At 36.4% G+C, this 261,783-nt stretch overlaps 2 protein-coding genes, 1 non-coding gene and 2 pseudogenes across 4 annotated transcripts in view; 2 read left to right on the top strand and 3 right to left on the bottom strand.

Moving 5' to 3' along the window:
• Nucleotides 1-12,944, top strand: part of DENND1B (DENN domain containing 1B) — a 273,717-nt gene extending 260,773 nt beyond the window's left edge. The window contains exons 21-23 of the mRNA XM_025365141.1: nucleotides 9,653-9,735; nucleotides 10,651-10,867; nucleotides 11,616-12,944. Coding sequence (XP_025220926.1) covers nucleotides 9,653-9,735; nucleotides 10,651-10,867; nucleotides 11,616-12,128 — 813 coding nt within the window. The 3' untranslated portion in view covers nucleotides 12,129-12,944. The remainder of the gene's footprint in view (nucleotides 1-9,652; nucleotides 9,736-10,650; nucleotides 10,868-11,615) is intronic.
• A 30,469-nt stretch (nucleotides 12,945-43,413) lies between these two features.
• On the bottom strand, nucleotides 43,414-194,201 carry CRB1 (crumbs 1, cell polarity complex component). The gene is made up of 13 exons (XM_025397744.1): nucleotides 193,923-194,201; nucleotides 150,829-151,410; nucleotides 134,793-134,988; nucleotides 131,752-131,891; nucleotides 125,289-125,471; nucleotides 93,674-94,221; nucleotides 92,253-92,387; nucleotides 91,747-91,912; nucleotides 85,768-86,674; nucleotides 82,676-82,804; nucleotides 79,058-79,184; nucleotides 43,640-44,244; nucleotides 43,414-43,608 (listed from the first exon to the last, which is right to left on the bottom strand). The coding sequence occupies exons 1-12, from the start codon at nucleotides 193,990-193,992 to the stop codon at nucleotides 44,029-44,031; spliced, it is 3,399 nt and encodes a 1,132-aa protein (XP_025253529.1). The 5' UTR covers nucleotides 193,993-194,201; the 3' UTR covers nucleotides 43,414-43,608; nucleotides 43,640-44,028.
• Nucleotides 118,172-118,435, bottom strand: LOC112627453 (annotated as a pseudogene).
• A 29,321-nt stretch (nucleotides 194,202-223,522) lies between the features above and the next one.
• LOC112615159 lies at nucleotides 223,523-223,629 on the top strand. The gene has a single exon (XR_003117293.1). It is a non-coding gene; the product is annotated as a U6 spliceosomal RNA (small nuclear RNA).
• Nucleotides 223,630-242,429: 18,800 nt separating this feature from the next.
• On the bottom strand, nucleotides 242,430-243,463 carry LOC112627445 (annotated as a pseudogene). Its single transcript, XR_003120179.1, has one exon. The product of XR_003120179.1 is annotated as a renin receptor pseudogene (transcript).
• Between the last annotated feature and the right edge of the window lie 18,320 nt (nucleotides 243,464-261,783).

A 261,783-nucleotide genomic window follows, 5' to 3' on the forward strand; every position in this document is an offset into this window, starting at 1 on the left:
GTGACATTCTCTTTCAGGTTTTGCATTCTAAGTGGAAGTGGAAGTGATATTAGAAGCAAAACAAATGAAAAGATATGATTCTTAGTCTCAAGGATTTGGTAAGAGAGGAATGTACTTAAAATTAAACACTGCCTTTATAATGGAGAATATATCAGGTGACAGTTGAGTGGTAGAGAAATACATGAATAAAACTGACAAAGAATCTGAAATCACTATGGACTGGGGGAATTGGTAAAGGGTCCTTGGATGTGTTAGGGCCACATCAGAATCTTTGCTAGTGACTTAGTCTCACATAGCAGTCACCTGCTCAAGGAATGTAATTCTGATGCTTGTATAAAATTTTGTGTCCTTAGCCTAATAATAATAGCCCTTAATCATCAGGTATCTTGTTAATCTTCCAGTTTACGTTTTTGCCCCGACAGGTATGTTTTCAGCATCTTTGGCAAGGAATGTTCAACTCTTGTCTCTTCATCCTGACATTTCACCTACCTGGAACATTAGCACTCTTATTCTGTAACTACCACCTGCCTTAAAAAATGACGTTTAAAGCTTGCCATTTTTAGAGCTAGCCTTTCTCAGGCTAGTTCTTGGACATTTATTTCTTCCGGGTCTCTCTGGACTTATTTATCTAGGATAGTTATGATGAAAACAGTTCTGTTCATGAGTGAGAACACTTGGGTTGGAGTCACACTCTTATGATTTACCTCGTCTTGCCCAAGTCACTTTGCTTTGTGAATCTTTTGGTTTCCTAATATGTACAGTAGAGAAAATGTTCACCAAATTTGTTGTATAGTAGATATTTAAATGAAATAAAATACAGCACATAAAGCAGCTAACACACTGAAGCAAATCAATCATGGGTAAGTCTTTTAACTCTGTACTTTAGTTATTTCCTATACAAATTAAAACAACTTTTTAAAGCTCATTTCGAATTATAAACTGCCATGCATTTTAAGATGTAACCATTATAATTCTATGTTATTCTTTAATTTATTCACATATTATTTCATGCAGGTATTTTTTTCTTAGGCTGCAAAATACATAAGCTTGGGGATTTGTTGTAGGCTTTAGATAAGCAAGGTAACACTTCTGGATCTCAGTTGCCTCAACTCTAAAATGGAGGTAGTAGTACAGATTGTACCTACTTTCAAAAAATTTATATGTTACAAGCATCTTAATTTTTTTATGTCTAAAAATTTATATTTTCTCATTCATCTGCCTATATCCCTTATTCCTCCCCCTACCAACCCCCAGGAATTTAAATTTACCCTGCATTTTGCCTTATTAATATTTGTCTGCCACCTGGTGATCAAAATGGTAACTGCAAGGTTGACAGTCTCCTTGGTGCACTCCTTGGAGTGATTTTCATCATACTACTTTCTGATGCACTTTTTGGAAACCATTGCAGTGAAAAGAAAGATTTATTTTGCTTACTGTAACTAAACTAATTTCATGAGGTCTCCTCAGACATTAAGTTCTATGGTTTTGTGTCTTGGTCCTTCTACCTCTGTCACTTTCTATGTACATTTTCTTATATTTTTTTCTTTCATATAAAATACTTTTCCTTCTTGTCTTTACCAGTATGTTTTTTTCACTCAATATCTACCTGTAGGGTCAGTGTCTCTAGTAGAATATCTCCTCTAATAAGTTGTATTCCATGCTGATAGCCTTTCTTTTTCATTAATTTAGTACCTTTTCACGTTCTTAGCAAGCATCCCTTGTTATACGAATGTTCACTTCATGAATTTTTACATATATTAGATGTGTACTTGACATTTTACATGTTCAGGGGAGCAAAACTTTTACAATTATGTGTGTTTAGGCCCTAGGAGCAGTCTAATTGAGGTTGTGTGACATCCAGTTCCCCATTTTATTCTTAATTCTTTGTATCAGAATGATGTAAAACTTCACTTATTTTGTTTTCTGATGATGTATTTTACATCCAAACAAAAATGTGCCCTTGTTTTGTGTAGTACTACCTTTCAAGGAGAGTTACTAATTTGCACAGCCTCAACATGACTAGTGAAATAACCAGTGTTAATGTGATAGCTGCAGCAGGTCTGTACAGTTCAGAAACTTCTATACCTTCTTATTAGATCCCAGAATTTACCAGGGTTTACAATATGTAGTTACAGTTATGTTGTTAGCTGACTGAACCTATTTTTTCATTATTTAGGAACATCAACAATTTGACACTATCAGTATTAACGGTAATTTATGTAAGATTTCCATCTATGATCAAAAAGTTTATCAATTATGTTCATACAATGAGGAATAAAGTTTTTATTTATAACTGCTCTATTATATGTAGTATTTTGACATTTCACCCTATATTTTTTCTTGAGTAAAGGAAACATCTTTTTCATTTCTTTTGTTATGCTTCACAGCATGGAAGGCAGTAGTATGCAGGTAATAAGTGCTTAATGGATGTTGAAGTGAAAATATACTAAGAACCGAAAGAAAAATGAGGTACAGCTACTAACTTTCAGGGAATACATAGTAGCAGCTTTCAGTAGGTTCTCAATAAATATTTGTTGGTTAAATGGCTTTCTATTGCTCTTCATTGTCAGGACCTGTAAGTCCAGAGGCTATCCCATGGCTACCCGCCCCTACTAAATTCTCATCTCCCATACTTCCCTGCTGAATCTTTGATTTCCCCCACCTTACTATTATAATCCCCCTTGAATTTAAATTTCCAGCTTTTGCCTTCTTAATGTGTGTCTGCCATCTAGTGATTAAGAGGATAATTGCAAGTCTTAATGGGCCCCTTAAAAAATCTCATGTACCAACATAAGCCCCAATCCACAATGCACACCAATAGTTATCTTTCATTCCTTAATATTTGTCCTGATTGTCCCACCACTGGACATTTGCACATATTGCTACATCTTCCATCATCTAACTAACACCTACTAACTTTTCAGAGCTCAACTCAAATATCTTTCAGGAAAAGACTTCCCTTGACCTCCCACACTAGATCAACTTCCTGAAAGGCTTTCATAGCAATCATAGTTTAGTACAAATTAACTGAAGTCATAATTTTTATGCTCATTTGTATGACTGTTCAATTTAATTCATGTCTCATTTACTAGAATATAATATCCATGAGGACAAGGAGCCTCTTCTTAGCCATATTGTACCCTAGCATGTAGCCCAATGCCTGGCATAAAGCAGGCATTTCTTTAATCTTTGTTGAATGAATGAATATAATACCCTTCTGTGCCTCATGGACACTAAAAATGTTTATGTCAATCAACTAGTATAGTACTTTATTCTTTATATTTTTCTTATCAGTTCATTAATAGATTCTCAGCAAAAACTACCTACTATGTATAAGGATATTCATTTATTCAGAAAACATTTCTGCCTGCCCTAAAGAATAATTTTACAATAAAAATAAATTTATGACTCATATTTTAATTAGCTCATTAATTAATATGGAAACCCTAATAAAGTGGTATAAAGGACAATCTAAAAAACAGAAACAGTCTAGAGTACTGAAATGTACATGCGGACAGATACAAAACCATAATGTCCACAGTGTAATAATTACATCTTCACTGGACAAAATTTGCTTGCATCTCTGTGGACAAGAAACATTTGCGTTACCATCACCCTTTCACAAGTTAATTTCTATCTTTACAGAGCTATAAAATAGAACCCATGAATGGTACAGACCTGTATAGTATCAGAAAATCCTGGAAAAGAATGCTAGACAGCACTCAGCATTCCACTGGGAGGATGGCAATATTTTTTTTTCCCCATTTCAAAGTCTTTCACAATTTTTCCAACAGCCTCCCCGCTTGTGTTCATAATAATCTCTAAAATTATTCTTAGTCACAAAAAGAAGGCTGTTCTTACTAGATTTGGCATGACTATTTATATTGGGGCAACTAGAAAGTTAATTAACATTTAAGCCTCCTTGAGTTTGCTTTGTAAATCTATAGCCATGCAGTATTGACTAGCTAGGGCTTCAGAATTTGCTTATTTATGTAAATTTTCATAAGAAACCTCAGATTGAGCTTATGTACTCTCTGCTATTTGCTATCTTGAAGCTAAGCAACTAAGCCCAAGAAACCTTGCCACCATATGGTTTACCTGAAACATCTGTAAATTAGGGTGAGATCCTCTTGAGAGTCTCCAAATTTGCTAAGGTTCCTGGTTTTCTAGAAAAGGGTCTTTCTTACCGCAGTAAGGTTGGACTCTCTCAGGCAGGCAGCATGTGAGTTTTCCTGGGAGGGCTTTGTGGGCATTGACTCCATAAATACAACAACCTCTTTGTTCCATTATAATGGATTGTCATTACTGCCACTTCAGGTAAGGCCTTGGTTGTACAATTTGTCTAATTATATCCTGGCAAGACAGTTAAAAGACAGTTAGAAGTCTTTTAACTGTTAAAAGACAGTTAGAAGACAGGACCTTCTAGACAGCATTCATCATTCCACTGATCAGACACCTCATGATCATTTTGCTCCTTTCAGAGTCTTTTGCAGTTTTTCTGGAACTAGTATGTACCACACAATGTGCTAGATTCTGAGGGCACGAGAGATAAATTAGCAAGGCAAGGGGTCTGCCCTCAAAAGCCTACTGTACAGTGGGAGAGAGAACTTTATGGTGTATAAATTAATTGGTGAGCAAAGGAGTGTTTCCTGAATGATAAACTGTTGAGCCAGGGTTTGAAGGATAACTTAAAAAAATGGGGAGGCTGGGGGGAAAAGCCAGGAAGAAAGAAGTTTTGGTAGCATATCAGCCCACGTGTAGGACAGGCAGAAGACATTGAGAAGTATACAAGAAAAGGAGACGGTTTGGTAGTGTGGAGCAAACATCTCTATGGCAGGTGAAGCCTCCAGAGATTCTGCCATAGGCAGATCCCTCTGTGCAAGGCAAAGAGTATGAGCTTTATCTTGAAAACTGTAAGGGGCCATTGAAGGATATCGTTAAATAGGGGTATAGCATGATTAGATTTGCCTTTTAAAAAGATCACTCTGTCAGCAATTTACAGACTGTAGGGTTCTACAAGACAGAATAAGAGAAACTCAATATGGGGTAGGCAGTTACTACATATGTTTCAATGAGAATAGATGTGTATAGACAAAGACTGCAAAGAAGATAAAGGTAAGAGAAGAGCTTTTCTTGTAGAGGAATCATCATATGCAAAGTCCTGTGCTAGGACAAATCAGGACAAATATAAGGGATTGAAGAAGGCCATGGTGATGCCCTTGGGTTAGAACAAAGGGAACCCTAGGGTGCAGACCTTGAACTTGCAGGACCTAATGAACGAAAGGCAAGCGAATGTCATTTATTCTTTTTTTTTTTTTTTTTTCATCAGCAAATAGTTATTGAGAACCTACTGTAAGCTGCTATTCTGTACTTCCTCAAAGTAAGGCAGCAGCCACATTATTCTTGGAATTTCTAGCATCTCTTTAATCCACAAACACCCAGTAAGCACATACTGCATTCATGCTACTGTCTTCCATGCTAGGAAGGCATACAATAGGGTGCAAAGAGCACAAAGAAGTAAGAAATTTGAATCCCACTTATAGAGAGCTCTGAGTGTAGTGGTGCAGGTAGACACATGAGCAGATAACACACTGATATTAATAGTCCATTTGCCAAATGTTTACCAAATATGTGGCCATACAGAGGAATACTTACCAGATAAAGCTTTCCAGAGGCTACACTTGAGCTGGATTTTGAAGGATAAGTCACTATACCCAATTGTGTTAAAAGAATGTATATATTTTTTATTTTTATTGTGTGAGTTGAGATTATTTTTCTCTCTCATAGTCATTTACATTTCAAGTCCTGTGCAGTTCATATGCATGTTTTTAATAATGATGTGTCTGTGATTTGTTAACCTGGATGAAGATGTGCTGTTACTGGCTAGGTATTGGCATCCTTAGGAATACACAGTATGTTTTCTGCTGTCTAAGCTTACTTACTACCATTTCCCCACAAAAGACTTTTGTTTTTAAGATTGTGACCAGGCCTTTTTGCCCTGTGTTGTATGTTCTGAACATGGGGAAAACTGTCCTTTATTTCCCCTGAAAGCACTGTGCTTCAGAGTTGCAACCCACCAGAACACTATCAACTGCTGAGCTTGTATGGTCCCAGATTATCTTACTGCTGTTCTTCTCTATCTTAAATGCTGATTACATTATGATTATTTTTCTCCTTAATTTTTTTCTTTTTTTGTGACCTTAACAAAATGATGTAGAAGTCATCAAGCAATTGACATATTCTATCACCTGTTTAGACGTTGTTATTTCTCATATATAAATTGCAGTTCCTGATACAGGTTGATATATATTCAATGACTATTAATTGGAAGAAGCTTATTTCATATATGTAAATAATTTTAAGTACATGTATAGTAAGTATGAATAACACAAAGGTTAACAGCCAAGGAAAGGAAAACAACATATTAATCAGTTTTACTTCTGTTTCTAATTTTACTTCTAGTGTTAAAACTCATCATAAGATACACTTTAACATCCCTATACAGAAATGGATAGAATGCTTATCTAGCTAGGAAATATGAAACTAAAATTTAAATGTATCTGTGAAGCTTATATGATGTAGATGTTTGATTGTGGAAAAAGCAGTAGCTTCACAAAAAAAATGTTGGACTTAAAAAATAGAGAGAAGCTATGGTACATGCAGACAGCTACAGAATATAAAGGTAACTTTTGTGGAAGAAAATGAACAATGGACTTGCAACACAATAGAGAAAGACACAAGTTCTGTTTTCTGGTTTCTAGTTTTGATAAAATGTGTATCCTTGGGCAAATTATATACTTCTCTGGGAATACCTCCAGATTTATTGTAGAGTCCATTAGACTTAGAGCTGTTTAGTGTCAAAGACTTGACTTAATTTATCTTTGTATTCCCTGTGTGTATGTGAGAATGTTTTGCAAAGTACTCTACAAATATAAACACTGTTAAGTATGTATTGTCTAATCTTCCTGTATTAGTTCTTAAGGAGTAGTGATTTTAATTGATAGCAATATAAAGTTTCAGTTTCTTCATAGACATTGTTTGTTTCAGTTTGTTTCTTTTGTAAACAAAAACTTAAATGTAGGACATGCTAGCTGGTATAAAGCCAAGCATATACAGAGCTCAGTGTAATAATAATGGCTTGTCTTCAGAAACAAAGGATTGTATTACATTTTGTGAGTATTGGAGAGAGTAGGTAAAATATGTTTTTCCCACAGAAATATTGCTGTGAGTGGTGGCTTTGTTCTTAGGCTACTCTGCGGATTTCTGTTTAACTCATGTGCCTTAAACTTATAGTGGTAAAGTGATAGGCCCCAATTTTAGACAGTTATAGGCCCCAGATAACATTTCTAATCACTGAACTTGTGGGAACCTCACTACACTTTCCAAGTAGGGGTTATAAGAACATATTTTGCTACTCATTCCTTCCTTTCTGCCACTCACAAGCAGTGGCATAGAGGGAGTGGAGTAGGGATCAGTCCTATAGGTTCCATAAATTTGCTTACTCTTTGTGACTACAATAAAAGAAGATAATTATCTAGACTGGGAACTCAAAATCAGAAGGCAGAAAGTTATTCCTCTCTGGTGTCATGGTTGAAGTCTCCAAATTCAAGTTTACTGTTGTTCATTCAAAAGGATGGTTTGCAGCCATGAGCACCCATAGCACCCAGACTGGAACCTTTAAATGCCATTTCCCATCTAAAGAAATCAGGTTTTTTTAGAAGAAATGGCTGATTCCAGGTTTGATGCAGAAAAATTCTAAGTTGAAGTGAGACATCTTATTGTGCCCAAACCAGGAAGCTTACTAACCACTTCTGAGTTTATGTCAAAGGACACAGGAATCAACTTGAAAGGGCTACCACTGGTAACAGATGGGGTCATTAAAAAACAACAAAAAAAAAACCTTTATTTTGAAAATTTCAAACCTATGCAGAAGGAAGGAGAAGCTTATAAAAATCCCCAGGAACCTTTCATGTAGCTTTCACCAATTACCAACTCATGGCCAATCTTATTTCAGTCACAGCCTCACCTATGCTCTTTCTCCACCATTAAATTATTTTGAAATGAATACCCCAAAGCGTATCATTTAATCTGAGACTATTTCAAGATATAGCTCTAAAAGATAAGGACTATTTTAAAAACAATCATGTAATATTTCAAAGATGGAACAATTTGAACATCAAGAAGAAGAATTGTGGTGGGTTGAACAACATTAAGTATCTATTAATAATGGAAATTTTAAAAAAAACGCTCATGACTTGCCTTTGGACATTGTTAGGACACTAGCTAGGTCATCACTCTGAAAATTGTTAAAAGGAAAGAAATCAAGGATTTGTCCTGCCTTTCCTGTACATTGTATTTTGGAATAGTCAAACAGTTGATAAGGTAAAGCTCTTCTTTATAGAATGCCAGCAAATAAATATAGAAGGAATGCTCTAGAAAAGCATAATTCTTTAGCCCCTAATGAAATAGTGGATTTAGCCAGTGGTTATCATGGAATGCTAAAAACCTTCAAGTCAAAAGTTGATAATGAGATGTATAATGGATGGCTCAACGAATCACACCTGAAGTCATTAATGAAAATTAGCACCACCAAAAATGAGATATTTAAACATTATGTACCTACACATATAATAAAGTAAAAATGCACATATCAATACCCATGTAATATTCTTGCCAAAAACAAAGGAAGATGAAAAAGAAACTGAGGCTAAGTTTCCAGATATAGCTACCAATTTATAGGAAATGAGGACAGGATAACATGTTAAAGGGTATGAATGGCTTATAGGAGAGGGAAGGTTGAACTGAGTCCCTTGAAAGAGACCTGAGAAAAATATCTACCAAATACAATATTAACTGTGGTCGAAAGAAGCATACTAAAAAATCTGGGGAGAAATAGAGGAATATGAATATGGCCTGAGTAATATAAGATATTAAAGAACAATTATTAACTGCTAGGTATGATAATGACGTCTTGGTTATGTTTTTTAAAAAGTTGTTAAAAATACATAGTGAAGTACTTCAGGTGAATCAATAGGTTGCCTGGGCTTTGCTTCAAAAACTTAATGATTCAAAGTGTGACCCCCCAAGATTCAGCAGTACTGACTTTACCTAAGAGCTTGTTAGAAATGCAGAAATTCAGACTCAGAAACACTATAGAACCAGAATCTACACTTTTACATTTTTATAAGTCCCTAAGTGATTTATATGCACATTAAGATTGGAGCACAGCTTTAAAATGCTTGGGGTAGAGGAGAGTGTGGGCCGGGGATAAAAGAAACAAAATTGGCAAATACTGTAATTGTTGAAACTGGGTGATGGGTGCATGGGGGTATGATTGAGTATAAGTCAAGTATTCCTAAATCAGGGCCTGAAAGTCTGTGTGACTGTGCATATGTATTCAATCCAGTGATTTGTGGGTTTTTTTGTATTTTTTTTTATTGGTTTGAGAAGTTAGTAAGTGTTGAGATAAATATACCTTATTGCTTCCCTTTCTTCCTGTCCCAGTTTGTCAGGTTATTGGGTAATATTCAAAAACCCTGAATGCATATTTCTTGCAAAAGTGTTTCTTATCAAATCACATTGTTTCTTTAAAATTTGCTAAAGAGCCTTATTTTAAACTGCCAATGCCAATTTATTGTCAATCTCTCTCCAGGCACGCTTAAAAAGGCCTCTTAAGAGCCTTGACAGTGCTCTCTATGATGATGATGATGATGATGATATTGAAAGAGCAAGCAAGTAAGTAATGGATTTTGGTGTCCTATTAAGTGGTATGGCTTAACAGCAGAAGTTTTTGGTAATAAAGGGTATTTTCAAGAGTATGCGCTCCTAGAGCTCAAATGTTGCCCTTTTACAGTGTTCTTCAGCAAAAGGACCTTGCAGTGCTCTGCAATGTTGTGGGGGATATCTTGGGACAGGAAACTAAGATGGACCTTAAATATCTTGTTCTTGGAAAGCAATAATGTCTACAGAGATACCTGGGATAGTGTTAAAGGGGCAATAGAAGCCCATCTAAATTAGGCTCTTACTCATTCTGAAGAAAGGAAGGTTAAATATCGGGAATGGTGATAATAGTCAATAGAAAGAAATGGAATTGAGGGTACAGGAGACAAGTTTATGGTGATATCAGAAGATGAAAATTTAATAAAAAGTGTTAAAAATTAATTTTAATATAAGGGAAATATATGTTTAGCTTTTTGCAATTGATATATGACAATGACAAAATGAACATTCTTTTTCTTCATTAAATATATCTCTGTCTACATAAAGGAATGTGCATTCTCCTCTAAAATAAGTGAATAAATAAAGGAAAACCGTATTAAATATGGAAAGTGAATTTAGGCTATAGCAAACTTTCCAAGTAGTTCAATCTAATATTCCTGAAGTTAGGGTCCCAAATTCCACAGAATTAAACTGTGAAAAGCCCTACTTCTACTTTCAGTTTCCTAAGGTACTGTAAACTTTTTACTTGTTCTTAATGCATGTATAAAATATTTCCATATTTGAATTGGTATGCATATCACTATAAAGAATTTGGTCATGAACCAATTATTGATTTTGTTAACTCATTAATGTAATGTAATTGGTGAGAGATTACTTACATGCAGTAAATGTGGTTATTTATCTACTACTGTGTGTTTTATTTTTCTTCAGGTTATCTTCTGAAGATGGTGAAGAAGCTTCTGCTTATCTTTATGAGAGTGATGACTCTGTTGAAACAAGAGTGAAGACTCCTTACTCAGGTGAAATGGACTTACTAGGAGAGATTCTTGATACATTGAGCACACACAGCTCAGATCAGGGGAAGCTGGCAGCTGCAAAGAGCTTGGATTTCTTTAGATCAATGGATGACATTGATTATAAACCTACGGTTAGTAGATTTTTTTAACTTGTAAAATTAGAAGAAAATATTCTTGCCTTTGCTGTCATTCTGGATCTTATAATCTTTGTTGGTAGAAGCATTTAGCCTCTAAATAGGTAAGGGTCAAAACTTCAAAAATTTGATAAAATTTAATCACTAGAAATTATTTCTATTAATAAAATTCTAGTATTTTCCCTTTCATTTATCTAGTTCTGGTGGTTATTGTCATAATTATTTTGTCAAGCAATAATGTTTTCTTGCTGTCTAATTTTATACTTGTCTGTGGGGAATTTTTTAAATGTGAAATGTTTTCCCTTTTTCCCTATATTTCCTGAGTTTTCAAAAAAATTCACTAAATGTATTCATTCAAATCATTTTTTCTTACCCAAAAATGAACATGATTTTATTTTTTAACATTGTTTTATGCAAATTCAACTGAATGCTATAAAAACAGCAGAGATAGAAGTATGAGTAATGACAATCCTGTTCTTACTGTAAGTGACTTCAGAACTTGGCATTAATTATATAATCTAGTTTGAATTTGATAGGTGACAGCTGCAAGGCAATGGAAACCAAAGTCCATTCCATTTCATCCCTGTTAATAGAGCCATTTGGAAGTGTGTAAAATTAACTCTCAATGCTGTATTTTCTCTGAGAGGAACTTAACGCTATTAACATTTATTTCAAAATGAGAAAAAAAGTACTAAATTAATGCTTATTAAAAGTTTTCTGAATTTGTTGTTTCTTCTTTTTTCAGAATAAATCTAATGCTCCTAGTGAGAATAACCTGGCTTTCCTCTGCAGTGGTTCTGGTGACCAAGCAGAGTGGAATCTTGGACAAGATGATAGTGCCCTCCATGGCAAACACCTCCCTCCATCTCCCAGGAAGCGGGTTTCCTCTAGTGGTTTGACAGATTCTCTGTTTATCCTGAAAGAAGAAAACAGTGACAAGCACCTCAGTGCTGACAATGTGAGTGACCCTGCTTCAGGATTGGATTTCCAACTCACTTCCCCTGAAGTTTCCCAGACTGATAAAGGAAAAACAGAAAACAGGGAAACACTAACCCAGATTTCAGATGATCTGCTTATACCTGGTCTTGGGCGGCATTCATCGACTTTTGTTCCTTGGGAGAAAGAAGGGAAAGAAGCCAAAGAGACTTCAGAAGATATTGGACTGCTCCATGAAGTAGTATCATTATGTCATATGACATCTGACTTCCAACAAAGCTTGAACATTTCAGACAAAAACACAAATGGAAACCAAGCTTAAATCTTGCATCCAAGCTTCTATGGAGACATTTTGAGATTCAATGCAATCTGCATCATAAACAGAATTATTTGTAGGAATGGCAACCTTACTATTTAATTTTTTTTTTTTTTTGCATTTGGAACACTTTCCTCACTTGTTCATTTTGAGGATATATGAAATGCATTGATTTTTAAATATAAAGCGAATTCTACTGTGCTTTTAAATCAGGTACTAGTGTGTATGTATGTTAAAAGTATGTATTGAACGTAAGATTTCCCAGTGTTTGGTGCTTAATGCCGTTCATTTTATTTAAACTAAGTATGCTTATATAACCCATGCATATAACCAGTAGCTACTATACTAATCTGGTTGAGCATGAAGTGATCAAGATATCAAAACTTATCAAAACTAGCCTGAAACTGATGAAACTGTTAACCCACTAATTGCCTTAATCTTAAAGCTGTATTAAGCATACTTAAATAATGTATGAAAGTATGTGTAAAGTTTGAAAGATAAGTTATTAGTGTTCTGCAGAGCAATAATGCCTTTTTCTGTTCATCAAATCAAGGTCAAAATTCATCTTTTCAAGATTAAAGAGCTCTTATGGAAATAATTAATTTGCTTATAAAAGCACTGTAGCTGTGTTTTCCAATAAGTATAAAAGTATACATTTACCTTTCATTCAGTGAAATATAGGAAGTACTGAATTTCAATGTGAAGTTAATGACTTCTGTTTACAAATGAGACACTCTAACAAGTTCTCACAGTCTCTCTGTATGCCTTTGCTATTTAGGGGCCCACCCCAAGAAAGCCAAATACAATATAAACTGTCCTGACCAAAAAAAAAAAAAAAAAAAAAAATCTTTTTTAACTAATAATTCTCTATCAAAATGCTTCATATCATCATCTCAAATTTAGTTTTTAAAATAATTGACTTGGTATTTTAGAAGTTTTAGATTTACAGAAAAATTGCAAAGAGTACAGAGAGTTCCCATCTACCCCTGTTACTAACATCTTACGTTACTATGGTACATTTGCCCCAATTAATGAACCAATATTGATAGTCCATACTTTATTCAAATTTTCTTAGTTTTCTCCTGATATCTATTTTCCACATCAAGGTCCTGTTCAGAATTCCACATTATATTGAGTTGGAATGTCTCCTTAGGCTCCTCTTGCCTGTGACAGTTTCTTAGACTTTGCTTATTTTTGATAACATTGACAGCTTTGAAGAATACTGTCAGATAAATTGTAGCTTGCTCCTCTCTTGGAGTTTATTGGATATTTTTTTCATGATTAGACTGGGATTATGGGTTTTGAGGAGATGATCACAGAAGTAAAGTGCCATTTTCATCAGGTCATATCAAGGGTATGTACTGTCAACATGATGTGTGAATGCTGACTCGGAGCTTGATAACCTGGCTGAGGTGGTAGCGTTTGTCACTCTAAAGTTCTTCCTGCCCTTTCCATGCTGTCGTTTTTGAAGGAAGTCATACATGCAGGAGTGAGGAGTCATAATTCCCCTTCTTTAGGGTAGAGAAGTATCTACATAAATTATTGGGAATTCTGTATAGAAAATTTGTTTCTTCTTTCTCAGATTCACTGTTGAGCTTTGGAATTCGTCTGAGAAGGAATCATGTACTGATGACTTCATGATAGACTGGATTAACAGGTAGAATCAGGGAAAAAAGCAGTGACAGTATGGTTAAATTGTTATTAGCATTTTTAGTATATCCACTGTATACCTGATTTTTTTTACATTTCTTTTTAGAAAATATGTTCAAGAAATCATTACATTACAAAAACAAAATACTTTCAAGAAACCATTAAAGAACCCCAATAAGACTATATTCTAAATATTTATTGAAAGAATATAATTTCAGTTAAAATCCAAGAAGAGGGTTTGAAATAATTTAAAGAAAATGACCAAGTTTCTTTAAAACCTATGTTTCAAAATCTAAATGGATATGTGTTATTTGGGACACTTATTCATTATGAATAAGAAGACAAGTCTTGTTTCCCTTATAAATATGGACTGTATACATTAAGGAAAACAATGTTTAATCCTTACTTTTTAATACAGAAGGCTCAAGGTTCTTGTCAAATGTTGCCTTTATAAGCTTATTACAAAATTATAACTTACTTTACTGAGGTTTATAATGGAAGAAGTCCATACAGCAAAAGAGCTGTTTTAAATCAAGGAAAGAAGGTTACTCTGGTTGTTAATCTGCTTGGCAAATATTCCTTCATAATTTGTGAAAAGAATGCAAATCAGCCTTTTAATATGGATTTTGAAATGAGGTACAGTTTCTTGTTTTGTTTTTTCAGAACTCAGTCTGAAGAATAAGTGTAGCATAGGTCAAACTTGGTTTTTAGTCCATTTGCTTAATCGACATCATGGCTTCAGAAATCCAAATTTTGTGCTACTTTTCAGCCACCTTTCAAGGTGTTTGGTTATAATACTGTGTTGTTTTGAGGATATTTAGCCACTCATAAATAATTGTCTCAAGGTATTTAAAAGTGATTCGTGCCTTATTTTGATGCAAAATTAGTGGTTTTATTCTGTTTTAAAAGCAAAAGCAGAAAAAAAAATTCTGCATGTTATTCTTAAAATTATCCAGAATAATACTACCAAATATTTGTATTTCAAACCAGTTCAAAGTCTGCTCTTAAACTTAGACTTCCTAGTATTATGGTGGATATAGTGAGAATGAAGTTAAATTGGGGTGAGTTCCAAAATAAAGGAAAGTGTTATCTTATATTCTACAGTGCCCATATTTTCTATAGTAACTAAACCAAATATTTGTAAGCTCCTCTGCTTTTTGAAATTATTTTTCAAAGAAGCAACACCTGTTATATAACAGAATTGTATAAACTAAAAAGACTTCTGGCGTTAGTACATAGTCTTTATCTGGCCTGTAATAGAGTCATGGTTCTTTCTGAATCCCACTCTCACTTTTTCTTTTTACCCTTACATATTGCATCCGTGATATTTCAGGGGTATAGAGAAATAGTATTGGAATTTAGGAGCTGTTTTTTTAAGTGAAAATATTACTAAGTGGTATATTTTGATGATTATCTACTTTAGCATGTCTTAGAAAAGCAGCAAAATATAGCATGATTGTTTTTTCAGTTAATTAAAATTCATTAATAACATGTTCATTTAAAAACTATTCATTGCTTTTTGTACCAGTGATATGCAGGGTACAGTAACTGAGGATGTGGGGAATAAAATAACTGACATAGCCCCTGCTCTGAAGGAATAAATTAAAAGGAAAAGGAATTGCAAATTTGTATTAAAATAATGATAATAATGTGCTTTGCCTGGAAGTTATTAGCTGAGATTCTAACATACACATACAAAGTATTTAAAAAACAAAAACAAAAACAAAAAAAAACCTAGCTGCTTAATTTAAAGCATGCTCTAAGTATGAAACATAGTATCATTTCTAATTTCATTAACTTTCTCAATTATTATGCTAAGTATATTATGCTGCTAAGATACCCACATTTAAAGGGCAGATTCAGAGACTCCTTTAGAAACTGAATGTCTTTGTTTATCTTATTATCAGATAACCAGGCAGCACAGGGCTCTCTATAGTGGAATGATGCTCCTTTTCAATACTTAGAGCCACTGTACTCAGTTTAGGAGTAACTGAAGGTGTGGATGCATGTTAATGGGAATCCAATTTTTACTATTTTTATATTAATAACAGCATTCTGTAGAAAAAGTCCCTCCCTTCTAAATAAAAACTGTGTGTGACTGCTGTTACTAGTGCTGTTCTATGCGAATATCCTAATAATAGGATTCAGGAATTCTAATGAATTGTTTCTTAATTAAGGTGAAGAAGTAGACTCCTGATCAAGAGGAGAACACTGTGAAATGTCTCATAATCAATAGACCTTCATTCTCTGGTAGAAAATGTGGATTTTCAGGAAAAGATTGATTATTTTCATGAATAAATTTTCTTATACGAATTCCATTTTGTTTGGCATAAAAGACCCTGAATCTTAAGATATTTGTAAATCAGAATATTTAAGAATGTGAAATGAATCCTCAAAGCTAGTTTCCTCCAAAGCACTTCTTAATGTAGGAAATAGTTTTTGCAAACCCTATGTCAGTACTAATGTCTTTCCTGAGTCAAGCCCAGTAATATTGTCAGTGAATGTTTCTTAAACCTTATTTAAGAAGAGGCAGAGTGGTTTTGAGCAAGCCAGTTAACATGATTTGATGAAGAAATAAGGAATTATGTACATTTAGACAGAATATTTTATTTTGAAAATAATAGGATTTTGTGCAATAATTTTTCTTGCATAATTTAGTTCATATAAATATGTACATCTGTTTTTCTGGCAGATGCCTTAAGGTCATGTTTTTTGGTATTTGAGTAAATCTGTATGTAGCGATGTTCTCATTGATTTTAGAAAAAATATATTCTTTATATTGTTGCCAGGAGAAATGTTTTTATTTAAAATTATTATGGATATTATGTTATTGTATCATAACTAACTGCCTCAGCAACAATAAATATGCAATAAGAAAATCCTGTACCTTAGATTAGATTGACAATACTGTTACTTTAAAAGAAATATATACGGTACAAATTGCTGATTCTACGTGTGTACATTTAACAGATACTCAGTTCTGTACCACCTAAATCAAAATGGCATTTGTATGCTGATGACCACATATGTGGATTGTAGTATCCTTTGTGATGCATCTTTGATAAGATTTATAAAGGGCATTGCCAATACTTTTTGACTGTGTAAATTAAGTTAATTTTTTGTATGATGTACAGTTTGTTTAACCTTAGAGCTTCTATAGATTTCTACTTTTATTATACTTGAATGAGGCAGAAAAGCACTGTGGAAAATCTGTAGCTCTGGATGCAACATGCAAACATACCAAAAAATAATAATAATAAAGCAAGGTACTGAAGAGCAATGTTAACAGAATGCTTTATATCCAGAATGCTATGTTTTTTTCAAGCCACATTTTAGTTGAATGGAGTAAAGTTATACAATCTTTTATTTTAAAATGTTGGAAAGTCACAAATGATTACCTCTTTGATATGATGAACCTATAAATCTATTCATCTTTGTTATTTCATTTCTCAAATGTGAGCCTTGTTGAGGTCCATTATCAAATCTAGGCTTTGGTTGATTATATGATGTTTAGGACAAGGCAGAATTTAAAAACTGTGCATGTTTAGTGCATCACATGTCAAGTCACCATCCTTCCGACAGTGTAACTTCCATAAGGTTATTTTGAGAACTATTTAATAATTATATTGAAAAACTGGATTTCTTGAGTCTGTTATAGTTTGGTACTTATAGCAGTGCCTAAAACAGCAACAAATATGAACTGCATGAGTCCTACAACTTAAAAAGTCAGAGGAGGGGTTGAAAATGGAACTTTTTCAAAGTTTATTTCTCTTGCATTAGATGAAGAACTATTTAAAGGGACTGAAAACCCTGAGCTTTTTCCTTGTCTTGGTAGCAGATATCTGTAAAAACCTACCCAGAATTGTGATTTACTTCATTGTTCTTGTATCCTTGAGGCTACAGTACAAATCATCTCCAGACTTGACTACTATTGGGAAGATGTGTATAAAAGCACCACTTTGGGAATTTTTAAAAAATATGCAAAAATAAATATTGAATAAAATCTCCATTACCATAAAGCACCCAACAATGCAGTTCTAAAATAAAATTGGTCACAATTAAACTTAGCATGGTGATGACTCTTCTTTTATAATTGCCCAGTTATCCCCCAATAGTGTTCTAGCTAGATTGCTGTGAGAACCCTAATACCTGTCTCTCCAAGCTTTGCAACTGCTGCAGTGTAAATTTAAGCCTACATCTTTCTGACAGGCCTACCTGAGAGGTATAGTTTGTTTATTCTTATGTTTTGTCAATGGATTTTATTAGGTTCTAAAGTCATAGGAGAATTGTTAAGTAGTTATAATGTCACTAGGAATATAAGAGTTGTACTCTCCAAGTCAAACAACTGTGTTTATTGACCCCCACTTAAGGTTTAAGGACAGATGAAATGTAGTCATGTATAAATGAACAATGCTTCAGGGGCCAGAAAGATGAGCTGCTCATCCAAGAGCTCTGATGGTTTCACCTAAAGCAAAGGTCAAATTCCTATTGAAATAAGCACAACGTTTCCCTTTGGGTGCAGAACATCTGGGAATAACGTGCTAAACCTTTCTTATTTATATAGCAGAAGCAAAAGCCTGACAATAAGAAAAGAAATATTATCCCTGCAAGCCAAGGGTTCGGCTATTTTTTGTTGATTTTGATTATGAAAACTTTGCCTGCTACCATCACAGGGGTTATTAGTATCATTACCTTCAGTGTCTCTGTATGAGAGGCCTGGTCACATCTTCATTTTATAGATGCAGAAAAAAAATCTCAGCTTGTGTTTACATATAAATAAAATACCCTACTTAGAGTATTATTATAGTAGTGGGTCTGGGAATTTCCTAGAAGTAAAAATGAGTTATTACATATGCATACAATTTTGTACATATATGGAAAATAGTGCATCAATAACACAAAAATAAGATTCTGTTGTGGAAGGTTCCAGATGAATAAGAATTATTTCTCTAAAATAAGTGTCTTCTTTGAATTATTCAATATTTATTGAAAAACTTCTATGTATGTAGCAGCTGCAATATAGTTTGAAGGACAGAAAATATTTCCAAGTATCTAATTTACTTTGAATTCATGGTGGTTTGCTGTGTACAACTGCTTTAGTTTGGATTTGTGTCCCTGCCCAAGTCTCATGTCTAATTGTAATCCTAAGTGTTGGAGGAGAGGCCTGGTGGGAAGTGATTGGATCATGGGGTCGGATTTCCCCCTTGCTGTTCTTGTGATGTTGAGAGAGTTCTCATGAGATTTGGTTGTTTAAAAGTGTATAGCACCTCCCACTTCTCTCTTTCTCCTTCTGGTCATGTAAGACGTGCCTACTTCCCCTTGCCATCTGTCATTATTGTAGGTTTCCTGAGGCCTCCCCCAGCCATGCTTCCTGTACAGCCTGTAGAACTGTGACTCAGTTAACCTCTTTTCTTTATAAATCACCCAGTCTCAGGTAGTTCTTCAAAGCAATGCAAGAACAGTCTAATACAACAACCACGAAATATAACTATAGAATCTTAGACTTTTATCTCATCCACAGGCTCCCAAACCTAGTCTTTCATTAGGTTCACCTGGAGAGGTTTTTTTTTTTTTTTAAAAAAAAAAAAAAAAAAAAAAAGGCCGGGCGCGGTGGCTCAAGCCTGTAATCCCAGCACTTTGGGAGGCCGAGACGGGCGGATCACGAGGTCAGGAGATGGAGACCATCCTGGCTAACACGGTGAAACCCCGTCTCTACTAAAAAATACAAAAAGCTAGCCGGGCGAGGTGGCGGGTGCCTGTAGTCCCAGCTACTCGGGAGGCTGAGGCAGGAGAATGGCGTAAACCCGGGAGGCGGAGCTTGCAGTGAGCTGAGATCCGGCCACTGCACTCCAGCCTGGGCGACAGAGCAAGACTCCGTCTCAAAAAAAAAAAAAAAAAAAAAAAAAAAAAAAAAAAAAAAACGAGATAGAAAAAGGATAAATTATATCCTTAATGTCCCATAGCAGCAAAAGGCCAAGCTAGGATTTGAACCCCACAGCTGGGCTTCAGCCCCCTTGCTATTAGACAGAAGTACAGGGCCGAAATCAAATGGCGTGACTATCATGAATTCCCTACACAACTTTCTTTTCTATTTCAACTTTCTCCTACAAGTATTGGGCAATCCTTTTTTGACAAAATATTCTATGCAAGTTTCTTATTTGTTTGTTTTTTCTTTATCTTGAGTACAGAATTCCCTAAATCTTTTTGGGAGATTGCATTAATGTTTAGTCCCTCCCTCCCTCCATCCCTCCCTCCTTCTTTCTTTTCTTCCTTCCTTCCTTCCTTTTCTTACTTCTTTCTTCCTTCCTTCCTCTTTCTCTCTTTCCTTCTCTACACTTTCCAGCATAGTCTATAATCTCATCTCAAATAATCTGTCTTATATATACCTGTTCTCTGTAGCATCTATCTCCTCTTTCTTTCTCTTTCTGTTAATTGTATTTGTGCTTATTAGTTGGTGAAGTGGGGAGTTCTACTTGGATTATTGTATAACTATATTGATAACTATAGGAGCATGCTTGAGGACATACAAAGGCATAAGTTGTGAATTTTTTCATATGGAGCCATTATTGACTTTTAAAGCTGCTGAGAACATCTAAAGATCTCTTGCAGAATATCCACAGATGTCATCTACAAAGTTGTTTTTCTCATGTTCAAGAACAGCACTTAAGACAAACTACTTATTCTTCAGTTTTGTTATTTTATAATCAACCTACTTTAAATATGGAGTGTATTTCAGATTTATGATGTTTTTTAGTAACACTATTTAAACATTAATTTAAAATAATGTATTTAAAATATACAAATTACTTTTGGTAACTCCAGTTCTAATTTAGGGACTGATTTTAAGATATCTATCTATCTATTTATCTATCTATCAACTACTTCAAGATATATATCCATTAGATATCTATCTTATGAATATGTACATATATATCATGAATATATATCTAGATGTATAATATAGATATAAATTAGATATAAATAGCACACATATAAATATATATAATATATATAATATTCATTTAATATTTCATTCTGTTTTCTCCAAAATCTAATACTTAAAATATATTTTTGAAAAAGAGCTAAGTTTTCTTAGATCTGATAAATGTCCAAATTGTATACAACCCATTAGGCAAAAATCCCAACTTGTGAAACACATGTTAGGGAGAAATGCTGTGCTTTACCTTATACCTGTATACATATATATACACCTATATATGTATACACCTATATACATATATACACCTATATATGTATACACCTATATACACCTTGTTGACAAACTGTTAGAAAATCATTTGAATTTCTAAGAAAATTAGAATTGATAAGGCTTGAAACTGGTATATTTTAAAAACTTTCTACTAGAAAAATGTAACCAATATTTCTTATCAAATAATTATAGATAAGACATGGGTGCTCATACACATATTTTGGGCAAAGGATAATTTTGTATAAAAATAAGGGAATACCTTTCTTAGGGATTGTTGTGGGGTCTCAAAATTAATTCTTAACATGAAATTATAAGGTGAACTAAAAGTCCTTGGGTATTTTGATTTCAAGATTTTTACAGGATTATGAAGTTGCTTTCCTGACACCTACAACTATTGTTTTATGTGAAGATTATTTTCCTTTCAAGGTGCATCTTTCATATGTTTTCAAATTAGCTTTATTAAAATGTAATTTACATCCATCACAATTCACCCATTTCAAAACTATAATTCAGTGAATTTTGACAATTACATAGTCAAGCAACCACCACCACACCAAGACTGAGAACAGTTCCTCACCCTAAAAAGTTGTTTTGTGCTCTTTCGCACCTTCCCCTCCTCTCAGTCCTAATCCCTGGCCATCACTGATATGCTTTTACTATAGTTTTGCCTTTTCAAGAATTTTACATCGATGAATTTTTTCACTTCGCATAGTGGTATTGTCAATCCTTTTAATTTCAGCCATTCTGGTTTGTGTGTAATGGTATCTCATTTTGGTTTTAATTTTTATTTGTCTTATGACTGAAGATCATGAGAGTCTTTTCATGTGCTTATTGGCAATTCATAGATCTTCTTTGGAGAATACTATATTCAGTTATTTTGTGCATTTTGTATTGAGTTGTTTCTCTTATTACTGACTTGTAAAAATTTGGCTTTAAAAAAGTATATCATGGATAAAAGTCCCTGATACATGTTTTACAAACCTTTTCTCCAGTTCGTGGCTTGCCTTTTCATTTTCCTGATAGTGTCTTTACAAAAAAGTCTTTAATTTGAGAATGTCTATCAGTTTTATTTTTCATCATTTATGCTTTTTGTTTTCTAAACAATTGTTACCTAACCAGAATGTCACTTGGCTTTTGAATGTTAATGTAACCTTGTACTCCTAGGATCAATTCAACTTAATCATAGTGTATTATTTTTAAAAATCTATTGCTGGATTCAATTTTCTGATACCTTGCTAAGAATTTTGGTGTCTACATTTATGAGAAATATTGCTGTGTAGTTTTCTTTAGTGCCTTTACAATTTTAGTATCGGAGCTAACCTAGATCTCATAGAATGATTTGGGAAATTTTTCTCCTCTTTTAGTTTCTGAACTATTTTGTGTAGAATTAGTATTATTTTCTCATTAAGTGTTTGGTTTAGCTCAACAGTGAGGCCATCTGGGCATGGAGTTTTCTTTAAGGGAAAGTTTTAAGCTATGAATTCAATTACTTAGCAGATATAGGACTCTTCCGCCCATCTCTTCATTTTCAGGTGAGCTTTGATAATTTATATCTATCAAGAAATTTGTTTAAGTTTTAAAATTTACTTGCATTAAGTTGTTCAAAATATGATTTTACTATTCTTTTAATATCTATTGGGTCTGCAACTATATTCCATCTTTTATTTCTGATATTAATAATTTGTGTCTAGCTTTGGGTTTCATTGGTTTTCTCAATTTTAAATCAGTTTCTATATCACTTCTTTATATTCTTATCATTTTGTTTTATTGAGGAAAAATTTGCTTAGCATATAAACCTAACCATGTTAGAGTATGCAATTGAGTAGTATTTAGTACATTGGTGTTGTGTAAGCATCACCTTTATTTAGTTTCGAAATATTTTCATCACCCCAAAAGGAAACTATTCATTAAGTTGTCACTTTCACTCCCTCTCCTAGGGCCTTATCATTTTTATTTCCTTGCTTCTGCTTATTTTAGGTTTAATCTTTTCTTTTTCTTTTGTCTTAAGGAGATACTGATATTTAATCTTTCTTCTTCTGCCAGATCAAAATACATATGTTCTTTTAAAATTTCTCCTTTGACTTATGGGTTATTTGGAAGTGTGTTGTTTACTTTCCTATCATTTGGAGATTTTTTCAAATGCCTTTCTGTTATTGATTTCTAATTTAATTAGATTAACATAATATGTTAATTAGAGAACATATTATGCATGATTTAAATCATTTTAAATGTATTAAGGCTTGTTTTATGATGCATATTTTGTGTGCATTTGAAAAAAGTGTATATATTCTTTTGTGTTCTATAAATAATGACATCCATTTGACTGATAATGTTGTTAGTCATTTATATCATTTTTAATTTTTTTTGCTACATGTTCTATCAGTTGAGAGCAGTATTGAAATTTCTAACTAGAATTGTAAAATTTTCTTTTCTCCTTTGAGCTGTATCAGTTTTTGCTTTATAAAGCTTGAAGTTCTTTTATTAAGCCTGTTCAAACTTTTGATTTTACCCTTATTGATAAACTGCCTTGTTTATCACTATGAAATTTTCCTCTTGATCAAAGGTAATATTCCTTGTTTTAAAAATATTTCTTTCCAATGTAATTATAGCCAATACCGCTCTTACTTTGTTTGTGTTTGCATGGCATACAATTGCCCTTTTACATTCAAGCAATCTGTGTCATTATATTTAAAGAAGGTTTTTTGTATACAGAATTTCACTGAGTTTTCCATTTTTGTCCAACCTGATGATCTCTGCCTTTCAATTGCATTGTTTAGGTCTTTCACATTTTATATAGTCATTAATATGCATTGGAATAAATTCACCATACTTCTGTTTGCTTTGTATTTGTCCCATTTATTATTTATTTATTTTTTCCTATTTTCTTCCTCTTTTTGATTAATTGAATGATTCTCATGATTACACTTTGTCATCACTATGGCTTACATTATATCGCTCTTTAAAATTTTATTTCGTGTTTGCTCTTAGTTTTAAAATACATACCATAAACTTATCATGAATTACCTTTAAAAATATAGCACTTCATATATGGTGTAAAAACCTGATAGTTCTCCGCTATGTCCTTGGTATTTCTGTCGTATATATATCTAAATATCTTGTAAATTGTATAATACATTATTATTTTTTGAAAATTGTTTGAAACTGTTACCTTTAAAGATATCAATAAGTGAAAAGAGTGTCTTTCATATTTACCCACACAATTACCATTTGTGGCACTCTGCACTCCTTTCTGTAGATGTGTATTTGCATATGCATCGTTTCTCTTTATACCTGAAGAACATCCTTTACTGTCTCTTGTAGTGCAAATTTGCTGGCAATAAATTCTCTCCATTTCTGTTATTTTGAAAAATTATTTTTTGCATGTTTTTACAGGTTAATGGTTTTTTTCTTTCAGTGCTTTAATATGGTCATTCTACAGTCTTCTGGCCTGCATAGACTGACAAGAAATCTGCTGTAATTCATACCTTTGTTCCTTAAAGTGTCTTTTTTTTTTTTTTTTTTTTTTGAGTCGGAGTCTCGCTCTGTCGCCCAGGCTGGAGTGCAGTGGAGCGATCTCGACTCACTGCAAGCTCCGCCTCCCAGGTTCACGCCATTCTCCTGCCTCAGCCTCCAGTGTAGCTGGGACTGCAGGCGCCCGCCACCGCGCCCGGCTAAATTTTTCTATTTTTAGTAGAGACGGGGTTTCACCGTGTTAGCCAGGATGGTCTCGATCTCGTGACCTCGTGATCTGCCCGTCTCGGCCTCCCAAAGTGCTGGGATTACAGGCGTGAGCCACCGCGCCCGGCCTAAATAGTGTCTTTTATCTTTGGCTGCTTTTCAGTTTCTCATGACCATTGATTTACCATATCCAGTATATTTTTAAATTTCAGATGTTATACTTTTCCTCCTGAAATTCGATCTGTGTGTGTGTGTGTGTGTGTGTGTGTGTGTTCAATGTATTTTCTCATTATATCATCTTCAAAGATTTGTAATAGCTGTTTTATGGTCCTTGTCTGTAAACTGTATCATCTCTGTTATTTCTGGGCCTGTTTCTATTGATTTTTAAAATTTGGCTATGGGGTGTATTATCCTGCTTTTTTGAACGTCTAGTTAGTTTTGATGGGATGCCAAATATTCTTGGATGCCAGATTTCATTGTATTGCTTTAAATAGTCTTGACATTTTGTTCTGGGATGCAGTTAAATTCCTTACAAATGAGATTTACCTTTTAAAAGCTTGCTTTAAACTTTATTACTGTGGGTCCAGAATGGCCTTTATTGTGAAGCTAGTTTAGGCCTTTGACTGAGTCAGTATCTATTGGAAAACTCTTCTCTGTACACCCATGTTAGGAGGTCTTTCCCCTCAGATGAAAAACTAAACTATTCCCAACTATCTGACATCTGGGAATTGTTTTGTTTATGCTTTTCACATAAGTCGTTATGACCTGGAGTAGTTTCTTCACACATATTTGTGGATCTAAGGCAAAGACACAATGGGACGTCTCTGTAGATATCTGTAACGATCCTCTACTTCTCTGCTACACACATTCTAGCTGCCATGGCCTCTTCAAATATAATCTCTGTCTCTTCAGCTCAGTGAGAACACCAGGCTTTGAAAGGGTCCCCCTCACACTGTTGCAGCCCGATAACTGCTGCCTCTAGGCAGTAAGTCCATGCACTTGTAGAGCTTACTTTACTCATTTCTCTTTTCTCATGGATCAAAGTCCTTGCTTTCTGTTGTCTTACATCTGAAACCAATGTTTCATATATTCTCTCTGAATTTCTTGTTGTTTATAGTGGTAGGGCAATCAGCATGGCAATTAGTCTTTCTTTCTTTTTTTTTTTTTTTTTTTTTTTTTTTGAGATGGAGTCACGCTCTTGTCACCCAGGCTGGAGTGCAATGGCATGATCTCAGCTCACTGCAACCTCCGCCTCCCAGGTTCAAGCAATTCTCCTGCCTCAGCCTCCAGAGTAGCTGGGATTACAGGCGCCTACCACCATGTCAGGCTAATTTTTGCCTTTTTAGTAGAGACAGGGTCTCACCATATAGGCCAAGGTGGTCTCGAACTCCTGATTGCAGGTGATCCACCTGCCTCAGCCCCCCAAAGTTCTAGGATTACAGGCGTGAGCCACCACACCCAGCCTGCAATTAGTCTTTTGTGAGTGGGATCTGACATAGTTTGGATGTTTGTCCCCTCAAAATCTTATGTTGAAATGTGACTCCAGTGTTGGAGGTGGGGCCTGGTGGGAGGTGATCAGGTCATGAGGGCACGTCCCTTATGAGCAGCTTGGTGCCCTCTCCATGGTAATGAGTGAGTTATCTTCTGTGAGTTCATGTAAGATGTAGTTGTTTAAAAGATCCTGGGACTTCCTCCCCTCTTCCTCTCTTGCTCCTTCTTTGCTTTCCATTATGACTGAAAACTTCGTGAGGCCCTCCCCAGAAGCAGATGCTGGTGTCATGCTTCCTGTACAGCTTGCAGAGCCATGAACCAAATAAATCCCTTTTCTTTATAAATTACTCAGCCTCAGGTATTTCTTTATAGTAGTGCCAAATGAACTAATGCAGTATCAGAAATCTCTCTCATTTTAAAAAGAAGGGTTAATTCTTCAATTTTCTGGCAAAAATGTATTCCTTAAGTTCATCATTGACATACAGTATAGTTATAAACATTCCATTTCCATGTAACTTTAGGAAGGCTAATGCACATGTCAACATTTTTGCTTACTGACCTTCTTTTATCTCACTCCATACAGATTCCATACAAAGTATAGTCTTAAAAGTCACCAAGAAATCATGCCTTTTTTTTTTTTTTTTTTTTTTTTTTTTTTTTGTAGCATGGAAGAATCTAATGACTTTCAACATCAGGGAAAGAGTGTTAGATAAAACATACCAAAAATATTTAAAGTATTTGCTATGTCTCCAAAAACGAATAATTGAGGCTTCAAAACTAACAAAACAAAGCCAAATTGGTGAGTCAGTGAGGTGGCAGGTGGTAAGTATGGGTATAGTTCCTGTGAGTTAATATCAAATTAATATCCTCAGGGATTCGGCAGATACAGCATTTGGTCCTCAAGAGGTATGAAGGAGAAATTAAGACCTCTGTGTCAAGACCCTTGTTGGAACGCCTAGTCTATTAAGGTGGGACTAGAAGTATTCCAATCTCTGACCCAGAAAACTAACAAAGGAAATTTTTGTCTGCCTAGGGATCTGGATGGAAAAATAAACCTAGAAACAAACCAACAAACAAAATTTCTGTATACAAAAATCAAACTTCAGTATTTGCTTCATGTGAGTTTGTAGTAGATTATAGAGTACATAAATTCTGTTTATTATGCACACATCATAGTACTCCCAAACTAATAAATTACAATAAAACGTAGTCCACAACAAGTGGCAACTCTGAAACCCCCTATAGAAGTAAAGAAAAGTCACTCTGTAGGTGTGCTTTAAAATTCAGAGCACATTGGACCACCATAGGAAACAGCTCCCACGAAAGATGATTTTTATAAATAAATCAAGTGATAAAATGTTGTTCCTTGAAAACTAGAAAAATAAAGCAACTTGGATTGACTATACAATAAACCAAAAATTGAAGAAAAATATTGTCATTATTTAGACAAGATGGAATTCAAAAAGGCAGTGTAGATAAGCAAGCAGTTTTCTTAATATGCCAAGTTGAATGAAGCTACAACTCCAGATAATTATAACTTCACTTTTTCCCTGTAGTCTTAGTACAGATTCCATACCCTCTTGGTATAGTTTCTATTGTGACAGTTACTCTAAGGTTTTGTGACTGTTTACCTATTTGCCCTTTCCCTAAACCCTGCTTCACAGGTGCTCAAATATTTTATTTGTGTCTGTTGCTCCTAGATGCTCTGGTAGGAATCAGAGGAAAAAAATTAAGTGAATAACTGATTTTCATGTACATGAATTAATCTGATATCCACGTTGACCTTGATGGCCAGTCTCTTATGACTCTATTATGACTTATTCACTTAAAAACACAAATTTTGTTTTGTTCATCTTTGAATCTCCAGTTCTTAATATGACATCAGGTTCATAGCAGACACTCAATAGCTTGGTGTTGAAATTGCATAGAATACCACTAGTTCAAGATGGCAGAACTTTGGAAGGATCTGTTTACTCTCCATGAATATGATAAATAAATTATCCATCCTTTGTAAATGGCTTACTATACATCACATCAGAAATGCAAAACCAAAGCCAAAAGGAATACTGTTGAGTTCAATAATAGCAAAATTAAAAGTCTCAATTAAAACTAACTCTGAAGTAATGCTGAAAGTGTGAAAGAAACACAAGCAAGTAATCATGAACTTCTTTCTGAAGCTCCAAATCCTGGAGGAAGTTAATTTTCTAGTCATTTGTGCATGAATTATGGGTAAAGGTTCTCAAATTAAATTATAGGGAAGTATTATATGCACTTATAAGAGCTACCCAAATCAAAGAATCAAAATTGTCTGGCTTCTGATTTATTGGAAGAGTAATTTCAATGTGAAACTTTTTGTCCAATTAGAATCTCTTTCTTTACATAATGTTGTCAGTGAATAAAGTGCAGTGTTAACAGTAAAGATCATTATGTATTTTAAAGTTCAAAGTGAATAGTATATACAAGCAACTAACATTTAGTTTGTTCTACATATTTATTTAATTATTTTAAAAATGTTAATCTGGCAGGAAAGAATTTAGAGGTCATTTGAAACTAGATCTATTTAAATTATTTAACAGAATCCTGGCCAAATTTGACCCAGGGCATATTATAAGGCAGATCATGATATTATCTTGCTATGCTGGATACTCTGAATACCATAATGAGCAATGTTGGAATTTCAGCCTAATTAGTGGCATCTTGTTTTGTAATTTATCTTGGGTGGCCTTCCTTACAGGGTGATTTTTTTTTTTTTTAACTTTCTCATCCTGTCACATTTTAGATGTCACCAGTATTTATTTAATTATCTTCTCCTTCCCTCTCTTTTCAATCCATTATTGCCTCCCTCCACAACAGAACATGTCTTTTAGAGTTCTGCTGCTCTTTTGACCTGGACAGTAACAAAAAATATCTTTCAAGATAATCAACTTCTTTCAGAAATTTCTATGTCCTCTGTTTCGCGTAGTCTTCTCTGCCACCGCCATTTTTTTTTTCTCCCAGGTTAAGATTTTAGATGATATGTTTGATTTCAATTAATTGTATTGTTCTTGGCACCAAATGCAAGATATTTTGTGATTTTTAAAAATCATTCTAATATCTTTTAGATTGGCAAAACACATGGAAATGAGTGAACTGAATAATTCTGCTGCTTAGAAGAAACGTGAAGAAGTATTACTATATGAACTTGTTCTTTTTTTAATTTTGTTAATATTAATTTTGATAATATTTGGGGTACAGGTGGTTTTTGGTTACATGGATAAATTCTTTAGTAGTGATTTCTGAGATGTTACTTTACCTGTCATCTGAGTAGTGTACACTATACCCAATATGTGGTCTTTTATCACTCACTTTCCTCCCAAACTTCCCTCCAACCCAAGCCTCCAAAGTTCATTATATCATTCTTATGCCTTTGCATTTCTCAGAGCTTAACTCCTATTTATAAGTAAGAAGATGTGATATTTGTTTTTCCATTCTTGAGTTACTTCACTTAGAATAATGGCCTCTAGCTCTATCCAAGTTACTGAGAAAGACTATTTTATTCCTAGTTATGGCTGAGTAGTATTCTATGTATATCTACCCAATTTTCTTTATCCACTTTTTGGTTTATGGGCACTTAGGTTGGTTCCATATCTTTGCAATAAAGAATTGTGCTGCTATAAACATGCATGTCCATGTCATTTCCTATAATGACTTCTTTTCCTTTGGGTAGCTGTCCAGTAGTGGGACTGCTGGATCAAATGGTAGTCCTACTTTTAGTCCTTCTTTTAGTCCTTTAAGGAATCTGCATACTGTTTTCCACAGTGGTTGTACTAGTTTACATTCCCACCAGCATTGAAAAAGTGTTCCCTTTTCACCACATCCATGCAAACATCTGTTGTTTTTTCACTTTGTAATTATTGCCATTCTCGTAGGAGTAAGGTGGTATCTTATTGTGGTTTTAATTTGCATTTCCCTGATAATTAGTGATGTTAAGCATTTTTCCATGTTTGTTGGATGTTTGTATATCTTCGTTTGAGAATTGTCTATTCATGCCCTCTGCCCAATTTTTGATGGGATTTTTTTTTTTTTTTCTGATTGGTTTGAGTCCCTTGTAGATTCTGGATATTAGTCCTTTCTTAGATACATAGTTTGTGAATATTTTCTCCCACATTACCTGTTTACTGTGCTGATTATTTCTTTTGCTATGCAGAAGGCTTTTAGTTTAATTAGGTCCCATTTATTTATTTTTGGTTTTGTTGCATTTGCTTTTGAGGACTTAGTCATGAATTCTTTGCCTAAGCCAATGTCTAGAAGAGTTTTTCCAACGTTATCTTCTAGGATTTTTATGGTTTCAGGTTTTAGATTTAATTTTTTGATTCAACTTGAGTTGATTTTTTATAAGATGAGAGATGAGGATCCAGTTTCATTCTTGTACATATGGCTTGCCAGTTTTTCCAGCACCATTTATTGAATAGGGTGTCCTTTCCCTGATTTATGTTTTTGTATGCTTTGTTGAAGATCAGTTGGCTGTATCTGGCTTTATTTCTGGGTTTTCTGTTTTGTTCCATTGGACTACATGCCATTTTTATACCAGTACCATGCCATTTCAGTTACTACAGCTACTATAGTAGTATAATTTGAATTTGTGTAATGTGATGCCACCAGATTTGTTCTTTTTGCTTAGTATTACTTTGGTTATATGGGCTCTTTTATGGTTCCATAAGAATTTTAGGATTGTTTTTTCTAGTTCTGTGAAGAAAGATGGTGGTATTTTGATAGGAATTGTATGGAATCTGCAGATTGCTTGGGGCAGTATAGTCATTTTCACAATATTTATTCTACCCATCCATGAGCATGGATGTGTTTCCATTTGTTTGTGTCACCTATGATTTCTTTCAACAGTGTTTTGTAGTTTTCCTTGTAAAGCTCTTTCTACCCCCTTGGTAAAGTATATTCCTTTTTTTTTTTTTTTTTTCAGTTGTCATAAAAGTGACTGAGTTCTTAATTTTATTCTAGCTTGGTCATTGTTGGTGCATAGCACTGCTACTTATTTGTATACATTGATTTTGTATTCTGAGACTTTACTGAATTCATTCATCAGATCTAGAAGCTTTTTGGCTGAGCCTAGGATTTTCTAGGTGTACGATCATATCATAGGCAAGCAGTGACAGTTGGACTTCCTCTTTTCTAATTTGGATGCCCTTTATTTCTTTCTCTTGTCTGATTGCTCTGGCCAGGCCTTCCAGTACTATGTTGAATAGAAGTGGTGAGTGGGCATCCTTGTCTTATTCCACTTCTCAGGGGGAATGCTTTCAACCTTTTCCCATTCAGTATAATGTTGGCTGTGGGTTTGTCATATTTATTACTTTGAATTAAGTCCTTACTATGCCTATTTTTTTAAGGGTTTTTATCCTAAAGGCAGGCTGGATTTTTTTCAAAAGTTTTTTTTTTTTTTTTTGGCGTCCATTGGGATGATCATATGGTTTTTGTTTTAAATTCTGTTTATGTGATGTATCATGTTTATTGACTCAGGTATGTTAAACCATCCCTGCATCCCTGGTATGAAACTCACTTGATCATGGTGCATTATCTTTTTGATATGCTGTTGGATTCAGTTAGCTATTTGAGGAGTTTTTTGTTGAGTTTTACATCTTTGTTCATCAGGGAAATTTGTCTGTAGTTTTCTTTTTTTGTTATGTCCTTTCCTGGTTTTGGTATTAGGGTGATACTAGCTTCATAAAATGATTTACAGAGCATTTCCTCTTTATCTTTTGGAATAGTTTCAGTAGGATTGGTACCTATTCTTTGGATGTCTGATAGAATTCAGTTGTTAATCCATCTTGTTCCGTATGTTTTTTGTTGGCAATTTTTTTTTTGGTTACCATGTCATTCTCGCTGCTTATTATTGGTCTGTTCAGGGTTTCTATTTCTCCTTGATTTAATCTAGGAGGGTTGTATATTTTCATGAACTTATTCATCTCCTGGAATGAGTTGAATTCCAGGAGATGAATAGTAGTAGCCTTGAGTGATCTTTTGTATGTCTGTGGTATTGGTTGTAGTATCTCCCATTTCATTTCTAAATGAGATTATTTGGATCTTCTCTCTTCTTTTCTTGGTCAAGCTCACTAATGTTCTATCAATTCTGTTTATCTTTTCAAAGAACCAGCTTTTTGTTTCATTTTTCTTTCGTTTTTTTTTTTGTTGTTATTTCAATTTTATTCAGTTCTGCTCTCTTCTTTGTTATTTCTTTTCTTCTGCTGGGTTTGGGTTTGGTTTGTTTTTATTTCTCTAGTTCCTCAAGGCATGACCTTAGATTGTCTATTTATGCTCTTTCAGACTTTTTGATATAGGCATTTAATGCTATACACTTTCATCTTAGCACCACTTTTGCTGTATTCCAGAGGTTTTGATACATTGTATCACTATTATCATTCATTTCAAAGAACTTTTACATTTTCAACTTGATTTCATTGTTAACCCCTAAATCATTCAAGAGTGGATTATTTAATTTTCATGTATTTGTATAGTTTTGAGCGTTTCTTTTGGAGTTGATTTCCAGTTGTATTTCACTGTCATCTGATAAGATACTTGATATGATTTTGATTTTCTTAAATTTATTGAAACTTGTTTTTTGGCAGCCTATCATATGGTCTATCTTAGAGAATGCTCCATGTGCTTATGAGAAGAATGTATATTCTGCAGTTGTTGGGAAAAATGTTCTGTAAATATCTGTTAAGTCCATTTGTTCTAGGGTGTAGTTTAAGTCTATTGTTTCTTTGTTGACCTTCTGTCTTGATGATCTGTCTAGTGCTGTCAGTGGAGTATTGAAGTTCCTCACTAACATTGTGTTGCTGTCTATCTCATTTCTTAGGCCTAGTAGTAATTGTTTTATAAAATCTGGGAGCTCCAGTGTTAGGTGCATATAAATTTAGGATTGTAATATCTTCCTCTTGGACTAACCCTTTTATTATTATCTAATGTCCTTCTTTGTCTTCTATTACTGTTGTTGCTGTAAAGTCTGTTTTATCTGGTATAAGAATAGCTACTCCTGCCTGCTTTTGGTTTCTATTTGCATAAAATATCTTTTTCTACCCCCTTAGGTTTATGTGAGTCCTCATGTAAGTCTCTTGAAGGTAAGTCTCTTGAAGACAGCAGATATTTGGTTAGTGTTTTTTTTAAAAAAAAATTTATTCTGCTATTCTGTATCTTTTAAGTGGAGCATTTAGGCCATGTACATTTGATGCTAATATTAAGATGTGAGGTACTGTTCTATTCATCGTATTAGTTTTTAACTAGATACTTTGCTTTTCTTCATTGTGTTATTGCTTTATAGACTCTGTGAGATATCTGCTTTAGGAGGTTCTATTTTGGTGTACATTGAGGTTTTGTTTCAAGATTTAAAACTCCTTTTAGCATTTCTTGTAGTGTTGGTTTGGTAGTGGTGAATTCTGTCAGTATTTGTTTGTCTCAAAAACACTTTTTCTCTCCTTCAGTTATGAACCTTAGTTTTACAAGATTCTTAGGATACAAGATTCTGATGGTTATTTTGTTTAAGGATGCTAAAGATAGGACCCTTGTGTCTTCTGGTTTATAAGGTTTCTGTCGAGAAATAGATTTGTCTAATAGGTTTGCCTTTATAAGTTACTTGATGCTTTTGTCTCACAACTCTTAAGATTCTACTCTTTATCTTTATTTTAGATAGCCTGATGACTATGGGCCTTGGTGGTGATCTTCTGAATTTCCCAGGAGTTCTTTGAGCTTCTTGTATTCGGAAGTCTAGATCTCTAGCAAGGCCAGGATAGTTTTTCTCAATTATTCTCTCAAATAAGTTTTCCAAACTTTTAGACTTCTCTTCTCCCTCAGGAACACCAGTTATTCTTAGGTTTAGCCATTTTACATAATCCCGTATTTCTTGGAGACTTTGTTAGTTTGTTTTCTTTTTCTTTGTCTTTGTCTGATTGGGTTAATTTGAAGGCCTTGACTTCAAGTTCTGAAATTCTTTCTTCTATTTGTTCTAGTCTATTGTTGAAACTTTCCCCTGCATTTTTTTTTTCCATATGTGTGTCTTTCATTTCCAGAAGTTCCATTTTTTTTTTAAATTTATGATATCTATTTCTCTGGAAGATTTTTCTTCATATCTTAGATTGTTTTTAAAATTTCTTTAAGTTAGTTTTCACCTTTCTCTGGTACCTCCTTGAGTAGCTTAATAGTCGACCTGTTGAATTCTTTATCTGGCACTTCAGAGATTTCTTCTTGGTTTGGATCCATTTCTGGGGAGCCAGTATGATCTTTTGGGGATGTTATAGAATCCTGTTTTGTCATATTACCAGAATTACTTCTCGGGTTCTTTCTCTTTTGGGTAGACTATTTCTTCCAATTGTTCTTGAATTTATTTTTTATTTGACAGATTGTTTTTTCTTTTTAATTTCTATTTTTTCCCTCTTAAAGATCTGACTTTAGCTTGCATTTTATTTTAGCCTAATTTGATTCTTGGTGCTTTTAGGGGTGAAGACTATATATGAGTTCCTTAGTTATAGAGTCTTTGTGCACCCACTTTTCCAGATCCTGAGTGTAGTAGTTACGTACTTAGTATGTGGGCGAGTTCACTGTCTCCTTTGGGGTTGGAAATGGCAGGGATCTCTTGAAACTTATCTCATTCTCTCATAATGTACACTTTATTTATTTAATTTTTCCCTGGTATTTTATTTACTGAGTTGATAATTAAGGCTTCAAGCCAATAGGGGCAGTATCTCTGGGTAGGCACTGCTTGTAGGTAAGGTAGGTGGGTAGATGTAATACCCAATGGTGGGCAGAGGTCCCAGCCTTGATGAAGGTGGCTGGGGGAGCTCTCAATTAGATGTGCTGAGGTTTTATCAGGGTGAATGGTGGGAGCTACCTCAGCTCCCCTGCTAGGCCTGCAGGAAAGCTATCCACCTCATAGTCTCACTCCTGCCCCAGTATACTGGCTCTTCAGATCAGAAAGTCACCTCTTTTCCTCTATAGAAATGTTGATATTTCAAGTAGGGAGGGATTGTGACTCTGCCTCTTGTGCGGGCCTGAATCTGTGGAGTGCTCCTCCCGTGGAGCTGTAATGAACTTGAATTGTTCCAGGAAGGCTGTCTTTAAGTGCATCCATGCTGTGTTCCCATGTGAGAAGCCTCAGATGTGACTGTAGTGGTCTTCTGGGGGGAACAAGGACCCTTCTCCAAGACCATTCATGATCACAGAGGCTGCCTGCCTGTTGTGGTGGAGGTACGCACTTTCCCTACTGCTCCCAGTGCTGCAGTTGTGTCTCTCTTATAAGAAACTTCCAACCAGCAGAAAGATCTAGAACTCAAGCCCTACTGTTCAGATTTTTTTCTCCCACAGTACCCTTTGGAAGTATTCCCTTCATGTGGTGCTCTCTCCCTTAGCTTAGGAATGGGACTTCTTGAGAGGTAGACTACAGTGATTGTTATTGCTCTTCTGGGTCTAGCCACCCAGTGTGGCTACCAGACTCCAGACTGGTGCTGGGGAATGTCTGCAAAGGATCCAGTGATAGGACCTGTCTTCAAGTCTCCCAGCAGTGGGCAGCACCCACTCTGATGGCATCACAAGGGATTCAGACAGATTGTGAGAATCCTTGGTTGTAGACAGGCTTAGTGAGCTGGCTCTCTCAAATGCTGGTTATACTAGTAGTGAAATTGTCACATAGATGAAGGACCTCTGGTTAGTCAGGGTGTTTCAGGCAGTGGTGTTAGCTGAGATCATGCAGCCATTTTCTCCTTCCTGGGAACAGTATTATTCTGTCAAGAGGTATTGTAAATGTGAGTTTGTTGGCCTTCAGTCACGAGGTTGCACTTGCAAGACAGGACCAGCTGCATTAGTAGCAGTGGGATTTGAGCTTGCCCTAAGTTGTCCAGGGGAAGTATTCTGGTTTCTCAGGCAATGGGTGCAGCCATAAAGCTCCCAGAAGTTTATGTCCTTTGTCTTAAACTACCAGGGCAAGTGGAGAAATACTGCCAGTTGTGGGCAGGGTTAGGTGGATCTGAGCTCAGACTTCTCTTGGGCAGGGTCTGCCATGGCCACTGTGGAGATGGGGGTGGTTCTTATGCTGCTGGGGTAGTGTTCCAAAGGGGATATATGTACTTGTTTTAAAATCCGATTTGTGTGTCCCAGATATGTTTGAATGATTCAAAAACTTGTGTTTTGAACAGTCTTAGGTGGGATAAGCAAGTGCTAAAAACCTTCAAGGTCTGGGCATCTTTGAAATTGTCAGCAAAAGAAGGATTTTGCTGACACCAGTTTCAAAGAACCTAGTCAAGGTTAAAGGAGGGGACTGACTCTAAAGAGATCATCAAATTCCCATAGAATTTTTAATTTTTTTTGAGATGGAGTCTCGCTCTGTCACCCAGGCTGGAGTGCAGTGGCGCAATCTTGGCTCATTGCAACCTCTGCCTCCCAGCTTCAAGTGATTCTTCTGCCTCAGCCTCCCGAGTAGTTGGGACTACAGGTGTGTGCCACCATAACCAGCTAATTTTTGTATTTTTAGTAGAGACGGGGTTTCACCATGTTGACCAGGATGGTCTCGATCTCTTGACCTCATGATCCACCTGCCTCAGCCTCCCAAAGTACTGGGATTTTAGGCGTAAGCCACCGCGCTCGACCCCTGTAGTATTTAATTTAACCTCAGTGATATCATACATGAGAGAATGTGAGAGTTGCAGAATTTAGGAGAGATGCCCAGAGGTCACAAGTTAGCTTAGTTTGCTTCCTAGTTTTAGATGGAAAAGGTAGCAAAAAAATAATTAAGACATAAAGTTTAAACTCAAAACAGAAAAATCAATGCTGAAAAATAAATAGCACTGAGAAAGAAAAAGTTAGATCATACTTCCTCTTCACAAGTCGCAAAGGCCAATAATGCTGAAATAAGAGAAAGTGAACTGGGTCGACTGACACTGATCCAGAGAAAATAGCTGAAGCTGCCCGAGGCTGTTTACACTAAGATGGCAGGGCTTTTGTTGCTAGACAGATTTTCACTGTCCACATCCCTATGTACGCCTCTAATTAGAGTTAAGTGATGCTTACCTATCTGGTAGAATCCTGGCCTAGCCAGGTTCTTGTCTGTGTGTCCTGAGATTGGACCATCCTTAGGAACAGGTGGAGAGCTTTGCTTGAATTCTCCAAGGGAGTAGGGAATGTACTTGGAAAGGGTGGTCTGGAATGGAGGGAGGCCTCTGAGGAGATGCAAGTGTGACAGTAGCAGTGGCCTAGTCTCCCACTAAACTCAGGGTTGCAGGAGCTGTGTTATCCTACAGTTGCTCCCTGGTGATTGAGAAGGGGCAGCTCTGAGATCCAGGTTGGGTGAAGGGAGCAATGCTAAGTTGTGCAGATGTTACTGGCCTAGGAGAGTTGATACGACGCAAGAGGACATCCTCACCACCCTTGTCCAGCAGTGCCCTCTGAAAGTCAGCCTGATGAGAATAGGAGTGGCTGATGGAAACTGCTGCAGGCCACCATCACAGCCTGGATGACTTACCAGTGCTGCCATTCCTGACAAGAACAGATACTTACAGAAGTCAGCTCATCACAAGACACTAAAGAGATTTCAATATTTAAAAATTTTCACTCTTCTCCAACATAAGTTACCCTTTTGACACCTTTGAGTCTTTTATAATAATCTCATCTCTAGACTAATAACCCTTAAGGGCAGATGTTAATCTACTGAAATGCTTTCAGAAGGTCACTAGAACTCTGAAAGTTCACTGGAACTCTAGTAAATATAAACAAATTTGATTTTTTCAGTAGGGTGTGTGTTTGGCCAGTTTCTTCAAGGGAGAAGTGGAAGAATTAATTTGTATTTCATTTTAAATGATTTAAGTTACCCTCTGTCAGTTTGGATGACGACATTACATTTTACTCTCTAATTGTGAATGACATTTTCTTCATCCTTTTTTCTCCCATGGTAAGGCCTCTGATTCTATCAACATGATAAATACTAAATAAACTGGCATAATTGGAATCTCTGATTTGGGCCATTAGGTGCTTCAGATAAACAGTTTATTAAATGGATGATTTTTGCTCTTGTTCAATTTGAGACACTTAAGTCCTATTAGTGCAGATTCAATATTTGAATGAAATTGGTATTTGGCAGTGGAGGGGTGGTGAACTGAAATCCATGTTCTATTCAGATCACCAATCAAGAGGACCGTCTGGCTTCCCTTCTGTTTATTGGAGAACCAATTATCAATGCATTTAAAAAATAATAAATACTTTTAGAAAAATTTGAGCCTGGGTTCATGTCTATATTTTATATGGGATATCTATATTCTGGACCTGGAAAACCTAATGACTTTGGAAACCCAATAAAAGAAAACTTTTATTATGATTTTTAACCTTTAATTAAGGTAAAGTTCAGCTTAACTTAATTTTTCTTTATGCAAAAAATATTTTCAAATTAAACTACTCCAGGTGGTTAGTGCTAGTTATTTATATTTTACAAAAAACAAAAAAAATCCCCAAGTGATTCAAATGTAGAGCAATTTCTTTTTAAAGTGGGCATTAGAAAATGGGACTGACCTTGAAAAATAGAGTTTTTGAATGATCTGGGAAAGCTAACCTAGAAGTTGTCTTGTGGACCACCTGCCTCATATGGTAAAAGACTTTTGCAACCATACAAAGCTGGATGTTGAGCATGTAGCTGAATAAACTAATTCATGCTGAAGCCAAATCTTTGACATGAAGGATTGAGTCAAAATGGGGCCCAGGAGCTCCTATGCTGTAGGAACTTTTCATAACACCTATATTTGCTTCCATTCAGTTTCCCTTATTTCAGCCATGAATGCGCTCAATTTTGAGCCAGGAGCCTCAAGCTGCAAACCATGAGCACCTCTAAAAGATGCTCCACTTCAAACTGAAAGATTTGGATTTGGGAGCAGTTTTCAAGGGGAGATTATTGCCTCCCATCCTAGGAGACCCTGTGATTGGTGATTAAAGCAGCTGTGCTCAGGAAGGCACTGCCAAATATATTAGACAGATGCTATTCCCAGGTTTCTGGAACCATGTAAAGCAAAGCCTGGGTACCAAATCATAGGATAATCGGTTTAAAATGGGAAACATGCATTTTTGTCATCACTATGCACAGCAGTAAAAACTCCACTTTTGCTGAAAGCAGGATGAAACTTGAAAAGTCATATTCACTCCAGATATGCCCCTGCAGAGTATAAAACCAGGTTGAAAGTTGGCTAGCTAATCATTATCAGAAGGATGATTTAAATCAAGATACATGGGCCAATATTTCTTGCTGTTAATGAAAAAAGATGATGGTGATTTTCTATCAAAAGTAGTTTAAGGAGTAACCCTAAAAGGGCCAAAAAAGCCATAATAATAAAGTCATCTCTACAATGTACAACCAAAAAAAAAAAAAACAAAAAAACCTCTGAGAGACCTGAGACCTTTTGATTTATTTCTGACAATTTCATTGAGGACATACAACTGGTGTGTACCATTTATTTTATTCTTACAGATGAATTAAATTCTTTAGTTGGATGGGGCCACCATCATGCGGCAATTCAGAGTTATGGGAATGACATGAAAAAATTATCTTTCTCTGCACAAAACCTGCTTATTTTACAAACACATTATAAGACAGATGGGAAGGAGGATAGGAGGAAAGTAGTTACCTATTTGGTTTGTCTGGCAGATAAAGCAGGAGGTGGGAGTGTAGAAACCATTTAAACATGACTGCTGCTTGTCATTTGTCCTACTAACACTTCATCTCATCTGAATAGTAATCATAGATGCTATGGATGCTATGTATTGTGTGCTTACTTGCAGTTAAGCATTTTCCAATAATGTTATCATGATGTGCCAGTGCAATACAGGTGTGATTCCCAGTTTTCAGATTAAGCTCAGATCACCTGAATGGGGCATTTCAGAAATTTAAAACTATGTTTCTTTGTCTGCAAAGGCTCGTGAAATGAAGATAAAAGTTTCACCCTCAAAGGCTGTTATGAGGTCTAAATGAGACATAATGCATTTAGTGCAGCAAGCTTAAGATAGTCTTGGCCTCTAGCGAGGGCTCAGTAAAGGATCCCTCATTGTTGTTATAGTAATCATTATTATCATTGCTATGATGCCTTCTAGTTCTACCTCTATTCCCTATTACTGTTACTCTTCAATTACTGCAGATAATACTAATTGGTAATGATAATAACAATTATGGCTACACAGGGCCAGACTGTGGGACCATGCCTGTCTCAGTCTCAAATAAGAGGATCTATTAAGCGGTGGTAATTTAGGAATAAAATAGGGGAAGTCTTGACAGCTGATTTAAGTCACAGTCATTTGTTATTTCCTGCTTGTCTTTGCACTCACTGTGACTACAGAAGCCACATGAGAGTCCACTTGAAGGAGGCTTCCTGTCACTCCTTGTAAACTCACACCAGATGTGTGCCTTTTACATTGGCTACCTTGGGCCAGGGTTCACCCTAGGGCAGGAAGTAGGCCGGCTGTGTCCACTTTACACCATGCCTCAAACCCTGCAAACAGCTGCGCTAGAAGGACTATGACCCTCAGCGCCTCCTGGACCTGCGTTTGGATTAAATGACTCTTCACCCTTATTTGCCATCCTGAGAGAAATCTGACATATAGGTGTCATATTTTGTTCATAATGTACTAGTTATTGTTGCTATGCAAACAAATACTGTATAGTCCACCAGTTCCCAGAGCAGCAGTTCTAAAAGCAAAGAAATCAGAATCAAAGAAGTACCTCATATTGCCGTATTCCTTAGGTTGCCTCATTGATGTGAATAATTGTGTTTAATTTATCTATCACTATGTAACAAATCACTCTAAACCCTAATGGCTTAAAACAACGTACTGTTTCTCATGATTTTGTGGATTGAGCTGGTGGTTCCTTTGCTGTTCTCATGTGGGTCACTAAGTGATTGCAACCAGCAGGCACGGTGACTAAGGCCGGGTTCAGCAGGGACACCTGGCTTGGCTGGGACTCTCTTTTGACATGTTATTTTCATTCCAAGCTTCTTCACAGTATGGCAGTCTGAGGGTCGCCTTCCAGGAGAGCGAAAACAGAAGCTGCAAGCCTCTTATGTCTGGCAGAGCACCATTTCCATGGCATTACGTTAGCCACAGCAAATCACAAGGCCAGCCCTGATTCAAAGGGAAGGCAAACAGACTCCTCTTGATGGGAGGGGTGGCAATGTCACATTGCAAATAAGCATGAGAGGAATTGCTGTGGTGTTTTGTTGTGGTCTTTGAAACCAATCCTAACACAAATTTTGAAAATGCAGTCAATTAAAAAGCTGCACCATCATTGATTATGCAGATACTATACTTTTTCACTAAAACAAGGTCTACATTGTTAAAGATAGTTCAGTACAAATACTTCATGGGGCCAATTTGGAAGCATTCTTAACGTTAGATATTGAATATTTAGCTTTTTCAAAGATAAAGAGATCTGGCTTGCTGGGGCAGCCTGTAAATGTCCGTGTACTTGAGTGTCCACATGGAAAGAATCACTCATTTATTCATGCCTGCATGCACTCACTTATCCGTGTATTTGGACATACATTCCTATGCAAAGCTCTAAGCTAGATACTGGAATACAGCAAATACTCAAATTAAGTAAGCCAATAGAACCATTTTATATCCTGTGATCTTTTTAGTTTGTATGTGTGTGTATGTGTGTGTGTGTGTTTAACTCAGCTACTTATTTTTTCAAGCATGAGCTCTTTCTTTTCTTTTCCATATGAACTTCTATTAAGAAGTTGTATCGAATGAAATGCAAAAATAAATATAGCTCATGGTATACTTCACATGTAGACACTGGAGACATGCTTCTTCTTGAACTTACACTTAAAGCAATATTGGATATGGATAAAAAAGCCTGAGATTGAGTAATACATTAGATAGGCTACAGAGCCATGATAGTTTCATGACCAGTGCATCCAGTGACAGCCCACACAAATCTTGGGCACTTTCGGATTTCTCTGGTGGCAGGCACAAATTTGAGCACCATTCATTCATTATTTGTTAATTTATCCAGAAAATAGTTATTGTGTTTTCCCTATGGGTTAGGCCTGTTCTAGGTGAGAGATACTGGAGTAAAAAAAAAAAAAATAGTTCTTATCCTCATATAACCTAAATTCTAGATAGAGAAAATAGAGAACAACGACAACAACAAAATACGCAACCTCTCAGGGGGTGATAAACAGCATGGAAAAAAATAAAGCAGAGTTTAAGGAAATGAGGAGAAACTATCAAAAGAGATGGAGAGGGGATAGACAGTGAGGTTAAGAAGAAAATCAAGATGAAATGGTGTCCCATTGTGTGGAAAATATTTCAAGAGGAGTGACAATTCTTTCAAATGCTTCAGAGAGGTCAGGTAAGCTGAGGACTGAGGACTGGACATTGTGTTTGACCATGTGGAGATCATGGAGCGGTGATGAGAAAAGCCAAATTAGTTTAAGTTCAAGAGAGGATGAGAGAAAAGGAAAGGGAAACCGAAAATACAGAAAACTCCTTTGTAGATGTTTTGCTGAAAAGAGGGGTTGAGGAATGGGGTGGTTACTGGAGGCAGATGAGGGCCACAGGAGATAACTTTTTTGTGATAGGAAATAGGACAGCATGTTTGGTGCTGACAGGGATGCCCCAGGACAATGGGAAAACTGATGACGTAGAAGAGAAGGGAAGTTGCTGTAATGATATCCTTGAATAGTTGAGATGGATGGATTCTTCTAGACTAGACTTAAAAATTCATGTCATTAGACATGTTGAGCATATACCCAGAATATATAGGCATCTATTCTTAAATTTTATTTATATTCTACAAGAGTAGCATGTTTCATATATTTCAAAGCACATATAAAAATATAACCAGATGCTTTGTAGAAAAAAATATAAAAATAGAAGCCCCAGCATTTTCTCCAAACACCCCATAGTCTTATACACATTCTCCTTAAAGTGCACACATTTAACTTTGGAGTTCTTACCTTTAGACAATGTCACTGTTTGGCACTGGTTTACCTAAAAGCAGTTGGAAGAAAAGAACTTGATTTTTCGAACTTGAGAATATGAGTTTTCCTCCTGTTTTGATTTCTATCTAGGAAGCATTTTGACTTAACCAACCCTTTTCAAAGAGTAATAATTTTAAAATGTAACCAACTTGAGATGATTTAGTTAAAAGATCTAATTCATAAACAGGTTCTTCAAATGTTCCTAGAGGTTACTTTTGTCACACGTAATGTCACAAAAATGCAAAAAGTACTCAGAAAGGAGAACAACCAGATTTCGATTTTTATTTGTTGCCATTGGGTCACTTTTTTGAACCACAGGTCATTCCCATGGCTTTCTCTGAATCCATGAATGAAGGACAAAAGTATACAGAAGTATCCCATCGCTGGTATAAAACAATAACCTTTGACCACATGATAGGAGAAGTGAGAAATGTAGCCAATTTTTTATTGTAGTTTCTGTGTAAACATATGGCAGAAACTACAGTTTCTGTGTAAACATATGGCAGTTTACACAGAAACTACAGAAAGTACAGAAACCTAAAATGAAAACTAAAAGTTGTCCCCAGGTTGAAAAGAGGAAAGAGTTTCAGTGATAGACACTGGAGCTTTGCTCAGAAGACTTCATTCTCTGGAAGATGTTTTTGCTAATTATAAGGCTGAAATTAGTGGCACAGACTTTTTTCGCGATTGGGTGATATAACATAATAAAACAATGGTGTCGAGTGGAACCACTGTGAAAGTCTTTAAGGTGGTTAAAGGAATCATTCCTGTAGTTCCAGTGTAATCCCGGTTGCAGATTAACATCGTCAGGTATGTCAGAGACCCCTGAAGTACAGTCATCACATTCACAGTGTGTGGATCCCCATCTTGAAGGGACAGAATGCTCTTAAATCAGTCTCTCCATCGCAGGGGGCGGCATCAAGTTCCACATTTCCACTCGGGAGCCCTCCTTCTCCTGACGGCTGGGGCTGTAGGTTCCCTGAGTTGCCCTTTTGTTGGAGGTGACAACAGAAGCAACAATGGCCAGCAAGAGGATCAGTAACAAGGCGAGGGTCACTGAGCCAATAGCGGTGAAAATGTCCGAGATCAAGTCATCTGCCAACTGGAAAGATTGAAATCATTGGGATGCGCACTCTACAGCAAAGGCAAATAAATATTCAGGACAATGGAACTACCCAGGAATGAAGACCAACCAGAGCAAGCTGGTACCACTCAGTACTGTAAAAAGACCAAAGTATTAAAAGAAAGATTTTCTTATTCTCAAATCATTTGCAAGTGATCATATATCTAGCATCTAAAGTCTACAGTCAGAAAATTTGGCATGAAATATCTACTGTATTTGCTCAGTCTCTTAATCTCAGTGACTGAGATCATTCACGTAGCAAAAAAGGCAAAAGATGAGCCCACATTTATATTTGTAAAATGATTCTAGATCTATAGCCACGTATTATTCATGATCTCTTTCCTCCCTTGCCAAAAGTTCTGATTTGGGACTGAAGAAATGGTTGTTTTACAGTTTTGTTTCGTTTTGTTGTTTGGGGAAAGGAAACAAATTAAATTAGTTCGGTCTTGTGGGAAAAATTCTTGAGACAGAGGGACTGTGACACGCTGGTTTCGCCCAGAGGTTTCCACAGGAATCACTGATTCGGATTCGACACGGCAATTGAATGGTTGTAAAGGCGCATGCGCTTAACGCTGACTCCAAGCATCTAGCAACAGAAAGCGGCAGGTAGAGCCCTGTCAAAGGGAGCTGGATCCTGGGCTCTCAAAGTTGGTATTTTACACAGTGGTTTGATTAATGTTAATCCCAACGTGTTTGCAAAACACTCTTTAGCAAACCCGAACTCTATCAGTTTAACAATGGGTAACATGAAACTGGGACTGAGTTGCATAGAAATATTAAAGACAGAAAGCAATTACTGTTTGAATTTTTAAACTGATTTTTTCAAAGACGTATTTCTGTCAGAGTAAATCAGGAGAAAACTCTTTTACCTTCTCATTTAGCTTTCTCTAGGACTCATCCCCACGTTACCAAACCAATCTATTACAAATGAAATCTGTTTAACATCCTAGAGAGTTTAAGTATCTTTTCTATCCTTAGTCTCTGCTTTTTGTTCCCTGTGTCTTGGTTTAAATTATTATATAATTAATATAATATTCTAATATCTTCATATCATTGTCTGGGATCTACTCACAATAAGCCTTGCTCAAATGTGGTTCATTAGTTTGTGCATTCATTCAGCAATACTTATTGACCATTTACTGAGTATTCACTGAGCAAGGAAATGAAAATACCAAGACAAATACAAGTTTGGAATCTGGAGCTCAAATTCTGGAAATAGGAGAAGTGGGAGACACACACGCACACACACACACACACAACCATAATACATTACAGATAGGTGTTATGATGATGTGATGAATTGTCTTGGGGCGCAGGTGGAGCAAGATTGGAATGAGACATGATTGTCCTTTGAAGGATTGATGGATGCTCAAGTACTCCAAGGAGGAAATTCCACTTTAATGAGACACTCTCAGTGGCTCACACCTGTAATCCCAACACTTTGGGAAACTGAGGCGGGCAGATCACCTGAGGTCAGGAGTTCGAGACCAGCCTGGCCAACATGGTGAAACCCCATCTCTACTAAAAACACAAAAATTAGCAGGGCGTGGTGGCGGCTGCCTGTAATCCCTACTACTTGAGAGGCTGAGGCAGAAGAATCGCTTGAACCTGAGAGGCGGAGGTTGATGTAGCAGACATCATGTCACTGCACTCCACCCTGGGCGACAGAGCCAAACTCTGTCTCCAAACAAGAACAAGAACAAAAACAAAATATAAAAGGCAAGAAGATACAAAAGTCCTTAGAATTTAGGGAAATAGTAAGAAACCCAGTGTGACCGAAGACATTGACCATGAATGTGTATGTTTGAATTGGGAAAGGATGAAAAGAGTTGGGGAGAGGAAATACTGTAAAGTAGAAGGATCTTGTCAAGAAATGTGAATGTCACACTGAACTCAGACTTTTTCCTGTAGTCAGTGAGGAGCCACTGAAGATATTTAAGCAAAAGCATGACCAGATAAGATCTGGTAACAGGGTGGAGGATGGGAGATAGTGTAGGTGGGGAAGAAACTGGAGGCAGAGCAGTTAGTTTATCTTATTAGTCATGATAAGAGATTAGCTAGTTCTAAATTTAGCAAAGGAGTGAGAATTGAAGGGAAAGAATGGTTGAGAGAGATTTCTGAGGTATATTCAGCATCACTCCGTGTCAGACTGTGTGGGGTAGTGGGGAAGAGAGGAAGGATGAAGATGGCTGGTGATACCACATTAGATGAGCAGGTGGATTGGGATGTCAATCATTGTAACTGGGTTCACATGAGGAAAAATTGGGTTCACATGAGGTTTGTGTAGGAAGAATCTGAGGTCAGGTTGGGAAAAGCTGGTCTTAGGTGCCTTGGAGACATTCAAGAATATAGTACTATTAGATCATTAGGAACACATTTACGACCGCATCTCCCCTTCACAATACTGTCAAAAATTCTGGGTTATGGCAACTTTTCATCCTCCAATGACTGGAGCTTTTGAAGTAAAGCATGTAGAATTTGAGAGAGTTCAGTAGTTTTTTAGAAAAATAGTTTATGTCAACTAGAGGGCAAGCTCTCCATCCATACTGTCTGGCCATGCTTTTGTAAATAATTATATGTTTTATCAATAAAGATAACTCTGGCCTGGGAAAGAGGAACAGAACCATAGAGTTGGGCTTGAAAGGTCAAAAGGCTGGGACACAGAAGGGCAGATGAAATCTGACCAGCAAAACACCTTAGTACTATCCAGTGATCTTTAGAAAATGCACACTCTTGTTCTTAGATGTTGATTTCATCTTAATCGGTCTGGTAAATCATGTCATCTGTTGGAGGAAATGGCAGTTCTCCTGGATGAGAGAGCTGGGAGTGTCCGCACCCATGCACACAGGAGAAAAATCATTTGGTTTGTCTCCGTTTTCTAAACTTTTCCAGGCCCTTTTCTTCTCATTCAGCCTGAGATTGATTACATTGGGTCAACTGAGGCTGCCTAGATCCTCTCATCTGCTATTCTGCAACAGGAGAGGAAGAGGGACTCATGGGGGTGGGTCCTGAGTCCTTGTTAGTATCCCAATTCAGGTGGAACCAGAGGGCTGACCTGTTTCACGTATTTTGGGACTCCTGAGAAACCAAGTCCTTCATCTACATTGCTTTGCTGTCCTTAAAAATGTGATAAAAATAAAAGAGCAAATTCAAGACCTGGATCCAGCCCCACTTCTGCCAGTCCTGGCTGTGTAATGAAGTGGTTAAGAGATCAGTCTTTATAGGCAGAGACCTGGGTTTGATTCGTGGCTCTGCCAAATACTTGTGCAAACACAGCGAGTTGTTTCACCTCTGAGGAACTCATTTTCATCACCTATAAAAGGGAATATTAATATCTATTTCAAAGGATGGGACCAAATAAAACACAAAGAATGCAAAATACAAAAAGCACAGCCTATAGGAAGTTCTCAAATACATAAACATAGTAGTAGTCATTAGTATACCATTTATCATTATCCCTAATTCTACTTGCTTTTAAAAGATAAACTAGAATTCCTTCAGGACCTTGCAGTATGACCAAGGGAGCAAACCTACAAACCCAGTATTGCAATTCCCAGTCTCATATAAAGTTTTTGATGAACGAGTTCCCCTAACTGTATCAAATAGGGCATGTCATTAAGCTTTAGAGTGAACTGAATGAGTAGGGTTTTGAAATCGCCTCTTCAGGGCCCTTTGCTTTTAAATTCCCATGGTTGAAAGGCTTTTTTTTTGTTCCACTATTCTTCAACTGTGCTTAAAATATACAGCACTAGGATGGATCTTTTGATAATTGAAAGTGCTGGGACACATGAACTGACGATGGAGGCCTCCAGGTGCAGGACGAGATTTAAGGCCAGCCCTATTTGGATTGGTTGTGCTCTAACACTGTGCTTTTGAATAACCTTTTCCTGAAAAGACATACCTCAAATTAATTATAAATATCATGTAAAGTTGTTTTTTTCCCTAAAAAATGACATGCTGCTATCTGTAGTCAGTTATCATATTAACCACTTTTTAAACATGTATATTGTATATATGATTAATTTAAACTGTGATTACTTTGAACTCCATATCTGCAGAATAAAATAAATAGATGTTTCATTTGTTCTCCTCAAAGAGAATTTATTCTGAAACATTAACTGGGTTCTGGCCTATATAGGACCCAAGCAAGGTTATGCCGTGGTATTCTATGGTGAAACCGTCAAAACCTATTTTGAAACTTCCATCCTGATTATTGTATGCTGGAATGTCGTAGCACTCTACGTTAATGTGTGTTTTCCTTTTAATCCCAGAAAAGAAATTTCATACTGTTTCTTCTGAAGGGGAACTAGAAACAGCATGCACTTGCTAAGCAGACAGAAAGGGATTTGAATCCAGTTTCGCTACTTGTTTAGTATACTTAGCCGATACTTACTGTTTTCTCACTTCTCTCAGAAATGTCATAATAATGAAAGAGAAAATTCAAGGCCTGGGATGTAGCCCTACCTCTGCCACTCCTGGCTGTGTAATGAAGTGGTTAAGAGTTCCACTCGCATACCATTTTCCCACAGTATATGTAGACTAAGTATACTAAACGGGGACAATAATTCCCATGTCTTAGAATTGTTCTGAGAATTATAGCATTCAGTGGATAAAGAGCTTCTCATACGACATACACACAGTACGAGAACTTTGATCCATGTGGTTGCTCTTGTTTATTACCCCGAGTGACCTTCCCCTGATTGATTTTCTTGATCCTGTTTGGATTTCAGAACTCCTACCATCCACTCAGGGCCGAACTTGTGAACAAGGAGGTGCTTCGGGTTATCACTCTCACTGTGCTGATGTGGCGCTGGTAGAAGGATGTGCAATCTGGGCCTATCAGAATCAACTGTTACTAATTGCTTGAGAGTTAAACTAATTTGGAAAACACAAAATGAGCTGGAAATAAAAGAAATGAGACAAATTCTGTTGTCAGCATCAGGACCTATCTTTCATGATATTTAGGGCCAATGACAGCATTTGAAATAATGTGAAGACAATAAACATATCAGAAGGAGTCCTGAAAAAATATGAAGCATTGCAGGATGTTTTGGAAAATATAACCTCATACTTCCAAGTGAATGGAGGTGCAAACATGAAAGCTTTGACTTCAAGTGAGGGAATTCAAGAACTAACGGTGCCACCATCACCCCCCCTGAGGTCCTTTCTCTCATCCCTGCGTTTTATAAAACCAACAGAAGTATGTTTGTGGTTAAAAATGGAGACAATATTTGGGGTTAAAAACTGGCTCCTGGAAAACACTACAGTGCAGTGAATTACTTCAAGTCTTTCCTGGAATTCAGTTGTATGTATATCAGTTACATAGAAATATGTGGAGACAGTTTAAGATGGCAAGTTAAAATGTTTGAATGTGCCAATTGATTACAGGTTACATTCCAGCTTCAATATGTGCATTTCTGAAACTAGTTGTGTCTGTGTGTGTATTTAGTGTTACATCGAATAACCAAGTAAGACCATTATGTGCAATTAAGAGAATTAGTGATTCATGGAAAAATTACTTTAAACACATTGTGTCTTTCACATGCCAGTTAGAATATTTATCTTCCGTCTACATATATAAAGCAAAATAAAGGCATCTCTTGAATGCTCATCCTCTAAATTTTTAAAAAAAGGAATACAACTTCGAAGAGCAGTTCTTGTGAATTGCTATTCTGACAAGTAGATCGTCAATTTGGTGGATGGTAAAAACCTCCCACACAGACCTCAGTCCTTGAACTATATCTTATCAGTGAATTGTTAGAAACGGCTGTTTCCATAGTAATATTGAATATGTGCCAAAACTCTGTTTTTAAAATTAATATTGCTATAGCAGCCAATTTTCAATCATAAATACACTGTCCACTTTACAGTCATAAGGGGAAAATAAGGTATTAAAAAGCCAAAAGACAGGACTCGGGAAGTGTCCTGGGATAAGGAGGAGGCTATCCAGCCAGATGCTCCTTTCACCAAATAAAAGGCTTAGGAATGTGAAGAAAGGACGGCGATCAGAGAGCCACCAGGCACCTTTCCCTCTAAGCAGCAGACCGACAGCAGGGTACAGGGGAGGGAGGGATCTGCACTGCATGCTGAGTATCATTTTCTCCTTGGCACTGCCCCATCTCTTCATCTGGCTGCTCTGCTTCTCCCAGAAAACAGATAAGCTCCCACTGGGATTGCTGAGAACAGAACAATGGTGAGCTACGGCCCCCTCCAAGGGCTGTAAGACTGCAGTTAGCAGGGTTTGAAGTCCTTGCTGGAAAAACAAGGAATCCAATATAAAGGATTTTTCATTAATTCTCACCACGTGATTACAATTTCTTTTAACTCTGCTGATTGGGGGTCATCAAAAAGCCAGGGGAGGAATAACTGAGCTGAGATGGGACCGTCCAGGGAACCACAACCTGGAAGATGCTTCCTGGGAAGCTTCTGATATGATTTCCACACCAGAAGGAATGGTATAGCTACAATAGGAAGGAAGAGGCTAGAACAGCTACTGTGGAAATTTCTTGTGGATACATTGGAGATAAATGAGAAAAAAAAAAAAAAAAACTGATTTAACATAAGGATATATATTTGGAATTATAGTTCCAGGTTAAACAATCAACCTCTTAACATTAACTCAAGCATGACATATTTCCTCTTGTAGACCTTTAGGGAAAGCGCCCAGTGACACTGAGATTTGACATGTGCTGTGACATTGGTCATAAATAGGCAAGTTTATTCCTGCATTCAACAAATTGTGTAATCACAATGCTAGCTAGAAGTAGAGTGCTGAGCCAAACAGTCCCTGGCAGGAGCCAGTATAGGCATTGGATCCGTGAAAATAAGTATCAAGCAAAAGCCCTGATAATTCACAACCTCTCTCCTACTTAGGATACCAGATTTTAGGCAGAAGCACAGATGCAGCTAGAAGTTTGAGGACATTGCTTTCATATTTTTCTCTCCATAAGCAGGTGGTATCAGTGATAGCATTGTTTTCTTTGGAGCACATGGCCTTGTGAATAAAAATTATCGCCTTGTCTCATACAAGAACCAAATCCGAGCAGCTCAAACTGAGTTATATTTCATTATGCTTTGTAAATTTATTGTTGAAAGATAATGGCCAGCCATTTCTTCTGACCCTGTGTCAGTGGTTCGCCAGATGTTTTTAACACAGAAGATGCTTTAATTCTCCTAATAACTCAGCTAGGTAGGTGTTACTATTTGCTGTCACCTTCTTCAGGAGACCTTCACTGACCATCCTCTTTGATTGCAATCAGCTTTCATTCTCTCAAGTACGCAGTACCAGGTGAAGTCTATAGCGTTTATGTCTGTCTCCTGCTGTAATGGAAGCTCCATTCAGGTGCAGATATTTGCCTTCCTTGTTCCCAGTTGTTTCCCTGGCACCTGGAACAGCGTCTGTTCCACAAAGACATTGCAGACTGCCACTTGGCAGAAGAGAGTTAAAAGTTAGAGCTTGTCCAGCAGCATGCAATGAGCTATTGACTTTATCAACACAGAGCTTCTGCCTCTTGGGATTTTTAGCTAATAAAAACCTCAGCATGTGTCCAGCAGAGGAATGGAAGCAGCAAGGGGAGGTGCCATCTCCGAGGTGATGAGGCAGGAATTGGTGTGGCAGGTAAGGAATAATATGACCAAGGAGCCAACCAGACATGAATACAGTTGAGCATTATTCCTTTTTGTAAAATCAACAAATAATGTGTTTGTTTTTACCTTTTCCTCCCCCTCGTATCTAGAATGGAAACATTATCAAGTGACACAATCAGGAGCTGCTAGTGGGGATTAAAAACAAAAATAAAGGTAAAAAATAAGCCACAGCCAGCTATCATTTGCTACATGCGAATTAATTCTTTTTGTTTCTGTTAGGTGAACTACCGGACATTAGCTTGGCCTATTTTGGTCTCAGAAAAGCTATGTGGACATTCATGCTTCTCTCCCTTTTTTTCTTTTCTTCTCTTTATTTCATTTTAGAAAACAGTGGTTGCTAACTAAAGATTCAGAGCGTGTAACCCATTCAGTGCTATGAGCTGCAAGCACTTGTAGTTTTCAAAGCACATCCTTTTCATCTCTTCATTACTCTATTCCCAGACCCATTTGTAACCAATTCCCCTACCATTCTGTTCAAATTTCTCTCTTCTGCATTCCCACAGTCACAATCCTGGCCCAAGGCATAACTGTCTTCTCCCTAGGTAATTCATCTATCCTCTATACACTTATTTCCTCCAGAATCTACATCCTCTATCCAGCCCCACAGAGAACAATGACCGTACTTACCTGACTAGGAAGCCCTGGGAACGAACTATATCAAACCTATCCATATCAAATATAAATTGCTAATTTCAATTGTATTTCTTTGTTTGTTTGTTTATTTTGAGACAGGGTCTCACTCTGTTGCCCAGGCTGGAGTGCAGTGGCTCAATCTTGGCTCACTGCAGCCTTGACTTCCCCGGGCTCAAGCAATTCGCCCACCTTGGCTTCCCAAAGTGCTGGGATTACAGGCATGCGCCACCCCACCCAACAATTTTTAAATTGAGCCTCTTTACTAATGAGTCCCATTTCCTCATGAGGGTCACCATCAGTTGCAGCCTACTAGTGCTGGGAGTTCCAGCAGAGCAACTCTCTTTACCTGTCCCTTTTCAAACAGGAATCGCCTGCTCTTGCCAAACCACTTCTCCATCCTGAAACATGCCGTTTATTCAATCATGCCTCTCCTCTTCTTAAAAGACAGTTCAAACTTTCTCTACTTTGCAAAGCCTCTCTAGGGAAGCCCATGTGACTCCACTCACCTGTGACTCTTACACAGCAATGTCCAGGGCCAGCACATTTTTGAGAAGAGCTGTAGCTAGGCCTGCCTGGCATAGCATATGCACATGAATGTGTAGCTGTTGTTTAATGTGAGTTAAGCCAAATCCATCCCTCCCTTAAGCACTCTAAGGCATGACTATTCGTTACTCTGGAACTTTCCAATAATATAAAACGCAGTGCTTTGCGCAAATGGCTGATCAATTGTTACTGACTCACACACTTGTAATGCTGATTGCCCTGTTTAACACATTATTAAGTTCTTCTCAGTCATAAGAAGAGTTCTGTATAGCCCAGAAAGTTTGTTTGTGGTGAAATTCATTCATTCATTTATTCATGCTTTCATTTACTTACTTAACAAATTATTACCGAATGCCTTCAATGTTTCAGACAGCATATTAGATCCTGGAGATATGGAAGTAAAAGGCATAACCATTATCTTTAAAATAATTCACTATTTAGTGGTAGTGCCTGGGTGTGGGGCAGCTATATAAACAATTACAGTTCCATATGGGTGGTGTTAGTTTAGAGGTGAATATGAAGGAAAAACAAGGAGAAAGGAAGGTGCCTCATGGCATCTCTAAGTTTCTCAAAGGAAGTTGCTGGGAGAATGAGGTAAAGAAGTGTGTTTTAGGCTGAAGGAATCACCATGATCCAATTGCTTTAAGGAGAACAAAAAGCATGCCTGTGGTTCTGGGACATTTCCTGCATGCCTGCAAAACTTTACAGAAGGGTAACTCCTTATGCAGAGCCACAAATGGAGAAGAAATAGAATAGGAAGTGGCAGACAGCTCATGTGCCAGGGAAGTGTTTACCAAAACTGGGCATGTAACCCATCTAGATACCATGTCAAGAAACCTGACTTCCTCTCTCTCAGGAGGGCCAGAATGGAGGGAGCAATTTCATGTGTACTCGCTGCTGGTCCTTTCCTAGCCTGATGACTTATATCACTTTTTCTAAACATAGTAGCTTCATTATTTCAGTTCCCTTTTTATGCATCTGCTGGGTCCTCTGCTAACCTGCATTTTGTAGTGCAGAAAAAGATTGGAGTTTCTTCATATCCCATTTCTGCCATACTAAATAATTTTAGAAGACAAGGGATAAATATGCCAATTGATTTTATACAGAATTCCAGAAGCAAGAGAATATTCAGTGGCAAAAGGAATAAAAGGGCAGGGGACAGTTTGAGGTAAAAAAGGTACTAAAAAGACATGCCAGCTGATGACTAAATGCAATTGATTGTATCCTGGATTTAAAAAATCTATAAAGGACATTATTGGGACAATTAGGAAGTCTGAATATGGATAGTATATAAGATGTTAAATTTCTTGAATACGATACTAGCATTGTGGTTATAGAAGGAAATCCTCTTTCTTAAGAGACACTAAAATACTTAGTGGTAAAGTGTCATGACATCTGCAATCTACTTTCTAATCACTGAGCAAAAAAAAAAAACAAAAACAAACAAACAAAAAAAAACAAACATGTATAGGGACAGAGATAAAGCAAAAGTATCAAAATGTTAAAAAGTTGGTAATCTGGGTTAAAGATTTACATGCATTAGTTGTAACTGTATTTTCCAATTCTCTTTAGGTTTGCATTTTTTCCCAAGCAAAATGTTGGAAAAGTAATAATTTAACAAACACTTTTTATAAAGAAAATAGTTCCTCCAACCCCCATATTTGCAGATCTTGCTTCTTCCATTACCCCTTCCTTGGCTATTCCAGGCCTTGCTTATTTCTCTCTGCTCTACACTTTTATTGCACAATAAATCTTACTGTCATTGATGGTCTTATCTCCTCTACTAGACACTAAGATATGGATCACATCACATGTTAGTTTCCTCACATATTTGGCCCTGACCCTGCCTGCCTGTGCCTTGCACGGTGTTGGACACACAGTGGGTGTTCATGGACTTTCTTATGATTGACTGGTGTCACTGCTCTTAACCTATAAGCCGTACCTCGGTTCTCTTTTCATTCAGATTTCTTTCTTCTTTCCAACTTTCTTCAACTGGTTAAAAGCTACTATTAATTCATTCTCACATTAGGCAGAAAAAATAATACAGGATCCCTGACATCCCTACGGCTTATCACATATCCCTTCAGCAGAGGTAATCTAGTCTGTGTCATCATATTTATTGCCCCCAAATCAAAACCAGTTGCCAAAGTAATGAAGGTCTATTGGTTTGTATTGACTTAATCCATGTCAGAGGAGCTTTAGGAGCATATAAGGATAATTTGACCAGCAAAAGGAAAGCCATAAAAATGATCAAAAAGCCAATAGATATGCTGAGAACACCAAGCTTATTTTGCTGAGGATTTATGACCAATTTATCAGAAAATTATTTGGTCCAAGCCTACATTCGAATAAGTCTCTCAGTAATTCAGTAAAGATTCCAACCTCTGAAAAAAAATAGCCTCCTATAATGAGATACCCTAGTAACCCTAACTTGCAGCACATGTACTTTAATTTTCAACAGTTGTGAGACTGCAATAAATCCAGCTTTTGAATCACTAGTCCCATTTATGCCTCAGACCTGCATTAAATTACTAGAGCCTGAACTGCCTCAGAGCAGAGCCAATGCATCGTCCTTTCAACCTGCATAAGTGTTGATTAATCAAATAGGGTTTAAATGTCGGATATACCCCAGATGGTAGCAGTGCCAACTCCTGCTGTGTCTCAGCAGAAGTAGATGCCAAATCACCAGACTCTGCCACACATGTCAGCTTTGCCCCAGTCCCAACTTTGGAGGTTGTATTTTATTGACCAGACTCAAATTGGCTTCCCCTCGTGTAGGTGATAAAGTGTGGCGTCAAGTCACCCATGTAAAATATATTATTTTAACTTTGACAGCTTGTCATTGAAGTCCTTGTTTATATAATCTATTGTGCCATTTACTCTATTCTTATTTTAAAAAGCATAGAAATAAAAACCTTTCTTTTAGTGTTTCGCTGATGAATGTCTATACTTTGTACCTTCTCTTAAATAATCTCAAAAGTAGCCATTTCTATTGCCACTGTCAGTTTACATCAAATTATCAGACTTTCAGTTTCGAACTCTGCCTAGTGGAAGATGAAAGACACACATCATGCTTTAATGGGAAGCCTTTCACTTCACAGCCTTCTCTCTTCAAAATAGTTTGAGACTTGGTATGTCTAAACAGAGATGGATCCTGTGAAGCTGAGAGGCTGATCAGATCCCAAGTGAACATTTCTAAAACCTATGAACTCAAAGCAACTTAAAACACCAAGCAACCTGACAACCAGCAAAGATAGAAACCTTCATATTATGAGGATTTATTGAAATAGTATTTAGTTTTAGAACTAAGGTTTCTTTCAGAAGTCAGTCTTTCATAAGCCATTTGGTGAAAGTCTATAGGTTTTAAAGTTAGCAGAATTTAAAAACAAAACAAAACAAAACAAAACAAAAAAACCTTATGTATGACTTTACTAACAGTTCACCTAAATACCCCAAAGCACAACAAAAACGAAGATTAGGTTTTCATTTGTATTGAGGAATCTAAACCATTTATTCTTAGAGGGGACAAAAATAAAGTCTAACAGCATTTTCCTATTAGTTTAAAAATACTGCTGAACTAAAATTGCTCCATCTCTATGTATAAATTTAGCACAGAATTTAATAACCTACTATAAAATTAGATCATACAATAAAGCTAAAGTGAGTATTTTATGCTTTGCGATCTCTAAGTCTGTGTTATATATGGTACGTAGGGTAATTATGATATTCACAATGACCACATCTTTTTTTGAAATAATAGTTTGAGACCCTTGCCCAAGGAAAGGTGGGAAGTAGAAGTGACAAGAACTGTGTTCCTTTGCTACAAAAGGCTCAAAAGACAAATTGCATGACAAGTTCTCTTCTCCCTTAGCCACTGGTCAATTTTTGGAGACTGTTTTAATAAAATGAAGATCAGGTTATCTGTTTACTAAGCAGTTCTCACATCTATTTAAGAAAAAAATGAGATAACCTGGATAATGTGCTTGATTATATTTTATTTCTATAATTTGCTATTCATACTCTCAAAATACAGTTTTTTTTCTGAATAATTCTTGTCTCATATTTGGTTTCGTATTGACATGAATTATTTACATTATTTCTGAATTTTGAAGTAATTGCTTAGAAAAAATATTCCTCTTAGTGACTTAAATAATCTGAAACAGGGAAATTTTATTTTTTTTTAACTCCCAAGGAGACATAGAATTGAGTGTTCAAACTATAAACTAAGCCTCTTCAATTTTGTGGTGCAGCACAACTCTCTCTACTTTTTCCCATACCCCAAATAACACTCCCACTGCCCCTTTAAAAAAAAATATTTCCCTTGGGTCTATAACTTTTCTATTCAATCACCACTTAGATTGCTTGTCCTCAGGGATATGGCTGAGTTAGGAGCCTCAGGAAGAAAACCATGATTAGTCACTAGGCTTGAAAAATCCTCCCCAATCCTGTTTCCAAGGATTGATGCCAATTCTCCAAACGTGCTCAGTGCTCATGTTCTTTTCAGGGTCATTCTGCTTGTACAGCACAGATTAAACACACAGCCTTAGTATTTTCAGTGTTGTGAGGAGACGCATTTACATTCCACTGACAGTGCTGGGTGTAAAAGGAAGCCATCTGCTGTGATTTAGCAACACAAGGAGGAGCTACAACTTTGACAAGCGAGAAAGAGTTGCAGCATAGCTCAACTCAGTCCCGGTCCTCTTTGTGAGGTGGACCTGAGCAGAAATCACCTCAATATTCAAAGGCATTTTTATTAAGTCGTTCTAAGACGTTGGTCTTCTATTAAATGTTTCAATGTTCTCTTTCACTAAAATTCGTTTGCTACTATTTGTTAGGGTTCTTTTACTAGTTTCAGGAACTCAGAGTAAATATATAAATTCTACGACAAAGATGAAACCTAGGTCTTTGATTCTTTGAGCTTCCTACCCAAGTAGTTAATCTTTCCTGTATTTGGTTCATTTTCTACACTGGGATTACCTGCAAAATACATTAGAACTAAAAGGTGGAACATAGGGATATGGAAAAAGTAACTACAAGCTGAAGATTTAATATTTTCTGGCATTTTACATGCCATCTCTTAATTTTCACCACAATCTAATGATACAGAGATTATTGCATATATTTAAAAGATGATTTAAGCAATTCATCCAAAGGCACACAGTTAGTAAGCAGCTTAGAATCCAAATTATCAGGGCTTGTTTAATTACGCACAGCTGCATCCTTAGAGCACTATATAAATGTAACCCCAAATCTACCCCATAATTTCAACTGTATTACCCTTAGTTGGCATATTTGCAGACTGAAAGAAGAGTAAAAATCGTTATTTTATATTTCAGGTCTCTTACTGTGCACAGTGCTTATGTAACCAATCATGCTTCTCTGATTACTGATGTTTGTTTAGGTTTTCTTTTTTTTTTTTTTTTGGACTTTGCATGTGAGAATAACTTCAATAAAGTAGGCTGATGGGTGGAAAGGTTTTGTTTTGAGTTCTAGGAAGGTGCCTAGCACACAGTAGGTGTCGGGAGGTACACTGTTTTTACAAGCAGTGTCTGCATAGACCTAGAAAAATTCAGCAGGAGAACAAAGAAAAAACTCCTTCCATAATGCACAACTTTCAGTCCTATGCTTTTAACATCCCAGTATGTCTATCAAGAAGTAAAACAACTAAACAATGAATAAAATCTCCCGGGGTTGTGGCTCATATAAAACAGCCATGTGCTCCCCTCCAGTTTTAACACAATATCATCAGGCGATGATTAAGAAGGTAGCTGTTTCAGTGCTTCAGTGTCAGGAAACAAGGTATCAAGCCAACAACTTCCTTGTTAGGTGCAGCACTTAGATTGCAGCCATGTTTTGCTTCCAACTGTAAATATTAACCATGAAGGAAAAAAAAAAAGAGATCTGCATTGGCTATAGGCTGCCTGAGCTCAGCATATTACATGACACTCTGAGCGTTATTTGCTGAGCTGTAGATAATTGTACTTCTTGTTAACAAGTTGCCATGTATTTTCACTCCATCAGCAGGTTCTTGAATCAATGCTTAGATTAGGTTTGACTACATCAGCACAATTTGACTTTGATGAAAAGTTTGAAATTTATGTGTAATTAAAAATTACACATCAATTTCCTAATTTTCCAGAAAAGGCAGCTAATCCTTTTGGATGCTATAGCATTTATACCTTGTCCCTCAAAACACACTGGCTCCTTTGCCTATAACTCACTAAAGGAGTGTGTAATGTTTTTAGGACCAAGGGGAGTATTTCGGGACAAACTGAGGGAGTCCTTTCACATGTCACCCATTGCCAAGAGGATTTAATGTTTCCAGGAGCATAGGGGAACTTCGGAGTTGTTTTTCTACTCCTTTTGAGACACTGAGTTTCAAAACCGTTTTAAAGGAGCTTATATTTCCTTATAGATTAATGTAAAAATGGCCTGAAAATAATTTGAATCATTTATTAAAACATACACACATATTCCACTATGTATAAGGTATATCAGTATTATATATAGTGCCTGAATTCAGTAAATGCCAATTGATGAGGATGGTAATACAGTCGTCCATAAAATGCTCCTAAAGTTATTTCATTGCAATGGCACATTTCTGCCTATAAAAAGTCTAAGGCAAAAAGCTTATTCTACACTATCATGCACAAAATCAAGAGCGACAACATTACAGGTGTATAAAATGTGGAGAAGTCAAACTATTTAACTTATAAGAACATACTTTTGCATTTGTGTAGCATAAATTCTAATTGGCATGTCCTGTGCCATGAGCTCCTGCAATTCATGGCATGCAACGCTTTTGTCTTAATGTACAATTTCAAGACCCATACATTTCTATATTGAGAAAACTATTCAAACAACATGCCATCTTTTCCTCCTTTTCCTGTCAACTTCAGAGTTCATGATGTTTTGCAGGTGCTGAAATTTTTTTGAACTGAGCTGACAAATTAGATGGCATTGTAAAACAAATGCAGCACTCCTGGACATAAATGACGAGTAAGGTCTGATATATCCAGGTGCAACTTGGATTGTTTGCCAGGTAGAGGGGAAAGCTCTACAGATTCATGTGTCGAGCCCAATCAGGACCTCACTTTTAACCAAGAGAATGTAATAGGAGCTTGTGAATTGCAATGTCTGATCAATGGAATTAGTAAAACAGTAGACAAGTCTTTAAAAGAAAATTGACCAATGATGATGGTTCTTGTTATACATCTCTCTAGCTTGAAGTGCCATGAGAGCTAACACATAGGATGCAGCCTACTTTTCTGTCACAGAATATTTAATTTGAAGAGGCAGTCACTCAAATGCTTTCTCTTTATGCACATGTGCATCACCTTCACGGCTCTCATAACCCACCCCAGGCTCTTTCTGTCCCACTTTGCCTCTTTACGAAGGTGCTCGTTTTCTCCTTCAGAGTGGTCCTCTGTCCTCCCCAGCCATGGCTAGGGACAGCCATGGTCTGTCCTCCCCAGCCATGGTGGGAATCCTGTGAATACTCCTTTTCTGTTTCAAGGCAGAAGACTAATTATGCACAATTACACAGGAGGCTAATCCTCTTCAGCTCACCTCCCAAGGTGAATGTGAAGCTCAATGTCATTACTTAGGGTTCTGTAAATAAATCTTTAAGTTGAGGGGCTTATATTGGTTTCTATAATTTGAGAGCATTTATATTGGTAATTAAGTGGCAATGCAGTTATACCAGCCAAAGACACACAACCTTTAACTTCAAGGAACTGCAAATAAGAATAATTTACATATTGCCAGCTGTGATTATCTTTAGTGCTCACAGGACTTAATGGTAAAAATACATAGATTCTGGATCCCATTAGGGCTGTAGAGCACATTTTATGATTTCTTTCCCATTTACATTCCTCATTTGCCCCTAGAACTGTTCTTTAAGACATTCCAGAGTTCCCTGGACATAGTTGGTCCCATGATAAACTCGTGTTTTTGTAAACTATGTGTAATGGCATTTCTTTTAAAACACTTATTTTACAATTAAGAAATGTTAAGACTTCTAGAATTTTCTGGTAGGACGGTCTGTTTAAAAATAGTCTCCAAATGTTGCACTTTACAAACTAGGAAACAGAAACTCAAAAGTATACACTAGAGAAAAATTGAGGATTCGAGGTTAGGTGAAGTGTGTGACCCCAAGTAAGTCAATTCATTTCTTTGAGCCTTCATTTCAGCATCTGTAAAGTGGAAATAACAGTACTACTGATGGTTAGAACTAAATGAGGCATTGCATGTTGAGTGCATGTGATTATTATGGCCTAATATCAGAGAAGGCACAGCCCTTGGCCGAAAGAGGCACCATAAGAATCCTGGTCATCTGATGCAAACTTTCTTGTGCTCTAGACTGTTAACTCCCCTCACGTAGTTAAGGGTCTGCTTTTATAATCTTCTGGCTTCCTTAGCTCTGAAAACAGATTGCACCAATTACAGAAATGTTCAAACCACCCACTGCTCAGTATAAGGCACCTTTTATATTGATCTCCACAACTTAGAAATGTTCTGAAGTGAGTAAATATAGTTTCTTAATTTTATATACATTAAGATGGTGAGTAATAACATCAGTCTGTTGCCCCAGAGACTCCTTTTTAGTGGTGCTGATCCAGGGAATTTGCTCAATTTTTAGTTAAGGAAGACTTAATCTGATTATGTCTGAACCTCCCCAGACCAAAACATGTCTTTGGTCCTTTGAGAGACATAGGAGAGCATCATAGTTCTAAAAACCCTCAATTAAAATCTTCAATTAAGAACTTTAGAAAGATTCAAATGAAGTAAAAAAAAAAAAAAGGAGGGGCGCTTAAAGCAAGACTTACTATTAAAGCAAGACTTACTAACAAAACTATGCCTAGAGAAAACTTCTAATGAGCAGAAATCCAAAACTGGGCTGAAGATTTTGTGTATTTAATAAGCTAGTTTCAAAAACCAAACTCCCAAAAAAATCTGCTCAGGAAAAACTTTCTGTCAGCATAACATTATATATTTTTTAAAATTCTGGAAGAATAAACAGTTTGCATTGATTTGAGTTCCAAAATGAAAGAATATGTCTAAGAATATAATTCAGGAGTTTTGACTGATAAATCCATCATGAAGGAAAGATGCTATCATTTTAGTGTGAGATCCTGGAATGGTCTGAATGTTTATGTCCCCCGAGATTTCATTCACTGAAACCTAATCGCCAATGTCACCGTATTAGAAGATGGGGCCGATTAGGTCATGAGGGCAGAGCCTTCCTGAATGGGATTAGTGACCTTATAAAAGAGGTCCTGGAGAATTGCCTCGTTCCTTCGTCATGTGAGGACACAGAGAGAAGACATCATTTATGAACGAGGAAATGTGTGGATCCTTACTAGACACTAAGTCTGCTGGTCAGTTGATCTTGAACTTCCCAGCCTCCAGTACTAATACATTTCTGTTGTTTAAAAGCTACCCAGTCAATGGTATTTTGTTACAGCAGTCCAAACAGAGTAAGGTAGGTCCTTTCTAGTCAGAAAGTGAGTTGTGGCCATATATAATCAAAACCTGTAGGAAATAGTTGAGAAGAAAACATGGCATATACCTAAATCGCAGAATTATGGAAAGACTCTTTCTTCTCTGGCTGGATTTTTACAAAATTTTGGTCGATGGAATCCATCATCTAATCTTTCTCTTAATTTATCCACTTTTATATCCTACTATTTCCTGATATTCTTTGTCTATTAAAATCAGGCCTATCTAGTCTCTGTTCTTCATTCCATCTAAACTTTTTTTCCCACTAGCACATCTTTACTTGTGACATTTTTCTCTCTTGAATGTGCTCCCATTCTCTGTTCTATAAATAATCTTTCTCATATGTCATGACCTAGTTTAATTTCCGTATCCTCCATGAAAACGTTCCCTCTTGCAATAGCTCATAGTGGTCAGACGTCTGTGAATTTATACTGTGCTTTTACTCAGTAACATAAATTAGGGATTAATTGTTTTCAGGATGTTTTGTAGTTTCTTTTTTCTCGACAGATAGATTACAGTTTCCTTGAAAGTATTATCATAGGAATTATATATTATCTTTTACTGATTCCCTGCTTTCCATCTTCTCTCCCTGTGTACTACCCATTGCCAGACATACTGAAGAAACAAACGTGTGGATGGAATGGTTACTTTGGGAAGATGCTTGCATTCTTTCAGCTGTAGAGAGTATGTGGAAGGCACTGACTCGAGCAGCTCTCTGCATTGTCATGGGACTTATGAAAGGACAGAACATTGGATTTCCTGTCTAGAAGCCCAGAATGTCAGTTTATCCTGCGGGGAGCAGTTACTGCATATGAAGGTGGCTTGCAGGGGAGATGAATTGGCAATGAGTAGGTGGGAGTGGACAGCATAAACCCTTCAGGCTCAACTGAATTTGGAAAGAAGAGAACATTTGGAAAATTTGTTGTAAGGCTTTTCTGACAACTAGATTTGTGGAGGGTGGGGGGGGAAGATAAGCTTTAGTGTTATTAATGGCTTCTTTTGGGGCAAACACAGAAATCTTCATCCATGTCCCTAAACTCTCATGGCTGCTGTAGGGCTCTTTCTACTTGTGAACTCTTCTAGCTCTTTCCTGGATCCTCCTTTTCTTCTGGTACCACCCATTTTTCCTTGGCATATTTCTGCTCTCATTGCTTAGGGCCTCTTCAAAAGTCTGTGTTGATGTTGATTATCTTAAGTTTCCTTTCTTCTCTTATGTCTATAACCCTTGTTCGGTGATCCCTAAGGAAAGTTACGTCTTTAATGGTTGTTTTCCAGATTTTCCTTTCTCTGCTCTCACAATTCTAAACATGAAGTTACGTTAAGAAGAACTAATAATCAACAAAAGCAAGGGATAATTATAAACACAGTGTGGCACTTACACTATTAATAAAAACATGGGCATTGTGACATTCTAAGCTCTCTTTGCTGACAGGAATACCACTTATTTGTGAACTAATTTCTCCAGTGAACAACAGTTTAAATTAAATTAACACTTTGGTAGCAAACAAACAATCAGCAATACGAAAAAGCAAGTCAAGGAGAAATGTGCTTTTTGTTCTTCTGAGATAATGCCTGCTTATGCTTTAGGAGTTGGATCAAATGTCTTCTGCACGAAGCTTTTTCTGCCCTTCCCCCATTCCTGGAAATGTTCTAATTTCTTCTGTGCACACCACATACCATTCATTCATTCATTCATTCATTTCTTTGGTAAATAGTGAAGCACTACTCTGTCAGGAATGATTGCCAAGTATTGAAGTTATGAAGATAAACAAGACATTTTCTCCACCTTCCTATAGCTCACAGGCTGGAGGATAGGGCAGACAAATGAAGGCTTTTGCAGTATAGCTAATTGGTAATAGATGCAGATGCTCTGGGATCTGAAAGCGTGGCTCCAACTTCTGAATTGGAAAGCCTTGGAAAAGGTCCTTAGCCTCTCTCTGATTTTGAGTTCTCATCAATAAAATGAGGAAAACAATATTACTTAACTCTTGGGACTTTGAAAATAATAAGTAAAATAATGCTTATAATGACCTTAGCATAGTTTCTGGCTCAGAGTAAGCACATGGCAAATATTAGCCACTATTAGTATTATTATACAATGCTATGATAAAGGTGTATTTAGGATTGTATGGCAACAAGACATTCCAAATACTGATTGTGTGGGGAAGGGGAGCAAGGAAATCTTTACTGGAACATTATAAGAACAAATGTGTTTGACTAGGCAAAGGAAAATGAAATGAGGGTTTTAGGGTCAAAGAACAATGAGCAATATATTCTTTAAAATGTCTTTTCAATATTGCAGCAGTGGTCAGCTCTTACTGGTTTTAGAGCAAGTGGAAGAAAATGACATGATTTTCTACAATTCAACCATACTTGTCTTACTTTGAAGAGAAAATCCACTCCTCCTCTCAAACCACTACGATTTTTAGGCAAATTGATTATAATCTGCAGGACTGCCTTGAGAGTGTCCTCGGCTGTGTCCATGTGATTATGTTACAGGTGAGGATTATATCTTTATGGATCTTGACTGCATCTGGGATTGGTTCAGGGAAGGGTTAATTTACATCAAATTCTAATGAATAATGGGGTTTCTGTGCATTGGGTTCTTAGATGGAAATGTTTTCCTAATGGAGAGTGTGGCTCACTTGTCTCCAAGACACTATCATCAACAAAGTAGTGACTAATGATCAAGCCTTGCCTTTTTCATCCTGTAAATTTGAAAGGGAAATGGGACAATTTTCTGTACTTACGATATACTATCTTTTTCATCTTAATTTCAGTAACTATGGAGCAGAATGAATAAAAACATTCACACACACATACACGCACAAAAACAAAACTCTCAAAGCTAGAAATTGACACTTCAAAATTACCTCAAAAATACCTCATTCATTATCTCAATCACTTAGGTGATATTTGTTGAGTATATACTTACTCAGGATGACGCTGGCTATTGAAAAATTTAAGGAAATGAATTTAACTCTTGGGACTTTGGGAAGTATAATTTTTTCCTGAGTTTAGGTATCAACTAGAGTAATTTCAGCCATTTATGGGTCATTAATACATATTTTCCCACTTTAAATAACAAATATAGAAGCACTTCAGTTTTCCTTTATAACTGTGTTGTTATCAGCATAGGATTATCAAAGAAATATTAGGGGAAGTAGATAAAAGTAACATATATTTGTAGCTATTTGTGAAACTAAATTAAAATAAATTCAACTAGACAATGAAATAATCATGAATATAATTTCCAAATGATCAAATAACTTTCATTGCAAATAGCCTATTTGGTTTTGGATGTTATATTTAATATGTGGTTTCCTTTCTGTGTATAATTAGTATCCAAAAGATTTCTACAGTTTAAATGAAACAAACCTGTGTTTCAGTAACTACAGTTGTGAGAAAAATATAATAGCCATGATCTTTATAACCTTTTAGGAGGAAAAATCATTTTTAATTTAAAGAAATTTAGGAAAATTATACACGTATAATCCATGAATAAGTATTATGAGTCATGGAAGTTTTAAGTAGAAACAATATTAAAGCAATTGCCAATTTCAAGTCAATTATCTTGGTATTTAAAATTGTTCAGATAGTAAATTCCTACAGTCTTCTACATGCTATTCAATTTGTTCTCACAAAGAAAAGATTTAGCAATGAATTCAATGAGCTGCAACTGCATTTCCTAAAGGCAACGTAAGTTATTAAAGAAAAAAAAATCCACACTATATAAAAATGTATACACCCCATTCTTAAAATTAAAAATTAGAAGAAACTAAATTCATGTCATGTTAAACAAGACAACGGCATAGTATCCGGGTGCATACCAGTAGTTTTCAGTTTGGTTGACAACTCTATTTTTAATAGATGGAACTGATGCCAAAAGTTCTCCTTGAGTAAAAAATAAGGAAAATAATTCAAGAAAATTGGTAACTAACACTATGCCATCAACTTTATTGTTTGCTTTGAGTTATTTTTGTCAGTTAATTGATTTGTAACATGTAGACTTGATTTCTGAATGATCTGTGATAGATGTCAATGGCATTTTAAAGAGAATCAAGTGAAACATAATTCTGCTGGGTGGGTAATAACTAAGATATGTTCTAGTTTGCCCAGAACAGTATCAGTTTAGGCTGTTGTCCTAGAATAATTATTAATAGTGTTGCTCTATTTCACTTTGAAAATGCTCCAATTTGGACAATAAATAATCTGGCCAACCTTGTCATAACTGACATATATCATTATAGACACATTAGAAATATCTTTATGATTCACAAAATTAGAGAACTCTTATGTATGAAGCTATGTACCTGATTTTCTTACCTAAGTTCTTTGACAGCACAAACACACTTTTTTGTGTATATTTTAGTTGCTTACCATGCCTGGCTCAGAGCTTTGCCTGAAAAAGGCCCTTGATAAATGGTGGAGGAATGAATAAATGCATTATTTTAAAAACTGGTTATCATAAGTCCAGTATTGTACCAAGGCAATGATCATTTTAGGGAGATTTTAGTAGATGATGAGATTGATTTGACAGCTAACAAAAGCTGCTTGATTTGGTTAGCTAGTCAACTCAGTGGCAAACATCAACCTCGTTATTCCCCACAGTTGTCTATGGCTTAACAAACCAACCAATTTAGTTGGTTGTGCCTATAATCCAGGAGCTCCACTCTGTATGTTGCCTGTTTCCATTCTATTCAGAACACATGAAAAAATGTGTTCTGATGGGAAAAGCCTATGTTGCATGATTTCCATGAAGCCTGCAGCAATGACCTCACATTAAGAAATGAAGAGCATTAATTATACTTAGTGAAGCAGAAATCTTAATAATGTGTGCAAAGATAAAAGGAAAACAGATCAGTGAACCAAAAGACCTAATTTTGGTACTTGATAATGCATCGAAATAACATGTATAAACAATTTCTTATTTTATTTATTTATTTTTCCTCCATTTGAAATATTTTAAAGTCTCTCTTAAGTAACTTTTTAAAAAAAATTATGGTAAGATCATTTTACATGAGATCCTACTAACAAAATTTCAAGTGCACAGTATAGTATTATTAGCTGTAGGCACAAGTGTTGTACAGCCATTCTCTAAAACTTATTCATCTAGTATAATTAAAATTTTATACCTCGCTGGGCACAGTGGCTCATGCCTGCAATCCCAGCACTTTGGGAGGCCAGGGCAGGAGGATTGCTTGAGCCCAGGAGTTTGAGACCAGCCTCGGCAACATAGTGAGACCTCATCTTTATAAATAATAATAATAATAATAAGAAGAAGAAGAAGAAGAAGAAAATTAGCCAGGTGTGGTGGCACATGGCTGTAGTCCCAGCTATTCAGGAAGCTGAGGAAGGAGGATTGCCTGAACCTAGAAGTTTGAGGCTGCAGTGAGCTGTGATCACACCACTGGACTCTAGCCTGGGCAACAGAGCAAGACCTTGTCTCGCTCTCTCTCTCTCTCTCTCTCTCTCTCTCTCTATGTGTCTGTGTGCATATATTTATACACACACTTATTTAATGTATATATTTATATACTAATATGTTTATAATTAGTATACTAATATAATTAGCATACTAATATATTTATAAGTATACTAAATTAGCATATAAGTGTGCATACTTATATATATACACAGTATATAAGTGTACATACTTATATACTAATTTAATTATATATACTTATTTAATATATACATATACATATATACACACACACATATACACATACTTATTTAATGACATCTCCCCATTTCCACTTCCCCCTAGCTCCTAGTAACCATAATTCTACCCTCTGTTCCTAGGAGTTTGACTCTTCTAGATACCTCATATAAGTGAACTCATAGAATACTTGCCCTTCTATGATTGGGTAATTTCATTTAGCATAATATACTTCTGGTTCATTCCCATTGTAGCATGTGTCAGAACTTTGTTCTTTTTAAGGCTGAATAACAGTCCATTTTGTTTTCTTTATTCATTTATCCTTCACTGAACATGTAGCCTGTTTCCATCTATTGGCTATTGTGAATAACGCTGAAATGAATGTGGGAGGGCAGATATGTCTTTAAAATCCTGATTTCAATTATTTTGTATATATACTCAGAATCATGAATCACATGATAGTTAAATTATATGATAGTTCTATTTTAATTTTTGAGGAAACTTCATACAGGTTTTTATAGTGGCTGAACCATTTCTACATATGCATAACTTATTTAGGAATCAACTTACAGGGTTTGTTACTAAAGATAGTGCTGCATCCTAGGAAGACCTGTGGCTTGGAATTAAGTACTCCCGGGTTCTAAACCTGCTCTGATCCCTATTTGTTGTGTGGCCTTGGGGCAGGTAACTAGCCCTTCTAAATCTCATTTTCCCCATCTATAAGATGGGCATTATAATATTTATCTCATAAGGTTTCTGTGAATATTTATTACTAAAATTGATATGTAAGGTCCCTTCATCTCATACATCCTTTCATTTTTCCATCACGAAATCAAGCCAGACTCAGCCTTGTCTCCTACATCCTCTAAGACCTTAGGCCTATATAATGACCATTTATATTTGTCATCATGTTTATTTAAAGTACTTTTAATATCATTAGGCTAAGACTACATTTTGATGAATGCAGTGCCGATGTTGATTGGGTTTTATAAATTTGTAGCTTTAAAATAGGTCACATATGCAGGGACTCTGCAGTGGCCTAGAGCACTCTGAGACTCTCATTCACAATCTCTCTGGCAAATGGGATAGGGAGTTTCCTGCGTCGTCTTAGAAGAGCAGGAAGAATATTGAACTGTGGGTTGAGAGACCGGGATACCTGAAGAGCCTACGTAAAGCACTCTCTCTCTGAGCTTTAGATTCTTCATCTCATACATAAAGAAGTTAGATTAGATGATTCCTGAAATCCTTTTTAACTCTTTAATTCTCTCTTCTGCATTAACAACCCAAACTTTAAGAAGCATCCTGGCAAATACCAGGCATGTGGAGTCAGTTGAACCGTATTAAATTGTCATTTTTATCAGTCAAAATGTCAAATATATGCAAATTCATATGATTCAATCTGATGTTTCAGTGGCATATATTTCAGTGTAGTGGTCGAAAGAGCATTCACTTAATCTTCCTATAAGGGACGTCCTACAATTTGTAATGGAATGTTTTTCTAACGTCAGTATTTTACCATACGATTTTAAGAAGAAAAGCACAATTTAAACAAACTTTCCCAATTGCTCTCTTGCCATTGTCTGGCTATATGCCTCGGTTTTGTTGCAGATCTTGTTTGGAAATGATTAAGGATGAAGCAAAGCAGACCTTGAAGTTTGCTCAGAAAATCCTGTAACTGCATATGAAGCACATGGCAAACATGGCAAACATCCGAGGCCATCCTCACTCTGAATGGGGCAGAATCGATAGTGTTAGGTTTTCAGTTTCAGAGAAAGCAGCATAATAAATCAGTGCATTTAAAAATACCACATTCCTTGTAGTCCCAGCTACTCAGGAGGCTGAGGCAGGAGAATGGCGTGAACCCGGGAGGCGGAGGTTGCAGTGAGCCGAGATTGCGCCACTGCACTCCAGCCTGGGTGAAAGAGCGAGACTCCGTTTCAAATATATATATATATATATATGTGTATATATATATATATTTCAAAAATATATATACGTACATGCATATACATATATAAAATTCTTAGGGAAATGTCTCATTCTCAAATATTTCTTTACTATAACATGGTCCAACGTATTAATGACCTGAAAAATCTATATGAATCATTCCCAATCCTTCCTTTCTCCAAAGTGTCAGGTGATCTTGGCCAATTATTTAGCCCTCTCTACTACACTTTCCTCAACTAAAATTTGCAAATGTCATCTTTCCACCTAGCCCATAATTTTGTTATCATGAGTAATCTATGCCATAATTTTGAGAAATTTTATACATAGAAAATGCATGAGTTGTGCTAATCAGCTAATCACAGATGCTTAAGAAATGTCAGGTCCATGCTTCTCTTTCAATCAGTGCATAAATATTCTCTACATTATTTCTGAAATATGGCCGTTCAGATTCTATTGGAATGCTTCCAGGGATGGGAGTTCTGTTTGGTGCAAATCAATGCATTACATTATTGAGTACTTCTAATGTTAACTTGCTTCCTCTTATGCTGACTTGAAATCTTCTTTCAACAAATTATATCCCTTTGTCTTATTTATGCTTTCTGTATTAATATGGAACAAATCTATTTTTCCATTCTCATGATAACATTTCAAATATGTGAAGGCAGTTTCATGCCTTCCTTAAGTCTTCTCTTTCTAGACAAAATATCCCTTTATCCTTATACTGTTTACAAAAAAAAACGAACTGTTGGCTACTATGCTCACTACCTGGGTGACAGGATCATTCATATGCCAAACTTCAGCATCACACAATATACCCATGTAACAAACCTGCTAAAATAAACTAAAATGCCCTTTTCTAGGCCCTGGCATTCATCAATGTTTTCCCCAGAATGTAGTGCCCAGAAGTAAAACCTGCTCTTTTGAATTGATGCTGTCAGTGTGGAAATCAGAAGGAAAACCATGTATCTTGTTCTGGGACCAAATACTTATGCGATTACAATCTCAGATTACCTTCTTAAAATTACAGTTTCCACTTCTATGGACAAAGTAGCTTCTACTAGACTAACCCTTTGGCATATAACAGCAATAAAATCCAGATGGAATAGCAAAAACAACAATCTGAGGGCACTCAGATAATAATCAAAAGTATGCATTGACCCGTATGAGAATTTGAACTACGAAGAGCAGAGGCACTATGTGATTTTTATTTTTTTGGAGTGCAGTCTCTGCTCAACACCACGCCAGTTAACTAAAACTAGGAGAGACGTTTGTAATCTTACAGGCTTGAAGAACCAGAGAAAAGAGTTAGGGTTTACCATAGCAGCTGGAAACTGAAGGAAAAATTCTAGAAAGGAGAGAGCTACAGGGGTGGAGCCTCAATTTCTGAAAATGATTTCTGCTCAAATCTCTGCTTAACCCTTGTAATATGCCCATGTAGAGTACACTCCAAGTCACCCAGCTAAAGACAAGGTAACTGAGCAGAGATTGCAGCTGTGACACACTATGAGGGGCACTGCTACAGGGCTAGAAGTTTGATTCAGCTAAGTGACTGCCTGCCAAAATAAAATAATATTTTTTCTGAAGAACAAAAGAATTCATAGTCTCTGCACTGTATAAGCTACAATGACCAGGATGCATTCCAAAATTACTAGATACACAGAAAAATGAAACCCACATACAAGTGGAAATTTAATAAATGGAGACCAATCACAAGATGACATAGGTGTTGGAATTAACAGAAAAGGATTTTAAAGCAGCTGTCATAACTATGATGTTACAAAAAACGGAAAATAAAAATGCACACTGACATAGGTGCTATTCTTTTGACATTGTTGTAAATACCACTATGAATAAACACTTATTTGTATTCTTAAATATCCTGCATTTTCTCACTTAGCTGTAAGTATATCATGATAAATTTTATTCTAGGTATACTACACATTTATCCTCATTAAAATAAAAATATTAAAATAAGGAAGCAATATAATTTCTTCTCAAGATCCCCATGTTACTGTAAAGTGATCATTCTTTTACAGACATTTGTAGAGCTGAGTTAGATATGTTAGATGGCCTCTGGCCTTGAGCAGTTCATTATTTGATGTTGTTTTTGTGTGTACATGCATAGATGATTACCAAACAATATGCACTAAAAAAATAAGTACAAAATAACAAGAAAGTGCAGGAAAAAAATGGTAAGCTTTTCCTAGGGCAATCAGGGAAAGGATCCTAGAAGAGTCTATACAAGATCGGAGATTTCTGGAACGACAAAAGTACGTCAGGCAGAGAAGAAGGGAATGACAGGTTAGGTGGGAGGAACAGTATGAAAGGGAAGAGCTGTAGCAGCTGTGAAAAATTCAAAGGGAGGTGCAAAGTTCCATGTGGCTGGAGAGTGGAATTTGTGAAAGCACAGGTAAGAAATGAAGTTGGAGAGAGTTTGTGTCACATTGATAAAGGGCTTGAACCTAAATTGTATATGGAGACCAAATTTACACTCTCCAGATGTTGTGGGAATCCCCAAACTGAGAACACAAAAACAGGCACTAGACCAATGGAACTGCTGGCTTCCTAGCAAAAATCTAAATCTAAGACTGTAGTCAAGGGCATTTATGCAACTCAGCCACAAAGATCCCACAGGAAAAAGAAACATCCTCTTAAAGTTGTTTTTGCTCATAAAAAAAATTACAAACCACAAGAAGAAAAACTCTGTTGTGAGTAAAATTCAGCAGAAACAAAAATAGGAGGGTGAGCAATCCAAGACCTTGAAATAACACAACAGTCTGAAAGACACTATTAAATAGGTTCCTAATTATGTGAAAGTAAGATGAAGGTAGCAATTATAGAGGGGGGGAAAAAAAAAAACAAAAAAAAAAGAAAACAAAAAAACAGGACACAAACAGGAGAAAAGATTGATTTGTAACATAAAAAAATCAGATTTTTTAAAAGTAATTTAAAATTTAAAATCTATCAGTGGATTATATGTGGACTACCAGTGCTTGGAAGATAGCTATAGGGAATATATGCAGAATGCAGCACAGAGAGTAAAAAAGATACTATGAGAGAAGGTGTGGCAGACAGACTTTTTTTTCCCCCCGAGATAGGACCTTGCTCTGTTGCCCAGGCTGGAGTGCAGTGGTGCTGTCATGGCTCACGGCAGCCTCAACTTCCCAGGTTCAGGTGATCCTCCCACCTAGCCTCAGCCTCCTTAGTAGCTGGGACTACAGGCATGTGCCAAGCTTATTTTTGTATTTTTTCTTTTTCTTTTTTTTTTTTCTTTTTTTGCAGAAAGGGGATTTTACCATGTTGCCCCGTTGGCTTGGAAATCCTAGACTTAAGTGATCTTACTGCATAGGCCTCCCAAAATGTTGGGATTACAGATGAGAGCCACTGCAACCAGCTGGCAGACACCCTTTTAAGTGAACGCCCCATGGTTGGTCCCCACCTCCTGGTGTTTACACCTTGTGTGCCCCTCTCCCTTTGAGTGTAGATAGAACCTGTGACTTGCTTTTGACCTACAGACTATGATAAAGACGAGGAGAAATATGCGATTATATGTACACAATTACATAATTATGTTATATAAAATGGTAACATCCATCTTGCTGGAATCTCTCCCTCCTTTTTTGGCTTTGAGGAAGTAAGCAACCATGTTGGGGAGCCCCAAGTGGCAAGGAGCTGAGGGCTGTTTTCAGGAATTGAGGGCTACTTCTGCCATCAGCCTCAGTGAACTTGATCCCTGAGTTCACTCCAGAAGTGGATCCCCCCATGGTTCAGCTCAGATGAGACCACCTCTCTGGCTCACACCTTGAATGAATGCTGTCTTGTGAGACCCTGAGCAGAGGACCTAGTTTAGTCGTGCCTGGGCTCCTGAACACAGAAACTGCGAGATAATAAATATGTGTTGTTTTAAGTTGCCAAGTTTGAAGTAATATTATTGCAAAGCAGTAAATAAATAATACAAATGGATTACATACACAAAGAATGGAATATAAAACTCAATAGATCTATAATATATATTCCAAATATATACATTCGGATATGCCTCTTGAACTCCAGAATGGAATATGTACACTGATTAATAACTGTATTTAGATATCCAACAGATCTTAAATTCATTCATTTATTCAATCAACGAAGGTATTAAAAATATTATCCACCAAATTTAAGTTATCACCCCCTTAGACCCACAGCTTCTCCCAAACAATCATGCTTCAAACTTTTAAAATCTATCTTCTCTACAACTATATGTGGTAGTGCAAAATCTCGTTTTTTCTTTATCACTGCAGCAGCCTCCTAGCTGTTTCTTTCTGGGTCCAGTCGTGCCTTTCTTTAAAGCCATTCTCTATGTAGAAGCCCAAGTGATCTTTCTAAAGTGCAAGTACAATCATGACATTTTTCTTATTTGAAACCCTTCAAGGATTCTCCATTTCTCTTATGGAAAATACCAAGCTCTCTGCCAAAGTGTATAAGGGCTTACTCCTGCTTCCTTCTACCGCCCAATCTTTCAGCACTGCCACTCTCTGTGATACCCCCTGCCACAGTGCACAACCTCTCCAGCCCCTTCTGCCTGAAACACAAGTACTGTGCCGTTGCTTCTTCCATAGTCTAACTCCCTCAAATCTTAGCTTAGGCTTCAGGAAACTTTCCTTAACCTTCTATATCCACCTGTAAGACTAGACAACATGCCCCTCCCATATGCTCCCTTACAGCTGGCACTCAGTTATACCCTAAGACTATTTGTTTAGCCACTTTTTTTTTTTTTTTTTTTGAGACAAAGCCTCACTCTGTCGCCCAGGCTGGAGTGTAATGGTGTGATCTCGACTCACTGCAACCTGCACCTCCTGGGTTAAAGTGATTCCCCTTCCTCGGCCTCCTGAGTGGCTGGGATTACAGGTGCCCACCACCACGCCCAGCTAATTTTTGTATTTTTAGTATAGACAACGTTTCACCATGTTGGTCAGGCTGGTTTCGAACTCCTGACTTCAGGTGATCCGCCTGCCTCGGCCTCCCAAAGTGCAGGGATTACAGGCGTGAGCCACCACGCCCAGCCTAACCCACATTCTTTACCATAACTTCAGCTTATTTTGAGCAAGCATAGTGTCTAAATCATAGTTCTACTCCCAGGACCTAGTATACAGTACGGCAAATAGTAGATATACATTAAACATTTGTTGAATAAGTAAAAAAGCAGAGAAGTAAGCTAGTTTATATTAGTAGTAATATTGGCAGTTGAGAAACAGATTTCTTCACTGATTTCCTACCTAACTCACTAAACTCAAATTTTATGCAGCACCATTTGCAGAAAAGGTTTCATTTTAATATTGCAAAATTAAAGCATAACAGTTTCTATTTTAAAATCTAGAAATGGCCAAAAGATCTTTTAAGAAAATGTAGTGAAGAATTTGGAAGATAAAAGATTTTGGTTGACCTCGTATTGAAAAAAGATAATTGAAAAGATAATGTATTTAAAATGGCTTATCACAGTTCCTGGCACAGACTAAGTCCTCAATGGTGTTAATCGAACTTAATTGTCTCTCCATGCTCCTCAAACACTGATTTTTCCAAATTTGCCTATTCTCTCTACTTCCCTATTTTGCAAAAGGGAAGGTAATAAAACCCACTTGCCATGTACGCACACAAAGAAGAAGGCATGGCCAAACACAGAGACATAGCCCTGTTTAGTTTAATGTTAAATCTGAAAAATGGAACAAATGGAATTCGTTTTTATTCAAGTAAATATAGGCTATGTTTTAGAAGCTTGGTCCAGAGGAGTTAGTGTAAATTTCTGTCATTTGGGTAAAACAGCCCCTCTTAGAACCAGGTTGAACAATGGCTAGCTTTGGCAGGGACAATGTAAACCAATAATAAGAACAATTAAGGTTGTAATCAACTTTAGAAGGCCAACTAGAGGATTACTTGCCAGAGAGGAAACATACATGCGACTTTACTTGGATGCCACAGTGTTTGCACGCAGTGACACTTTCGCAGAAAGAGATCGCAGTTCAGGAAGATCAGCACTAGTACTTCTGTTGTGTGTGTGTGTGTGTGTCTGTGTGTGTGTATGCATGGCTGGTGGACATTTTATCATACAAGACATAGTCAAGGCAAACAAATACAAATACCATTAGAAGATGAGAAAGAGAAGATACAGAAACAAAGATTTTATTTTTCTGTGCAAATATGTAAAAGCCATAGTCACACACATGCACTTGAAAATACAGAAGAACAAAAAGAAAAGGGAAACATTTTTTAAAGTCAGATACCTCACGACAACAAGACATTTGGAAAACAGAAAAGCAACTGACAATTACAGCGACAGCAGAGGCCTCAGAATTGTGCAGAGAAAGAAATTGTGAGTGAATATTTCTTAACCATATTTGGTAGAGAACATATTACATTTGGAACAGCCTGTAAGTGCGTAAGTACAGATATGTCTAGAAGGGAGTAAATGTGAAAACTATACATTTGGTCTTTGACTATAATCTATTTTATGCTTATTGCAAATACTTGTGAACGCAAATATTGACGGGAAGGTTTTCCCCATGTCTTTTGTCACAAAATTTAACTTTGGAACAAATCATCTGAAGCAGCGGCATCACACATGCAGTCTTGGATGTGAAGAAAATGGATGAGTAAAAAGGAAAATCTTCACAATTAGTAGCTCCCAGTTTGAAATGATTGCCACTACTCCAAAAGATAGGAATTTGCTATATAAAAATTGTCTATTACTATCACAAGACAGAATACATTTTCTTTGCTTTTGCAGTATATTACTTCATACTATATGCTACATGTACTCTATAACAAGGATATTATTTTGTTCTTGTTTGTTTGAATGGTATATTTAAATTTACCTTGGTCATTACCACAGAAAAACAACTTTCTTAACTGGGACTAAATAGATGTCACCCAAAGGATAAATTGTCCTCACGTTTTCAAACCAGGACAGCTCCTAAAGTCATAGACATATTTACAAAATGACATTTGGCAGGCCATTGTTATTTTAGTTGCTTTCTGAATTAATTCATAGGATCAAACTATTTTTCCTTTAAATGAACACAAATAACATCTTCTTTAGAAGGGTGTATCTACACAAAGATATTTAGCATAAATGATAACATACTGGTGGAAACAATGAAAACATTAACAAAGTTTTAAAATATTATTATTTTATAATCTCTGAAATCTTTATAATAAAGAATATATTAATTTTTGCATATCTTATTAATTTACTTTATAGATCCGTCATTTCAGGTATACATTTATTTTTAAAAATCATAATGTCAAATATATTTTGGTTATGATGTATACTATGCTTTCATATTTTTTTCAGAAAGATACTTAAGAAAATAAATTTACTTGCAAATCTTAGAAAACCATGCCTCTAAGAAAATTCAAGTTTTACAATATATACTTTTAAATTTATGTATAAACTACAGTTCTTATTTTTATTAAATATTCATTGAAAAGCAACTGAAATTAGTCCATGTGATAGAAAAGTCAAGGAGCTCATAAATTTAGAAACAATTAACAAAAAAATTGTTCTATTTGTTAGGAAAAGGGAAAGTATTGCAGGAAAAGAAATAGAGAAAGGATTATTTGTAACTTTGTTAGAGGGACAGTTATGGAATCCAAAATTATACCAGTGTGGTATAATTTGAGTACTGATACTAGATAATTGTTTTTCTACAATTTTAGGGACTTGATGTAAATTCCTGAGTTCTCTCTCTATATATTTATCACATATCAGAGAACTGGTAACAATTCACTTGAATAACTTCATGTAAAAACATAGATGGATATAATCAGTAATAATCAGTAATTCTCTCTCTCTCTTTTTTTTTTTTTTTTTTTTTTCCCTAGACGGAATCTCACTCTGTCGCCCAGGCTGGAATGCAGGGGTGCAATCTTGACTCATTGCAACATCTGCCTCCCAGGTTCAAGCAATTCTCCCTCTTCACCTTCCTGAATAGCTGAGATTACAGGCACGTGCCACCACTCCCAGTTAATTTTTGTGTTTTTAGTAGAGATGGGGTTTTGCCATGTTGGCCAGGCTGGTCTCAAACTCATGGCCTCAGGTGTTCTGCCCACCTTGGCTTTCCATAGTGCTGGGATTATAGGAGTGAGCCACCGCACCTGGCCTGTAATTCTCAATTTTTGTGTCATAAATAATAGATAAGACTGAAAGAACAGAAGTGAAAATAGAATCATAGTGATTGAGGGCAACTTACAATGTGAAAATAAATGTACCCAGAAATAGAGTGGGAAGAAATTGCAGTGGTCATTCATGTATAGAAGTGTTAAGGAGATATTTCTAGTTATATTAAGAACACTTTTTTCACATTCAAAGCTAGAATAGGAAAATACTTCTTTATTATACTTTAAGTTCTAGGGTACATGTGCACAATGTGCAGGTTTCTTACATATGTATACATGTGCCATATTTGTGGGCTGCACCTATTAACTCGTCATTTACATTAGGTATATCTCCTAATGTTATCCCTTCCCCCCTCCCCCCACCCCACGACAGGCCCCGGTGTGTGATGTTCCCCACCCTGTGTCCAAGTGTTCTCATACAGACAAAGTACTTCTGATATGTTTAAAATAAGCCTTGAATTTATTTTAATTATTGAGATAGTTTTTATTTCCATTTTTTCCCCCAGAGATCTAAAACTAATCAAGGCATTTTTTGAAATTCAATGGCTTTTTTTTCAATTGGGAATGTTCAAATATATGTTAATAATCTTCCTGTTCACCCCACTCAACAACTGGCTCGTCATTCATGCGCAAAATGAGGTAAGAAAGAAGCTGAAAAAGGTTCTGCCAGAATAAGAGAGAGACATAAAAGGAGAGGTCGCTTACGTCCACCTCGCAGCGCTCGCCAGCAAAGGCAACATCACAGAGGCACTGGAATTTGTTGAGTAAGTCCTGGCACAGTCCTCCATTGACACACGGATCAGAGGCACACTCATCAATGTCCTTTTCACACCTTCAAAATAAACAGAACAACAGAAACCCAGGTCCCTGTTGAATACATTGGTTGTGAAATGGGAAGAAAAGTTTGCCTTATCTATCTGGAACAGCATAGTCTTGTCTACCCATCCACACGTACTTTATATATACTTGATAATGTCGGAGATGTTTCTTAAAATTTCTTTAACACATTTGGGGTTTAATGGAAATAATTTGTACACATATATATACATATACACATGGAATTAATTAAAATGAGAAAATAGATGCAAATATTTAGAAACCAAGAGAAAAGTGGGCCATGCATACACCAGTGTCACGCTCAAGAGCATTAGTGGGGTTGCCACCTTATATAAATGTTCACTTTATTAGGCGCACAAGGAGAGAGGCTGTATTTTGCCATCTGGAGTCTGCAGGGCAAGCTTACATTCACGCTATCAGGATCCTCAAGCATCAGAGCTCTCAGGCTAAGGGAAAAGCCCACCAAAGAGAAACAAAACAACAACAACAACAACAACAACAACAAAACAGAAGAAGAAAATGAAGGAGGAGGAAGAGGAGGAGGAGGAGGGGGAGTTTATTCTGAGAGTTTTGAATTATTTTCCATAGAAATCCTTTTTTTTCTAACAAAAGCAAAAATTGATAATTAGAAGATTGTACTTGCTGATAAATCTGTGTTCCAACAGCCAAGCATAATTTCTGAAATGTTGAGGTAGAATGACTTTCAAAAGCCAAATTTTCCAAGACAAGTGACATCAATTCTCAGGTAAATTGAAGTTTTCTTCTTCCTGGGACGTTGTCATTTTTTAACCTAATTTTCCACCAAGAATTTGTTTTTCTGTATATTCATGGATTAAGCCACCAATCATGTATTCAGTCACTCAGTGGATATTTATTTAACACATACTATGTGACAAACACTCTGCTAAGACCTTGGGATAGAACAGTAACTAAAGCGACTATTTTACTTTTGAAAATTTGTATAAAATCTTAGCTCTAAGATCCCTACAGTGCAGCTTATAATGTTGAAATTTGATGTAAACAATTTTTAATTTTCCTTTATTCTTTCCCTCACCTTCCAAAATGTAAAACTTGCACGTATGGGCCAGAGACTAATCACTAGGCTCAAAATGAAAGGGGATGAGGTAGTGGGGCAAGGCCAGCCCAAGGTATAAAGGAAAACAAAGATTTCTTCCAAGAAAAACACCTCCTTATCCCGTTGGATACCAAGCATAGCTGAGACATTTTGTTTTCCTTTTTTGGCTTATGCTTCTGGACTGGAGGGAGACTTCTCCGATTAGATCTGAGCAAAACTTGACAACTCTCAGAAGCCTGCCAAGCATTCTCGGTCTTGGGTGGGCCAGAGTGTTCACATCATCCATCATTCAAAACCTGTCAGGATGACACTAATTTGGAGGTTTAATCAAGGCAGGAGAGAAGCCAATTTATTTGAGGATAGCTTTTCAATATCCTTGGACGCAATGGAAGTCACATTTCCCTAGGCCATGGAAGATAGCCCACGATTTTCTATTTTCCTCTAACTACTCCATCACTTTCTCACCTATTTTTCTGTTGAAACAGTCAACAATAGATACACATGTATTATCAGCATCATTGTCGTTTTTATTAGAGGTTAATTAATGCATGGAAAGTAAAAATAAATCTATTAACATCCAGTCAATTAAGTAATGATGGTGAAGGACTTTGAAAGCATAGAATCTACTGAACACAGGTTCAATGTTTTAGAAATATCTAGCGTCACGTAAGTTTTTCCAGTAGAAAAGTCTCCTGGGAAAATAAGGAAAACTCTAAGCTTTCTTTTCTTTCTATGTTTCAAATATATTTGAATCTAAATGCCAAATATAAATTTTGTAAACTAATAAATATCAGAGGACACTGAAATGTTTGTTGTAAATAGAAACAATGTGTGAGTGGCAGAGAAAAATAATCCAAGGTTTTGGATGAGTTCTATGCATTGTGCCATTAGGCAGAAACTGTGATGTCCAACCAGGAAGCAACCCGCACTTGACAATAGTGGAATTACTCAGAATTAATGACAAGAAAATATTTGCAATATTTTGAAAGATACATGGAATTGGAATACAACTGAATGGTCTCAGTTAATAAGTTGCAGAACCAAAACTGGTGCAACAGAAAGCAGAATGTGACTCAGGGCTATCTCCTTCCACGCACATATAGACTTGGAATGCCTGTACCACACAGAACCAACCACAGAAGGCAGGCTGCAAATAAAAGAGAACGTTGGAAGGGTAAAATGCAGGTGCACCCTAGACTCCCCACTGTTTTGTTGTAAAGGTGGCAAAAGATCTGTATCTTTGTGTTGCAAAAGAGGCCAGCTAAAAACCAGAAAATTCAAGTTAATCCAGAGGGCACTTGCCAGAGAGCACTCACATATCCATTATTTTATTAACTATGCTTATGGGAAATATTGATTCAGTCAAAATATCTTTGTCAAATATGTCTGAGCTTAGTTTATTTGATTTTTTTAAATGTAGGAAGTTTGATCAGAGACCACTGTGTCTTACCCTGGATGATACATGAGATGGAAGAACATCTTTCTCATTAAAAAAAAAAAATGTGGTGAGCAAAGATTTATTCATACAGTTATGCTGGCACATCAAATAGAAGAGCAGAGGCTTTGAAGGCAGCTCAACCTTACTGCAGCATACATGTGGATAGGCCCTTCATACATCACTTAACTTCTCAGCCTCAGTTTACACATATGCAAAATAAAAATCATAAAACTTTCCTTACAGAGCTATAAGAATTAGAGACGGGATTTGTAAGGTGCGTGGCACAGGTTAACTATTTATTATCTGCTTATATAGTATCTGTATTTTATAGAGCCCTGGTTCATAACTGTTTTGGGGACATGCATCCCTTTGAGCAGCTGATAAAAGCTATTTAGTATGCATTCTTTCTACCCCTGAACTTACCCCTAGCCACTTAAATACATATTCTAATTTTCCTGTATTTTCAGCAGGTCACAGATTGCCTGAAGCCATTGACCAACTCCATTTTAAGAATTCCTATATGAGGTGAAGCGTTGAAGAATTTCTCTGGGAAAAGTAGAATCATATGGATAAGGTATATATACTTTTGGGTTGTAGGCAATTCTATGAGGCAATCTTTTAGTTGTAATTTATTTTACTTCTACAGCAACCGTATTTGCATCATGTATTAGAGTTAGTAACAAAAAAAGAGACATGAATTCAGAAGTACTTATAAGAAAGAAAAATAGCACATTACACATTTAAAAAAAAACCATTTTCCCTATTTGAAGTTTTGTCCAATAAAATGTTCTCTCCTTTGACCTAAACTGTAGTTTTTCTTCTTTTTTATTGTTTCACTCTGTGTGAACCTCTGTTTCAGCATAGATTTTCCTATGGGAACTGAGATAAAAAATTAGAGGAGAAAATGAACTTTGAGTAATCCCATCATTCTTTAGCCCAGAGTTCTCTTCCAGAAAGCTCTAATGTGACTCACCGTTCTCCAGTAAAACCTGGCCGGCACATACATTTTAATTCAGCCTGGAACTCCGTGCAGTTGCCTCCATTGTAGCAAGTGAGATTTGTCTCCTCATTCCCACAGACTGTTGAGGGTAATGTGCTCTGTCTAGAGAGATAAAAAGCAACAGCCACAGCTGTTCATCTTGTTCATCTCATTCAAGAAAACTTTTTTGATAAATTCATCTATGTAGTCAGTGCCAAGCTAATTAAGTACTCAGGCTGGAGGAGCTACAAATGCTTAATTGTGCTGCATTATACAAGAATCGCTTTCTCCAGTAAAAAGCTCCTGCTGGAGGGTTCTATGACAAGCATGGCTATACATCTTCCATTTCTACACAGTTTTCATTTGTGAGATAAGATCTATGCCATGGGGTGGCAATAAATTTTGGGTTGGAAAAGAACTTGCTATAACTAGATTTGCTGCTGCTTTGCTAATAAATCAATAAAGGCCATAAGAAAATTGCACCTCTACAAAGGCCAGGAAAGCAAGGACAGCACTCTAGTACCCAAGCACTCATGTGATTTCTCTATTGGCTTTCAGAGCTGAACTCCAGTTGCCCTGCCAAGACTTGCTGCTCCCTATGTAATAATTCATAGCTTCGAAGAATGCAAGCCAAATGCTGTCCAGGAGCTTTGTATATAGCACACGATGGTAACTGCATGTGAATTCAGAGTGTGACTCTCTGGTATGGCAACAAAGCTTTACATGTTAAAGAATCCTTATAAAAGGTGGAACAAGTATTAGAAGCTAAGCAGAACTTCACTGTAAGACAAAATCTAGTAGTGTGAAGGGACTGATGTTTAAAAAGAATTTAATAGTGTTGCTTAGGCCCTTTGACCCACTGTGTACGTGCATGGCATCAGATAACTAATAAATATTCAGGAAGTGTAAAATGAATTGAATTTTGCCCCTGTTGTGTGTGCTGCAGCTAATGTGGATAGACTAGCTAATATGATGCTAAGTGTGTCTCTTCCCACAAGAGCTAATCAATTCTACTTTAAAAAGAAGATATCATAAAGACTTTTCAAAAGAGTAAAAAATGTCAACCAGCTTTGAAAGAGGTCAATTAGCAATGCAAATATGAAGCTTTGTATACATCTTGGTTTTAATAAACAATTCCTGAATCTTATTAGAAGGTACTTTTGAGGGCTTTTGTCTTTCAGAACTTGACTTTGATGAATTAGGCAGAAAGGAATTCTAGAGAACTACTTACTAGGGCCTATGTGTTTATTTTACTCATCAAAATTCACAGTGAAATGTACTGAATTTGATCCTGAATTCTTCTTGGTTTTAAACAGGCAGGTTACCTGTTGGGAACACTTAGCACCTATAACGGTGCCTTGCTTTCTCAGGCTCAGAACAACAGTAACTGTTAGGGAGAGATGTACAACTTCGTATAGGCATGCCTACATGTTATGTTTGCCAGGAGATTCATGCAATTAAGGTACCACCTCTGAATTAGTGTAATGTCTACAGGCTGCCAACCCATTCCAGGTGTTCTTGCCGAAGTTCTGGAATGTATTACTTGTTAATAATAACCCTCTCACCTCCCCATAATGACTCAATTATTTAGTAAATTTAAAGCGGTGTAAGTTGTAAAAACAATAATAACTTCTTACATGGAAATACTGAAGCAATGTGACTTAGAAGAAAAATACTCTTTCTTATCTCTGTTTATATAGCCTGAAATGGAGGTGGTTACAAGAACTAAAATACTGCTTTTGTAGTTGTAGAAAAATGTGAAATACTTTGAAATGGGCAAAGAATATCACTGCGTATTCTTTCAATGCAATACTGGGTTTATATAAAGGACCATCTAGGATTATCCACTTTTGCAGTGGTCTGAGCCTTATATTTTCTTCGCTAAGCTATATTACAATTCTGTAAGTTGTAAAAAACAACATTAATATGAAAATCTTGTTTATCAAAATGCAAATTAATTTATCTGTAGTGAGCCGTATAACTGATTATCACACTATAGAAAAGATGACTTCAAATACTAGTTTTCTTGCCCTATGGGATATTAAACAGTTTTGTATTTATTAGTAAATTCATTCACTCATTTTTGTTTGTATATATACATATACATATTCTTTAGATTGCCCTTTGAATTAGTTTTTATATCTTACTAGTTTCCTCAATAATTAATGACAAAATAATGGAAACATATTTATTTTATATTTGAGAATTATAATACCACTGTTTTGAAATTACAGTTGACCCTTGAACAACACGTTTGAATGGTGTGAATTCACTTATATGTGGATTTTCTTTCACCTCTGCCACCACTGAGACAGCAAGACCAACCCCTTCTCTTCCTCTTTATCCTAATCAACATGAAGACAATGAGGATAAAGATCCTTGACCATCAATTTCCGCTAATGAATAGTAAATATGTTTTCTCTTTCCTATGATTCTCTTAATAACACTTTATTTTCTCTAGCTTGCTTTATGGTAAGAAGACAGAAGAATATGACACACAAAATATGTGTTAATTGACTATGTTATTGTTAAGGTTTCTGGTCAACCAGGCTGATAGTTACGTTTCGGGAGAGTTAAAAGTTAAATGTGGATTTTCAACTACACGTCGGCACCTCTAACCCCTGCATTGCTCAAGGGTCAGTTGTATACTTTAATGTACTCTTTTCGGGATTTTATAGTATTTACCTGCCTGAAATACCCCTGGGCATTATTTTAGCAGTAGAAGTCACGCCTTCCCTAACAATACTACATTTCAGCTTTTGCACTTATTGTAAATGTATTTGTTTCCCAAGGCCTTGAAGCTGTCAGACCCTGGGGCTACAGTTCATGAGACACATTTTCACACAGATGACTGAGAAAATATTTTGCTGAAAGTCTAACTTAAACACTACCTTTCTGACTTGTAGAATATCGTAGTGTGTGAGATCCTGTCTTAACATGAGCAAGTTGTGATGGAAGTGACCAGTGTTAGCCCTGTTCAGCACAGTATATATGTATACCTCGAGAAGACAGCATTCCAATTTGACAAGAACAGTGATGCAGAGTACAGCTTCAAAGACCAAGCTTCATATGGACTTTATGCTCACCTGCAAAATTTTCCTGTAAAATTTCCAAAACAGAGGCAAGAATAGCCATTAGTATCACTAATGCAGGTGGCTCCATTTGCACACTGGTGACTCTGGCAGTTGTCTATATCCACTTCACAGTTCCCACCAGTGTATCCAGGCTCACATGTGCAGTGGTAGGCTGCAACTCTGTCAGAGCAGTTGCCATGGATACAGGGATTTGAGAAGCATTCATCAGTGTTGAGTTCACAGTGTTTCCCTGACCATCCCAAGGGACAGGAGCAATGATAAGAGCTATAGATGTCTTCACAGTTTCCTCCATGCAAGCAGGGGTTGGAATTGCAGACACTTAATTGCAAACACCCAGTGACCACTGAATTGGTAGAGATTTTGAGAAATTGCTCTTCCTGAGGTCTATTAGTGAAACCATGAACATTTTCAAAGTAAGAGAGATAAATGCCTCCGATTTCTATTGTACTTAGACACCCTTGCAGGCCCTTTATATTGTCAATAGCTCCATCACCCACATAAATATCTGTATTATCCTTCAAAAAGTTGAGGCTTCCAGTAGCAATTGTGCTGGTCACAAACGGTGTTTGGTTGTCCACTTCCATTTGCCACCTGGAGGTCTGGGACATTGGGTCTGTCATGGAAAGAGTCACTTCATGCCACATGCCATCATTCACTGACTGCAAACTTGTCAGACTTAGCATATAAAAGCTGTTGCCACTTTGCAATTGAAAGAATAATCTGGAATCTTGAATGCTAATATTAAGAAATTCAGGCTCTTTTTCTGCATGCAATATTATTACATTTGCATCCCTTGTTCTGAAACCGAATGTGATATTGGTGAGTTCTCTGGTAATATTCCCATTGCTTCTGAATAATATTTGACTGCTTTGTCCATTAAAAACAGCATTTGCAATACCTAATGAGACAAGATGATAATAATCAGCAACTTTATTAAATCTATAGTTTGCTTCATTACCTTTATTAATAGTAATGATCATCGTGTTAATAACATTGCACATTGACTATCTGATACATGTTACATACTGTGCTAGTTGCTTTTATATTATTCCTAATATCAAACTTTTGAATACAGGTATTATTATTAACCCCATTTTATGGAAGAAGAAGTTGAGACTCACAGAATTTAAGTAATTTTGTTCATGGTGATGTAATTAATAAATAAGAAAGCCAGAATGTCAAACCTGGATGGTTTGGTAGCAAAACCAAAACTATACATTTCCAGTGAAATCCTAACACATGCCAATTTTTATTTTGCATTTGCTCCCACAAATAAAGCATTGATAATTCATTTTACACATAAATAAATTGAGCCAAAAGAAATCGCAAATCTAGCTTGGTGACACAGAAAATTAACCGTGGAGTCTGGCTTCTGATTAAGCTGAAGAGTAGGCAGTTAAAAGTCGCATTTCAAGTGACTGACTTACTTACCTGGTAAAACTCCAGTTATTTAACAAGCTGCAAATTCTGTATCTACACCCAAGTACTTTCATATACAACCATATCAATTGCTCTCCCACTATATGTGAGCACAGCACTTTGGGCAATCCTATTGCATTTCTCTATTACAAACTTTTTCCCCATACTGCAAGACGATTAGCGAGCAACTTGTTCTCTCTCTTAAAATATCGAATTCTATCTCAGCTTATGATCTCACATAATATTTTCTTGAGAAAACAGAGCTACCTCAGATATCCATCAAATCTGTAAACCCAATATTATTTGGATCCACACTGTATTCTATCCTGCTGTAATAGATGAACTGTCTGTATTCCCACCAATGTCAACTCTACCAGTTATGCCCTGGGTCCTACTGATTTTCACCTTTTAAACATATTATTTCTCTATGCAATCTTTTTCTTTCCTTCATAATAATTTCCCCTTCCATTTTGCTGTTTCCCATCGATATACAAATATGTGCAATTGCTTTAATCTTAAAAAATAAAAATACATGCAAAATAGTACCCTGACATCCCCCAATCCTGCTGCTTTTTTGTCGATTTTCTTTACCAGCAAAACTTCTAATAGTTTTATATCCCCATTGTCTCATTTTATCATTCCTCATTTTCTCTTTTATATATGCCACTCAAGCTTTTGTCCCAGTCATTTCACTAAAACCACTTTCATGGTTATAATGAATGACCTCCACGCTACTCAATGCAGTGGCCAATTATCTATTCTTATTGTGTCACACTTTTCAGTAGCAAATGACCTGAAAACACTATGATTACATTATCAGGCGCTACACCCAACCACCATCATCTTTCATTAAGACTAATTACTTCTTAGTGTCCCTGCTTCTGCTGCTCTGCAGATCAATATAACAACCACTCCTTAGTCAAACTCCATTAGTTAGCATCACATCTAAAAAGAAATCCTAAACATAACCACAAGAGTGTACATGATCTGAGTCAGTTGTGGGTGTAATCTCAGCTATCTGGGAGGCTGAGAAGGGTAGATAGCTTGAAGTCAGCAGTTTGAGACCATCCTGGACAACATAATAAGACCCTGTCTCTCTTTTAAAGAAAAAAAATTCATGACAAAATTCTGTCATGTTAAAAAAAAAGCATCTACATGATCTGACCTCTGATTAACTCTCCAATTCCAATTCCTACCACTCTCTTTCTCATTAACATGCCACAGCCACAGTTTTTCGCCATTCATTGAAGATACACCAAGCTTGTTCCCAACGCAGGCCTTCTACGCTTGCTGTTACTTATATCTGGAATACTATTTCCCCAGATCTTCTTATACTTGGCTCTTCTGAGTGTTAATATCTCCTCAAATGTCGCCTCCTCTGAGAAGCTTTCCCTGACTATCCGAGTTAAAAAAACTGCCTTCCTGCATTCACTGTCTATGCTTAATTTTCTTCATAGCTCCCATTACCACTTAAAATTATGTTTATTTGTTGACTTGTTCCTTGACTGTCTTTCTGCACTAGGACGTAAGCTTTATGAAACCAAGGATCTTCCCTGCCTAGGTTATCACTAAATCCCTATGCCTGTGCCTGTGTGTCCCTGATGTATAGTAGGTGCTCAGTAAACAGAATTAAATGAATACTCTATGAAAATAACTCCATCCTGTATCCTGAAAAGTGAGATAATGATTAGAAACCACAGCAGGAGAAAATTTCAGTGTATCATTCAAGTGTATTATTTGACTTAATTAAATAAGTCAATTACCTTGATCTTACTGTTTTTTACTCTGTGTGTGTGTGTGTGTGTGTGTGTTCAATCAGCTTTGGAGTTGGGAATTTAGGGAAAAAAAGAGCAACAAGTGTTTCATTACATGTTTTTAAGTAAATGTTAAAATGAAAAAATCTCATTAATTCTCCAACTCTGAAATGAAGACTATGGTCTATAATGCTATATAAATATATTTATTAACTCTGCTGAGCACACTGAAATCATGTCTTCTGATCTGGGTAAAAACCACGATATACATAACCACTTTTGCACTTCGCCTTTTCTTTGGGGAACTGTGCCATAATAAACACACCTGTAATTAAGGTGAGTTGTAAATGTTTAAATCTTGGTACGATACGGAGATAGAGATGATTATAGCCCTAAAGGCAAACTCAGGGTAATGTATCAGCTGTACTCTCAAGAGTATCTTGTTCCATTAGACTTAATCTTTTCAATATATTTTCCTTGGAAAGAAAATATAATAGGGTCATAAGATCACATAAAATTAAAATTATATAGAGTAGTAAAAGTGAATTCTGGGTTAATAGCTATCAATTAGAAAATTGATTTATAATTCCTATTGTACACCTCCTATTTATTTATGTTTTCTCTCTTCACTAAGTTAAGCTATACTTTAAAAATGCTACTGGGACTTTTTGGGTGTGTCTGAGCTGGACTTACTACTGTTTTGCTATCGGCAATGTTGTAGCAGTAAAGGTTCACTTCACTTCTTTCTGACACGTTTGTCCAGCTCCTAAACTGCTTGATGTGTAGATTGCAGAGCAGTGTGCATCAGGGCTATTGTTTTGGGGCTGCTACTGTTTTTAGAAATCCTATTCCTTTTTCCTGTGAAAATATTCAAAACGATTCGGACACCAGGTAGAACACAGCTGAGACTAACAACTTTAGTATTTCTATCAAAAGATCAACAGTAAAACTAATAATTAAGAAATTATTTTAGAATAATAGAAGTAGAATAATGAAAAAGTATCATTTAAAATTTTGTGCCTCATTAAAAACCAATTTACATTCTTTATGCCAAGTCATCATGTTTTCTCTACATGTGTAGTACATATTTCTTAAATATGAAACATAAAAGTACACATATTTTTCTAGAAAACTTCCCTAAGTATACATACAGTGTAATGTATTTCATACAGGTCTTTTAAATAATATGATTTTGAAGTATAGAAACATAAAAATAAATACATTTTTCTCTTTTTCTCAGTTACTTGGGGGCCCAGGCTAGATAGCATGTCATTGCTACTGACCTTAAGCCAAACTATCCTCTAGTTCCATTCCATTATATTAGTGCAGTATTTTTATTTTTTTTATTATTATTTTTTGAGACAGGGTCTTATTTTATTGCCCAGGCTGGAGTGCAGTGGTGTGATCCTGGCTTACTGCAGACTCAAATTCTTGGGCTCAAGCAATCCTCCCACTTCTGCCTCCTAAAGTGCTGGGATTATAGGCGTGCATCCAGCATCCTGCATGTATTTTTTTTTATAGTAAGCAGATAATGTACTTAATGTCCACAGTAGTTAAGTGAAAATATTAAGTAAATTTGAAGAAAATAATATCAATTTATTTAACAAATATTTACTAGCAAGAAACCACATAGAAAATTTTCTTGCCTTGTGAAGCTTATATTCTCATGATGAAAGAGATCATAGACAAATATATCAATGCACATGTAACAAAATATCAAGGAACAATAAGAGATATTAATAAAAACAAAGCCAAGTTGGAGGATGTTTGTATAGAAACCTAAATGAAGTGACAAAGGTGACCTGTGAATCTCTGGGTTAACAGAGTTCAGGAGGGAGGTGGTGGTGTGTGGGCCTGACTGTATGGTGTAAAAGAGAGAATGGAGTGATAATGTTGGAAGCATATTGCAGACAACACATTAGAGGGTTTTTCTTCTCCCTATTCTTTAAGGCAGAGAAATGGAATGGTAGCTGGTAGGAATAGGAGTGAGGGAGTGTCAAAGGAAATGTTTTGTAGTGATGGAAAAATCGATACTGGTGTGTGAGAGAAAATTTTAGGAGCACAATCTTTGAATAAGGGGAGGAAATTAGAATTCAGTGCAAACATAGAGGGTTGGCTATAGACTGGACTGTGCATTATTTGAAGTAGGTGAGAAGACAGAATATAAATAACAGTATAGTTAGTGGGTGGATGTGTCAAAATTGTGAATACTGTATAGTATTCAAATTGCTAACATTTGGAAAAGTGTGTTTTGTAATGCAGAAGATGGACAGGAAAACCTTTCACAATGAGGGAAAGTCTCATAGCAAACATTGAGTGCCTAACATGTTTATTTACACATAAGGTCACAGAATCATCACAAAGAAACTGAAAAAGTAGAAATTGTTCTCTCTGTTTCACAGGTGAGGAAGCTTTAGATGATGGAGATCACATGAATTGCCTGAGGCCTCATAGTTAATAAATGACAATGTGTAACACGCACATATTTATTCTGTGTTCCCAGTAATGAGGGAAGGAAAGTCAAATACTACCTTGCTAATTCTTCTTTAGGAAATCAGCTTTAAATGATTAAGCATCTAGGTTTAGTGTTGCTCTGACCTCCATTTCCTATCCAGACACCCACCAAAGGCAGGATGAGGCAAGAGGCCAGTCAGGTTTATTAGCCTACTCACATAGGGGAAACAACCATAGATTTTAATAAGCTGGCTTTGTCTATACTCTTTTTCTGTGTTTGCTCTTGGAACAACTCAGATGTCCCAATTTAACTGGCGAGATGATAGGTTTGAACTCTACCTACATTCAAATCCTTGAAGCACCGGCTGGCACTGGGCTTCGTGAGGACACGGGCTGAATCCACACCACTGAACCTCCTCACAGGCTTTCCCACTCGTGTGGGCAGGACAGGAACAGGAGAAGTCATCCCACAGGGAATGGCAAACACCTCCATTGCGACAGGGGTTGGACTGAGGGGAAAAGAAATCAAAGGTATAAAAAGCACTGGCAAATAAATAGAAAAATGTTGAAGGTGAGACCACATACCTGTTATTTTTAAAATGCTAATTTCCCTGCATTTCTACATTTTAAACTTTTAATATCCATTGTTAACTAAATAGAATGAAAATGACTACTGCCATTACCAACTACTTTCTAAAAGAGCAGAGTGGTGGCTGAGAGAGAAAAAAGATATAAAATTGATCTATAGCACAGGGAGGATTTTTTCAAGTATAGCAGCGTCCTCTGTAATTTACAAATTACCAGACACTTTTCACATGCACTAATTATCATTTGAGGAAGGATTCTTACTCCTGGTTTTACACTTGATAAAAAGAAGGTGTTTCCAGTTGCCCAAGATCCTATACAGAAGCAAAACAGTGAAACTTGGTACCTAGGTCCTCTGGATCCCAACTCAGTGATTGCCCTTCCCACACTGATCTGCCTCTGAATCACAGACATAGTATTATTATTTGAGTTTTCACAAGCTTGCTCACAAAAAGTATTCAAAATGAAAGTATTTAAAAAGAAATTTATTAGAGCATGGACTGTCTCTGTCCCGGGTCTACTATTAACATATGATTTAGGCTAATTATATAACCTTTCTTTTTTTTTTTTTTTTTTTTTTGAGACGGAGTCTCGCTCTGTCGCCCGGGCTGGAGTGCAGTGGCCGGATCTCAGCTCACTGCAAGCTCCGCCTCCCGGGTTCCCGCCATTCTCCTGCCTCAGCCTCCCGAGTAGCTGGGACTACAGGCGCCCGCCACCTCGCCCGGCTAATTTTTTTTTTATTTTTTAGTAGAGACGGGGTTTCACCGTGTTAGCCAGGATGGTCTCGATCTCCTGACCTCGTGATCCGCCCGTCTCGGCCTCCCAAAGTGCTGGGATTACAGGCTTGAGCCACCGCGCCCGGCCTATATAACCTTTCTAAACTTCAGTTACTTTATCTGTAAATAACATACATTGGGACAACAACAATGCCTGCTTTCCACTGTAGTCCTTCAATAGAACTAAATAGATTAAGCCATGTAAAATACTGCCTAGTTCATTGAAAACGTTCCATAACAATGTTACAATAATTCATTTGTGTATATTTAGAACCAAGCTTAGTGGAGGGCCATAGTTGGAGCTCAACAAATGTTCAACACATAGAAATGCATTTCCCTTTTTCCCTTTGAAAGGTCATGCAGAGCTGACAAGTTCTTGTATTTAAGCAGCTCTTAGAAGAGTACATAGAATATTTAAAGTAAAGCATGGGCTTTGAGAAATTATATTTCAGAGGATTTCAACTACCAGAAGGAAATTACCTCTCAGATTTCTCTTGTTGTTGCTGACTTAATAAAAGTTCAAAGCAATAGTAGCTGGGCATTTAAAATAGAGTTAACAATATCATCCAAAAAGAGTTAATTCAGTTAAACCTCTGGGGAGCCATTAGGAGTTTAGGAATTGAAATATTATTATACTTAAGTAATTTGATTTTGTGAGGGTGAGAGAAGTCTATAGCTGAAGTTATTTTGGTTAATTAAATGGATCATGATGCCAATAAGATCAAGGCCACATTTCTATGCCTCAATGTAAATTTCACAGTCTTGTTGGAAAAATATAGATGAAATATCATTCTATGGTGGTGGGTAACATCATCTTTATACAGAAAGAATGGTTTTATTAAGTTATCTTCTTAATAAAATAAAAGTTTAACATGTATTATATACCTAGTTTGTATGAGTAATCATTACCTTGCAGCTGTTGTCTCCAGGACAGCCTTGGGTTACATTGACAAGAACTGGTTTGAGAGACACATTATTTGTTGAATTTGGAAAGAATTCCAGATTTTGGTTGTTTAGTCTTACATCTTGGATACAGCCTTTGAAGAATCCACCATTAAGTTCAGTCTCCTGCTTGTCAGGTAGGCCACCAATGTAGATGACATCTCCCTTTTGGATTTTCCACGTAGAAGCAGAAATAAATCCTAGGTTTTGTGAAGATTGATACAGTTCAATTTTATTTGGCTTGATTTTCAAAGATATCAAGTGGACATTTCCATCATTAAGAACAAATTTTACTACTAATTTGGGAGAGTTTGGAGTCAGCATTGCTAGTCTGCCGTGCTCTAGCCAGACACGGATATATTGATAAGTGCTGTTTTCCAAAGCTAGAAGTAAGCCCGATGGTTGAAGTGTTCGGACAAACATGGAGAGGCTGATGGTGTCTCCATAGCTCTCATCAAGAGTAAAGACAACATATCCAGTGGAGTCATCCTGGCCAAATCTGCCTGCCACAAACTCTTCAAAATAGAGGAGGAGAAAAAAAGAAAAAGAAACATCTTAAGGCTCAAAAGACAGAAGAGATGGAAGATGAGAATTATACATTTCACAAACACACACACATGCACACACACATACACACTCATACACAACTTTTAAAGTTCAGGACAGGCTTACTTAATAGAATAATGATTTGGCCTCTTTCTGGATTTCTGAGTATACTTTATCCCTAAAATAACTATATTTGGGGTTGTAGTTTACACTTGAGGCCCACTGATCACAAAACAAACCAAAAAGATCTCTGCAGTGATAAACTAAAGAATCTTCCCTTCGCTGCCCTAAAATATGGGCCTTAGTGGTGGTATATCAGACACTACTGTACTCCAACTTGGTGGAAGAAATTTTCGGACAAGAGGAATTCATGCAACCTCTGCAAGCAGACTGTGCAGGCAGTCATAATCTTTCCTACTTAGAGGCATGCTGAAGCAAACATGTCATTAAACCTAATTATTCTTTGTAAAGAAATTTATTAGAGCCTGGACTGTATTTGTCCCAGGTCTGCTATTAACATGTGATTTAGGCTAGTTACATAACCTTTCTAAACTTCAGGTTTTTAATCTGTAAATAACATAAATTGGGACAACAGAAACCAAGAATTAGATGATTAAATCTTCTCTTGGGATGACATCTCACATAAGAGGCAGGGCAGTTGAGCAAGGAAAAAGAAGGACCCTTTCTTCTGTGGTCCTGGTTGGGAGTAGGAGAGGCACAGGAAANAAAACAAAAAAAACAAACAAAAAAAAAAAAGATTATATTTCCAGAGGCTGAGGCAGGAGAATTGCTTGAACCAGGGAGGTGGACGTGGAAGTGAGCCCAGAACACACCACTGCCCTCCAGTCTGGGCAACAGAGAGAGACTGTCTCAAAAAAAGAAAAAAGATTATATTAGGAACAAGAATGTGAACATGACAGTTCTACTGCCAAGGACCAATGGAGTGATGACGACTCTTGAGTGACAGAAAGCAAGCTACTTGTGATCTAAATTTTCTATCAGGGAAGACCGTTAACTTGGATGGAGAAAGTAAACAAATGAAGTTGTAGTAGGCAATATTCATCGCTATAGAAAAACACAGATATAACGATGGAATTGCCTTTTATGATAACTATAAAACTATTAACAAGTGACAGTTACTAGGATAATAAAGCAGGGAAAATATTCTCTCTGATTTTCTTGAGAGAGCTTAATATCATATCCCTCAAAATATTTCAAAGGCAGAATCCAATAACACTCAACATAAGAGAGACAGCTTATTTTCCCCCATATTTATTCTCCCCTTCTTACATTGTGTAAGGAATCTCCAGAGTTAAAGAGGAGCACGTGATGGCAATAGTAAGACGATATAGACTATTATTTCTTGCAGCCAGTTTTGACCATGTGATTAAATTCTGAGAAATAAAACGTGGAAAAATGAATTAATGCAACTTGCAGATCATGTTGTTTTTTAAATTAAAGTTCTATGACAGATATGAATTCAGGGAAGTGCTGTCTACTTTGCATGCAGAGATGAAGGGACTTTTAGCTCTGCTAAGGGAGACTCTGTCTTTGGTCTGCAATCTAACTTGACTGAGAGATTGGTAACTGGGTCCTCACAAGTTTGAAAAATCTCAAGAGTTTCTAAATCTTAAAGAGTATGAGAAGAGATACAAAGATGTTGATTAATAATAACAGATATTTTCAAAGCTCTTACTGTGTGCCAGGGTATTCTAGGAGCTGTACATTTACCATATCATTTGATCCCTTATTAATAGATCCATTATTAGCCAGAACAATTATGTAACCTGTTCTTGGTTACATAGCAAGAAACTGGCAAGAGCTGGTATTTGAACATTGGTGAACACAATCCAGGGGTATGCGGTTCCAGTGGTAGTGTTTTACCCCCCACTACTGGGGGAATTTGTACAGGAATAAATTCTAACATTTGCATGTCGGTTTTACCCCCTAGACATGTGAATGTTAGAATTTATTCCTGTACAAATTGCTTTAGAAGCATAAAGATCAACAACTTTGCTGGGAAATGGATAGTTCCTTTTTTGAGAATTTTCAAGGTAATTGAATTTAACTCAATTACAATTTCAAGCTCTTAGATTGTTTTTTAACCATTCCCGATTGCTGTTAACTCCTTTTTTAAAAGCTCTGAACTCTTCTCTATCATCTTTGGGTCATTAAAAATAGAATCTTAAATGTTAACTATTTCATTTCATACCTAAAGTGATTATTATGAATGCCAGCTCTAGGAGCTCTTGAGGTGTTCAGTATGCCTGCCACTGCCTCTGAGTAGTCTCCTCCAACTCTTGCTATTTTCTCTCTATTGGCCCTGCAATCCAGAATTAAAGATCACCAAAAGATTATAATAGTAATCATAATAACACTAATAATAACAAGGATATAACAGTATAACAATAATGTATATTCTAGCATGTTATTATTACTTGTATATTGTACATGTATATATTACTTGTACTATTGAACTTAGCACCCTGAAGAGTCAGGAGGAGAAGTATGAGGAGAAAGACTCTGGAGGAAGAGAAAAGCTGAAAACCTACTTCCCACTCCACAATTTAAAATCCTACATATTAGTCATATAGTCCTACATATTAGACATATAGTCCTACATATTAGACATATAGTCCTACATATTAGACATATAGTCCTACATATTAGACATATAGTTTCCTGATAGAATATCAAAGGGAATACCAAAGAGCAGCTTCAAGAAATGCTTCATTTGTCTATTTACATTGTTCTGTAAAAGATATATTGTTCTGGAAAAGCAATTCTCAACTACTTTTTAAGAAAATATAATTTGGGAATCAGTAAGGCGAATTTAACAAATGATAACGTACAGTTGTACAACTAATGCGACTAATTAACAATAGCAGGCTTGTCTCAAGGGTTGGAAGTTGTGATAGGAGCTGGGGGAGGGTGGTTTGCAATAGCAGCATTTCACAGGAAAATTCCCTTTTTTTAGAAACAAGTTACCTGAATTAATGAGCTTAGCTGACTAGCTGACTAAATCATATCCTTTCCTCCCTGGAAACTCCTCAGATAGAAAATCCTTCAAAGGTTTCTGCCTGTCCTCTGAAGTGCAGAGCAAGTCTCATTTTATTAAAAGTCTCTCCACCTTTAATGAAGGAGATTAGCTTTAGTTTTACTTTTTTCTATCCAAGAATCTTTAACAGAGAGAAAAGATAACTGACAGAGAACAGGTGGCATGCATATCTTTCTAAAGCACTGACTACAGCACACAGGGCAAATGAGCAGTACGAATATGCAAATGTGGTCATTCATGTCCTTATTACACGTAAATGCTAAACAATTAAGTGAGAAATGCTTTGGGGAATAATTTAGGTAAAACTGCTTTTATGGGCTGCGCTACAGTGAAATGTATTTCGGTTCTCATTTGGTCATTTTATTGTCAATGTTGAGGACTTCACAGGAAGCTATAGAGACCTGTGGGACTCATCAGTGTTAATTAACTTCAAGCAAAGACTAAACCTACAGGATGTTGAAAATACATTTAAGATGCAGCTCCCATCTTAGGATAATATGCTCTCAACTTAGAATTAAGGCAAGGGTCATAAACAGAAACGCTTGCAAACACCAGGTGACTGTCGAAAGAGACCCGCTGTTTTCAGTTCCAGCTATTGATGCCAGGTTGGAAAGTGGATCCATTGTTGTCAGGGGGAAATGTGGGTCCAGGCCTCTGGATCGTTCTTTCCAGGTAACAGCATGACCACCTGGGAGTGTTTGGAGCCTGGTGGTCCAAGTTTAGGTTCCAGCTTTACCATTTGCGAGCTGTGTGAGCCTGTAAAATAAGTTATTGAACTTCTCTATGCCTTTGCTTCCTCATTTGTGAGATTTGGATGATAAGAATGGTGATACTTTAGAGGATTTTTTTTTAGATGATTCAGTATTAAAACAAGGTCTGGCACAGAGAGTAGAGAAGTGAGCAATTCAGGTTTTTATTGGAAATTTTCTAACTTAAGGATTTGGGTAACTAATTTTTCTTTTAAAATTATTACATCTGCTGAATCAACCATATCCAAGGGTGAAATCTGGCCCAAGGCCCTCAGGTTGTAACTTCTGCATTAAACTTATTTGAGTCTATTAAAAAGCTCCTATAACCTTCCGCTGGTTTTAAGGCTCAGTAGCCATTGTTCATAATTATTTATTTGCTTATATATTCTCTTTATTTGCCCAAAGGACTTGTGGTAGCTTACATTAAAAGGCAGAGTTTCAATTAAACTGGTAGTCAGTAAAACAAAATAAAAATACCAGGGCAGTTTAATAGAGTTGAAGATGTATAAAGAAGAGAGAAAATATCCCAGAAAACCAAAGCTCCGGAAACACTGGAATGGAGGGGGAAAAACTGAACTCCGAGCTTCATGGTAGCCAAGACAGAAAGAGAAATATCATGAGTCTGTTTAGGTCACATTGTTCAACAGAAGGAAGCTGCATATCAGGTTGTCAAAAGACATTCCTTTCAACTTTTAACTCAGAAATTTCTGAAAAGGGTCTTTGTATAAGTGACATTTGAGAATTCAACAGAGTATCTTAAGTAGCAGTTCTATTGAAAAAGTAGAGAAATCCTGTAGGTAACAGTTCCTTAATTCTTGCTTCAGGACCAACTCCAGGCACACTTATTCATAGTCATGTAAAGGCATTTGCAATGGAGAGGGTAGTGGGTCCAGTTGCATCCTGCTTGAGGTTATCTGACGATTCAGAGATGAAGCTTAGAAAATCTCGAGTAAATAATTGTTAGCATGATCCCTATTTTAGCTTTCCCCAATATCAACAATTTTAGTTTGAGTTCCTATGGAAACTCTGTTATAGACATCTTGTGTTTTGACTAAATATATCCCAAACCAGGGATATGTATGGGATGAAGGGTGAACTGGTGAAAGAAAATAGCACAGGAGGGCCAAGAATTCTAAAATGTAACTCTGGGCCCACTCAAGCCCTTGAGTGATTCTGGAATAGTGGTCCAGAATTCTGCATCAAAAATAGAGCACAAATAATTTTAACCTGTGATTTTTGAGGGCAGTTACCAATTTCATACTTCTGTTTTAGAAGAACCTTAATCTAATTCCTATAGAATCATTGATTTGGAGCAGGTCTGCATCCTGAGAGGTCAGTGAGGTTAGAAGAGCTGCAAAACATGCCCCAAAAGTGAGTTTTTATGTGTGTGCCTTTCTTGTCTCTTTCCTTCCCAAGACTGTAAATTACACAAAGGCAGGGATTATTGTCTGCTTACTTTTTTCAGGGCATGCAACAGTGCCTGGCACAGAGTCTGCTCCTAATAAATCTTTGCTGAATATGTGACCAGAGTTTTTTGTTATTGGACATCTGGATACATATATGTGTCTGATTTTTTTCAATGACAATTTTAGTTTGGGCATATTTTCTATTTTGCAGCTTCTGGTGGATATAATGAGCAAACACATTTATTTGATACTCAAAGCAGACTGATTTAAACCCAGATATTTCTTTGGAAAATGTCTTGCTATCTTTGAATAATTATTAGAGTATCTTTTCTGAGATTTCCTTTTTTTATTCCAATAAATAAATAAATTACTGGATGAATTATAAAATTAAAGTATCTGTATATTATTAAAAAGAAGATTTTTTTTTTCACAGAACTCATTTATCTATTCCTTCATCACGAATTTATCACATTTTATTGGTTATTAAGTCTATTCCAGGAGCAGTGTAAGGTATTGGAAATACAGTCATGAGCCCTAGGTGCCTGCCCTCTAGGGGGATATATAATGATGGCAAATACATTCTTTGATGGCAAAGATATAATGCCATCAAATCATTGATATAATGATGGCAAATGGGCTTTCTTTGCACCAGGTGCTGTTCTAGGCATTTTGTGTATATTAACTTATTTATCCTATTACCAACCACCCTGTAAGTTAGGTTACTGTTATTGTCTATATTTTGTATATGAAGAAATATAGGGACACAGATAATATTAATAATTGGCCTTTACACCAAGAATTCTGAATCCACGGTCCCTACTCCCCATCACCATCACAGTTTCTCCTCACTTTGCTTCTTAAGGGACTGCCCAGCACAGTGCTATGCACACCTTATGTGTTTGAAAATTACATCCTGAGCCAAACCTCTTCCAGCCTAAAGAAGGAGAGACTATCTGGAAAGCATCAAACACATCTGCAAGGGAAGAGTTTACTCATTAAAATCCATAAATTATTTGTCTCCCTCACAATAAAGAGCACAGAACTTACATTTTTAAGGAAGTCAACTATCTTAATGGTTAGTATGTAGTTGAATTCACCAATCAGTGTGTAAATTACTGAAATTTTTCATGTTAGTTAAGAGGATGTGGAAAGTTTTCATATTAAATTAAGATAGGAACAATACTCATTATTACTATTGCAATGAGTTATGCTGTCATCTGTCAAATTGAAGACTGTATGTGTAACCTCTTGTGTCTTTAATCATTTTCTATAGGTTCTTAATTTGACAAAACTATGTGTATTATAGAGAGAAATTACTACAAAGAACAAAAGTAATTGTGTTCATTGAGGAATCACGTTTAGTTACACATATGCAGATTAAATTGATGCCTGAATGCTTCATGGAGGACATATTTGTAAGATATCACTGTAAGGACTTAAAGAAAATGATTACTAATTCTGTGCCACTGAAAGGAGAATTCTATGTCTGATGATTATGTCAGCATGTTTATTATAATTTGAATTTACCTATGAGATATGAAGTAAGTGAGGATTATGCAGACAATTTGGGTGATTCAAGTATAGTAATAATCTAGTCTCCTCTTATTTTTCTATTACATATATTCCTTTAAATCACTGAAAAAATATCTTATTCTCCCAATGCATAATGCCTGAACAGGCTAAAATATTAAAAGGAAGAGAATGAGAGTAAACCAGAATGAGGGACCATTTAATAGAAGCTGGCTGAAGGCCCTAGAATGGTATTGCTTAAAAGAGCTCACAAAGATGGTATTAATGAATGATTTTTCAGGATCTAAGAGTAATAATTCAAATGGGAATGGTTGTCAGATAAGATATCAGGGTCATGAAAGAAAACATATGAAGAGCTGAGGAATCCCTTCCCTCTTCCTACTGCTTTTAAGGACACGCTTTGCGTGCTAAAAACAATCCTCACCAACAAGGACAGTTCAACAACGAGAGATGCGCCAGACATACTTGCACTGGCTCCTGGGCCTTGTCAGTCCTGCTGGGCTGCTTTGTGTAATTTGGCATGGGGATGCGCTCAGACAGGATGGATCAAAGCACACAAGAGCCAACTATGAGAATTCAAAGGCAAAAAAGGCTTCAGATGATCGGGAAAGCATCTTGGTGTAGAGCTTCCTGGTGTTTTAATTTCTTGTAGTATTTTACCTTTTGGGGGCTTTACAAAATTTAACTATGATTGAAGTTAAGTGCCCAGCTGGGTGCTTGTGTCTCTCATTTTTCCTACTAAGAGCACTATGAGAAATGCTTGAGAAATTGGATTATCTTATTTGGATTTTCTTACCTATTTGTGTAAGCTGTTCAAATCTTTTCACTGGAACAAATTCACTGACCTTCCTGCTTCTGTGGGGAAATCAGAGATACTGGATACTGTTAGCTGCTAGATAAATCTAGATTCTTCTTAACTGAATGACCACAGCTGGATGGCTGCTTCAAGCAATATTATGAAAGTAGGTTAAGACAAGAAATATAGGGCCTCATTAGAATTTCAAGGGCGGTTGAGACAGGCAAAATATAATGAATTGTGTTGGAGTTTGGCCAGGTCAATGGTGCTAAAACTCGCTCAAATGAATAGATAAATTTTGAAGCCCTAGCCTCTGTTTAACCTCCCACCCCAAAAATGATTCTCTGCCAAAACTTTTGATGATATTCCAGAATATTGTCTCATAGGTGACTCTAAAGGAATTTTGCCTTCAGTTTAATCACCTTGGGCTCTGCAGAACCGAGGTGTTAAGTAGAAAATTTAGACCTTTTTTATCTTTATCTGCCTCTTTTTTTCTACGTATTAAATCACTGCAGCAATTAAAACATTTAAATCACAAAGTGAGATGGTCACGTATTGAAGAATATGAAAGAAACAAACTTTCTCACGAAAAAGTGCACAAAGATGAAATCTTAATTCAATTGTTGAATTTGGGGGCAACAGTTATAAAAATTTTGTTACAGAAATTATCTAGGTAATGTCTTTGTGCTAAAATAAAATTATGTTATCATTAGTGGAAGACATGTAATAATTTCACTGTTTGCCAGCACTTACCCAGTGCAAGGAACAAACTTTAGATATAAATCTTCCATCTTATGAAACTTATTATAACCTTTCATCCAGACTTCACTTATAGTATCCTTAACTTAAAACAGTCTATGATATGGAAAGCAAAAAGTCCATTCCACCATTCTTTTAATTTACTTACTGAATGAGCTAGAAAAACGATTTTTTTTTTTTTTTTTGGCAGGGGCTGGGCTTGGTGGCTCACTCCTGTAGTCCCAGCACTTTGAGAGGCCAAGGCGGGAGGATCACAAGGTCAGGAGATTGAGACTATCCTGGCTAACCATGGTGAAACCCCGTCTCTACTGAAAATCCAAAAAGTTAGCTGGGCATGGTGGCGGGAGCCTGTAGTCCCAGCTACTCGGGAGGCTGAGGCAGGAGAATGGCGTGAACCCAGGAGGCAAAGCTTGCAGCAAGCTGAGATCGCACCACTGCATTCCAGCTTGGGTGACAGAGTGAGACTCCATCTCAAAAAAAAAAGAAAAAGAAAAGAAAAATGGTTTTTAAATATCTCCTAAGTATCATCTTCACTGACTTTTAGAAAATACTATTTTATTATTTACGTTTATAATTGCCTTGATGTTACCATTAGAACATTGATCTTCAGAGTTTGATTTTACAGACATTTTTGGTTGGAAAGACCCAAGGAAGTCATCCAGTCCAATCAACAACTCAAGAATTCCATCTTTCGTATCCACAAACAATTCTAATCACATAGAATCTTTCTTCTTTGCAAGGATGCTTGTCTCATTTATAGACAGTTTTAATTATCTGAAAATGTTTTGACAATTGAACTGAATTTTGCCTCTGTTACTACCTACACTAGCACTAGTCATTTCCTTCAAAAGAAAGTAGCATGCATTTAACCATGATCTTGCTCTGGGTACTAGATACATGAGCATGTTCTCTTTATAAAACATGTATTGAGCTATAAATATATTATGTGTACACTCTTCTCTGTGTGTAATACTTCAATAAAATGTTAACAAGAAATAATAACCAGATCTTGATTACAGTTTTATCAGTAGAGAGTAAACTCTTATTTGGAAAGGGGTAATTCTGAAGAAAACTCTTTGGAAAAAGCAATAAACATATACAGCTTCAGCAGTAGATTATCTGTGACACTTATGAAATGTTTCATTCAGACCCTCTTCCTTATTGGGGTCAGACTACCATGAGAGGAGTAAAATACAAGTCTGAAATTTATATAGTTGCATCTTAGAGGCATCAAAAGTAGGTCTAGTTCCCTTTTGTTGGAAGGGGTTGATAGAGTTTTGGATCTGAGAATCCTTTATATAATGAATTCATTAAGAACCATTATAATTGAGAGAAAGAGTGGGTAAGAGCAAACAAGGAAGAGAAAAGAGAGGAAAAAATGGAGAAAGATGGGAGTAAATCAGATTAATCTGCAGCCTTCAGAAGTCAATATAGCCACCTGGGAAAACGTACTAGTAAACCCATCTTGATCTAAACTATAAATTCAATCTGAAGAAAAATTAGATTGTGGAGAGCAGGACATTTTGTTTGATTGAATTTGAAAAATCTTACACAATTGGCTGGCATCTATATCATTGTTTGATGCTTGAAGAACTGACGGTTTCACATGTGCCAAAAAGGGCTTGCCCATACATAGCCTTATTCTATCCACAATTCCTCTTTTTTAAAACACTATGGGAGATGTCATGAAGTAAAAACAGAAAAAAAAACAATCAGAAAACTTACATGTCAACAAAACCTTGTGGCTCTGTCTTAAGACACCAATTCACCAAGGGCAGCTCTACAGAAACATCTAACTGACAAAATTACTTTTGTCATAAGCCAATTAACTAAGAACATACACTTGACTCAAAGATAGTGCCGGAAGGATACAGCAGGGTACAGCTAAGCCAATTTTGCCTTAAGCTAGGAAGTGCTTTATTGCACAAATGATTCTAATCACAATTCCAATAATAACTCCTATAGATTTGTCATGATCCATTAAAAAAAAAGAGATCATAAAAAAGGGTTTCATGTTTAACAAAAGCCTTTCTCATAAAAATGTAAGCTCATATAATATATTTGAATTTTTGAAAAAATAAATCTTTAGATTCTTGATAGGAAGAAAATGGAACTGAGAAACTTAAAGATAAGGTGTTAGATGCTCTTGAAAATGGAAGATCAATCTGAAATAAGGAGAACACATTTTTCAAATTATGATATGTCAAGTGGCATGGAAAACTTAATTTATCAAAATGTGGCATACACTATAATTAGAGCAAGAATTCTGAGGCTCATCTAGTTACATCTAGATTAGGAGAATGAAAGAATCTTCATAAGGCTTATTAAAGTTTTTAGCTGCTAAGGGCAAAAGTTTTCCTGACATGTGGGTTAATGATCAAGGCTTACAACTGAGAGTCCTGAGATTTCTCTCAAGCTTCAATTGAGTAATTTCAGCATTTTTATATTCATGAAATATTGTTTGGGCCTCCTGTTATGGGCTAGGCACTGTGCTAGGTCATGGAGCTACCGTAGTCAAGATGTTCAAAGTCTATTTCATGGTGGACAATTCTAGTAAGGACTGAGAGAGGGGAGCTTAAAAATTAATGGGTGTGTGTGTCTGTGTGTGTGCATAAGATCACACAATGATAAGTATGAAGAAATTAATAAGGGTAAGGAAACAGAGCATGTGATTGTATGTGTTGGCGTGCAGAGAGAGGTGGCATTTTTGTGGGAGGTTTAGATAGACCTCTCTGGAAAAGTGGTCTTTGACTAAAGATTTAAAAGAAGGAAAGACCATGCAAAAATCTGTAGTCTTCTAGGTAAAGGGAAAAATAAATGTAAAGCCCCCAAGGCAGAAATGAGTTTGGCCTAACCAAGTAACTTTAAGACCCCAACCTAGCAAAAGTGAAGAGAGTGAGGACTCAGGAGGTGATTTTGGAGAGGATAACCAAGGACAGATCATACAAGGGCTTGTAAGAATATGTTAAGGAGTACAAGTTTTATTGAGAACATGATGTGAACCACTGGACTGTTTGAATGGAAGACTCACATGATATGATGCATATTATGTTACTACCAAAGCTGTGTGGAGAACTGATTTAGGAAGTCAAGAATGGAAACACACCAAAACATTAGGCTATTGCAGTAGTTGAGGTGAGACATGACAGTGGCTTGGTCTAGAGTAGAAATGGTAGAGGTGGGAAGTATAATCATGCTTGAAACACAGCTTAAAGGAGAAGCCAACAAAATGTGTGGAAGAATCAGACGTGGGATATTAAAGAAAGAGAGAAATCAAATATGGCTTTAAATTTATGGCCTGACCAACTGGGTGAATATGTTGTTACCACTTACTGAGATGAGGAAGAAGTATTTTTGTCATTATTGTCATTTTGTGAATTTTTGTTTTGTTTTGTGATTATTTTGTTTGTTAGGTTTAGCTTAATTTTTTGTTTTGGATTTCATGAAGATAAAAAAATAAAAAAGTTTTGCCTGGGCTATGTTATGTTTAAAAATCATTTTAGCTATCTAAATACAAAAGTTAAGGGAAGTTCAAGAGAGAGGCTACGGCTGGAGACCAAAATTTAAATGTTGTAAACATCTATCTAAAAGTTAAAGTCAAGAGATTACATGAGATTTCCCAAGGGATGAAAAAATATGTTTAAGGACTGAATCCTAGGGGACTCCAGCATTTAGAATCTGGAAAATAGAGGATATGCTAGCAATACACTGATAGTGAACAAGAAGGGGGCAGATGTTAAATAAATTATATCCAGCAGATCAGAGAGAATAACTATAAATGAGAGGCCAGTTAAGAGGAGGACTTAAAATTAAGCTTTAGATTAGCAAATGGAAATTGTTGACAGGGAAGCTTTCACTGAAGTAGAAAAAATTGCCTTATTGGGGAGGTTACTGGGAAGTGAAAAAGTAGAGAGTAAGTATAGACATCTCTTTAGAGAAGGTTGGAGTAGAGAAGAGGATATCTGACGAGGTGTGTGCATTCTAAGGAGCATTTTTTTTCAGATGGTAGATAGGCAAGCTGATTAGAATGATTTAGAATACAGTGGAAAATCAATGATGCAAGATTTATAAAGAATAATTGCTAAAGATCCTGAATCATAGAGAATGAACAGGGTGCCATGCATAAGTAAACTTTGGGTGGGAATGTTGTAATGGAAAAGTAGACCAAACATAGGCAGGAATTGAGAGGTGGCAAGTAAATGAGTGACAGATAGATAGGTAGGTGTTGGGAGAGTCAATCTACCATGGACACTGAGAATCACTGCAATTCTTGTTGGTTGTACCAAGAATGCAAGATCCTTACCATTCTACCCAGGCTATCTCTCAGGGTTGCTTTTTGCAGCAAGCAACTTTGAAACATGAGGTTCAAAGTTGGGACAAAAAGCAGATTTGCTTACTGCCTGCTATGAAAACAGATAATTTATCAGGCTGTTGTTCCTCAGCTGTGATGCAAATCCACTGCAGGTACATCATCCATCAAATCACCCCTGTAAGACTTGAATGCAAGAGAAACCTACATAAACATGATGCTCATGCAGCCTGCTGTGCTGTGAGTAATGTAGTCCTTTGTCTCTGACCCAAGAGTTTTGTATCTTCTGCCAGTATCCATAAAACAGTAACAGGCTAACTCATTCATTTATAAATGGGGTAAAATTTAATCTCAGACCCAACAGTTATGGCAACAAAGATGAGATCCTGAAAGAGACATGTCTTTCTGGAAGAAAAATGTTAAGAGCCTTTTGGGATGGGTTCAGATGTAGGAGATGGATTCCCTGGACTCTCACTGAAGTGGTAGGTGAAAGATGAAAGTAAGGGACCCCCGAGGTCCTGCCCGTCAATCAGATTGGGATTAAAACAAGCAGTCTTATATGGTGCTTTTGTTGTTTCTAGATCTCCTCTAGGTTGGAGGAGGAAAAAACATGGTTATGACAATAGAGCAGCAAGCCCTGTGGCTCCAGTCAGAAGGCAATGTGTCTGTGACTGCTGAGTCAAGGAGTATCGAAAGATGAAATAAATGGAGCCAACAATGACATCATTTCTATTCAATACAGAATTTTAGTTAGAACAAAAACATGAGGAGTTTGTTTGATTGAGCCACAAGCAAGAGAAATTGAATTGAAATTGAAATTGAACGTAAAACTTTGTTTACTGATGTAGAGCTGCTCTCTCCCTCTATGACCCCTGATTCCTCCCTCTCCCTATTCCACAACACCAACTTCTTTAAGAAGAAATAACTTGTTATCTGAGACCTCAAGTTACTAGCTTACTCAGACATGGCACTGTTCTTGCTTGGTGACTACTCTGTGATGGGGCAGAGCACAATGGCATGCATGGGGGCAAGAAAAAACGGGTCTTCTGGGCCCTGACACTAATCAGATAATCAGGATACACCTGGGTAGGAAGCAGCTCTGGCACTTGGACAGCAGCCCCAGAGGAAGGACCAAGATTTTTCCCACTTCTACTCCCATAGGTTAATCTCCCCACCTCCTGCATTCCTTTCATTCCCAACTGGGGGATAGTATGGTTTTCTGGTGGCTGTTGCTATAACCCCTAATAAGAACAACTAGAATCAAATGGATTACCCAACATCTATCTAGATGGCTTCCATCAATACCTGGATCCATCCTCTTACCAGAAAACATATCCACTACCACGGACTACAGCAAAGGACTATATGTTTCTAACCTAGAAACTGCATACCAGAGGAGACTCCTGCCAAAATTGGCCTGATTGTTTTGCAGTAAAGGAGGCCACATTACAAGGAGCATTTTCCCTGCTCACTTCTAGAAAATTGGCTGTGTCAGATCTCTGACCCTCTCTTGGGACTACTATTGGTGCCTTGCTAATATTGACACATTTTTAGATTATTTTTCTACTATTTCAGTTTGATAATCTGATTCTTATTTTCAGCTTTCAAGACCACCTACAATCTAACAATGGTGTGTTTTTCTCATAAAGGCCATGGATGAGTAGTAAAAATAATCAGCAATGGATCAGTAGTAAAATACAAATATTCTAGCAATGGATCAGTAGTAAAAATATTCAATGGACATTCCACACTCTCATCATTCTCTGATAAGGCTGCTGGCATCATTGAGATATGGAATAGACTTTTTGAAAATCAATCCTAAAGATTTCTGACTCTCCCTCCTTTCTGTATCTACCTTCTTTGCCTCTTTCTGGCTCACAGAGTTTATTAAAACAGTTTATTAAGGCTTTTGAGCATTAAATATGGTCATGGGCAGGAAGGGTTCGTCTCCTATTGGCCAACTCCTGGGTAATGATCAAAATGGAAGGGTAGAAAAATTATATAAACTTATTTTGAAAATGCATGATTCTCCCTTGATCATTTATGAACCCGAAGTGTATTTTCTTCCCCTAGTGACAACCTCATGCCAGCTTGATTTGTACACACTTTGAAGGGCAGCCACATCTAAAGGCAAGACTGAGAGATTCAAACTTAACTTGATGCAGCTACCTGGATTCTTTTATTGAAATAACATGGTCCTAGATCATAAAGACAATGACCACTGGTTGAGTATACTACTTACCAAGTAGTATATTTACTTATAGTGACCTAACTGGACTAAGTGGGAACTATAATGAATCTCAGTAAATATTTTTTAAAGTGACCTATTCCTATTCATGTCTGACCTCTCTGGACAAAAGGTATTGGTATGAGCAGATGATTGGAGAAGAGGTAAAGTTACAGCTACTGGGTTGGGACACCCTAGTTTCATGGCCATGGAGGGAGAATAAAAATTCCAGCAAGTGAGCACAGATCACTTTAAACCCCAGGCAGTTCAGGGCAAAGGGTCACTTAGGCTTCTTATTCCTTAGATTCAGCACTGCAGTCTGGAAAAACAATTGTATGGTCCAGCTGAATCTAGGAGCAGCTGCAGCTGACAATTTAAACTCACTACAGGATTTGTCATCCTTGTCCAGGTGTTCTAAAAACACTAAAATTCTTGCAAACTTGGCTGGTCCTAAACTACTTCACCATACCTGACACCACTAATGGAAGGTCCTGAACTGCCTCCTCCTCAGCCTTGTATGTGTACAAACAGGCCCCACAACTGTGTTTTTTGTTGTTGTTGTTGTTGTTTTTTAGAGATGGGGTCTCACTATATTGCCCAGCCTGGTCTCGAACCTCCTGCCTTGGCCTTCCAAAGCACTGAGATTTCAGGTGTGAATCACTGTGCCCAACCTCAATCTTAATAACATATATTGATACACTTTTCCTAATACTCAGGCAGCTTAAGTGTTGCCATAAATGGCAATGGGAGCTGCAAGTGATAATTCTATTGTACTGAATTAACCAAACCAATGTAACAACTGTATAAATGAATTTTAATCAGAAATTCTGAACTACAGTCTGTCCTTTTGTGTTATATATTTGTATTTGGGGGAATGTCTCTCCTTTGGGGCTTAGGGTTGCTCATTTATTGCCCCTGTCATTATTGGTAATGACATCAAAGATCAGTATGTCAATCTAAGCTCCCTTACGTGCGTCACAGTGGATAACTGACTGGCTTTAGACTACTTTCTGGCTATCTAAAGCAAGATGTACTGGTGCCCCTTGGATGTATGTACAACTGGCTGAGTCCAGGGCCTTGGGGGGTAGAGTTGAAATGTATACTACAGGTTGACTTCATCTTATTGCTTACAGTCCTCTTGATAGTCTCCTTAATTAAATGCTGCATGAGGCAAATTGAAGAGATTTAACCCCAGTCTCTGTCAGTCAGATTAAGCAGGGTGGCTAAGGGAGTGGCATATTCGTATGAAAATTCGAGTTCAGCCAAGAACACATGGGGTCATGGGAGGGATTGCTAGAAGAAGCAACTCATCATGGGCCTTGTGTGTCCTGGCAGTTTTTTACTGGGAATCCTAAGAATGCAAGGCCCTGACTGATCTTTACCTGCCCATTTCTTGGGGTTGGTTTTGCAGCAAGCATCTCTGAGGAATGAAGTAATGTCTCCCTCTGGGACAAGGAGCAGGCTTCTTGCTGTTTACTATAAAAGAGATGAGTTCCCCAACTCAATGTTCATCAGTTGTGACAAAAATCTGCCTGTGCAGTACTCATCTGGGTACACGTAGTACCAACCCTATGGGAGTTGGGTGCAATATTAATTCATGTAAAGCCAAGGTTCATGCTGCTGGTTGTGCATTTCTTCCTGATACAAAGTTTTATGTCTTTTGCCGGCATTCACAAAACAGTAACAGGATAACGTATGAGCTTGTAAAAAGGATAAAAATCAAACCTCAGAACTGACAATACTTTTGGTGGAGGGAAGATACTATATTCCTGATGAAATTAGACTTGATGATCAACTTAGGGTAACAATGAGGCAGGAGGTGTTGGAAGTTTGAAGAAATAGAAGATATAAAAAGGGTCATCTTAGGACGTAGAGCTCTAGAAGGATTGTTGTCTAGTGCTAAAGGCCCCATGAGATTTGGCGCCATAAATTTAAAGTGACACTCATCGATTCAGTGTGTGGTTTGTGAGTTTTTCTCCAACCACATAAAATTGGTTGTAGGTGTGGAGAAGGTGGAGGATTGATTTAACCATAATTGTACCTTTGTCAGGCAAGTACAATGAAGAGAACAAGAATCAGGTGAGCTGAAGATATATGCAAGGAAATAATTATAGTGTTGGACCTTGGAACCTTAGCTGAGACAGAAGGTAAGTAAGGCAATGACTGGAATAAAAGTGGTTAAGACACCAGACTAGGCTCAATGGAAAAAGTTCTAAAGTATATGAACTGGAATAATTGGAGGTTCTGGTCATAAAATAGAATGATTTAAAATGAAGTATTTTAGGAAGGTTATTGGCAATAATAAGGCATAAGTTATGATCAAAGAAGTGGGCAGAAGTGTGTGGCATGGCAGTCACAGTCATTGGAAATAAAGATTTCAAATAACAGAGACATTGGTTTATATCGGTTGTCTGCACAGATGCTGAAAGCCTCAAAATGATGACAGGAGTAAGACATTAAGGTAATCAGTGACTGAGGAGAAGGTACCATGAGGTAGGAAGAATGTTGCAACCAAAAGAGGTAGTGAGCAGTGTAGTTCAAAGACTTCAACATGAAGTGGGTTTTTGATGTAGGCATTTAATGCTATAAACTTTCCTCTTAGGATTGCTTTTGCTGTATCCCAGAGGTTTTGATAGGTTATGTCACTATTATCATTCAGTTCAAGGAACTTTTAAATTTCCTTCTTGGTTTCATTGTTGATCCAATGATCATTCAGGGGCAGGTTATTTAATTTCCATGATTTTGAGGGTTCCTTTTGGAGTTGATTTTGTTTTATTGCACTGTGGTCTGAGAGTGTACTTGATATAATTTCTACTTTTTTAAAAAAAAGTTCTATAAATATCTGCTAAGTCCATTTGTTTTAGGGTATAGTTTAAGTCCATTGTTTCTTTGTTGATTTTCCATCAACAAAAGTATAAACACCTTGTGGTTTTTTTTTATTGTGTTATTGTTTTATGGGTCCTGTGAGATTTATGCTTTAAGAATGCTCTATTTTGGTGTATTTTGAAGTTCTGTTTCAAGATTTAGAGCTGCCTTTTAGCAGTTCTTGTAGTGCTGGCTTGCAAGTGGAGAAATCTCTCAGCATTTGTTTGTCTGAAAAAGACTGTGTCTTTCCTTCACTTATGAGGCTTAGTTTCACTGGATAGAAAATTCTGAATGAGGAAGGAAGACTAATTTCCTAGATGAAGCAATGACATGAGGATATTCAGCTTACCTTTGGGACTAGTCAAACATGAGATTTGGAAGAAGAATAAAAGACAACCACCATTCAAGAAGACTGCAGAAGAAATGGTACCTTGAGAATATAGCATGGTTTGAGCTTAAGCAAGCAGGTGAAGGAAACATTTAGAAAAAAGTTGAGGACATTGGTAATTGGGCTTATTAAATCTTCAGCATGCAGAGAGAAGTTCAGAATGGGGTGGAAAATTGCATGAAATTGGGATATGTACAGAGCATTCTTGGATAAAGACCAGAAATGACGAACTGGAATGCTGGGACTTCTGTGGGTGACTGAGGTAAGCAGACTTATAAGTCATAGTGGTATTGTTCCTGATGTACTTAAGGAAAAGTTATAATCAATTCTGATTATATCTTCTTCGGAAATTAATTGTTGCTTAAGTAATGACTAAGGGGTAGTTTTTTGCTAATGGCAGATATAATAAAACCTCTTTTGAGAAAGCGATATGTAATTCTTCAGGAAGAGGATTCGTTGGTCTCAGGAAGAGGTTTTGGATACTTTTTCTTGCCCTGGGAACTGGGTTGCTGGGGGCTAAAGTGAAGCTCTAGGTGAATGTGCATGTCATGGCAGTTGTGGAGCGTATGCAAGAGGAAACAGGTGTTTCTGAGGGTCGTCTGTGTTGATGTCAGAAGACAGACTCTCTCAACAAACTAAAGCAGTAGACATTGGGAAAAGAGCTATAATTAATCATTTTTTAGGTCAGGTGTAGGTCAATAATATTGTTCTTCTTAATGATTACCAGGCTTAATAAACAAACTTTTCGGGACCTTGGGTAGTTAGAAAAAAACAGGGGATGTCAAGATGGGCATCCTCATGAGTAGCAAACACACACTTGACCGCATCATATGAGAGCTCACAGGATGGTCTACTGTGAGGACAACTCCCAATATCCTCAACCTTCCCTCTGATCATTTTCTTCAGCTTCTTACTCTAACAAACACTAGGCTATTCTCAGGAAACATTACTCTCCTGAAAGCTCTTTTAAATGGGTGTGGCCCACATCTCCCTCATCAAAATAGAACCCTGGTAAGAAAATCTACCTTTCAGGTCTTCTAAGTTGACAGGACAGCACCTTAAGACTTTAATGATGAATTTCCTGGTTTTGTTCTTTAGTTTCAGAAAATTTTTCTAATATGTGTTGGCCAGCATACTTAAGTTGAAGAGTTGGCACCTGTCTGCTGATTATTCATTTGAGAGTTTTTCCCTTACTTGTGTGATTACAAGTCAACAGAAGAATGCTAACCTGAGAAAGCAGCCAAGGCCCTTGATGCCACAGTTATCTATCTTTGTCATAGGGTCTCACAAACATATCTGCCTGTGTTTTGGTCTGTATGTGGTCTTCCAAATATCAGCCTTTAAATTTTCCTCCTAGCTAGAATATCTTTGTACATAGTAGGCAGTAAGCAATCAATAAAAATAATTTTTAAATTAATGTGTGTATAATGTGGTATACCTGTCCTAGTTATTGCAGCTAACATAGTAAAATCAAAAGGAGTACAAGCATAAATAGTTATACACACGATGAATAGTTTTGTTTCTAGAAATCAACATGCATGGTAAAGGCAAAGGTAAATGAATCAGATGAATCTGTTGAAAAGATGTTTTATGAAGTAAACAAGGATATAAGAGAAGTTTGATCTTTTAGAGTTACAGTTTTATATGCATATCAAATATCTGTTTGAGAGTCCTAGGATTTATACTCTCAAACTTGAAATTGTAAGTAAGAAAAAGAAAAGTGCATCTCTAGGAACAATGCTCCTGAAATGTGAAGTCAGCAAATGAAAAAATTCTATTGAAAAGTTCTCTTCCAGCAGGAGATATTGACTGTCCCATTGCCTAATTCTTTCATGACTACATGAAACTTTGAATGATGTATGTTTGGCCCTCTATGGCTATTTTAGTTGAATTTAGGTAAAGTGACAGGATTTGATTTTTAAGGAAAAGCGAAAGCTTCATTTTTAGCAACATTGTGCTTGAAGCGGATGAAGTTGAGAACGAAAGCCCTGTGTGCAGTCACTTTGCCAGGTGGCTCTCATCGGGGTGTTTATTGTTAAGAAACTCGCTATTTTTGCCCGAGGTTTGAAGCCAGGACTTCATAGGATCCCCTGCTGCACTCAGTTCTTTCCATACAGAGAGCAGATGGGTGAAGCAGAATAAAATCCCAGCCTCAGAGGCAACAATGTAGCGTTCCAGAGACCAGGGAGGGTGTTCCTCTGAGTTGGAGTACATGCTAATTGGAGTTGGTGAAGGAAAGTTAGAAATGAAAATTGGACTTGGATGAGATGGTTTGGAAACTTGTTAAGGGTATTATCATGAGTATAGTTTGATAAACAGAAATGAAATGTTCACATGAAAGACATATCAATTGCTTCCAATTCCACTTGGCTGGTTAGAACAGGGTGGTTCAAGGGTAAGCACATAGGTCATGAGATCCTTGTAAAAGTTTCAGTAGTAAGGTTGATTTGTATTTTTAAAATGTGAATTTATCAAGCTGTTTGGGTTCTTATAATTTCCACTAACTTCTATCTCGCATAAACAGCATAAAAGTTCCTCTTTATTGATTTATCCGATGGTGCCTTTTTATGGCTCCACTGTGCCAGTTATCATATTGTCTTATGCTTTGTGCATCATTTTCCTCCTGTTCTTTCATTTTCCCTTGGGAAGAGACCATGTACTCTCATCATTTTATCCCCAGAACTGAGCCCAGTGCCCCGGACTGGAAAGCTCAAACATAATACAAAGAAGCAGCCAACATTCCTTCAGTAGTGGTCAAGGGTGGTCATACAAAATAAAGATAATTTACTGACTTTGGAATGGACTGAATAGTGTTATTCAACTACAGGCCTTCTCCAATTATAAATTTATTTTGCTTACCATTAAAATTATGTGGATGTGCAGGTTTAAATAAATGCACAGACATTTAAATCAAGTGGTAATGGTCCCTTCTCATTTTAATTTGAGTGTTGCAACTATGGTCACAAATAGTTATGACAAGCTATGAGCATATTTTGCCAAATTTTTTTGAAACCATTTTGGAGAATTAGAGTATAGTAACCACTATTGCCTCTAGAGGCATGGTTCAATTCTAGTCATTAAAATATCGAAATGGATCTTTAGACTTTTCTCAATTATCTCATCAAATGAGACTTTTGGTTTCTCTGGGCCATGGTAACTTGCTTTCCTTGCTGGAAATTCTAGAAGAAACCTTGAATAAAAGCTAATCCTCCTTCAGGAGGCCTTGATTTCTCTCACTAGGATTCTCTGCCTCCTTGAGTTCCTGTTTTCATTTCTCATCTTCCATGGTTTCAGGTTCTCTCTATTTCTATATCCCTGAGTATAATTCTGAGACTCTCAGTTAATTTTCTTCTCTGGTATATATCATTTTTACATTATAAAAAGTTAGAAAAATTACATTACATATGCAAATATTTTCAATATAGAAGGTAATTACACAAGTAGTGAAGAGTAATAAATACATTCTTAATTATAATACAAAAAACAAATAGTTTATAACTGTATTTAACACTTGGAATGGTTCTTTTGAATGGAGCTGTCAGTAAATGTACTATGTACAAACACATTTTTCATCATAATGGAAATTTTATTCTAATCTAACAACCAATAGAGCTGTAAATACACATAGCATGCAAAAAAGTAAACTGTATATTTTCTATCTGAAAAATATAAAATGGATGTGTAACAAATAAAAATAAAATAAAGTTGAATATCCAACTATTCAGGGTGAAAGAAAGGCAAGGGAAATAGTAAGTTTTTTATTAATGATTAATTATAGTCATCTCATTGATAAAAATAAATGATATTTTGAACTTCTTGGTACTATCAGGAAGATAAAGAGAAAGTTAACACTTGCTTTTCTACCTGAAGCCATTTAAAAAAAAAAATCACACAATTTTCCTTATCCTACTATAACACAAGTGTTTTTAACAAATGTTACATAGGGACTTTTAGACTGGACAAGACAGCATAGACTTGTCTCTCCCTGTTTCTCCCCACTAAGCATGACTAAAAACTACATATAACGACCAAATAGAACTCTGAAAGGTAGAAGAGGAAGGTGAACTGGTTAGAGATCCCAGGTGTAACAGCAGAGCATCAGGGCTTTTTATAACCTCCAGCATAATACAAGAAGGTGCCTCAGTCCTGGTGTTTGCTGACCCCCAGTCAGTAACAGAAACAAGAGAAGGTGGCCTAGGTTGGCTCTTTCTTTCCCCAGATTGAATGAGAGTCCCACCTACAACACAGGGTGAGCCTGGAAGAATGGGCAAAGAGAATTAAACAAAGCCCTTCTGGAGGAGGAGGAGGAGGAGGAGGAGGAGGAGGAGGAAGAGGAAGAGGAGGAGGAGGAAGAGGAAGAGGAAGAAGAAGAAGAAAAGAAAAAAGCAGCCAGGGAAAGAGCTCACCTCCTCTGTTGCTGAGGCTCCCCTCCGCTCCCCAGAGGCATCATATGGCAAGGGGGCCATGGCAAAAAGAATTATGCTACCACAATGGCCTGTTATGTGAAGTCTTTTCTTTCCTTAACAGTTCTGAGACTCTCCACTTCTCTCAAGAGATACCCTGTGCCTGGGGGATCAGCAAAGGGGATTATACCACAACAGGTATTCAGCCTAGGAAATGCTCTCTACCCCCAGAGACAGGGAGAAGCTCACCACAACACCCACCAAAGGAGCCTCTTCATCCCCATAAATCAAGACTCCCCTTCCTCAGAAGGATATGGAACATTCTCACCTAAGGAAACACCTTCTGACCACTCAGGAATCATCAGTAGAGACCTGGGAGGCCCAATGGCACAAGGTAAGCCAAGAAAGTCAGAACAGCACAGCAAAGACTCAGGAAATAAACTGATCATTGGAACTACAGTCCATATAAGTAGGCCAGGACCTGTTCTTGAAACCTAAAAAGGTGACTGCCTGCTAAATTCAAAAATTCAAAGAAGACATGGAGTCTCCTAACCTAACAGCTAAAATGTCCAGCATACAATTCAAAATCATCTGTCATCACAAGGATCAGTAAAACCATAGCTTGAATGAGAAAATAAAATGAAATGATGTCAACCCTGAGATAAATCAGATATTGGAATTATCTAACAAGAATTTTAAAACAACCATCATAAAAATGATTTAATAAGCAATTACAAATTCTCCTGAGATGAAGAAAAAATAGAAGTATCAGCAAAAAATATGTTGCTTAAAATAACAAAATGGAAATTATAGACTTGAAAAAGAACAATAGATGAAGTAACTCCCTGAATGGGCTCAATACTAGACGGGAGACAAAAAAGAATAGAATCAATAACTTGAGGACAGGTCAAAAGAATTTGCTCAATCTGAGCAAAAGGCAGAAAATAGACTAAACAAAAATAAAAACAGAACCTCAGAAACCTCTGAAAGCACAGCAAAAGACCCAATATTTGTATGATCAGAGTCCCAGAAGTGGAAAAAAAAAAAGGATCTGAAAGAATATGCAAATAAAAATTGGCTAACAAGACCCCAAATTTGCCAAAAGGCAAAAATCTACTGATTTTAAAAGGTGAGACTATCTCAAATAGGATAAACCCAAATAAGTTGACACCAAGTCATATTACAAATTGCTGAAAATTAAAGACAAAGAAAAAAATACTGAAAGCAGCTAGATAGAAATAATCTATTACCTTTAGGGCAACACCACTTTTCTTTTTCTTTTTTGCAAGCATATGATTGAGTTTATTGCAGAACGGTAATAGGAAATGAGACTGTACAAAGAAGAGAGATGGAGACAAAACTGGATGACGATTTCATACTGTGTGTCCCATCCACAGGCCTCAGCAGCCCTCCCACGGATCTGCCCACCTCAGCAGCCCTGCTACGGATCTGCCTGATTCTTTCGTATCAAGAAGTTGGTCTTGTGAGCCATTTCCATGTTGCAGATCCTTCAGCACCTTTCACAGCTTTCCCTGTGTCGCCGGCCGCATGGCTTCTTATAATACCGTCGATGCTTAAGGTCCTCAATGAGCCCATCCGTAGTGAGGATTCTGTTTAGGGTCCTCTATGCACCTTCCATGTTCCCTTCCTGTACCATCACGGTCCTGGCCATGAACTTCAGATGTTTTGCCATGACCTTGGATTTAAGTCTCCATTCTGCAGAGCCAGAAAGACCCACTCCCGGGCATGGAAAGGACAGGGGTGGCAAGGAGGCGCCACAGGGTGCCAACAACAGCACACAGTTCCAAAAGGGCTTGAGTTGGGAGTTGGGAAGGGACTCTGTTGGTATTTGAAAAAGGGAGCAAAAGCCTGCAAACCTTCCTGCCTGCCAAGCCCACCTTCCTTTCCCCAAACCCTGCACCCAGCACCACTTTACAATGATAGCAGATTTCTCATTTGAAACCATGGGGTGCAGGAAAAAAAGTTGTGTAGTAGAGTTTTTCAAATCCCATAAGAAAAGAACTGTCAACCACGAACTCCACATTTAATAAAACTGCCTATCAAGAATGAATGCGCAATAAACACATTCTCAAAGGAAAACCAAAAGAAATTGTCGCTAGCATACCTACCCTCATAGAATGGCTAAAGAAAGCTCTGTAAACCTAAATAAAGTGATTTAAAAAAACAGAAAGAATCTTGAGGCCCAAGACGGGAAGGACAAACAATGGAGAATAGACATATAAGTAAACAAAATGGAGTATCCTTCTTTTCATGAGTTTTCTAAATTATACGTAATGATTAAAATAAAAATTATAACACCATCTGACCCTCACAACAAGGATATTTTAAAGTGCAGAAGCCAAAAAAAAAAAAAAAAAAAGGAAGAAAGAAAACCTAAATGGAAGTAAAATTCCTATACTTCACTTAAAGTGGTAAAATACTGAAACCAATAGGCTGTGATCAGTCATACCCAGAGCAATCACTATGAAAATTACACAGAGCAATATATTTAAAAATGCAATGCAGAAATCAAGATGAAATTCTAAAAATAGTCAACTAATTCATAGGAAGTAAAGAGAAAGAAAGGAATCAAACAGAAAACACATAATAAAATCATAGAGCTAAGACCTACAATATTACTAATTACTTAAGCATAAATGGTCTAAATACACCAATTAAAAGGCAGAGATTGGCAAGGTGAATTAAAAAAGCATGACCCAACAATTTGCTGTTTTGATATACTGTTTACAAGAAACTCATTTCAAATTTAATGACATAAGTGGGTTGAAAATACAAGGGTGGAAAAATATATACTGTGTAAATATAATTTTTCAAAAGGCAGGAATGCTTATGGCAATATCAAATGAAGTAGATTTCAAAGCAAAGAAAGAATACGAGAAAAAGGTATCATTGCATAATGATAAAAGGATCAACACACCAGGAAGACATAATGACCCTAAATGTGTATACACCAAACAACAGAGCTTCAAACTACATGAAGAAAAATTGATAGAACTAAAAGAAGAAATAGACAAATCCATAATTATAGGTGGGGACTTTAACACCTCTCCTCTAAACAAGTAATAGGACTGCTAGACAGTGCTATTCTGTATCAGTAAGGATATACAAAACGTGAACAACACCATCAGTCAATGGGATTTAATTGACATATATACAAATCGCCTCTAAACAATAGCAGAACACATGTTGTTCTTTAATTTTTATTCAGGCAACCATGGAACATTTACCAAGACAGATCGTATCCTGTGCCAAAAAACAAACCCCAACAGATTTGAAATAATTTGAATTATTTGAAATGATACAGAATGTGTTCTCTAGTCATAATGGCATCAAACTGAAAATCAATAACAGAAAGATAAGAGAAAAATTTCTAAATAGAAATTAAACAATTCAATTATTATTTCTAAATAATCTATGGGTCAAAAAGGATGTCAGAAAGGAAATTTAAAAATACACAGAACAGTATTAAGATGGAAGTATGGCATATCAGAATATGTGGGATGCAGTTACTAAAGCAGTATTGAGAGTTAAATTTATAATGCTTATATATTAGAAAAGAGAAAAGGTCTTAAATCAATAATAAAAGTTCCTACCTCAAGAAGCTAGAAAAATAAAAATAAATTTTAAAAAACACAGAAAATAAACCCAAAGCAAGCAGAAACAAGGATATAAAAAGGAACAGAAATCAATAAAATTGAAAACAGGAAAACAGAGAAAATCAATGAAACCAAAAGCTAGTTTAAAAAAAATCAATAAAATTGATAAACCTGTAGAAAGATGGACAAAAAAGGAGAAGATGTAAATAGTCAAAATTAGGAATAAAACAGAGAAATCGTTATAGATTCTGCAGCCATTAAAAGAGTAACAAGGCACTACTATGAGCAACATTATGCTCAGAAGTTCAACAGAAAAATCAGCAATATAGAAGATCCAATCAATACAATCACCCAACATGATCTAATTGACATATATAGAAATACTCCATCCAACAACAGCAAAATACACAATTTTTAGAAAAAAAAAGGACCAATCCCTTGAAATCCACAAATCACCAAAAACAGGTATTCTCAATAGTCTTGTAACAATACTGAAATTAAATCTGCAATTCAAAAGATCCAGAAAACGGAATCTCCAGGATCAGCTGATTTCCCTGAAGATGTCTACCACATATTTAAAGAATAATTAACATCAATTTTACATACTCTCTTCCAGAAAATAGAAAATGAAGAAACATTTCCCAACTTATTTTATGAGGTCAATATTACCCTGATCATAAAACCAAAGACAGTGTAAGAAAAAAAAAAAAAAAAGAAAACAGAGAGAAAGAAAACTATAGATCAATAACTTTCATGAACTTAGAAGCAAAAAAGTCTTACAAAATATTAGCAAACTGAAAAAAAATACACCAAATGGGATTTACTTCAGATATGCAAGTCACATTCAGTATTTGAAAATGAACCAGTGCAATCTACCACATCAACAGGCTAAATAAGAAACTTACATGATAAATCAATTGCAGAAAAAGTGTCTGACCAAAGGCAATACCCATTTATGATTAAAAACTCTTAGCAAGTTAGGAGTAGAGAGGAACTACTTCAACTTGAAAAAGAGCATTTATAAAAATTCTATGGAGATCATAGTTAATCGTAAAAGACTGAATGAATGCTTTCCCTCTAAAATGGTGAATGAAGCAAGATGTCTGCTCTCACAACTCATACTCAACATCGCAAAATAAGTAGCATGTGTATTGTAAAGGAAGAAATAACACCATTCCTCTTTGCAGATGGCATAATTGTCCATGCAGACAATGTCCCGGAATCTACAAAAAGAATATTCCTAGATCTTATCGATGAGTTAAACAAAGTCTCACTATACACAATCAACAACCAAGAAACAATCATATTTTTATGTTCTAGCTCTCTAGCAAGTGGCATCTGTTGCTTATTACCAGGAGTAACAGTCTGGACACGTTTGGCCACTGCATTTTGGTATTGGAGTCACCAAGGAAAACACAACACAGTCAAGTACTACATGGAACAATGTTTTACTCACATAAAGAAGAGACAGAGCAAGGTCAGCTATGTAGTTGGCGTCAGTCCCCATAAATAGAAGGGCCTCCTTGCAGCAGATGCGGGGCAGTTGGCAGCATGTAACCCTCTCATGCTGCAGCAGAAGAACCTTTTGCCCTCCCCGCAGAAGAAAGTTATAGCAGTGGGGCTGGCTAGGTGCCATATGATACATATGTTTAAGCAGAACAAGGGAGTACATATTGAGTCTGAAACAGGGAAAGATATTCCCACACAAGGTGATAACTCCAGCATGGGCTGCGAGGACGCTTTATCTCTTGGGAAGGAAGTGTTCTGGGCCCAAGGCCCATTCTTACGTGGCTGAGTAGGGGTTTGAAAGACCACATGCACAATACTGCCTTTCCCAACACTAACAGTGAATATGTAGAAAGTGAATTAAAAACAGAATACTATCTACATTATCCCTCAAGTATATACTATATACTTAGGTATAATCTCACAAAAAATGCCCAGGGTCTCTATGTGGAAAATTACTCAACAGCTAAAAAAATAATAACAACTAGGAAATAGGCAAAAAACATGGGGAGACATTTTCCTGAAAAAGACAAACGGATGTCAAACAAGCATATATAAGGTGTTCAACATCACTAGGCATGAGGTAAATGCAAATTAAAACCACAGGGAGATATCATTGCACACCTATCAAAATGACTACTAAAAAAATGTGATAACATTAAATGCTGGTGAGAATGCAAAGAAATTGGATCACTCGTACATTGCTGGTGGGAATGCAAAATGGTACAGACATACTGGAAAACAGTGTGGCAGTTTCTTAGAAAACTAAGCATGAAACTATCATAGGAACCAGCAATTTTACTCCTGGGCATTTACTTTAGAGAACTGAATACTTATATTCACACAAAAGCCTGTACAACAATGTTTCTAGCAGCTTTATTCATAATAGCTGAAAACTGAAACAATCTAGATGCCCTTCAATGGCTGAATGGTTAAAAGAAAAAAACAAAAAACGTTTGATACATACATACCATCGAATTTTACTTAGCAATGAAAAGGAACAAACTATTGATACACAACCTCGATAAATCTCCAAAGAATGATGCTGAGTGAAAAAAAAAAAAACTCCTATTCTAAAACTTTATGCACTGCATGATTCCATTTATATAACATTCTTGGCATGACAAAATCATACAAGTGCAGAACAGATTAGTATTTGCCAGGGATAAGGGATGAGGAGGCAGGGAAGGAGAGAGGGGGAATCCTTGTGATGACAATTGTTCTGTATGTGGACTTTGTCAATGTCAATATCCAAGTCTGATACTGACCTATAGTTTTGCAACATGGTACTATTGAGAAAATTAGGTAAAGTATACATGGGCCTCCCTGTATTTCTTAAAACTGCACATAAATATACTATTACCATTTAAAAAGCTATTTTAAAATGAAATGTAGAAAAACATATGTAGACATAAAAATATGTGACATAGTAGGCAGGAAGATAAACTTAGAATCAGAAGATCTAGGTTTGTATCCCCAGTGTACCAGCTCTAGCTATTGTGTCAAATTGGTTATCTGTTTGCAAACTTATTTTCTCTTTATTTTAGATACACAGAAAGACTAGATTTTCTAGTCTTTTCTGCAGTTAAATGTAGTTATATGATTAAATTTGACCAATAAAATGTTGGTAAAAGAGATATTCATTACTTGTAGTGGTTGGTCTATAAAACCTGCAGGTGTCATCCTCCATTTTCTTTCCTTCTCCAGTGGCTTGCTGCAGAGGAGCACAGCAAATTTAGAAGTAACATTTTGAAGCGAGGAAGAAAGCATAGAGGAGCCTGTGACCCTGAATCGCTATTTGTAGGACAACTGATCTTGGGAACCCAGTTTTGGAATTCACATGAGTGAAACATAAACCATTTCATTAAGCCACAGAGATTTGGGGCAGCCAGGACATCTTAACTCATATAGTCATTCCTGGCAGCTCTTCAGAAATCAAGCCCAACACTTTTTTCTGGAACATTCTACTGCCTCTCCTGTTTAGATCTGCAGATTCAAGGGGTCACCCATTTCCTTTTATTTGATGAGGCAATATTAGCAATTTCCTTTGGCTTTGACAGAATCACCCCTTTATGACCCTAAAACCAATATTTTAAAAATAGTTTATAATGCTTCACCTTATTCCAAGAAAAATATAAAGTAGCTGATGAAAATGCATACACTAGACCAAAATCAAATAATTTAGAAACAAATTGTTGAAAAGGGGCAATAGTAAGAAACAGAAACAGGAAACTTAAATATCCCCAGAGGTGAGGTAAATACACAAATATATTTCAGAAAGACCTGTATGTTTGCAGATCTCATATTTATTTCTAGCAGCTTACATAATTGGGAAATATGATATATTACAAGATTTGTTTTATGCATTTAATCAGTTTAGTCATATCAAGATTTATTTGGATGCATTTTCAAAACTAGGGTAGGAAGTATGCATGATAGAATTTGTTCAGGGTAAATACCACTTTGCTGATTGACACCTGAGGGAATTTTTTCCTGTATGTTCTCCTTGAAAGGTCAGTGAATAAGGAAGTAAACATTTTCTTTATCGACCGTGCAGCAAATACTGCCACAAATCAAAGATCATTAAACTTCAAAACTGAAACATTGAAAGAGAGTCCTAACTGTAAATAGACCACCGCCTTCTTTTCTTATTTCTCATGTACTTTTCTGAGAAATCCTGAACAACAACTGAAATATTTTCCAGAGGCATCACTTAATCTATTGAGAAAGAAACATGATAGAAATCTAGATTGTAATTAGTTTTCTCAGTGGTATCAATGCAATTGGGGGTAAATTGCTAGCCATTAAAGAATTGGAGACTGCCTCAAAAATTCTGAAAATTTTCAGAACGGGAAGGAGACACATACAAAACTCTTCAATGGAAAACAGACATGCAAATTTCCTCTGGGTTTTAGGTAAGAAAGTTGTAAAACAAAACAAAAAAAAAAAAAAAAAGAGAGAGAGAGTAATTTAAATTTGATATATAGAATGACTTCAGCTATAGAATCATTGAGGAAGATTACTGGAGACTAGGTCATTTTTCCCAGTGTAAATATAAGCACAGTAAGTTTTTTAGCAAATTTGAATAACATAAAATTTAACATCATTATCAAATTTGATAGCATAAATATTTCAACATTTTCTGTGTATAAAGAACTTGAGATGCACTCCAATTCCCAGTATAACATATAAAAATGTCACCCCTTTCATACCTCTTTTATCCCTGTTTTTAATATTTCTCTCGTGATTTGAGGAATTCTGACACGTGAAACAAGATACTTTTCATGCCCACAAGGGGGACCCTTTGCACCATAGCAACGGAGTTTACACAGCACAGATCCTGCTAATACCCCAGTTGGTTAAATCCATGGTCTGCCATAAAATGTCAGAAAGTCAAGTCATATCCCATCTCCTTGGCCTCACCTGTGAATCCAGGCTGACAGATACAGACATAACCTGAGGCTTCATGGTAGCTGAAAGTAGAAGGCAGTCCAGTGATGTGTCCATATTGTTTCTCTGAGGAGAGCTCCACACATTCCCCATCAGACTGGCAGGGGTTACTATTGCATTCATTGATATCGATCTCACACTGGGCACCTGTGTATCCTGTAGGATAAAAATTCAGAGAAGCTGCTAAGTCAAAGGTGTTGAATCATAGAGCATCTGCCTGAAAGGAGGCTGACTGCTATACTGGCATTGATTTAACAAGTTGATGTGCCTGCCCTCAAGGAGTTGGTAAGGGGAATCTGATAAGATTAGGCTTATGTGGAAACAAGTACTAGTAGCAGTAAAATCACTTAAAAAATTTTGACCAAAAAATCTTAAAGAAAAATTTGATTAATAAGACCTGAAATAAAATGGGATGTCAGGATAACCTGGATTTAACCTGAACATTTTAATGAAAGGCTCCAATTTTTCAAATATTCTTCATTTGTGAAATTGTATTTTAAAATATTTCAAGAGAATAGCTGAAAAGTCAGCAAATATCCCCAAAACCAAACTAAATTCTCTTAAAACTCAAAGTAAATGTAAATCCTTATTTCCTAACACTCAATGAAACAGAATAAGAGGTTGTTTTAAATTTGCATGGACTTAGCTGGATTATTTTATTAGGACCAGGAATAAGAACAGTAAAACAGAAATGATTTGTCACTTTATAGATAATTAAAATATTAAATATCAATGAAAGTTCTCTACTTGAACTTTTTCTTTGCTTTTACAAATATGGGCAACTGTAAGAACATATACAGTTGTAGTGTATCTAAATGTTTTAACATAAACGGAATCATATTATATGCATTCTTCTTTTTTTTTTTTTTTTTGAGACGGAGTCTCGCTCTGTCGCCCAGGCTGGAGGGCAGTGGCCGGATCTCAGCTCACTGCAAGCTCCGCCTCCCGGGTTTACGGCATTCTCCTGCCTCAGCCTCCCGAGTAGCTGGGTCTACAGGCGTCCGCCACCTCGCCCGGCTAAATTTTTTTTTTTTGTATTTTTAGTAGAGACGAGGTTTCACCGTGTTAGCCAGGATGATCTCGATCTCCTGACCTCATGATCCGCCGGTCTCGGCCTCCCAAAGTGCTGGGATTACAGGCTTGAGCCACCACGCCCGGCCTATATGCATTCTTTAGCAACTTGCTTTATTCACTCCCTTGCACAGTCTACCAGTGTTAGTAATATAAATCTAACTCGTAATTTTTAACCACTGCCAAGTATTTCAGAATATAGATGTGTCATGCCTTAACCACTGTCTTACAGTTTAACCTTTGTTTTATGTACATTTTTGCTATTGCACTGTTGCAATGAATATCATTATACATGGCTGTTTGTCTAAGTGTTTGAGTATAACCCTAGAGTTTATGCCTAGAGGTGGAATTTCTGGGTCATAATTTATGTACATTTTTAATTTTAATAAAAACTGCCAAACATCTCTAATTTAGTTGTACCACTTGCACAACCAGCAGTGGATGATTGTGAATGTGGCTCCAAATGTTTGCCAATGTTTTCTATCACCAAATACAAAAATTTTCACCAGTTGGTTGGATAGAATATAGTATCTCACTGTTATTTTGGTTTACATTTTCCCAGTTAATATTGAGCTGAACATTTTTTTTTTTTTTTTTTTTACCATTTCATTTTTTTCCTGTTTTTTCATTAGGCTGCTTTTCATATTGATTTATAAGAGTATATACATATTGTGTATAGCGCAAGCCCCAAAATGTAAATTTAGTGGGATGCAAATATAACACTGATGGTCGACAGGATAACATCAACTGTTTTGTAACATGGTAAGAGAAAAGTATAAAGTTTTTTAAAATTTATATTTATTGATTGATATATTTTTAAGACGGATTCTCACTGTATTGTCCAGGGCGGAGGGCACTGGTGTGATCTTGGCTCACTGCAGCCTCCGCCTGCCGGGTTCAAGTGATTCTCCTGCTTCAGCCTCCCAAGTAGCTGGGATTACAGGCGCGTGCCACCAAGCCCGGCTAATTTTTGCATGTTTAGTAGAGAGACGAGGTTTCACCATGTTGGCCAGGCTGGTCTTCCTGACTTCAGGTGATCCACCTGCCTCTGCCTCCCAAAGTGCTAGGATTACAGGCGTGAGCCACTGCGCCAGTCCTGATGTTTTTAAAGAAACACAATTCAACTTCACAGTCGCCTAAGGACCTTTGCAATATCATTTAACTCTGCTGAGAAATGTTTTGGAAACAGAATTTACATTCGAGAATTATAAAACTTGTAAACTAAATCATAGTATGTCTTGTCTTTAAATTCATTCAACAACTTCCCCTTTCACATAGAATGGAATTCAACATCCTTAATACAACTTTAAAAACTCCCTGCATTCCCACAGTCTTTGTGATGTTTTTCTCTCTTCTAGAAAACTGTCCTTCAAGTGTTTACTTGGCTAACTCTTACTCAGTTTTCAGACGTCATCTTGTATTACTTTCTCAGAATAACTTTCCATCATGGACAGAGATAAATAAGATTCCCTTATTTTCTCTCGTGCCACCCAACTCTTTTCTTTCATTGCTCCTTTCATAATTTTAAATTATATATTTATTTGTGTGTATGGTTTCCTCCCTCAGCAGGCTGTGTGCTTCACAAAACAGAGACTGTGTTCATTTTATTTACCACTCCAATACTGAGCAATATGTAAGTGGTAGACCTTCAGTCACTAGTACTACTCAAAGATTGAAAATAACAATTTAGATTATAATCCTAGTTTAACACATAAACCAGGGAATTGACTATTAAAAGCAAATAATGAGATTATAATATGATTGCTCATTTTGTATTAATAATTTTAATAAACACCTAAATGAGATCATATGTTAAATCATAACCACAACATAAATTCTGCAGCTCAACAGTGTAATACATTTTTTACAAAAAGACCCTTGGGGCCTTTCTCAACAATCTGAAGAAGAAACTTAGAGTCAAAAAGTTCTAAAAAAAAAAAAAAAGGAAACTAAAAGAACATGTCAGATCTAGACCCAACAATCCTTTATATTGACCACCCCAACAAAGACCATTCAGAGTCTCTTAAACTTGAATGTCTACTTGTTGAATACTATTATTTCATACTTAAGGTTCTTCAAATACATTAAATAACAGTTTCTACAATAAGTTTTTATTAATTGGTATTTGTTGTGCCACAGTGGACTTATTGAAGAAAGGCTGGACTATTTTCAATTTCCTTCTCATTCTGACTCGAGACGCACATAAACCAGGTTAGGGAGGAATTTAGAATCATCATAAATCCTTTTTTTGCTTTTCCGGCTCATGCATTATCTCATTCCAATCGTGAACATTAGGAAGGTTCTGATTTATAGTCTTGCCAGTCCTGTCCCCACCCCTGAGGCTCTGTGGGGATTTTATTTGCTGCTCTCTTTAACCATGTATATAAATAGACTCCTTCAGTCAAGACTATATTCAATAGTTTTAACAAGCTTTTCTATAAAACTCTGAACAAAGAAACAATATGATACTGAGTCACATCCCCGGGGTTCTTATATTATGTTTGTTTGTTAACAATTTCAATCACATCTGGGCATCAGGAAATCTTTTAAGCTAAGCATTTAAGGTGACTGACACTTCTTGTAATTATTAATTACTTCTGAAATGAGGACCCTAGGCAATTATAGCAGTGGATTCTCGCCATTGTGTTCTGTGGCAGTGGAGTCATGATCTGAAGAAACGGTCTCCTTTTCTAGAGTAGTTTGTAGTGTTAACTTTTATCTTTGTATACAACAGCAAGATAGGTTGCAAAGGTATTCAGGATATTCTATCTAGGCAATATTACCATCCGTGCAGTAATCCAGGGCAGAAATCCAGAGGCAAAACTGTCCTAAACCTGTGCCCTTTTCTTACTCCCCACATCATTTCCACCTCCTATGTGACTCTCAGGGCTATCCCCCCACCCTTCAACCACTATTCTGTTAGTTCTAGCAAACAGACTTATCTCTTCAAACTACTGAAGAATCTTCTCCCTAGATTTCCCTGCCTTTAGTTTTATTTTCTTCTATCATCTGCCACGAAGCCAGGGAACTCTTTTGAAATTAACAAAGCAGATTTTGTTACTTCTCTGTCCCATAGTTGGCAGCGCAGATACGCAGCTTTGTGATCTGGCTTCAGTCCAGCTCCCCGGTTCCATTTCTCTACCTCCAGCCCTACACAGTGCAGCATTTTTGCAATCACTCAAAGTTCCACAATTGGACATGCTCTTTGCTTTTTTTTCTCTTTTTTTCTCCTTTTTTTTTTTTTTTTTTTTTTTTTTTTTTTTTTTTTAGACGAAGTCTCACTCTGTCGCCCTCAAGTGCAGGCTGGAGTGCAGTGACACTATCTTGGCTCACCGCAACCTCCTCCGCCTCCCAGGTTCAAGCGATTCTCCTGCCTTAGCCCCCTGAGTAGCTGGGACTACAGGTGTGCACCACCACACCCGGCTAATTTTTTTCCCTTCTTTTTGTACTTTTCGTAGAGATGGGGTTTCACCATGTTGACCAGGCTGGACTCAAACTCCTGATCTCAAGTGATCTGCCTGCTTCGGCCTCCCAAAGTACTGGCATTACAGGTGTGAGCCAAAGCGCCCAGCCAGATGTGCTCTTTTCTGCATGTGCCTGCCACCTTTCTTGCTTCTTTCTTTCTTCTTCTCCTTCTGTTCTTCATTTCTTAAATAAGTAATGGACTACACAACTTTCTAATTTTGATATTCATTTAACTTTTATTTAGTGCTTACTATGCTCCAGGATAAGCCAGGAGTTTTATATACATTACTGGATTTATCTCTGAAACAACTCTATCCTGTGGATATTATAAATTAGGAAACTGAGGCTCAGAGCAGTAATTTGTCCAAAGTCACACAGCTACTGAGTACATTTATGGAACTTGCTCAGCCATCTTTAGCTTATCTAAAATGGTGCCTCTTTGAGCAAGCTATCCCTGTACTTTTCTATTCATTTTTACAGAATTTATTATAGCCACTTATTGTACCAAAAATTGTACTATATACGTTTTGACATATGTCTCCCTACTAGGATTTAGGCTCCTTGGAGGAAGGCACGGTACCTTTTTTATTCCCAGATCACTATTGTTTTAGCCACTGAAATTCATGTGGCTTAAATGCTTGAATCCATGAATGAATGGAACATGTACTAGTTGGGTTTCTTGAGGTAGATGTTCTTAACTGCCTGACCATTACAAACTCCCGCCCTCATACATAATTTCCACCTCGTGGTATAGAACTTGCAACATAGTTGCCCTTTCTTGAGTGCTTAATATGTGCCAGACTCTATTTTTATAATTTTACTTTTCATAATAATACTACAAGTAAAATATTTTTATCCCTCTTTTGCAGATGAGGAACTTAAAGATTGAGAGGAACACTTATTCTATGTTTTATTCTATTTTTATTTTTTTAAGCTTTTAAACTTTTTACTAAAAATTAAAACCCAAACACACACCATAGTCTAGACCTACATGGAGTCAGGATCATCAATATCACTGTCTTCCACCTCCACATCTTGTCCCACTGAAATATCTTCAGCAGCAATAACACACATGGAGCTGTCATCTCCTATGATAACAGTGCCTTCTTTCGGAATACTTCCTGAGGGACCGCCACAATCCCATGGATAGTGAGTGATGCTACAATGTTACGACAGCCATGACATCACTCGGTAGTAGGACTTGTTCAGCTCCATTGTAATCTTACAGGACCACGGTTGTATATGCAGTCCATCATTGACCAAAATGTTGTTATGTAATGCAAAGCTGTATGTCAGGCAGTTTGTTTCCCAAAATAAGCATCAATATTTGCCTGTGGCCTGTAATGTAACACAAATGTTACGTACTGTTTTCTATTGATTCTTTTATCATCTCTACACTCAAGTCTAATTATCCTCTATATGTGAACTTTAGTTATGGTTTATAGATAATTAACTTTTTATTGTATTAACAAATATAACTGGTTACATTACAAATGCCTAAGAGAGTAAAAGTTCCTAATAGTTTAACATTATTTCATTGGTTTCTATATATTCCTGCCATATAAAAGAATATCTTGGAAAAAAAGACAGCATCTTCCAGTGAATTTTTATCCATGAAGATCATGCTGAATTTCATCTTTTCATTGATTTTCTTCCCCTCTGTTCCCCTAGAGGGTTATGATCATTGGGCAACTTGGTAACCTACTTTAGACAATATTTAGTATAGTGGTAAATATGTTTGAGCACTGAAGAATAAAACTAAATTAAACAATAATAGCTAGAAGAAATAATTGACTTAAAACATTTAACGAAAGTAATTTTTCGTTTCATTTGCTATAAGCGATATGTTTCTATTCTAAACAAATGAAAAATAATTGGTGGAAGGTATTTTGTCACTTACCAGGCCAGCAGTGACAAGTGTAATTGTCAACACTGTCCTCACATGTAGCATTATTATGACAAGGTTTTGACCAACAAAGAGGCATCAGGGTTTCACAGTGTGTCCCTGTGAATCCACTACCCGTGCAGTTACAGCTATATCTGGAAAGTAATGAAATTTTCATGTCAACTCTTGGTCATATTGAGATAAGATATCTTTATACTGTTTCTTCATCTGTCCATCAACCCAAGACCCATGGCATAGTCTTACTACCTCAAAAACTCTGGGGAATTATCTATACAGGACTGAATGCATGATTATTTACTTATTAATGTCTTATTATCTTTTAAAAAATCTAGCTTCATGCTAATTTTTTAAAAGTACAGCTTCATGCAAATCATGACTATTCAGTTTCTCATTCATAAACTGAATATAGTACCTATGTTACAAGGTTATTGTGACAATTATGTATGTGCATAAAGAATAGACACATATCTGAAGGTACTAAATATAAAGAATCCCATGTATCTGAAGGTACTAAATATGTTGCTACTAAATAGCACTTAATAAAATTGTTAACATGTTTTAAGGTAGTAGAGAATGACTTATACCATCATGGCACTCTGTTATACAGAGAGCCCATTAATAAGGTCTCATATGAAAAATGAAAACATAAATTATGAAAAACTCAGGAAAAGCCTTCATTAAATGAATTGTGACTTATGATGTTCTCTTATTTTTAGATTGCAAGAATATTTAAACCTTACTATTTCTAATTATTCACGGATTCACTGGAATTATCAAATAGCCCCAAAATACACATCTAATGAAGAAAGTTGTTGATTTTATTAAGAGGAGATGTTAATTTAGGTGAGGGTCTCCTCAAGGATTTAGTATTAGAAAAAATGGATCTGCACACTCAGCTTAGGCAAAATGAGGATCTTGGGAAAAGAATATCTATGAATTTATAAGGCACATAGAGTCCTCTTCGCTATGGCTGTGTGTGTTTTTATCACCAACCAAATATTATAAGTGACTATAATCTTCATATGTGTTGTTTGAAATCTATTTACTATTCCATTTGTTCAATTAAAAATACCTACTAAAAATCTAGTATAGGTAAAACATTAGTAACAAGAACCCTGTGGTCAAAGGGCTTGGCTGGCTGACTAATGGACCTCAGTTCATGGAATTAGAAGCTCCATTTGCATAATTCCTTTGGTCTTCAAGAAGTTCTTTCCCCCCCCCACCCCCCGTATACCTCATAGCAAACATTTTAAATTTTTGTGGGAAAACAAAGTCAGGTTGTATTGGATCGATCTTATGACTATCATCTCAAAATTTAGGCAATAAGAGATAATGGCACAATAGGGAAACTATTCATGGCATATTCAAGAGAGGGAATAAAAGATAGCAAAGTTTTAGCCTTGTTTTGTTTACATTTCCAAAGGAATCAAAATGTTGTGTCATTTCTGTCCTGATGCTTTCTGGAAACAGTGGAGTAGGGAGGGGTGAGCCTCCTTTTCCTCTGGAAGTCTTGTGTGGAAATTTCCATTGTGACCTGTCTGTCTCTGTGTTGGCCAGTTACCTGTCTCCAGGAATGTAGATTTACGCCCCTAGAGCATTATTGGGGTACAACTAAAAGTCAAAGACAAGACATGGAATGTAATTAAAAGTTATATTTTATATTTTAAAAAGAATATACAACCACATTGTTCTATTTAAAATTTGAGGGCCAGGCACGGTGACTCAAGCCTGTAATCCCAACACTTTGGGAGGCCGAGGTGGGTGGATCACCTGTGGTCAGGAGTTCGAGACCAGTCTCGCCAACATGGTGAAACCCCATCTCTACTAAAAGTACAAAAATTAGCCAGGCATGGTGGCGGGCATATGGAATACCAGCTACTCGGGAGGCTGAGGCAGGAGAATTGCTTGAACCGGGAGGCAGAGGTTGCAGTGAACCAAGATCACACCACTGCACTTCAGCCTGGGTGACAGAGCAAGAAAAAAAAAAGTCTATTATTTTGATTATTTTGTTGCAAATTTTTGAAGCATATGTGCCTTTTATTGCTCTTCTTTTAACTCTGATTCACTTTGAAATTAGATTTGGGATAAATCATGTCTTATTTACTAAATAAAGAAAAACTGGATTCTGGTCCTCCTTTTGCAAAGAATTAATTCTGTGAACTTGTGGGCGTCTTCTCATTTCCCTAAACTTTAGATTCCTTATTGTAATATGGAAACATTAATACTCATCTTGCCTTCCACTGAGCTGTTGAAGGATCAAACAAGATAATTTTAAGTGCTAATCTTTTAAAAAATTGTTATGCATTTGATAACTCAGTATCATGGCTTAAACAAGTGTTAGAAAGTTTTTCAGTGTTGTGGCTTAAATAAGTATTAGAAAGTTCTTTTAAAAATGTTTTATATGAGCGCAATTACTGTTACACACATTTATTATATTCATCATATTGAGAGGTAATTTATTGCTGTTCTATTTTGCCTGAAAGCCAATGATAGACTTCAGTTTGAAGCAGAATCACATGGCTATTTCTCACCATTATGCTTTTTCAAAAATATTCACCCAATTCCCTGAACACGTGGAAATTAATTCAAGATATAAGTAATTAGATATCACTGCCCTTTCCAACATGGTCATGGTTTGTATAACATTTTTAAAGGATTTATTGTTGTCATCTGATTTATATCCTTGACATACAGATACAACCTTATATACATATATATAATAATCTATAGTTTTGTTTTTGCACCTTTCCTATCTACAACAGGTTTATTTCATGCAATTGAAAAATTGGCAATTTTCCATAGGATAAGCAGTTCTAAACTATTACAAGAATTACTTGTAAAATCTTCCCTCTTGAGACAGATGGTCTCCAAGAATACCCTTTTTAGTGAAATCTGAATGTTTTCATTAGTTAAAGTATAAAGTTACCCCCCAAATTTTAAGCCGAGAATGTGAGAGCTCTAAATTCACCAGAGTGGTAAAATAGTTCTTGGTCAGGGAGTTCTAAGGCAATCACCCAACGCCAGAGAAAATGTACCTGTTTTCTCCATCCACACACAGCCCTCCATGGAGACACGGTTGACTGGCACACTCATCAATGTTGAGTTCACAATGATCCCCTAGGAATCCAGGGGCACAGTCGCAGAAATAGGCCCCCAGAGCATCCTGACAAGTTGCACCATTTAAACAAGGCTGGGACCAACATTCATCAATTTCCAATTCACAGTTTATACCTTTTTAAAAAGTCAGCACAGAAAAAACAGAAAAAGTTTTAGCAAAGTGTTCACAATTCAGCAATTTGACAATGCTTTGTTTACCAGAGCACTTGTCAAATGTTCTGTTACCCAAAATAATTTCCCCCTTAATTATAATTGATATTAACTTTTGGTGTGCTTGTGGGAAGTTGCACAAGGCAGAGCAGCTGTTACAAAGAATTATTGCATACAACAGCTTGTGGTGTTTAGTCAGTGAAAACAAATAAGTCATTTTTAGAACAAAGTTTATTGTTAACTGCACTTCTGTTGGAAGCCTAAAAGTGGCTGGTCGATGTTTTTCTATTATTTTTAAACACTTAATTTAGTAAAGCAGCAGAGAGAACAGTGGGTAAGAGCTCAGACTCCAAAGCCAGACAGTTGGGTCGGGATCCTGGCACAGCCACTTATTAGCTGTATAACCTTGGGCAAGTTTCTCAGCCTTTCCATGTTTCAGCTTCCTCACGTTAAAAAGACAATAGTGGTAATTATCTCATAAGACTCTTAGTATAATTAAATGTGTTCAAAAGTACTTATAACAGTACCTGATACATACTATTTGCTAGAGAAAAAACACTTTTTTCGGCAAAAAAAATCTATTGTACTAATATAATGTGCAACTATTGATCTAAGTGCTCATTTTGCATAGACATTTTTATCTTAATTTTTCTTTTTGTAAAATACTGCCTTTAAATACAAAAATTGGTGACTTAATGTAATTAATGGCATCATTAGAAGCTGTTAACACTTCATTTTAAGGTAATGTTATATTAAAACAAACTGTACTTATCCTCCCAAAATTAGTAGGTAAGTATTATTTGCTAAACAAAATAAGTTTATGATTTTTACCGGTTGTAGCAGTATTTAAATAACAACCTATTTTATTAAATGTCAAAACAGTATTTGATATACAATAATCACATTTGCATACAGGTTTTAAAAGACACAAAAGGAGGAATATCCATACTTACCCATCTTTGTTTCTGTGTTTCTAATCCCAAATAATAAATTATATATTAAAATTATATTAAAAGATTTTCAAATAGCTTAGAAGTTAGTAGTAGTTTGATTTGTACCCATTTTTCTTGACAGAAAATGCAGCAGGATATTCTAACACCATCTATTATTTACAACTGTTACGAGATTCAACAAATACCCAACTTAAAAGAGAAGCCAGCATATTAAATTTGATTGTTTTTTGAAAAATAAAAAACTTAAACATTAAATTTATGTCCATAAAAATGGAAACTTTTGCAATAGCACTTGTTTCCAGGTAAATGGTTTGCTCTTTAAGGCTTAGCTATTTCTTATGCAGTCTGTGAATGAGATTTTCCATGGCTGTTTTACTTGGCATAACCAAGGTCCTGGAAAAGTGGAAAGAACATACATTTTTTAGATAGACCATCCACGACTGAGCTCTGCTCTGTCACTACTAACAACGAGGCTGGATACAGTAAATGCTACATCAATGGTAGGTATTACTATAGCGTGTTTGTCATTTCCTGCATTCCATCTTTAATTCTTCAGGGTAGGTAGAATAAAAAATGTATGAAAAGTGACAGGAAGCAAGGACAACTCTAAAAGAGAATTTAGAATAACCATAAACTCACTTATCAATAAATATAAATGACATTACTGGGAGTATAAACTATAGAGACTGGAAAAATTTGGGGCAGCCAGCATGTCAAATGCCATTAAAAAAGATCAACAATTAAAGTAGAAAAAGCCACAGAGCTATAGTAAATAGTTAAAATTAGGTAATAAATATTTGAAGTGGATTAATAGCCTTACAGCGAGAGGAGAAGAAGGTAGAAAATGGGGCTTTCCAGTACTGGAAAGTTGAAGGTCAAAAACTAGAAGGTTTAGAGAGCAATGACAGACACATCCCTGAGATGCTTCTCATGAAGTCTGTGATTGTTGGGGAGATGTCAAGATAGAGAAGGAGTGACAGCGTATGGGCATGGAGAGACCAGGTGACAGAGGTCCTGCCAAAAGTTCAATAGAAGCAAGGAAATGAGAAGCCTCAGGATGTGGTGATAATTTTGGTTGTAAAGCAGGTTTGAATGACGCTAGAGTCTAACTTGAAATTGGATCAATGTATGACTGCAGTGGATTAAAGATGAAGGTGATTGAGAATAAGAAGCTCACGAAATTCCAAAAGCATGGTCCATACAATTCCATAATGGCTTCTAACTGCATTTGAGTAAAGTGAAAACTTATTTTAACCTTTTTAATATTTGTTTTATTTCCTATTAAAATTCTGCCATCACTCTAAGTGCTAGTCATATGTCATACCAGACTCTTTGCTTTTCCTCAAACCTACCATATACCTCTACCACTCCAAGTTTTTGTACACACTGATCTCTCTCTGCAATGCTTTTTCCCCCTTGTCCACCCAATGAAGGCATCCTTTTAAAACTTAAGTTAACTGTCCCACCAGTGGACTCATAGGAACAGTGGTTTCAGCAAGAAAGCCAGCCTTCCTTCTTGTCCTTGAGAATCATGGAGATAAGAACTCTTTAAAGAGGATTGTGTGGAAAGTGGTTTCATAGAATAAATGCCAAGTTTCAGCAAAAGCCATGGGATTAAAGGTGCATTGGGAAAGATAAAAATGTTCGGTTTATCTATTTGTAGTTGAGAAGAGACTATAGGTAGAGAAACAGGTGATCACTCTAACAGAAGTCAGAAAGATTTTGCCCTGTGACATTTCACATAAGCGAATGTAGGTATACATTAGCAATCTGTACCTCCAGACCAGATCACCCTTCTTTTGTTTTTGTTGTTGTTGTTGTTGTTTGTTTGTTTTTTTTTCTGAGACGGATTCTCATTTGTCTCACTTTGTCACCAGTGGTGCTATCTTGGTTCACTGCAACCTCTGCCTCCCAGGTTCAAGCAATTCTCATGCCTCAGCCTTCCAGGTAAATGGGACTACAGGCACATGCCACCATGCTCAGCTAATTTTTGTATTTTTAGTAGAGACGGGGTTTCACCATGTTGGTCAGGCTGGTCTCAAACTCCTGACCTCAAGTGATCCACCTGCCTCAGCCTCCCAAAGTGCTGGGATTACAGGCATGAGCCACTGTGTCTGGCCCAGATCATCCTTCTGATACTGTCTGTAGAATGTCTTCTTCAGTTATCTCACAGGCATTGATATGTTGGCTGTGTCCCCACCCAAATTTCATCTTGAATTCCCAGGTATTGTGGCAGGGGCCTGGTGAGAGGTAATTGAATCATGGGGGCGGGTCTTTCCTTTGTTGTTCTTGTGATAGTGAATAAGTCTCACAAGATCTGATGGTTTTGTAAGGGAGAGTTGCCCTACACAAGCTCTCTCTTTGCCTGCTGCCATCCATGTAAGACAGGACTTGCTCCTCCTTACCTCCTGCCATGATTGTGAGACCTCCCAAGCCATGTGGAACTGTGAGTTAACTAAATCATTTTCCTGTATAAATCACCCAATCTTGGGTATGTCTTGATTAGCAGAGTGAAAAATGGACAATACAGTCATCATTCCCCAATTCCAAATAATGATAACCTTCCTCTCCCCACTCATGCTGATCTGCTCCACCCCCATCCCTGCCAAAACTCTCCTCTCAGTGAATGGTATTATCATCCAGGTCACCCAAGCCATAGTTCTAGGAGTTACCATCTTATTTGCTACTATTCCCCATATCTTAATTAGTCATCAAATCTCATCATTTCTCTCTTAGAAATGGATCTAAGGTGCCATCCTTATGGCTGTGGCCTTAAGTCAACCCTCATCATGTCTCATCTGCTCATACTACTACTAACTTCTCTTTTCGTACTCACTCTCTAGATTTCTATAGAAATGTGATCACTATAAAGTACAAGTATGATTGTACCATTGTCTGCTTAAATTTTTGACATCACCCTCTCTCTATCTGCCAGTCTCTGAAGTAAAGCACAATTGCCTTGTAATGCAGTAGAAGCTTCTAAAAGATGTAGATGCTACTGGTGCTACCCACTGCAGTGTGCTCACAGCTCCACTGTATCTCAACACCCTAGGCTGCATATAGGGGTTTTCCTTAATTGTAGGCCCCACTCCTTACTCCCTCCTTCCCCAGGCTAGCTCCAATTACTTCCCAAATATCCAGTTCGTGTATCCCATGATTCTGGAAACTATACTTACTTATATTTGCCTCTAATGCTGCTCCACTGTGCTCTCAAAAGTCCCCTTAATATAAATGTCTATATATATTGTCCTCAATTGCTTATTTTTCTATTTTATCTACAAAATTGTGAGCTCCTTGAGGTCAGGGTCTTTGACCTTTAACACCAGTATCTGTGGCATTTAGCACATATTCTTGAATATAAAAAAATGCTCAATAAATGTTGAATGCATGAGTAATCAAGTCACAGCTATGGAATAATCAACCACCTCTACAGGAAGGCAAACTGTATGCCAATACAGAGCTTCTCAGTGCTTCTACAAGCCTGGGCCATAAATCAAAAGTCCAAAAGTCAAATTTGTGTCTTTGGCAAATGTTTAAAACATATTATGGTTTCGGAATGATTGTGCCCCAAACTTCTGATCAGTATTTAGAGACTTTGCACTCCAATTGGCATCTTTCGGCATTCAGAGATCCTTGTTAACATTCTGTGCCACAAGATAATGCACATTATATTTTATCAGGATGGAACAGGTCTTGACTCTGACGCTGTCCTCATCATTCTTTACAGTGGGCAGGGAGCACACCATGCAAACAGCAAGTCGTTGATAAGCCATTCTGAATGCCTTTCTCATTATCTGCAGAGTTCACGCTTTGGAAATAATTGTAGTCTGTCTTCAGACTATCATCTTAAATTTCAGATTCCATTCAATGTATTTGATGCCTAACAGGTGTCTATGCACCATATTTTTCTTTTGAATGAGAATTATGCATGCTATTTTTGGGCTTTTTATGTATATCAAGTACAACAATTATCAGTGCAAGTCGGTGACACAAGTATCAGAGCAATGTGGAACTGTAGCATTCGGTTTTCATTACCATGATAGATTTACAGTAAGTTCTCGTCCTAGATATTATAGTCATAATCTGTTTAACATCCTAAAGCAATAGGGAGAGGCTAGATGACTTCCTGCTCTGATTAATAACATTAAATAAGCATAACAATGTTTAGCAAGATGTTAGAAGAAATTAAAGGTAGATAATTATTATTTTCAGTGGGAACATCTTTGGAGTTTTAGCCAATGAGATTTCTGGCTTGTGAATTTAGACATACCTTTCCTAAGGACACCAAAAATAACAAAATTCCCTTTCTGAATCACTCACTTAAAGCAGATTTTACAAGCCCAGGATTCTATCTCTGAAGGACTGCCGAATTTTGTCAATTCTAAGACTCCTTTTTTTCCTCCCTCACATTTTTAACATCTCTAGAACCGAGATGCACTTTACAATCAGCAGTGTCTTAGCTTCATGTTATAACTTAGCCAAATAGTTTTTTCATTTTTAATGATATCTGAAATGTAAGTAAGACTGAGGATGTATTAAATCTTGTGATACAGAAAATTTATCTTAATAAATGTTATTAATACTTTGTCATTATTTTATTTAACTATTTTATTATATTTTATTATTTTGTTATTATGACTATTATAATCCTTTTTGTTTCTACAAGTTTTGCTTTACTGCTAGACAAAATTGGAAAAACCTGTGGTTTCCATATTAAACATACCTTTTTTTTCAGGTTTTCTTAATCCTTGTCATATTGTGTCCTCCTCTTTGGTACCCTTTTACCATCAATGAAAGTTTAAGAATGTTCTTGACACTGTTTCAAAACCAGCTTCCCAGAATATCATGGAGGCTGAAACTAATTCTAGGAAGAGAAAGAAAGAATGTCTTCTCTTCATCAGCCCTAGGAGTGGAGCAATGGGAGGAAATTCTCCTACTTCCTTGTATCTAATGATTACAGTTGTCTGTTTGGAGAACAGTTTCTTCTATTCTGTGAGCTCATTCTTCATTCCCATTCTCCAGCCATTTTTCTCTAAATGCATCTGTATGCCAGTTCTCCCACTTTACTTCCATCATAAATGTCATAAAATTTACCATAAGATAGTAAAATATTATTTTCCCAAGTTAATAGGAATGACTTTCCCCATACACATTCTATATTTTATACATATATACACACACATACTTTTTAAAAGAATTATGAAAGTAAAAAAGTATATATCAAATATATATCAAATTTAAAAAGTTGGAGTAACCCATTTCAGAGTCTCCAAGATGGTATGTTTGAAAAATACACTACTTTTATGAGTGGTTGATGCTTTAATTTTATAAGTTTTTTGAAAGATTATAGAAAAATTATAGTATTTTCATTTTATGTTAAATACATCAATATTAAATATTACATATTTTCATACTTCCATAATTATAATGTTTTAATCATAGCAAATTACTTTCTTATGTTTCTCTTCATTAGGATAATTATTATTCCTAAATATATAAAATTGTTAAAATAGTAGTAACTTCTTAGTTCTTTATTTTATGATATGGTCATTTTAGAAGTTGAATTCTTGCCTAGGCATATTAAAATATTACACTTTAAATTTATAAGGGTGGCAGAGAGATTTTGACCTTCAGTTAATCTATTCCCGAGTTGAGTTCTAACAATATTCAAAAAATAATACTTTTAAGTAACCAAGTATAAGATTACTTGAAAGCAATTCGAGTATAAGAAAATGATACCTCTAAAAAACAAAGGCAAACATTGTTTAGATACCATAGGTATTCATCAGTAGCAACGTTTTAAGAGACAGAAATATTGGCAATTAACTCTCAGAGCCTAAATAGTTTATGGAAAAACTTTTGCTAAATCCATTTCATTCTCACCATGACACTAAGAGTTAGGTTGTATTACCATGCCAATGTTTGAACAAGGAAATGGAAGCTCATAATAATTGTTATTTATCAGTACCAAACCACTAGAGAACATCTAGGCTGAGCTTGGAATCCCTGTCTTCTGCTTCCAAATTTGTCTTTCCACCACATCCGTTCTTTATATTACTATATATTTTTCAGCTCATCCTCTTTGCATTCGGACCTGCACACACCCTGCTGATAACTAGGTAGGCACTAGGAGAAATCGCAGTCGCATGTCAGAGAGAAAGCTGTTTTTCTGGCTCATAGACGATAACTTCTTTCTATGTCCTTGCATGGTAGAAAGGGTGAAGGATCTCTCTTGGGCCTCTTTTATAAGGGCACATAACCTATTCATGAGAGCTTCCCCGCTATGATCTAATTACCTCCCAAAGCCTCACCTTTTCATACTATTGCCTTGGACAGCATTTCAACATATAAATTTTGGAAAGACCAAACTTTTCAGATCATAGCAACCCCTTTCCAAAATATCTCTGCAGTCCTTGTCCCTTGATATTCAACATATTATTATTCAAATAATAATAGCAAATGTAGTCTGAGGATACAAGTGTCAGTTTTACATTCTGAAAGGGATGCATTTTCACTCTATTCATAGGCCATTTTTTTTCTAGGAACATTTCCTGACTCCAACCAACATTACCAGCTTCTTTCTTTGTGCTTCCTCAGCATGATGTTTATAGACAGATGGTAATTGTTGTTTACATTTCTGATCCTAGAATAATCTGTGAGCATTTTGTCAGGAACAAATTTTATCTTAGTCACTTTCATGTCTCCAAAGTCCAGCATATTTACAAAGTGCATTGTAAATATAAATATTTGCTGAGTGAATATTTGTAATTTTGTGCACTCATTTAACAAACATTTGTCAAAACCTGGAAACTTCATTTCTTCATAAAAACTACTTTAAATGACTGTAGTTCTGAGCAAAAGCCTGAACGAGTGTTTAATTTCTTTATAAGACACCATAAAACGTTATCAATTTCATAATTAAGAGCATATTTAAAACAACCATTTTTCTTTGATATAATAGTAACATTATTTCTCATGAAATAACCTTATATTTAATAACATATATTTTATTTTCCTCAAATTATTTCCCATGACCATTAAATTATCTATATTATTTGCCATAGATGCCTTCAAAGTGATTTAGTTGATCAAAATGTACTTAGAAAAGATACAACACCAAGCTCAGATTCAAATCTCCACAATGACTGAAAATCGAATTTTGTCTTTGGTATGTGCCACTGTAATGGCAGTGTCAGTTAGTTACATCATACCTCTTAGACTGATGCCTCAGCATGGATGAGGACCATTGGAGAAGGCCCAAGAGGAACGTGAAATATTATTAAAAGTAAAAGAAGTGCTGATAGGACACTTTAAACGAGTAACCATCATGTAACCCAGGGAGGCAAAATACGTTTCAGCTGTGCACATGAAAGACACTGCACGGCAATATGGTTGATAGAAGCTACTAAGAAAGACTTATAGCATTCCTGCTAGGATATTTTAAAGGACAGATTAGTTCTGAATAATCTAGACATTGCCATCAGAGGGCAATAGAGGGCAGAAAGAGAAAGGCATGCTTTCATTTTGTTTGCATGATCTATGATCCTTCTTTGTTAATTTCCTTCTTAAATTTTTTTTTTTTTTTTTTTTTTTTTTTTTTGAGACGGAGTCTCGCTCTGTCGCCCAGGCTGGAGGGCAGTGGCCGGATCTCAGCTCACTGCAAGCTCCGCCTCCCGGGTTCACGCCATTCTCCGGCCTCAGCCTCCGGAGTAGCTGGGACTACAGGCGCCCGCCACCTAGCCCGGCTAGTTTTTTGTATTTCTTAGTAGAGACGGGGTTTCACCTTGTTAGCCAGGATGGTCTCGATCTCCTGACCTCGTGATCCACCCGTCTCGGCCTCCCAAAGTGCTGGGATTACAGGCTTGAGCCACTGCGCCCGGCCAATTTCCTTCTTAAATTTTAAGGGTGGAACAGGGAGGGGAGAAAGTTACTGTTAAAACTTGATAGGGGCCGGGTGCCATGGCTCAAACCTATAATCCCACCACTTTGGGAGGCCGAGGCAGGCTCAGGAGATCCAGGCTACCCTGGCTAACACGGTGAAATGCCATCTCTACTAAAAATGCAAAGAATTAGCCGGGCGTGGTGGCATGCTCCTGTAAGGAGCAACCTTAGCAACCTCCAGCTGCTAAGGAGGCTGAGGCAGGAGAACTGCTTGAACCTGGGAGGAGGAGGTTGCAGTGAACCGAGATTTCGCCACTGCACTCCAGCCTGAGCAACACAGAGAGACTCCATCTCAAAAATAAATAAATAAATAAATAAAACAAAAATAAATAAAAAAACTTGATAGGTCCCTTTCACTGTTCCCTCCCCCAAAGAGTGGATTTTCTTGGACTATTGTATTAACCTCCCTTAGACACTTGAATTCCCCCATATCGCCCCTTTCAGTGTATCTTCAACATAATGATCAGAGTGACCTTGTTAAAATGTAAGTCAAATCATTCCAGTTCTCTGCTCAGAACTCTCTAATAATCTCCCATCTCACTTAGAATAAAAGTCCAAGTCCTTACAATGGCCTACAAGGTCCCAAACAGTCTGAACTCATTATCGCTCTGACCTATCTCCTCCTTCGTCCTTCACTCCAGTCACACTAACTTTATTGCTGTTCCTCAAACATTGCAAGGACTCTTTACCTCAGGGCCTTTGCATCTGCTGTTCCTCTGCCTAGAATGCTATTCCACAAGACATTTCCTTGGTTCCCATCCTCTCCTCTTTAGAGCTTTATTCACATGTCACCTTCTCAGTGAAGACTTTCTTGATCATTCTACCTAAAGTTAATCCCTAATACTATTATTTTGTTTTACTTTTCTCCATGCAGTTATTACCCTCTAACCTACTATATACACTATATTGATTACTTACTTTATAGACATCTATCTCTTCCTTCCAGAATGTAAGAAACTATGTCATCACTTCTCTTTACTCTTTCATTTTCAGAACATAGAACAATGCCCAATTCATTGAGGTACTCAATATATATGTGTTGAATAAAGTAATGACCTAATGACTTCAACAAATATTTTAAAAATCCATATCATGTGTCTTATAGTCCATCTGGTGTTGCTATAACAGAATATATAGGATTGGGTAATTTATGAAGAACAGAAATTTATTTCTCACATCTCTGGATGTTTAAAAATTCAAGAGCAAGGTGCCAGTAGGTTTGGTGTCTGGTAAAGTCCCACATCCAAGATGGTGCCTTGAAGGCTGCATCCTCCAGAGGATAGGAACATTGTTCCTCACATGGCAGAAGAGTGGAAGGGGGTGAACCCACTCCCAAAAGCCCTTTTTATTATGGCATTAATTCATTCCTGAAGGCTCCATCCTCACGGCCTTAATACCTCCTCTTAGTTCCCACCTCCCAATACTATTGCATTGGTGATTACATCTCCAACACATGAGTTTTGGAGGAGGCAATCACTCAAATCATATCATCAAGTACATAGAACTGTTACTAGCAATAAGTGCTTTATATAAAACCCTGCTTTTATTGATTTGTGTTTCCTTGCCTCATGGACTTTGTGAAATAACAGTCAAGGATGTCACATGGAAATCCACATAATTGTCTATGTCAGTGGTTCTCAAAGTGTAGTCCCCAAACTAACAGCATCGGCATCACATGGGAACTTGTTTTAGATGCATATTCTTGGACTCCCATCTCAGATCTGTTGAATTGAAAACTGTATTTTAATGATAAGCTGTATAGGTGAGTCTGATGCATGCCAACACTTGAGACCCATTGAGGTACATTGTAAGCTTATTAGGTTGACAATGTCAGTTAAACTTTTAATGCATTTGTTTTCATATTAGAGATTTCAAGTTTTCCTTGAATAACATAAGTTTGAAAATACTCTGACCTTAATAAATGTTAAGTGAGTTTTATTTCTAGAGACATTATACCTTCTCTTTCCTTTCATGCCCATGGCCACTCTCCCAGGCCAGGTCCTAAAATCATGTACCTGGGTTATCACAACGGCCTCCTAACTAGTCTCCATGAACTAACTAGTCTTCTAACTACTCTGTAAGTACAAATACACTTCCTTGACTATATAATGAATTTTTGTACATTTTTATTTCTCAAGAAAATTCATCATATAATTGAAAAGTACATTAAATATAGGGCATTTTCTTACTTCCCAAAAGATTACTTTTATACCAAAGATCTATTTTATAATAGAGGAAGTAAGATATTTTTCTACATTGATTTGCTTCAACATACATTGAACTGGCCTTTCTCTGCCCTCTTACAGCCCTATTTTTCTCATACTGCAGGCATCTGAACGAGAAAAATGTATGTTAATCAATCTGGCTAGTTTTAAAGAAGGCCTCAATTATGAAATGATTCATTGCATAAACTTGAACTAAAAGTAGTCACATGCTTAGAGTTAATATTCTTTTCATTAAAAAAGTTTTCATCCACTTACTTTCAGCTTCAATTGGAGTTTTTGCTTATGCACAGCAGATTCTCACCAGCATCTTCAGTGGCTCTCTCTGAGCCCATTTCTGTAGTTCATGAATCACTGCCCATGAAGCATAATGGAGTGCACAGAGGAGAATTCACGCAGTGTGAACCCTCTCTACGTGCTACAGCTCTTTTTCCCCTTCTACCTCTCTGCCTTTTACAATTTATTACCTTTTCTTACTTTGCTGCTCAGAGGAATGCAGGTTTTTTTCTCTGAGAGGAGTTCTTTATGATCACTCTAAATTTGGATGTAGTGCACAGCAGCTAGGTCATTGTAATACAGTTTCTAGGATTCATCAGGAGGTCTAAGTGGAGGCAGAGCACTCCAGCACATCCATGCTGATTGCTGGTGGTCTTTTTTCTTTCCTTCTCAACTTTAGCTTTTCCCTTGGTTCTACAGACCTTCTTTGGGGTTCTCATTAGTTAGCCTGAGCTGCCACAAACACTGGTGGTCATGGGATAGCAGTGAAATAAACACACCTCCCTGTGTGTCTAAATGATAGTATACTGCAAGAAAAGTTTCCAAATAAAGTTCACATGAACTTAATATTTGGCAGCCAGCCCTAGCTATACATTAGACTCATCAATTAAATTTGACCCTCTGAAAGTGGAGTACGCACACCTCTGTTTCAGATCTCCCTGGGTAATTTGCTAATGAGTAGTCAGGGCTGAGAAACACTGACTACTACCAGAACTACCAGAACTACTACCAGAAGCTACCAGAACACAGGCCATTCTACTTGTGTAGGAGATTGGTGAGCAAGCCTATTACTGCATTTTTTTTTTTTTTTTACCTGAACAAGCCTAACCAGCTAATAATAGACCCAATTTTTATCTGCCTTATGAGTCTCTCGTTTAAATTCTGTTTGCAAGAAAGTTTTACATATGTCACTTGAAAAGCTGAAATAATACCATGTACCTGATTTCGTAGAAAACAAGGGAAGAATATAGCCAAATAGGGAACAACACTATTGTGTCAGGGATTGACAAGGAAAGCATCCTCATTGTGAACCTAAGTGTTTGAGTGAGAAAAGGGGACTCATTCCCATTGAACCCTGCAGGGATGTGATACAACCCACAGCATAAATGAATTCACTGTAAAGTTAAGTGCTTTACGATGGAATTTTACTACATTTCCCACATTTCACATTTAGAATATATTCTTTCTATCTGTTTTTTTGTTTTGTTTTGTTTTGTTTTAGAGACGGGGTCTCACCCTGTCAATCAGGCTGGAGTGCAATGGCACAATCTCGGCTCACTGCAACCTCTGCCTCCCCAGTTCAAGCGATTCTCCTGCCTCAGCCTCCCGAGTAGCTGGGACTACAGGCTCGCGCCACTACGTCCAGCTAATTTTTGTATTTTTAGTAGAGATGTGGTTTCACCATGTTGGCCAGGATGGTATCCATCTCCTGACCTCATGATCTACCCTCCTCAGCCTCCGAAAGTGCTGGGATTACAGGCGTAAGCCATCACACCTGGCTACCCTTTCCATCTTTTATGCCTAAATTTAGACCACTGAAAGGATTCATTAAAATCCAATTTAATTAAGATATTTAAAAAACACACATTGTAAAATATAGTTTTTCAAGGTGTGCTTTTTATAAATATAAGACTATTACACAATACTATAGTTTAAATGAATGAAACATTAATTTGATTTATATCTATTCCTTTTAATTACCATTCACAATATTGAGATAGAAGCAGAGAATGGAAGGCACTATCTTAATGAACTGTATTGATTTTTTAAATGTGACCATTGTAAACAAAGCAATTCCAAGCCAGCCCTACAAAATTTCTTATTTTTATTCAAAAATTTTTAAAAAATTGAAATTCACCTGCCATAACTCTCACCAAAGAAAAGAGACACCTCAGTATGGCAAAGAAACAAGGAGCTTTTCATACAACTATAGTTTTATAAGCTTTTAAAATATTTCCTATAACTTTTAGCATAGTATTGATAATTAAGTCACTTGATAAAATAATTTTCCATTTGACATAAGCATTCTAGCATCATAGAGTATACATAAAGTAATACAGAAAATGAATTCTCATTTAATATTCATTTACCTGAGTTTCAGGATGGCGAAGGGTGCCCAGAAATACATGGAAGAATTTTAAAACTTAGAACAATTTAGTAACAGTTGATTAAACAACCATTACTCACAAATACTGGGCCAGGCTCTTGGAGGAAGAGGGCTCACCTTTTTTTTTTTTTTTTTGAGACGGAGTCTCGCTCTGTCGCCCAGGCTGGAGTGCAGTGGCCGGATCTCAGCTCACTGCAAGCTCCGCCTCCCGGGTTCACACCATTCTCCTGCCTCAGCCTCCCGAGTAGCTGGGACTACAGGCACCCGCCACCACGCCCGGCTAATTTTTTGTATTTTTAGTAGAGACCAGATTTCACCATGTTAGCCAGGATGGTCTCAGTCTCCTGACCTCGTGATCCACCGGCCTCGGCCTCCCAAAGTGCTGGGATTACAGGCGTGAGCCACCGCGCCCAGCGGAGGGCTCCTCTTCTTAATCCACTGACATCTAATAGAAACTCATAAAGTATTGATGAATTAAAGAATAAATATAAAACAATACTCTGTCCTTTAGAAACTAACATGGCGGGGCGGGGGGCAAAAACATAGATATCTGTAAAATAGGAAAGAATTATGGAGGATTCTTTAATACAGGTGTCAACTAGTAGAGACATAATGAATATAATTACTGCAGCAGTGTGAAACTATTATTCTAGGCGGAAAGGAACCTGGAAACGCTCCTTGTGTTAGGTGATATTTGAACTAGGTCTTAAAAAGTATAGCAGAACTTCAGAGTAGACATTGTGAAGTGGGAAAGGACATTCCAGGGGGAAGGAAATGACTTGTATAAGAAATGAAGAAGATTTATTAGAGGAAGTAGAAGGCTTTGGTGGAATGTGTGAAGACATGGCCACTGTCATGGGCCCAAATTGTGAAGGGCTTTCGGGGAGAGGCTAAAATCATTCTCTGTGTAGTGTGAAGTTCTCAAGGCTTTTCAGAACTGCGGCATAGGTCTATTTCAGAAAAGTTATTTCAAAGGCAGTGTTCAGAACAACTTCGAGAAGGTAGAAGCTATAAGTAGAACGTCTGGGAGGTTGTGTAGTGGTACACACAAGAGTTGAGATGAACCTAAACCAAGGAAAAGAATGGATAAGCTCAATTTGGAACATATCTTAGTGTCAAAACAGCAGATTCTGAAGATCGGTTGTATGTAAGAGAGGAGGGAGAGGGAAAATTTTCATTTTAGAGCAGCTAGGAATAAGTCTATTTTATAAAATACATAGTTTTAGAATGTTTAAAAGCAAAATGATGCTGGAGGGTTCTGGTGCAAATTTTGAAGAGAAATATTTTCCAAATAGCTATATTGCTTAACACTTGGGAAAAGATTGACAAAATAAAGAACTAAGTGTGAAAGTATTGGGAGAAGAAGGCAAGTTAAAAAGCTGAAAGCCTCAGGAAGGTACAGAAATGGCAAATGCTAAGAGAAAACACGGTATTAAAATGTGAGTGGTGTCTTAGAGATCTGAGTCAGGAACTGTAAGAAAGTGGTGAGCAGAAGTTAGAATGAATGCATATGAGAAAGCATAGACTAGGTAAGTTACCCCCTTACAAGTAAATGGAAAAGTGAAAGAGTAAAGGAAAGCAAGAAATGTGGCCATCGTGAAGAACTGACCTAAAACAGTAACAGTGATTCAAAAGGATAGGGAGGATAAATACTGAGTGTGAAGAGGCTGAATAGCATTAACGTGGTAATGATGAGTTGTCAACTTGTCACTCTATTATTAAAATAAAATTCTATCAACAGAAACATTGTAAAGAATAGATAGATATGAGGTAGAATTGTTTGCTCTAAGACATAAAACAAGAACAGGCTTTTTTCCTTAATAAAAATTATGGTTTATCTGATATACCATGCTCCATCAGCTTTGCTATCACTGATCTGTTGATCATACTCAAGTCAGCACTAGAAACCCTTTAACTTCCAGACTGCATTCCCAGAAGGTTGCAGTGCCAGGCTTTGGGGATTAGAAAGCAGGCTTGAACTGGAATGAAAGGAACATGCACTGATGAGGAAACCTGAACTGCCCTTGAGCTTCTCCTGGAGCCCACTCATTCTAGACTGAATCTCAGTTTTAAATCATGTAGAGCTCCATTTAAAACAGCAACAGTGACAGCAGGCAACCACTTAGAATTCAGTGCATTCAGTGGGTTTTCAATAGTTTAGGAAGTTTCTATCTAGTGATTGATTCCTGTCAAGAACTTGGCCGTTTTCATAAATAATTGTATGAAAAATAAAATGTCACCTCTGCTTCTGCCACTTAGAGAGAGCTAATTACACCATCTGCGATTCAGATATGATCACACTTACCAGAATAATCGCGGGGACAGATACAAGTATATCTTCCTATTTCATTGAGGCACGTAGCCTCGTTCTTGCAGGGATCTGAAGCACATTCATCCACTTCCAAGTCGCAGTGTCTGCCTTGATATCCTGGGACACAGAAGCAGGAGTAGCCATCAATTCCATCCTGGCACACGGCCCCATTTTGGCAAGGGCTGGAAGCACACTCATCGTGATCTATCTCACAGAATCTTCCAGCATATCCAGCAGGGCAGATGCAGACAGGATAAATAGGGTCCTGATGGCAAATACCTCCATGTTGGCAGGAGTTCTTGCCACAGGAACCAATGGTAGTTTCACAGATTGTCCCACTGTACCCAGGAGGACATTTGCACAGAAAGCTCCTTTCGCCTGGGGTGTTCACACAAGTGGCACTTCCTTGACAGGGATTGGAGAAGCAAGGGTCTTTCACATCGTCACAGTCTTTGTCCACATTATTGGCTGTGCCTGAACAAGAACAATCATTGTCTTTTGAAAAACCTTTACATGTAGAATTGTTTTGGCAAGAATTTGAGAGGCACCTGGTGTTGTTTTTATTGCAAAAGGAATCTGCAAGGAAATAAAAAAAGCACGATTAAATTTATAAATAATTGAGGACAGAGTTAAAAATCTTTCACTGTGACCTTTGTGCTGCCTCAACCAAACTCATTAATAAAATACATAGTTGGCTGCATCCTAATGAAAAAACTATGTCATATTCATTATTATACCTAGCACATTGTATGTACTTCCAGTGAGCAATGCAATAATTTTCATAGTGATAATACCTTCAGAGCAAGACTTAAATGGACACAGAAAAAAGTTATAGGATTATTTTAATTATAATTGAAATTTAGTTCCCAGAGAAATTACCATAGGGAATTTTGTTTCCTGCTTTAACAGAAGACTTACATACAGGATAGTAAATTTTACTGGATGTAGAGTTTAATTGCTATTTTCAGACCAAATTATATAGGCTGCAAAATTGTTTCCTTGCAGTAAAGTTTGCCATCTACTGGCTATTACAAGAAATTCTACCACAGTGAGTTTCAGACTTTTTGTTTTCCCTCTTTTCCTTTCTTTTTTCTTTTTAAGAGCAACAGAACTCCTTCAAGGAAAATGTCATGAGGAAAATGTCAAGTGTACACAATTGGAAAGTAGATCTGCTCAGAAGAAGCAGGGGAAGGTCCCTTGCAGCCCAGTCAGACCAGTCTCCTGCCTCCCCTAGAGACACCTCCAAAGAGCTGGGGTTTGAGACCAGCAATTTGAAAACCTCTGCACAAGAGACAAGAAAATATTTTATATAGTTACTATAAGCAATTATTTCTATATGTGTATTAAGTATTTCTAGTGCTAAAATAAAGTTTTTTTATCTGCTGAGAAGTAAAAAGAAGTTTGGCCCGTTTTAAAGAAGATGAAAACCCAAATAATAGTAAATATATTTCTTGTGTTTGTGTGTATGCATCTGTGTGTGTATTTTCTAATAATTAAATTGACTTGGAAAACAGCCACATTGGTAATTTAGCTTCATTATGAGACCGAGTATGTTTATTTAGAACAATGAAACAGTGCAAGGTGCAAGACTTTCAGGGAAGAGCATGTTAATTTCTCTATTTTAAGTAATATTTATTTAATTTTCTGTATCAAGGACAAAGGAATAAATATTACTTAAAATAGAGAAATTAACATGCTCTTCCCTGAAAGTCTTGCACCTTGCACTTTTCTATGAAACAGGTAATTCTGTAATTTAAAATCATCAATCAAGGATCTGAAAGTTGTATTCAGTGGATTTTATTATCAATCTTTTCATTGACTTTTCTATTTAGCAATCATAGGAGATTTACCAGTGAGCCAGGATAGTGCAGTGGAAAGGGGCAACAGATGGGTACCAGGCCTGCTCTGCCTCTCCCAGCCTCGGTTTCTGGGTTTTTTTTTTTGTTTTTATTTGTTTTTTTTGTTTTTTTTTGTTTTTTTTTGTAAGAATTAAGTCACTAAATTTAAATGCTTTGCAGACACATCGTGTTTGATAAATGCTAGCTCTTACTTTTATAAGATGTTGAGAAATAGTTTTGAGTTCTTGATAAAAATTTACTGAACAAGTGCAAAACATAGCAATAAAAATAATTAAAAAGGTACAAGTCACTATTTTCACTGAAGGAATTTTATTTTAAGAAAGAAAAATGTGCAATTTTCTGTATTTTAGTAGAGATGGAGGTTTCACCATGTTGCCCCCAGGGTGGTCTCGAACTCCTGAGCTCAGGCAATCTGCCCGCCTCAGCCACCCAGGCCTCCCAAAGTGCTAGGATTACAGGCTTGAGCCACAGTCCCTGGCCTCTATAAATTTCGAGTACCATTTAAATGCTTGGCTCAGCAAAATGCTAGCTATGAAATTAGAGTTGTGATTACGACTTAGTTGTTCAGGGGATCTACTGTATCTTTACATTGTGCTCCATATCTATTTATTTATAACAAGTGCTCAGTATACATTTCTTGAGTATTAACTGTCAAAGCCATCGTTCTTACCTTAATGGTTTCTTTATGTAAAACTATGCATATGTATATGCGCACATATATATATTTAAATGTATGATTATTGATCCTTGATCTTTTTCAAAATTCTATTTAAATATCCTCTTATCATCAGTATGCTCAGTCTTTTCTTAAGATTTACTAACTTATTTCTCTTCCTAGCTCTCTAATTATATCTGTCTCTAGATCTCATTTTAACGATATTAACATCAAGAGTTAAATGTATCCTTTGTCAGCAGAAGGAAAGGAAGGAGGCGTAGATAGAACTCCTATTATTGCTCATATCTGGGTTAAAATAGTAATTTTTAATATGCCTCGTATTTAGCTAAACACTCCTCAACGTATCCTCGCTAATATATATAAAGTTATTCGGGAATTTCTTCATTGTTTTGGAACATGTATATTTCTGGTGTTTTTTTTCCTCAAACTGTTGAGACAGACAGGGACTTGTGGAAGTTGCTGCTAGGGATAGGAAGAGAATATGTCACCTGTGGTATGGAGTAATTTTTTTTCAATATACATGGTTGGCATTACTTGAAAAAAATCGAGTAATTTTCTAAACATGTGAAGGCACAGTTTTTAAATTTTAATTCTATAGTTATCTATATTTAGCCTATGTTTACCTAAATAATCAGAGCAGAATAGAGGAACTGTGAACACAAAATTTGATATTTCCAAAAAACCGAATGAATGGTGTCTTATATTGTTTCACCTAGAAGACTGACGATTTAATAAATATTTGCTATGCTTTGCTAATGAAATGTAATCAGAATGAAATAGGAGGTATAAACAATGCTACTAGAGACAGAACTGTCAAAATTTCCAGGTCTAAGAATGATAATTTATGAGAATAAAGTGGTTTGCTGAATTCTCTTTAGCCTGGCTTTCTGCAGAGAATGAAATTTAGTTCCAGGATTGGGGTGTGCAGGGAGGCAGTGCAGGAGGGGTATATCTTTAATCAGCACATAGCCAGAATGGCTTGCACATGGTAAGACAGTCAATAGAAATTTGTTGAATAATGAATGAGTGAGCAAGGAAACCTGAATTCTCATTTAAGCCTTACTGTGAAATTCTTACTTTGACCTCTTTTGATAAAATCAAGCAGAACAAATCATCAGTTAAATCACTTACTTTGATGTACAGTGTGATAGAATCCACATGGAGCAGTTAAAATAAGAAGTAGATGGGCTCCTTTAAGACCATTTTTCCTTTGTATTCCTACGGTATATGTGATCTTAAATACTAAATTGAGGCCAATTTAATATAGTCAGAAGAGGACATATTTATGGTAGACAGAGATTTAAATTTTGATTCTAGTATTTACCATCCCTGTGACTTTAAGAAAAAACATTGTCACTGAGCCTCAGTGTCCTGATTACTAAAGAAAATGAAGTAGAGCCATATATATAGTGGATAAGCACATGAAGTTTGGTGCCTGGGTTTAAATCCTGGCTCTGCCACGTACTAAGTCTATGAGTTTTATCAAGATAATATCCCTGTGCCTCAGTTTCCATTTTTGTAAAAATGGCACCTATCTCATAAGAGTTGTTATAAAGGGTTAAATTAATGAACATAAAATGCCTAACAGGGCTTGGCACAGAGTCAGCATTATCAATCATCATTGTTGTTTTCATTACTATTAGGAATAAAAGAGATAACATACATAAAGTTCCTTATAAGAATCAAGCATAAAGTAGTTTTTTAAAAAACATTACTTGCTTTTTCTTTCAATGCAGGGTCCAAAGTACATATATCTTGCTACTTGTCTATTGACTAGCAGAGTACCACGTACATAGTTGGTGCTTAGTAAATGCATATTTAACGAATGAATAAATTCAAGAAAATGAAACTATATCATATTGGAAAAAGAGTTTTGGGCGTTCTAAGAAATGCAAGTTTATCACCAGCACACGTTCTCTGAGAATCATACCCAATAATCTGGGCAGGTTTCCATCATCATCAACCACAATTAATACTCATGCAAACTCCTTGAAACACGACTTTCTTACTCCAGGTGAGAAGATTGGTTTTGGCCAAAATTCATTGGCATCACCTGTATCTCAATATCCCTATTCTACTACTAGCTCCTCTTTAGAAGGCCAGTGGCCTCAGTGGGAAAGTTTTCCGTTAACATATTTTAAATCCCCTGTATCTGATAGGCACATTGCTATTTGCTTTTATATATAATTTCTGATCATTAGCATCATCACAGATGAAATCCAGTCCTGCCGGTTCAAAGGTTTCTTTTTCTCTCAAAGCATCCCCATGAGAATCAGAGCTTGTGGGTCCTCCTTTACACAGCCTACACACCTAAGCACAGGGTCTGGCTTGGATCAGGTCTTGGGCATTAGGGTTAGGTAGGGTAAGGGACCAAATGCACGTGCCTCAGGCTGCAATCATACACATTTACCTCATAGAAGATGCCCTGCCCTTTGTCATCCTTAGAACATGACTAAATGATGTAAGTTGTGAAGGTCATTTTTACTAACTGTCAATCATGAAAAATTTTAATGAGAATCTAATTATATTCCTTTGACATTACATTTATTTAAAGCTAATCAGGCCTGAAATCACTGACCTTATTATAATCTATGTATATTTTAATAACTACAGGCTTTTGAATGACCCCTTTTACTATGGAATAGACTTATATTTTACTAGTTTCTTTGCCCGTAGCAAATTGAAATTCTCACAGTAAAGCTAAAAATGTTCTGAACAAAGAGGAAAAAGTTTTTTCCCGCTCCATAAAGCCATGTTTTGAAGAACCGATCAATGATCAACAGATATAATTTCAATGTCAATTGTACAATGATAGTGCAGGAAAATTTAGCTACACAACACTTTTGTTCTAAAAGCAGATCCAAAAGTTTTAATATCTCTACTAGAGACTTATCAGTGTGCTAAGTTTTATTATATACAATGTTAAAAAAATAAGTGACATTTGTAAAATAAATGAAAACAGCCCTTCGAACCCTAGTTCATTCCATTGTACATCAAAATAGTATTGGCACTCAATATAAGAATGAAAATGATTAGAATAATCTAATTTTTCAATGTTATTTTTGATATTATAAAAATATCTCCAATTTATTGGTTCCTTTCATAAGTTTTGTGTTTCATTTAATCCCTATAGAAAAATTATGGGATTGGAGGTATTACATCCATTTTATAAATATGGAATTGAGTTTCAGGAATGTCAAATAACTTCCCCAAGGTTGTGCATCTAATATGTGCTAGGTCAGGATGCCCAGAGTTTAAAACATTTATGTGAAAAAAATCCAAATGAAAAGACAGAGTCATAAAAAGAAACATCTAAAACATTATCTAGATCGGTATTTTCTAAACATTAATGTTCATATGAACTGCTGAGGATCTTGTTAACCTTGCAGATTCAGGGGGAGTGGGGCCTCAGACTTGGCATTTCTGATAAGCTCCTAAGTAATACCGATGCTGTTGGTCCACATACTACACTTAAATAGCAAGCATCTATACCAGTGCTGTCTAATGGAAGTATAATGTGAGCTACCTATGGAATGTTAAGTCTTCCGTAACCACGTTAACAACGAAAAACAAACAGGTAAATTAATTTTAAATATTTAACCAAATATGTATAAAGCACTCTATTTCAATATGTAATTTGTATAAAAATTATTATTATTATTATGTGAGACAGAGTCTCACTCTGTCACCCAGGCTGGAGTGCAGTGGCACGATCTCGGCTCACTGCAACCTCTGCCTCCTGGGTTCAAGGTATTCTCATGCCTCAGCCTCCCAAGTAGCTGGGATTCCAGGGATGTGCCACCCTGCCCAGCTAATTTTTTCTATTTTTAGTAGAGATGGGGCTTGTCTCGAACTCCTGGCTTCAAGTGATCTGTCTGCCTCAGCCCGGCAACGTGCTAGGATTACAGGCGTGAGCCACCGTACCTGGCCAGTGTAAAAATTATTAATGAAATATTTACACTTTTTAACATTAAGCCTTTGAAATACTCTGTGTATTTTACACTTCTAGCACACTTAACTCTAGTCACTTTTCAAGTGCTCAGAAGTCTTATGTGATTAATGGCTACTGTATTGGATAGTGCAGCGCTCAACAGTTCTCTCACATTTTTGTAGAGAACTAAAGTCTAGAAAAATAATGTGTGGTTATGAGTAAGACATTATTCCTCCAGAATTTAAATTATCTTCTTTATGACATTCTTCTCATAGTAGCCATGAATAAAAATATCTTGAAATACTTGCTGAGAGTTTAACTGTGATATATATTGAAATTGTTAGAAGTCCAATGCAAGGCATGCTTTTCCCATTAATCCTCTTCATATTTTTACATGCTCCTTGAGCTCCTGGCCTGAGCAGCCACAGAATTTATTATTGTTAAGACACAATTTAATACTTATCTATATGCATCCTAAAGTGTTCTTCATGCCATATATGAAGACTTGTCCTTACAATTAGCAAACAAACTCCTTAAGTTCAGGAACTGTAACATATGCTTTTCAGTATGCCTGTATGTATGAGGTATGTATTTGGTTTTGATAACATTTTGAATACCACCTTCTAATAGTAAAATAAATATATGATGATTGCATGCTTTGCTGATTCATTGGTTTTATCCCAGGGAAATTTGTTTCACTCACTCTATGGCTCACTATGCTTGAACAAAGAGAGAATGATTTGTTTCTGTCAGGTGACTTGAAGTTGTGGATCAAATTTGGGGAAAACCCAGGTTACTGTGGTTACTGGATAACTTGGAAGTCATCATGAATATATTTTTTATTTTCTTTTTATTCAGCTAAAAGCCCCATGGCAATGAGCGCAACAACTACGATGTCATTGTGCCTTTGGTCTGGATAAGATTTTTCAAGAGTTTGTGAATGGCTCCTTGCCCAGCGTGTTCTGGCACATGCTGTTCTGAGCAGGGCCTTGGTGAATACAGACATGCCTCAGCTCATGTGCACAGCCCCATGGCACACATAGAGAATGGGTCTTGATCTCCCAGGGATCCATTTGGCAAACTCTACCCCAGAAGGCTATGGCAAGTGATATGTAATGAATTCTGAGGCTTCATTGCAGAGCACAAAACACCAGGGAAATAAGAAAGCTTGTACTGTTTAAAATCAGAGGGAAGGAGATGCGTGGTTCCTGACATCCTTCTGAGAGTTGAAAGAGAATATCTGATATTTTAAATTGACAGTTTAACTGAATAGAAAAGAACAAAAGTATAAGGATAGTTCCTATTGTAGAAAATACATGAGACATCATACCTTAAATGAAATCATTCTTGCACATATATGGCCATTTCAAATCAATTAATTTAATTAATAGTTTAATAAGAATGTTTTACTTGATATGATAATTTAGTTTTAAAAATAAATCCCATATACTACTCAACATTGTATATCTCTATAGTATACAGAATAGAATAGATAATTAACAACTCACTATTAAACTCAACCAAGCAAGCTTGATCTCCATCTTCCTCTGTTTAACTACTTAACTAAATTTAAGCCTTCCATCTTTCTTTCTCTTGAAAAATTATATCCTGCCTTCCACCATCTACTCCTGTACCATATCCCTGTCATAAATTCCCCTTGGTCTTTCACTTTTAAGGGGTCTTGAAGGATGCTTGTGTACAAAAGGGAGGTCTTTGCTTTTTTCTATGTCAGTTTTTATGATACTAAAATTTAATAAATTCAAAAAAATTACTAAACTTCTCCATGTAACACCTAGTGAATTATAAGTCAAATAGGGACCGTGTCTATTCTGGGGCACACTGAATAGCCTAATAAAGGATGAGTATTCAGACTCCATTAGTTAGAGTAAGAAAAGCTCCACCTGTCAGGGAGCCCAACAGGTGAAATAATAGTGTACATGAAGTATTAGTAAAGCAAGAACCCTTGAGTGATCTATATCAGAGTGAACACACTTTTTCATGAGGACTATTTACGGTTTTCCAATTTTTGGTGAATACTATAAAGTACATATCTTTAAGACTATTTCAATTTCCTGTGTAGAAATAAAGTAAGGATGCTATCAATTATTTCCTGAAGTAAAGGAGCCTAAGAGCTGATCGGCTAAGGCCGGGTCTTTATAGAATAATTAACCATTTAATCTTTACAAAATAAAAGCAAGATTTTAAGTCTTTCATCAAATAAGCCAACTAATATTCATCCTCCAAGAGGATGCTAATCCTGTGGGATAAAAGGGGTTAAGAGGTCCTTAAAGAATCTGTTTACCTCAGGTCTATTTCTAAAGCACCCTATCATGTTGTTATAGAAACCATTTGCGGCTAAAAATCTCCCATCATGATTATTGCTATAGTAACCACCAAAAGACAAGAAGCCAGTTTTTCATCCATTTGCCATCATCTCCCCCTGCCCAAGATAGTTTTGTTTCTAAATCCTCCTATGTTGCTGGAAACACAGGGGTAAAAAGAGTAAACAAATTAAATGGGTGAGAAAAAAAGAAAGAGAGAAATGATGACACATTACAAGCAATAAACTGATCCTAAACATTTTGTTTACATTCAGAGAGAAAACAAATTGTAATTACATAGACAAACTAGTTTTTAAATTGGCGACCAAATCTCTGTATTTCCATTGTTTGAACTCATATGTATTAATAAAGTATATTTTCAAATAGGAGAATATTTTAAAAACATTCTCCCCCCCTTTTTTTTTTTTGAGATGGAGTCTCTGTCACCCAGGCTGGGGTGCAGTGGCGTGATCTCGGCTCACTGAAACCTCCGCCTCCCAGGTTCAGGCAATTCTCCTGCCTCAGTCTCCCAAGTAGCTGGGACTACAGGCACCTGCCACCACGCTTGGCTAATTTTTTTTGTATGTTTAGTAGAGACAGGGTTTCACTATGTTGGCCAGGCTGCTCTTGAACTCCTGACCTCGTGATCTGCCCACCTCAGCCTCCCAAAATTATCCCATTTTTAAAGCCATCATTAAGCATTTTAGAGAATTTTACCTTTGTTTAATATTGTCTCTTTTAGTGTAAATTAAGGTGATTTTCCTATAATCATTTATTAGAAGATATTATCAGGTCCTAATACAGTCTCATATTTAAAAAGTCAACTTTTGATTATCATTTGCTTATAATGAGAACATTCAAAAACTTCTCTTTGAAGCATATAATACATTGTTGTTAACTCTAGTCATCCTCCTTTTCAACAGAACACCAGAACTTATCCTCCTGTTTAACTGTAACTTTGCACCCATTGGCCAATCTCTCCTATCCCTCCTTGTTCCTTAACCTCCCCATCTTCTGGCAAGTACTATACCACTGTCTACTTCCATGAGAACTACGTTTTAGATTCCACATGTGAGTGAAATCATGAGCTATCTGTCTTCCCGTGCCTGACTTATTTTACTTAACATAATGTCATCCAGGTTCATCCATGTTGCTGGAAATGACAGCATTTTATTGTTTTATGACTGAATAATATTCCCTTGTGATAGCACTTTTTAAATCCATTTATCCATTGATGAGCACTTAGGTTGATTCCATTTTGGTTATTGTGAATGGTACTACAGTAAACATAGGAGTGCAGATATCTCTTCAAAGTATCTACTTCATTTCCTTGGGATATATACACAGTAGTGGGATTGCTGGATCATATGGTAGTTCTATTTTTATTTTTTGAGGAAACTCCAAACTATTAATATTTTCCAAAATGACTGTACTCATTTATATTCCCACCAGCAGAGCGCAAAGTTTCTCTTTTTTCCATATCCTCACCAACACTTGTTATCTTTTGATTTTTTGACAGTAGTCATTCTAATTGGAATGAGGTGAAAATTTCTGTCATCTTGATTTGCCTTTCCCTGATGATTTCTGATGTTGAACATCTTTTTTTCATATATCTATTGGCCATTTGTATGTCTTTTTTTGGAAAATATCTACTCAAGTCTTTTGCTCAGTTTTTTATGGGTTTAACTTTTGTTGTTGGTGTTGAGCTTCTTATATATTTTGGATATTAACCCCTTAATAGACGTATAGTTTTCAAATATTTTCTCTCATTCTATAGGTTGCCTCTTTGCCCTATTGATTATTCCTTTTGCTGTGCAGAAGCTTTTTAGTTTGATGGAATCCTATTTGTCTATATTTGCTTTTGTTGCTTGGACTTTTGAGGTTTTATTTGAAAAAAAAAAATCCTTACCTAGACCAATGTCACAGAGCTTTTCCCCTATGTTTTCTTTTAGTAGTTTCATTTCAGGTCTTATGTTTAAGTCTTTAATCAATTTTGAGTTGATTTTTGTAGATGGTGAGAGATAGGAGTCTAGTTTCATTGTTCTGCATGTGGATATGCAGTTTACCCAGTTCCATTTATTGAAAAGGCTGTCCTTTCCCCATTGTCTATACTTGGCACTGTTGTCACAAATCAGTGGGTCGTAGATGCAGGGATTTAGTTCTGGGTTCTCTATTCAGTTCATTAGTCTACGTGTCTATTTTTATGCCATTTACCATGCTGTTTTGGTTACTCTAGCCTTTTGGTATATTTTGAAGTCAGGTCATGTGATGTTTCCAACCTTGTTATTTTTGCTCAAGATTGCTTTGGTAATTTGGGGCCTTTTGCGGTTGCACACAAATTTTAGGATTTTTTTTTTTCTCATTTTGGGAAGATTGTCGTTGGTTCTCTTTTTGGTTGTTTGTTTTTTATTTTTTTTGTTTTGTTTTGTTTGTTTTTTTGAGGAGGAGTCTCACTCTGTCGCCCAGGCTGGAGTGCAAAGGCGTGATCTCGGCTCACTGCAACCTCCGCCTCCCAGGTTCAAGTGACTGCCCTGCCTCTGCCTCCCCAGTGGCTGGGATTACAGGTGCCTGCCACCATACCAAGCTAATTTTTGTATTTTTAGTAGAAATGGGGTTTCACCATGTTGGTCAGGCTGGTCTCGAACTCCTGACCTCAGGTGATTCACCCACCTCAGCCTCCCAAAGTGCTGGGATTACAGGCGTGAGCCACCGCGCCCCACCTGTCATTGGTAATTTGATAGAGATGGCACTGAATCTGTAGCTGCAGAGGTGTACATTGGGTTGTATGGACATTTTAACAGTATTATTTCTTCTGATCCATGAACATGAGATATATGTGTCTTCTTCAGTTTCCTTAATGTTTTTTAGTTTTCATTGAAGAGATCTTTCACCTCCTTTGTTAAATTTATTACTAGGCATTCTGGGATTTTTTTTCTTTTTTGTAGCTATTGTCAGTGAAATTGCTTTCTTGCTTTCTTTTCAGACAATTCACTATTGGTGTATAGAAACGTCACTGATTTTTGTACGTTGATTTTACATCTTGAAACGTTACTGAGCTTGTTTATTAATTTTCATGGTTTTTTGGTGAAGTCATTGGGGTATTCTCCATATAATATCATGGTATCTGTAAATGGAGACAGTTTGCTTCAATGAATTTTAAAGTTTGAATGTGACATTAAATTTTGACACCATTTTGTGTAAAAATGGCATGTATAAATTAAACCAAACATAATTACTTTTTTTGTTTTCTTGTCTCAGACTTCATCTCTTAATATTCACTTTCTTTGTGTATTAATAACAAGCAAATTTTATAGTTGGAGTTTATGGTGCTTTGGTTCTTATATTCCAACAAACACATATAAAAATCTTGACTTTGAAATAGTTTAAAATCAGAGTTTTGAACCAAAGCTCATGTGATGAAGATACGATGCAAGAATGATGATGGCAATGATGTTTAAAACCCCTGCACCCCAGCGAAGATCTTAGATATATCTAGGGTTACTTCTTAAACCAAAACCTGTAGCAATGATGCACTGAGTAGAAAAAACATTGTTGTAAATAAAAGGCTAATCTTCAAAAATATGAAGTCAGAATAAGCTTTATACATGGCTATTGACCTCAATTCACCTCTAAGATTATCGTTTTAGAATGTTAGTGTAAGAAACAATTGTTACATTTTAAACATTTTATTTGAAAAGAAATAATTTAAATTATTCAATTAAGTGTTGGCCATTTTCAGGATACTGAATTCACCCAAAACAAAAATAAAAATGCATCTAGTCACTCAAATTCGAGCAAGTTACTTTGAATAAACTGAACAACTCAACTCATTGCACCTGAAGGTTATTTTTAATTAAGCACATTATTTAGGAAAGTCTAAACAAATATGTGGAAGTTGATGCAAACACTTCTTTGCTTCAGTTCGTTGACTTTGTTTGGATATTTATATTCATGAAGTATAATTTCACTCTTAGAGAGTCTATATGAATGCAAAAATTAGATGTCGTTTCTGATACTTTTCTCCACACATGTGGATTTTTGTACCCCTCAGCACGTTTTGCTTTCCATCTGTTTATTTTAGTTTTATGCAGGCACAGCTTTAGAGCTGAGTGAAAGAAATTGTCTGAAACTGTGTCTTTGGCTGAACTGTGTTGACATAGCATTTATAGTCAACCCCAAGCTTTTCCAAAATTTGTTATGATGAGATAATAAATAGTTCATATGTGTAAAATAGTGCTTAACACAAAGACACACAGGAAATATTTAATGCCTTTCTGTGAAACCAAACTAGTTTGGCCATTGCAATGGAATGACAGGGTAGCTAGTACAAGACTTGCCCTCCTGATGTAAACAACTAAAAAAAAGGTAGGAAATAAATGAGGTTTCTATTTTTGGTAACTGAGCACTGTTAGTGCAGAACTATCATTTTTGCCAGACGTGAAACACACATGAATACAACAGCAATCTCCTGGGATTTGGATTTGGAATTGCTTTTGTGCTGTGGGCAGAGTACAATGAGATGAGCAGCAATGTTTCTGAGCTGAAGAGGATGAGGTCAGAGTCATAGGCAGCAGTAGCAATTAGAGTGTATAGGCCAGAGCACCAGAGAAGAAACAGCCACTCAGAGGATGGGCTCCAAAGACTCATTAATCATCATGGGTCTTTGAGGGGCCTCGCAGATATCATCTGCTGAGAGATTGAGAGATAAACAAAAATGTCAAAAATTAGAGAGTTGGAGTTCCAGCTCAGCCAGTATGGAGAGGCATGACACTAAACATCTCAAGCATTGAGAAACCAGAAACGCCTTTCTTTAGGAGTAAAGACCACACTACACAGAGAGAAAGATGCCATACATTCAAAAACAAAATAAAAGCATTCAAAGAATAAAATCAAGATTTACAGGGAAAAAACATATTTTAGCTGCCTGCCACAACAAAATTCCAAATCATTTAAAGGAAGCTAACATAATCAGGAACACCTGAATGTCCAATATACAATAAAAATTACATCTGAGAAGCAGAAAAGTATAACCTATAAACAAGAAAAAAGTCAATATAAATAAATACTGAAATGACGTAACTATTGAAATTAGCATGCAAGAACTTAATATTTTTCAAGGACTTAAATAAAAGAATAAATATGAGTAAACAATGAGAAAACTTTGCAGAGAAATGAAAACTATAAGAAAGACCTAATGAGAATTTCAGAATTGAAAAGTAAAATATCTGAAATGAAGAATATTCTTGATGGGCTGAAGAGTACATTGGAACCAGAGAAGGAAAGATTCACATATCTGAAGACAATTAACACAAATTACATAATCTGAAGAATGGAAAGAAAAAATATTTCAAAAAACTGCAGAGAGCTGCAGTGATCTGTGGGTTAATTCCAAGTAGGTTCCCATATAATTACACTACCAGAGGGAGAAGAGAAAAAGAACAGGGAGGAAAAATATTTTGAATTAATAATGGTCAAATATTTCCCAAATTTGGTGGAAGATGTCAACTTATAGATTCAAGAACCTTAGCAAATTTTTTTTTATTTTACTTTTTTTTTTTTTATTATACTTTAAGTTCTAGGGTACATGTGCACAACGTGCAGGTTTGTTACATATGTATACATGTGCCATGTTGGTGTGCTGCACCCATTAACTTGTCATTTACATTAGGTATATCTCCTAATGCTAACCCTCCCCGCTCCCCCAACCCCACGACAGGCCCCGGTGTGTGATGTTCCCCTTGCTGTGTCCAAGTGTTCTCATTAGCAAATCTTAATCAGGGTTAATACAAGAAAAATTATACCTAAGCACATTTTAGTAAGACATGGCCTCGGTGCTTTGAAAGCTTATCCTCTCTTGGGAAAGAGAGAGGGATACAAATAAATAAGATAAGGTAGGAAGTCCTAGAGATGTTTACACAGTGCTGAGGAGCCCAAGGGCACCAGAAACGGTGAAGAGGCAACAGAGGGAGTTTATTTAAATTGTTTTTGAAGACCTGATTGAGAGGAAGAAACAGGTGCATGAAGAAAATTTTTTTTCAAGTTATAAAACTTGAAGTTATCTCTTTTATAAGATTTTAGCAGAAAGTCATGGAAGTAGATATAATTTTTGTTTCTGAATTCTTATGTAAATGTATATTTATTAATATATATAGTTTTAATATATGCATGTGTATAAATATAAGCACATGTACACATATTTACATTATATGTAACATATATAATTGTTGTAATTTATCCAGCTGCCATCTATTGAGGTGTCAGGTGGTGTATATATATTTTCTTAAGTAATTCGCATGGAAAACTCTAAAGTAACATCAATATGAACCTCTTACAGAGGGGAAAAGATTTACTGAGTACATTAGTCTGTTCTCACACTGTTAATAAAGACATCCCCGAGACTGGGTAATTTATAAAGGAGAGAGGTTTAATTGTCTCACAGTTCTGCATGCCTGGGGAGGCCTTAGGAAACTTATAGTCGTGGCAGAAGGGGAAACAAACATGTCCTTCTTCACATGGCATCAGCAAGAAGTGCCAAACAAAAGGGGGAAGAGTTCCTTATAAAATCGTCAGATCTCCTGAGAACTCATTCCCTTTCATGAGAACAGCAGCATGCAGGTAACTGGCACCGTATGATTCAATTACCTCCCACTGGCTCCTTCCCACGACACGTGGGGATTATGGGAACTACAATTTTCAAGATGAGATTTGGGTGGAGACACAACCAAACCATATCATTGAGTGTAATACACCCTTTATTAAGAAGCAGAAACATAATTATTATCCTGGATTATCTGACTCCAAAGTTCATACTCTTTCCTCTATATCAGGCTCTCTTTCCATCACTAGTCACATAACTATAGACAAGTTGCTTTATTTACTTTAGCCTTAGTTTCACCAAATATAGAATAAGGATAGCAAAAAGTTTTCTAAGTTGGTCTCTGAACAAAATAAAAAGTTAGTAAAATGCTTCTAGCATAGAGCGTGACACTTCCAGGAAGATCAATTAATTATACATTCACTTCTATTCCCTCTCACTTCCAATTTCCCAACTGGAATATGTGCCCTGTAGGGTAGAGAAAGTACCTTATTCTTTCTTGTAGTTCCTCTGCCCATCACAGAGCCTGGCTTATAAAGTTGCTTAAATATGTTTGATGAAGGCAGACAAGTCTATACTAATTGGAGTTAAACAATGTAATACCAACTCACTATGATTCTACTCTAGCCTTGTTGACACTGATTATCAGAATGTCTGAAATTAAGACTATTCGGAGGACTAACATATTGATAGTATATATAGTTCCTTAAGGAGAAGTCTTCAATAATTTGCATGGATTTACATCAATATTTTGTCAATAAAGAATTTGTTCTGTGTCATACTACAAAATAAGAGCACCAAAAAGAATTGTTTTTGTAGATATAATTCATCTGCTTTACAGTCTCTTTTCTGAGAAAATTATTGTTTCCAAAATTTGATCTGAATTTATAAATGTATGGGGTCTTGATTTTACATTGGCTTATGCATGCACATTATTTTTCTTGTAATTTCTAGTTTGTTTGTTTGTTTGTTTGTTTGTTTGTTTGTTTTTGAGACGGAGTCTCGTAGTCCTGCCGTGTTGCCCAGGCTAGAGTGCAGCAGCAAGATCTCGGTTCACTGCAAGCTCCGCCTCCCGGGTTCATGCCATTCTACTGCCTCAGCGCCCCGTATAGCTGGGACGACAGGCGCCTGCCACCACACCCGGCTAATTTTTTGTATTTTTAGTAGAGACAGGGTTTCACTGTGTTAGCCAGGATGGTCTCGATCTCCTGACCTCATGATTTGCCTGCCTCGGCCTCCCAAAGTGCTGGGATTACAGGCGTGAGCCACCAGGCCCAGCCGTAAATTTCTCTAAATATGTGGATTCCAGTGTTATACTTATGGAAGTAGGACAGCAACAGAAGAAATGAAAGGAGAAAAGAATGCAGAATCAATTAAACAGAAGGTGTTATGTTAGTCCATATACCAACCAGAAACTCTGCGTGTGTGTGTGTGTGTGTGTGTGTGTGTGTGTGTGTGAGCAAAGACATAGTAAGACAGTTAAATTCAAAGATCTTCTGTAGAAGACCACAGTAGTCTAATGAACAAACTATGAAATGTGAATACTACATAGGAATAGAACAATCTGGCCTGTTCATCTCTTGTGCAATTGTGGATTATTTATATAAATATACATACTCACACTGATGAATATATGTGAGTATAAACATATAAAATATGTGTGTCATTGTGTGTATATCTGTGTATATATGATTTACAGTATATACATACAACATATATACATATATACATTTGTGTATAAACATATATACTGTATATTTTTATATACCTGCATATATAAATGTATGTACATAACCCACATATATACATATATGTAGATACTGTAAATCCTATATATACACAAAAACACACATATTTTATATGTTTATAAATTTTTGTTCTTTATTTGTTTACATAAAAGCATTTGTTATATTGTGAAATGCTAAACATATATAGGGAATGATTTTTAGTAGTAATCACTATTATCATAACAGTTCATATTTATCAAAGACCTATTAAACTAGACATTTTAAATTTTAATCCTCATGACACAACTAAGAAATAAATCTTATTATTCTCTCTCTTTTACAAAAAGATATGCTAAAGCATCATCACTATCATTATAGTAAAAATGACATTCACGAATATAGGTAACATTTATTAAGTTCAAACTGTTTACCAGCACTTTTTAAAATTTTTTTATATAGATTAGTTCATTTAATCTTCATAATAATCTTACAATGTACAACCTATCATTATTCCTGTTTTGTAGATGATAAATAGTAGAACAGAGAGGTTTTGTTTCTTAACTTTTATTTTAGATACAGGGAGTACATGTGCAGGTTTGTTACATGGGAATATTCCGTGATACTGAGGACTGGAGTAAGGATCCCATCACCTAGGTAGTAAGTATAGTACCCAATAGGTAACTTTTATCCCATGCCCCTCCACCCCAAGTAGTCCACAGTGTCTATTATTCCCATATTTATGTCCTTGTATGCTTAATGTTTAGCTCCTACTTATAAGTGAGAAAATTCAGTATTTTATTTTCTATTTTCCCATTCATTTGCTTAGGATTATGGCCTCCAGCTCCATCCATGTTGCTGCAAATAATGTGATTTCATTTTTTATTGCTGTATAGTATTCCATGGTATATACGTACCCATTTTATTCATCCTATCTACCATCAATGGGTACTTGGGTTGATTCCATGTATTTACTATTGTGAATAGTGAAGCAATGAATATAGAAGTGCATGTATCTCTTTGGTAGACTGATCTATTTTCTTTGGGGTATTTACCCAGTAATGAGATTGCTGGGTTAAATGGTAGTTCGAACAGAGAGTTTAAGTAACTTGTTCAAGGTCATATAGCTAGTAAGTGGAAGGGCCAGGGACAGAGAGAATCCAGAATGTTCCCAAGTTATATAGTTAAGTTATAATGGACCAGAGCCTGCTGTGAGCCTTGGGGCTCTGACCTACTGCATCATAATACCTCCAGTACTAATACATTAATGAGTAACTCATCATCCACAACTGTAAATCATCTACCCATCAGTGATAACGGACATTTCTGTTCTTTGTTTTTTGGTTTTAAAATAATTTAAACAAAATGAGAAAATTACTTATTGAACATCAAAAGTGATAGAATGTGGCTATTATTTTAGTTACTTTCAAGCTGAACTTCTCTCTGCTCTCATAGTTCCTGCATTTTCTCTAATTTTAAAGTGTACATTTCAGTCTCTCCCTTTAGACTCAAGACCTCAGTGGCCAAAACCATAACTTATTTCCTTTGTATCATACCCAAAGCCTTTGCATCCTGTTTGCCAAACATTATTTTGTTAATAAATATTCATTAAACTTAACTGAATTTCATATGTAAACCCCTTTAATCCTGTCCAAACAAGCTGTAAAACAGCTTTTAACATCCTCATTCACGGTTGTAAAAACCAGTAACTGGGGAAGTAATTTGCTCAAGGTTTTAGTTGCTTAGAAATATGTCTGAAGCTTGAACTCTGCAATGCTGATTCTTAGTCTAAAGTTTTACTATCAGTTATATGAGAACTTAGTAAGTTCTAATGCAAGCAAAAAGTGCTTAATAAATCTTAGTTGATTTTTGCCTACAGATACCACTTGTATTCAAAATATATTTGAATAGAAAAAATAAAGGTAAAAAGATCTAAATTTTCAGACATAACATTTGTTTTTACTGTAAGAGGGAAAAATGGTCAGGCCACACAAATTGACTTCTTTTTTCAGTGTGCTGCTAAGAAACACAACTAACAACATGATGTGACTAGAATACAGATCATTCTATTGAGTTGTAATAGCTAATTGCATCAGCCCTGCTTTAGAAATGAGCACCTGTGGGCTTTTGTCTGCTGTGAAAATGACTGTAGATGTCAAGAAAGCACAGACAGCAACCCTCTCTACTTGACCTTGGATGTTTACATCATGCCTTTCTGTGTGATTTTCTTTTTGGTGCAAGTGAATTTTCAGCAAAGGACCAATTTTTCTCTCTTCTTTGATCCTTGTCCCTTGAAGTTTCTGTGCCTAAGTCTTGCTCTCAGCACAAAATTATCTTCCCAGAACCTGACTGCTCCACATAACACTCCACTACAATCCTAAGCTTGCCACCCAATGGATATGACAGCCTTTTTACCTCTGCGTATATATTCCATCTCAGTGCAGTACCTTCAGTTTTCTGCTCAGCCTGGACTGTTTACTGTGAATTAAGTTCTTCCTTCCAAAGTATAATAGAAAACCCAAAATTTAGGACAGGAAATATGCCTTCATTATCAAAATGATACTCATTCCTGATACTTCAAATATCTTCTCTTTGTTTTCTCCTGATTTATCCTTATTATTGGCTGAACTGTTTTCACGACTTTTCTTCTTTGACCATTCAATTTCCCTGCCACCTGGGACCCACCCATTCTCCTATATTTTGGACTTTACAATTTGCTCTACAGCAATTTGAATCTCTGTTTCTGGAATGTCCAGCAGCTGCTGGCCAGCTGCTTCCTCTGAAACATGTTCATAAATGTCCCCTACCCTGCTTCCTTTCCTGGATCTGACCTATTCCTCTGCTTACATTCCTTGGTGCTGTTCGTCTTCAGGCACTCTTTACCAATAGTAGGACTGAACACTATACTTCCTTTTCCTCACCTACCATCCATCCTTGGTTTCACTCCTTATAATTCTGTAACAAAGATATTCCCAGAATTGAACCTGATAATGTTGCAGGCTTACTCAGTTCTTGCTTTTTTGTGTTTTTTTTTTTCAATTAGATCACAAATATCAGTTTCCAAAGTGAGTAATTTATCAACTACATTATGTAGATCTTTTTGTATTACATTCTTTACAATATAAAGAATAGAGGGATTGCAAGAACTCCTTGCAATTTGGGAAAATATTCACAAGGATTGAAGGTATTTGAATAGTTTTAAGCTCAAGAAGAACGTGAAGTGCTCATGTGCAGTTAATATTGATTATCAAGACTTTAAGGAGGTGACTGCAAGTATCAAATAGTTATTCAGGTGTTGTAATGGTTAATCCAAGATAAATGTTGTAAAAGGATGCTCATAAAAAAATCATAGATTATTAGCAGTCATCTGCATAATTATTTCTCTTCCCTATGTATGTATATGTAAATAATATTTTGTCATATTATTCTAAAAAATCCTTTTAGAAAATACAGTTAATTATACATTCTTATATCTACTTCAGACATTCTAATTCATTGTATCATTACATAATTTTTTTGGAACATATATGTGTTCTCTATTTTAATAGCACCTAATAGTTATCCTCATTCCTGAAATTATAGGCTGTTGATTCATTAACAAATATGTTTATACACTTGACTCCCATGTACTGAACACCAACAAGGATAATTATAGGATAGTATTAAAATTACATTACAAATAGACTCTACATAGAAAGAAACTTAAATTATTTAAGAAATTACCATAAATATTGGAGACTATGTTTTAGAAACCACATAAAGTTCCCCAGTGACCTGGGAAGCATACAGCAAAGTTAGATATTCAGGATTCAGAGCAGGACATAAAAACCAACTCTAAGTATTTTAAGTAGAAATAAATTTAGTATTAAGAATACGATGCAAATGGCATCCCTGGAATGAAAGGAAGAATGGACTCTACAGGGGCTTCCAGAAATGACTGCCAGAACACTACAGAACTCACTCTCAAGCTGAAACTGGAATTGTTGAGTACAAAACACAAGGTCATAGCTATGATCCAAGGATTAGGACTGCCTCTGTGTCACTGCCACCATTGCCATGGTCCCTGAACATTCACTAAGCAAGTGAATGAACACTGGTGAATGGGGAAGGTTGGCATTGCTTTTGTCAAAACTGCCTCTTGACACTTAGGTAGCTAGAGAGTGGACAATGGAATGCTGTTGCCAAGATCCTCATGTCATCATAACTATGCAAGCCTGTGGATGCGGCCAAAAGAGGAAAATGATTTCCACTTCACTTCTGCCTCCCAAGTGTTTTTAATCGGTGAAACCTAATTTATGTGTAGAATCCTACTTCAAGAAAAGTGAGAAATGTAGTTTTAGCCTTCCGGAATCTACAATATAGAAAACCACATAGGTGGAGGGTGGGATGAATGCTGAGCAAGATACCATAGTATCTACCACAGAGGCATCTAGATAAAGTCCTCTAACTTTAGATGAAGAATATGAAAATCATAGAGGTTAAATGAGAATATGCCCGAACCAGGACATACATTTACCTTTTCTGAACACATGTCACTTCTACTCATAGATGTGTCCTCCCTAGATGTGGAAAAACATTTAATGTTATTCAAAATCAAAATCAGTATGTTTTAAAATGTAACCATTAGAAAATCAAATATATAATTGCATTTGACCTATGTTAAAAAATTAGACAATAATCTTATTAAAGGGTATGTTACATTCCATTTTTGAGAGATGTGCTATGAGGATTTTAGGGAAGAACTGTTTCAGTTAGTATTTATAATGACCTAGAATTACCTAGTACTTTCTGATCCACCAATAGTATTACCACATATCAATACATAGCTTCTCCATTTAGTGAAGGCATAAGGAAGATTTGTTGAAAGATCTTTAGAATATTACTCTTCCATTTATCCAAAACACAAAGTCTAATTTAAAATGTTATGATTTTATTTTATATATGGCATCTCTCTCTGTCACCTAGGGTGGCATGCAATGGCATGATCATAATTCATTACAGCCTCGAACTCCTGGGCTCAAGCTACACTCCTGCCTCAGCCTCCCAAGTAGCTGGAATTACAGGCACACACCAACACCACCAGTTTCAATGCATGTTTTCAACAGCGTTTTTTCCAAATACACAATATTCTCTTTTAATGTTAGAATGAAAATAAATTTATGTATTAGATAAAGGCAAACTAGACATGTGAAATCTAAAGTGGCTTATTTAGATTTGATTCAAGGAAAGCATGAGTCAAAAGATCTGAATTTTAGTTTTGATTTTACCATCAATCTAGCTAGGACAAGTCGCTTAATTTTTTCAGGGTCTGAATTTCATGACATTTGACTTTGAGGTGACTTGACACTTAATAGACTTGTTGGGGAGAGTAAAGCTAGATAGTAGATAATTTTAAACAATGTCAAAAGCTAGATACAGTTATCAGATGGCACAATTATTTGTTATTTTTATATTCTACTGCTACTAGTAATAACTCCTTTACTTCAGAGTAAAAATAAACAGAAAAAATGAACAAGATCTTCTTTTCATTAACAATAATTGGCCTCTTCATTTGAGCCTGGGTCTTATTTTAGCAAATAACTGATAATGGGAAAGTAGAATGGCTGGAAACCAAGTTGATGACACACAAAATGCTTATACTTAGTACAGCTTCATTGAAGATGAGACATTGGGGAAATATGTGTGATTTGTGGGTGCCTTGGGAAAGTATCTTGATCTATTAAAGAGAACTTGACATACTTTCTCACTTCCCTTCAGTTGCATAAAGGAGTATTTAGTTTCACGAATGTGTTTGTTTTTTCTGATTTTAATTTGATGTGGTTTCTAACAGCAGCAGATTTTAGCCCAAGCTGACCTAAAGGAGCTCTTGTGTCCCAAGTTAATATTCCGGTTTTCAGTGTAGCCACTTTAATCAATTATCTTAGTTAGATCTTATGAATAACTTGCTTCACCTTCTACATTAGCACCTGCTACTTCACCTTGCACTCTTATGTTATGGAGATGACTTCTTTCCTTAAACCTCATGAACCAAACTCTGCTAGCTTCCAGCTTTTCTTCTGCAGCTTCCTCATTTCTCCCAGCCTTCATAGAATTGAGGAGAGTAGGGGCTTGGCTCTGGGTTAGGCTTTGGCTTAAGGAAATATTGTGGCTGGTTTGATCTTCTATCCAGACCACTCAAACTTTCGCCATCTCAACAATAAGCCTATTTCACTTTTTTTTTTTTTTTTTTTTATCATTTGTGTGTGAACTAGAGTAGCAGTTTTAACATTCTTTTTTTTTAATTTAATTTTTTTATTTTTTTATTTTTTATTATTATTATACTTTAAGTTCTAGGGTACATGTGCATAACGTGCAGGTTTGTTACATATGTATACTTGTGCCATGTTGCTGTGCTGCACCCATCAACTCGTCAGCACCCATCAACTAGTCATTTACATCAGGTATAACTCCCAATGCAATCCCTCCCCCCTACCCCCTCCCCATGATAGGCCCCGGTGTGTGATGTTCCCCTTCCCGAGTCCAAGTGATCTCATTGTTCAGTTCCCACCTATCAAGAACTTTTCCTCCGCATTCACATCTTGGCTGTCTGGCACTACAGGATTAGTTTCAGCCTATCTCAATCAATACGCCTTCCTCTCTCAGCTTAATGGGTTCTAGATTTTGATTTCAAGTGATAGTTGGGTGACCCTCACTTTCACTTGAACATTGAAAGGGCCTTATAGGGTTATTAGTTGGCCTAATTTCAGTATTGTTTAGTCTCAGGGAATACGGAGGCTGGAGAATAGGGAGAAAAACAGAGGAACATCCAATCAGTGAAGTGGTCAGACATACTGAACATTTGCCAATTAAGTTGGTTGTCATTGGGCATAGTTTGTGGTGCCCCAAAACAATTACAATAGGAATATCAAAGATCATTGATCACAGATTACCCTAACAGATGTAACAAAATACTAAAAAAGTTTGACATATGGCAAAAATTATCAAAATGTCACACCGAGACACAAAGTGGGCACATGCTATTGCTTGATGCTGAGTTGCCACAACCTTCAATTTGTGAAAAAACGCAGTATATGTGAAGCACATTACTGCGAAGTACAATAAATTGAGGCATGTCTGTATAGCACATCCTGGTCTATAGAGTCCTGCCTTTTTTGGTTCAACATTAGGTTTTAACAATTTATGCATGTAATTGCACATAACAGTAGTTCATTCATTTTCAATATCCTCTAACAACCTGTTGTATAAATATACCATAGTTTGTTTTTCCTTTTCTTGTCAAGGCAAAAATACTTTTATTTTTCAAGAGTTTTTGCTGTATGAACGATTTTGTGCACATTTTCTATTGCACATACACATTGAAGATTTTTCCTTTAGCGTGTGTGTGTGTAGGAGTGGAATTACTAAGTTAGAATAAATTTACAGTCAAATTTATAAAATAACCTCAAATTGCTTCCCAGAGCTATCGCCAATGTATACATGCATTAGTACTAGGTAAGAGTCACTCTTGCTTGTTGTTCCACGTGTCTATTAGATTGGCTTTGTAAGATGTAATCCTTTTTACCAATCTGGCTGCAAAATGGCATTTATCTGTGATCTGAACTTGCATTTCCCTGATAACTAGTGAGACGGACTGCATTTTCTTATGTTTTTGATGATTCGTGTTTCCTCTTCTGTGAAATAGCTCTTCATGTCTCATTCCCACTACATTATTTGGTCTATTGTCACTTTCTCATTGATTTAAAGGAGTGCTTTATGTGCTAAGATCATCATTATCTTGTTGATTGTATGCCACACAAATTCCTTCTCCCAGTTTGTCGACATTACTTACAGTATTTTTTACTATTATAGTTAATTTAACGTAATTGAATTTATCCTTAATTTTTTCATAATCACCACTTTTGTCTTAAATAAGTGTATTCCTACATTGAGGTAATGAAATACTCTTTTGCCTTTTTAAAGTATAAAATTTTTGCTTTTCCCACATAATTAATTTATCTGGAATTAGTTTTTATGTATAAATGAGAAGAAGATCAATTCTATGTTTTCCATATCAATAAATGATTGGACAAAAAATTTTTAATACCATTTGTTCTGTTCCCAATGATGGCAATACAATTTCTGTTATGTATAATTTTCCATTTATATATGGCCCTTTCTGAGTCTTTGTTTTATATATTTACCCCGAGCCAATGTCATACTTTTTAAATTATTATAGCATTATAATAATTCTTGCTATATTATTTGGTAGGACATATTCCCTCCAAGTCATTATTCTTCCTCAGGAGTGTATTAGCCAGTTTTATTTCTTTGTTATTCTACTCAATTTCAGAATCAACTTGTTCATTTTGTCCAAAACACTGAAAATTATTAACCTCTAAAATTTATGGAGAAAACTACTACTTACAGGTTCCTCTCGCCTGAAGCATTTAATCCTCTTACCCCACTTTTTCATCCTCTGCAATTTACTTTGCAGAGTAAATAGAACCTGTTAGAGGCACCTTCTTTAATTCCCCTGTACGAATGTTATAGACTTATCTACATCCATATACATCTATTCCTGTTTTCCTCCTGTTAACCAGGCTACCACGTTTTCTTTCTTTATCCGAGGATAAAACATCACCGTGCTCAGAATAAGATTCTTTTATTTCCCTAGAAGGTCTTCCTTCTCTTTATTTTCCATTTGTAATTTCTTTTTTCTCCGTAAGTATGTACGCATGTTCACATTTTTTGCTAAAAATAGAAAAAAAGAAAAGAAGCAAAGTATATAACATAACCCTCTTTAGCTCTCCTTTATTTCCCTATGGCTCCTGTAGTATCTGTCTTCCCCTCTTTACAGCCAGACCTCTCAGAACAGTTGTCTATGTTCACCATTTATTCTCACTCAGCTTCCACTCAGTGTGCAGCCAACTGCCATCTGGCTACTGTCCTCACCACCCCATGAACCTACTGGCCAGGGTCTCCAGTAATAACACACTTGGAGTCATTTTCTTACTTGAAGTCTTGATATTTGAATTATCTTATCTCTCTTTCTCTTAAAAGCTATTCTTTTTCATAACTTCATACTTCTCTGACTTTTTTCTTTTCCTCTCTTAAGTTCTATAGGCTCCTTTGTGAATTCTCTTTTCTCAGTTGTCATTTAAAATGACTGCTTCTTAGGGGCCCTCTTCCTTTTTCCCTGTGGACTCTCCCCTGGGTGATCCCCAATCATCAGATCTTTACTTGCTATGTATGGATTGATATCTCCCAAATTGTAATCTCTAGCACATCCCTCTTTCCTCAGCACGAAGGCTATCACACTATCTGATATCTCCATTCTAACTCAACTTGCAAACATACTAAAGCTGGTCATCTTCATCCTGTACTCCCATGCAGCACTTTTCCCCCTGCCATTTTCCATACCTCAGCTAGAAAGCTGATGGAAGTACTGGCCACACAATCGACCAAGCCAGAATCCTCAGGTTCATCTTGGTCCTTTCTCATCTTTTCTTAACACATTCAATTAACCAACAAATTTTGTGGACTCTAACTGCCAAAGACAACTAATATATGTATATTAGCACAACTTAATATTTTTTAAATCTAGAAAGGAACAATTAGGAGCAGGTAATCAACATGAAGAAAATCATTAGAAGGGGAAAGAGTACAGCATGGATATCAGGAATGTTGGACAAGGTGCAAACACGGGACAGAACTGAGATTATGGCAAGCAGTTGATGGAGTTTCAGATGACCCATGCCACAAGATTCAGTAGCCCAGTCATAGGAAAACTAGAGCTCTGGATTAGAAAAGCCCAATATAGCAAGAACAAGGTAATAAGAACAAACACACCTAATAGGACTGGAGAATAAAGAGAGGAAGTCAATCAAGGAGGAGACTTGTGTATTAGTCTGTTTTCATCCTGCTGATAAAGACATACCTGAGACTGGGTAATTTATAAAGAAAAAGAGGTTTAGTGGACCCACAGTTTCCCATGGCTGGGGAGGCCTTACAATCATGGCAGAAGGCAAAAGGGATGTCTTATATGGCGGCAGGCAAGAGAGAAATGAGGACCAAGTGAAAGAGGTTCCCCGCTATGAAACCACCAGACCTTGTGAGACTTATTCACTACCATGAGAACAGTACGGGGGAACTGCCCCCATGATTCCATTATCTCCCGCCAGGCCCCTCCCACAACATGTGGGAATTATGAGAGCTACAATTCAAGATGATATTTGGGTGGGGATACAGCCAAACTGTATCAACTTGGTTACCAGATAAATCAGTTCCTAAAAGCCTGGGATTCCAATATCAGATAAATGGGGTCTCAATGGTAAATCACTTCACTTTATTTCTGAAGTCTATCACTTTCTTCTTACCTGGAGATACAACTGACTTCTGGATCTGTAGCAAGGCAGTTTTGATACAAGAAAAGATGAAATAAATTCAGTGATCTAATTGAATAATGCAAGTAGAAATTAAAATGTACTGTTTACTATATTCCAGGCATAGTTTGGTACTTTCTAAATCATTTACCATGATGATATCAATTAAGCTTCATAAAATAGCATAAGTACCATTATTATTTCCATTTTATAGATAAAGAAAGTGAGGCTTGCAAAAGTAATTTTCTGAAGCCAAACATCTGGTAAGTAGCAGAGGTAGAATTCAAGGCCTGCAGTCTGGCTTAACAGCCCCTTATTTTATCTGTGATGAAAAAGTGTTTCTTGTTAATATAGCTATGAACATTATTTATGCCTATATTTTGCAGATAGAGAAACAGTCCAAGAGAGATTTAAGCAATTTGTATTTTGTAGTTTAGACAGTTCTAGAACTCAGATTCTCCATTCTAGTGCTCATATTTTTACAGCCTTCTTCTGTCTATAAAATCTATTAATGAGGGATTACGTATTACTTCGTCTTAAGAGAAAACTTTTTAAAAAATCTTAGAAGAGTTAACATGTTATCTTTCTTAGACCTAATAGTAGAGACCAAAGTAGCCCTCTTCCAGCTGTGTGATGCTGTGTTTCACAGTAAGTCTGGCTTTTGTCTTTATGAAGACATAATACTTTATTAGGATCATCCTACGTACACCAGGTCTCAGGCAGAAATAAGATTAGATCCTCAGCCATATGTTGCACTTAAAAGAAAATCTAATTCACAATCTTGTACAGTCTGACAAATATCTCCATTAACAAATCTTAATCATGTGGGTGGAAGAAAGGAGGGTGACCAAAATAAAGTTGCTCAAATATATTTCAGCTATTAAATGCTGCAGTGCTACAAACCAAAGGCTTGAATTGTGCCATTCCATTACCGGTGAAATATAAACTACAAAATATACCATGATGAGACACACAACTCAGTGATACTGTGAAGTTCTTAAGTGTCTGGTTCCACTCTTTCTTTGGCTTAAAAATGTTTTACTGCCAGAATCTTTATCCTACAAGATAAAGCCCCAAGTTACTTCTCCAGGTTCAGCTGCTCTAACCTGTTGGCTATCCCACACTGCTCTCAGTTGTCCCTATTATACTTTTGACCCTTGCTCTTGCCTGCCTCTTGGGATTTGATACATTACTTTGGTTTTCAGCTTTGATCCTTAGGACTCAGGTGTTTAGCACCCTGATGACACAATCCAGCACCACCCTCACTGAGACCTTGGGCCAGCTGCAAGCTGGAAGGCAACAGGACAGCATTTAAAGACCATTGAAAAAGGATTAACAATTCTATAGCCTGCCAAGAGGTTGAAAAATGTTTATAATTTTATGAGAATTTAGAGTTCTTACATATCATTTATGAAAAAAATACTCCCCTCCCAAAGACTCAAGGAAAACAAACTTAGGTCATAACTTAAATGCAAGCCTTCCAGGACAATATAGACAGGAAAGCAAAGAACTGTATGGAATGAAACTTGCAATGTTGTATGTACATATGTATGCATATATAATGCATTATATACAATCCAAAATTTCAATGAAGAATAGCAAGCTGTCCAGGAATGTGCTCTATTAAGCACTATGCATGCTAAGGACTCTGGAAACTGAAAAGACAAATATATGTGGCATCTTGAAATAAATACAAAATCTCTAGCTAATTCTGCTTTTACTGTAGAAAGATAACAGCATGAACTAATATCCAACAGTGTCATGAATTTTTGATGACTGAATTGAGATAAAAATCAAATGAAATTTTATCATGTACAGTAATTTGAAGCTATTTTGAGTATAAGATTTTTGCAGTAATCACAAACATTAATTTGATAAAACATGTAACCAATTAATGTTAGAAAATTAAGGAAATACTGAAATATTAAATTCCCCAATGTAATTAAAAGCTAAAATAAACTACTTGCAAAGTGCCATATGTTTATTATCCCATAGTGTTGAATAAAGTAAAAATCAATTCATTACAATGGGATAAAAGACACATGCCCACTCACTTATATATTTAAATATTTTCATTATTAACATCTTTATTTAAATGGAGTTTTAAAAGACTATATTGTCCAGGAAATGAATTATCTTCCATGGAAATTTAAATATTACTAATTAAGTTTTAAAATGTTGTCATCCTAGGTCTTGAAATTATTAGTTTTAGTACTTATTACCTATTCAAAAGCAAATTTACAAAAGTTGGACTAGTCTGTGAGATTGTCATATAAGTATAAAATCGAGATGATTAGTGTCCACAGTATATTTTAGTTTCATTTCTCATTTTGAAAGCTATTTGTTTTAAAGAAAAATTCTTTCTTGATTAGAGCTCATTACAATTAAAAATACATTTGCATTTAGTACCAGAGAGCCAGGCACAAGAAACATAATTTCCTGTAAAAGCATGTCATTTCCACACAGATATTTTTACTTTAGTGAATGGATAATTAACTTCTATTTTTAGTGAGAGGGCAAATGTACGTAAACTTAAAATCCTCCCATTACAAATACTCAGAAATAATGAATCAAATACAACAAATATTATTTAAATATGTAAGTGAAGGAAAGGGAGATCACTAGGTAACACAGGGGATGAAAGAGTTGAAAATCAGCATGACACTCAATGTACATTCATACTGTGTCTGTCTTGTTGGCTGATAGAGGGGAAAGGAGAAGAGGGAAAAATGGATCCCATGCATCAAGAGTTTGGTTTTTAATGGTCATGGAAAGGAGCTGGGGGATGTGAAACCGAGCTGTTCAGGGAAAAAGAAGGCCTAAAAAATAATCTTCCCACTGTCAGGGATGTGGTGAGCAACAATGAAGCTAATAACTTCCTGTCCTTTCACACCTTACCTCTAGAAAATCAAAACCCTGAGACTCTGCATCTATCCCATTTACAGTACCCATATGACCTGAGATCCTCTTCCCTTCAAACACACACACACACACACACACACACACNTAAATGACCGCCCCCCCCGATGTGTTTATTTTACACATTAAATTTTTTAATCCAATGTCATATATACAATCTCACTGACCAATGTACTTTACAAAATATGATCATATATGTCAGGAAACAACGAAAGCATAGTGAATTAAATAAATGTTTGAGTCTTCATAAATATGAGTTTACCAGCCATGAACAATTAACAGTGAAATATCCACTAGGAAAAGGACATAATAAAAATTATCCTTCTTTAAAAAAATAGTTATATTGATGGCAAGGACTACAACTGACCCTAAGAACTAATAAAATATATTTTTGTGACAATCTATCATCTAAGCAATTCCAGTATGAATTACTACCTTTTAGAGTTTTTTAAAAAATGCCTTAAAGAAATGTACTTGATAGAATACATGTTTGGTATGATATCTGGATTTTTTAAAGCCAGTTTATTCCCAAAGCTCATGGCTCTCTGAATTCTATCATCTGTCACACAACAAATTCCCTTTGAGGGTATATAGTATGTTGATATTTGAAATTATACCTGCAGCACATGTAGCTGGTGATGAATACATGCTAAATTATCTTTAAAACCTGTATTTCTTATTGTTTGAGAAATAGATTATTATTCACAGATGGAACCTACTTACAACCTTGATTGACGATCTTTTCACTGCATCTCTCTCCCTTATGTTTTTCTGATTTACGATTAACAATTAGATTTACATTAATGCTTCCCTTCATAAAGCCAAAAGTCTGGATGCAGAGTTTCCATGCTGTATCTATAGAAGGCTATTTAATTCAGAAGGACCAAAAGTTTTAAATTGTCCATGGTCTTATGAATAATGACATTGGTTTTTCCAAATTCTGACCTTCTGATATGGTTCTGTGAAAACTACTTACATTAAAAAAATAATTTAAGCATCTAAATAAACAATTCAGTGGCTTTACTTGTGCACTCCAAGCCTTAGATATCTCTGCAAAATAGAAATAATAAAATTTTCATCACAAGGTTTGAATTAAATGAGATAAACTTGTAAAAACATTCAGCCTAATGTCTGACATAGAGAAACTGGGTAACAGAGATTAGTTGTATCTGGTAGGCAAGGAAAGCATGAATCATAGACTACTCTAATTTTAAAAAAAACTTTTAGAGATGTATTATCTCCAAAAACAAAGAATATGAGAATAAAAGGGTAGGGAGCAGTGGGCTGCTTTCACTATTGACATTGAGTCCCTCTATATAGACACAATTGCATATTTCCCAGCCTACAGAAAAAACTACGTTTATGCAAACTTTGCCTTAGTTCTAGAGCTATTCTGAACTTCAAGCAGTTCATATAGCTAGCCTGCTAGCTGAAGCAGCTGAGCAGAAAGAATTAAACAGCACATATATTTCCTGATTTCAGTTGCTCCACAGAGGGGTTGTTAAAAAAAAAAAAAAAAAGCCAGAAAACAAAGAAAGTTTTGATATAATGAGGTTAGTGAAGAGAACACAATTTATATTTGCATCTATAATTGAGTTTATAATTACAGAAAGTAATGCTTTATTTTATGATTACTTTAGGATAAATTGTAGAAATACAGTTGATACTATAATGGGTAGGCTGTAAAGGCTTCTTTTAAGGATCTTAGTCTGTGAAAGTATTAAGTAGCTCCTTGCAATATTGTGTTTGATGTAATTTTCAGGCACTGATACATAAAATGTAAAGCTTTACATTTCATTTTTCCTCTCTTTCCTTACCCAACCTCTGGTATAGGTGCTAACAATAAGTGAAATGAGGTTAGACAGAAATAGGAATTCCTAATCTACAAACTGTGTACGCTGTTTGCCAAATCTAAGTTGACCTTAACCTCAAAATATAACTACTTTCATTAGGGCTAATAATTTCGAAGCAAGCTTGATTATATTTTCTTCCGGAAAACATTTCTTCATAGATAAGACTAGTTTTATTTTTCAGAATAAAATTTCTACCTCTATCTACATGTGAAAATAGTAGCCAGATCCATGCACAGACTTCTGACATCATTTTAAAAAGTAAGATGATTTTCTTAGGCAAAAATGTCTGTACAGCCTTTTCACACATGCCCACCCCACTAGAGTGTACACGCCTGGAGAACAGTGGACCTTGCTCATTTTAACTGCTTAATATATAGTTGCTGAAATAATATTTTTGTCAAGTCTTTTAAATTTCTAATATTTATTTTAATGGTTATTTAAAGAAATTTGTTTATAAATTGATCCCTGGAAGCTGGAAAGAAGAAAAAAGATGGAGTAGAAAACATTATTTGTTCCAAATATTTTACGCCTGAATATGGACTTTAGTCCATTGATGTCAAGCTTAGCCACATGAGCTGCTTTTGTTAATGAAAGGTGAGCCAAACTGAGGTATGTCAAAGCAAAGCTGAAGCTTTTAAGAGCTATTATATACTTCCTCCATTACCCTTTTCCCTCTGCCATTAAAACAGCGTTCTCTAAAGGGGATTGCCCCTTCAGATTGTGTCCTAAAATGAATGTCTTAATCTATTTAGGCTGCCAAAACAAACTATCATAGACTAAGTGGCTTTATAAACAAGAAAATTTTTGTTGTCGTTCTTGTTTTGGAGGCTGGGAAGTCCTAGGTCAAAGCACCAGCAGATATGGGGTCTGTCCAGGGCCAACTTTCTGGTTCATAGGTAGAGGGCCATCTTCTCCATGTGTCCGCACATGGTGGAAGGAGTAAGGAATTTATTGGACATCTCTTTTACAAGGGCACTAATTCCATGTGTGAGGCCTCCACCCTTGTGACCTAATCCCCTACCAAAGGCCCCACCCACTAATACCACCGCTTTGGAGATTAGGGCTTCAATATATATATTCGTTTGAGGAGAGGGAACAAACATTCACTATAGCAATGAACCATACAAATGAGGCAGAGCTGCAGCCAACTTGCACGCAATATGTGGTGGGAACACGATATGCACCTTGTTGTTTTAACACTAAGACTTTGGGTTTGTTTTTTGTTGCAATATAACCTAGTGGAAGCTGGATCATGTAGAGTGAGGTCACTAAAAACACTCTGCTCATCAATGTCTACTATTCAATTAGAATAATCATGAAATCATAAAATGTAGGTCTTGAAAAAATGTGGTAATTAGATAATATAACCCCCTCACTTTACAAGTGAGAAATTAGAGACCTAGAAAGTTTAAATGATGCATTTATAGATACATAACTAATTGTGGGCCAGAGCCAGAATCTGGATTCACTGACACTACTCATTTAAAAATTAATGCTGAATATAAATATTTATTCTTCAGCTATATTAAAAGAATAATGGATAAGGAAAATTAAAGACAGAAACACAATAATAAGAATGCATCACCTGTGTGAAAAAGTTATTGCGGCAAACCAACAACTGATTATTTCAATGGTGTTGCTTAATTTGTTGAGGTAATTTCATTTTCTCTCCTTGTATTCAAAACTACAAATTTGAGACCATCTGACCAGACATAATTACTTGTTGTACAGAGCTGGTCTCTGTGCAAAGCAAACTGAATTGTGTTGAGATTGAACCATAAACTCAGCCTCATTAGCACTCTGCTCTCACTAATTTGCCTAAAGTAAAATAAGTATTTAAAGGTTCCAAGAATTCAGAATGTAGAGAAAAGAGTCATCCATCTGGGAATTATCAGGACAATTACGTGGAGAACCGAAAGGACTACACAATGAGGTTAATCTAGGTTACATATCAGTCATTCCTGCCTTGGCAGATTTAGTCACAAGAGTGGGATAGTGGTTGAAATTATAAACATTTTACTTTGAAAAAATTTTAAAGGTAGAATGAAAACTTTTATTATTTAGGACTAACTGTTTTTTTGAAAAAAAAAAAAAACAAAAAAACAAAAAAACAAAAAAAACCTCCCAAACCCTGATTTATAGTGTTTGCCAAATTCCGTGATGAAATTACTTCCAGTGTGGCTGATTTTAAGCCACCAATGCTTTAATAACTGGCCTCTTAAATTCCTCAGTGTTTATCTTTTGGAATAAATAAGCTGATGTGAGCTTGTGGGAGGTTTAGAATCTGACAAACTTGGTTTAAATCTCAGTTGTATTCCCTTGTAGCTGTGTTTTTAGTACGTACCCTAGGCTGTCATTTGCTTAAGGTGTCCTAATGGGCTTAATAGCTACTATGCAGTATTGTAAGAATGAGAGATATGTATTGATTGTAAGAATGAGAGATACTTATAGTAAAACTCCTGACACCTTTCCTAATTTGCCCTGTTTTACTCAATCCACTTCAGTTATGTTGGACAGTTTACAGTATCTCAAACACTATAGGCACACTCCTGTTTCAGGGTCTTTGCACTTGCTATTTTCTTTGTCAAAATATTATTCACTGTGATATCCTCACGGTCTAGCTGCCCTCTGCTACTCTTATTTTGCTTTCTTCTATAGCACTTTTTTTCAGCTCACGATTACATGATTTACTTATTTATTTGGTTTTGTCTGTCTTACGCCACTGAAGTACAAATTTCACAGTATCAAGGATTGTGGTCTCTTCTGTTCACTACTGCACCCTTGGAGCCTAGAACATTGTCAGATATATAGACTTACGGCCCTCAATAAATATGTATTGGATAAATCAGTAAATGAAAAAACTATGGAAAAAAAGTAAATTTTAATATTTGTTAATTGTCCTATCTTAAGGCTAGGGACAACTAACTTTACCTTGGTTACCTCTAAAATCAGTAAAATTTATGTTCCAGCCAAACCACTCAACTCCAAATAGTCATGCTAATGGGATACAGCATGACTGTATCTCATACTGCTGTATTCCACACTATTATTATTAAAAGTACACTGCCTTGGATTTTGCTTTTAATAGAACTCTTCTGAAGACAAAAACCAGGAAATATAGGACAATCTACTTAACATGTTGCATCGAAACTTTGAAGGAATCACTACTTTTCATTAAACTAGGAAGACACTAGATGACAGATAAAGAGTGCTAACCATAGCAACCAATGTGATCTAATACTAGATGACTGAGTACCTTCTTCCTTTCAGAAATTTTACTGTTTATTGTTAAGGCAAAAATATGCAAATAAAATAAAAGATGATATTTCATTAATAAACACAACAAATAACACATGCAGAGTAAAATAACTTGCAATCACTTTTTGAATCAATAATAAAGGAAAGTAATCTTTTGGTGCCCTAAGTAAGAATGCAGTTTGTGAAAAAAAGTAGGTTAAAGAATTGAACATTCAAATATGGAAGACAGCTAAACTGTTTGTCATGAGGAAATATGAAAGCATGTTTACACCTAAATCTAGTGCTATTTTACATATTGATCAGACTCTAAGTTAATTTCATAGGGCAAATTTAGATAGGAGGAAATTTCTGAACACTTAATTCAAAGTAAAAGGCTGAATATGTAAAAGGTAGGGACAGTGTAAAGAAGGGGAAAAAGAAGAGAACAATGTGGGCACATTGTTTAGCATAATCTTTCTTCTACCACATGGTAATATAAGGATATCTATATCATGTTTCTTGAAACATAACAACTATTTACTCCACAAATATTTATTGAGCACTTAAACTATGTTAAAAAAATCCATTGTAAACCAATTTTACCCAATAAAAGTGGTATTAACCAAGTATTTTTTTAAATCACATATCAGAGTTTTATTCATAGTAGATGTTTTAGGTTGAATTGTGTCCCCAAGGTATGTCAGAGTCCTAACCCTCAGTACCTGTGAATGTGCCCTTATTTGCAAATAGGGTTTTTGCAGATGTAATCAAGTTAAGATGGGATCATTAGGGTAAATATACTCCAACATGACTGATATCCTTAGAAGAAGACTAGAAGAGAGGTAGACAGATAAAGTGAGAACATCATGTGATGATAGTGGCAAGACTAGAGTGATGCAGCTGCAAGCTAAGAAACATCCAGGACTGAATGACACCACTGGAAGCCAGGAAAAGGCAGGTAAGGATTCCAAGTGGAGTCTCAGAGGAAGCAAGGTGCTTCTAACCTTTGATTTCAGACTTTAGCCTCCAGAGCTATGAGAGAATAAATTTATGTTGCTTTAAGCTACCCAGTTTGTAGTACTGTTACAGTAGCCCTAGGAAACTAATATAATAGCCCCAAACTGAAAGCAACAAAGGTGTCCTTCAGTAGGTGAGTGTTTAGGCAAACTGTGGTACATCTATATAATGGAATATTATTCAGTAATAAAAAGAAAGGAACTATCAAGTCACAAAAGCACATGGAGGAAACTTAAATAAATAAATTTGGATATGTGAAAGAAACTCATCCAAAAAGGCTACATATTATATGATTCCAATTTTATAACATCCTATAAAAGACAAAATTATAGAGACATAGAATTATCAGTGTCTGCCAGAGGATCAAGGGTGCAGAGAAGCAGCATAGGAGAGTTTTAGAATAGTAATTATTCTGCATAATACTTTAATGGTGCATTTGCCAAAATGTACAGAATTTTACAGTACAAAGAGTCAATCCAATTGCATGCAAATTTAGAAAATCATTTAGGAAATCAAGGAAATCCCAAGAAGTAATTCAGACTTTGACACAACAATCTAACTGCATTACAAATGTATGAAATAATCTCACAGAAGGTGTTGGGGAAAAACTGTTCACCTACATAGTTTTGGAAACAAGACTCTGAAAAACTAAAAACAAAAGGAAATAGGTATAAGTACTGTACTTAAACAGATAAAGTTGTTTCCCATAGGAGTATGGGTTAACAGTCTAATACTGCTATATATGTATACTGAATTTAAACAAGTGAATAAATGGCAGATAGTGGAAATCAGGTTTCTTACTGTTGGAACTGGAATTTATAGACAAGCAAGGGGAGACAGCTAGAATGATCCATGTGAAAATGGAGTTAGAGGCATCAATATGAACTCATATTTGGCTTAATACAGACAAGCACAGATTGACATGTAGAGATATTTATAGAAACATGTATATACATAGACTAGTACACAGACATATTTCTGTGCTTTCAGCTGAGATTGCCTAAAAGACCTGACACCCCAGCAGCAACAAGCACACCTGACATCCAGATCTTGGTTTGGGTTACCATTCTCTAATAAAAGGAAACAGGGCTCCTTGGAGAAATGGTGGTTTATGGTAGGACTGGGTCAGGAAATACACAAGATCAGTCTGAAACAGACTGTAGCACCAGAAAGGAAGAAAATCCTTTTTTAAAAAGCACCCCACATTGATGGGGAGTATGTCAAAAGAAAATAGGAGTCAACTGAAAAGAACTCCCACAGGCCAAAGCTGGAACAATTTGAGTAACAAAATAAAGTAGTATTGAATTATAACCCAGAGTATAAAATAAATGTCAATAAATTCATACTGATACAAATAAACCATTGAATAAATAAATAAATGAAAGAGAAGAGCCAGATCTCCTATGCAGAAGAATTTCAAATAATTTATGTAAATTTTTCCCTCCAGGAGAGTGATCATAACTCCAAACTTCTTAAGTGTGGGCTAATATAGTGACTTCCTTTTTTAAGAGTACAGTATGGAGAAGAATAAAAGACATAACTTTACAGTTATCAGAGAAACCTGATAACATCACCTCCCAGGTGATTAAGGTCAATATCAGCAGTCATATATCATGTTGAGTGTATAAATCATTGATAATATTATTGATATGATGTTATGAGGATAACCCTTTGCCTTTGTGGTCTTCATTCTAATAGCCTATAACTCCAGTTTCACCATGAGGAAAACGTAAAACTAACCTCAATATTGGGAGAATCTGTAAAATACCTGGCCAGAACTCAAAACCTTCAAGGTCACCAAAAACAAGGAAGGCCTGAGGAACTGTCACAGCCAAGAGGAACCTCAAAATACAAGACAGCAAAATGTACTGTGATATCTTGGATGGGATACTAGAACAGTGAAAGCACGTCAGGTAATATCTAAGGAAATTTACATAAACTACGTAGGTGAACAGTTTTTTTTCACAACCCCTCTGTGAGATTATTTCATACATTTATAATGCAGTTAGATTGTTGTGTCAAAGTCTGAATTACTTCCTGAGATTTCCTTGATTTCCTAAATGATTTTCTAAATTTGCATGCAACTGGGTAGACTCTTTGTACTGTAAAATTCTGTACATTTTGACAAATGTACCATTAAAGTATTATGCAGAATAATTACTATTCTAAAAGTCCCCTGTGCTTCTTCTCTGCAGTCTTGATTCTCTGGCAGCCACTGATAATTCTTCTATAGTTTTGTCTTTTATAGGATGTTATAAAATTGGAATCATACAATATGTAGCCTTTTTGGACGAGTTTCTTTCACATAGCAATATTTATTTAAGGTTCCTCCATGTGCTTTTGTGACTTGATGGTTCATTTCTTTTTATAACTGAATAATATTCCACTATATAGATGTACCACAATTTGCTTAAACACACTCTAACTTTTTTTGTCCATTTGAATTTCAGTATTTGATATTGTGAGACCACGAATTATAATTTTTGAAAATCATCAATGATGAAAAAGAAAGCATACAATTCTCTAGAAAATCTCATTTGCCTAAGAGAAGTATCTAACAAAAGAAGCCAGAGTTAATTCTGCTGTGTGATGTAGGAAACCCTGGGTAACCTTCACGGAGTAGTGACGATTTTACTGTAAACTGATGAGATTATTTCACTTATGAAGAAGCAAAAGGATACCTTTTTCTCACACTAATAATTAGGTAGGCACTTTACAAAATGCCGCTGCAAGGATATTAACTTACACAGTGAAGATCAAAGTTTTCAATGTTTCTACACACGTAGAATTTTAAGAGTATGTGATTACTTCCTAATGATTAACATCAACCTTCTCTGACCTATTAAGCAAATTCAGTTAGTTCTTATTTAATCTCTATTTGTTCTTCATTCTTTTAGGTATATTAGAAAGTACTTTTTAAAATAACTCCATTCAAATCAATTACTTAACAATTGTTAATGGTTTTTAGAAGACTGGATGCTACCCTAAATTCTTTAACATTATTCTAGTAACTCTAAAGTAGTTTTGTCCAACCACATTTTATTTACATGTTGTGATCATACTTTAAATGTAGATAAAAACAGTTACTTTTAAATTAATCCAGATGTGGCATTTACATTGAAAATATTCAGTTTTCCCCCAAATATAAAGGACTAGAGACATAGACATTACTTTTCTAATTCATGGCATGGTTGTTTCTTTAAAACTCTTCAGGACAGATTCATACATTGAGGTCCCAAAGAGTTTATTATAAAGTACTCTCATTATTTAAGACAGTCTCCAAATAATGGATCACAGGAGAGTCTCCCTCTAATAAGTTTCTCTTTTAATACATCAGAAGCAAAAAATAATAGCTCTTCTTGAATTATTAAAATTTAGTTGGTCCCACACATTAGAACCAGTTTTGCAAAATCATGGAACAGGTATGAAAACAATCAGGACACATTCATTGCCACTCCAAGTTAGGAGAATGTCTACCTGCTCAGGAACAGAAAGTGAATGTCACTTCCTGCACTCTGCTCTAATATTCCTCATGTCACATGTCCTCAACTGGAAGGACATAAAGGTTGATGAAAACAAAAACAGCATTCCCCTGGTAGCTAAGCAAGGCAGAACTTTAGATACAAAATACAGTATGGAACTGGAGGTGATTATTGTCTCTTAAATTTAAGGGAACATATTTCAAAGTTCAAAGGAAGAATCATTGATTCCTTCAACTAATATGATATTAATAACTGAAATTTATTTATCCCTTTCTTTTTATTTCTTGAGACAAGATGTAGCCCTTTTGCCCGGCTGGAGTGCAGTGGCAGGATCACGGCTCACAGTAGCCTCGACCTCCCTGTCTCAAGCAATCCTCCCGACTCAGCCTCCTGAGTAGCCGTGACTACAGGCACATACCACAATGCCCCGTTAATTTTTTATATTTTTTTGTAGAAATGAGGTCTTGTTATGTTGCCTAGGCTGGTCTTGAACTAAGCTTAAGTGATCTCGTTTCAGCCTCTCAAAGTGCTGGAATTACAGGCTTGAGCCACCGTACCTGGATAATGGACATTTCTTTGTTTGCTATTATGTTCCAAGCAGTGTCTTAAAGCCCTTATGCATTATCACTTCATGGGAGTAACTACATGTAAGTTACTCCAGAGCCAGATCTCCAGGTTCACATTCCAGATCCACCATTCACTAGCAGTATGGCCTTGGACAAATTAATAAACCTCTATGTGCCTCAGTTTTTTCAGCTGCAAAATGGAATTAATAATAAATTCTACTTGACAGGGTTATTATGTGTGTAAGAGTGAACAAGTTATAAAGCTCATATTGTTTCTCTTTTCTCCTAAATAATCTCATTGAAGAGAAAGATTTTATATTTAACTATAGTTTATATTTAACTATAGTTATTTTTAATATAGTTTATATTTAAATATAGTTTATATTTAAATTTAAAGTTTAAATATAAATTTTATATTATAAATACAAAGTTTATATTATATTTAAATATAGTTTATATTTAACTATTCTGATGATTCCTAGCATCATTATGTAGTAGGTTCCTAATAAAGATTTATTGTGTAGGTCAGAACGTCTGTCACCTGTATTTGAAATGAAGAGCTAATTAAATTATAGGTTCCCAGGATCTACTATAAAGACACTAAGTACCTGGGGCTAGACTTGAGAGGCTACCCATTTTAACCAGGCATTCCAGCTGTCTGAGTTGCCTCAAAGTTTGAGATACACTGGTATAGTGACTTGAATCTTTGTTTCATCTTCTATAAAATGTGAATTACTATAATAGTATCTATCTTATAGGGTTGTTACAAGAAGTAAATTACATATAGGAGATAGAAAATGCTTAACACAATGTCAGCAATTTTTACTACTATATATTATGTTATTCACTTGTCTGGAACACAGAATTTATGTCAAGAATACTAGGTGATAAGAGTAGAAAGGAAGGCTCATGCTAGATAGCTGAATGTTTTAAAGTCAGGTAGGAAAGAAAAACTCAACTAACAAGGTCTAAACTACATGTTTTGATTGGGAAGGCAATATGATTATATCTTGCCAACAAATATATTAACACAGACAAAAGTCTACCTACTTAAAAATGGAAGAAAATGAGACTTCAAATTTACTTTTTTAAATGAATAACAATACTGTGCTGGAGAACAAATCAAATAATTACAAAGTATTTAGAATCTATCAAAATTACCTACTCAAAGAGAGCAAAAACAAATGATATATATGTAAGTATCAATTCATAGTCATTATCTTTTTAATTAAAGATATCACATATTCATTTCCTTTAAAACAAACTGCAGCAAACTCTAGGAATTTTCATATATATTGTTGCATTGAATGACAAAGCTCTTTGCCATAAAACGCACCATAAAGTCACTTCACATTCATCTTATGTCTTATTTTTCTCCCTTTCTCTTCCTACCTGCACAACTAAACACAGCACTTCTCTTCCTCATTCCTCATTACCTGGGGCTCACATTAAGTTTCAAGGAGGGTAGATAACTATTTAAATAACAACTCCTTAACAAATATATCTGAAAAAATTCCTTTGTGCCTGTGTGTTGCAGTCAAGTATTTTACTGATCATTTGTTTAAAGTTTGAGTTGGTTTTTCTGTACCTGCCATCAGCTACCTACCCATAGCATTTACTTATTTCTTCACTCAGTCTCTAATATATGTTCAACTGTAAACCGTACAAGTAACAATCTCACTGGTGCAGCCACAGAAGGTGACCCAGATTACACAACACTGTGTGCTAATGCCAAGTTGTCTTGTTCAACGGCAGCTGCTCTATGCTTTGCCTTATTGATATTCAGATTCAACAGACACAAATCACATGGCCCCTTTGACAAGCACACACTCTCCCTGTCTTCGTTTTAAACGTGTTCAATAGCTACTGTCCTTCATAAACACACTGCTGGGGCCATTTGGTCTCCTCTGATTTTCTATCCTGCCATAGAACTGACAAGATTATCTCAGAAACATTGCTCTTGTTTCTATTTGGGGAAGTTTGTGGAAAATAATATCTTCATTTATAAAACAGAAACACATAACAGTAAAAGCCCATTTCTCTGGTGAAAGAAACACTTTGAACCATTACTCTCTGGGAAACATTGAGGCTATCTCCTTGATTATGAGAGCAAATGTTGCAATACAGAGTTATTTAAAAGTGAAGATAAATATATAGTACATGGGAATAAAATGAAATATAGCTTATGAATAACTTCCTTTTAAAGGATATCAATCAGTAAGGGCTAAATCTATTTTGTAAAAGTGTAAACACAACAAAATATCTTCTCGTCTATGTGACCATTTCATTCTCCAGCTCACTACTACAAAGGTTACAAACAAAATTTCTGTACCTGAATACCTACTGGAAATCATAGAATCTTAAAATTGACTGTTCACATTAACTGGTATCACTGATTTCTTTAACACATGACACTTAAAAAAACAAATAAAAACTTCCTTTTTAGCATTGTATTTTATAGAACATGTAACATTATCCATTGTTTGTAAGAAATACAATAAGCCAGAAATAAACCAGGAAAAAATGCCCAAAGTGGGAAATGCTTACTTTTTATGTAGATGAGCAGTGAAAAACTGAGGTAGAAGATGAGAAGGTAGTTAATATTCTTAAGTGCCATGGTCTTATTTACAGAACATCCTCTGGTGTGTTGCTGGTGGTCTGGTCCCAATCCGGCTCCTGATCCCTGTCTGTCTCAGAGAGGAGCGGGTGCCTCAGAATCCCCAGGTGCCATCTCTGTCCCACCCCACTTACAGCTCCTTCACAGAAAACACAGGGACTTAGATTCAAAAAGCAGTTTGTGCTTCTTAGCATCACTTACACCAGAGGATGGGGTGATTTTTCAAACCTGGTGCAGATTTTTTCAGGCTGGATTGGATTCATTTCCCCCCTCAAGCCTTTGCTATGAGTTTTTTTCTGTTAATGCTGTCTCCTCAAAAGGGCCTACATTAGAATAGTGTCTTCAATTGCTCTCAATAGATGGATTAATTTCTGATAACTGTCTTGCCACATAATTATGATCTGGCAACTTTTAACGGAATACCGTATGTTCTTGTATATTTACTTTCATCTTCAGAACACAATTCACAGACAAGTAATCTTTTCTGTTCATAAATTATATTCCCACAACTCAGATTTCTGTTGTTTATAAGTTGGGCCAAGACAGAAGAAAACTTAAACTATTGCATAAAATGAACAGAGTTCTGGAGATTATTCAGGGGTAGATCTTGTCCATAAGCCCAGAGCTCATTTTATTCTTGGTTCATGAAATTATATGCTCTGGGATTTCTTGAGCTTTTGTTTTACTATAATTGATGAATGTAAACATGTTTGCTTATTTAAAAAATACACTTGTTTTAAATACAACGATATTTTCTCAGATTAAATTGTTGAAGTCCTTAAAATTATATTTTTATTAGACACCATGAAAACATCCATTAATTAAAATCAGAATGCTTTATTTTCTAATTGGTGTTAGTGCTAGTACAGAGCCTTTTCCCATTGTTAAAACTGTTCACTTTTACTCTTTAAAATGCAATTTCTATGGCTTATTTTTACAAAGCTTTATAAATCTGCCAGATGTTTAACTATATAACATATATTTTGAAGTCTTTATGTTTTCTGCCCATGTCTCTAATATCTTGATAGTCAGCTTAATGGTTTTTATTAACATTATTCTCTCACATACTCACAGATTTACTTGCTAAAATAGGGTTTATCCTTTTAAAATTATTTAATTTTTATAGAATTCATGACAATTATTATTTTTAAAGATTTTTTCCTCCTCTCATGCAAATAATTTAACTTGTGCAATTTAACAATAAGAGCAAAAGAATTTCAGGTTACAGAAGCATTATTAACTCCCTACTCTAATCCCTGTGTTTTGCCAACTGGAGAATTGAGAAGCAGAGCAATTATTCTGTGTGCTCAGAGTCTGGTGGGTCACTATCAACATTAGGACCAGAGTCTTCCCATGATTTCTAGAACATTAGTTCTTCAATAAATCTTGTGAAGTCTCTTTTCATCGTTATTTCTATGTGTTCTTTCATGCCTTTTGCAACAATACCATTCTGGGACATCTACATACTGAACCAACTTGATCTCCATTCGTCCTAAAGAGGCCTCCACAATGAACCCCAAGACTAAGGAATTTATAACATGTAAGGCCAATTGATAGACTGGAAAAAAAAGTGAATAGACTCAGGTAAAGAATCTGATGGTATTAGAAAGCCTTCTGTTAGGGTGTGTTTATGAGTGTCACAATCAAAGAAACAAAGAAAATTAGTTTTTCAAAAGACAAAAGTGTCAATGAAAATAAGTAGTTGAGAGAATATGTTATACAAAGAATGGTTATAGGAATTATATACACGGAGTTTGAATATAACAAATTAAGTGGATATAGCCATTATAAAAATGAGTCAATGGGTACCATGTGTCAGATTTGGGCTAGTCAGGAATTCCTTTAGAAAAAAGAAGTAGTATTTACGTTGATTTTCAAGCATAAGTATGGGTATGCTGTAGTCTAAATGGTTTCCCCGCTTCCCAAATTCACATGTTGAAACCTAATCCCCAATGTGATAATATCAAGAGGTGGGGAGTTTTGAAAGGTGATTAGGCCTAACCTTCATGAATGGGATTACTGCCCTTATAAAAGAAGCCTGAGGGAGTTTATTTGCCCCGGCACCACATGAGGAAACACAGAAGGAACCTTCTAAGAGGAACAGGCCCTTGGCAGCTACCAAATTTGCTGGTACCTTGATGTTGCTCTTCTCAGTCTCCAAAATTATAAGAAATCAATTTCTGTTATTAAAAATTACCCAGTCTAAATTTTATTATAGCAGCATGAACAAACTAGGGGTATAAGAAATAAATAGGGCAAGACTGAGGTGTAAGAGTTTTACAGGAAAAGGATATTATATAGGAATAGAGGCCTAAAGCAGTTGGGCAAATCAAGAAACTAGAAATATTCTGATATTGCAGAAACGTAGGTGTGAAGAGATGTTAGGAAATAAGACTCAGCAAATCCACAAAATCAAGCAAGTTTAATTTTCAATATGAGGAAAGCACACCATTAATAGGTTTTAAGTAGTGAATTCACATACTCAGAGTTGTGTTTAGAAAGACAAATCTACCAGCAATGTAGCAATGTTTGGAAAAGGGCAGATGGAAAGCACAGAAACCAGTGAGAAAAGGATATTGCTGTTGTCCACAAGAGAGATGATAAGGGACTGAACTAAAGCAGAGACAGTGGGGATGATAAAACAAAACAAAACAGCAATAAACTAGATATATCTAAAGACATATAGAGAATAAGGCAACATGAAAACTAATTTTATCAGGTATTGAGTTTTGGCATTTGGGATATTATTAATGTCATTCATAAAAATGAAGAATATAGATAAGGGCACCTATACAAGAAACAGCAAAAACCATCCTTCCCAAGTAAGAAATATGTAAGTGAGCTCAACAGCAATAAAGTAAAATAACCAATTGAGATAGACAATTCTTGACTTTTGGAATGGAGAGAGAGAAAGAGAGAGAGAGAAGGGAGGGAGGGAAGGAACAAAGGAAAGAAAAGGAAGGAAAGAGGGAGGGAGGGAGGGAGGGAGGGAGGGAGGAAGGAAGGAAGGAAGGAAGGAAGGAAGGAAGGAAGGAAGGAAGGAAGGAAGGAAGGAAGGAAAAAAGGAAAGAAAAAAGCAGGAGAGAGGGAGGAAGGGAAGAAAGAAGGAAATAAAGAAAAGAGCAGTTCAGAAATAAGAAATCAATGAGAACTGAGATGAAACTAAACTCTCATGTGGAAATGCTACAATTCACAGTTCACAAATGGTTCCCATGGAAGCCAACCTCTACCAAAGATGAGCTCACACAGCTTAAAACTATGAATCAAACTAGAAACCCACTGCCATGGCAGACATTGGACACAATGAATGGGAACATTCACACTCAAAAGATTCATGATAATGGAGCTAACTTAAGGGATTATAAAATAACACTGTTAAGATACAGAAAAAAAGTATCACAGAAAATAAGTGGTTGAGAAAATGTGTTATACAAAGAATGCACTGTTCTGGCCAGGCACGGTGGCTCACACCTGTAATTCCAGCACTTTGGGAGGCCGAGGCGGGTGGATCACCTGAGGTCAGGAGATTGAGACCATCCTGGTCAACATGGTGAAACCCTGTCTCTACTAAAAAAATACAAAAGTTAGCTAGGCGTAGTAGCAGCCACCGTAATCCTAGCTACTCAGGAGGCTGAAACATGAGAATCTTTTGAACTTGGGAGGTGGAGATTGCAGTGAGCCAAGATCGTGCCACTGCACTCCAGTCTGGCTGATGGAGTGAGACTTTGTCTCAAAAAAAAAAAAAAAAAAAAAAGAAAGAAAGAAAGAAAAAGAAAAAAAAAAAGAATGCACTGTTCTTATGTACTGTTCATGGGTAAATTAGTACAACCTTTATGGAAAACAATAAGGAAATTACTCAAATGACTTAAAATAGAACTATCATTTGATCCAGTAATCCCATTACTGTGTAACTGCCCAAAAGAAAAGGAATCATTACATGAAAAAGATACCTGTACTTGTATGTTTAATGCAGTACTATTCACAACAGCAAAGAAATGTCCATCAGTGGATGATTGGATAAAGAAAATATGGTCTACATATATAACACAATGGAACACAATTCAGCCATAAAAAATGAAATCATGTATTTTACAGCAACATGGATGGAACTGGAACCCATTATCTGAAGGAAAACAACTCAGACACAGAAACACAAATAATGCATGTTCTCACTTATAAATGGGAGCTAAATAATGTGTACACATAGATGCAGAGTGTGAAATGATAGACGATGGAGACTTGGAAGGTTGAGGGGGTTGGAGGAGGGACAGATGATGACAAGTTACTTAATGGATGTAAAGTACATTGGTGATGGATACACTAAAAGCCTAAACTTCACTGCTCTGCAATATGTCCATGTGACAAATTGTGCCTTTTAAATATATGCAAATAAAAATTTTCAAGGGATGAAAGAATGCATTTATTTTATAAAACAAGAACAAGACATGATAAAAAATGATTGGGCCTATTTGAAAATAAACTGAAGATAAATTCTAAAAATAAAAAGTCATTAAAACTTTTTGAAAAATTTAACTAATAACTTAAATAGTAGATGACACGACAATAAACTAAACAGAAGATCTGAAGTTTTTTTTAGAATAGATCAATGTGAGATAAGGAATTGGTGAAAAAGAATGAACAGTAGAGAGACATAGAAAATAGAATAGAAAGTTGTATCTCAGAAACGAGGAAAAAATTGGGAGAAGGTAAGTACCAAGAACTAATGGACTAGAGTTTTCAGATATGAAAAAATATGACTTCTCCAATTTAGAAAAGCTCACTGAATCCCTAGGAAATATTACATTTAAAGTGCAACAAAATAATTACCACAAAAGCAAAAATTGACAATTGGGACCTAATTAAACCAAAGAGCTCTGCAAAGCAAAAGAAACTATCATCAGAGTGAACAATCTACAGAATGGGAGAAAATTTTTGCAAACTATGCATCCAGCAAAGGTCCTGTAATTCTCCAGAATCTGTAAGGAACTTAATCAGTTCAATAAGCAAAAAATAACCCATTAAAAAGTGGGCAAAAGACATGAACAGACACTTCTCAAAAGAAGACATATAAGCAGCCAATAAACATGTAACAAAATGCTCAACATCACTGATCATCAGAGAAATGCAAATCAAAACTACAATGAGATGCCATCTCACACCAGTTCGAAAGAATATTTTTTTTTTAAGTCAAAAAACAGCAGATGGTGGTGAGGCTGTAGATAAAGGGAACACTTACACACTGTTGATGGGAATGTAAATTAGTTCAGCCACTGTGAAAAGCCGTTTGAAGATTTCTCAAAGAACTTAAAACAGAAATACCATTTGATCTAGCAATACCATTTCTGGGTATATACCCGAAGGAAAATAAATCATTCTACAAAAAATACACATGCAACCATGTGTTCATTACAGCACTATTCACAATAGCAAAGACATGGAATCAACCTAGGGTCCTATCAACGGTGGATTGGATAAAGTAAATGTGATACATAAACAAGACGGAATACTTTGTAGCCATAAAAACAACAAAATCGCGTCCTTTGCAAGAACATGGATGCAGCTGCAGGCCATTATCCTAAGCAAAATGATGCAGGAAGAGAAAAATCAAATGCTGCATGTTCTCACTTATAAGTGGGAGCTAAATATTGGGTACACATAGACATAAAGATGGGAACAATACACACTGAGGACTACTGCTGAGAAGAAGTGGGTGAAGGGCTGAAAACTATCTATTGGGTGCTATGCTCACTACCTGGGCAACGGGATCATTCATACCTCAAACCTCAGTGTCACACAATATACCCATGTAACATATCTGCACATGTACCCCCAGTACCTAAAAGTTAAATTTTTTAAAAAAGAAAAATAAAAACATACAGTGCAGTAAAATAAGCAAAATAAAATCTTAAAAGTCAGCATTTGTTGTTAAAGTCTAAAATGTTTATGGTAGAGCAATAATCAAAATGATGAAAGACTTTTCATGAATAAATTAGGTGCCATAAAACAAAGAAAGTAGGAGAAGAGGAAGATTTATAGATAAAAAGAGAAGGTACAGTTTTAAAATATATTCAATTTGAGCTGTCTATTCAAAACCAACTGAAGATCCAGAACGTAGTAGGTTCTGGAGATACAATTTCAGAATGTAGGACAGCTGTTCTTATTGGTGGAAATTCTTGATGCCATATTAATGTACAAGCATTTGTTTGTTTTACACATACTATACAAAAAGTATATTATATATACACCTGCTATATATCAGACACTAGAGTCATCATCAGTAATTTGCATGTTTAAGACAGGGTCATCACCCTTGTTGAATTAAACTCTGGTGAGCAGATGCAGTCTTCTGAGGAGAAAAGTACTTTATCTCCCAGTTCCTTGATATTCAAAATTGATTTAATAAGGGTACAAAGATTTATCTTCAGTTCAGTTCTGTGTATTATAGATTCTTTTACACACATCATCTCACTTAATACAGCATCTCCACAAAGTAGATTAAGTTAACCCTAATTGACAATGGTAAAAAAGAGATTGAGAGACCCAAGTTACCTGTATAATAAGTGCTGCAGTTCAGATTCACACCCAACTTGCTTATTCCAATGTTCTTAATTATTGTTATAATGGTATTTATTGTTAATTACATAATTATAAATGTGTTCTTGTGAAAAACCCCAAATATTAGGATAAATGATCTTTGATAAACAATAATCCCACACTCCTCTCCAGAAGTAATCATTGTTATTTGTTAATGAATATCGTTTTATACCACTCTCTGCTACAGTTTGATACATACATAGATGATGGATAGATGATGTATAGATGAATAGAGACATAAATATTATTTTGCTTCTTTTCTTAAATAATGGTATGATACTCTATGTATTATTCTGCAACTTGCTTTTCTCATTAAACAGTGTGTCTTGAAGATTTCGGCATTTAACTCACATACTTTTTAATGCCACATGGCATTTCATAGTATACATGTGCTATAGTTTAATGATTTCATTTTTCTGGGCATCAGTGTTTCAAATTTACTTTATGTAAACAATGATTAATAAAAATCATTTTCACACCTGTTTGTTTAAATGCATAAGAGTTTCTCTAGGGTAAATGCTAAAATTTACCTTAGGCAAATACAGAAATTTTGAGGATAAATTTTGAAGCTGGCTATTGGGTATGTAAAGGTATATCATATTATTTATTCTATGTTTGTATATATTTTTTAAAATTAATTACAACAAATTTGAAATTTTAAATTTGCATATTTTTCTTATTTAGAAAAATTGAGCATCTTTTAGCATTTGTATTTACTCCTCAATGATTTGCCAACTCATATCATATTCACGTTTCTATCAACTCTTTAAAAATTTTTATTTAGTTAGTTGTAGCATTTATTTATAAAGGTTTGATCTTAATTCTTAGTCTGCTATAAATGTTGAAAATGTTTCTTCTCAGTAGTTTCATTTTCTCTTAAAGTTTATAGTTTTTCTTTATACTATTTGATTTTGAAAATTTTTTATGACTTTTATTTTTGTGTTATTAAAGAAGGCTTTTTTTTCTCATCAGGCTTACTAACACAGGGATTCCCATTGAGTTTTATTCCAAATTTTATTTTAAAAATTTAAAATACATGTATTAAAATTTCTTAAAATTTTATGACTTTAACCCACATGGAATAAATTTTTATGAATGGTCTAACCTACATATTTAATTTTATTTCTAAATTATAGACTTAACTTTATTCCCAGATGGATAGCCAATGTCCAAACTACAAAATCATGTATAAAACCGGTGTATATAAAAATTTTTTGTTTAATTAAACTTTTGTGATTCCTCTGCCAGTAAATTTAAACTTAGTTGTTTCTTTTTCTCCTTCTCTTCCTCCTCCTCCTCCTCCTCCTCCTCCTCCTCCTTCTCTCTCTCTCTCTCTCTCTCTTTCTTTCTTTCTTTTTTTAGGGTCTCTGTCACCCATCCTGGAGTGCAGGCAATAGCGCGATGTCAGCTTGCTGCCTCAGCAGCACGGGCTCAAGAGATCTTCCCAACCTCAGCTTCCGGAGTACCTGGAATTACAGCCAGGCTCCAATGTGCCTTCTTCATTTTTTTTTTTTTTTTTTTTAAAGACATGGAGTCTCACTGTGTTCCTCAGGGGCTGGTCTTTAACTTCTGAGCTCAGGCAGTCCACGCACTTTGGCCTCCCAAAGTGCTGGGATTACAGGCCTGAGCCACCACGCCCGGCCTGAAACTTTCTTTTACAAGTTTGCCTTCCCTTGTACAGTTTATCTTCCAGATTAGTTTTCTAAGCAGTTGCTCTATCTCCTTTCAACAACAACTATTCCAAGTATAATGGGGATTTCGTTTATTGTATAAGTTAATGAGGGGATAACTGATATTTTTTCAATATTGCATTTTTCTTCTTTCTTTTTTTTTTACTTTAAGTTCAGGGATACGAGTGCAGAATGTGCAGGTTTGTTACATAGGTATACATATGCCATGGTGGTTTGCTGCACCAATCAACCCATCATCTAGGTTTTAAGCCCCACATGCATTAGCTATTTGTCCTGATGTTCTCCCTCCCCTCACCCCTGACCCCACTGACAGGCCTGGTGTGTGTTTTTCCCCTCCCTGTGTCCATGTGTTCTCATTGTTCAACTCCCACTTGTGAGTGACAACATGCAGTCTTTGGTTTTCCGTTCCTGTGTTAGTTTGCTGAAGATGATTGCTTAAAGCTTCATCCGTGTCCCTGCAAAGGACATGATCTCCTTCCTTTTCATGCCTGCATAGTATCCCATGGTGTATAGGTGCCACGTTTTATTTATCCAGTCTATCATTGATGGTCATTTGGGTTGATTCCATGTCTTTGCTATAGTGAATAGCACTGCAATGAACATATGTATGCATGTATCTTTAAAACAGAATGATTTATATTCCTTTGGGTATATACCCAGTAATGGGATTGCTGGGTCAAATGGTATTTCTGCTTCTAGATCTTTGAGGAATCACCACACTGTCTTTCACAATGGTTGAACTAACTTACATTCCCACCAACAGTGTAAAAGCATTCCTATTTCTCCAAACCTCATCAGCATCTGTTGTTTCTTGAAAAACTACTCTTCAAAGTATAATGGGGATTGCCTTTATTGCAAAAGCTAATGAGGGGATAATTGATACCTTTTCAATATTGCATTTTTCAGTATCTGAATAATCTTACAATATTTAACACATATTGAGTCATTCTTATAAGCCAGACACTTTCTAAAACCTTTCTATGCATTCTTTATTTAATATTTATCATAACACTATGAAGCAGGTTCTATTTTTTCCATTTTATAGATGATAAAAATACAAAGATCCAGTGATTCATCTCAGTTATCACAGCCAATAGGTCACTCTAGAAGAGAAGACAATGTAGAGTAAGAAAAGGAGAGGGTCAGCAGCCACACTAATACTTAATAATTGGAGGATAAGAACCCAGAGATTTAAGAGAAATAACCAGGATATTGTGGTGTCATGGAAGAGAGGAAAGAGGGTCAGAAAAGAGAGTGACGAACAGTGGTAATGCTGCAGGAAAGTGAAGTCTGATAAGGACCAATTCGATTTGGCAGGAAGGGGATTTTTAGTGACCTTGGTGACAGGAATATCAATGGAGCATTGGGACAAAATCCAAATATCAGTTATTTTTATGAGTGAATTCAACATTAGCAAGTAGAGACAGTAAGTGCAAAGTACACGTTCCAAAAGATGGGTGTGCAGAAAACATGGGACGGGGAGGCAAAGTTTAAAACGGATTTATAGCCAAATACTTTTTTTAACATGAAATACATGCCAAAAAAGAAAAAAAAAAAAAGGAACCAGAAAAACTGAAGGTATGAAACAGATAAGGATATTTGATGGAGCAAGCTTCCTGAGGAGGTGAGAAAAATGGGATCCATTTGTGTTACAAACAATCCAATTATACAATTTTAGTTATTTTTAAATGTACAATTAAATTGTTAGCAACTATAGTCACCCTATTGTGTTATCAAATACTAGTTCTTATTTATTCTTTCTAACTATTTAGAAGAAAAGATAATATCAAGTACTTAAATAAAGAGACGAATTGAAGAAACAGAGAAATGGAAAGGCTGCAAGACTCATCTACCAGCTTTGATAACAGAGTAAAGGGTCCAGCTGAACTGAAATCCAGCTAAATTCATTTGTAATGCTGCTAAAAAGCACAGTGGCATGATCTTTCCAGCAGCAAAAAGAGTGCTAGCACAGAAGCAGAGCTGGCAGACTACAGGATTACTTCAGGAATGAGATCTTTCAGAGTGGAAGGATAAGTAATAGGTGGAGGCCTTATAAGCAATGCTTAGAGACAATGGCAACTGAGGTAACTAATGAGGGAAGTTATGAACAGACAAGGAAAAAATGAGGTTTCATTGGATTAGAGGTATTTATGTGGTAGAGAAGCAGATGAAATGAGACTGCGGTTGAATTCAGACAGTGGGATATTGAAGTCTGTAAATATAAAAGAAAGAACTGATCAGGCTTGATCTAGGCTAAATTGGAACCATGGTGGAGATTGCAAGAAAATTCTTTGGTGTAGCCTAAGAAAACTATATAACGAATAGCTATTTAATAAAGTTCACCCCCACAAGTAGGTATTCAAGTAGATGAGGATCAATTCAGTGAAAGACTTGTAATGGTTAATTGTATGTGTCAACTTGACCTGGCTAAGAGATGCCCAGATAACTTGTAAAACATTATTTCTGGGTGTGTAGTGGGGGTGTTTCCAAAAGATATTACCATCTGAATCAGTAGGCTGAGTAAAGAAGATCTGCCCTCTCCAAAGCAGGTGAGCATCATCCAATCCTTTGGGAATCCAAACAGAACAAAAAGGTGGAAGAAGGGCAATTTTACTCTCTCTTCTTGAGCTAGGACATTTCTCTTCTCCTTCCCTCAGACATTAGTTCTTAGGCCTTTGGTCTCTGGGACTTATTCCAGTGGCACCCCCCAGTTTTCAGGCCTTTGGACTTGGATCAAGAGTTACATCATTGGCTTCCCTGGTTCTCAAGCCTTCGGACTCAGACTGAATTACAACACTTTGGCTTTTCTGGTTCTCCAGCTGGCAGATGGCATATCATGGGAGTGAATGTGAGCCAATTTTCCTAATAAATTACACAAACATATACACACACACCAATCCTACAGGTTCTGTTTCTTTGTAGAATTCTGACTAATATAGGACTAAATATATCTTTTTCCCTAAAGACTTCTAAGACACCCTCCAAGTTTTTTCTACTGTATTCTGTGAGCTAGAGAGAAGTAGAATAAAGGAGAAAAATCAATTTCCTGCTGTTCAGAGAAAGTAGAAAATTATGTAAAACATTTCCTCAAAAGATGTAGAATTTCATTACATGTAGCTTTACTCCACTTGGAGCCCTTCTGCTCACTGAGCATTTAAAAAAAGCAGGAATACAGATTTACACATATTAAATTTTGATAAGTGTCTTAAACATATAAGTACATATATCAAATAAAGAGTTGTATATTTGAATCTGGAACTCATCAGAGAACTCTGAGTTAGATATATAAATTGACATAATGAGGCACATTGAGCTATTTAGAGAGATAATAACACTTAGCAGGTAAGAGGAGATTATTATAAAAAAATAATAATAAAGGAATCAACAAGGACTAATCTCTGTGGCTCACTTAGCTCAGTAAATCTAAAAGAACAAGACCAAGAAAAAGCAGCCAGTGAGTAGAAGGAGAATCCAGAAAAGATGGTTACCTAGAAGGCCAAGAAGTATTTCTCTAAGAACAGAGTGATTAACTGAGTCATCTACTACTAAGATGATGACTGAGAGCTGGTTGTTAGTTTGGTGACATGAAAGTCACTGATGACCTTGATAAGAGAAATTTCAATGTGTTCAAGAGAAAATGCAAGGAGAAATAAATGCAGATTGAAAATGCAAGGGACATGTAAGGGATATGTATATATACATACATATATAAAATACATATTGTAATGTGTGTATCTGTGTGTGTGTATATGTGTGTATGTGTGTATATATATATATGTTCTATATTATTATAGAACATTTAAATGCTGTTGGGAATGACCCAGTAGATAGGGAAAGTTGTGACACCTTTCTACTCTCCTACTATCCTATAGAAAGTTAAGAAAAGGAGTTTGTTTCAAAATCTGTGTTTTCAGAACTTAATCCACATCAGTGCTAGGTACTCATGAAGTATCAGAATGAATCACTCATTAAATTTGCTTTATTACCCCTAGCTCCAGCACTTCAGATGTTGGTAATGGTATTGTAAACGGAGTATTTCTTAAGTATAGGTCTGTCATTTTTCTTTGCACATTTGAGCAATTGATTGACAGGCAGAAGAGTCCTTTTTTCTCCAAAACAGGCATTATGTGCCAGTAATCAACATGCATTCAACTGTGGGCTCCTTCTTGTAATTACTAATGCTCATTTCCAACTAGGATGTGAACAGTTGAAAAGTACTGACTTGATAAATATTTTCTATGGCTAGATTCACATCGAAGAATTTAGATTTCTTGGACTGCAAGTAACAAATTACCTTAAGAAAATAAAGAATTTATTGGCAGGATACTCAGTGCAGCACAGAATAGATGAGAATTCAAGAGAATAGGTATGAATAGAATGGAACTATGGTGGTGTGGAGTCCAGACAATAAGCATCACACACAATTTCATAAGGAAAATACCATTCAAATGAGTGAATTTTAATTTTTTTTTCCTATTTTTCCTTCAAAGTCCAGGAAGAGAGAGTCAGAGTAGCCTCCCTAGGGTAGGGCAGTGCACCTTGACTTGCAGTACAGTATTTTAAAACTACACTCAGTGGAAAAGTATAACTCCCCAAAAGGAATTTAGCACACTGCTATCAAATGAAAGAGAAATGGATGCAGGCAACCGAAAGGAGAAATGACCATGAGAGACCTCAGGCAAAAAATTTAATTAAGAATCATGACAGGTTTGAGTGTCCTTACCACGCTTTTAAAATTAAAAACAAAAACAACAAAATCCAGTGAGTGAAGTCATTGTACATGATGGCACATGAAAAAATTAGACCCTGTTGAAGATAAGATCCATCACAAAATCACTGACTACATTAAAGATGTGCATATATGTGTTACTGAGGTTTGCAATCATTGAATTGAGGTATACTTCCAGAATTATAGGGGAAACAAATATTATAAATTCTGGAAGTCATATAAGATAAAGCAATTATTTGATTAGTTTACTGGCATATATAAACTTACTTTATTCAAACCCTATAATTGCCTTCAGAAATTATTATATTTCATTTAAAGACAGATAAAGGTGTACTTTAAAAAACTGATTTGGAGTTCTGGAAGCAGCCCTGGTTCTAGTTAATTTATGTTCCTATTCGGAAATTAAGACAGCTGAAGCTTTTTGGCTTCTCCTCATTCAATTATCATCACTACAGAGAAGTAGAAATAGCAACAGAGCCTGACATTCAGGTAAGAGAGACGATATAAAAAAAAATTCTGTTCATGTCATAAATCACGGTGACACTACTAAGAAAAGAATGTGAACAATTCTGAGTAGTTGTCATCAATGACATCAATATTAATTTCAAAAATCATCTGTGGACTGAAACCTTTAGCTCTCTATAATATTTTTTCTTGTATCTTGCTATAAATAATGATTGCACAGATTCTGTGTATCACTCATGACAAGGAATGGCCAAAAAAGTACAAAGGGATTCATGTGCTGACCCCTTACTTTGGAGAACTTGGGTTGCCTTCCCAGGCAAATAATCACAAGGTACACAAGTCTGAAGAATCTCCAGGAAGCTTTCTATCAAATATATGTGTGGTGGCTTTCTTCCCATGAACTATACTTATATCTATAAATAAATGTATCTAGCCTCTCTGTAAAGAAGGAGAAGAGATATATGAATTAGGAGGATGAAGAGGTAGAGAACGGAGGCCCAGAGTTTGGATCAATAGCTGCCTGAAGCATTTTCACCATTAGCATCCCTAGGACATTTAGCGCTTTGGGAATATTTATTTGCCAATGTGTTTATTACAAAAACAAACCTCTCAAAATATCAGATCCAGACTTTTTTTTATCTCACCTGGCTTACTTATAGGGGGTAATCGAAGCTATCAGCACAAAAAGCTTGTTATTTCCTTAAACCCTTGATAGTTTTTGGCAAATGAAACCATAAGCTTAAAAATTCAAACCCATTAAGAAAAAAATTCAAAACAAAGAAATTTTAGAGAAATTTTTCTTTATCAAATGATTCTTTGGTTTGCAAAAGGGTAAACCCATACATTATATTATGTACTTTCCAAAAATAATCTGTATTTTTAAAATCTTCCCTAAAAAGCAGATTTTTGGTAAAGTACGGTTGATGTAAATATTCATGTGTAATTTCTTTGTTGTAGCATTAAAAATCATTTGTGAGGCCCAAAATATATACCAGGTTTGGGGGAAAAAATGTGAATTAATTCAATCTCTTACATGAAGAGCTTATATTAAAATTGGCATAAACAACCACAAAGTGGATTATAACATGATATACTGTTTTTAAAAATGTTCAAAGTGCTATGAAAGCATGAATGAAAAAGTGATTAATTCTTTCTAAAATTTCAGAGACAACTTCATAAGTGCCATTTTAAATAGACTTTTAAAGAATAAATAAGAATAAGTATGCCAAGTAGCAGAGTTTGATAAAGAAATTCAGGGCCCAGGAGAAAACAGAATGTATTTATTTGCAGAATCAGCAAATAATTGGGATTGCCTTGACTAAGGAATGCTGAGAGAGAAGTAATGAAAGGTATGTCTGCAAGAGTAGACTATCGGCAGATTTTGTGAGCGGAAATGTCATGCCAGTAAGTTTAGAGAGTCAACAAACAATTTTAAAGAGAGGAGTTGTGATGGTTAATTTTATGTGTCAATTTTACTAGACTAATGGATGTCCAGATAGCTGGTAAAAAAATACTTTCTGGATGTGCCTGTGAACGTATTTCCAGAGGGATTAGCATTTGAATTGATAATCTGAGTAAAGAAGATCTGCCTTAACCAATGTGAATGAGCGTCATCCAACCCACTGAGAACCCAAACAGAAGAAGAAGACAGATGTAAGGGCGAATTTGTTCTGTCTGTTTGGGTTGACACATCCATTCTACTGCCCTCAGACATCGGAGCTCCTGGCCTTTGGACTTGAGCTGAATTAATCCACTGGCTTTTCTGGTTCTCCAGCTTGCAGTATAAAGCTCATAGGACTTCTCATCCTTCATAATCACTTGAGCCAATTCCCATAATAATTTTTATGTATATAAACACACACATATATATAAAATCTCTTATTGGCTTTTTTCTGTAGAGCCCTGATATAGGAGTGATATAATCAGGCTAGTGATTTAAGAATGATAATTCTAGCTTAGTATGAGGGATAAAATGGAATCACTAGAATAATAGTGATTATAGTCACATAGGGCATGAAGGGGGAGAAGAGAATGCACTGTGGTTTGCAAGACCAACTTTACATAGCCACCTATTTCGAGACCTGAAAGCTAAGAATGGAATAGGTTTTTATATATTTAAATGGTTAAAAAATCAAATATATTCTATGACATGCAAAAATTATATAAAATTCAAGTTTCTATGTCCATAAAGTTTCACTGGAGCACAGCTATGTTCATTTGTATACATATTATCTATGATTGCATTCATACTACAATTGAGTAGAGACCATACGGCCCACAAAGCTTAAAATATTTACTACCTAGAACTTTACCAAAAAGATTGCTGACCCCTGATTTAGGGTGTGAACAAAACTGTGGATGGCTAGGTCCAATATGAGCTACATTCAGAAAGGTCCTACTACCATAAGTAAACAGCAAAACCTAAAAATATTAATGGCTGAGTTATTAACCTAGTTCAATTTCTGGTAACTAACAAAGATCCCAAATAAGGAAAAATATAACTATCAGACAATATTGGATAAACTGACAGTAAGCAGACAATCTCTCCTCCTTCTACTTACCACCACATTACCAAGTGAAATTATTTAAAACACACACACACATCCCACACGCACATTCATGTGTTCACAAAGACATGAAAAATTTGGAAAGCCCATATTGCACTGAAAACTTGAGAAGGGAACAAGCTTTGGAGAAAAAAATTTAAGGAATTTCTGACAGATATAGTGTCATAAATAAAAGATTTAAGGAAGTCAGGTGTGGCCGTAATTGGTGGGTTCTTGGTCTCAGTGACTTCAAAAATGAAGCCACAGACCTTCGCGATGAGTGTTACAGTTCTTAAAGATGGTGTGTCCATAGTTTGTTCCTTCAGACGTTCAGATGTGTCTGGAGCTTCTTCCTTCTGGTGGGTTCGTGGTCTTGCTGTCAAGAGTGAAGCTGCAGACTTTCACTTTCATGATGAGTGTTAAGCTCTTAAAGGCAGCATAGACCCAAAGAGTCAGCAGCAGCAAGATTTATTTCAAAGAGTGAAAGAGCAAAGTTCTCACAGTCTGGAATGTGACGCGGGTTGCCACTGCAGGCTCCTGCAACATGCTTTTATTCCTTTATCTGACCCCACTCACATCCTGTTGATTGGTCCATTTTACAGAGAGCTGATTGGTCTATTTTACAGAGAGCTGATTGGTCCGTTTTAACAGAGTGCTGATTGGTGCGTTTACAATCCTTGAGCTAGACACAGAGTGCTAGACAGAAAAGTTCTCCAAGTCTCCACTAGGTTAGCTAGATAGAGAGTTAGCTAGATACAGAGTACCAATTGGTGTATTTACAAACTTTGAGCTAGACACAGAGTACTGATTGGTGTATTTACAAACCCTGAGCTAGACACAGAGTGCTGATTGGTGTATTTACCATCCCCTAGCTGGACATAAATGTTCTCTAAGTCCCCATCTGGCTCAGGAGCCCAGCTGGCTTCACCTAGTGGATCCTGCACACGGGCTGCAGGCGGAGCTGCCGGCTCGTCCTGAGCTGCGCTTGTACTCTTCAGCCTTTGGGCGGTCCATGGGACTGGGCGCCATGGAGCAAGGGGCAGCGCCCATTGGGGAGGCTCGGGCGGCACGGTAGCCCACAGTAGAGGGGGAGCTCGGACATGGCAGGCAGCAGGTCCCGAGCCATGCCCCACGGGGAGGCAGCTAAGGCCCAGCAAGAATTTGAGTGCAGCACCGGCAGGCCGGCACTGCTGGGGGACCCGGCACAACCTCGGCAGCTGCTGGCCCAGGTGCTAAGCCCCACCGGCCGCTCCCCGTGTGGGGCCGCTGAGCCCGTGTCCGTGCCTGCTGGAACTTGCACTGGCCCGCCAGCGCCGCACGCAGCCCCGGTTCCCACCCGCACCTCTCCCACCACACTTCCCGGCAAGCAGAGGGAGGAGGCTCTGGCCTCAGCCGGCCCAGAGAGGGGCTCCCACGGTGCCGGTGCCGTGGCGGGCTGAAGGGCTCCTCAAGCGCCACCAGAGTGGACGCTGAGGTGGAGGAGGTGCTGAGAGTGAAGGCTGCTAGCACACTGTCACCTCTCACCAGGGAGGATCAATATGTAACTTCCATTCTGGAGAAAGTGGTTTCATTTGCCATGACAAAAGTAGAAGAGATATTTTGAGGAATAGGGATTAAAAGCTCAAGCTTTGATGTCAGCCAGTCCTGAGCTTTAATGCTATCATTGTAACTTTATTCATTAAATAAATATTTAATAAATACCAACTGTATACCAAGCAATTACATGATATTATACAAGCTTAAAATCTCTGAACCTGTTTCTTAAGCCCGTTTCTTAAATGGTACCTTACAGATCTATTGTGAAAATCAAATAACAACCACCACCACTACCACCATTAAAACAAAGACAACAACAACAACCAAAACACTTCTATTGTGCTTATGATGGGCTCAGCATTGCTTTAAGTATTTTATATACTAATTTATTTGAATTATAACACCATTTTACAGATAAGGAAACCAAAATACAGAGAAGTTAAGCAAATTGAACAATTTTCACAGCTTGTGAGGGAAGACCTGTGATTGGAAATCAGATACTCTGTATTCATAGTTCATGCTCTTAACCACTGTTTTATTATCTCTCCAAATAAGATAAAGTATGGAAAGTATCATGATGTCTGTGTTTCTGTTGTTCAATAAAAAACGGCAGCCGGGCTTGATGGCTCACGCCTGTAATCCCAGCACTTTGGGAGGCCAAGGCCAGCGGATCAGGAGGCGGGCAGATCAGGAGGTCAGGTTAACCGTCCTGGCTAACGCGGTAAAACCCGTCCCTACTAAAAATAGAAAAAATTAGCCGGGCTTGGTGGCGGGTGCCTTTAGTCCCACCTACTCAGGAGTCTGAGGCAGGAGAACGGCGTGAACCCGGGAGGTGGAGCTTGCAGTGAGCTGAGATCACACCACTGCACTCCAGCCTGGGCGACAGAGTGAGACTCCGTCTCAAGAAAAAAAAAAAAAAAAAAAGGCTATAACTACATTTTATGGAAATCACTTAAAACTTCAATATAAAGTAAGGACTACCAAGTGGGCGGAATGGAAGACAGATGGAAATTATTTCATTTTTAAAACCTTTTTGCAGATTAATGACTTTCAGAAGAAGCTCTTCCAGGAGACACAAGGAAAAGAAAAACCATACCATACAAAAACCACATGGCAAGGAAACAGGGCTGCTTCTGACTGTGGTGCAGCTCCTCCCTGAGGCAGTAAGCTACTCTCCTAGGAAGGATGTCAGCCAGAGCCACACATGTGCCCATAATGAAGGTTAGATACAAAAGTAAATTAGATAGGAAAGCTAATGGCAGGTACTATAATACCAACAAACACAGGCTTGAACAGAGAAAATATTCCTTTGCTGTAACTACACAAGCCCTGTCTCTACGCCCCTATGCTGCTGAATCACTGAGCTGGTATAACATATATCAACCAACCCTCCCATGTGATGTGATGTGATGCCATGCGATGCAATGTGATGTGATGTGATGTGATGTGATGTGATCTCAGAAAGATGACATTAACAGAATGAAAGCAGACAGGAAGGGAGTCCTAAAATAATCTAACTGTAAAGTTTGCTGGAAAATACTAGTCATCTATATTTTAAAATGAGTAAAGAAGGAAAACAGGTCTTATGAAAAGATTTACCATCTAAAAGGAGTTTTGCACTATCTTTGAAATTAAAGATGAAGAGATGAAAGGAATTGACTGAATTAAAGGAAAAACATTAAGAAAATAATGCCACAGGATAATAGTAAAGAGTTTTGAAAAGATTTTCCCCTGCCTAACACTACACGTCAATATACATTTCCAATAGAGCAATAATTTAAATGAAAAATATAGTGCAATAAACTATGTAGAATAGAATACAGGTGTGACTATATGATTTGGAGTGGGAAAAACTTTCTCAACTAATAATAAAACACTAAAATACTGTAAGGAAAAAATATTAATATATTTGATCTTACTGAAAAGCAAACAGCAAACTGAGAAAATCTATATGGCAAGAGAGAAGCAGGAGTGCATGGTGCTTGTAGATATTGATCACAACCTGATATCCCAGTCATAAATCCTCCCAGAGTCACTCAAACTCAGAATAGTGTATAAATAGGGGAAAGACCACATAGCCTATTCCTTAGTTTCAAAATTCATGAAATACTTTTGCTAAATCCACTCTTCAATTTTTGCACTCTGGACTTTGCCTGCTACCTAGAATGTCAGAGTATTATCTTGCTTCTCTCATCTGAGTTAATCTTTCAGAATTTAGGTCCTAATTTTCTACCTCCTCCTACAACTTCTGTCTGATTTAGTCATCTTGCTTGCTTGTATCTATCACACCAATAGTTTTATTCTAACAAGGAAATCTTATAAAGCTCTTTCTCAAATCTCTAAACAATTTCAGGGTGCCAGGAAATAAAAACTCAGAACATTCATCTTCCTTAAATACTACTTTTCATGACCTCTCCTTACTTTAATTAGTTCAATACTATTTCCTGTCATATTATGAATTATCATCCCACAGCATTCAAAGTATCCTATAGTTTATATACTTCTAGTCTCTAACCATATTTCCTGTTCTCCTTCACTCAGAAATGTCCAAGAGCCTGCATGCATATCTTTCAAAATGAATGAGTTTATATCAACCTTTCCTAATTTGAAAATTCCATGTTCTTTGTACAAGATTATTATGACTTCACTGTAGTTATAAAAGTTTAGGGGAATAAAAACTGTATGTTCATCAAAAGGGGACTAGTTAAAATGTATGGTCTGAATACTTAATGGAGCATTAAGCAGCTGTTAAAGCAAAAAAGATAAATTATTTATTAGCTTGACTATAAAAATCTCCAAAGGATATTATAAAAAAGCAATGTGGAAAATGATATGTATGGTATGTATGCAACACTTGCATTACAAAAAGAAAGGTGTATGATTAAATTTATCTATTTATATATGCATAAAATGTCATTACAAGAAATAAAAAGAAAGACCAATAACTATTTATCCATGGCAAGAACACTTGGGTGGCTGAGAGACAGGCGGTCAGTTAGATAGGCTTTATAATATGCATTTTTGTATTTATCTTTTTAATTTTGAAAAGTCTAACTGTAGTATTTATTTTGAAGTTAAAGAAATAAAAGCTTCATGATCTACTTTGAGAAATCTGTTTCTTCTGTGGCCTTTCATCACATTTTGTTTTAATAAAAGCTTTTTAATTCTGTATCAGAGTTTAATCTTTATGAAGACATTTTAATCCATGATGAAAACCCAAATTGAAGTCAAAATTCACCTTCTTGTGGGGATCTCATAAGCTGGCCGGTATGTAGACAATGCTAACTGTACACAGTTTAATCATGACCTGATTCATTGTCCATGTATTTTAACATTAATTTCAGAAACATTAAAATGTAAAATAATAAGTTATTGTTATAATAAACAGAGAATCTTTAAGGCCCAGCCAACTCTCAATGCAATTAGATTTTCACTTACCTCGTTGATCTTCTTTACTTGTTTTTCTGTAAATGTATTTAAAGTATTTATTACACAATTTGGAGTTTGGTTATAATAAACATCATTTGCTTAACACTTATTTCAACCCTGCATGGATGTTGGGTAGTATTTTCCTATTTTGCAGATAAGTAAACTGAGGTCCAGTAACTGGTTAAGCAATTAAAAGGATTCAAAATCAGATCCGTCTGACTCCAGAGCCTTAGTGCTTCCACTAAATTATATTGTATTTTACACAATTTCTAATTATTTAATTAGCTAACTTTACAACAAATCAGCAGTAAATTATTTGCAGATGAGAAAATTGTGTTCAGTTTTGTCCAATCACAAACCTCGGAACTCAGTAAAAGGCTTTCAGACAATGAAGGCATTTTTCATAGAAAATAATGACATTTAGGAAAAGAGTCGCTTGACACACACTTATAATTGGAATATGAAAATGCACTTCTAGACTTAAAATATGCAATTTTATTTATTTACTGTAATAATCATTTTAGTGCCACAGTATTTTTAAATGGAAATATTTACAAGAGTTTATAATATTTATAATTCCTAAATAGTTAATATCAGATTATACTATATCTATGTTTCTAGATTTAATATTGACCAAAGCACCTATTCACGGTCAATTCGATGATTTAAGATGAAGAGTCATGTGAAATGATAGTTGTTGTTCCAAGGTTTCAAAGCTTAAACTTTCTTTAACATGCAGAGTTTCTCTGAACATTTTGTATTTTACAGACCAAACAAACTGATTCAGATAAGATGCTAGCTATTCTCTGGGGGAACTCCTGGAAGCAATGGTGTGTGATACAGTTCTGCTTACTTTTGATGAATTCCTCCACGAAAAACATGTTTTCTGTGTGTTTCATGTGGTTGATACCACCAGGGAGCAATTCCACTGTCACTGATGAATGCTAGCAAGGTCAGACCTTGTCAGTGCAAATGAAAGTCTTGTGATTAGTATTCTGTACCTTCTTACTAATGAACCTTCTAATCATGAAATCTGTCTGTATTTATAATCTTCTTCTAGCTGCTAAGTGCCCTTGAAAGGTTAGATAAATGGGAAATAATACTATTGGTTTGGTGTTCTTTTCTTGCATAATGTCTTTCAAGTTTAGTGTTCGACTTGCTGTTTGTGACTCTTATGGTTAACACTATAACAATGACAACCTTGCAACCTTGGTTATAGAATTTCAACATGTAAAATAAGTTACAAACATACAAAAACATTTATAATAAGAAATATTTGTGGGAACATTCAGGTTTCTTGGGGAATATTTTGACAGTAGAAAAATACATAACAGTATTTGTAGCAGACTTTGCTAGAAGAAAAAATTACAAGTAAAAAATTTTGCACTAACCAAGAATGGTAAAAGAGTGATTTTTGACATCAATGTTTAAGGAAAATTTATTCAACATAACCTGAGTAGCTTTTGGCGTAAACTAAAAACTGTATATATACATTTTTAACAGTATGGGGATTTACTTATGATTGCTATAGATAATTATATTTCCCTAAAACTGAGTACAGTCTATCTGAATTTATACATTCATTTTTCTCTTAGTTTTGGTAGAGGAGGTACTCTACTCACTGTTAATAAAGTGTAAGTAATTCCATGATGTAAGCCAGGTATCAGCAAACTTTCTTTAAAGGCTCAGACAGTAAATATTTTAGGCTTTGTGAACCATAGACTCTCTAATACAGTTACTCAACCTCAGCCATTGTAGCACAAAAGGAATTGTAGACAATATGTAAGTGAATGTGACTATATTGCATTAAAATGTTACTTATAGACACTGAATTTTGAATTTTATGTAATTCTCATGTGTCATGAAATGGTATTCTTCCTTTTATCTTTTTTTCAATCACTTAATTATCTAAAATAATTCTCGAAACTTCTTCCAGGAAACTGTAGTAGACAGGCTTTTCCCATTCTTTCTTCTAATGATAACTAGAAACCTTGGACATTTTATATAAAATAAATATACGGAGACTCTAAAAGATAGTGAGAAGAAAGCAGACCATCTACACGACTCAGGGCACAAGAAATGACATAGTGGTAAGCTCCTTGGGTTTTCTTTTGGACTCGTATGACTTGGAACTGAAGAAGTCAGCAACCCAGAAATGCCAATGAATACAGACAAAAAATAAAAATAAATAAATAAAATCCTGCTCTCTTTTAGCAAAAGGACCAGGAAAGGGGCAACCCAGTAATACAGAAAACTTGCATACTGTAACTGTTCTACTCCAGCTAAACACCACAGAAAGAACTGTGTCCCTACCTCTGCCTATGCCAGCATAGGCTGAGTGGGTTGTCACCCTTACCAGGCTCTAACAAGTTACCCTAACGTTCCTGCTGTGGTGTCAGAGAGACTGAGTAGATACTGGGACTTTCATCTCTATCAGGCGGCAACAAGGCTCCTCCCATACTTCCAGTGTAGACTACTTGGGGAGCCTGAATTTCCTGGCATACCCAACAGTTATGAAGTACCCCTCCCCACTATGGTGGTGTCATAGGAGCCCTCCTGGAAAGTTAGAACTTTTGCCCCCAACCAATGTCAGTAAGGACATATCCCCCAAGTGTGGTGACAGTGGAAGGAACATGGGAGCAATAATAAAGCATTCCTTTTTCTCTTATCAAGAAAAGTATCAGTGGACGTCACAGAGGACACCCACTCTTAGGTGTCAGCATAGATCATGTAAGGAACCTGCCCTTCTTCTCCCTGACCTGCCAGTAGCAAGGAACATCCATCCCTTTCCCATGCTGGAGCAGTGTCAGAGGAAATCAGCTAGTACAGAAAGCTTAAATAGACCCGGGGACCCTTAACACAACATGCAAAATTTCATGTTTCAGTAAAAAATTACTCAAAACAGCAAAACGCAAAAATATCTCAAGGTGAATGGAAAAAAAAAGAAAAGACAATCCGTAGATGTCAATACCAAGGTGATAAAGATGTTAGAGTGAATTATATAACAAATAAGCTTTTAATATCTGTCTTTTTTTTTTAAGAGATGGGATCTACCTTTGCCTCCCAGGCTGGAATGCAGTGGCTATTCACAGGCACAAGCATAGTATACCGTTACCTCAAACTCCTGGGCTCAAGTGATCCTTTGACCTCAGCCTCGTGAGTATCTGGGACTACAGATGCACACCATTGTGCCCAGCTAACAAAGATTTTAAAGCAGCCATCATAGAAATGCTTCCATGAGCAATTACAAATATTCTTGAAGTGAAAAAAAATTTTAAAGCCTCTTAAAGAAATAGAAAGTCTCAGAAAAGAAGTATACAAAAGAACCAAATAAAAAAAGTTAGAACTACAAATATGATAACCTAAATAAACAGACAAACAAACTTCAGTAGCTAAGTTTGACAGCAGCCTGGAGGGAACAGAGGAAAGAAGCAGTGATATAAAAGATAGAACAATAGAAATTGCCCAATCTGAGCAACATAAAGAAAATAGAAGGAAAAAAATACATTAAGCATAAGGAATCTGTGGGACTATAACAAAAATATCTACCGTTTGTGTGATTAGAGTCTTTGAAAGAGAGGGGATGTAGATGAGACAAAAAAAAAAAAAAAAAGAGAAAAAACTATTTGAAGAAATAATGGCTGTAAGCTTCACCATTTGGAAAAAGACATAAAACTACAGATTCAAGAAGGTGAACAAATTCCAAACAGAATATACTCAAATAAATACACCAAGAAAATTATCACGAAAGTTTTGAAAATTAAAGACAAAGAAAAAATCTTGAAATCAATGAAAGGGAAATTACACCCTACCTGTAAGTAAAAATCTATTTTTATGACAGAGATTTCCCATCAGAAACTGTGGCGGTGAAAAGCAAATAAGAAAACACTTTTCAAGTTCAGAAAGAAAATTGTCAACACCAAATCTTATATTCAGAAAATATATATGTTTTAAGGATGAAACAGATATCAAGACATTCTAAGGTAAAGAAAAATGAAGATAATTTGCTGCCAGCAGATCTACATGAAATAAAAATTGCTTATGGAAAGAAAAAACCTGTACCAGCCACTGCAAAAACATACCAAATTGTAAAGACCATCGACACTTTGAAGAAACTGCATCAACTAATGCGCAAAATAACCAGCTAGCATTATAATGATAGGATCAAATTCACACATAACAATATTAACCTTAAAAGTAAACAGGCTAAATGCCCCATATAAAAGACACAGACTGGCAAATTGGATAAAGAGTCAAGACCCATTGGTGTGCTGTATTCAGGAGACACAACTCACGTGCAAAGACACACTGGCTTAAAATAAAGAGATGGAGGAATATTTGCCAAACAAATGGAAAGAAAAAAAAAAAAAAAGCAGGGGTTGCAATCCTAGTCTCTGATAAAACAGACTTTAAACTAAAAAGATCAAAAAAGACAAAGAAGGCCATTATGTAATAGTAAAGACATCAATGCAACAAGAAGAGCTAACTATCCTAAATATATATGCACACAATACATGAGCACCAAGATTCATAAAGCAAATTCTTGGAGACCTACAAAGAGACTGAGACCCCCACACAATAATAGTGGGAGACTTTAACACCCCACTGTCAATATTAGACAGATCAACGAGTCAGAAAATTAACAAGGATATTCAGGACTTGAACTCAGTTCTAGACCAAGCAAACCTACAGACATCTACAGAACTCTCCACCCCAAATCAACAAAATATACATTCTTCTCAGCACCACATCACACTTATTCTAAAACTGATGAGATAATTGAAAGTAAAATACTCCTCAGCAAATGCAAAAGAACGGAAATCATAACAGTCTCTCAGAGCACCATGCAATCAAATTAGAACTCAAGATTAAGAAACTCACTGAAAACCATACAACTACATGGAAACTGAAAACTTCTTCCTGAATGACTACTTGGTAAATAATGAAATTAAGGCAGACATAAATAAGTTCTTGGAAACCAATGAGAACAAAAATACAACATATCAGAATCTCTGGGACACTGCTAAAGTAGTGTTTAGAGGGAAATTTATAGCACTAAATGCCCACAGGAGAAAGTGGGAAAGATCTAAAACTGACACTCTAACATCACAATTAAAAGAACTAGAGAAGCAAGAGCAAACAAATTCAAAAGTTAGCAAAAGACAAGAAATAACTAAGATCAGAGCAGAACTGAAGGTGATAGAGACATGAAAAACCCTTCAAACAATCAATGAATCCAGGAGCTGTTTTTTTTAAAACAAAATAGATCGACTGCTAGCCTGACTAATGAAGAAGAAAAGAGAGAAGAATCAAATGGATGCAATAAAAAATGATAAAGGAGATATCATCACTGATACCACAGAAATACAAACTACCATCAGAGAATACTATAAACACCTCTATGCAAATAAATTAGAAAATCCAGAAGAAATGGATAAATTCCTGGATACATACACCCTCCCAAGACTAAACAAGGAAGAAATTGAATCCCTGAATAGACCAATAACAATTTCTGAAATCGAGGCAGTAATAAATAACCTACCAACCAAAAAAAGTGCAGGAACAGACTTATTCACAGCCGAATTCTACCAGAGGTACAAAGAGGAGTTGGTACCATTCCTTCTGAAACTATTCCAAACAATAGAAAAAGAGGGACTCCTCCCTAACTCATTTTATGAGGCCAGCATCATCCTGATACAAAACGTGGCAGAGACACAACAACAAAAGAAAACTTCAGGCCATTATCTCTGATGAACATCAGTGCAAAAACCCTCAATAAAATACTGGCAAACTGGTTCCAGAAGCACATCAAAAAGCTTATCCACCACAATCAAGTTGGATTTCATCCCTGGGATGCAAGGCTGGTTCAACATATGCAAATCAATAAACGTAATCCGTCACATAAACAGAACCAATGACAAAAACCACATGATTATCTCAAAAGATGCAGAAAAGGCCTTTGATAAAATTCAACACCCCTTCATGCTAAAAAAAAACTCTCAATTAACCAGGTATTTATGGAACGTATCTCAAAACCATAAGAGCTATTTATGACAAACCCACAGCCAATATCACACTGAATGGGCAACAGCTGGAAGCATTCCCTTTGAAAACCGGCACAAGACAAAAATGTCCTCTTTCATCACTCTTAATCAACAGAGTTCTGCCCAGGGCAATCAGGCAAGAAAAAGAAATAAAGAGTATTCAAATAGGAAGAGAGGAAGTCAAATTGTCTCTGTTTGCAGACGACATAAGTGTATATTTAGTAAACCCCATCGTCTCAGCCCAAAATCTCCTTAACCTGATAAGCAACTTCAGCAAAGTCTTAGGATACAAAATCAATGTGCAAAAATCACAAGCATTCCTATACACCAATGAGACAAACAGAGAGCCAAATCATGAGTGAACTCCCATTCAAAATTGCTACAAACAGAATAAAATACCTAGGAATACAATTTGCAAGGGATGTGAAGGATCTCTTCCAGGAGAATTACAAACCACACTCAAGGAAATAAGAAACGACACAAAAAATGGAAAACATTCCATGCTCACGGATGGGAAGAATCAATACCATGAAAATGGCCATAGTGCCCAAAGCAATGTATAGATTCAATGCTATCCCCATCAAGCTACCATTGACTTTATTCAGAGACTTAGAAAAAAAACTACTTTAAAAGAAGAGCCCCATATAGCCAAGACAATCCTAAGCAAAAAGAACAAAGCTGGAGGCATCATACTACCTGACTTCAAACTATACTACAAGGCACAGTCACCAAAACAGCATGGTACTGGTACCAAAACAGATATATAGACCAACAGAACAGGACAGAGGCCTCAGAAATAACACCACACATCTACAACCATCTGAACTTTGACAAACCTGACAAAAACAAGCATTAGGGAAAGAATTCCTTTTTTAATAAATGGTGTTGGAAAAACTCACTAGGCATATGCAGAAAACTGCAACTGGTCTTCTTCCTTACACCTTATATAAAAATTAACTCAAGATGGATTAAAGACTGAAATGTATGACCTAAAACCGTAAAAACCCTAGAATAAAACCTAGAGAATACCATTCAGGATGTAGACATGGGCAAAGACTTCATGACTAAAACATCAAAAGCAATGCCAACAAAAGCCAAAATTGACAAATAGGATCTAATTAAAGTAAAGAGCTTCTGCACAGCCAAATAAACTATCATCAGAGTGAACAGGCAACCTACAGAATGGGAGGAAAGTTTTACAATCTATCCATCTGACAAAGGGCTAATATCCAGAATCTACAAGGAGCTTACAAAAGAAAAACAAACAACCCCATCAAAAAGTGGGTGAAGGATATGAACGGGCACTTCTCAAAGTAAGACATTTATAAGGCCAACAAACATATGAAAAAAGCTCATCATCAATGGTCATTAGAGAAATCCAAATCAAAACTACAATGAGATACCATCTTATGCCAGTAACAATGGTGATCATTGAAAAGTCAGGAAACAACAGATGCTGGAGAGTATGTGGAGAAATAGGAACACTTTTACACTGTTGGTGGGAATATAAATTAGTTCAACCATTGTAGAAGACAATGTGGTGATTCCTCAAGGATCTAGAACCAGAAATACCATTTGACCCAGCAATCCCATTACTGGGTATGTACTCAAAGGATTATACATCATTCTACTATAAAGACACATGCACAGATATGTTTACTGCAGCACTGTTCACAACAGCAAAGACTTGGAACCAAACCAAATGCTCATCAATGATAGACTGGATAAAGAAGTGGCACATATACACCACGGAATACTATGCAGCCATAAAAGTGGGTAAGTTAATGTCCTTTGCAGGGACATGCATGAAGCTGGAAACCACCATTCTCAGCAAACTAACACAGGAACAGAAAACCAAACACTGCATGTTCCCACTCATAAATGGGAGTTGAAGAATGAGAACACATGAACACAGAGAGGGGAACATCACACACCGGCACCTGTCAGGGGGTGGGGGTATGGGAAGGGATAGCATTAGAAGAAATACCTGATGAAGATGACGGGTTGATGGGTGCAGCAAACCACCACGGTATGTGTATACCTATGTAGGAAACCTGCGTGTTCTGCCCATGTATCCCAGAACTTAAAGTATAATAAAAAAAAAAAAGTTCTCTAAACATAAAGGAAACTATAAAGAAAGGACCTTTGGAACATCAAATAAAGAAAGACATAGTAAGCAAAAATACAAGTGAAGACAATAGATTTTTCTTCTCCTCTTGAGTTTCCTAAATTATATTTAATGATTGAAGCAAAAATTATAACACTGATGTTGTTCTATGTGAATGTAGAGGAGATATTTGAGATAACTATATGATAAATGGGGGAGACTAAAGGGGCATAAAGGAAGGTAAAGTTTATACACTTCATTCTAATTGGCAAAATTATGACACAAATAGACTATGATAGATATTATATATAATTACAAATTATAATTATTTATAATTTTTATAAAAATATATAGTAAGTTATTTAGAGCAACCATTAAAAAGCTTTACAGTGCTTGCTTCGGCAGCACATATACTAAAATTGGAACGATACAGAGAAGATTAGCATGGCCCCTGTGCAAGGATGACACGCAAATTCATGAAGTGTTCCATATTTTTATGGAACCAAAAAGAGCCCCCATCTCCAAGACAATCCTAAGTCAAAAGGACAAAGCTGGAGGCATCACGCTACCTGACTTCAAACTATACTACAAAGCTACAGTAACCAAAACAGCATGGTACTGGTACCAAAACAGAGATATAGACCAATGGAACAGAACAGAGTCCTCAGAAATAATACCACACATCTACAGCCATCTGATCTTTGATAAACCTGAGAAAAACAAGAAATGGGGAAAGGATTCCCTATTTAATAAACAGTGCTGGGAAAATTGGCTAGCCATAAGTAGAAAGCTGAAACTGGATCCTTTCCTTACTCCTTATACGAAAATTAATTCAAGATGGATTAGAGACTTAAATGTTAGACCTAATACCATAAAAACCCTAGAAGAAAACCTAGGTAATACCATTCAGGACATAGGCATGGGCAAGGACTTCATGTCTAAAACACCAAAAGCAACAGCAACAAAAGCTAAAATCTACAAATGGGATCTAATTAAACTAAAGAGCTTCTGCACAGCAAAAGAAACTACCATCAGAGTGAACAGGCAACCTACAGAATGGGAGAACATTTTTGCAATCTACTCATCTGACAAAGGGCTAATATCCAGAACCTACAAAGAACTCAAACAAATTTACAAGAAAAAAACAAACAACCCCATCAAAAAGTGGGCAAAGGATATGAACAGACATTTCTCAAAAGAGGACATTCATACAGCCAACAGACACATGAAAAAATGCTCATCATCACTGGACATCAGAGAAATGCAAATCAAAACCACAATGAGATACCATCTCACACCAGTTAGAATGGCAATCATTAAAAAGTCAGGAAACAACAGGTGCTGGAGAGGATGTGGAGAAATAGGAACACTTTTACACTGTTGGTGGGATTGTAAACTAGTTCAACCATTATGGAAAACAGTATGGCGATTCCTCAAGGATCTAGAACTAGAAGTACCATATGACCCAGCCATCCCATTACTGGGTATATACCCAAAGGATTATAAATCATACTGCTATAAAGACACATGCACACGTATGTTTATTGCAGCACTATTCACAATAGCAAAGACTTGGAATCAACCCAAATGTCCATCAGTGACAGACTGGATTAAGAAAACGTGGCACATATACACCATGGAATACTATGCAGCCATAAAAAAGGATGAGTTTGTGTCCTTTGTAGGAACATGGAGGCAGCTGGAAACCATCATTCTTAGCAAACTATCACAGGAACAGAAAACCAAACACTGCATGTTCTCACTCATAGGTGGGAACTGAACAATGAGATCACTTGGACTTGGGAAGGGGAACATCACACACCGGGGCCTATCACGGGGAGGGGGGAGGGGGGAGGGATTGCACTGGGAGTTATACCTGATGTAATGATGGGTGCTGACGAGTTGATGGGTGCAGCACACCAACATGGCACAAGTATACATATGTAACAAACCTGCACGTTACGCACATGTACCCTAGAACTTAAAGTATTAAAAAAAAAAAAAAAAAAAGCTTTACAAAGGGATACACTAGAAAACATTATAGAGATATTAAAATGGATATATCAAAACTAGAATTCAGAAAAAAGAAAATAGGGAAATTAAAATCAAGAAAACAAACAGAAAACAAAAAATAAAACTGCAGATGTTATCCCTAACATATCAATAATTATATTATTTGTAAGTGGGTAAAATATATCAATTAAAAGACAGATTTACAAAGTAGATTTTAAAACATGACCTAACTATATGCTGTCTATAAGAAACCCACACAAACTATGACAATATAGACAGATTGAAAGTAAAATGATACTAAGAGATATATCATTTAAACACTGACTAATATTAATAGTAAGTAAGGTCAACTTTACAGCAAAGAAAATTACCAGACAGAAAGAAACATTTTACAAAGCAAGAATATATTGCATTCCTAAATGGGTATGTCCCCAAGATCAGAACTGCAAAATATATGAAGCAAACATTGATAGAACTTAAAAGACAAATAGACAAGACAAATAATTAGAGTTGAGAATTTTAATTTTTGATATTTTAATATCAAAATTTGATATAAATATTAGACAAAAAATTTGGAAAGAATCTAGAAGAAACTCAACAACATGATGAAACAATATAATCTAATCGACTTTTATAGAACACTCCACCTAACGGCAGAATACACATTATTCTCAAGCTTGCATGGAAGATGTACCCGGATAGACTATAACCTGAGCTATAAAAAAATCTTAGTACATTTTGAGAATTAAAATTATATAGAGCTTGATATCCCTGGAACTGACAGAATATGCAAATGGACAACTGACAAGTAAGTAAGGAATGCATCTATCCAAGGCAATACTGTTCTATACATAAGTACACAGAAGACTAGGATGTGAAGACACCAAAAGAAAGACACTTTTCACAGTTCAATATATTTCTTATGATTTCTTTCTATGTTTTTGTTCTTTTGTGATATAATTTTTTCTATTTTTACAATAGCTGGTGAATTTTTTTTTTTTTTTTTTTTTTTTTTTTGAGACAGTTTCGCTCTTGTTGCTCAGGCTGGAGTGCAGTGGCATGATCTCAGCTCCCTGCAACCTCTGCCCCCCAGGTTCAAACGATTTTCCTGCCTCAGCCTCCCAAGTAGCTGGGATTATAGGCATGCTCCACCACGCCAGCTAATTTTGTATTTTTAGTAGAGATGGGGTTTCTCCATGTTGGTCAGGCTGGTCTCAAACTCCTGACCTCAAGTGATCTGCCTGCTTTGGCCTCCCAAAGTGCTGGGATAACAGGTATGAGCCACCATACTCTGTCTAGTTGGTGGTTTTTTTACTAACATGTAGGGTAAACATATACAATCATGTACTTAACTGTAAAGAGATTTCACATTTAAGAAAAAAAGATCGTACTTTCAAAAATATTTAAGGCAAGAAAAATGTAAAGGGAAAAAAGAAGAATAATAAGATCAAAGCAATATTGTCTACAATATTGAGATAAGTATAATGATATCCATATAAATAAGCATATTACGAAAATATCAATTGATTAACATTAATATTAGTTCACATCTGTTGGGAAATTGGGGATCATTTTATTTGTCTTCATTTGTTTCTGTGTTTCCACATTCTTATGGAATTGGAATGTAAACTTATTTTAAAAAATCTATACAGTTTGTTCTCTGACAATAAAATCAAACTATAAATCAAGAACAGAAAGGTAACAGGAAAATGTCCAAACCCTCGGACACTTCAAACACATGCTTCTAAATAATCCATGGAGGAAAAAGGAAGTCTCAAAAAATTTTAAGAGCACATTAAACTCAGTGAAAAGTGAAAATACAACATATAGATATTTGTAGGACACAGTGAAAGTAGTGCTGAGAGGAAAATTAATAGCACTAAATGCATTCATTAGAGAAGATAAGTCTCAAATCCATAATTGAAGCTACTGTCTCAAGAACCTAGAGAAAGAAGACCAAAAAAATACAAAGCAATCAGAAAGAAGAAAATAATAAAGAGCAGAAATCAATAAAATTGAAAACAAAATAGAGAAAATCAGTGAAAGGAGAGCTGATCCTTTCAAATAATCAATAAAATTGATGAACCTCTGCCAAAATGACATGCATTTAAAAAGAGAGAAAAGACGAATTATGAATATCAGAAATGAAAGACAAGTCGTCGCCACTGATCCCATGGACAATAAAAAGGAATACTATGAACAACTGTGTCTACAAATTTGGTAACTTAAACGAAATGGACCAATTCTTTTAGCGACACCAACTACAAAATTTACGTAAGAAATAATAAATAACTGGAATGTCTATTGTCTAAATGTTTGTGTCTCCCCCAAAAAATTCATATATTCAAACCTAATACCTACAGTAATAAAATTAAGAGGTGGGGCCCTTGTGAATGGGATTAGTGATCTTATAAAGAGGTTGAAGGGAGCTGCCTTGCCCCTTTCACCATGTGAGGATGCTGCAAGAAGATGCCATCTTTGAGAAAGAGGCTCTCACCAGATATCAGACTTCCCAGCCTCCAGATCTGTAAGAAACAAATTTCTATTGTTTATATATACCCAGGTTAAATTAATTTGTTATGACAGCCAGAATGGTCTGAGAAAGGCCAATATGTGATAAAGAAATTGAATCAATAGTTAGTAATCAATATAATTAATGATCTTCTGAAATAAAAGCACTGTGTTCTGGTTTTTTTTTTTTTTCTGGTAATTTCCACCAAACATCTGAGGAATAAATGATCCAAACTCTCTACAATCTCTGCCAGAAAATAGAAGCAAAGAGAGTATTTGCTGACTCATTCAAGGTCAGCATTGCCCTAATGCCTAAAACAGGTAAAGAAATTATAAAAAAGAAAAACTACGGGCCAATGTTTCTCCTGAACATAAATGCAAAAAATATCAATAAAATACTAGCAAGTTGAATTCTTAAAAATTCTTTTAAAAAAGCTTAAAGAGAATTATATACCACGACAAAATGAGATTTATTTCAGGTATGCAAGGCTGGTTCAACATTAGAAAATCAACGTAATCCACCATATCAACAGGCTTACAGAAGAAAAATCATATTGTTAGACGCATAAAAACCCTTTGAAAAAAGTTAACTCCCATATATGATAGAAATTCTTAGAAAAATAGGGATAGAGGGGAACTTCTTTAACTTGATAAAGAGCATTACAAGCAAACCCCACAGCGAGCATTATTTTTAATAGGGAAAGACAGAATATTTTCATCCTAAGATTACGGAAATGTCAAGAATGTGCACTCCTCACCTCTCTTATTCAACATGGTACTGAAAGTTTTAGCCAGTGCAATAAGGCAATAAAAGCCAGCCAGGTGCAGTGGCTTACACCTATAAATCCAGCTCTTTGGGAGGCCGAGGCGGTTGGATCACGAGCTGGTCAGGAGTTTGAGACCAGCCTGGCCAACACGGTGAAACCCTGTCTGTACTAAAAATACAAAAAATTAGCTGGGCATGGTGGCACATGCCTGTAGTCCCAGGTATTCAGGAGACTGAGGCAGGAGAATCGCTTGAACTTGGGAGGCGGAGGTTGCAGTGAGCCAAGATTGTGCCACTGCACTCCAGCCTGGGTGACAGAGCAAGACTCCATCTCAAAAAAAAAAAAAAAAAAAAAAGGAAATAAAAGCCATATAGATCATAACTACATGGTGGGTACAGGGCTACTTCTCTAGTTCACTCCACAATATGTATGGCTAATAATCACAGTCTATTTTCTGTCTAAAACGTGTTTGTACTAGAACCCAAAAGAATACAACCATAAGATTAAGAATTCCAAGCTGGGTCCAAGTAGAACCAGGGGAAAGGATAACATAAGCAGGCTACTAGGTCATTACTTCAGGTTAAACCTAACGTAAAATAAAGAAATCTTCAAGATTCACCTGTGGTTGCAGTCAAGTCACCAGGATGGGATCATGGTAGATGATAAAATATTTGATTCAGAAGCACGAATACCCATTTTCTCAAAATGATCCTTGGATCATATAGTTTTTAAGAGAAATAGCCACAGTATTCTGGTTTCTAAAACTCTTCTCTTGGCAAGCTATTTCTTATATCAGCTCACCCTTGGTCCATAACAAACCACTCTAAAACTTAGGTACTTAACAAAACAACCATTTATTTAACTTATGATTCTGTGGTCTGAATCACCTCAGCTGATCTCTGTTGGCTTGCTCAAGCCTCTGCTACACTCAGTGGGTGGTTTGGCTGATGGCTGGTTAATCTAGGATAGTCTCACTCATATGACTTATATTTGGCAGCCTATCCACTGAGGCACATGGACAACGGGACCATGTGTCTGTCATCATCTAGCAGGGTAACACAGACTTAATCACATGGTAATCACAGGATTCCAAAAGCAGTACATCAACAAGCTACAATGCACTAACATATTTCAAGCTTCTGTGGTCCTACCTTTGCTTGATGATCTGGCTCAGTTACCTCTTTCAGAATGTTGACTTCTCTCTCTGACTGCTGTCTCTTAGTATGAGCAACCCGAAGTGCACAGGTGACAGTTGTAGCTTAATTAATGGGACGTAAGTGGAAGCATCCCCACTTTGAAAGGAGGTCTTCAAAACATGATAACCTCTATGCATCAAAATGGCAGGGACAGTAAACATAAGTTCCCCTACTGAGTCTCTGACAGGAGGGAAAATAGGGCCATTCCTGCTTTTACCCCTTGGTTCTCATATATTTGCCTACTGGGGACATAGTGCCATATATTTCAAAGATTTAAAATATACCCTATCTCCTGAAAGATGATGCCCCACTCTTGTAAGGAAGCATCTGTGAGCTTGTATCTCAGTTGTACTTTCAACAAATGCTTCCATCATTCTGTCAGGCTAGCAGTTTCTCAGTAGTATGGGATAGGATGTGACTGACATAACTGAATTCTAAGAGCATGTGCCCATTTCTGCACTATAGAAGGAAGGATCTAATGTAATTATCTGGCCTAATTGACTGCTTTCCTCAAAGGATGTTTCAGTGTTGTGCTCTATTTTTGCCAGATTGGACTTCTAGGAGCAGCAGTAGCTAGATAAGCCTTGGTGAATGGGAGCCTATGTTACTGGAACCATGAATAGCTTCTGTCCTTGCCCACATGACTTCTCTATCTTTGGAACCATTATACTATCACTGAAGTGGCTGATGACAGAGGCTGACTGATGAAAACTGAGCAAGTCATTTTCTCTCTTTTTTCAGTGCCTCTTCAACTGTGGATAATTTCTGAGGGTCTATATTTGTTAACTATTACTGTTTAACAAATTCCTCCAACTCTTGGCAACTAAAAACTGCTGTTTCTAGTTCACAATCTTCCAAGAGGTTGTAGTCAGGTTGTTTCCTGAGGCTGCAGTCTGGGGACTGAAGGATCTATCTCCAAGCTCACTCAGATGGCTGTTGGAAGAAGGCTTCTGTTCCCCACCACATGGGCTGTTCCAGTGATACCTTAGTGTCCTCATGACATGCTAGTTTGCTTCCCCCAGAGAAAGCTATACAAGAGAGAAGAGTCAGGAAACTACAGTGCCTTTTATAAACTAGTATCCAGAGTTGCACATCATCACTTTCCCTTTATTCTGTTCATTAAAATTGAGTCACTAGGTTCAGTCTAAACTCAAGATGAGGGAACCAGGAACCAGAGAAGATTATCAATACATTTTTAAAACCACTACAACAAGTAATAAAAATATCTTCATACCATATGCTCATTCCCATAGGTGCATCCACATGCCTCTACCCTACCCTACCTCCTTGTGCTGGTCACTCAGGTTCTTTAGGAAGCAGACACCGAGATGCAGTAAGGAGTAAAAACAAGGTATTGGGGGAGGGGAGGTAACATCTGCGAAACACAAAAGGAGGAGACAGCATTTGGCAAGGGATTAAGCAAATCACAATGTAGGACTGACAAATTTCTCTCCAGCTCAGTGGGGGAGTTCTGGAGCAGAGAACTTATTAGAAGAACCCATTAGAGGGATTTTACTTTAGGCAGAAATGATTAGGCCCATGTACTGCCATTATACTCAGCCATGGCCTGCCCTGAGAAGAGCATGGTCGTGGCTCAAAAGTTGAGGTGGACCTTGAATAAGTCAACAGCTATAGGTTGTCAGTTAAGCATATTCTAGTAGTATGGTGGGAGGAACATGTTTGGCCCTCACCTACGTGGCTCTTGATACATACTTGACCAATCTTGATGTAAGTGGGCAAGTATAAAAGATGTGCCCTAAGAAGGGCTTGGTGAGCAAAGGGCTCAGACTCCTCGTGGTGGGAGCCTGGGTCATGCTCCCAGTAAGTCACCTTGAACAGCTGAGGGTGAGGGTCTTCTGGAGTTCACGGTAGAGGAGAGAGATAAGGACAATCATTTACATCCTTGAGATCAGGTGCAGTGTAGAGACCTGTGGTTAGTGCCACTTAGATTCTACTTAAATACATTTCCCAGATACAGGTACCTAATTTCTTTTTAATTGACTCTAGAAAAGGTACCTTATTTGGTATGGCAGTTGCAATTAGGGCAACTACTTGACAGAGTTTGCAGTATCTATTGTCATTCCTCCAGGAACTATCTCACTTTTGTAGAGATCAGACCAGTGGATCAAATGAAAATACAGTATCATCAATTCTGCAACTTTTAAAAATTGCATTAATTTCTACCATTCTTCTCGACATGGAATACTGTTTTTGTTTTTGTTTTTGTTTTACTATCTGGCCACATGGGGATGCAGTTTCAACAACTTCCACTTAAACTTCCTTGCTATGATTACTCTTTCTTCCCAGGCCAAAGAACCAAAGTGGGAGTTGTGTCAACTATCAAGGATATCCATTTAAACGATCCCTTCAAAGACTAGGAAAATAAATCTGAAGTATATCTTTGGAACCAGTGCACTCTGTGAGCAGTATATGAGCCAGGATCCTATTACTTGACCCTCATATGTCTTCACTCTAATAGAGGGGCTGTGAGGAGATTTTTGGTTCTCTTGAGTAACAGTATCAACTCAGATTCTGAGTTTAAGCAGTCCTTAAAATGTTTGTATATTTATCTTTCCCCAGAATGTAGTTACCTAAATATAGGAAAGACCTACTGTGATAGTATTAGATTTCTTAGAAAGTGTATATGGTAACAAAGAGCCCTTTTTGTTAGAGACCTGGCCTCTCCTTCAGTCAATGAATTTGGGGTTTGAAAACCAAAATTTAGAAGAGGAATCATGATTTTTTTAACTGAAGCAACTGGCCTCAGCCTTCTGTACATCTATTCTTGATTTCTTTTCATTGTGTAGACTGAGTAGTATCTGTGTTGGCTGCCCATCTATCTTGCCCCTAAGGACACCATGTTCTGGTCATCATCTCTTATAACCCTCTTTGTCTCACATCTGCTGACTACCACTCAAACCTTGCTCTTCTTAACTGTAACTGCATCGACCTGACTCCTTACTGTTAAGCATTACCATTTTATCTCTGTTGTCTTAGAGTGCCATTTCCACCAGTTAGCCCAGTTCTTTAAGTGTTTTGGTTTCCCATTACTACTGTAACAAATTACCACACATAGTATCCTAAAACAATATAAAATCTATTCTCTCGCAGATTTGGGTGTCAAAATCCAAAATAAGTCTCACTAGGCTAAAATCAAAGTGTAATCTGAACTGCATTCCCTTTGGAGCCTCAAGAGAATAATCCATTTACTTGCATTTTCCGGCTTCTGCAGGCTGCCTGCATTCCTTAGTTCATGGCTGCATCATTCCAACCCCTACTTCCATTGTCACATCGCATTCTCTAACTCTCACCCTCCTACCTTTCTCTTATAAGGACCCCCTATAATTACATTGGGCCCACCTATGTAGTCCAGGATAATCTCCTCATCTCAGAATCCTTAATTTAATTAAATCTGCCAAGTCCCTTAAATTATGAAGGTTACACATCCACAGGTTCCGAGAATTAGGATGGAGACATCTTTGGTTGTGGTGGGGTAGGCACTATTCAGCCTACTACAAATAGCATCTCCTATCATCAACCCTCGTCTACAGAAGAGAGCTACTGCTAAGACTCTGATATTGGTATTCCTCTCACCAAAATGTTCCTGATTGTAAACAGTGATGGTTCTAGACCTTCCATGGAAACTAGGTATCTGGTGGTCTTTCCATATACATGGTATATCCAGTTAGCATGCCCATTTTGCCTAGTCTTTTAATCCCTTATTTCAGCCTCTGGGATGTCATTTCTGGAATTTTCTACATTGCTTATTGTGGCTCATCACTTTTTTCATACTACAAATTTCATTCTATCAGCATGTTTGCACTGTTTCCTAGGGTCCTTACCAGGGTATCAAATGCTATATCATGGGGGAGTGTTCCCCTATTGTACTTTATCTGACTTTAGCATACATCCTTCTTTGATTCCAGCTCTACCAGAATCCAGTCTCACGTCTACTCACCTGGCAACAGGCATGTGGAATACCTTATAAGAGGAGTCTGGAAGTGGGCAAATGGTAGACATTCCTTTCAAATATTACATGTAATTTATGAAAAACATCAAAAATAAGATGATGAGGGGGTAGTCCTGTTCTACTTGCACTGGACAACCCTAAAAATAATTTTATGAGATCATAAACATATGACTTTAAAATGAAGCAGGAATTGTAGTCTAATTATTTAGTATTTAAGATAATGCCTGTAACTCTTTATAAAACATGTAATAAAGAAGCTATAATTTATTCTGCTCTTGTCTTCTTACAAGAACCAATTCCAAATTGTTGATGGTATACACATTTTATAGCATTTCTCTCCAAATTGGGAAGCAAAGTCTATTAATTACAGCTAAACATTTGCATAACACTTAATAGTTTGCAAAACACTGTGCCTTATATTTGATCATTTGATCATCAATGACAATTTCATGAGATATTATCATCTTTAATATCTCTTAATTTTGCCAGTTAAAAACTTGATCCTCCAAGAGACTAAATAACATGTCTAAGATTTTTGATTAATCATTTGCAAAGCCAAGATTTAGCCTAGAACTCCTGATACTAGAGTGCATGCTCTATATTTACCTCTACTCTTTGTTTGGGTAAAGTATGTTGGTCAAGACTATTTTATCAGTCTGGGACTTCTTTTTCTCTGAAAAAATATAAGGAGTAATTGATTCATTTTCAAGGATCTTTCTAGTTCTACCTATTATTTCCTTTCACATACTGCTGGTAGACATGGAAGTGGATAATTTTATTCACCTGCAAGAGCAACCAGAAGTGAAGAGAACTAGATATAATCAATAACTTATCAGATAGTCAATTTGCCACATAGTGATTATTTCCCAAGACTGAATCTAAACTTGAGTTGTCATATCTATGTTAAGACCTACATATGGTGAAATCCCATAAAATAGAAAAAACATGAAGAATTTGAGGTAACTACTATAAATTTTTGTGGAACTTATCTAAGGTGGTTAAAAAATTAAAAATCTTATATTATTAATGCAATACATATTCTAACAGTGATTTACATAAATTTACACATTGATCCAAGAAAGAGGATCTGATAGTACAGACCAAAAAATATTTAGTATAGCCTTTTATATTTATCTAATTGTATTTTTCATTGAGCCAATTCAATGCAATAATTCTAACAATTATCTGAATGGATTAAGACGTTACAGTAATATTGTAAGGTCAAAAAGCATGAGTTGAAGTCTTGATATTTCCACTGCAGCTGAGTGACTTCAAGCAAGTTAGTATCAATGTGACTGAGTTCTCTCAGCTGTAAAACATTAGTACTTATTTCAGAGTGTTGTGAGGATAAAATGACTTAATACATATAATGCAATTAGCATATTGCCGAACATATTATAAATACTATAGAAGATAGCATTATTAAAACCATATTATGTTGCTACTGTTATTATTACATATGACAGAATCTTAAAACCTGTATGATTTCCATATCTCCCATAGACTTTTGGTCATCTTCTAATCTAGGGTGAAGCTGTAGGTCTTTTTTTTCCCCCAAATCTTGCTTAAATCGTGAGGAAAAGACCTTAAAACAAGCCTCATTATTCTTTTTCTTTAAAATGAGAAGCAGATGGCAAGTTTAAAGACAAGTCAGCAGGCAGAACGTTATCCTAATCAAATTAACGCAGAAACAGAAAACCAAATACCCCATGTTCTCACTTAAAAGTGAATGCTAAACATTGAATGCACATAGACATGGGAGGGGAACAATAGACACTGAGAACTACTAGAGAAGGGAGAAAAGGAGGGGAACAAGGGCTGAAAAACCATCCATTGGGTACTATGCTCACTATCTGGGTGACGGGATCACTCATACCCCAAACCTCAATGTCACGCAATATGCCCATGGAACAAATCTGCAAATGTACCCCCGAATCTAAAAGTTGAAATTATATTAATAAATAATTAATTAAGATTTAGGGGAGGGAAAAGACAAATCAGAAGACTCTAGGCTTGTGTCTGAGCAAAGAGGAAATGCCAGGAAGCTAGGAAGTTTCCAAGTTCCTTTACAGAAAATGACTGTCATACTTACTCAATTTTACTACCACATCATGTTACTAATCTCATAAAATACTTTCAAATTTATTTGAACTCAAGAAGAGTACACCATAATGCTTGTCTCTGTCAGTTTGAGCTGCCATGACAGAATATCATAGACTTGGTGGCACATATAACACATATTTATTTCTCATTTATTTCTGGAGGCTGGAAGTCCAAGAACAGGGTGTCAGCATGGTCAGGTTCTTGGAGAGGGTCCTTGATATAGTTTACCTCTGTGTCTCCACCCAAATCTTGTCTTGGATTGTACTCCCATAATTCCCACATGTTGTGGGAAGAATGCAGTGGGAGACAATTTGAATCAAGGGGGCAATTTCCCTCATACTGTTCTCATGGTAGTAAGTCAGTCTCACAAGATCTGATGGTTTGATCAGGGGTTTCCACTTTTGCATCTCCTCATTTTCTCTCGCTGACACCATGTAAAAAGTGCCTTTCACCTCCCGCCATGATTCTGAGACCTCCCCAGTCATGTGGAGCTGTAAATCCAATTAAACCTCTTTTCCTTCCCAGTCTGAGGTATGTCTTTATCAGCAGCCTGAAAACGGACTAATACAGTACATTGGTACCAGTAGAGTGGGCATTGCTGAACAGATATCCAAAAACATGGAAGCCACTTTGGAACTGGGTATCAGGCAGAGGCTGCAACAGTTTGGAGGGCTCAGAAAAAGACGGGAAAATGTGGGAAAGTTTGGAACTTCCTAGAGACTTGTTGAATGGCTTTACCCAAAATGCTGATAGCGATATTGGACAATAAGGTCCAGGCTGAGGTGGTCTCAGATGGAGATGAGGAACTTGTTGGGGAACGGGAGTAAAGCTGACTCTTGTTATGTTTTAACAAAGAGACTGGTGGCATTTTGCCCCTTCCCTAGAGATTTGTGGAACTTTCAACTTGAAAGAGATGATTTAAGGTATCTGGTGGAAGAAATTTCTAAGCAGCAAAGCATTCAAAAGGTGACTTGGGTGCTGTTAAAGCATTTCATTTCAAAAGAGAAAAAGAGCATAAAAGCTCAGAAAATTTGCAGCCTGGCGATACAGCAGAAAAGAAAAACCCATTTTTTTAAAAGTATACTTTAAGTTCTAGAGTACATGTGCACAACGTGTAGGTTTGTTACATACGTATACATGTGCCATGTTGGTGTGCTGCACCCATTAACTCATCTTTTGCATTAGGTATAACTCCTAATGCTATCCCTCCCCTCTCCCCGCACCCCATGACAGGCTCCAGTGTGTTATGTTCCCTGCCCTGTGTCCAAGTGTTCTCATTGTTCAATTCCCACCTATGAGTGAGAACATGCAGCGTTTGGTTTTCTGTCCTTGCAATAGTTTGCTCAGAATGATGGTTTCCAGCTTCATCCATGTCCCTATAAAGGACATGAACTCATCCTTTTTTATGGCTGCCTAGTATTCCATAGTGTATATGTGGCACATTTCCTTAATCCAGTCTATCATTGATGGGCATTTAGGTTGGTTCCAAGTCTTTGCTATTGTGAATAGTGCTACAATAAACATACGTGTGCATGTGTCTTTATAGCAGCATGATTTATAATCCTTTGGGTATATACCCAGTAATGGGATGGCTGGGTCAAATAGTATTTCTAGTTCTAGATCCTTGAGGAATCACCACACTGTCTTCCACAATGGTTGAACTAGTTTACAATCCCACCAACAGTATAAAAGTGTTCCTATTTCTCTACATCCTCTCCAGCATCTGTTGTTTCCTGACTTTTTAATGATCACCATTCTAATTGGTGTGAGATGGTATCTCATTGTGGAAAAAAACATTTTTTTTTTTTTTTAGGAGAAATTCAAGCTGGCTGCAGAAATTTGCATAAGTAACAAGGAGCCAAATGTTAATCCCCAAAACAATGGGGAAAATGTCTCCAGGGAATGTGATAGCTCTTCATGGCAGGACCTCCTATCACAGACCCAGAAGCCTAGGAGGAAAGAATGGTTTTGTGGGCCCAGCCCCAGGTCCCCGTGCTGTATGCAGCCTAGGGACTTGGTGCCTTGTGTCCCAGTCATTGCCAAAAGGAGCCAAGGTACAGCTCAGCCCATGGTTTCAGAGGGTGTAAGCCCCAAACCTTGGCAGCTTCCACGCGGTGTTGAGCCTGTGGGTGCACAGAAGTCAAGAATTGAAGTCTGGGAACCTCCATCTAGATTTCAGAAGATGTAAAGAAACGCCTGGATGCCCAGGCAAAAGTTTCCTGCAGGAGCGGGGCCCTCATGGAGAACCCCTGCTAGGGCAGTGCAGAAGGGAAATGTGGGGTTGGAGCCCCAACACAGAGTCACTACTGGAGCACCACCTAGTGGAGCTGTGAGAAGTGGGCCACTGTCCTCCAGACGCCAGAATGGTAGATCCACCGACAGCTTGTACCATGCACCTGGAAAAGCCACAGACACTCAATGCCAGCCTGTGAAAGCAGCCAGGAGTGGGGCTATACCCTGCAAAACCACAGGGGCAGAGCTGCCCAAGACTATGGGAACCTACCTCTTGCGTCAGCATGACCTGGATATAAGACATGGAGTCAAAGGAGATCATTTTGGAGGTTTAGAATTTGACTGCCCTGCTGGATTTCGAACTTGCATGGGCCCTGTAACCCCTTTGTGTTGCCCAATTTCTCTCATTTGGAATGGCTGTATTTACCCAATACCTGTACCCCCATTGTATCTAGAAAGTAACTAGCTTGCTTTTGATTTACAGGCTCATAGGCAGAAGAGACTTGCCTTGTCTCAGATGACATTTTGAACTGTGGACTTTTGGCTTAATGCTGAAATGAGATAAGACTTTGGAGGACTGTTGGGAAGGCATGACTGGTTTTGAAATATGAGGACAAGAGATTCGCAGGGGTCAAGGATGGAATGATATGGTTTGGCTCTGTGTCCCCATCCAAAGCTCATCTTGAATTGTACTCCTATAATTCCCATATGTTGTGGGAGGAACCTGGTGGGAGATAATTTGAATCATGGGGGCAGTTTCCCCCCATACTGTTCTCATGGTAGTGAGTAAGTCTCACGAGATCCAATGGTTTTATCAGGGGTTTCTGCTCTTGTGTCTCCTCATTTTCTCTCACCGTCACCATGTAAGAAGTGCCTTTTGCCTCCCACCATGATTGAGGCCTCCCCAGTCACGTTGAACTGTAAGTCCAATTAAACCTCTTTATCTTCCTGGTCTCGGGTTTATCTTTAACAGCATCATGGAAACAGTCCTCTTCCTGAAAACAACCTCCCGTGGCCTTCCTTGGTGCGAGCACACACAGGGAGAGAGAGAATATTACCTCTCTCTTCTTCTATGGATGCTAATCCCATCATGAGGGCTCTCCCTCATGACCTCATTTAAACCTAATTACTGCCCACAGGCCCGACCTCCTACTAATATCATCCCATTGGGGGTTAGGATTTCAACAGATGGATGGCAGGGGACAGGGCACAAACACACAGTCTAAAACAAGTACCTTCCTGGTTACAAAAGGGGAAATATAATCTGCAAAAACTAAAGTATTTTAATAATTGACAATTTAAAAGTCAATCACAAATTACTACTACACAAGTTACTACTACTTGTAGAATAATTTAAGTCAATAATTTTGGACTTCAGGTAGAAATTATCTTTAAAAAATTATGATTTAAAGAAAGCATAAAATATATTAGTAGTTTAATAACATGTTCAAAGTTCATGTAGCCTGTAAGGATATTTGATGACCTCATGGTAGAATCATATCTATTGGGCACAGTGGCTCATGCCTGTAATCCCTGCACTTTGAGAGGCTGAGGCAGGTGGATTGTTTCAGTTCAGGAGTTCAAAACCAGCCTGGGCAACATGGTAAAACCCCATCTCCACATCTCCACAAAAGATACAAAAATTACTTGGGCATAATGGTGCGCTCCTCTGGTCCCAGCTCCTTGGGAGGCTGAGGCACGAAAATCACTTGAACCTGGGAGGCAGAATTGCAGTAAGCAGTGATCGCACCACTGCACTCCAGTCTGGGTGATGGAGTGAGATTACCATAGAAAGACAAAAAGAAAAGAAAAGAAAAGAGGAAAGGAAGAAAGGCTGTGATCTGGGGTGGACTGAGGCCCAAAAGATAGACAAAATGAACTCTTAAAACCTATCAAACTTGTTAGTTGTATTAGATACAGTTGTGTATGCTAGAAAGACTCAAAATATGGGCTTAAAGGAGACAGTAGTTCCTTCCTTGTCTGGCTGTCATTCTGTTATCCTGCCCCAAGATCCAAAATAGCTGTTAAGCTCTAGCTGCTCTTCATGCCCACACTGCAGGTAGTGGAAAACAGTAACTAAGAGTAAGTGCAGCAAGATCACAGACCTTAGTTTTTGAGAAGACTCCCTGGAAGTTCCACACAACACTTACACTTAACATTTCATTGCCTAAGTAACAAGGAGCCAAACGTTAATTCATTCATTTATGTAGTCATTCATATCTGAGAGGGAGGTTGGAAAATGTAGTCTTATACTGTGGCAATGTGCCAGCAAAATATTGGTGTTTTGTTACTGAGAGGGATGGAAAGAGCTGCTGGGGTAAGCAATTAAGATGCTCTGCCACAGTTTCATTTATCTAAGTCATAATTAAAGAAGTTCTATTAATTTAGGCCAAATAGAAAACATAAACACATATTTGATGGATAACTTTGAAACATTAACTCATAATGGAAAGTTCCTGACTTCAAGTGTCTAAAATAAAAATCAACACGTTGGTATTTGAGTAGCAGTGGTTGGCATCAACAAGGTTAACACAGTTGTTGAAGAGTGATTAAGTCTGGGCTCTGGGGCCAGGCCATCTCAGTGGAGTTCAGATATTAATTGTATGGACTTGGACAAGTCACTTGGCACATTGAATTCATCTGTGAAATGGAGAAAATGATATCTATTTGTTGAGGTTGTTGTGATGAGTAAGTAAATTACAAATGCAAAGTTAATAAATATAGAACTGTGCCTAATACCTAGCCAGTGCTTAATAAATTCTAGATTTTATTATAATTCATGGTTCATTAGTATTATATTTAAAGTACACATTGTCTAATAGCCTTCATACTATATGATGTATATAACAAAAAAGTTTCAGTTAAATGTATATGTTAATTTTGTTTATTTAATTTACATTTAATCTTAGACTACTCATTATTACTGAGTATAAAGTCTAATAAAATAAATCTGTATTTCATAAAGAATTTTAAATAAATGCATAGACTGCTAAAGAAAACAACTATAAAACTTAATAAGTAGAACTGTATCTTCAGCATGAATTATTAGTATACATTTTTGCAGTATTAGTAGCCAAGTCATGTATGTTATCCAAAAAAGGTAATAAAAGAATAAAATTATGTTTAGCTTACTTGATCCTAATTATAAGTATATTCCACATAAGTGTATTATGGAATAAAGCCCAGATTCCTATTGGTGAAATTTCATTTATTTAAAGTTTCATGAAATCTGCTTAGCATTCTATGTTAGTGTCTTAGAAATAATCAGTTCTCTGATATTATTTATAAAGTATATTCATTAAAGGAACTGTGAATATTCTGATATACTGACAAATTGCACCCTCCAGTGGAAAAAATGTTTATCCTTAAAACTTTAATGTGTTTCTGCACTGCAGCTTTAATATATTCAAAGTTGCTTCTGTCTAAAATTCTTTTAAATGTAATTGTGTTTTGCGACCTGAATATATAGAACTAATGTGTGTGTGTGTGTATATATATATATATATATATATATATATATCACTCTATTAGATATACATTATAATTTTGGGTACCCAAGGAGTTCCTCTGAGTTTCAGACTCCATTATGTAAATAGGACATTAAACATTGGCTAAGTACAACAGCTTTAAAGAAATTTTTTTTCAGAATTATTATTAACGTGTCAGTCTTTATAGACATGAGTACACGCCAACATAAAAAGTAGAACTCATCCACTTCCACTTAATATTCTATAGGATGAAGTTGGACCACAAACCATAGTAACTTACACAAGGGGACAGGTTACTGAACTAAAAATATTTTATATTCATGCTTCAATGATTTTTGTGTGTATAATTAAAAGCATTTATACTCCACAAGGCTAGTTTCTTCTTAGATAAAAGTAATATTTTTAGTATCCATACTAGACCGTATGGGTCACCAAACTTGAAGAAGAAGGTTAAAAAGCAGCCATCCTCTGTCATTCAGAAAGAGTTTCAAAACTAAGTGATTGCATAATCACATCCATATTTTAGGGCTAATCAATGTTAAAAACGTTTTCTCTTGTTTCAGAGATACTTACATCAAATGAAGACATTTACAAATTGTTCATAGCATACAACAGCCCAAACATGATTTTCACCTATGCTGTGTAAAGAAGTTAAACATTCATAAGTTTCTCTAATAAATTCAGTGCATTTTTTCCCATAATAAATAGCACAAGCTATTCTAAATGTTTTAATTTCTTTCAGTGCCTATTTCTAAACTCATTAAAGGGAATTAAATCGTGTTAGTAAATGGCTATATCATATTTCAGTGTATTATGGAATCTACACCATACAGTTTGATTCACATCAATACTATAATTCACCCTATAAAAAAACCACAGGCGCACACCAAATAGAGAAAAAATGTGAGTTTTTAATAAATTTAAAGTATACTATCTACTTTAAATCACAATGTAAGATATATTTTAAAAAACAGCCAATTTCCAAACTCCTTTTCTAATTCTGGCACAATGAATATTCAATCTATTCGAATATTCTGGTTTGTAATCCTCTAAATGATGCTGTCATATCCAGAATCCATGTTCCAAATATTGTAAGAGGTGATAACCACAGCCACGGTCAAGGCAATCATTATTCAAAGCATAATGTTGAAAATCACTGAATATTCAAAATTATATGCAAGGTTACAGGGACTTGCTGGGTTCTTCATTTGTTTTGCCTCAAAGATAGTCCTTGTCTTCCTCACGAGGGAGGTGTCAAATGACTTAACAGTGACTAACTCTACCACTGCATTCCCACCGTAAAGATTGTACATGTCACCTGCAAACTTCTGAAGAATGTCAACGAGGATTTTAGAAGCAACTCTGAATTGTTCAGAGTCTTCCCCATAATGCTTCCCAGTTTCATCCAAACCTGCCAGTTCCAGTGAACATAAATCAGGAGAATGACCCTTGGCTAGATGCTTATGATAAGACACCAAGCTTGAAATATCATGTAGCACTTGGAGTTCAGAAAGAAAGAGCAGGTCAACTCCATTGTTCCTACTCAGAGAATTCAGGGGAAGTGAACTGAGAATGGAATATTCCTGAAACAAGTGATTATGGAGCTGTCCTAAGGTGACTGAAAGGTCTTCAAACACTGAGTTTGCCTTCCCTACCAAATACACTCTTTCCTCACTAAGAACCAACTGCAAAACAGGAATTTCCTCAGGAAATAAAGAGCAAATGGAATTTGCAACACTGTCAAGACCAAAAGGAACTGTATTCTCCAAAAGGTATGAAATGACACTGCCTGGTGGTAGAGCCAGTTTGTCCACTCCCTTCACCATCACCATGACGGTAGCCCAAGGACGATGAAATAGGTCACCCACAGAAAGTCCTGGCCAAGAAAGGTTTTCCTTCACAGAGAAGCCCATGGACAATGCACCACGTCCGGGATTCACTCTCCTGGTATAGGCCAATTTCCATTTATGAAAATAACAGACTGGGAACTACACTCCTTCCCCCAAACACCCGCCACCAACAAGGACAGGAGCACGACAAACACAGTCATGGTGTGGCTGCGGCTGCAGCAGTGCAGGTCAACAAGGAACAGGCCAGCGGGACACGGGTAAGCACTGTGGTGTGACTGGGTCATGGCATTAGGACTCGTCCTGATTCCTGGGGCTTGCCCCTTCATCGGCTAAAGGAATATTTTTTTTAAAAAGTAAAAACTAAAATTATACCTGTATATATTTAATATTTTCTAAAAGAATATCCTCCACTATGTATTTCATATAGAAATATTATATATATTTCTATTATATATATTTTTTATATATATATACTCACAGGAATATATATATTCCTGTGAGTAAGGATTTTGGTTGGAAAGGTCTGTAGTTGCCCAATATTGGAAGAGGAATTTTTTTAAACTTAAAAATTGAAGCATCACCTATTCTTGTCATAAATGGAAGAGAGGAGGAGTAGGGCAAGGAAAATGGTACTTCTGGGCACAGATCACATGTTAGGATCAGGGCTAGGTGGTTCAATACAAAAAGTCATTTCACCACCACCCAACCCCAATTTTATAGTGATTCAAAGCAGTTTCATACAGCTTCTTGATTTTTTTTTTTAACTAAAGTCCTCTTAATGACAAAGGAAATTGAAAATGGGCTGCAAGAAATATGAAGGCATATCCCACAGCTACTACTAATCAGCAAGAAATGTCTTTATTTTTTAAATTCGTCAGGCAGATGTTTCATCCTACTTCAAAATATATGTGCTTTTTGACAGTGTAAAAGATTCTTATTACTACTAGTAAAATTATTTTTCAGAAAGAATTGAAACATTGAGCACATCTGTTTTTCACTCCAGTCTGAGAAGCATAAAAGCTGACACTAACAGAATGTGATGAGGTATGGTTTGAACACAGAGGGTCTTGACTCTAAAACTGAACTCATCCTACAATATTCTACACTCATTCTATAGTTATTGAATCTTTCCAACCAAAATCTTTTCTCACCCCTTGTTTTATCTTCCCCTGTTTCTTATAAATCAGTGGCATACTGTCAACTCAGGCAGTTACCACCTAAAACTGAGGTCCTTTTCTTAACAGTCATTTCTGCTAGAAGTTGGCTTTATTACTCATTGGCTCTCTTCTCTCTACAACAAGATGGCCTCTAAAAATATCTTCTATTTTCCTAAGTAATTATACTCTATCCTTCACTTTACACACCTTATGCACCCCAGGCAAAACATAAGTCTTGTAGTCTGTTACTACCTTTTTATGTTTAGCCCGCTCATTAGAAGACATGTAGATCTCTTCCTTGTAGAGAATTGTATTAGTCTGTTCTCACACTGCTAGACAGAACTGCCTGAGACTGGGTAATTTATGAAGGAAAGAAGTTTAATTGACTCACAGTTCCACAGGCTGTACAGGAAGCATGATTGGGAAGCCTCAGGAAACTTACAATCACATTGTAAGGCAAAGGTGAAGCAAGCACGTCTTACATGGCAGAGCAGGAAAAGAGGTGGGGGGAGATGCCAAACACTTTAAATGATCAGATCTCCTGAGAACTCACTCACTATCACCAGAACAGCAAGGGAGAAATCCACCTACATGATCTAATCACCTCTCACCAGGCCCCTCCTCCAATTTGACATGAGATTTTGGCAGGAACACAAATCCAAACCATATCAAGAATTATGCTAAGAAATATATCTTTCTTCCTGTGTTACCACTTTGCCAAACATTAGCTGTCATTGACAAATCAACCTAAAACTTCTTCTCAAAAGAAAGTAAACACAATAGCTATCTTTATTCCCTAAAGCTCATGGTCTGACACCTTCCCTACTCCCATCTTCTTGGATCTTGTCTCATCTTAGAAGTCCGCTTGAAACCAGCTTAGGTAAGACAGTTTGTTCTCACCTCTCTTGAATGCCCAATCCAGTGTTTTTATGTTGCTGGTCCACATTTTATTTTTACTTCTTCTAAGTTCATTATTTACTTGTTTATACATCTTTTTACATTATTTTACTTAGTTCTTACTTTTTGTTCATCTCTTTTAAAATTACTTCATTTCCTAAACTCTTTATCCAATTTGTTTTATTATTTAACACTCTACTGTGTTCCTTCTATTCCTTTTCTTTTTTGCAATCAATTTTAGTTAATTTTTTTTTCTTTCAACCTCTCCATGTTAAATAGTAGGTCAGACTCACAAAGGAGAACAAAGATGATGACTTGTGTCTACTGGAGGAGATGTACTAATCAGAAAAACACACACAAAAAATTATAGCTATGTTAAGTGTTACCAAGAAGAGGTGTGCAGTTTCATGAAAACATGTGACTGGGTCATTATCCTAGTTAGAGAAGTTAACAAAAGCTTCCCTAAAGAAGAGATGAACTCTTCTCATGGAAGGATGAAAATATGTAAGAGAGTGAGTGCCACCAACACAGAGACAGTACTACAAAACCGTTTGTGAGGAGAGAACAAGCAATCTGACTTACAGGTAGTAAAAGAAGGTCACTGTGGCTGGAGCACAGAGAGAGGGAAGCATGGTATAAAACTTAGAGGTAAGTGCAGTTTGGATCATACAAGTTTTGTTGAGAATTTTGGTGTGTATCTTAAAACCAAATGGAAGCCATTCAAATGCTTCAGCAGAGGTAAGAGGACTAATGTGAGGATATTTGCATTTGAAATCTTACTCCTCTACATATTCTCTGTGTGACATCACTTTGGACAAGTTTCTCAATCTCTCTTAGCCTCATCTGTGAAATGACAAGAATAGTCATTACATTAGCAGTCACATAAGAAGTAGTATTGGTAATAATAGGTAAGCTTTATGGACCTGGCACTAGACACTGTTCTCAGTGTCTCATGGATTGTCTCTTTTAATCCTCTGTGATGTACATACTATTACTATCAGCCCTATTTTTCAAGTGAAGAAAATAAAGCACAAAAATCAAGTGAAAGAAACAAAACAGTAAGTGGTGGATTATCTATTTCATAGGATTTTGTGAAGATTAAAAGTGTTGCTAGACTAAACTAGTTACCACAGAATTCAGGACATAGTAAGCAGTTGATAAACCTTATTGTACTTGAGGTTCCAGTTTCAAATAAAATTATGAGTCAGATTTTTAAAAACATTATCCAAGGTTGAATTCTCATCAATGACAATTTCTTTTTCTTGTGGACAATTTTGTCATACTCATGTCTTATACTTATTTTTAAACACATTATGAATCTTTTCAGTGGCCATGACAAACCTACGAGCACCTTCAATTCACTTGGGCTTCCATAGTACTTGTTAGCTATATGGGCTTTAGTCTTCTTACTGTCTATGCCTCAACAACCCTGTCCTACTCTACCTATCAAGCCTTTCCACTGCACTTGCTGCTATAGTAAATCTGTTTTCCTAACTCTAACTTCTTCACTAAATACCCCTTCCAACTTCTAGCGTTAACTTAAACTTGTTATTCCCTAAGGATATTGCTTTTCCTGCAGCTGCTCAAACAGGTGTTTCCTACTACACATCCCTCCTTTCCTTGTTTCCCAGTACTACTTCCAGTCCATTATTCCTTCAAATTAATGTAAAAATAAATTAGCTCTTTTGAAGCCCATGTATCTGCCTATATCATGTCCTGCTCTCCTATTCCCTGCCATCCACAAACCTTGTATCATCCACATCCAAGGGACTTTTACATGTACACAGCCCACACAACATCCTTTTCTCTTGGGGTTATGGATCCAACTTCACTGACCTCCACATTTATTCCACTCAAGTGAAACACCAGAGTAGAGGTCATCAATAGGGCCTATGGGCCAAATTGAGGATAAATATGTTGTTTTGCTTGGGCCACGAAATTTAAAAATATAAACTTTACATGACTGGCAAATCCATACTCATATATGAGAATCTCAAAAAAGGCACTTTCTTCACTAATTATATAAACGAGTTCTAGCAATCACCCAGTACCCTTCAATCTCAAATTACTCTCTCAAGGTTGCTATTGTATAACCCAACTAGAACAAAAAAAAAGTTCTTGCCAGTAGCAGAGTACTTCCTGACACAACATCAAGTTTTGAGAATCATTGTGTTTCATGATAAACTGACACACCTTTCTTGTTCCTTCCCTGGCATAGGTGGCAAGCTCTGATTTTGACTCTAAAGTCTAGAAGACTATGACATCATCTGCTCTCTTTATGGTACTTTTAACAATTTTTTTATTATAAAAATACATGTTTAAAATAGAAGAGCCAAAATTTTTTTTAATTGAAGAAAAGAAAATCTTACATCACCCCCACTACACAGAGACAACCTCTGTTAATATTGGGGTGCAATGTCTTCCCATCTTTACTCAGTGCAATTCCGTCCTATGTATGTGATCATGCCCTATGGGCAACAAGTACTATTTGTTTTCACATAAAAAGTATTACATAAGTATTTTTCTATATTGTTACAGTCTCTTAGAATATATTGTTTTGAGATATAGTTCATGTATCATAAAGTTCACCATTTTAATATGTGCAATTTGACAATTTTAGTATGTTTGTGACGTTGTGCAAAATGACCACTATCTAATTTTAGAACAGTTTCATCACCTCCAAAAAACCCATACCCAATAGCAGTAATTCCTCATTCTCCTCTCTCTCTATCCCCTACGAACTACTAATCTACTTTCCAACTCTATAAATTTGTATTCTGGACATTTTATGTAAACAGATTCATACTGTATGTGGTCTTTTGTGTTTTACTTCTTTCTCTTAGTATGTTTTCAAGGTTCATCCATGTTGTAGCATGTGTCAGTACTTTATTCCTTTTTATGGTGAATATTTATTTGCATGGATATATCAAATTTTGTTTATCCATTCATCAGTTGATGGACATTTGCATTGTTTCCAATTTGAGGCTGCTATAAATAATGCAGCTATCACTTATGTACAAGTTTTTGTGTGAACATGTGCTTTCAATTCTCTTAGGCATACACATAGGAGTAAAATTTCTGGGTCACATGTTTAATATCAAGGAACTGACAATCTGTTTTCCAAAATAGGTGCATCATTTTATATTCTCACCAACAACAATTTTTAAATTACAGCCATCTTAATAGGTATGAAATGGTACTTTATTGTGACTTTGGTTTGTATTTCCATCCATAAGTACTAATGATATTGAGTATCTGTTCACGTGTTTATTGGCATTCATACATCTTTGGAAAAATATTTCAATTCGATGTACACTTTAAAAATTGGGTTGTTTTTTATTGTTGATTTGTAAGAGTTCTTTATATATTCTAGATATTAGATTCTTATCAGATTTATGATTTTCAAATATTTTCTCCCATTCTGTGGGTTATCTTTTCACTTTCTTGAGAATGTTCTTTCTTTATGGGACTTTTATAAGATGAAGGGCTTGAATGTCACTTTATAACCATGCTTTCTTCAGTTGGTCTTTCTCTGAAGATGACAGAGTAAATGTTTCTCACAAATCACAAGGAACTGTCCTCATTCCTGACCTATGGCAGCTGACACTCATGTAAGTCTTTCAAAGGAGCCTGTAGGCCCTCTTCAGTTTTGACCTCATTGCAGTACACTATTATTCTCTTAACTACTATGATATTTGAGTACTAGTTTCTAAAATTTCCATTGCCCTAATTTAAATAAATAATCTAGCTCTATATTCTTTTGAATCATAATTAATTTTTAGTGAAGGTAAATATCACACCAGGATTTATAATAATTTTGGTTCCTCCAGTGAAAAACTTGTATCTTTACACTAACTTAAGGGTAAAAGAGTAGCTCAATATCAGCAAGATGCAGTATTATAGTATACTTCTGGCTTCTCACTAATGTCTAATTGACAACTTCCAACTAGTTTATTTATTCAAAACTATTTACTGGCTTATTATCAGGATCCATACATTTTACTAGTTGTTAAGGATACAGCCATAAATAGAATTAATATGGCTTCTGTCCTCATAGATATTTTAGTTCCATAGGTGAGTAGGCAAGCAACCATGTAATATGGGAGCTATAGTGTTCTGAGAGTAAATAAAAGAGGGACATTAGCCTGCATTTGAATGCACAGCAAACTTCTTCAAGGAGAAAATGCCTAATCTGAAACTACTTGAATAGATGAATGGGACTATACCAACATGGGGGTAAAGTGGTAACATACTGGAGAAAGAATATTCTAAGGAAAGGAAACTACATTCAGAAGACCAGATAGGGGGCAAAAGAGCATGCTGTTAAGTTTAAGAAATTTAAAGATGTTCCAACTCTTGGTTGATATGATTAAGTAAAAACTGACAAACAATTTAAGGATATTTAAATCAAAATAGATGCTCCCATTGCAAAGAAAAATGCAGATATATGTTCCAGTAGATTAAACTGAGACCCAGTTACATTCTTTATTGACATATGTCATTGATATAAATGATGTATGACTGGATTAATGGGAAAAGTTCTGAGTTGCAATAACCTCTGGGGTCCTTTCAGCTTTTATTCAGAAAGGAGGTTTAATTGACTCACAGTTCTGCATGGCTGGGAAGGCCTCAGGAAACTTACAATCATGGTGGAAGGGAAGCAAACACGTTCTTCTTCACATGATGGCAGGAGAAAGAAGTGCTGGGTAAAAGGGGGAAAAGTCCCTTTTAAAATCATCAGATATCATGAGAACTCATTCACAATCAAGAAAACAGCACGGAGGTAACTGCCTTGCTGATTAAATTACCTCCCACCGGGCACAGTGGCTCATGCCTGTAATCATAGCACTTTGGGAGGCCAAGGCGGGTGACCACTTGAGGTTGGGGCTTTGAGACCAGCCTGACCAACATGGAGAAACCCTGTCTCTTTATACAAAATTAGCCACGCATGGTGGCACATGCCTGTAATCCCAGCTACTCAGGAGGCTGAGGCAGGAAGATTGCTTGAACCCAGGAGGCAGAGGTTGTGGTGAGCCAAGATCACGCCATTGCACTCCAGCCTGGGCAACAAGAGTGAAACTGCGTCTCAAAAAAACAAACAAACAAAAAATTATCTCCTGCTGGGTCCCTCCCATGACACTTGGGGATTACGGGAACTACAATTCAAGATGAGATTTTGGTAGGCACACAGCCAAACTATACACTATACCAATGGCCATTATTATGCTGATGTACATTCTTTCTGTACCTAATTTGTTGAGAGTTTTTATCATTGAAGAATGTTGAGTTTTGTCAAATATTTTTTCTGCCTCTATTGAAATGATCATGTTTTTTCCTTCATTCTGTTAATGTATCACTTTTATGGTTAGTCATTCTTGCATCCCAGGAATAAATATCACTTGATCAAGGCTTGTGACCCTTTTAATATGTTTTTGAATTCAATTTGCCAGTCTTTTTGTTTTTAGGATTTTTGTATCTATGTTCATCAGGGACATTAGCCTGTAACTTTTTTTTTTTCCTACTGTATCCTGCCTGGTCTGGCTTTGGTATCAGGGTAATGCTGGGCTCATGAAAAGAGTTCTGAGGTATTCCTTTCTCTTCGAGTTTTTGGAAGAGCTTGAGAAGGATTAGTAGTAATCGTTCTTTAAATATTGGTAGTATTTACTAGCGAAAGTTCTGGTCCTGGACTTTTCTTTGTTGTGAGGTTTTTCATTACTAATTCAACTCCTTACTTGTTTTTTATTTTAGTTCAGATCAGACTTTTTATATGATTCAGCTTTGATTGGTTGTATGCTTATAGAAGTTTATCCATTTCTTCTAAGCTATCCAATTTATCAGTGTATAGTTGTTCACAGTATAGTCATCCCTCAGGATCCACAGGGGATTGGTTCCAGGACCACCCATGGATACCAGAATTCACACATACTCAATTCCCGGAGTAGGCCCATGAACTTGTGAATATTAAAATTTGGTCCTTCATTTAAGAAGGTTTTGCATCCCATGAATACTCTTATTTTCCATTCATGTTTGGTTTCAGATGCTGAACTCATGCATATGGAGGTCAGACTATATTTACTGAAAAAAAAATCCACATGTAAGTGGACTCATGCAGTTCAAAGTCATGTTTAAGGGTCAACTGTAGTCTCTTGCAATCTTTTGTTTTTCTGTGGTGTCAAATGTAACGTTTCCTGTTTCATTTCTGGTTTTGAGTCTTCTCTATTGTTTTCTTAGTCTAGCTAAAGGTTTGCCAACTTTTTTTTTTCTCCCTTGCGGAAAAAAAAAAAAAAAGCACAGAACTTTTAGTTTCATTGCTTTTTTTCTAGCATCTATTTCATTTATTTTGGTTCTTATCTTTATCATCTTCTTCCTTCTGCTAGCCCAAACTAACTTTAGGCTTAGCTTGTTCTTTCTTTTCTACTTCTTTGAGGTGGAAAGTTATGTTGTTTGAGCGTTTTCTTTTTTCTTAATGTAGGTGTTTATAAGTTTCACTCTTAGAACTGCTTTTGCTATATTCTGTAAGTTTTGGTGTGTTGTGTTTCCATTTTAGTTTGTATCAATATATTTTTTAATTTCCCTTTTGACTTTTCTTTTTTGAACCATTGGTTGTTCAGGAGTATGTTGCTTAATCTCCATATGTTTGTAAATTTTTCAATATTCTCCCTGTTATTGATTTCTACCTTCATACCATTTCAGTCAGAAAAAATACTTGGTATAACATCAAGCTTTTCAAATTTTAGAAGATTTGTTTGTGGCCAAATGTATGATCTATCCAAAAAATGTTTTAAAAAAGAGCTTCGGTCTTGTGGTTGGTGACTGAATTCTGGTATACTTTTACTCAAGGCTAGGGCTTTCCAAGTCACATGGGATTTTTATTAGGACCCTTTCTTTTTTGAGGTCCTTATAATTTTAATTTTTATGTTTTTGTCTCACAAGTCTAGGGATCTGCTCTGCTCGTCTTATCAGCCTTTCAGCAGCTGCTTTCTAAGCAGTAACTATTTTTAGGGAGAAGCTCCCCCAAATACCAGGATATCTTTTTGTGACTCTTTCTTCTTGCAGATCATGTCAACACAATTCTTTACACATAGACTTTGTAGTTCTTCTGTGCATTCAGGACAGAAGTTCTTGTTTAAAAACATTTTGTTGTATCCATTCTCAGCAGGAGAGTTGGGTTGAATCACTTAATACACTATTACTTATATTGGAACTTCTCCATGCAAATTTTAAAATTTTTTATATTGTTGATTTAACATTTTTTTGCCTTAATTACTTGTGAATTATGATTTGTGGGAAATGCTATTTCCCATTTTACTGTTATTTAGAAGTCTGTTTGCATTTTGGTATAGTACTTACATATTTTCAATTTTTACACTGAAACCTTTGGTCCATTTGGAATTTCTCTAGATCTGCTGAGAAGTTTATATGAAACTTTTATTTGTGATGTTCACCTCTTTATCCACTCTCATTTTCAGGATTGTCTATCTTTTTGCCGTGGACTTGAAATTTTATCTTTTTATATAGTAAATTTGCCTGCAAATTTGCATCCATTTCTGAATTTTCTATTGTTTTGTTTCATTGTGTGTCTTTGTTCATGTGTCTGGGTGACACTCTTTTTTAATGGCTTTTTTAAGGCTTATACAGTACTCTGTGTACACTTAAAGTATATAATTTGATCAGTTATGACATATGTACACCCTCATGAAACCATCACTATAATCAAAGTAATGAACAAAAGTTTTCTTGTGCCTTTTGTAATTTATCACTCTTCCCCTACCCTTGTCCCCCAGTTGTCTCCACACAACAAACTGATTGGCTTTCTGCTATTACAACTTGCAGTTTTTAGAGTTTTGATCAGATAGAAGAGTCCTTTTGTATTTTACTCAACAAGTTATTTTGTGACTCACCTATGTTGTTGCTTTTATCATCAATTTGCTCTATTATTTGTGTAGTAGTAATATTTTATTATACAAATATACAAATTATTTATCAATTTATCTGTTTTTGGACATTTGGGTTGTTTCCAATGTTTGGTTATTACAAGTAAATCTGTCATGATCTTTTGTGTATATAAGACTGTACAGATATACACTTTCATTTCTCTTCAGTAAGGATGGAATGGTTAGTTTGTATGTATGTGCAAGTTTAATGTTTTTGGAAATTGCTCAACTGTTTTTCCAAGTGCTATACCAGTTTCCATTCCCACCGGAAGTGTATGAGATTTTCAGTTTATCTATGTCCTCATAAACACTTGATACTGTTTGTCTTTATACCTTCAGTTATTCTAATGAATGTATAGTGGTATCTCATTGTGGTTTTAATTTGCATTTTCCTTAAAATGCAAATTAAAGATAAAAAAGATCTTTCCCTGTGCTCATCTTCTTTCATGAAGTATATATTTTGTCCATTTTATATTAGTATATATGTTTTGTCTCACTGATTAGTTAAGAGTTCTTTTTATATTCTAGATATAAGTTCTTTGCCAGATATATGCTTGCCAAATGTATTTTACCAATGTGTGGCTTGCTTTTTTATTTTCTTAACATTGTCTTTTGAAAAGAAAAAAAGTTTAATATTGATGAATTTCAATTTATTGATGTCTTTAAATCTACAGATTAATTTGATAACAATTAACATATTCATAATATTGATTTTTCCAATCTATGAATATGGCATACTATTGTCTGAAATGACCGCCAAATTTTATGAGTTGAAACTTAATCCGCTTTGTGGTGGCATTAAGAGGCAGGGTCTTTTGGGAAGTGATTTTCATGAGAGGTCCACCTTATAAAAGGACCAGAGGTAACTAGTTTAGCCCTTCTGCCTTCTGCCACATGAGCACACAGTGTTCACCTCTTCTGCCATGTGAAGAAACAGCAAGAAAGCCCTCACCAGACACTGAATGCTGGCCCCTTGATCTTGGACTTCCCAGACTTCAGAACTGTGAGGAATAAATTTCTATTGTATGTAAGTTGCCCATTCTGTGGTGTTTTGTTACAGTGGCACAGGAAGCACATTTCTTCAATTATTAAATCTTCTTAATTTCTCTGAAGTCTGTTTTAGAGGTGGTGGTTAGGAAACAATGGCTGTTGATATGCCAAATCCAACCTGTGGTTTATTTGGTGTGGTTCACAAAACAAGAATAATTTTTACAGTTTTAGTGCGTTGTTAGAATGCAGAAGAAAGTGGGATAAACACTACAATATTTCATAGTTGCTACTTATAAAAAAGTTTTCCAGCTTCTGTCATAGAGAATTGTGTATAAATGTTGAACATAATTCATCAGATTCATTTCCAGGTATTCTACATTTCTGATGCTACTGAAAAACATCTGTTTATGACTAAGCTTATTTAAAATGTAATATTTCTGGTACAAAGTATTTGCTCAATATATATTCTATTGAATAAATGAAGAAAAACATTTTCATCTTTAGAAATAAACTTGTGAAACAGCTTGTTAAAGATGTTAAGGCCAAGACAGATCAGCAAAAGAAAGACACTGGAAAGAGATTCTAGAGTGTGTAGCTCCCCTTTCTTTCTTGGCCTTCTGCAGACTATACTCTCTCCTATGGGCTCTTGTCTCACCTGTTACTTTCTCTGACAAAAACTTCTGGCATCTTAGAGACATGGATATTGGTGCTACATGAATGAAGAAATCCTATGACATTGTTTTCAAGTTTTATTATCTTAATTTTCATTGCTGTTGTATTAGTCATGGTTTTCCAGAGAAGCAGAAGCAATAGGCTAGATAGGCAGACTGATTGTTTGATTGACTGGAAGGAATTGGCGCACATGATTGTGGAGGTTGGCCAGTCTGAAATCCCTGGGACAGGTCCACAGATGGGAAATCCTCGTAAGAGTTGATGTTCCAGTCTTGAGACTGAATTCCACAGGACAGCAAGCTGAAAACCCAGGTAGGGTTTCCAACTTGAACTCCTGGAGAGAATTTCTTTTTCTTCATGAAAACTGTGTTGCTCTTAAGGCCTTCAACTGATTGAATGAGGTCTACCACATTATGGAGGGTAATTTTTTTTACTCAAAAGTCTACTTAACTGCCTGTTAATCACATACAAAACACCCCTCCACAGCAACATCCTCAGGATGTTTGACCCCATAATTGGGTACCACAGCCTAGCCAAGTTGACAAAATGAACTATCACAGTAGTTATAGGTAAATACTATTTTATTTTGTACTTCAGTGTTATATCCTGCAACTTCATTAACTAATAATTTCTCCATATGGAAAAAAAAAATGGCGAATAGCGGGCAGGACTAACTTACAGCTCCCACTTGGATGGATAGAGCAGTGTGTGGAGGCTCACATAGTGAACTTTTGCTCCAAGAACTACCATAGGAACATGCCAGGAAAGCTGAGAGAATCCACAGACCCTTTGAAGGAAGCAGATAGCTGCCCCGGGAGACAGTGGAAAAACTGAATCCCCAAAGTGTGAATGTGTAAAAGCGGGATCATCTGCCTCCAAATACATACCCCCACTGGGGAACCTGAAGGTCCAGATCACAGGAGAAGGATTTGGACTTACATGGAGCTGAGACAAATTTAGAGAGCTGAGCGAAATACGGGAGTAGAAGACGTAGCCCTATGCACACTCTTGGTCCCCAGGGAAGCCACTTCTGATTCTGTCTCACAGGGGTTTTTTGGAAAGGGCTGCCAGGGGAACTGGGAAAAGACCACAGGAGAGGCCAGGTGTTGTGGTTCACACCTGTAATCCCAGCACTTTGGGAGGCTGGGGCAGGCAGATAACCTGAGGTAAGGAGTTCAAGACCAGCCTGGCAAACATGGGGAAACCCTGTCCCTACTAAAAATACAAAAAATTAGCCAGGCATTGTGGCACTTGCCTGTAGTCCCAGCTACTCAGGAGGCTGAAGCAGGAGAACTGCTTGAGCCTGGGAGGTGGAAGATGCAGTGAGCCAAGATCGCTACCACTGCACTCCAGTCTGGGCGACAGAGCGAGACTCTGTCTCAAAAAAACCAAACCAAACCAAACCAAACCAAAACAAAAACAGCAAAAGAAAGAAACTTCCAGCTGAACAATTTTGATTGAATGCAAAGTTTCTAGACAGAACTTGGGAGAGGGAGCAAATCGGGAGTGCAGACACAGCACAGAAGCTGAGGTATGTGGGGAAGCATGAAACCTGAAAGCTCTGCTTGCTTTCTCAGTTGGGAGGCTGGTAGCCTAGGGCAAGTTCTCAGCCCTGCTCACATGCCGTCTGGAAATAAACTCGGTGCTGTTAGTGGGGCATGGTGGGAGTGAGACTGGCCTTTTGGGCTGTGTGGGAGCCGGGTGAGGTCTGTAAGTGCCGGCTTTCCCCACTTTCTTGGTGACCTACGTGCAGCAAAGGCAGCCATAATCCTCCTGGGAACGTAACTCCATTGGTGTGAGAACCACACCCCCATCCCTACAGCAGCCACAGCAAACCCTGCCCAAGGAGAGTCTGAGTTCAGACACACCTAACCCTGTACCCACCTGATAGTCTTTCTCTACCTGCCCTGGTAGCCAAAGACAAAGGACATAGTTCCTGGGGAACTCTATGGCCCCGCCTAATGCCTAAGTCTAGGGCAAGTTTGTATCCTTCCTACACAACCGGAGGTGATGTGGTCTTGAAAGCATTATCTCCTGGCTAGAGGCCAACCAACAGAAAACCAGCACATTTAACAAAAATACAACCAGGTACCCTCACAGAATCCACTGCACTCCCCTACTACCTATACCAGAGCAGGTGCTGGTATCCACAGCTGGGAAACCTGAAGAGAGTTCACATCACAGGACTCTGTGCAGACGCTTCTGGAGCCTGGTAGCTCCACTGGGTGGCTACATCCAGAAGAAAAATAAAAATCATTGCAGTCTGGCTCTCAGGAAACCACAAACCTAGGGGAAGGGGGAGAGCACCACATTAAGGGAGCAATCCATGGGATGGAGGAATCTGAACAGCAGCCCTTGAGCCCCAGATCTTCTCTCTAATGTAGTCTACCCAAAAGAGAAGTAACCAGAAAAACAATTCTGGTAATATGACTAAACAAGGTTCTTTAACAACACAAAAAGATTACACTAGCTCAACATCAATGGATCCAAACCAAGAAGAAAACTCTGAATTGCCAGAAAAAGAATTCAGAAAGTTGATTATTAAGTAATCAAGGAGGTACCAGAGAAAGGTGAAGTCCAACTTAGTGCAATATAAAAAAAGATACAAGATATCAAGGGAAAAACCTTCAGTGAAATAGATAGCATAAATAAAAAAAAAAATCACAACTTCTGGAAATGAAGGACATACTTAGAGAAATGCAAAATACAATGGAAAGTCTCAGCAATAGAATTGCACAGGTAAAAGAAAGAAATTCAGAGCTCAAAGACAAGGCTTTTGAATTAACTCAATCCAACCAAGACAAAGAAAAAAATAATTTAAAAAAAGAACATAGGCCTCCAAGATGTTTGGGATTATGTTAAATGACCAAACCTAGGAATAACTGGTGTTCCTAAGGAAGAAGAGAAATCTAAAAGTTTGGAAAACACATTTAAGAGACTAATTGAAAAAAAATTTCCCCAGTCTTGCTAGAGACAGAGACATCCAAATACAAGAAGCTCAAAGAACACCTGGGAAATTTATTGCAAAATGATCATCACCTAGGCACACAGTCATAAGATTATCTAAAGTCAAGATGAAGGAAGGAATCTTAACAGCCATGAGGCAAAAGTATCAGGTAACCCACGAAGGAAAACCTATTAGAATAACAGCAGATTTCTCAGCAGAAACCCTACAAGCTAGAAGGGATTGGGGCCCTATCTTTACCCTCCTTAAACAAAATAATCAGCCAAGAATTCTGTATCCTGCAAAACTAAGCTTCAAAACTGAAGGAAAGATACAGTCTTTTTTTAGGCAAACAAATGCTGAGAGAATTCACCACTACCAAGCACTACAAGAACTGCTAAAAAGAGCTCTAAATCTTGGAACAAATCCTCAAAATACACCAAAATAAAACCTCCTTAAAGCATAAATCTCACAGTACCTATAAAATAAAAACACAATGAAAAAACAAAAGCAAGGTATTCAGGCAACAAATAGCACAATGAATAGAATAGTACCTCACATCTCAATAGTAATGTTGAATGTAAATGGTCAAAATGCTCCACTTAAAAATATAGAATGGCAGAATGGATAAAAATTCATCAACCAAGTATCTTCTGTCTCCAAGAGACTCAACATATAACGAAGGGGTGGAAAAGAATATTCCATGCAAATGGACACCAAAAGCAAGGAGGAATAGCTACTCTTATATCAGACAAAACAAACTGTAAAGCAACAGCAGTTAAAAAAGACAAAGAGGGAAATTATATAATGATAAAAGGCCTTGTCCAACAGGAAAATATCACAGTCCTAAATATATATACACCTAATACTGGAGCTCCTACATTTACAAAACAATTACTACTAGACCTAAGAAATGAGATAGATGGCAACACAGTAATATTGGGGGACTTCAATACTCCACTGACAGTACTAGACAGGTTATCAAGACAGAAATTATGGATTTAAACTATACTTTAGAACAAATTGACTTAAAAGGTATTTACAGAACATTCTACCCGACAACTACAGAATATATCATTGGCACATGGAACATTCTCCAAGACAGACCATATGATAGGCCACAAAATGAGTCTCAATAAATTTAAGAAAACTGAAATTATAACAAGTGCTCTTTCAGATCATAGTGGAATAAAATTAGAAATCAGCTCCAAAAGGAACCCTCAAAACCTTGGAAATTAAATAACCTGTTCCTGAATGATCATTAGGTCAACAATAAAATCAAGATGGAAATTTAAAAATTATCTGAACTGAACAATAATAGTGACACAACCTATCAAAACCTCTGGGATACAGCAAAAGCAGTGCTAAGAATAAAGTTCATAGACTTAAACGCCTACGTCAAAGAGTCTGAAAGAGCACAAATAGACAATCTAAGGTCACACCTCAAGGAACTAAAGAAACAAGAACAAACCAAACCTACACCCAGCAGAAGAAAAGAAATAACAAAGATCAGAGCAGAGCTAAATGATATTGAAACAAAAAAAAAATACAAAAGATAAACAAAACAAAAAGCTGATTCTTCGAAAAGATAAATAAAATCGATAGACCACTACTGAGGAGATTAAACAAGAAAAGGGAGAAAATCAAATTAAGCACAATTAGAAATGAAATGAGAGATATTACAACTGATACCACAGAAATGCAAAAGATTATTAAAGGCTACTGGGTACATCTTTACGTGCATAAACTAGAAAACCTAGAGGAGATGGATAAATTCCTGGAAATGCACAACCCTCAGTTTAAACCAGGAAGAGTTAGAAACTCTGAAGGGACCAATAACAAGCAGTGACATTGAAATGGTAATTAAAAAATTGCCTACCAAAACAAAACAAAACAAAAAGTCCAGGACCAGATGGATTTGCAGCTGGATTCTATCAGACATTGAATGAGAAATTGGTACCAATCCTATTAACACTATTCCACAAGACAGAGAAAGAGGGAATCCTCCCTAAATAATTCTATGAAGCCAGTATCACCCTAATACCAAAACCAGGAAAGGATGTAACAAAAAAAGAACACTACAGATCAATATCCCTGATGAAAACAGATGCAAAAATCCTCTACAACAGCATATGGAAAAGATAATCCACCATGATCCAATGGGTTTCATACCAGGGATGCACGGATGGTTTAACATTCACAAGTCAATACATGTGATACACCATGTAAATAGAATTAGAAACAAAAGTCACATGATCATCTTAATAGACACAGAATACGCATTTTACAAAATCCAGCATCCCTTTGTGGTTAAAACTTTCAGCTAAATCGGCAGAGAAGGGACATACCTTAACAAAATAAAAGCCATCTACGACAAATTCACAGCTAACATTATACTGAATGGGGAAAAGTTGAAAGCATTCCCCCTGAGAACTGGAACAAAAAAACGATGCCCACTCTCACTATTTCTATTCAACACAGTACTGGAAGTCCGAGCCAAAGCAATCAGATGAGAAAAAATAAAGGGCATCCAAATCAGTGAAGAAGTCAAACTGTTGCTGTTTGCTGATATGATATGATATGATACCTGGAAAACCCTACCCATTCCTCCAAAAAGCTCTTAGAATTGATAAATGAATTAAGCAAAGTTTTAGGATATAAAATTAATGTACACAAATCAGTAACTTTGCTATACACCAACAGCATCCAAGCTGAGAATCAAATCAATAACTCAACCACCTTTACAATAGCTGCAAAAAAATAAAATAAAATTCTTAGGAATATACCTAACCAAGGAGGTGATCCTTATCTCTAACCTTATAAAAAAATCAACCCAAGATGGATCAAAGACTTAAATTAAATCTAAGATGTGAAATCACAAAAAGTCTAGAAGATAACATTGGAAAAACCCTTACAGACATTGGCTTAGGCAAAGACTTCATGACCAAGAACCCAAAAGCAAATGCAACAAAAACAAAGTAAATAGATGGGGCTTAATTAAATTAAAAGTCTCTGCACAGCAAAAGAAACAATCAGCAGAGTATAGAGACAACCCACAGAGTGGGAAAAAACCTTCGAAATGTCTACAGGAACTCAAATAAATCAGTAAGAAAAAATTCCATCAAAAAGTGGCCTAAAGACATGAATGGATAATCCTCAAAAGAAGATATACAAATGGCCAACAAACATATGAAAAAAAAGCTCAACATCACTAATGATCAGGGAAATACAAATCAAAACCACAATGTGATACCACCTTAATCCTGCAAGAATGGCTATAATCAAAAAATAAAAAATAGATGTTGGCGGGGACATGGTGAAAAGGGAACACTTTTACACTACTGGTGGGAATGTACTAGTACAACCACTGTGGAAAACAGTGTGGAGATTCTCTAAAGAACTACCAGTTAATCCAGCAATCCCACTCCTGAGTATCTACCCAGAGGAAAAGAAGTCATTATATGAAAAATACATTTGCATACGCAGGCTTGTAGCAGCACAATTCGCAACTGCAAAAATATGGAACCAGCCTGAATGCCCATCAATCAACGAGTGGATAAAGAAATTGTGGTATACATGTGCCATGTTGGTCTGCTGCACCCATCAACTCGTCATTTACATCAGGTATAACTCCCAATGCAATCCCTCCCCAAACCTGCACGTTATGCACATGTACCCTACAACTTAAAGTATAATAATAATAAATAAATTTAAAAAAAAAAAAAAATTGTGGTATACATATATATTATGGACTACTACTCAGCCATAAAAAGGGACAAAATAATGACATTTGCAGCAAGCTGGATTGGAGACTATTATTCTAACTGAAGTAACTCAGGAATGGAAAATCAAGTGTATGTTCTCACTCATAAGTGGGAGCTAAACAATGAGGATGCAAAGGCATAAGAATAATACAATGGATTCCG

This window comes from Theropithecus gelada, chromosome 1 (assembly GCF_003255815.1).
Source record: "Theropithecus gelada isolate Dixy chromosome 1, Tgel_1.0, whole genome shotgun sequence".
NCBI classification, from domain to species: Eukaryota; Metazoa; Chordata; class Mammalia; order Primates; family Cercopithecidae; genus Theropithecus; species Theropithecus gelada.

Excerpts from the sequence above, each read along its gene's own strand:
- CRB1 (XM_025397744.1), bottom strand. The coding sequence starts at position 193,992 with ATGGCACTTAAGAATATTAACTACCTTCTCATCTTCTACCTCAGTTTT. Across the intron at positions 131,892-134,792 it reads TGTGTGGATGGAGAAAACAG|ATATAGCTGTAACTGCACGG; the intron begins GTACATTTTCTC and ends ATTACTTTCCAG. Across the intron at positions 44,245-79,057 it reads GCGAGCGCTGCGAGGTGGAC|TTGGCAGATGACTTGATCTC; the intron begins GTAAGCGACCTC and ends CAATCTTTCCAG.